At 42.9% G+C, this 288,358-nt stretch overlaps 3 protein-coding genes across 3 annotated transcripts in view; 1 reads left to right on the top strand and 2 right to left on the bottom strand.

Annotated features, from left to right (window-relative positions):
• Window positions 1–47,840, bottom strand: part of col19a1 (collagen, type XIX, alpha 1) — a gene marked incomplete at its 3' end in the record, with an annotated part of 238,354 nt that extends 190,514 nt beyond the window's left edge. The window contains exons 1-10 of the mRNA XM_083775052.1: window positions 47,710–47,840; window positions 41,245–41,369; window positions 33,679–33,753; window positions 32,795–32,894; window positions 14,153–14,276; window positions 12,482–12,678; window positions 11,661–11,742; window positions 7,812–7,907; window positions 5,191–5,367; window positions 2,721–2,768 (exon numbers count right to left, since the gene is read on the bottom strand). Coding sequence (XP_083631178.1) covers window positions 2,721–2,768; window positions 5,191–5,367; window positions 7,812–7,907; window positions 11,661–11,742; window positions 12,482–12,678; window positions 14,153–14,276; window positions 32,795–32,894; window positions 33,679–33,753; window positions 41,245–41,332 — 987 coding nt within the window. The 5' untranslated portion in view covers window positions 41,333–41,369; window positions 47,710–47,840. The remainder of the gene's footprint in view (window positions 1–2,720; window positions 2,769–5,190; window positions 5,368–7,811; window positions 7,908–11,660; window positions 11,743–12,481; window positions 12,679–14,152; window positions 14,277–32,794; window positions 32,895–33,678; window positions 33,754–41,244; window positions 41,370–47,709) is intronic.
• A 19,985-nt stretch (window positions 47,841–67,825) lies between these two features.
• lmbrd1 (LMBR1 domain containing 1) lies at window positions 67,826–252,857 on the top strand. The gene is made up of 16 exons (XM_083775213.1): window positions 67,826–67,895; window positions 71,998–72,174; window positions 75,660–75,723; window positions 131,105–131,202; window positions 133,356–133,423; window positions 144,396–144,484; window positions 165,230–165,303; window positions 192,985–193,110; window positions 195,872–196,024; window positions 210,928–210,992; window positions 211,388–211,490; window positions 216,023–216,127; window positions 217,603–217,752; window positions 218,933–219,014; window positions 248,044–248,135; window positions 251,069–252,857. The coding sequence occupies exons 1-16, from the start codon at window positions 67,836–67,838 to the stop codon at window positions 251,177–251,179; spliced, it is 1,617 nt and encodes a 538-aa protein (XP_083631339.1). The 5' UTR covers window positions 67,826–67,835; the 3' UTR covers window positions 251,180–252,857.
• A 22,427-nt stretch (window positions 252,858–275,284) lies between these two features.
• The window catches only part of adgrb3 (adhesion G protein-coupled receptor B3), a gene marked incomplete at both ends in the record, with an annotated part of 259,513 nt that continues 246,439 nt past the window's right edge, over window positions 275,285–288,358 (bottom strand). Inside the window, 6 exons of the mRNA XM_083775051.1 lie at window positions 275,285–275,485; window positions 277,507–277,611; window positions 278,966–279,001; window positions 280,802–281,256; window positions 281,909–282,223; window positions 288,031–288,070. Coding sequence (XP_083631177.1) covers window positions 275,285–275,485; window positions 277,507–277,611; window positions 278,966–279,001; window positions 280,802–281,256; window positions 281,909–282,223; window positions 288,031–288,070 — 1,152 coding nt within the window. The remainder of the gene's footprint in view (window positions 275,486–277,506; window positions 277,612–278,965; window positions 279,002–280,801; window positions 281,257–281,908; window positions 282,224–288,030; window positions 288,071–288,358) is intronic.

Below are 288,358 nucleotides of genomic sequence, written 5' to 3'. Positions count from 1 at the left end.
CTTGATTAATAATTTTCTCTTCCACGTTTGACATGAATGGGAATGTGCAGCGTTCTATATTCCAGCGTCCAGTCACGCACGCACGCACGCACACACTTGACTACACTACAGTATTTGATTTTGTTTAAGGAAATGATTCATGTTGCATGTTTTATGTTGTGTTTATAAGGCTTTGCAATGAAATGGAGCGTATGTGTTCAAAAGATCAGGCTTAAGAGCAGGTTTATTTAGATCATCTTGATTGATTGATTGATTGATTGATATATTGATTGATTGATTAATTGATTAGTCAATCAATCAGTTATACAATATTCTAGTTATTCAGTCACTCACTAATAGTCACTATTATCTACCACATTGTTATTTGTTCACTCACTATATCTACCACATGTCTCACACACAGTTAATTAGACACAATTTAACCCATTCTGACCGGGCACCCATTTTGGTGTCAGCATCATGTTGTGCTTTAGCTATTGAAAAATAGCAGATCTACAAGCTCATAGCGCGCCACCGAGTGGCGCGATATGAGCTTGTAGGTCTGCTATTTTGAAAAATCGAAGACACTTTTAGAATCTGATCTCAGGTCAGAATGGGTTAATAACGAAACTGTCAGGATGTTATAGACATTTTTAGAATCTGATCTCTGGTCAGAATGGGTTAAACACATATCACAACTTCCTACAGTATATGAGCATGAAATAATGCACAATAAACAAAAGGCGCCAGTGTGACCTCACTGGCCTAATTGCTGATGGGGAGACATTTGTCTTCCTCCAGGCTGCAGCTGGAAAACCACAACGAGGCACCAAGCAACGAGGCACAGCGCACACTTAACCTTATCACAAAATGCTCAAAACGTCTGAAGCTAAAATAAATAATGCAAAGTTTTTAAGACTTGCCTTGGTGCTGTTTATACTAGGATTAATGAAAAGCGGAGGAAGCTACTTCAGTCTGGTGGTGTGTCTGTGAATTAGGGTGTTTGTGGTCCTGGTGGAAATATCATCAAACACAATTTGACTTTAACAAACTTATTATGTGGACAGTTACAGAAATAGACCCAAGTCCCATTCCACAGCGGCTTAGGTCCTATAGGTACAATGATTGAATGCACCGTGTAGCTGTTTGTGCCTTCCAGGAATTACAGAGCTCCCAAAAAAACAGAAAGTCTAACGGTAGCCCTGAAAACGTCTTAATCCCCAAGACCACATCATGGTAATTAGGCCACTGACCCCAAAAGCCATCTGGTTTTAATGGGCATACCACCACCTGTTCGTCATCAGGAATTCAATTCATAGGCACAACAGCTGTAGCAATAGCCGTGTAGCACATGTTTTACCTTCGTTCACCTAGCATAGACTGTTTGAAGTTCACGCACAGTATGGGTGTAACAGTTAATCAAAATAATCAATGTAGGCCTATTTGATTATGAGAAAAGAATAAATTATGAGTAAAAGAAATAAAACAATTAAAATCCGCCTCTCGCTTGTAGCAGACCTTTTAGCAGATCTACAAGCTCACAATCACTATTTTAGCTTACCACTTTTTTACGCCAAAGCATTAATTAGGGCTTAATTTGAGTAATCATTTTGGTCAGAAACATATATATATATATATATATATATATATATATATATATATATATATATATATATATATAAAATGGGTTACAGTAATTACCATTAACCCATTTTGGGCGGGAACCCCTTTTGGTGTTTTAAACATTACGTTATAATTTAGCTATTGAAAAATATTTTTGAAAAATCATGAAAATATTTATTTCAGAAAAAAGTTTTTTTGAGGTCAGGCCTACCATATTCAGATTGTTGTTCTCCCTTTTTTTGCACTGTGCTGACCACAAATGGAGGTGTTTGTGTTGGTGACGTCTGATCAATACTGTACCCATTCTGTTCAGTAATTGGTTACTTTATACCTACAATGTTCACATCTACTCGAACATGTCCATTCAGCTGTCCGAGGAGGAATGCTCATTCCATTCTTGGACCATAAGCACTTTTTATTCCAGTGATGGAGAAAACGTGTTATGGCCCGATTCACTTATCTTGTACCACTACTAGCAAATTAATGTTACCAATGAAGAAAACTCTATGAACAGTTGAAGGGATTGACTTCTGTTCTTTTTTTTTCTCTTCTGACAAATGAGTCCATGGTAAATAATACATTACATTCAGCCTAAGAGTACCTAATCTTTCCCCAGCAAAGGCGTTTCGACACATTACATTAGCCGAGCGCAACCACAGCCTTGTGCTATTTTCTATTGAGAGAGACTTCAGTGCAGCAGTTGTTCCTTTTCGTTCTTAAGGGCCGATAAGAATGGCTGTTTACAGCAGGGAGACGGCTGCTTATTCATTTCCCACATTTATTTTGCATTGCAGCCTAGGGACACTAATAATAATGGCTTTGAATGCTCAACATGAGTTGAGTCTGAGTTTATTTATTTTTGTCTTCTCCCTGGCCTTTTGCTATTTTTCTTTTCAGCAGATTAGGATTCCTTACATCCTTCTTTCTCACTGTTTATATTGGTGGCAGGGACCATATTTAGTGCAGCAGTGTGCACGGTTAGCACTAAACTTTAACGCTGTATAAAGATTACACCTGCATAAGTTTGCATCGCAAATCTATTGCACCTGGGGGGAAATAAATTGCATCTACAGTATAGTAATAACTGAAGAAGATTAATATATGTCCATGTACTGTACCTTCTCTCCTGTAGTCCTCACTTGTCCTCCATGTCCAGCATCATCTCCCTGTACAGAACCAAAACAGTACTTACAATATTGTTTTTACAAAGTGAAAACATGAATTATATCTAAAGGATCACTTGTGTTCTTCCTCGATGGTCAAGTAAAGAACATGAACAAACACATCCTGAACATACAGTTCACCTGTCTGTAAGTCCTGATGGACGCTACAGTTTTTATTACCATAAGATGTAATAACCTACATGTGATCTAACCCGATCATTCCATCCAGGAGAATCCTGTTAACCCATTCTGACCGGGCTAATTTTGGTGTTGGCATCATGTTATGCTTTAGCAGATCTACAAGCTCGTATCGCGCCACCGAGTGGCGCGATACGAGCTTGTAGGTCTGCTATTTTTGAAAAATCGAAGAGCGACTTGACATTTTTTAGAATCTGATCTCAGGTCAGAATGGGTTAATCAGACCAGTGTGTTGTCCAGTGGAAACCTCGTATGAATCTGATCTCAGGTCAGAATGGGTTAATAGCACACTTGACACATACAGTACACTACTGCACTGTTATGGCATGTTGAATGTACAGTATATATACTCCATGTGTGTGCAGTTGTGGCAAGCTTAGCATACAGTCCATTGTTTGCCTTTCAGTGGCCCTAGAGCGCTGCGTGTGAGGTCCGCCCGGTGTCCTTGTACCATCTACCATCTGCAGACAGTGTGTTATATAGCCCTTTGTAGAGCTATCAATGTGTCACTGGACCAGTTGCCAAAATACATTCAGTAGCCTGCAAGTAACATGAACAATTAAAGTCATCACCTAATTCAAATTACGAGGGCATTGGCGTCAGGAAGAAAGGCTTGTGTTCGGATGTTGGGTTTTTTTTAGGTTGTTATTACAGAATTTGTTTATTTATTTATTTTTTAATTTGCTGCTTTCTTTCGATTTTAGCCATTTATTGACAGCGGGGCGAGGGGCATTCCAACAAGTGGCTAAATATGTACAGTATTTATTTTACAATTTTTTACGGCGATTTCTTTATTGTTATTTACTATAGTCCTACTAGACCGCAGGAAATTACATCTTGCCACAAAAGATCACGGGATCTACTGAATGTGAAGGGAAGCATACTAGGGGGATGCCATACTGTGTGCTCGTAGGCTCAATAATATTTCAGTTTGTCATCTCCGAAAAACAAAGAAGGGTCCCGCACACCGTCAGAAAACTTGCCAAAAATGTTGCTCTTTATTCAACGTTTCGGTCTATTCGACCTTCATCAGGACAGATATAAAAAGCTAAAAGGTTTGTCATCTCCCACTTCTCACTCAGTAGATCCTGTGATATTAAAATTGTGCAGCAAAACAACCTTTGGATTGTAACAAGCTGACAACATACTGTACGTAATTGATGCATACATTTAATTGTCAACCCTATACTGCAGTGGTTGTTCAAAGTGGGGTCCGCGGACCCCCAAGGGTCCTTGAGGGTGTTTCCAGCTGAATGACTTAATATAGAAACATCAGTTTAAACCCCTTTTACCCCCAAGTACATCAGCTACTTGGAAAATATCTGATAGCTCACAAAGCATCTTGTAAGCTTATAGATCAGCTATTTTTTTTATATTTTATGTAAGGGAAATAAGGGTCCCTTGTACGAAATATTTTTAGACGTGGGTCTGTGGCAAAATACATCAGTTTAATCAATTTGGGGGTCCTAGATTAAGTTTGAGAATCACTTCTATAATTATGACTTCTCAATCAGAATTAGTTCATGAGAATTGTGGGATACTGTGTTATTTTATTTTACATGTGAAATAATAACTGTATACTGTAAGTGAAAGATTGCTACTGTACCAATAGGCCAATATTTTCATTCAAGCGGCTGCTTGAAATATTCCAAAGCAATGTTTTTTGTTTACAAAAATCAAGTATTATTGGGAAGGAACAGAAAATAAGGTTTCATGGACCATGGCAATAATATTATTTATAATTTCTATTGAAAACATTCTTTCCCTTTTCTCTTTCAAAATGAATTTAGATAAATTAAAAAGTCAATTTATTTTTCCAATTATAAATGTGAGCTTTACCAACCAGCCTTGGGAGGATGTGGACTGAGAGATCCAGAGAAATATGGTTTTAATCTTTTCAGTCAACATTTTAATCCAGCATATATATAGGCAAATAGATCTTCCCACAAGTGCCTAGTTGCAAACTATCCCAACGTTTTGGAATGCACAAAAATCACGTCTGCGTGAGACATTTCTCGAGACCCATTCCCCATAGATTATGCATATACGGCCTTTGGTTGGCTTCCAAGGAGAGTAATTATTGGCATAAATGTGCTTTAAAACTGGCAGTTTAGTGCCTGCTTTAGCGGGGATCCGTGCGGTGTATATCCCAGCTACAATGGTTCAATTAGAGTGCAACACACAATAAATTCCCTCCATTTGGGTGTTTATTGGATAGGGATTGTACCTCTCCGGCCAGACACGTGGGGCATCCATCAGTGGACTGCGATGATGACAACACGGACAGCATCTGCGGTAGCTGGCCGACGGCCCCTGGGGTGGGAGGGGGGTGGGGGGTGCCATCGGCCGGGGGAGGGGGACTACTGGGACTGGGAGACCCATCTAACGTCGTCTTGGGCTCGCCCTGGATCAATACAGAGAGACTTCATCACTCAAGACACTTCACGCTTTGTGCTAAATGGCAAAAGATGAAGCCAGTTACTGTACATTCAGTTATGTATGGTGTACATCACTGGCTCCTGGACAGTGGCTGGGGACACGGACAAGATGTTACGGGTCCCTTTAATTATTTGTTTCGTACGTTTCGGTTTTATTATTATCATTTCAAAACACGTTCCCAAAAAACAAAAATTTTCATGAATTGAAAACAAATTCAATGTTTGTTTTTTTTCACCACCAAACCCAAGAGGCCAATAGCAAGAGGTGACAACTTTGCTTTACTTCCTGTATCGGTGGGCGGTCACATTATTAGGACCCGGGAAGCAGGTTCCAATGGGAGAGTGAACGTTTTTTTTTCATAAGCAAATCGTTAAGCAATTTCTCTTTTGGGCTGAAGCGTTTGGGAACCTCTGTTGTACATCAAACGTACGTTGTCAACGAAAATTCCCCGGAGACCACCAGGGGTCGGAATGGTGGCCCGTACAAGTTCTGAGAGTGAACAAATGGAACCAAAATGGGATCCGTAACGGCTGAGGATTTTATAGTGTAGATCGGTGTCACCGAGGTGAACAATAAAATCATCAAATGGGCTAATATGCATATCAAACTGGGGGTCCTTGTAATTAAAGGAGAATTCCATACTAAAAGGCTTTCTTACCTTTCTTTGTAGTTGTTACGTCCCCATCAAAGAGGTCCAGGTGTTATTTTGTGCAAAAGCTCCTTATTGGCTATTTCCCCTACCATAAGCCCTAAATGAAATGCATTGAATTGAATGGGATGTATGGGGTGTTGTGCTAATTCGCTTATTTCCATCGCTCAAAATTATATATTTTTTGTATATATCCTCTCTTCATAATGTAAATAATAACCCACGCGGCACACTTTACTACTTATTTCGATGGAAATAAGCGAATTAGCACAACACCCCATACATCCCATTCAATTCAATGCAATTCATTTAGGGCTTATGGTAGGGGAAATAGCCAATAAGGAGCTTTTGCACAAAATAACACCTGGACCTCTTTGATGGGGACGTAACAAACAAAGAAAGGTAAGAAAGCCTTTTAGTATGGAATTCTCCTTTAAAAAGGTTGACAATCAATGATATAAGTATATACATTGAGCACTAGTGTATGCAGCATTCATGATAGGTCAGACCAGTGGCAGACCAAAATAAAGTACACTCGTGGTGCTGTCGACTCAAGGTTATGATGATACCCTTGGAGTAATTCAACACCGACATGACGCTATGCTTATGGGGGCATAATGCACAACCATTAGAGGTCAAAGGTGACGTCTCCTTTTGAAGTGACTGTAACGTTAGCCCGTATTGATTGATTTGTGGGAGCAGGATTATTTTCCCGGTCTGTGTTTGTGTCTTAGAACCCGCATACAAGATAATACTGTCAACATCATACAAATCATGTAAACTCGGCCTATACACTCTAGTTGTACACTATCTCTCTCCAGGCATATTTTCTTAAGAGGTTCAAATAATAATAATAATAATATAATAATCATTTAGTCGCCTTTCGTTGTTTTGTGGTATTTACTACTGTGCAAATGTACACTTAATCCATCCTAATCATTAGGAACAGTGAGGTGCTCAGGGGAACTTAAGACTTGACCAGGGGTGAGCCAGCTAAATGGTGCATTTCTTTTCTTTTCAAAATCTTTTTTCATTTTCGTTTTATAACAGTATGGGTGTCAAGTCACAGATTCATAGAACAATTCAAAATAAAATATCAGATTTTAGTATCAGTGACTGAGGTAAACAAACTGTACTGTATGAATCACAGAGATCGTGGACAGACATAATGAAAAGAATGTTATTGTGCAAAACATGGCCCTTCAAGACAAAAGAAAAACATTTTCTCCCCTTCAAGTCCCACCTTAGTATAGCCAATTCCCCACAGCCTCTCTACAAGTGCTCCATCTCTGCTAACCCCCACAATCAGTCACTGGGAGGGGGAAGAAAGCCTCAGGTCTCCTCCGATAGCCGGGCCGTCAAGCCAAATTTCTATAGCGCTTTGGCTTTTCATAGATTGTGCATTACATTCACCCATTCACGCACGCACAGTCGCACACAGTCATACACCGATGGCGGAGGAAACCATGCAAGGCACCAACCTGCACATCGGGAGCAATTATGGGTTCAGCGTCTTGCTGCAAAGGACACTTCGACACTAAATCTGGCATGGGGGGAGCCAGGAACCTCACTATTCCCAACCGGCACGCTACGGGCCACTGTACCGCTGAGCCACTTACCTGACTGCCCAGCTACGTAGCACCCCCAAAATGCGTTTTCTTTGATTAAAGGCTGTAGGCACCTTGTTACCAGTACTTATTTAACGTTTACCCAATATCTAACAATACATGTTTAAATGATAGTGTCACATAAGTTTGTACCTTTGCAGGCAAGTTTGCCGTCTCCAGGAGCTCAACGCAGTTTTCCATTTCAGCCATATAAGGGTCACAGTAGATCAGAATCTGTGTGAGTTCAATCTGCAAAGAGGAACCATTGTTAAAGCAGCGTAGAGCATCTGTTTCAAACAGTAATTCCTTCATCACATCACACTCAGCTATACAAGCCTATACTGCATAGACCTACTGCACATGTAAACAGAGCTGCTGCCTTTAAACACATCAGTGGCTGCAAAATATTGCTGCTATTTGTTTCAAAAATATTATCATGCCCTGTATATAATGACGCAATGTGACATTGTTTAAACAATGCTGTAACTCTATATACGTTCCCCATTTTCAACTTTTTTATTACATTTTGACCCTTGCTTTGGCAATGTAAATTCATGTATGTTTTCTCATGCCAATAAAGCGCCTTTGAATTGAATTGAATTGCATTGAGTTGAATAAATAAATCCCTGCTGTTCATTGTTTCTGAGTTTATTTGAGGTCACTGGTAACAACTGGAGATTCAGCACGAAACAGAACAAGTATTTCAGCAATGGAAAGAATCTTCAGTGGGTCACACCTCAAGACTTCACCGTGACATGATTGTGCTCCGGTCCGATTTAACCGATTCTGACCTGAGATCAGATTCATACGAGGTTTCCACTGGACACACACTGGTCTGATTAAACCCATTCTGACCTGAGATCAGATTTTAAAAAATTCAGTCGTTCTTCGATTTTTCAAAAAATAGCAGACCTACAAGCTCGTATCGCGCCACTCGGTGGCACGATATGAGCTTGTAGATCTGCTATTTTTAAATAGCTAAAGCATGACGTGATGCTGACACCAAAATGGGTGCCCGGTCAGAATGGGTTAACCCTTTTACTGCTGCCATTTATTGAGAAATTAGGACCTAATTCATGCCAGCATTTTTTTAATTTGAGCTCTTATTTTGAAAAGCCACATTTTGCCTCAACCGGAAGTGAGCTTATCCCTGCCAGCTTTACGTTGCCAAGACAACCTTTGTTTACATGATCGAATCATGCCGGTACATTTTAGCACTCCACAACGTCGGCTCGTGCCGTCAAAGAAACGCTGTTTTGACCAAAAATGCCATCTGGGACAAGGAATAGGAGATACAGGCGATTGAAAGAAACGGATAGAATGGATTCTTATGGCGACGGTGAATTAATATGAACGATCCAGTGCAGTGCTAACAACATTGCTAGCTAACCGGCTAACGTGAGTAGCATTATGGCATGATCAATCATATGCACTATAAAAGCGCAATTGCCGAAGGGCTTCGGCAATGGCAGCAAGCGTTAATATCAAATTAATGCTTCAATTGCCGAAGGGCTTCGGCAATGGCAGGAAGACGGTTAAGCTGTCTGAATGCTTTCATTTTAAAACCAAACATGCTGTCTTCACAAAGTAAAGACTTATTTATATGCTTCGGCAGCCAAAGTCCTGTGGTGCCTTGCTCAACAAAAATAAAAGAATAACACATTTTAAACTGAAAAGAGCATTGAAACTTTCTTGTCATAGCCTTGCTCAGCAGGAGGCTAGCCATCTCTAGCCAATTCTGACCGGGCACCCATTTTGGTGTCAGCATCATGTCGTGCTTTACCTATTGAAAAATAGCAGATCTACAAGCTCATATCGCGCCACCGAGTGGCGCGCTACAAGCTTGTAGGTCTGCTATTTTTGAAAAATCGAAGAGCGACTGACATTTCTAGAATCTGATCTCAGGTCAGAATGGGTTCATCAGACCAGTGTGTGTCCGGCGGAAACCTCGTATGAATCTGATCTCAGGTCAGAATGGGCTAGGAGGGTTTGTTTGTGCATGCGTGCGTGCGTCTGTCTGTCTGTCTGTCTTTCCGCATGTCTGGAGCAATTCTAATAAAGTGCTGGACCGATTATCATCAGATTTCTTGTGCAAACTGCCAGTAGAATGTACCTACTGTACCTCCACTCATTTTCTTTTCACATTTTGAAATGTTAAAACGTTATAATGGCAGTCATAATGGCTCAGGCTGAAACCTTGCTTTAACCCATTCTGACCTGAGATCAGATTCTAAAAATGTCTTCTACATCCTGACAGTTTTCTGAAAAAGCCATGTTTCTATGTCAGTCGTTCTTCGATTTTTCAAAAATAGCAGACCTACAAGCTCGTAGCGTGCCACTCGGTGGCGCGCTATGAGCTTGTAGGTCTGCTATTTTTCAATAGCTAAAGCATAACATGATGCTAACACCAAAATGCGTTCCCGTACAGAATGGGTTAAACAGTGGTACTAGTGATGTCCCGATTACGTTTTATTGCTCCCGATCAGATTCCGATTTGAAAAGGACGTGATCGCCCCCCGATAAACCCTAATGTTGTGTTCTTTCTATGTCTCATATATCTTCTGGTCACGTCATGTGTCCAACACTATAAGTATTCCCTGTGTGTAATAAACTGTGTCTGTGAACCTGTCGCATCATGGCACTGATAATGTGTCATCTTGTTCTCTTCTCTTCAACTCAGTGTTATGATTCCCTCGACCAAAACAAGGCTATTTTCAGTGTGCAACCAAGTGTAAAATCAGACGTTGTGTCAGACGCCATTGCAAGACTAGAAAAAGTGCCCTTCTGGGCACAGGTCTCCACCAGGAGGATAGGAGTGTTTGTAAATAATTACTTGAGTAAGCATAAGAAAGTATGTAGTAGAGTTAATATTAATACAATCTGAATTATTATTTAAACTAGAGAGACTGTGTACCAATTTGCGCGATGTTTGGACAAAATCTGTAGGTGTACTGTGCAAAAACTTGTTTTGCACAAAGCGGCCTCCTGGTGGCGCTATAACAGGCCGTTCTGGAAATTTTGGGGCAGAGGTTCATCGTTGGCATCCAGGGAATGTGTGTGCAAAATTTGGCATCGACCAGGTTAACGGTGCCGGAGATTAGCTGCGCACGGGGACACACACGGACGGACGGACACACATGCCTTTGGCCTGGTGGAGACAATAAACTGTAGATTTAGCCAACTAAAATCATGATATTTAGTCAACAAAAACTAGACTGACACTGCTGTGAAAAACAACGCTATGCTTTAACTGAATTGTCATACACCACTGTACTATAGGACCACACCGAGGGTCTACCCTAAATTCACAACGAAATCTCTTGGCCAAAAAAACAGATAATATCATAAACTCACTCAAAGAGCTTATAGATTTGCTTATAGATATCGGTGAGTCGCTTACCACCGCGGCGTGACGTGGTCACCAGACACCTTATCACCTAAAACTGGAGTATGAATAGGCCTTTAAACACATTTAGTACAGGAACTGCATCAAAAAATAAGCTCCGGGGTGCCAGAGTTGTCTGATCGCTTTTACTTTGAAAGCCATGAACCGGAAACACTTTCCTAAAAAAGTTGACTTTACAAAGAGACCTCAGATCCCCGATCATCTTAATATATTTTTTTACGCTCCAAAAAGAGTTCATATTTTGCGGGAGAGACGGATGAGGAGCAGAATTGAAGCGCCAGCATATCGATCCATTCATCACCACGGAGAGCGCCCTGGATTAGGAGATACGAGTCATTCTTTCCGCCGCGCTAACATGGGAGTCAATGACAAGCTAATAGTTGCACTGAGCGTTAGCATACGGCAAGCGAAAAGCGAAATGCCCCAAAAAAAAATAGGAAAAATTCGGAATATTCTTATCTCACCCGCGTCGCTGGGACGTCGCTAGGACGTCCTCACACGTCAATAGTACTAATATAATATTTCGGGATCCTTATGACGTTCTCAGACGTCCTATGTATAGAATCTGTTAAAGGACGAAAGCCACACAGACTTACGTCGACAGGCCGCCCGTCCTCCACCCTGGTGGTGATGAGGGTACGTCCGGTGGGGTCCATGCCGTCCCTCTCCTCGGTCAGCCTGCGTTTACAGTTATTAAATTATTACATACATCGTCTAATCGCAGTTATTTGAGATAGATAGCAATTATTTTGTCATAATCGTCATAATCATGTGCATGTTGAAAAACCTTCATAAATAAAAAAATAATTTATAAAAAATGGCAGTAATTTCTTGGTATATTACAGAAATTGTAAATTCTATGCATAATGTTCCCATTTCCAACGCAAAAAAACACATTTAAATTGTAAATCACAATTATTTTTTTGTAACAATTAATCGTCAACCTAGATGTAAAGCCCCGACACACACCGGGTGCGCAGCGACGCTGCAACGCCTGGAAAATAGAACAGTGGCATATCGGAGCGTCAGGCGAAGCGTGAACGCGCGTCGGACGCCGCCGGTGTGGGATAGGTTCATTGAAAATAACGGAGGCGGCGGCTGTTTTGACGTGCGGCGTTCGCAGACGGTGTGTGTGGGGTTTAACCCATTCTGACCGGGCACCCATTTTGGTGTCAGCATCATGTCATGCTTTAGCTATTGAAAAATAGCAGATCTACAAGCTCATATCGCGCCACCGAGTGGCGCGATACGAGCTTGTAGGTCTGCTATTTTTTGAATAATCGAAGAGCGACTGACATTTTTTTAGAATCTGATCTCAGGTCAGAATGGGTTCATCAGACCAGTGTGTGTCCAGTGGAAAACCTCGTATAATCTGATCTCAGGTCAGAATGGCTTAATGGTGTGACGACAGGCCTACCTGCGCTCCACCAGCTCACAGTCCACGTAGATGGACACCATGTTGCTCTGGACGGACAGGCCCAGCTTGTGCCACTGGCGGTCGAACAGCACGTGGAGCTCGCGGCTCTTGAAGGTGACGTGGAGGCCGTTCTTCACGTGGAGGCCGTGGGCGGAGAACTCCACCGTCTTCTTGGCACCGTCCACCACGAAGGACACCTAGAGGACGCCAGGGAGGAGGAGGAGAAGACTTATTAAAGGGATTGTGACATTAAAAAAAAGGTTTTGGAATTGTTCTTGGTTTTTTTTAGGTTTTCTAATCTCAATTGCACCCAAAAAAACATGAACTTTTAACATTCAGTAGATTTTCTGTGATCTGGGGTTTTCTGGCTCAAACAGGTGCTCTGATTTGCCAGCAGTAAGTGACCTCACTTACTGCAAATCCCATATATGTCAATGGGATTTGCCAGCAGATGTCACTGTTTCACTGTGTTTTCATTGTAGCTCAAAAGGCCCAAAAAACCCCAAAGAAAACTTCAGACCACAGAAAATCCACTGAATGTTCAAAGTTCAGGTTTTTTGGGTGTAATTGAGGTCATAAAACCTAAAAGAAAAAAGAAAAAGTGTCATAAAACCTAAAAGAAAAAAGAAAAAGAAAGAGTGTCGTGATTTTATTTTGATTTAAATTTTTTTTTTATATGTCACCGTCTATGGAGTTACACTCTACTTCATCATAATAGACCCACAGTTGTGGTTATAATATTCAAATTCTTCCCTGTGTATTTTTTTGGTTTCTTCCTGAAAGCTGAAAGCCTTTGAGTAAAAAAAGAACCAATCAAAATACACCACTTTAGTTACATCATCATAACCCTAAACCCTCCCCCATTATCATACAACAGCTGTTGGCAAGGCATAATGTGTGGCCATATAAAAACATCATTTTTGTACAGTTTTTTGAAAATAATCTTCATCCTAGGGGGGGATCACGGCACTCCATCTTTAAGCATGTCTATTCCTAAACCCAAGTTGGTCTTAAAAATGCATTAAAAATCTAGAAATATGCATTTGTGAATTTAACCTATATGCTTTTAACTCTTTCTAATGTTGTTATTTGCCATTCATTTGCCATTAATTGAATTATTTATAGCCTAAATTGCAGGTCATAGTTCACTATTGGAGAGAACCCTCCACTTGAGTTCTCCACGTGTAAAAAAAGATGTATATATTCTATTCATTATTGCTGGCTGTGTGACATCGGCTAATTGAAGGGCCTATACCCCCTCTGGTCCTCAAGATGATGCATTGACATCGAAACGTCATCATTAATTGCCTGCACCCTGTAAATAAAGTCTTTATCCCATTCTGACCTGAGATCAGATTCATACGAGGTTTCCACTGGACACACACTGGTCTGATGAACCCATTCTGACCTGAGACCTGAGATTCTAAAAATGTCAGTCGTTCTTCGATAAAAAAAAAAAATAGCAGACCTACAAGCTCGTATCGCGCCACTCGGTGGCGCGATATGAGCTTGTAGATCTGCTATTTTTCAATAGCTAAAGCACGACATGATGCTGACACCAAAATGGGTGCGCCCGTTCAGAATGGGTTATTGTCCTAGACTGCTCCGGTGCCTTCCCTCCACAAAGACAGTATCCAGGGCTTAAGTGGTTAAAGTGTTCTGTAAGCCCACCTGAGTACCTCCCGAGTGGTCGAATATCTGCCAAAGGAACCATCTGTCTTTCTTCGTGGTCCTTCTCAGGCGGAAGGTGGCCACCAGGGAGTATTCCGTTGAAATTCCATTTGGAAAAACTAATCTGGGGAAAAAGAAAAAGGAATCAAAGGATCAAATCGCAGTGTCACAAAAATGACTACATTTAAATGTTAATCTCATTATAAACGTGAATTCAATATAGCCTATAGTGCACTGAATAAATTCAAGTTGTACATTAAGAGTGAGCATTTATATATCCCCATAGCAACATCAGCAATAAGCTTTGTTGGGTAGCTTTTAGTGTCTGAACAATAAACAAGCCAATCAACCTTCAATGAATCGATAAAGCATTTCATGATTCCGCAACAAAGACACACACATAAATAAACATTTGATTTAATGACAAAGGTGATTCCATCGAACGTCATTAATTTCATACCAACCTCTTTAGCATCGTAATAGTAATGGGTGCAAAATCAATTTTCCACCGTATACCTCAAGAATTTGCATACATCAACTTTATTATAGAAGTGCAACAGACTCTCATTAACCCCTTCAGTCTCAACCCAATACTTCCTTCTTTTTTTTCATCCCACGATTTTGCAACCCATTTTTTCAATTATCTAATCCTGGGTGCTACCAGGGGGTCAGTCAGACAGATATTTTGTGAAGCCTGAAACTCCTGAAAGTTCATATAATGGCCTGTTGTGGCGCTGTCACTGGACCCAAAAAAACCCATAGCCCCATAGAAGTCCATGTATTTGGGCCCAACTTCACCTAGACTGTATTACCTTAATAAACATGGTCATGAATACTTTCTGCTTCCAGTCACTAGTTTAAAGTCTCATTTCTAATGTCATAATATTCTTTTTGGAAAATTATGGGAGAAGAAGGGGGGGGAGTCTCGCCTCGTTGTCTGGGCAGCCAATGGCCAGCTGGGCCCAAACGGAGCCAGCCAATGGCCAGCTGGGCCCAAACGGATCTAGAAAGATGGCGACTTACAGTGCAGGAATAACAGGCTTCATTTTACGGCCATGTTAGACCCGGGGAACGCTTTGTCCAAATTATTTACAGTCTATGGGTGCTACACCCCCTCTGCCAACCTGGGGAGAGCAACAGACTGACCTCATGCTTCCTTCTATGCATGAGGAGTCCTATTTATAGATCATTGTCACTTTGGAATAACCTGCCTCGAAACCTCGGTTGCATTTACAGTAAATTAACGTTTAACCCATTCTGACCTGAGATCAGATTCATACGAGGTTTCCGCCGGACACACACTGGTCTGATGAACCCATTCTGACCTGAGATCAGATTCTAGAAATGTCAGTCGCTCTTCGATTTTTCAAAAATAGCAGACCTACAAGCTCGTATCGCGCCACTCGGTGGCGCGATATGAGCTTGTAGATCTGCTATTTTTCAATAGATAAAGCATAACATGATGCTGACACCAAAATGGGTGCCCGTTCAGAATGGGTTAAAAAGCATCTAAAATCCATTTGATACAGTGAAGTGTTGTGTGTTTTTTTTTTTTTTTTTTTTTCACTCTCTCACTTGTAATCTTAGTAATCTTTATTTGTATTTCATCCGAATTAATGTAAATTGAATACTGACTTTTTAACAAAATGTGTATTTGTAATTGTATGTCTACTGTAATGTTTATTCTTATGTGGACTCCAGGAAGACTAGCTGTTGCTATGGCACCAGCTAATGGGGATCCTTAAAAAGAATCTAAATCAAATCAAATCTAAAATCTAAATCAAGCCACTGCTTTTCACCTGACAGAGGGGAGTGTCACCGGTTGGACGTGGAAGGAACACGTTAATCCCACCAGTCCCTTTCCCCTCCATCAGGCAGTATAGAGACCAGGATTACTGCCTGCTGTGTGCCTACCACAGGGGACACGGGGAGAACATGCAAACCCCACATAGAAAGGTCCTCTCGCCAGCACCCCAGGGGTATGGGTACTTAACTGATGATCCTTTCATACTTCTGCTGCAAGACTTTTCTACTTTTTACTTTTCAAAAAAAGAGAGTTTAATTGGCTGGAACTTAAGATTCCGATGATATTACATTAAAGCTTTTAGCTGCCAAAAGTGAAGCACCATAAACATAATAAATCAAGTTCAGTAAAAATAATAATAATGATATGGTCACGGAGAAGCCAATGCACTGCCTGTACTGGGGGAAGGAGAAAAGAGAGAGAGAGAGAGAGAGAGAGAGAGAGAGAGAGAGAGAGAGAGAGAGAGAGAGAGAGAGAGATAGAGAGAGAGAGACAGAGAGAGACAGAGAGAGACGAGAGACAGAGAGAGACAGAGAGAGACAGAGACAGAGACAGAGACAGAGACAGAGACAGAGAGAGACAGAGACAGAGACAGAGACAGAGAGAGAGAGAGAGAGACAGAGAGAGACAGAGAGAGACAGAGAGAGACAGAGAGACAGAGACAGAGACAGAGACAGAGACAGAGACAGAGACAGAGACAGAGACAGAGACAGAGAGAGAGAGAGAGAGACAGAGAGAGACAGAGACAGAGAGAGAGAGACAGAGAGAGACAGAGACAGAGAGAGAGACAGAGAGAGACGAGAGACGAGAGACAGAGAGAGACAGAGAGAGACAGAGAGAGACAGAGAGAGACAGAGAGAGACAGACAGATACAGAGACAGAGACAGAGAGAGAGACAGAGAGACAGAGAGAGAGAGAGAGAGAGAGAGAGAGAGACAGAGAGACAGAGAGAGAGAGAGAGAGAGAGAGAGAGAGAGAGATACACAGAGACAGAGAGACAGAGAGAGATACACAGAGAGAGAGAGAGAGAGAGAGAGACACAGAGAGAGAGAGAAACAGAGACAGAGAGAGAGACACAGAGAGAGAGAGCCCTCAGACAGTTGGGAAATGAGTTTTGTTCCCAATAGATCATCCCCTGTTCTCGTGGAGCTTGATATCCTCCTAGATTGTATGTGTCTTGAATTATTTGAAACCGGTAGAAAAGAAAAAAAGGTACACAGAACCCCACGATGATAAATACACCAAGTTAAAGCTCCTGACAAATCAAATGCTTTTATGAAAAGCAGAGAACCGGAGGAGGCTATTTGTAGCCCCAAGGGTCTAAATGGCTATTTCAGCCAGCAGGTCCAATAGGAAGAGAGGCAACACTATTTGTTAAAATGATTCATGTAAAAGATTCAACTTAAAAAAAAAACATTTCCGAGCCGTCTATGCATATAACAACATCAGGCAAATAAATGTGTTAACACAACCTCATAAATAATAAGTGCAGAGAAATAAAATGTACGATTTTTTTTATTCTATTTTAAAGGACATCTCCAAGGGGCTGAGTAGTAACTGAAAGATCCTAATAAGTTTGAATGGATATAATCCTGCAGAGGCATTTTTACGGATGCTATAACCCATTCTGACCTGAGATCAGATTCATACAAGGTTTCCGCCGGACACACACTGGTCCTGATGAACCCATTCTGACCTGAGATCAGATTCTAAAAATGTCAGTCACTCTTCGATTTTTCAAAAATAGCAGACCTACAAGCTCGTATCGCGCCACTCGGTGGCGCGATATGAGCTTGTAGATCTGCTATTTTTTAAATAGCTAAAGCATAACATGATGCTGACACTAAAATGGGTTCCCGTTCAGAATGCTATAAATATGTGCTGTGCTATGGTAGGCTCCTGGACTCACACAGCAACGTTCACAGAGTTCAAAAACAAGTATGCTCTCATTTCAAAACACAGTGTGCCATGCTTGATCTCTGGGGGGGGGGGGGGGGGGGGGGGGTGAGGGGGTGGGGCAAAGTTCTTGACCCTGTCTTGACAACTATCCCTGCCTAAAAAAAACACAACACGATTGGCAGGTGGATTTTGTTTTGAACACCGTTTTTTCCTGACTTTTTTGCAAACAGAACAAACTCCCACTCAGTGCACTTAACTCATGGTAGTTTAGCTGACATTCTGAATGCCATAGATCTGAATCCAAGATAGTTTCAACTTAACCCATTCTGACCTGAGATCAGATTCATACGAGGTTTCCGCCGGACACACACTGGTCTGATGAGTCGTTCTTCGATTTTTCAAAAAATAGCAGACCTACAAGCTCGTATCGCGCCACTCGGTGGCGCGATATGAGCTTGTAGATCTGCTATTTTTAAATAGCTAAAGCATAACATGATGCCGACACCAAAATGGGTGTAAGTTAAGTTAACTCAGCCAAAACAAAATGGAAAAGAAATAAAACAGAAATAGAGTTTTTTAGAAGGAATATGCAGCCTACCTAATTTAGGTTCATCATTGTACGACATAACTTAGATTGGACCTCGCTAAAGTAATCTAAGGTTATTACTGTATCTAACACTATCTAAAGTGCAACCACTTCCAATGCAGTGGAGATTCAATTAACAGTACAATCACCTCCATTAACATCATAGCAATGATATCAATTATACTGTACAGAATATTCCCCACAAGGCACAAATACCTGAGTGCCTTGGACCTAGCAACGGTGAAGTTTTTTGTCTTATATCGTAATATAAGATCATGTCACTATTTCTGACCGTTTTCGTTCCTTTTCCTGAAAAATAGTACATACTAGGTTTCCACCGAGGTTTTTACACAAAATTGTGAACATATTCCTCCAGTGTACAACTGTACATACCAAAGCAAAACCAGCCTTGTTAGCAGAGCATCTTCTTCTATTATCAAAAAGCATGACCAACTAATGCTATCATCGATGTCACCCTGAAACGGATCCATAGTAGTTAAAGGGATTGTGACATTAAAAAAAAGGTTTTGGAATTGTTCTTGTTTTTTTTAGGTTTTCTAATCTCAATTGCACCCAAAAAACATGAACTTTAAACATTCAGTAGATTTTCTGTGATCTGGGGTTTTCTGGCTCAAACAGGTGCTCTGATTTGCTGGCAGTAAGTGATGTATGACCCTGCGAATCATGTAAATGGGATTTGCCAGCAGATGTCACTGTTTTCACTGTGTTGCCTGTTTTCATTGTAGCTCAAAAGGCTTCCAAACCCCAAAGAAAACTTGATACCACAGAAAATCCACTGAATGTTCAAAGTTCAGGTTTTTTGGGTGTAATTGAGGTCATAAAACCTAAAAGAAAAAAGAAAAAGAAAAATAAATGAAAATGAATGTCATAAAACCTTTAAGTAGTAGTTAATTTAGTCACAAGCTCCTCTTAATACTTTTAATTGGTTAAATATTTATACAACCCACAGGCACACTTAACCACTTCCAACTTGGTGTCCCCTAAAAAATTGCATGTCCACAAGCTCACAATGCATTGCAAAGTATTACGCAAGAAGTTGAAATATGACCTAGAGAAATCACAGAGATCTGGACATTTCAACGCCTGACGAAATCTGCCCTTACATACTGTAAGCGACAGTGACAGTGGTGTAATATGTAAGTAGTAACTAAGTACAATTACTCAAGCTCAAACTCAATACTTACGTTTTACTTACAATATATACATCAACAAGTTAAGATCGATTTGATACAGTTTCTTCTATTCGAAAAAAAAAGCCGATCTGTGCATCAGTAGGCCCGATACATCGGGTAATAAGAATGTACTGTACTTGTCTTTAGAAGTCTGCACCTGCACCCAGAATCACAGCTACTGTATAACAGGTGTGAGGTAAATGGTAAATGGTGCATTTATATATCGCCTTGATCCAAGGCGTGTTACAGAGATTGTGCATTACGTTCACCCATTCACACACACGTTCACACACCGATGCCGGGGGAAATTAGGGGTTCAGTGTCTTGCTCAAGGACACTTCGACACTAACTCTGGGGGAGCCCACAGGGTTCGAACTGGGAACCTTTCGGTTTCCATCCGGTCACTCTACCCCTGAGCCACCGCCGCCCGAGGTAAACACTTCTAGTGTAAACTTGTATCGCAATATCGGTGTCGGTCGAGATGACCATGCACTTAATCGTCACTGTACATACACTTTTTACTGTTTATTCATTAGTACCTATTATATGCTGCTACTGTCTAACACCCATGCATGATGCCGCTCCTTTTGCATGGGATTGATGCCATCCCTAATGCATGATGCTACCAACCGCCAGCATATCAACTCCTAGTTTAGCGTAATGCAGCTTAAGTCTGGACCGATACAAATGTGTTTTTAATGAGGAAAAAGACACACTGGCCTATGAACGTGCATGATAAGAAGGAAAACTAACTAAAAAGTTGCAAGCACTTTCAGACTTCCGTTTCCAGAGATGTATAAGTGGGGTTGCACAGTGGGGAGAATACTAAGTCAGATACGTTTGCGTGCAGTAAAGCCCCAACACAACACTAATCTCCTGATGCAGCACTAATACACCTTTAAAGCCACAGATGGAGAAACAAATAACACCCAAAGTGTCGCACACTCCACTGCCTCAGCAGAATTTGCTCAATCCAAACGCTCCCTTTACGCCTCGTACTAACGGTTATCACTTAGACAATGTACTTTCTGACTTTGAGCTTATGCTGCAGTATTACAAAATAACTGCGTCCACAATGCATTGTAATCCCGTCACTGTGGAGCACATCGGATGGTGCTCAGAGACATGGCGTGTTGTTGTGAATGACTGCTCCATTCCTAATCCACGCATAACAACAACACCAACAGAAAGTAACGATTTAAACCATTCTGAACGGGCACCCATTTTGGTGTCGGCATCATGTTGTGCTTTAGCTATTGAAAAATAGCAGATCTACAAGCTCATATCGCGCCACCGAGTGGCGCGATACGAGCTTGTAGGTCTGCTATTTTTGAAGAATCGAAGAGCGACTGACATTTCTAGAATCTGATCTCAGGTCAGAATGGGTTCATCAGACCAGTGTGTGTCCAGGGGAAACCTCGTTATGAATCTGATCTCAGGTCAGAATGGGTTAAACCCTATAGCAGGGGTCCTCAACTAGAAATGATGAAGGTCCACAAATATTTTTTTGAATAAGACAGAGGTCCGGTCCCATGCGCGGCGTCCATCGGAGAGCGGGGCTCTATGCCCGTTTAGTATGGTCAAGCCAAGCTTATACAAATCAGATCCCCTTCCACCCAACTAATAATGGGGTGCAGAGTGCAGGCCCGGAGTGGAACTTCTGGCGCGTAGCGCGCGCCAGAATTTTGGGGGCCCTTGGGGGACATTTTGGGGGCCTTTGCAGCAATTTCACATGAGAAATGTATACCATCTGATGTTATTTAAATTATTAACTTAAAAAAAAAAAGTTTTTTTTTTTTTTTTTTTTTTTTTTTTTTGGTGGTCCGCAAAGAGGTGGTCCGCGGTCCGGTCGCGGACCGCGGTCCGCCAGTTGAATACCCCTGCCCTATAGCATCCCTATTCTGTAGCCAATCTACCAGTTCAAAACGCATTGCGTTGCGAGCACGTTTTGAACTTGTAGATTGGCTATTTTCGGCATTGAGATTTGATGTAAAGAGGATGAAATGAGGGGGCCTAGTTCAGTATGGAGTAGACCCTTTGACCCCTTTTCCACCGGCTGGTTCCCAATGGGAACCGGTTCAGTTCTTTAATTCTTTTAGGATTTTAGTCCATGAGCCAGAGCTCCAAAATTGGTGGGAAAACTATACCCTATATTAAATTGTTTATAGGATCAATACAAGTAAATTAATACATGATAACCCTTCCACAGTAGTAGCTTTATCATATTTTCGACTATTTTGCATATTTTTCTACATAATGGCTCATTTGCATATTTAAATATGTAAAATTTGTAATACAATAAATCATTGTCTTCGTGTACGTACTCAATTGGGGAAATTTCATGGTGATAATAATCTAATATAGATATGGTTTTTCCCACTCAGTTTCAACGTTTCAATTTTGGAGCTCTGGCTCATGGACTAAAAACCAAAAAGAACTGAACCGGTTCTCATTGGGAACCAACCGGTGGAAAAGGGGCCTTTGAGGACTCTGATCAATGAAGTTGCGTCTAAGGCCCCATTTAATTACACTGGCAGTGAATTCCAGCCTGAATCAGATCTGTGCCACATCCAGATTGGAATCAGATTCATTAAATAAGTCAGAATCAGAAGCCTTTATTGCCATGAAGGCTACGAATAAAGCCCGCCACAGACAAAGTTTTTTCCCCTCAGCTGCCGGCTGCTCAATGACTCTGGCTTCCCTTTCTTCCACCCCTGCCTCCTAGTGACACCGGCACTTTAAACACCGGCAACATTTAATGCACTATGAACTACTGTATAACCCTACACTTTATATTTATTTCCCTGCACGGTGTTGTCTTTATATGTCTGTTTATTTGTGAAAAAATAATTGAATGCACTCATGTTATGTCAAAGCATATTCTTATGTGTGTATAGTCTGTATACACAAATGGCAAATAAAGGTATCTGAATCTGAATCTGAATCCATGACATGTAAACATAATTAGGACATTTAGTTTAACTTTGGTGGGACAGCAGAGTAGTGCAGTTACATCATTAGGACAAGTGCAAAACAGGACAAGAACATAATGCGAAAACAACATGAGTGCAATGAATAATGAATAAATAGTCCATAATTATCACTCTGAGTGGAGAGGGGGTGGAGGGAGGATAGAAGGGGGTCAGGGCGGGACACCAGCAGCATTGAGGAGCCCGTAAAGCTGTTTTAGTGTCTGTCAGGCCTTCACAGTCTTTAGGGAAGGCAACCTCCTGCCTGAGGGGAGCGGGGCCTGGGTGTGAGGGGTCAGCCATGGTCTTCCTGGCCCTCCTCATACATAGTCTGGATTTTCGGTGGTTAGGTGTAGGGCTGCACAATATATCGTTATCGTATCGGTATCGAGGTATGAACATGCACAATATCAGTATCGCAAAAAGGCAACGGTATTGCGATATAGATATATCGTCGACATATCGATATATCGTCCACTTCTAAAGCCAGCCCTCTGTTTTAGCCTGTGCCCCTCTAGAAATAAACCATCACTCCGTTTGTCCCTCTGTCCTGTTGTAGCCTGGCTCCAGCCCTGAATCGCTAGCCACGCCCATTAAGAAAATATGTTGCTGCACGATATATCGTATCGTATCGATATCAAGATATCTGCCATATATATCGTGATATATATTATATCGTATCGTATCGATATCGAGATATCTGCCATATATATCGTGATATGAATTTTTGTCCATATCGTGCAGCCCTAGTTAGGTGACCACCAAACTACAACATCACGAGCCGCGGTGAAGAGCAAACCACCGCCACCGCTCCAGCCCTTCTCTCTGTTTTTACTCACCACCGCTCAACGTTATTTCAGGTGGTCACCTCACCACCGAAAATCCAGACTATGAATAGGCCTTAAAGAGGGGCTCAAGGTGGGCCAAGGGCAGCTAATCACCCTCTCTGCTGATCGTATCACCCATAGATATATATATTTTAAATCACACCCATGTGAAGTGAGGGGCGCTAATATATTAAAGTCTATCTCATGTTGATTGATTATCACACCCAGGCCGTGATGTAAAACAAACGGTGCAAACATTAAACGCCATTAACAATAAAAAGGACAATATGACGTAAATGACACATGATGTAAATTCTCCCTTAATTGTCAATGCGTTTACAACCCAAACATTGAACTAAAGACAAACATTAAACCTGTGTATAGGAGGGGCTCGCACCCCTCAAAAATACATGCCTCATTGGCCGCTGCAGTAGGTTGGAGCGACGTGTGTTGAAGGAGGTAAGTAGCCTTGCCGAGCCATGGGGCCCATAGGGGCAGGAGCCTATCTCCTGTTTCTGTAGCCATGGGGCCCATAGGGGCAGGAGCCTATCTCCTGTTTCTGTAGCCATGGGGCCCATAGGGGCAGGAGCCTATTTCCTGTTTCTGTAGCCATGAGGCCCATAGGGGCAGGAGCCTATCTCCTGTTTCTGTAGCCATGGGGCACATAGGGGCAGGAGCCTATCTCCTGTTTCTGTAGCCATGGGGCCCACAGGGCAGGAGCCTATCTCCTGTTTCTGTAGCCATGGGGCCCATAGGGCAGGAGCCTATCTCCTGTTTCTGTAGCCATGGGGCCCATAGGGCAGGAGCCTATCTCCTGTTTCTGTAGCCATGGGGCAGGAGCCTATCTCCTGTTTCTGTAGCCATGGGGCCCATAGGGCAGGAGCCTATCTCCTGTTTCTGTAGCCATGGGGCCCATAGGGCAGGAGCCTATCTCCTGTTTCTGTAGCCATGGGGCAGGAGCCTATCTCCTGTTTCTGTAGCCATGGGGCCCATAGGGCAGGAGCCTATTTCCTGTTTCTGTAGCCATGAGGCCCATAGGGCAGGAGCCTATCTCCTGTTTCTGTAGCCATGGGGCCCACAGGGCAGGAGCCTATCTCCTGTTTCTGTAGCCATGGGGCCCATAGGGCAGGAGCCTATCTCCTGTTTCTGTAGCCATGGGGCCCATAGGGCAGGAGCCTATCTCCTGTTTCTGTAGCCGTGGGGCAGGAGCCTATCTCCTGTTTCTGTAGCCATGGGGCCCATAGGGCAGGAGCCTATCTCCTGTTTCTGTAGCCATGAGGCCCATAGGGGCAGGAGCCTATGTCCTGTTTCTGTAGCCATGAGGCCCATAGGGCAGGAGCCTATCTCCTGTTTCTGTAGCCATGAGGCCCATAGGGCAGGAGCCTATCTCCTGTTTCTGTAGCCATGAGGCCCATAGGGGCAGGAGCCTATCTCCTGTTTCTGTAGCCATGAGGCCCATAGGGCAGGAGCCTATCTCCTGTTTCTGTAGCCATGAGGCCCATAGGGCAGGAGCCTATCTCCTGTTTCTGTAGCCATGGGGCCCATAGGGCAGGAGCCTATCTCCTGTTTCTGTAGCCATGAGGCCCATAGGGCAGGAGCCTATCTCCTGTTTCTGTAGCCATGAGGCCCATAGGGGCAGGAGCCTATCTCCTGTTTCTGTAGCCATGAGGCCCATAGGGCAGGAGCCTATCTCCTGTTTCTGTAGCCATGAGGCCCATAGGGGCAGGAGCCTATCTCCTGTTTCTGTAGCCATGAGGCCCATAGGGGCAGGAGCCTATCTCCTGTTTCTGTAGCCATGAGGCCCATAGGGGCAGGAGCCTATCTCCTGTTTCTGTAGCCATGAGGCCCATAGGGCAGGAGCCTATCTCCTGTTTCTGTAGCGTGAGGCAGCTTGATGTACAAGTACACCCCCTGGACATGACGCTAGTATGTCGTAGGGCTGCACGATATGGACAAAAATTCATATCACGATATATATGGCAGATATCTCGATATCGATACGATACGATATAATATATATCACGATATATATGGCAGATATCTCGATATCGATACGATACGATATATCGTGCAGCAACATATTTTCTTAATGGGCGTGGCTAGCGATTCAGGGCTGGAGCCAGGCTACAACAGGACAGAGGGACAAACGGAGTGATGGTTTATTTTCCGAGGGGCACAGGCTAAAACAGAGGGCTGGCTTTAGAAGTGGACGATATATCGATATGTCGACGATATATCTATATCACGATACCGTTGCCTTTTTGCGATACTGATATTGTGCATGTTCATACCTCGATACCGATACGATAACGATATATTGTGCAGTGTCGCAGGGACTTTACCCCCAATCCAACCCTTGATGCTGAGTGTCAAGCAGGGAGGCATTGGGTCCCATTTTTACAGTCTTTGGTATGACCCGGCCGGGGATCGAACCCCCAACCTCCCAGTCTCAGGGCGAACACTCTAACCACAAGGCCACTGAGCTGGTTTGTTGAAGGAGGAGCGGAAGAATTTACACTGAGGGAAGGTGGTACTGGCCGGAAGTGTGGAAAGCACGTTACGTCACGCTGCCATTCAAGTGATTACTGGCCAATCACAGCGCATCTTTTCCGGGACTTGGGAGGTGGAATTTTCTCAGCTGTCTCAGAAAAAACGGTCTCTTCTGGGCCTTTTTAGTGAGGGTGTCGATAGCAGAGGGGCCAGACTGTTTTTCAAATCTGCAGTAAAACTTGTTCAGCTAATTGGCAAGGAGTGTTATCCATGGTCTGAGGGGGTTTGGGTTTATAGTATACTGTATTTGTTTAAGGCCAAACTATAAACCGAAACCAAAGTCTAAACGCAGTTACATGGAATCAGATTCTTACACAAATGTGATTTGAGCCACATTCAGAGGTGGTTTCAAATCTGATTTCAGGAGATCCGACTCAGTCTGAACTCAGTAACTTCATCTAATTCGGATTCCATGTGACTTGTTTGTCTTTAGACTTATTTAAACAAATCAGATTCCAATCTGGATGTGGCACATATCTGATTGGCTGCCAGTCTGAACACACAGATCTGTGACAGATCCGATGTGGTCACTTGCAAATGCAGTGTGGTTTGGCCAAAAGATCACAGATTTGAGAAATAAATCTGATTTGAATAAGATTTGACTGAATGTGACTGCAGTCTAATCTGAGTTCCCAGAAGTTTTATTTTTCGCCACTAGGTGGGCGAGAAAGACTTCTGGGGAAAAAGGACCGTGAGGGAAGTACGTTGCGCTCAGAATCTGAGCGGACACTCCCCTTTCCGGTCTGAAGCACTGTCTGTGCATACCATGAAAACAGTCCGAAGGGAATCCAATTCCAAATTGAATTGTAGTAGGCCACCACCGCTCAAGGAGCAATTGTTTCCCTAATTCCGTCTTATTTAGATGTAGCGCCCACTCCATGTGGAACCCGCCCCTGTCTTTTGATTCGCATTTCATTTGAAACGCAACGCAACTGGGCCACGCCCCTGCTGCTGCACAGGATCTGAGGCCAATGTTCCTAGACTAGGGCCTAAGTGGTTAAAATACTTTCAAAGTAATTTGTGTTGACGTGTGTTCAACTCCATCATCATGTTGTGTATTTTAATCCTTGTGAAACACAAATCACAAGAGAACAATGTAAGGCGACTGTGGCTCAGGAGGTAGAGCAGGTCGTCCAATGATCCATGGGTCGGCGGTTCGAATCCCGGCTCCTCCTGTCTACATGTCGAAGTGTCCTTGGGCAAGACTGAACCCAAAATTGCTCCCGATGTGCTAGTTGGTACCTTGCATGGTTTCCGCTGCCATCGGTGTATGAATGTGTGTGTGTGTGAATGGGTGAATGTAATGCACAATCTATGTAAAGCGCCTTGGATAAAGGCGCTATATAAATGCACCATTTACCATTTACCCATGCATGTGGTTTACTCGCTAACGCCTTTCCAGTGGAAGGAATGGAGAAGCCACTGTTCTGCTGCCAATGATAAACAATCCATTGGGTACTGCAAATTGGATATTATTTTAACAATAACATCATGCTGATGTGAAATCAAAATGAGAAGAACACATTTGTAATTTCTGCAAAGCGTAAAACAGATTTACGCGGATCTCAGAGATAAATGTTTTAATAATACTGCGTGTAAATAGTAAATACAACGCAGACAAATAATCATTATCTGCATGGGATCTTGATAACGTCGAGACACACACAAGGTAATGCAAGGTTAAATGTGGCCCAAAAATATGTAGGAATAGACGCCGGGATAAAAACAAATTTATCGCCGTAATAAACGGAAGACGTTTCCAATGAAACGTCTCCCGGGTACACTTCACTTCCAGACTGAAACAAGTTCCGAGGCCGAGTGTACGGTAGGCCTCTCGGAGAACGGTGTCCTAATACACATTGTGCCATGGAGGTGACAGAACATTAGCCAGATGCAGAAAGTGGAGCATCTCGACGTACATCGTCAGAGTAAAGTGAGAGATGTTTCAGAGGCTGTGGAAGAGGGGCAGAGAGGGGCCCCTCTCTCTCTGCAGGCACTTGGCCTTCCTGCTCCCTCCCCCAGTTGACATGCAATATCGTCTGTTAAAGCACTCAGATAATTGGATATGAGGGGGATCGCACTCTCTCTCTCTCTCTCTCTCTCTCTCTCTCTCTACCCTCTCTCCACTATAATCGCCTTGCCGTCAGCAGTGTCCTTTGAGTACCAACAGCTCCTTGGACATGTGGGCCAGACAGACAGACAGACAGACAGACAGACAGACAGACAGACAGACAGACAGACAGACAGACAGACAGACAGACAGACAGACAGACAGACAGACAGACAGACAGACAGACAGACAGACAGACAGCGGTATATGGAGTAGGTATAGGGGCCGTACCAGACTTCTGGGACTGGCTTGAGTGAATAGGGAAATAAATCACTAATCATCCGACCCAGAGATTACTCCACTAACCGGAGCAGAGAACTGCATTTAACAGTTGTGCGTGTTACACGATTAGACTAACATCCCCCTTGTCCCCAGAGGAATGATTACTAGACTAACATCCTCCTTGTCCCCAGAGGAATGATTACTAGACTAACATCCTCCTTGTCCCCAGAGTAATGACTACTAGACTAACATCCTCCTTGTCCCCAGAGGAATGATTACTAGACTAACATCCTCATTGTCCCCAGAGGAGTGATTACTAGACTAACATCCTCCTTGTCCCCAGAGGAATGATTACTAGACTAACATCCTCCTTGTCCCCAGAGGAATGATTACTAGACTAACATCCTCCTTGTCCCCAGAGGAATGATCACTAGACTAACATCCTCCTTGTCCCCAGAGGAATGATCACTAGACTAACATCCTCCTTGTCCCCAGAGGAATGATTACTAGACTAACATCCTCCTTGTCCCCAGAGGAATGATTACTAGACTAACATCCTCCTTGTCCCCAGAGGAATGATTACTAGACTAACATCCTCCTTGTCCCCAGAGGAATGATTACTAGACTAACATCCTCCTTGTCCCCAGAGGAATTGGCTAAGTATTGTTGTAAATGGTGCGTTTATATAATAGCACCTTTTCTGCTTTTTATCCGATGCACTCATCTACCATTTGCATTGCTGTACTTTCACCCATTCACACACACATTACAATAGGTACAAGCATTCCTTTGTCCCTCTGTCAATCACACTCCATAACAGAGTCCTTGCAGAGGGCAGACAGGGTAGAGGTCGACAGTTATGAGGTGATGTTCCTCCTCTTTTGCACTAGGTATGTTGGTGTGTAGCCTGAACTAACGTGTTAGGTTTCTGGTCTAGAGGGGCGGGTCGCGGCTCAGATTTGCGCACGCCCTGATTGGATCTCATCGATCTGTCCGTCACCCCCGGCCCCTCCTCTCCCCCCTAGTGCAGCGCTACGTCACATCATTTGGAGCGACGCCCACCCGGAAGGGTTGACTCCCACTTTTAGACCAGAGCGGCCAATGCGTTCCTCCAGGCTTTCAATTTTTGCACCAACAAAAATGAAAGCCTGGTACCGAGGCTAGTTGGTGTGTGGTTTTTTAATGTTGTACGGGTCACTGTACAGTCTTGTATTGTGTATTGTATCTGTATCTGTGTGCTGCAGGGCGGGTCCTTGGGGTCCAAGACCAATTTCTCCCTTGGGAGACAAAATAAAGAAACCTTAGTTGAACCTTGACATTCACACACCGACGGTGGACTAAATCATGCAAAGTACCAACCTGCACATTCGGAGCAGTTTAGGGTTTCAGTGCATTGCTCAAAGGATACTTCTGCACTTATAGACGGGAGGAGACCGCCATGTACAGTACAACGCACTGACCTCTATCTTGTCTCAGCTACTATGTGTAAATATGTACATATATTTTTTTTGATTCTGGCTTTCTCGTTTGATCTCCTTACTTGCACCCCCGGCCGCAACTCACTTTTTTTTGGTATGGAAAAGACAATACGATGGCATTGGGAACTATGCACGGCAACACATTTCACCCGCTCCTTTTACCTTGTAAACCTGTGATGGGACAATAAAGCAGATTCTGGACTGAAGAACCTTCTGTTTTTCCAATAGAGCTGCTTCTATACGAGTCTCTGGCACTGGCGCACTGCCATCCTTTTTTCTGCTTTTTATGGTTTATGGAAACAACATGGCCTGCCCTAGAACAACCTTCAGTAGTATATCCCATTCTGACCTGAAATCAGATTCATACGAGGTTTCCACTGGACACACACTGGTCTGATGAACCCATTCTGACCTGAGATCAGATTCTAAAAATGTCAGTCGCTCTTTGATTTTTCAAAAATAGCAGACCTACAAGCTCGTATCGCGCCACTCGGTGGCGCGATATGAGCTTGTAGATCTGCTATTTTTCAATAGCTAAAGCATAACATGATGCTGACACCAAAATGGGTGCCCGGTCAGAATGGGATATAACACTGTATATCACAGATCATTAGATCAAGGTTGTCATATCACTGTTCCAGGTGACGGGCTTATAAAGAATGTACTGCTTAACCCATTCTGACCTGAGATCAGATTCATACGAGGTTTCCACTGGACACGCACTGGTCTGATTAACCCATTCTGACCTGAGATCAGATTCTAAAAAAATGTCAGTCGTTCTTCGATTTTTCAAAAAATAGCAGACCTACAAGCTCGTATCGCGCCACTCGGTGGCGCGATATGAGCTTGTAGATCTGCTATTTTTAAATAGCTAAAGCACGACATGATGCCAACACCAAAATGGGTGCCCGGTCAGAATGGGTTAAGTCAGTGGTTCTCAACCTGTGGGTCGGGATAATATATCATAACTATTCTAACGTAGGTGATCAAAATTCTACAAAATCATGCACCGTGAGCTTGTAGATCTGCTATATTTCTTTTTACATTGCTTTCAATATTAAAATTGGCTAATGGGAGGGAGGGGGGCTGGGGACACTCGGGACATAACCATAAACAAACCTGAGACGCCCATATAGGCAGGACCAGCGGTGTCATGCTCGTAGAACACAGTACCACAGCGTGGTACCAGTCATTTTGTGACGTGCAGTCGTGCACACACAGGGACAGAACGGTATACTCCAAGAGAACGCGTCCCCCTAAATTCAAGAGAAGACGCACCAAAGACGCTTCGATATTCATGATTTTAATTAATATCGGTATCGGTGCTAAAGACAAATAATCGAGAAAATAAACGTCCGATTATTATATTTCTCATAAATGCGCAAACATGGTGAAACAACCACTTTCATTGAAAATCCGGTAGAGTACGGTTGTAAGGAAATGTATAGCTGCCCAGAGCTTAAATAATCGGCTCATAATATTGGCTATCGGCTTTTTGATTTGTCCACTAAATCGGTGATCGGAAATATCGGCCAAAAACCATATCGGTCGATCACTAGTTACGGTGAGGGTTTGAGATACGGTAAGCAAGCACACTTGCAGCAGTAGGCTACTGCTGCTGTGTGGCGTTCTGCACACAAGAAGAATGCCTCCTCCTCCATCGAAGAAGAACAGATTCATTCGTCCAAAGCAAACTTTTTAGTTTCGCTAGTTTGCATTAAAGATGTTTGTCCGACTATTTTAAGTCTACTTTTGTGTTTGTGTGTCTAAAACTCTCATACACTATTTGACAATAGGCTTAGGCTACGCAGCTGTTCTGTGTGCATGCCGCCATGCGTGCGTGCGTGTGCATGTGCGTGGCGTTCCGTGGCACCAGAGAAAAGATCACCATGACACCACTGGGCAGGACCACACTCCACAGTCACGTCACTATGACTCAGACATAAACAAAACATAAACAAACCCCATAAGCTATAACTATAAACCATAATGACATCAGGAACCTCCATATATGGGCATAAAAGGGACACAGACAGAGGGATCGGCGGGGCGAAGCAGGAGTGAGGGCCGCGTAGAAAATGTTTTTTTTGGAAAAACACAAATCTTCTCTTATGGCACAAAGTATTTCGAAATAGGGGTTGCAGCCAAATAACTTGAAAATGTGTGAGAACCATGGCTGTAGCATATTGTTAATATCTCTGCCTCATTATTCTGGTTTGGCGTTTGGCTCATAATCCTTCCATTTTTTACAAAACTCTCAGAATCAGTATAATTCACAGTGTATTAATTCTATCCCCAATTATTCCCCGTCTAATGGCTCACAGCTTGCCCTTATCAGCCAAAAGCAGATGGAACTTCTCTAAGCATTGGTATATCCACGTTACATCATGGCCAACCGTCATGAATCACCGGCAAGATTGCAGAGTTTGTGAGTAGATTGCTCAGTGTTATTTTAGTATTGTAGGATCAGAGAGCCCCAGCGGGGGCTGGTTTTATGTTAAACTACAATTGGATTAGTAATCACTGCTCTAACTGCATCATGTGGGCACAGCAGGAAGATTTGGGCAATCCAATTTGTGGGCAAACACTGAAGCGTCTTCTTTGATTGTCCCTAACCCTCATCATGGAATGCCTCCCTGTTTCTACAACAGCTGCATACGTACATCACATCCAGCTTGCAGAAGAACAGTAGCAATTCTGAAATAGCATGCACGGGAATTACTCATTGGGAGACTGTCAGGCATACTTTATGAGATATCCACAACATGATAAATAATCTGGCTGTAGCATCTGTATGCACGCAGAAGCTGCTGTACACAATAATAAGTAGTACCAAACACACACACACACACACACACACACACACACACACACACACACACACACACACACACACACACACACACACACACACACACACACACACACACACACACACACACACACACACACACACACACACACACACACACACACACACACACACACACACACACAAACTCACTCTGTTGGCTTAATGAGCGGGCTGCTTCCCAGACGAAAAGATTCCCTGTCTTCTGTGTGTGTTCCCTTTCTGAGAAGAAACTTTTCTGTGAGATCAAAACCTGTAACCAAGATTACAAGATGTCAGAAGATGTAAGAGAAGAACAAAGGCAGTCTTATCATTATGTACAATGAATGCATATTTACATACATGAAGAATATTGCAAAGGCCTTGAACACCCCAGGGGGGGCAGTGAAGCCAATAGTGTCTGAAGCCAGTAGGAAATCCTGACTTCCTGAAAGTTCATATTATGGCCTGTTGTGGCGCTGTCATTGGGCCCAAAATACCCCATAGCTCCATAGAGGCCCATGTATTTGGGCCCAACTTCACCTAGACTGTATTACCTTAATAAACATGGTCATGAATACTTTCTGCTTCCAGTCACTAGTTTAAAGTCTCATTTCTAATGTCATAATATTCTTTTTGGTAAATTATGGTCCCATTTATAAAAAATAATTACCATAAAGTCGAGTATGTTCTGAGGGGCGTGGCTACCGTTACAGTCTATGATCGGGATCCACCCCCCGCTCGAGTCAAAATGAAAACCAACGGAGAAGAAGGGGGGAAGTCCCGCCTTGTTGTCTGGGCCAGCCAATGGGCCAGCTGGACCCAAACGGATCTAGAAAGATGGCGATTTACAATTCAAGGACTGACTTCATCTTACGTCCATATCAGACCCGGAGAACGCTTTGTCCATATTTTTTTACAGTCATGGTAGGTCAAACAAGGTGATGAAAAAGTGACAGCTAAAAGCACGAACCGACGTGAGATTGACACTGTCTGGCATGTGCAGTATTCCAAAGTGAACTATAATATATTAACATGAATGAAGAGATCACACTTACCAGTCAGTTGTAATGGACGATCTAAACTACTGGAGAAACGGCGGTCCTCTACTGTCAATGCTGGACATGAATTATCTGCAAAACAGAGACATATGTTTTTCAAAGTTTGAATGACAATGCAGTGGAACCTATAGGGCTTTCACTTCTAGTGATTTTGACTAGTTGACTAGTTGTCTAGTTTACTAGTCGACTAGTTGTTTAACTACCTATTATGTAGACCAACAGGAACGCACCCAGGGTCCGAAACGGTTGAGAAATGACAGAGTTACCGTGTGGTGGTCCTCTACTGTACCCTCTACTGTACTGTACTGTACTGGCACACCCGAAATCACCATATATACAGTTAATAATGTGCGTGTGTGTGTGTGTGTGTGTGTGTGTTAGGTTGCGCACAGGTGGTGAAAAACAACCGTGCTGTTTTCGTGCTCAGACTCACCCACCAAGCCAGTCAGCCAGCCACTTTCTCACTTTTCCTCTTGAGCCACACACATGTTGCATTGTTTTTCATTTTCTGTTTGGCATAACCTCATTTCATACTCAACATTCCCACATGTCTGTATTCAGTCATTATCAAACAGTTTGCTAACTATGCATGCCGGCTAAGTTATCAATCAGTTGATCTTGACTTGTTCTACAGTTTTATATGCATATATTCATTCATTTCATTTCATAATTTGGACAGAGACAATTGGTTGGTCAAACATACTTTTATTCCTTTCAAAGTCAAACAGTTTTAAGTTATCATTACTATATTGTCAAACACACCCTACTCACACCATCCTCATTTCCTGGTCAAAGTTACACAAAAGAGTCACCACTGCATCCACTGCTCCTTTTATAGGTGGAGGATTCAAATTGGGTTGCACCATGTTGCAGGGGTGCATGTGTCTGGCAATACATACTATTTAGTATGATTGCAACGAGACGGGTTGTTTAAAACCTGGTTTGTTAATTACTTTAGGATTGACAAGTATACTGTAAAGGTTTGGAAATGTTTTCTGTGTTACATGTTCACTAGTTGTGCAAGTGAATACTTTGGGGAAACCTGTCTCTAGACAGATGGTTTAGTCAGTCCAGTGTGAGAGAGGGGGAGAAGGGGCACAATGCGGGAAGCTCTGCCCTAGGACAGTGTTAGGACTGGTAATGTCCAGACTGGGTGCTTGAATGTTATTTAAGTTTGTTATTTTCATTTTTTTGGGAAGTTATATTTTATTTTTGTGAAAGAAGTATTTCCCTGCGAAATTATTTTGAACATTATTTTTGGAAACCTTTGAAGAAATAAATCTTTGGCAACGATGGAAATCTTTGGTATGTCATTTTTCTGTGCACCTAGCCCTCATCAAACGGACTCATTTACACCCACACACAGAGATCCGTAAAGGAGTGGTTGCACCACTCAAAAAATAAATAAAATAAATAATAATAAAAAAACTTTTTTTAATGATATTTGTTAAAAACTGTGTACATTGGTGACTATAGGCCGGGGGAGGGCATAGTGTAGCCCTCCAAGCAGAACCCAATGGTACTGAAGTTTCTGACTTTTTGACGACACAGACCATGGGGTCCTGTTCCAGCAGTATCCTGCCACCTGGTACGCGGACATACATAAAACATAAACAACGTGTTTACGGCCTGTCTGCGCTCTTTGACGACTTTTTTTCGTGTGAGGGTTTCTTAATCTGTGAAGTATAAGTACCTATACATGCCGCTGCGAATATCTCCTGTGGCGCGGAAGCCGTTAAGTATTTTTAATCTATGTTTGACCGATTTGGTCGCTTTGATTCTTCTCTTCCTTCCTTGTTTATTGACACCTCATTGTACCGCCTATCTGGCTAGCTAGTGGCGCTATAGCTATGACAGAGCAGATCAGAGGCAAGGACGTAGCCGCACAAGCCAACCGCACACCGGGAGGCGGTACAATAAACGGTAAACAAACAAGAAGAATCAAAGCGACCAAATCGGTCAAACATAGATTAAAAATACTTAACGGCTTCCGCGCCACAGGAGATATTCGCAGCGGGATGTATAGGTACTTATAGTTCACGAATTCAGAATAACTCAAACAAAAAAAAGCTGTCAAACGCCGCAGATACGATCTTAGCGAGCATATTTATGTCTGCGTTCCAAAATTCCCATACGAAAATATAGTTATGAACAGGGACCCTACATAAAAGGATTTTGGCTTATTTGGGCGCCATCTTGCTGCCTACATGTAGGCTAGTAGGATGCTAGGCTACTTGGCTGCCAGTCTGTAGTTGGTAGGTTTGCTTGTCAGTGGCGCTGGTGTGTACACTGTCACTGCAGCACACCATCTCTCTACTATCTTTGACTCTGGATCGACGGTATTATTATTCATTACAATGTGTTCTGATCTGATAGCCATCTCTCCCCTCCCCTCACGTCAGAACAGTTCTCAATGTTTACATCTTACTTGACGAGAAGACATGTGGACATATCCTTATGGAACCAGGGAGAGAAGACATGTGGACATCCTTATGGAACCAGGGAGAGGGGGACAAAACTAGTATAAAAAGGTAGGTGGCTAGCACACATCCAGTTCCTGTCTGGAGCTGGACTAAGGTAAGTACAGTGAAGAGAGGAGAGTCCGCACACAGGTTTGCTCCAAGGTGTTTGCTTTTTATTCAATACACCATAAATAAGACACAACGTTTCGGCCGTGAACGGCCTTCATCAGGTGGTGATAAAGAGGGGGAAAAAACACCACCAACACAAATCTATGCCACCACTGCTGTTGTTCTCTATTGGTTGACCTGCCAGTGAGGAGCCCCCACTGAGAGGACGTTCAACGCACCCTACTGACAGGAGCCGCCAACACACCGACAAGGATCACAGTACCCATCCGGCTTCGCTGGCCCAAACACGGCCCAATTGAGTTTATATTAGGGATGTCAGGGGTTAACCGGTTAACCGGTTAGCCGACCGTTAAGAAACATCCGGATATTTTTATCAGCTTTAACGGTTAATTTGCATAATAATAAATGCGTGTTCTGATCTTAAATCCCTTTATTTTAGATCGTTTTTAGTAATAGTACAACATAAACATTACAGAGACTGTAGTTGTCACTGTACAATACTTTAAAACAGTTGTCATGTTGCACACATGCCTAAAATTGCTATTTGCGCCGCCCAGCTTGTCGCACTCCAGGCTGCATGAACAGCGCTCGGGCTCTGTTTTCTGCCCCCGTTCTCTGTTGTACTTCAATGGCTAGTTGGCTACAAGTTACAACGGTAGCTTTGCGGTAGTCAAAATGTAAGCGAGTGACAGCGAGACGAGATGAACACATGTCGACCGTATCAATGCAGAGAACTACATTATTAAATACATTATTGGCCATTTGGCCTGGAGGGAGAACGTTTACAGCTGCCGCTTCCTCCTCCTTCTCCTCCTATCCGTCCACACTGGCACGGCTTACGGCTATCAAAAGTTAGCCATGTGCTATCGATGTTTGAGGGTTTTATCGTCAGCGAAAAGTCAACAAACGGAACACGGTGACATGCATGCTGATCTTCCTTAATAATAAAAAAAGGCTTAGCCCATGCGTCCAGTGGCTTTATAGGTATAGGTTGCTCGGATCTGGACTGGATTTATTTATGTTTTGTTGGACTAGAACCGGCGGACCTCTGTAGCCTACTGTAGACGCGCAGATGCATGCATCATGCAGATGCGATGCGTTGTTTATTGATGATTAAGCCAGAAGCCTACAACAATTTATTTATATTGTTTAAAATGTTGCTTTTTTGTTTGTCTTTTATAAAAGGAGCATAAATAAATGTATGCCATTCGTCTACCAACTTTAATTATGTAGCCTGCTATACATGCATATTACATTTGGGGTAGCCTATTAAAAAAAGAAAAAAATCAACCACTATCCGTTAATCAACCGGTTACCCGTTCGTTAATCCTAACGGGTAACCGGTTGGGAAACTATCCGTTACTGACATCCCTAGTTTATATCGACGCTTACCCCAAAGCGGAATGCACTGCGGTGGATTGGAACCCCTACTCTCTGCGTGGTGGACAGGTAATTTATCCCTGCAACACCTGAGCGCTTCAGAATGTAAAGTTATTAGCTAATGTTAGTTAGGGCGAGGCAGAGGTGGGTCTAGGTATGTGCAGATATGCCTGATGTGACACATCCCTATGCTAGAGAAGTGATTTTCTTTCCAGAAAACTCTTAAGCCCTAACCAGAGGGTCGCCATGCAACTCATTGCAACTTGAAACAACTTGCAACCATTATTCCCAGTGGGAGTTGCATTGGTGTGGTTTATATTTTGTTGCAAGGAGTTGCGAGTAGTTGCAGCTGGTGTGATTTTGGCCTTAGGATTTAGAATAGTGGTTCTCAAAAATATCAGATAAACAAGCTTGCAGTGTGTCACGTTGTGTCGCACTTGGTGTCAAAAGCTCTGCGTCCTCCCGGTGGGGGCTCCTCACTGGCAGGTGAGCCAGTAGGAGACAACACACATTAATGTGTGTGGGGAGCAATCAACTGGCATGAAGACTAAATTGGGGAGAAAGGGCCAAAACGAACAAAAAGCGAAGAACAGAAAACAGACAAAGATTGTTTGCTCATGACATTAACGATTATTTGACATTACATGTCTGTGCACTTGTCATGTTATATACATTATAACAATGTGGTACATGCATGTTTCATAAGGGGGTGCTTAAAGGACCACTTCATCACTTTTCAACCTATCTTCATATAATAGGTCCTCACTAATAATCATGAAAGAAATGGCATGATTTTTTTCTACTCAGTCTGTGTCTCATAGGACGGCTGTGGGCAGTTTAGAAACCGTCTTCCAGTGACATCATCGATGGGGAATACGCTATAACTGCTTATCCCCTGGGCAGCCATTCCTGAACGCAGCTGTTTTAGCACGTGGGTTTGAAGATGACATGAATTTGACACATCAAACATGACCATTTAAACCCTATATACTGATAGCCTATACTTATTCTACTCCATATCTCGTCGCTGAAAATAGCCGATCTACAAGCTCACAACAACATGTTTCACGATCGGCTATTTTCCCAGAATGTTTTCCTATTTTCGCCGAATTTTCACCTACTGTACTTTTAACACGCCCAGAATAGGGATAGCGACGGTTCGCGTGGTTAAGCAGAGAGACTGCTGATTCATATTTTATGAGTGACACACACCCTTACCTAGCCCATTCTGACCTGAGATCAGATTCATACGAGGTTTCCACTGGACACGCACTGGTCTGATTAACCCATTCTGACCTGAGATCAGATTCTAAAAAATGTCAGTCGTTATTCGATTTAAAAAAAAATAGCAGACCTACAAGCTCGTATCGCGCTACTCGGTGGCGCGATATGAGCTTGTAGATCTGCTATTTTTCAATAGCTAAAGCATAACATGATGCTGACACCAAAATGGGTGCCCGGTCAGAATGGGCTAGAATACTGAGTGCAAGCCAAATAGCATGAATGTCATTTGCAAGCTGTGACCAGCTCTTGGTTTGCATTTGAGCCAACTGACTGAGTGGCTTATGTTGCCGCGTGGCCTGGTGGTCACAGCTAATAAACAGCCATGACATTTCTTTAGTTTTTTAAAAATTCCTGCAAATACGTTTTGTTTCTGGTTGTTGCACCCAGAGACACATATTCAATGTAAATCACACCTCTGTTATCTCATCCTTGATTTGATTTGAAATGTTTTTTTTTTCTCTTTTTTTCAGGTTTTATAGCTGGGCTATATAATGAGATTGCTTTCCAGTGCAGGTTTCAAGGAGCTCATTTCAATTCACTACATAAACAGCACAAGTGAAGAAAGAAAGACATTCGGTGTGTTAGAACTATGGTCTTCTCCTTTTCCCACTGTTTTATAAGGAGAGTAAAACAGACCTTTTGCAATCACATTTGGGTAGATGAATATAATACAGATGCAAAGCTTCAAACTGGGGCTATTAATTTTGGTTCAAGATGCAAGCTTAGTAGGCCTTAAGGTTATGTTGAATGATGAATTAGTTCCTGTAAAAGCATATTAAGTGAAATACCTTATTTGTAGAGGAATCTGGATTGTTGAAATATGCCCTGAATGTACTGGATGGGCTCTCATGTTTGACAAAATGTTTAGCTAGAACCTTGAGTGATTCTCTTCTCAAACGTTTCTGTATCAGGGCCCACATGGAAATCTCAAAAGCGTTTGTGGCCAGTTGGCCACCCCATCTGACCACACAAGTTAAGTGGTCAGATGGATGGGCTGCGTGGAGAATGTTTATTTTATTGATCAATCAAGTAATTGTGTTCCAGCTTGGAGCAATGGAACTAACACAGTAGAATACTTCTTCCTATTTAGCACAATTAGCAGTATCACAATGAAAACTCACTTTTCAAGATAGAAAAACAAACAAAAAACCATAGATGCATTACTTTGCATGCATAAAGTGAGTGGCAAATCGAGTGGCAAAGTGAGTTTAACGTTGTTTAATGTCGTTTAATCCAAACAGATTAAATTATTTGATCATTATCTGTTTGGATATATGGGCTGTCAAGGCCAGGAAATATGTAATAATATAATATAATATAATATAATATAATATAATATAATATAATATAATATAATATAATATAATATAATATAATATATAATATGTAATGTTACTTTTAGCCAATTCTTTCTTTCTTTTGTCTTACTTTGACTTTGCCTGTACTTCTTTTTTTGAGAGTTTAACTTAATAACTCCCCAAAGTCAAGCTGCTCGGGAGTCCAGTCTGCTCAGAATAGACTAATCAGTGTCATAGTGTGTTCGGGCCCTCTGTCACACACGGGCACAGCAGAAGCCAAATCCAGGGTCACTCACTCAGTGTAGGCTGTCCAAGGCTCATACCATTATTCATGATGAGGTCACTGAGGTGTTAGCCTGAGCTAACGTGTTAGGTTTCTGGTCTAGAGGGGCGGGTCGCGGCTGAGATTTGCGCACGCCCTGATTGGATCTCATCGATCTGTCCGTCACCCCCCGGCCCCTCCTCTCCCCCCTAGTGCAGCGCTACGTCACATCATTTGGAGCGACGCCCACACGGAAGGGTTGACTCCCACTTTTAGACCAGAGCGGCCAATGCGTTCCTCCAGGCTTTCCATTTTTGCACCAACAAAAATGAAAGCCTGGTACCGAGGCTACTGAGGTGTCATATATTCACATTTTTGAGCGGTGCCTCCACTCCAATACGCAGCTTCTGTCTGTCTGTCTGTCTGTCTGTCTGTCTGTCTGAGCACTGAAAGCTGCAACACGGTAACTCTGTCACTTCTTGACCGTTTTCGGATGCGGGGCGGCTCGCTGGAACCAGGCCGCCACCCCCCTGGGTGTGTTCCTGGGGATCACCGCTCACTTCACACAGGTGTGATTTTAACTATATATGTTTTTCTTAAACAATCAGCCATGATGTGTGGGTTATCTTATCTGCACACCCTGTTCTATACACGTTACCATAATCATATACAGTGCGTGTCTCCCTCTAAACAAAACACAAAAGTATACAGTGACAGAAAATATGGGCGACAGCAAAAAAATACATACCTGTTCTGTCATTCACTGTCATTCCAAAAGTGCAGGGAATGGCATTCAGAGTCCAAAGGAAGGCAGTCCATTGTAGCAAGTTACTCATGTCTTGTCTGGCTCTAGAAAGCAGGCTCCCTGCAAACCTGTATACAAATACAAGAAATGCACACAGATCTTAACCTATTCTGACCTGAGATCAGATTCATAACGAGGTTTCCGCCGGACACACACTGGTCTGATTGACCCATTCTGACCTGAGATCAGATTTAAAAAAATGTCAGTCGTTCTTCGATTTTTTCAAAAATAGCAGACCTACAAGCTCGTATCGCGCCACTCGGTGGCGCGATATGAGCTTGTAGATCTGCTATTTTTCAATAGCTAAAGCATAACATGATGCCAACACCAAAATGGGTGCCCGTTCAGAATGGGTTAAGCACAATAGAGCAAAGAGTACATCTGATTAAATTAAAAGATAGCCAAACATTTAGCCAGATTGACAACTGAAACAAAATGCATCAAACTCGTTTAATCTCTATCTTTCTGCATGGAATGTTGGATAGCTCTAGGGTACATTTCTCAACCTTATCTAAGCCAAGATGCCATTTGGGCAATTAAACCTTTCTATGTGCTTCAAGCACGTCATTATTCAGACTAGAAACCTGTACAATAATACAGACAAGGTCACAAGCAGTCGGATGATGAGTAGCCTATACTCCCCAGGCCTCCAGGGCTCCAGGGCACCTCGTCTTTAGCTTAATTGCAATGACACCTTGTGAAAAATCCAATCTCATCTCATCCCAAATATAATCAATAAAGATTTACTTTACAGAGAAACAGAATTACTCTCATAGTTCACTCCATGTACACCAAGTGTAAAAGTATTACCCTCCTAATATTGAGTTGCACTTCAGTCTAGTCTCTACTCTCTCATATGAGGCTTTATACCTGTCCTACACTGACATTGGACATGTCTAAAGCATGTTTTATGCTTTATACCTGTCCTACACTGACATTGGACATGTCTAAAGCATGTTTTATGCTTTATACCTGTCCTACACTGACATTGGACATGTCTAAAGCATGTTTTATGCTTTATACCTGTCCTACACTGACATTGGACATGTCTAAAGCATGTTTTAATAATATGAGGCTTTATACCTGTCCTACACTGACATTGGACATGTCTAAAGCATGTCTTTATACCTGTCCTACACTGACATTGGACATGTCTAAAGCATGTTTTATATGTCTTTATACCTGTCCTACACTGACATTGGACATGTCTAAAGCATGTTTTATGGGCCCTTGTCAGGCGACCCTGAATTTTGAACCGACATATTACACCTGCTTAGTTTGCTTTGCCATGTATACATTTTAGTTGTGTCTGTGTTGACGGCGTCCCAATGGACATAATGTATACTACGTACAAGTTGTTATTTTTCCACAATCAGTATTTTGTTCAAGGCCTTAGCTGACAATAAGCCCCCCCAATTTGTAATTGTAAGAAAACACCTGCAGCTATATTGATAAATATAAATTAAATAACTTCTTTCAACCATTCCATATTGTATTCTATATTCACTCTAACAAGTCACCATGGAGAGTTTTAGAAGACCGAGTCATCTGTATACCAACACTATTGCAGTAGTTTGTTACGTTTTTCTCAAGCAATGGCTCTGTAGCGGGTGCAATTCCTGCCTTCATCCTTGTCCATCATTCTTTTATAAGTAAACATTTATGCTAATCCCCAACATTTGTATTCTATTCTCATGATGGCTTCCTTTCCCGTGGGAGCAATGGATTCCAAGAATCACAATTCCCTGGTCCGCAATTCTCAATCCTTTGTCCAATGAATTGAAAAGCATGGCAATTCATACTCCTGGGTTTTCTCACTCACCATGTTCTGCTCCTGAACCTATACGAGAATGTTTGTGGGAGATTCTGAAAATAGTTTGTGGCACCGGCTTTACGATCATAAAGGCTTTACATAACTCCATTTCTAATGGAGAAATGGTGTCACTCTCTCAATGGCATCTTAGAGATACTAGTAAACTCCATGCCGTGCCCTATTAAAACTTAATTTAATTTTTTAACAACTTGTAGCGTGGCAACACTCCATTTGCCCACCACTTCTTCACAGTATAGGATGCCATCTCTCATGTAGTGGTAAGCAGATTGTTTGATCCCATTCCCTTCCGCAGGACGGAATTATGTACATCAGCTAATAATTACAGAAATGAAACCTGAGACCGTACAGTTAGCTACAAGAAGAAGATGACCTCTTTTATCATTAGACCACCTTGCTATCCTAAGTTTGTTGATTTATTATGTGGACTGTTGTGTTTCAGAGACCAGACAAGTTTTAGAGCAGGGTTTCATCCCATATAAATAACCAATTATTGATGTCTTTAGTATCATTCAAATTAAGACATTGATATTGTTTACTTACTTATGCCTGTAGACAAACTTTGGGCATGGGCTGACTATATTGTGGAAACAAAGAAAAGCGTTGCAGTCAAGCTGACTTTTGTTTTAAATACTAAAAATGTATAATAATTCTAATCAGTGAAATGTTATTAGACAATAAGTTGTAAAAGTGATGTGAATAATGTTTTGAACAAAACAAAACATTAAAGCTCTATAATATGTACAGTACAGTACAGTAATAATCACTGATAGTGTCGCAGTCCCGCCCCCATTCATGACGACGAGCGACCCAGAAGAGAATGTCCCATTCGTTTTTCCCATAGACACTTTGAGCTGCATTTCATGTCATGAAAGGTGCTATACAAATAAAGTTTTATTATTATTATTAGTATTATTATTATAGACGAAAAAAATAAAAAAAAGTGTTGTACCCTGACCTTTTTCTACTTTCTTTGTTCGGCCCAAAAAAAAGTGTTTATTGTCATGAGTTACTTAGTTGTCACCATCCGAGTTGGCTTTGTTCGAGGCTTACAGGTCTTTAAATAAATACTTTCTGAACTATGAGCACGAGTATGACTATTAGTACCAGTAGGGGCGCTGTTTGCCAGAAACAGAGAGAGACACAGTGCAGCACTGTTGCCTGCTAATGAGAGAGAGAGAGAGAGAGAGAGAGAGAGAGGGGGGGGAGAGGGGAGTTGCACCACTCAGTTCACACAGGTGTGATTTTTTCTGAGCACATAACTTTTTCTTTTGTTTCATCACTTCCATCTTCACTTCTTTATCCTGGCTGCATTCTGTATAAGTTCTCTCTCCTGATTGGATGAAATTGGTATCCTGACCTGAAGACATATTTTATGTTTACTAAATAGCTGGAGAGATGGGGAGACCCAACAAACAACTCTAGCAATTATGATACTTAGGAGAATATACTGTCGAGCTATTTTAACACTTACTTAGCCCTGGAACATGACTCTCGTATTCATACGAGAGTCATGACGTAACTTCACCCTGGTTTTTGCGAACGCTACATTTACAAATAATTAAAATATATAAACATTCGCATTTCAAATATAAAGTACTCACAAAGTGTCCCACGGGTGTTAGTTAGTAGCAGCGCCAGCGATTAGAATTTCTGCATCCCGCGTTGTTTAATAAAAAGCATTTTTATCCAAGGTGTTATTTTGCCATTGGCTTTCAACTACGCGCCCCTATCGGTCGGGAGGAGGGTGGCACTCGGTGTGTTCGATATAGGTAGGCTGACCGCCCTGCCAATACAGACTAATAGGCGAGTGCGCTCCCGGTGTGCAACAGTGGATTTCCCAAACGAACCCCGTTTGAAAAAAGTAGCCGGGGAACTCGGACAAAAATGCTTTTTATTAAAGAACGCGGGACGCAGCAATTCTAATCGCTGGCGCTGCTACTAACTAACACCCGTGGGACACTTTGTGAGTACTTTATATTTGAAATCTGAATGTTTATATATACGGAAATCTTGTAAATGCAGCGAGCGCAAAAAACAGGGCAAAGTTACTGCATGACTGTCATGATAATCATCATGGCAGTCATGTTCCAGGGCTAACACTTACTTTAACAACAACAAAAATCACAGTGCGTAAAATCAGTTTGATCTGACTGATTTAATAGCACCTCAAGCAACTAATGGAATCAATGTCCTGCTATGCAATAAAACAAATCCCAATTAGCCTAAGAAGCAATCCATTTGATTACTTTGCCACACTGTAAATCACACTATTAGCATAAGGTAATGTAGTATCCTTGACCTCTACAGATCATGGCAATGCAGCAAGATATTGCCGATATGAGATCATAGTTTGATCAACTATAAGACCAACAGTAAACTATTAGTTTTCATCATGACACTCTCTTTTGCTCCTGTCCCTGCAGATCATTTCTCCATTATAATATATAATTAATCCATTCTGACCGGGCACCCATTTTGGTGTCATCATGTTGTGCTTTAGCTATTGAAAAATAGCAGATCTACAAGCTCATATCGCGCCACCGAGTGGCGCGATACGAGCTTGTAGGTCTGCTATTTTGACATTTTTAGAATCTGATCTCAGGTCAGAATGGGTTCATCAGACCAGTGTGTGTCCGGCGGAAACCTCGTATGAATCTGATCTCAGTTCAGAATGGGTTAAAACAAAAATAATAGCCTAAGCCTAATGACCCTAAAAAGTGAAAAGACCAAATCTCACACCACACACACTTTACGAAACAACACAACTGTGTTGATTTAGCAAGCACAATACAGTAGCATCCCACCACCAGCACCATAGTACGATTCATGCAACACCAGAGAAGCAGGGGCCGCCCTATGAAGATTACCTCAAAACAGTGTCAGTGAGTCAGTGACCCCCCCCCCCCACCCCATGTGATATTTCACCTCAAGAGGTTGCATAGCTGGCTACCACTATCATCGCCATGTCATCATCTGAGACATTGATACAGTCTGAAACAGTGGTTCTCAAAGTGGGACCCACAGGGACCCCCAGTGGTCCTTTAAGGGGGTTCCAGGGGGTCCCCAGCTAAATTAGTGATTTAGGAACTGAATGGACCCTTTGACAGGTCTGCAACTCTGACATGTTCAAATGGAACCAAATGGACCCATGTTGTTCCATTTTGTACACCCTCTCAGAGTTATTGGAGGGGTCTTATATGTCCGTAATGAGTTCAAAACTGGGGGGTCCTTAGAATTAAAAAGCTTTTGAAGGATAAATATTAAATGGTATATTGAGTAGCCCATATTTCTGATGTTGTAACAGCAACAAGCAGGCAACACATGTTTTGTATTCAACCTCCATGTCCTGTTTGAGCAGTAAAGTTATAGTATTTTGATCTCATTCATAATCATAAGTCATAATCAACTTCAGTCATGCAGTGAACAGGCAGCTGTACTTTGCTACACCATGAAGTTTACACCTGCATATGCGCTGCTACAGTTTCAATGAGCGGCCGCTGATTGGCTGAACGGTTTCATTTTTCAATAATTATTTGATCAAGTGATTAAGATTTTTTTTCTTCCATGTGTTCCCTAAAAATGTCACTCATGCCGCCTGTTAACGCTATAATTAAATGTTTAACCGTACACACAAGGAACATGCATAAATCTATTAGGCTGCGCCTGCGTGTGTCCCGTGGCAAACCTGACAAGTTAGAAAGCTTATGAATCGGTCGGTGCGTAAAAGCCACTTTTTCGTGCCAAACAGCAAAAGAAAGGTAGCCGGGGAGATGGATTAACCGGGGTGAACATGCAGATCGTTCAGTTTAACAGACGCGCTTTCTTTATTGTGTTATTTTTATGTATTTTTTTATATGTGTTAAGAGTATAAATTGATTCGGCTTTAAGCAAGCGGTATACTTACTGTTGTAGAGAAAGTTTTCCCCCTCTAGAGCTAAAACAACCAAGTAAACAAACAGCGGAGAGGCATATTAATCCATAATGATTACGATCAGTTTACAGTAAATCCCGGTGCCAAGACTTGGAGATAAAAGTCACAGTGTGGTGGTGATCGCCTGCTAGATCGCGGTCCTTATTAGTCGCACTGAAATGACCCACCCACTCTGTCATTATTACTGAAATGTATTGACACAGACTCCTCTGCAAACAGCATGGATAAGATAGTCAGATACACATCGCAACCTCTCACGTAGAGGGGGGTGGGGGCTGGGGGGACTGAGAGAAAAGCCCAGCAGAGTTTCAGGCACACTTGCTCCCTACTTATTAAAACCACGTGCGCAAAGTAAATAGCTCTTGCCTCTTCTTGTCATGCTTGCGTTCTTATCAATATTTCGGAATCTCTCATAAATTGCTCCATAATATAGGGGACCACCTACCTGTAAGTTAGCTATTAAAGCCATAAAATACTGCAGATATTGCCCAGATTGGTTTCCCCTGACGTAAACGATCGAAATGTAGAATGAACAGTGCACAAACATGCACTCACTCACTCACTACCGAGTAGGCTACCGACCCAGACAGAGATCATCCAGAATAGATCCAGGTATAAATTTGAAGGAAATAAACAATCTTACCAGTGACCAGTCTGTTATGTTTATGCTCCAAAAGGCGCGTTGGTTGGCAGTCAATGTTTTGTATTCATAAAGTGCGTCGTTGTCCAACAGAATGGTTCAGCTGCCTGCAGCTGTAGAAGCATGGGCCTAATTCCACCCGAGCCATCTATTTTTGTCAGAATGCCAGGCCCAGGACGTTTCGCAATAATTTGCGGCATAAATATGCTTTCCCCAAGATTACAATTTGAGATGCTATGTCACTATAGTGCCGTATATATGGCTGACGTAACGTTTGTCAAAACTGGAGGTCAATTAATATTGACAAGTTGTCCAATCCTTCCTGATGAAATGATATATAGCAGTGCACTCACTGCCACTGACTGACTGCACTGCTTCTCAATGTGTGGTCCGGGGACCCCCATGGGGTCCTTGAGAGGGTTCCAAGTGGTCCCCAGCTAAATGACTAACTCAGAGAGTCAGTGGCGTGCACAGATAGACACTAGGGGGTGCTAGAGCACCCTCTGCCCTTTTGGCAATGTGCTCTAAAAAAAAAAAAAGTTTTGTTGTAGTGTGTGGACCATGCGGTGACATTGATCAAATCTTGATAAAAACCGCTACTATATTATTTAGACCCCCACAATCTAAAGCTATGTTTCTATGTCAGTGGTTCTTCGATAAAAAGATAAAATAGCAGACCTACAAGCTCGTAGCGCGCTATGAGCTTGTAGATCTGCTATTTTTCAATAGCTATAAGCACCAAAATGGGTTCCCGCCCCAAAATGCGCAGCACAAACAAGGTGCCCTTTTTTTCACTTGAGCACCTGCCCCTCTAAATGTCTGTGCACGCCACTGCAGTGAGTGTACAAATGGATTGGAATTGGATACAAATGGACCCTTATAATTGCTTGTTCGATTTGTATTTTGTATTCTCAGTGTTATCATTGTGGTCATAATTATGTTGCCTGTGGTAGCATTAGGCCACAATAAACTTTGTAGGCTTTGTAGGCTATTGAGTAAATAGCAAAGTGTTTTTTTTCCTCCAGTTTTTCTGAGCTTTAAATCATCAAGCATTTTACTGGGGAGAGAGTGAAACATAGCCTTATAGGTTATAGCCTGTATTCATGAAATTAAAGCCATTTTGCTGCAGCCTGCAGGGACCACCTGGGGTCCCCTTAATGACCACTGGGAACCCCCAGACCCCACTTTGAGGAGCATTGTGGGGGTAAAGACAAGTGGGTGTTTTCTTTCCTAAACGTGTTTGAAACAATGCCCTGTTAAAGGCTTTGCAGAAACAGGTGTTGCTCAGCAGTTGTTCACACACTAACTGCCCCCTCCATGAAAATAAAAACTGAAACGTTAGACCACTAAAAGGAAAGAAAAGGCTTCTATTGATTTACAGTAAAGCAAAAACGAGGGATAAAGGCTAGCTATAGCCTATAGTTATTTATATCTGTCAGTCTCTCGCGCACACACACACACACACACGCACACACAGCGCGTGCTACTTGGCTGAATTAGCAATGCGTCACCGTGCACCTGGCCATATGCCTACCTGTTCAGGGGGTGGGTGGGGGTGGCGTTGAGCGAAACATTTCGAATCAAATAAAAGACAAATATAGGACATAGGAAAGCGGCTAGAATACTCAGTACTGCAGGCTATAGTGGCTACCTACTAGATATATATATCACATCAAATGTTAATGTAATATAGCTATATTATATGGCCGCTGGCTCGCTGCTCTAGTTGCGTAAGTTGCGTTCAACTTCACACATGAAGCCAGGACTCGGAGGAGATGTTTTGAAAAGTGGCGCGAGTCTGTCATGGGAGTGCTCTGGTCTGGTCCTCAGACTGTGTGATGTATTGCTCCGCCCACAGGAAGTAGTCCTTTCTTGTTTACCACATAGTCACTAGTCAGTCAGTGGTCACAGCCTCGTCTATTTTATTTGAAATTTGAATATACATGTCTATTATTTTATTGTATAAGTTTAGATGATCAATGTCCATGTTTCAACCATGCAATGGTTTAACCCATTCTGACCATGAGATCAGATTCATACGAGGTTTCCACTGGACACACACTGGTCTGATGAACCCATTCTGACCTGAGATCAGATTCTAAAAATGTCAGTCGTTCTTGGATTTTTCAAAAATAGCAGACCTACAAGCTCGTAGATCTGCTATTTTTCAATAGCTAAAGCATAACATGATGCTAACACCAAAAAGGGTTCCCGTTCAGAAATGGTTTAAACTATAGCAATGGTTCTCAAAATGCATCCCAGGGACCCACAGCAGTCCATTTAGAAGGCTCTGGTGGGACAGAGGAGACAGCTTTATTTTCTTTCTATTATTTGTTTATTTTTTTTCCAGTTTTGTAACCTAACCTGCATTCACCCCATCTGTCAACATGTAAGCTAACTGGTACATTCCTGCACGCCACCTCTATTTTTGGTGTATGCTGATGTGTTTCTTTCAAACAACCAGGTTTGGCTGCAGAAATTGTGGTGTATAGGCTAATTATTCATATTAATTCATATTAATGATATCATCATACTCATTATCATTATTGAGACCACTCAAACTTCATCACTCAAACCTTTATTTATTCTCGAAAGACATTGAGGTTGCCCTATGGTCATTTGCAGCGTTGCCGACATAAATAATTATAATTATGATTATAATTATAATTACCATTATGTATTCAAATGGCCTCCTCCATTTTTCCCCTCTGCTCTACACCAAACTGATCCTGACTGTCTCTTTGCTGAAAATAGCCATGTGTACAAGCTCACAATTTATGAGCATATAGAGACTAATAGACTTATTTTCACTCACTGTTCTGCCCAGGGTTCACGCGGTTAAGATGCACTTGGAAACCTCATCATCAGCGATGGAACTTGAGGTCATCACAGATATCATCAGCTCACTCAAGTGTCTGTCTCCATCAGATCGCTTTATCCAGGTATATATTAAAGCCTTGAAGTCCTTCATTGGTGGCAAAAGTAGGCTATACTCAGACTTAAAGCTGCTAACTTTCCTCTTCTAAACCTGGAATTGAACCCGGGCAATTTCCTAGGCAATAGCCTTTTTTTAGCGAGCATGGTTCCTTCCTCGGGTTGAGTACAGAGTGACGTAGAGGGTGCGCTGTGACTGCCATCATGAAAAATGACACATAGTGTAAAAGTAGCAATACCAGTATAAAATAGGTCTACTTTGTTAGGCCTAGAAGTAAAAATCCTGCATTAAAAGTCTTACTAAGTAAAAGTACAAAGTTAATACCATATACATAGGCCTATAGCAGGGGTCTGCAACAGGCGGCTCTAGAGCCGCATGCGGCTCTAGAGCACACCCCTAGTGGCTCCCTGTAGCATTAAAAGTAGCAATAAATTATTTTTCATTTATGGTTTCTGTAGGAGGCCAAACGTGACAAGCATTCTTAATATTTATTCTACACATTTTTACAAAATTGGAAAACTTAACTAAACTAAAATTTGCGTCATAGCATGCGACACACTCAGTGCCGTGCCAGCCAGGTGTCTATTATAAACAAACCGGTGGGCGTGTGTGAGGATGCTGCCTGCTACGCTATGGCTTCTACAGGGAGAGAAATAAAGATAGCCGACGAAAAACAGAGGATTTAACAGTTCGTGGACAGAGGCGTTTGCCTTCACAGCCAATGCAGATTGACTGCCTGTATGTTTAATCTGCAGTGAGAAGCTATCAAACAACAAAAAAAGTAACGTTGAAAGACATTTCCAGTGAAAGCATGCTAAATTCTGCTAGTTTTGTTGCAACCCGGGAGATAATAAAGTTTGGCAAGCTGCATTATAATGCGTACATTTTCTTTGCGGCTCCAGATATATTTTGAATTTATTTTTGGTCGAAAATGGCTCTTTCAACATCTTGGGTTGCCGACCCCTGGCCTATAGCCTAATAGTAAAACTAAAACTGCTCCTTATACCCATTTCATAATTATATTTGGACGGCAATTACTGACCAGAATCTCTATTTTAGCCTTTTGATAGATTTAGATGATTTCTGATAATAATTTGATGGATTGCAAAGTACAGCATTTGCTTTTGAGATGTATAGTGGGGTAGAAGTAGTCTATGACAATTTACATAATTGAAATTGAAAGTGTAGCTCTAAATTGTAGGCTATTCACATATAGGCTATACAGTTATTGAGTAAATGTCCTTGTGTTGGTACCCTTGTGACATGCTTCCCCCTATTAGTCCAACTCCAAGCCCATCTTGAGGCTCATTGTCTCCACCAGGCCGAAGGCATGTGGGGAGAGTATGTTTTGCACTCCGTCCGTCCGTGTGTCCGTCCGTGTGTGTGTGTGTGTGTGTGTGTGTCCGTCCGTCCGTTAGTAGCTAATCTCGGCCACCGTTAACCCGGTCGATGCCAAATTTTGCACACACACTCCCTGGATGCCAACGATGAACCTCTGCCCCAAACTTCCAGAACGGCCTGTTATAGCGCCACCAGGAGGCCGCTTTGTGCAAAACAACTTTTTGCACAGTACACCTACAGATTTTGTCCAAACATCACGCAAATTGGTACACAGTCTCTCTACAGCCATTCAACGAAACCGGTCTTTCAGATTTCTCAGACTCCATCCTGATTGGTTAAGATTGTTCACAGGAGTGCTCAGTTTCAAACAAAATGCTGCAAATCATGAACACATCGCGTGATTTCCTTGAAATTGTGCACCCACATTCCCACTAGGCCGAGGACGAAATGCCACATGAACAATTTCAACTCAGCCTCAAGGTGGCGCTATAACTGGCCGAAAAGTGTTTTTACCTCTAACTGCACGAATCTGTGGATCACTTTGTATGCCAACTCCCTAGAGGCCAAGGAAAAACCTTTGTCTGGAATTTTTCACATCTGCTCTTTATAGCGCCACCAGGAGGCCCACATATGTAAAACACATTTTCTATTATTACTCCTTCAGATTTTATCCAAATTTCACGCAAATCGGTACACATGATCTCCATAGTCATGTGATCAACACAGGTTTGTTTGATTTCTCATATTCCATCCTGATTGGCCACGATTGGCTCCTACAGTTTTCAGGAGTAGCAAATGGCCACAACTCGGCAGCGTCCGATTGCGATGAAACTGTGCACGCATATTCCCACTAGGCTGAGGAAGAATCCTGGTGGAGACCTGTGCCGATTGGCACTTTATCTAGTTAGTTCTGTATGCCACAGCATGCCATGCTGTAGAAGGATAGTCCTGCAAAGCCTTTCAGCCCTGCCTGATACTCACCAGCAGTAAGAGTAGTATACTCATATATTTTAAGTAAAAGTAGTAAAGCCAGCGTAAACTAGGCCTACTCTGTAACGGTCTGTGTTCAAAATGTTACTCGAGTATAATCATGACATGTTGGCATCAAGTAAAGTACAAAAGTCAGTCCGTTTCGATCAAAAGTAGCAGATCTACAAGCTCACAACGTGGCATGTTTTTGACTAGCCATTAGCCAAAGCAGAAAACAGGGCTTATACTTACTACATAGGGTAGTAAATAGCCTGTCAAATAAATGTAGTGGAGTGGAAAAATACAATATTTGCCACTGTGATGTAAAAAGTACTAAATGTAGGCCTACTTATAGTTACTGTCCAGTCCACAGCTCATGCACCAACCAGCCTCTCCTTGTCTATTTCCCCTCAAATGTCTACTCCAGGCATCCTTAGGGACAGTCAGCTCTAACATAAAGATGCGCTTGGTCAATTTTGGCACAACATATTTCCGGTCACAGCAATCTGTGACCGAGCCGCGGTATTGCAGGTCCGCATGGGCAGCAGCAGGCAATGCCGCTGGGTAGAAGAAAGAATCCAAGGTCCACAGAAGAATTACTGGCAGTGACAAAGGCATTATTTTTGGCACCATGCAGCTCTGTGGAAGGCATCAGTGTGATCCAGGCTGATCTCGATTGTTCTTCTGACAAGCTGCTGCACATCAGATACATTCAAACCACATTAAATGAAATGACCATGCGTCCACACCACACACAGTCACTACAGCTATGAATATATTAAAAACATTCTAGAGTCACACCACAACTACAGAATAACAACAACAGTAGTGAACCTTTCTTTTTTTTACTTTGTTTATTGGTTTTTTCACAGAAGCATTATTTAAAGTGGTGGCATTAACAGCTTCTCTTATTAAACCCCACAAGTATAATGTACAAGAATAATTACAAAAGTAGTGAACTTTAAGTAGTTTGTTAGTGTTAGAGTTAGAGAGTTAGAGAGTTAGAGACGAGTTAAACTTGTGTGGGTGGCACTTAACCCCTTATGCACTAGCATCCCAATAGAGCCCCTTTCATGACGAAGCCAGGCCCAGGAAATTAATCTCAATGCATTTTTCCCATGAACATTTCAAAACGTATTTATTTAAAGACCTTTTAAGCGTCGTACGAAGCCAACTCTTGTCGTGACAAATCATGACAACACACACAATATAATGTGACCAAACAAATAATTACAAAGAGTGAAGAAAAGTGTTAAAACCTGCCGTTTCTTTCTACTTTCTAATTCTGTGTTTGGCCCTGAAAATTTGTGTTTATTGTCATGATTTGCCACGACAAGAGTTGTCTTTGTCCGCGGCGTAAACGTCTTTAAATGAATACTTTCTGAAAAGTCTATGAGGAAAATGAACGGGGATTTCTTTCCCGGGTCTCTCGAGGGGGCAGGACTGCGACGCTCTATTCTGGGCATGTCATAATAGACGAGCAACTGGGGGAGATAGAAGATCTACATTTCTTTTAAGATGAGCTTTGGTGTAGTAGAAGGTTAAAAGGAAGTGAGTCAACCAGGGACACCAGTCAATGAAGCATAAAGGGATCAAGAGGTTAAGGCACATTTTCTTTGAATTGAATACCCACATGACAGCGACTGAAGAGCACGTACTGTACAAGACCAAAAGACAGGACAAACTGAATGAATAGAAACATCTGAAAGTAGCCTACTATCAAATAATACATTGGGAAAATTATATGGTGACTTTTATTGTGACAGCTAACTATATAATGTCAGTGTGATAAATAATAAGGCAGGCTCAATAATGGTGGTTTACTTTTTACAGTACAATTCAGAACCATGCAGCTACTGTAGTACGTAGATCTACAGTAGCCTATGCTGCTTGCCATGCTGCTGTGGTACAGTATAATAAACATTAATTTGAAACTGTATATTGCTACATAGAACAAACAGGGGAGAGCCAATGTAATGCATTAGTTGGGACAGAGGCTCTCCCTGGGTGTGTGCGGGGGAAGGCTGGGCTGATGTAGTATCCTGCACACATCTTCACAACAGGTATATATGTACTGAAGTCACGTCAAGCTCATGAGTCTAATTAGTTTGACTCAGGCCCGGTGTTAATGCTTAACCCATTCTGACCTGAGATCAGATTCTAAAAGTGTCTTCGATTTTTCAAAATTATCAGACCTACAAGCTCGTATCGCGCCACTCGGTGGCGCGATATGAGCTTGTAGATCTGCTATTTTTCAATAGCTAAAGCATAACATGATGCCAACACCAAAATGGGTGCCCGGACAGAATGGATTAAATGAGCCATCACCCACCCTACAGTGAGATGTTGCTTTTCACTTTTGGCCCTCATTTTCTGGCATGTCAGCTTAAAGGTCTCAACAAGAGACACCCACTGGGCTTACCACGAGTCCATTAGTCCATGCAGGATATGTCAAGTTGCATTACTTATCCAGGGTGTAAGCACTGATGGCCTAATTACTATATGACACAGATGAAAAACCACCTCAGCAATACACAGTATATCCACCAAGTACAGTATATATACTGGACCCAGGCTACTAGACAAATCTGACAGGAGGGCCAGGGTGGGTGAGGGGACTTTTCATCGCCAAACCATTATAAATATATTGCTAATTTATATTCAATAAATATATATTCCATCCATTCTTGAGTTGTCCTGACTGAACCGTATAGTAGATGGATAGGTGAGAATGAGAAAACTTGCTACTTTATTAGACCACCAAATCATTTGTACATTTGATTTGATTTAATTGATTATAGACTTTATACAGGAAAAAAACAAGTTACATCATGTTCATCGGAGAAAGGATACAAACACAAGAAAGTCTTTGGACTTTATATGTCCATAGTGGTCTGACTCAGTGTTCTGAAGCTATAGATGAAATGCTGCGATTGCTGCCACTACCAGCACTATAATACATTTAACCCATTCTGACCTGAGATCAGATTCATACGAGGTTTCCGCCGGACACACACTGGTCTGATGAACCCATTCTGACCTGAGATCAGATTCTAGAAATGTCAGTCGCCCTACAAGCTCGTATCGCGCCACTCGGTGGCGCGATATGAGCTTGTAGATCTGCTATTTTTAAATAGCTAAAGCATAACATGATGCTGACACCAAAATGGGTGCCCGGTCAGAATGGGATTTATACTAGAAAATACCACTTTGTGGCTGCATGCAGTTGCAGTTTCCATGAATGTCTGTCAAGAGTCATATTGTAGTATCGAAGACTTTGAAAATGTTAGGTCGAAGTGATCTTAACCTTTGACCTTTAACCACCAAATCTGGTTCTTTAGTCCAAGGGGACATTTGTTCCAAATGTAATGAACTTCCATACAAGGCTTTCCTGAGATATCATGTTCACAATAATGGGATGTATAGATTTAGGGACATATGGGTGTATGTTACCACACGCACGCACGCACACGCGCACGTACGCACGCACACACACACACACACACGCACACGTCGCACACACACATGCACGCACACAAGCGCACACACACACACAATGAAATAGCCTACAGCAAAATGCTTTTAACAGTAATCAAGATTTAACAATAACAACTCTTTATCCTTCTCAGCATACAGTTCCACCGAGGTATAACTTCTAATTTGTCTCAATAACAACATTGGCTTAGTGATTAATGCACTTGTATCGATCCTATAGTAGGCTACTTACCACAGGTTGTAACATTTAGGGCAATATTTTTTTAAATACTTCAATACATTATAATTGCATGTCCTTGAACCAAGGTCTTCTAGTTCTAATGCTCTTCCAAGAGTGCTTTAGTTATCAGACAGTAGGTACCTGATACCAGGGTCTACATTTATCAATGCAGAAGTAGACATGTTAGTTATATTGTATTAACATAGCCTATACTCTACCATATACATATTGATTAAAATAACTACTTATTTATTCATTAACCCATTCTGACCGGGCACCCCTTTTGGTGTTGGCATCATGTTATGCTTTAGCTATTGAAAAATAGCAGATCTACAAGCTCATATCGCGCCACCGAGTGGCGCGATACGAGCTTGTAGGTCTGCTATTTTTTTTTAATCGAAGACACTTTTAGAATCTGATCTCAGGTCAGAATGGGTTAATAATGAAACTGTCAGGATGTAATAGACATTTTTAGAATCAGAATCAGGGTTAAAATACATTTTGGATTGCAGCCTTCACACATCAACTTAATTTAATTTGGTGAATCTGGCACATGACATGGTTTTCTACAGTAACAATGCTGATCAATCTGGGACACCTGTATTTTTCTATTCATACAGTACTCTGCGTGTAGTATTATGTTTCAGCTGGATATGTATGTTTGTACATAATCTCAGCAAACACATTTGCTTTGGGGACTTAGTGATTTCCCTCCAACACAAACAAAGCCTATAAGAGCACTCTACGTGACTCTTCATTGTGCCTTTCACATTCCTATTGTTTGAGGGTTTAACGTGTAAAACACCTGCCCTTTTGATTGGCTCATTTATACAACTGACATGGCAAAGCATTTTGTGGGCAATAGCAGGAGACAAAGCAAGCGTAATATTCTGTGCCACTAATGTCAGTGTGTGCAAACATTGCAGTTGATTCATTATACTCATCAAAAATCCCAATGAAAGACTTTGAAGTATCATTCATCATTGTGTGGTCCACAGTGCCCACCTGGACATGAAAGCCAAAAGAAAATGGCAAACAAAACATAAAATAAATATGTTTGGCCTGCAGCTTATCTTTGTTTAATGCGGTTACAGCTGAAGTAAGCTGTAGAACTATACAGATGTTGACAAAAGTCACACAATGCAGATGTTCATAACCTCAAAGGAAAACTGAAATTGAGACAGTCTGATTTGTCTCTTTTATTAGCTCTAGACTCATATAAGTAATGTATTTTAATTTAAACTATGTTTATTGTTTTTTGCAATATAATTAGCAATGTAACAGTTTCATCAAATTTAGTTTAGAAATTACAACAAATCACAAAATAATTTAAAATCATTTTGATCAATATACAGTGTGAAAGCATTGACCTGGAAGAGGCCAGACAAACCAAGTATTACACAGTGGTTCAAGGACTTATGTTTATGTTTACCTTTGGAAAAGATCGCATACATTATTAAGGACAAACAAGAAAAGCTTCAGGAGGTGTGGGGACGTTTTATAAGTTATATAAAGAACAAAAATGTGTCACATTTAATGGATGGAGCTGAAGAGGAGTAGTGCTGTTGTTGGTTTTTTGGGGTTTTTTTGTGTCATTATTGTTGTTTTGCTTTCTTTATACCAGTAATTGTCTTGTAATGTTTATTGTTGTTTTTTGTATGTTTGTATTGTCAGTCGTCGTGTGTGTAAAAAAGGAAAATAAATACATTGTTAAAAAATATATATACAGTGTGAATGCCAGGCAAATAGATCCCCAACTATAGTCGTCATCATCAAATTAGTTACAAAGTACTAAAGTCAAAGCAATCTAAAGTCAATGTTCACACATGTAACACTTCTGACACATGTTATGTGTCAGAATCTAGGCTTAGCTTTTATATCCTGAGCTTAGCTCTCATATCATCTGTTCCTCACTGCTTTATTTAGGCACCTAGTTCAATCTATGAGGCCGTGCAAAAACATTCATAACAAACACATTTTTTGTATATACGGTACTTGTTTTAGACAAAGTGTGGAATTTGTTGCAAGAAAGGGAGATGACATTGAATTTGGATACTATATTATGGCTGTGCTCATCTCTATATAGGCAATTTAATTTACAGTTTAAACATCACATAATGGGAAACTTTGTCAACGGGAAGATGGCTCCAACTTTAACTGAGTCAATTGAGTTCATTCATGAATCATGAGTACCACAATCTAGCCCATTCTGACCGGGCACCCATTTTGGTGTCGGCATCATGTTATGCTTTAGCTATTGAAAAATAGCAGATCTACAAGCTCATATCGCGCCACCGAGTGGCGCGATACGAGCTTGTAGGTCTGCTATTTTTTGAAAAATCGAAGAACGACTGACATTTTTAGAATCTGATCTCAGGTCAGAATGGGTTAATCAGACCAGTGTGTGTCCAGTGGAAAACTCGTATGAATCTGATCTCAGGTCAGAATGGGCTAGACCAGTGGTTGTAATTATGATTGCTGCTGTAATCGGCATGCTCATCTCCTTTTTCAGCCTGACATCCGTGCTACATTCCATTTGCTTTTCAAACGCTCAGCTCTCTGATCAAAAGAACACTCTGTGACATTATAGCCTTTGACAGCTATAAGCTGGACACATCCATGACATTTAACCTATAGGCCTACTGCATACAATATAACATTTCTTTCACACTTGTGAAGAAATTCCTTTTCCTTTTTTCATGTTTGTGATCATACCACACAAAAGGTTTTGTGAGAGAACTCAAAACGTATTGCCAGAAGACTGCATACAAATAATGTGATGCCAATGCAAGTATCGTGAGGCCACACAAAAGCCTCTCTTAGTATATTTTCCTCCCCACAACCACATTCTGACCTGAGATCAGATTCATACGAGGTTTCCACTGGACACACACTGGTCTGATTGACCCATTCTGACCTGAGATCAGATTCTAAAAAATGTCAGTCGTTCTTCCATTTTTCAAAAATAGCAGACCTACAAGCTCGTATCGCGCCACTCGGTGGCGCGATATGAGCTTGTAGATCTGCTATTTTTAAATAGCTAAAGCACGACATGATGCTGACACCAAAATGGGTCCCCGTTCAGAATGGGTTAAATAGGATTCATGATTTTTTGTAATCTGTACTTTGCCCTTCGAAGAGAGTCAATTCTACTCAACGCTACTCTACGTAATGCAACGCTACACTGCACTATACTCTATTCTCATCCATACTACATTACATTGTCCCCCAGAGTTACTGTCGAAGTGTCCTTGAGCAAGACACTGAACCCCTAATTGCTCCCGATGTGCTAGTTGGTGCCTTGCATGGTTTCCGCTGCCATCGGTGTATGAATGGGTGAATGTAATGCACAACCTCTGTAAAGCGCCTTGGATAAAGGCGCTATATAAATGCACCATTTACCATTTACCATTTATTGTACTGCTCTTTTCTACTGTAGATTTCATGATGAGTGTATCATACATTTATCTGGAATGTATTTATTTTCTTTCAGAAACTTTTTATTTTCGTTTTATAACAGTATGGGTGTCAAGTCACAGATTCATAGAAAACATTAAAATAAAATATCAGATTTTAGTATCAGTGACTGAGGTAAACAAACGTACTGTATATGAATCACAGAGATCGTGGACAGACATAATGAAAAGACTGTTATTGTGCAAAACATGCCCCTTCAAGACAAAAGAAAAACATTTTCTCCCCTTCAAGTCCCAACTTAGTAAAGCCAATTCCCCACAGCCTCTCTTCAAGTACTCCATCTCTGCTAACCCCCACAATCAGTCACTGGGAGGGGGAAGAAAGCCTCAGGTCTCCTCCCATACCCGGGCCCTCAAGCCATGGAATAATATTTCTAAACCGATACTTATTACTAAAAATGCATTTCATAAATACACAATATAACCTTAGAGCATAATATGTCAAATAAACTTGTTTTGCATTCAGACAGAGAGAACAGAAACACATTGGTGGAAGAGTGAATTAAGGTCAGTTCTTTAGTGGAATACCGGAAGACTCGACCCGGTGCTTGCCCGTTTTTCCTCCCGGAATTGTCACCAGTGAGGGGGATAACTTTGTAATATGCTATTGGCTGTTTCAGCCTGTTTGTATTCTTTTTGGAAAAATATGAAAAGATACTCCTGTGGAAAGGCTATATTATTTTACTTATATTGACCCTATAAACAATTTAGTATTATTTAGTATATGTAAGGTTTTGCCAACTCAAATGGTACCTCGTCAGATAATCCCCACATATCCTACAACAACTTCTGTGAACTGACTTCACTGTAGTAGATTTTCATAAATTATATTTGTACTTAGGCTGTCTGCTGTCATGAAAGTTTATAGTTAGAGATATTCAAAGTCCAGCCGTCTGCTGTCCAGCCTCTCCCACCCCTCACTGGGGGAAATTCTGGGAGGAAAACAGAAACGGGGCGACTCCGAGTCTTCTTGTTACCCTTTAGTGCACCTGTTAGGAGAACATGCACGGGTCAATGATATACCAGCCTAAGCCAACCGGGGTGTTATCAGATGGACTACATCTGATTGAGTCTGAGAAACTTGTTGAGGAGTGTAGGATAGATATTATTGCGTTTAGTGACCTGTGTCTGGGTTTTGCAGAAGATGATTCACATAGGAATAGTACATAGATGTCATTATCTTCTTGACCTATGCTAGAGTTGACTCATAAACAAAACACCTACAGTAGATTCTGTTTTTGACCTATGATAAAGCTGACTCATGAATCGAGCACACAAATATGCTTTTGACATTTCCAAAATGTCTGAAGATTCATAGAAACAGTAGTGTATTGAGGGGTTGAGGATAAGTCATCATATGGTAACTTAAGCCTTAAGTTTCCATATGATGACTTATCCTCAAGTACCTTAAGTCTTAAAGCGCAAATAACATGCATTTTAAAACTGCTTTTAATATTTAATAATCATATTGTCTATGTCCCTCAAAGTTATTTCTAATGGTTTGAGCCTCAATCACCACTCTGATATAACCAGGCCTTGTCAATTCTTTCTGGACTTTGAAAGCAGTTTTAGCTGCAGTACCACACTGTCCTGAGGTGGAGAGGGTGCTGATATGCAGATTATTTAATATTTGAGTCATTATAATACTAATGCTAGATAAAACCAGGCTTGTTTCCATTCCATGCCAGCTTGGAAAATCAACAATGGTGGACATTGTAAACAAAGTGGAAATGCAAATTTGCAACTGAAGACTGAAGAAATGGAGGAATTATACAAAGTAGGGTGACATTGATGACATCACGATGAGGCCAAAATCAGTCGAGCTGTTTCTGAGAGCAATTTCCATTAAAACACCCATATGACATGAAGGCCTGATTGTTCAAAATTGGTTATTTGTGGGGATAGAAAACACACATGGGAGCTCCAAAAACACAAAAAAAATTGAAAAAGTAGAATTTTATGTTATAGGTCCTTTAAGGTACTGAAGGGCTTTGAGGTGTTCATTTCAGTTGTTGCTGCTTCGGGTGCTTGCTTTGTGGATTACCTTGGACTAAATTATATCAACTAACCTGAAAATAAAAAGGGGGAAAAAACAGAATCAACCAGGTGCTCGATGGAGGTGCAAAAAAGTTTTAAAGTAAGCTGATGCTTCAAAGATCAGTGGGACTAAAATACTGATGAAAAGGCAGCGATCCAAGCACTCAAAAAGGTGGAGGGAGAGGCTGGATGTAAAATCAAGGTACTTTATTAGAAAAGGTTAAAAAGCCACATGTTTCGACTCGCAAAGGAGTCTTCATCAGGGCTGATGAAGACCTTGATTCTCCTCATTTTTACACCTTTTTGAGTGCTCAGATCGCCGCCTTTTCTTCAGTAACCTGAAAATAAACCTGTAGATATAGCATGAACAATGTTGACGTTTTTACATAGAAAAATATCAATGTTGATGAAAGACTGCAGGTAACAAAGAAAAGCAGGTGCGCTTCCTCTGAAAATCAAATAACACAGAAGTGGAAAAAGCGGCAGTCCAAAATAAAGGATGCAAGACTGGCTCAAATTCTCATTTTTGTTTTAATGTGTATAGCCTATGCTTAACCCATTCTGGGCAGGAACCCATTTTGGTATTAGCACTATGTTATGCTTTAGCTATTGAAAAATAGCAGATCTACAAGCTCATAGCGCGCCACCGAGTGGCGCGCTACGAGCTTGTAGATCTGCTATTTTTGAAATATCGAAGAACTACTGACATTTTTAGAATCTGATCTCGGGTCAGAATGGGTTAATCGGACCAGTGTGTGTCCAGTGGGAACCTCGTATGAATCTGATCTCAGGTCAGAATGGGTTGTGCCTACACCACCATTATCACATTTAAATCTTCTCTGAGGAAGGCTGAGGCCGAAACACGTAGGCATTAATGAAAGACTGTTTGAGAGGACCCAGGGGACATCTGGCCCACCCGGGGTTTTTTCTCCGGCACACGGACTCAGTTTATGAGTCAGTGTTTGTGACTAACAGTTTCAATAGCTTTAGTTTGTGTGCCAGGTTAATGTGTCAGCCAAAAGCCATCGTACTCAATAATCGGTGAAAGGAGATGGAGTGGAGTCACTGGTGTATAACTCCAAACACACTTTTGTTGAGCCACTTCAGGAAGGCTCAAAAGTTAATTCTGCAGGTGGCCTTCTATACACAAGCTTAGCACTGATGAGCTTGTCACTAATAAAGAGTGGGCTCGCTACTCAAGCTAACAATTAGATTATGATTAACGGTTACCTGCTAAAAGAGGTTTATCTGCAGCTTCAGACACTATTTAATGGAATGAGTTTTTTTTCTTCTTTTCTTTAGATATTGTTTTGCCTTTTCTGCCTTTATTGATAGGTTGAAAGTAATCTGACAGGAAATGGGGAGAGAGATGGGGGTAAGACACGACGCGGCAAAGGCCGTCGGGATCGGGAGTCGAGCCCGCGGCGCTCCGTCAGGCTGGGTGCCCAGACGGTTGAGCTAAGCGTCAGGCTGGCTCAGCAGCCTAGGTGCCCAGACGGTTGAGCTAACCGTCAGGCTGGCTCAGCAGCCTAGGTGCCCCGACGGTTGAGCTAACCGTCTGGGGCTGGGCCAAGGAATGAGTTTGCATTGACTACAAACCCCAAACTCTAGCTTAATTGTGCATAAAGTGTTTGGACATATGGCCATACATTTACAGCACCCATTCCCAAAGGCATTTCTTGTCTTCCGTTGCTGCTTCCTAATTCTTTACATAAAGGGTATCCAACAAAATCTTATAGCTTCACTTAACTTTTAATTACTGGATGAAACAACAGCTGTACAGACAGTACCCTCTTCTCTCAACAATACAGTATACGACAACATACTGCAGGCGTGCAGCTTCACATTTGGGATGATTTGGTGAGCCCAGCCTGTGTAGACATGCCTCTACTGTAAGTCTGAATCTGGTAGGACTGTTTAGCTGTAGGGACACTTTGCATTATAATTCTTGATGACACCTGATGATGTCTGGATGACCGCAGACTACAGCCCGGCGAGCGACTTCAGTTACTGTCTGAATGTAGAGGCTGCAGTGTAGGCCAGAGTGGCACTACATAGCAAGCTATCCATTGCCACCGCCGCCCCGAAAGGCGTTAGATCCTGGTACCGTGCCATGATGATGCCGAGATATCACTTCTGAGAAAAGGGGGTTGGGGAGGGAGGGGAGAGGTTTTAGTTCCTTAGCAAAGTTAGTGTTTAGTGTTTAAGAAAATCTAATCTTACTTTATAATATGCCTTGTCCTATATTGAAAGGGAACATAATAGCAGTCGCTGTTAGGGTCATTGTAAGATGTGAGAAGCGGTCTTAGCTGGTACCATATGTGTGAGAGGAGGTGCTCGGGCAAAAATGGAGTAGGCTATACCTACCTGCCATATGCCAGCTATTCACAACTCACAGCACTTTCTGTGAAATTCATAGAGAGCTTGGAGATACAAGTAAGACGCGCAAACGCGGGAAGCGAACGCAGCTCGTGTGTGTGTGGTTGTGTGTGTGTGTGTGTGTGTGTGTGTGTGTGTGCTACAGCTGCGCCCTGTGTGTGTGTGTGTGTGTGTGTGTGTGTGTGTGTGTGCTACAGCTGCGCCCTCTGGTGGCGGGCGGGTGGTGTAACAGCGGGACAGACAGACACACACACACACACAGACATTCAGCCCTTGCTGTCATAGTAAGTGGCTCATTGCGTTCGCAATAATAGCATAAGTTGAGTATGACAATTAGTGTTTGTAAGGGAGCAATCATGATCATATGTAATACTGTACAGTAGGTATATACAATAAAATCTCAGTTGCCAATTGACAATTGGTGCTAATTTTCTCCTCTAGATTCAGAGAAAACCATTAGAATCAATGCCACCAACAGAAATTAGTTGATATAAGACACCAAACAAATAGAACTGCAATGTACAAACAAACATGCAAACTAAAACCGCACCGGGGAAATCAAGGACTCTCTTTAGAAGCAACTGTTGAACTGAGAGGCACTACCACTGGCTTAAGGACAGCGCTGGTATTACTTTACGTTTGGCTTGTTACCAACATCAGTTTGCCACTAGTAGAAAAACACTGGTGACTATCATGTTCACAACCGTGGCACCCCGGTGTCCCAGTGTCGGGTCATTGGGCAGTGGGCCGGGCCACCTTCAGTTTCACAAAGAGGGTCCATGCATTCACCTCACAAGGGCCCCACACAGGAGAGAATAAATGATAGCAGGTGATAGCTTTAATAGCCCTGAAGATCTGCTCTGACTTCACCTGAAAAAAAAAGGAAACAGCCCCAAGTGCACACTTCATTTCTCCATTTCCGCTGACCCAGTTCCATCTCTTTTCAGTCAGAGGGAAGTGCAGGAACTTGAGGGTGCCACGGCGGCGATTAACACATTCTGACCTGAGATCAGATTCATACGAGGTTTCCGCCGGACACACACTGGTCTGATGAACCCATTCTGACCTGAGATCAGATTCTGAAAATGTCAGTCGCTCTTCGATTTTTCAAAAAATAGCAGAACTACAAGCTCGTATCGCGCCACTCGGTGGCGCGATATGAGCTTGTAGATCTGCTATTTTTTAATAGCTAAAGCATAACATGATGCCGACACCAAAATGGGTGCCCGTTCAGAATGGGTTAACAATCGAGAGCTAACTTTAGTCACCACATTGTGCTGAGAGGCTCCGATAGAGGACAGTCGGCACTTTGTGTGCAGGCTATAGGGAACTCATGAAGATGGATAGACGCAATTTAACATAATGACGGCTAAATGTGATCTCAGAAGTGTCACTGTAAATCTTGCCTTTGTGTTACAATCAGCATGAGTTTAGCCTGTCTGTCTCACCGACATTTTGTAAAATGTTAAATGTAATTTACATTGTTCCACTTTTGTCTAAATGACATAAATGACCATAGTAGCATATAGTCCATCTATCTTATATGGGGCAGGGCCGCAGGCACATGCTGTGCCTGTGCACGTGCGTGTGCACGTGCGGCGCGCGCGTGCGTGTGTGTGTGTGTGTGTGTGTGTGCGTGTGTATAGGTGTGTAGGCGTGAGTGAGTCAGTAGAGTTGTATTTTGATAGCCATGCTGTAACACTTGGTTGTTGATTTGTATGCTGTAATGTCTTTTGTTTTTGCTTTTTATCGGCTAAATAAAAATCGATTCAAATAATAGTCAAAATAAAAAACCCAAAACAGGAGGATCCTTGCCTCTCAGCTTTACATTGTATGATTGATTGTCTTGCATATCAGTAACAAAATAAATAAGATATAACATATATTGCCGCCTTTCTGTAACAACTCTGACATGATTTTCCAATTAGCCTACATGTAATCCCATTACATGATGATGAACATGTATGCAGTGGTGGGAAAAGTATACTCAAATTGTTTTACTTTGAGCAAAAGTACAAAATAAAATGTACTTTGGTAGAACGTAGAAAGTACTTATTATGCAGAATGTCCCATTTCATAGGTTTTCGAATGTATACAAATCTTTTAAAAATAGATACAAATCTGCAAAGTATAACTAGTAAAAGATTTCAAATATTTGTAGTGGAGTAAAAAGTAGCCTATAATATTTAGGCTACCTCTAAGATGTAGTGGAGTATAGGCTACTGTATGAATAAAAGCTAAAATGTTGCAAATTGGAAATATTCCAGTGAAGTGAAAAGACATGAACATAGAACATTGTACTTTTAAGTACAGCAATTGAGTAATTGGTTATTTTCATATCTACGCGGTTGGACTACTGTAATGCCTTGTAGCCTACGCTGGTTTAAACCAAGCCTCCCTTGCTCGACTCCAGCTAGTCCAAAACTCAGCCGCTCATCTACTCACAGGTACTCGCAGACGTGAGCATATCACACCTGTCTTGGCCTCCCTTCATTGGCTCCCTGTCCGCTTCAGAGTGGATTTTAAAATTCCTTTATTTGTCTTTAAATCTATAAATGGTCTGGCTCCTCTTTATTTGTCTGACCTTATTGAGGTTTATACTCCTGCTAGATCACTGCGGTCTGAGGGCCAGCTAAACCTCAGGGTCACAAAGAAGACCCGCTTAAAGTCCAGAGGCGACCCAGCCTTTTCTGTTGTAGCCCCTAAACTATGGAACGCACTCCCCTCCCACGTCAAATTGAAATTGGCCCCCTCCATCGAGACCTTTAAATCCCGCCTAAAGACCCACCTCTTTACCTTGGCTTTTTAACCCCGCTTGAGTTCCTTTGGTCCTTGTATATATGTTTTGTCTCACTGTGATGCTGTTGCTTTTCCTGTTGTTTTCTGTAATGTGTCTCAGTTGTTGTCACTGTTTGTACTTTGTTTTCTCGCTGTTGTTTTTCTGTGTGGTAGCTTTAGTGCACTTGTTTTTATTTTATTTTTTCTCCTGTACAGCACTTTGTAAACTCTGAGTTTTAAAACGTGCTATATAAATAAAGTGGATTGGATTGGATTGGATTTTTACACCGCACTGCATGATGAGGTATGGGTATAGAGTATATATATCTAAATATATATACTCTAAGGGTATGAGTATGTATTTCTCCTTTTGGTGTCACCAACCAACCATGCAGTCCACTCTGTCTGTCTGTCAGTGTAACCCCGCCCACGTTCATCTCATCGTGACATCAGCAACAAAAGAAAACACGTGGTTTTTGTTATTGCAGGAAGTGTGAAGATGGCGGCGCTATTTGCCGAGAACGCTGTCGGCTGGTCTATTTTCACGTTTGTACTTTTGGTAAGCAAAGACAACGTTGCATTGTCGTCGCCTCCGCGCGGCACGCACTTCTGTCACTAGTTCACGACGCTGTGGAAATAGATATAGTTGTATAATTTAGTCAGTAGTGTTACAGACGCTGTCTGTGTGTGTGGCTAAGCTAAGCATATAGCGCTAACGCACTTATAGCTGACGAGTGACGAGCTATCCCTCTCTGTGCATTGAAGTGAAGTGCGGTGTTTTGGTGCAGTTGTAACGCCATTAAAAAAAAAACAGTAAACACGTACATTTGTTTGCTTATTTAGAACACTATAAGTCGTCTTGATTGTTGGACACATTCATACTTGGTGTTTTAGAAAAAGGCGCAACGTCACAGTGATCTGTAACTATATACTGACACTGATTCGCATGCTTGTGTTTCTTTCACCTGTTTGTTGACAAGTTCACGCCGAATACATATTTATGTGCGCAGTAAAGTAAAGCGCGATACTAATAATAACAGGGGTGGAAAAGGTACTGTCAAGTAAAATATATCAATACTGCAATGTTGCCTTGCCCGATGTATTTGATCCATTTTGACAGTTTCATATCTACGAGAGTCTTGGTGACTTAGCCCCTGTGGTCCCTGCACGTTAACCGGTACTGCCCACAGCTCTCCGAACATATATATAAATGCAAAATATAAGGTGCTTACCCGCTTGACCCAAATGTTAACTAGCTCTCTGGGGTGTTTGTGCAATGTATTAGTGCATATTGTTCAATAAAGAAGTGTTTTAATCATTTCTGTGGCCGAACGCTTACTTACCTAAGCTTACCTCGCTTACTTCCAGTTTTAAATTGAGTGTAATTCCATCCTTCACCGGATGCGCCCCCGCACTACCGCCCATTGGGAACTTGAATTCCGACAGAATCGGCCACAGATGGGGATTAAATCACTTTTTTTGAAAGATATATGGACTAATAAATTGCACAAACACCCACAGTGCTATAGTTAACATTTGGGGCACGCCATAGGCACAGGATCAGAATGTAATTTGTAGATGTGTGAGGGGACTTTTTTTGTTTGTCGAATATTTAACTTTAAATAAAAAAACTCTCTCACACTTATTAGTGTGCCAGTGATCATGTGATCAGTGCCAGTGATCATCAATGTACTTGAGTAAAAGTACAAAAGTATTGTTGGTATCAAATTAAAAGTACTCATTATGCAGAATGTTCCGTTTCACAATTTCTGTCAAAAATTTAAAAACTAAATCTTTTGAAAATGGCAGATTTACAAGCGATGCGACAACGCAAGCTTGCAGATCTGCTATTTTCAAATAGCCAAAGTTTAAATAGGGCTGAAGTGGTTAATGTGGGTTTTGTAAAATAATACAAATCTACACAGTAACTAGTAGTATGTTTAAAAATATTTGTAGTAATAAGAGAGTGCAATGAAATTATCTGTGAGAAATAGTGGAGTAGAAGAATTTACATACTCCTGTAAAATGTAAAATACCTCACATTTTTACTATACACTGACACGAAACAAGACAGGAACGCCCAAAAACGTCACAGCCGGTTTTTTAACAAGACAGGAACGCCCAAAAACGTCACAGCCGGTTTTTTAACAAGACAGGAACGCCCAAAAACATCACATCCGGTGTTTTACCCCGGGCAGAATTTTCTATGGCTGCCAATGCAACTTTTTCCAATCCTTAATCACATACGGCAAACACCTATGCCGATAATATCTAACTTGCGGAGGTAACGTGCCTTGTCCGCGGGCAACAGATCTTTCAACGTATGGCATTGCAAATACGTTAGATAATCGCTACTCTGCGCAATATTGTTTTGAAAATGCCGCAAATTGCATTGCAGTGAACGAGAGCAAATCACAAATCACAAATCTTACCCCGGGGGGTGGGCGGAGCCGCGGAGTCGCAGCTGACGCCCCTCCCTCCGCTCTGATGACGCGTTGTTATGTCAATGTATACAGTACTTGAATACATGCACTTAGTTACTTTCCACCACTGAATAATAAACCATTCTTAAATTAAAATAAGATAGAGCCAGATATAAAACCACTGCTTATGGTTGTCTAGATGCAGTCCAGAGTCGAGACAGGCAATGACAGATCATGTCCGGCGTTGTAAATATCTTAAAACTGGCACGCACCTACTAACAACCTTTCCTCATTTTGAGATCCATCTATGTCTATTTGTATGTGTTTTATATGTTGTGACTCGTCTCTCGTTAGCGCCCCCACAAAGAAGTTTTCACTGTTTGGGAACAAATAACACACAGTCTTGATTTGATGTCAGCTGCATGTATTAAATTTGCCTGCCTAAAATTGACATTGGCTGAATGACGTATAGGAAAATAACTTTAGTGCCAGTTGAACACAAAATGGCCCCTGTTTATCTGCAGTACGCACTACTAGCTTTACCGAAGCAATCATCTCAATGGATCTTATTTAGATGCAAAGCCTGTGTCTTTACCTGGCAAGACAAGCAGCTGGAGGCTTAAGTCTGTGGGCCTTTAATTGATCCTGTCTGTGAATGGCAGCCCTTGATCTGAAGGGACTGGTGTTAGCAGTGTCCTCACTGCGTCTTGCTGATGTGACTGGAATATGACCTTGTCGTTTTGAAACTCTTCTTTCCACTGCTGTCTCTAATGAGTTTTCCCTGCCCATTTATCCCATTCTGACCTGAGATCAGATTCTAAAAATGTCAGTCGTTCTTCGATTTTTTTCAAAAATAGCAGACCTACAAGCTCGTATCGCGCCACTCGGTGGCGCGATATGAGCTTGTAGATCTGCTATTTTTAAATAGCTAAAGCATAACATGATGCTGACACCAAAATGGGTGCCCGGTCAGAATGGATTATATGAACAACTTCCTGTTCTGATGTCTGTTTAGTATTAATACTGCAGACTAGGAATACATTAACAAATGCATCAATCAGCGGGAAGAATCTTTAAAATATCCCCCATTACATTATACATAATGATCCTCAGCAGATATACATGTAGTAGGATGATTAATCGGGGTGTGATTAAAAAGTCAACCTTAGCTGTCATTGATTATTATTCTTTCTCTGGCGTTAACAGTGTTTGAGAGTCTGTTTCAATCATCTGCCCAAAATGGTGTGAGGCGGGGTTATTAGGTGGTAATCTGGTACTCAAGTTCATAGTATAGCAGGGGTCCATAGGATATACATAACAAATTTAGACTAAATGTTTTTCTTTAATATATATTACATTTTTAAAGAAAACTTCTCTCTCACACATATTCCAGTGTGCCAGTGATCACCCTCCCTCCCCTGTGCCTAAGGTTGCCTATACTATAGCCTCGGTACCAGGCTTTCATTTTTGTTGCTGCAAAAATGTAAAGCCTGGAGGAACGCATTGGCCGCTCTGGTCTAAAATTGGGAGTCAACCCTTCCGGGTGGGCGTCGCTCCAAATGATGTGACGTAGCGCTGCACTAGGGGGGAGAGGAGGGGCCGGGGGTGACGGACAGATCGATGCGATCCAATCAGGGCGTGCGCAAATCTGAGCCGCGACCCGCCCCTCTAGACCAGAAACCTAACACGTTAGCTCAGGCTACCTATACTACCCCTGCAGACTAATATAGCATTTTCACCCACTATCCCCTTATCTGTTACAGGTGTGTTACTGTTTTAGATTGAGCAGATCTATTGCGTTAGCTTGCATAATATTGAAGTAATATTACAGTATATGAGTGGTGCAGTTCAGGTGATCAGTTCTTTGAATGTTGGATTTGTAAAGCCTTCATTTCAGTTATTCTCCAATTTTATATAATGTACAACTAAATGAAGATGTGACAGATCTCAAAGACTTTAACCCATTTTGGGCGGGAACCCCTTTTGGTGTTTTAACTAAGCGTTATGTTATACTTTAGCTATTGAAAAATAGCAGATCTACAAGCTCATAGGAGCTTGTAGGTCTGCTATTTTTTTTAAATCGTGAAAATGTGGCACACATCTTTGAATATATATTCTTTCAGAAGACTTTTCTTTTATTTCGACGTCAGGCCTAAATGGGTATACCATTTACAATGACTGTGCAAACCAAACAGTAAAATGTTGGTAATTTGGCTAAATTATCCTCTTCATCTTTAGGTCATCCTCGCCTTCTGCTGGGTCTACATCCGTAAATTTCAAAGTCGACAGGAGAGTGAAGTCTTCTCCACCATCACAGCGATATGTGCACTGGCAGTAGCTTTGATAACGTCGGCCCTTCTTCCAGTGGATATATTCCTGGTCTCTTTCATGAAGAACCCCAATGGCACCTACAAGGTAAGCGTCGCTTCCTTTTGTTTCTTCTCTGATGCCTGAAACATGAATCAAATAAAGCCACAGGGAGGAGGCTTCTCCAGGGACAACTTGATTTGTTTAGATTCACATTTTTCTCCAAATTGCCAGCTTGGTTCTTTAATCCATTCTGACCTGAGATCAGATTCTAAAAATGTCTATTACATCCTGACAGTTTCATTATTAACCCATTCTGACCTGAGATCAGATTCTAAAAGTGTCTTCGATTTTTCAAAAATAGCAGACCTACAAGCTCGTATCGCGCCACTCGGTGGCGCGATACGAGCTTGTAGATCTGCTATTTTTAAATAGCTAAAGCACGACACGATGCTGACACCAAAATGGGTGCCCGGTCAGAATGGGTTAACTTGTTGACTAATCTACGAGTTGATTATATTTGTTGTCTTGTTGTAAGTACTGAATTTGCATTTTCACAATTAGATTCTTGGTTGCATTATTTACATTACATTTTCAAGTGTAACCGAGTTGTCACTTCTCACCCCCCCCCCCCTCATGTGAATGACAGGTACATTATTGCCACACTCGGGTTGTAACTAGACTCGGATGTTAAGTGGCATGTTTTCTTTCTTTCTTTTTTTTAATAAGTCATCTTGGCCATCTCATTGCATTAGCTGATCAGAAATCTAATCCGTTTCATAAAGAAAATTCTTCACTTGGTCCAGAGGGATTTGCAATGCTTATTAGACCTGAAATTAGCGGTTTATTTATTTTTTGCTCATGCCGACTAGTGGGAATAGAAATGTGTCCAAGTGATAAGTGATCTGGCTGAGATCAGGTGAGCTCATTTCAGAGCAATAATAGTCATGGGATATGTAATTAACCCATTCTGAACGGGCACCCATTTTGGTGTTGGCATCATGTTATGCTTTAGCTATTTAAAAATAGCAGATCTACAAGCTCATATCGCGCCACTGAGTGGCGCGATACGAGCTTGTAGGTCTGCTATTTTTGAAAATTTGAAGAACCACTGACATAGAAACATAGCTTTATCAGAAAACTGTCAGGATGTAGAAGACATTTTTAGAATCTGATCTCAGGTCAGAATGGGTTAAAGGGGGGGAAGTGTTTTGTAAACCTTTTTTGTAAACCTTTTCATATATTTATTCGGTTGTGTTATATAAGCTCTTAACAGGGAGAACGAAGGTGTTTCTGTCTGTTTTCAGCTTAATGTAAACCAAGCCGTGAACGAGAGCACTGCTATTCCATACAGCTGCCAATGCCTAAGCCTCTTTTATCTCATGGAGTTCTTTACCCATCCAGCATAGTGCTTTTGCTGGCAAGCCTTGCAATAATGTAGTTTATCCCATTCTGAACGGGCACCCATTTTGGTGTCAGCATCATGTTATGCTTTAGCTATTTAAAAATAGCAGATCTACAAGCTCATATCGCGCCACCGAGTGGCGCGATACGAGCTTGTAGGTCTGCTATTTTTGAAAAATCGAAGCGCGACTGACATTTTTAGAATCTGATCTCAGGTCAGAATGGGTTCATCAGACCAGTATGTGTCCGGCGGAAACCTCGTATGAATCTGATCTCAGGTCAGAATGGGTTATATTCTGAAGTCACACATTCATTCTTCTTTACGGCATGGCTCTGTAAGAGGTGAGCCTTATAGAAATGGGTCTGTGAGTCCGTCTGTATTTGTCACTCTGGGGCTAATCTTGCAAACCACTGGACCGATCAGGGCTACTACTGTATTTACAAGCTGTTTCTTGTACACAATGCAATATTGAAGCAATGATAATGGTGTGTCCTATAAGTCCATGTGGGCTGGGCGCCTTTGGTGCATGACACAAAAATAAAGAATCTATCTATCATTCTTCTAGTTAGGCAGAGGAAGTAACTTTTTTCACTTAACCCATTCTGACCTGAGATCAGATTCTAGAAATGTCAGTCGCTCTTCGAATTTTCAAAAATAGCAGACCTACAAGCTCGTATCGCGCCACTCGGTGGCGCGATATGAGCTTGTAGATCTGCTATTTTTCAATAGCTAAAGCATAACATGATGCCGACACCAAAATGGGTGCCCGGTCAGAATGGGATAAACAGTATGTATGTTTTATCCTTTTTTTTAAATATTTCACTTACATTTTGAAAGTCAATGGCAGTTGGATCAGGCTGAGAAACATCCAAATATGGAATCATACTGTACATATACTTGCAATTACTGTACATACACCTAGCCCTTCTGGGGCCATTTTCTTGACATCTGCCTCCAAGTCTCTGCACCAGGTGTTTTGTGGGCGAACCTCTTTATTTTTCCTTGTCATACGAATAGTTACGTCATTGCGAACGCAGTGAGCCACTTACTATGACAGCAAGGGCTGAATGTCTGTGTGTGTGTGTGTCACGCTGTTACACCACCCGCCCGCCACCAGAGGGCGCAGCTGTAGCACACACACACACACACACACACACACACACAGGGCGCAGCTGTAGCACACACACACACACACACACACACACACACACACACACACACACACAACCACACACACGAGCTGCGTTCGCTTCCCGCGTTTGCGCGTCTTACTTGTATACAGTAGGTGACTGATGTCATAGGCTGTTTGCATTGATTGATTGATTGATTTATTAATTAACAGTTTGCGGCGGTGGCTCAGGGGTAGAGTGGCTGGATGGTAACTGCAAGGTTGCCAGTTCGAACCCTGTGGGCTCCCCCAGAGTTACTGTCGAAGTGTCCTTGAGCAAGACACTGAACCCCTAATTGCTCCTGATGTGCTAGTTGGTGCCTTGCATGGTTTCCGACGCGGAATGAATGGGTGAATGTAATGCACAATCTATGTAAAGCGCCTTGGATAAAATCAATGCACCATTTACCATTTACAGTACAAGTACAACTCAATACTGTTAACAGTGAGTGGACGACACCATAAAGCAAAAGCGCTTGTTTACAATAGGGCCCACCATTTTCAATTCATCAAAATGACATCCACATGTGTGAGCCATGCTGGTATTAGACTCCGTCTGGCCGTCTCACACAATGATTTGTTTTTCACCACTTCGTCAAGCAGTGGTTATGAATATATCTGGATAAAGTGGCAAAAACAAATTGGCAAAATCAGGGCACGATCTGTGTGATAAAATGTGTATTATTATTGTATTGTATTCTTAACCCATTCTGAACGGGGGCACCCATTTTGGTGTTGGCATCATGTTATGCTTTATCTATTTAAAAATAGCAGATCTACAAGCTCATATCGCGCCACCGAGTGGCGCGATACGAGCTTGTAGGTCTGCCATTTTTGAAAAATCGAAGAACGACTGACATTTTTAGAATCTGATCTCGGGTCAGAATGGGTTCATCAGACCAGTGTGTGTCCAGTGGAAAACCTCGTATGAATCTGATCTCAGGTCAGAATGGGTTAACTACGAGCCCTTTCTCTTTGAACTCAATTCTAGTGATTGTCTTTCTATTTTCCCACATGTAGGACTGGGCAGTAGACAATGTGACGCGGGCGCAAGTTGAAGATATTGTGTTGCATGGATACTACAGTAAGTGCATTTTGATTTATTTTCGGTCTGTGTGTGTGTGTGTGTGTGTGTGTGTGTGTGTGTGTGTGTGTGTGTGTGTGTGTGTGTGTGTGTGTGTGTGTGTGTGTGTGTGTGTGTGTGTGTGTGTGTGTGTGTGTGTGTGTGTGTGTGTGTGTGTGTGTGTGTGTGTGTGTGTGTGTGTGTGTGTGTGTGTGTGTGTGTGTGTGTGTGTGTGTGTGTGTTGCAATGCATTGTGGTAAAACATAGTTTGTTCAGTTGCCAGATTTGCGGCACATTTCTGAAACTGTATTCTAACTGTGAATGTACTTCAAGGGAGAATAATTTCAATATTCTCTCTCGTTGTCCGTTAGCCATTTGATGATTGATTGTCACATCACATGTGATTGGTGGTAATATTTAGAGAAGGGCTTTACTGTACTTTTCCATTTCGGTAGTAATTGCATTGTGATTAGACTGACTATCGATCACTACTTTGTTCTCCAATAAAAAGCATTTAGATCACCTTCCATTCTAAGTAACTTGGATTAAGAGGATTCAAGGTACTAAGAGGCTTTTGGCAAAAGTCAGCCTTAGATCTTAGGCTGCTGAGCTGTTGGATTAGTTTAGAAGTGGTGAAAGGAGCAGTAAACACAATGTTCCACTGTGAGCGCAACTACCTTAGCCTAATTTGTACCGCCAACTAGATAATTTGTTGTTATTGCCATGTTGTTATTACACACAGGTAATCTTCAGAGGTGACTAATGTGTTATACTGGCTCAGCTCGACAACTCTACTCGGTTTTAAGCCATTCTGACCGGGCACCCATTTTGGTGTCAGCATCATGTCGTGCTTTAGCTATTTAAAAATAGCAGATCTACAAGCTCATATCGCTCCACCGAGTGGCGCGATACGAGCTTGTAGGTCTGCTATTTTTTGAAAAATCGAAGAACGACTGACATTTTTTAGAATCTGATCTCAGGTCAGAATGGGTTCATCAGACCAGTGTGTGTCCGGCGGAAACCTGGTATGAATCTGATCTCGGGTCAGAATGGGTTAAGTCCCCTAAAAGGCTCCAGTCAGATAAGAACCTGACACACACACACAGCACAACAGGCCGTGACGGCGTTTCCAGGGAAAATCACTCCATTGCCACAGTCATTAGTCACTGCTAGGGGAAGTGGGGAGACTGAGGCCTGTGTTAATCTCGTGGGAAAGTGGAGATATTTTACTAAATGCACATTTTGTACTGCTAGTCTCTGTTTCTGTGACGGGAGAGGGGGGGGGGGGGGGGGGGGGGGCACTAAGGGGGATTTATTCTGTCTTTGATTATTAATTATTTCTCTGTTTGAACCCTTCGTCGTATTTTCACTGAGGTAATACAAATTCCATACAATCACAGCTGTATCTGTTGGCCCGGTTGGCCTAACCCATTCTGACCTGAGATCAGATTCTAAAAATGTCTATTACATCCTGACAGTTTCATTATTAACCCATTCTGTCCTGAGATCAGATTCTAAAAGTGTCTTTGATTTTTCAAAAATAGCAGACCTACAAGCTCGTATCGCGCCACTCGGTGGCGCGATATGAGCTTGTAGATCTGCTATTTTTCAATAGCTAAAGCATAACATGATGCCAACACCAAAATGGGTGCCCGGTCAGAATGGCCTAACAGACAGGCTAATCGCAAAGCGATCGTCCATCCAGGCTGTGGGATGTTGTTTATCCTCGGTTGGCCTGACTGACAACCAGCCAATGATCGCAGAGCAAATCATCTTTCCAGGCTATAGTATGTGAGGTGGTTTATCCTCGGGGTAATCTGCTGTTCTGGAACAGCCAGCTGCCATGCAGCATTTTCACTGAGCTAACTAGCCAATCGCAGATGAGTCATCCCTCCAGGCTATGGAAGTCTGCTGGGCTGGTACAAAGTCCTCCTAGTGCTGCTCGATTGTTGCTCAAATGTGAATCTTAATTTTTCCTCCACAAGAATTGAGATCACGACTCTCACACGATTCTCATTTCTTTTCCATGAAAATGTTTATTGTCTTTAGTCTGTAGTTGATCGACATTACTACATTAAAAATGTGTAACCTGGAGCAACTTAAACCTCTCTTAAAGTCCCTGTCTTGTAGCAAAAATATAAGATTAACTAGAAAAAGTGCCCTTCTGGGCACAGGTCTCCACCAGGATTTCTTCCTCAGCCTAGTGGGAATATGCGTGCACAGTTTCATCGCAATCGGACGCTGCGTTGAGGAGTTGTGGCGATTTGTACAAAGCGGGCTACTCCTGAAAACTGTAGGAGCCAATCGTGGCCAATCAGGATGGAATATGAGAAATCAAACAAACCTGCCTTGATCACATGACTATGGAGATCATGTGTACCGATTTGCGTGAAATGTGGATAAAATCTGAAGGAGTAATAATAGAAAATGTGTTTTACATATGTCGGCCTCCTGGTGGCGCTATAAAGAGCAGATGTGAAAAATTCCAGGCAAAGGTTTTTCCTTGGCCTCTAGGGAGTTGGCATACAAAGTTATCCACAGATCCGTGCAGTTAGAGGTAAAAACACTTTTCGGCCAGTTATAGCGCCACCTTGAGGCTGAGTTGAAATTGTTGATGTGGCATTTTGTCCTCGGCCTAGTGGGAATGTGGGTGCACAATTTCACGGAAATCATGCGATGTGTTCATGATTTGCAGCATTTTGTTTGAAACTGAGCACTCCTGTGAACTTTGGAAGCCAATCTTAACCAATCAGGATGGAGTGTGAGAAATCTGAAAGACCGGTTTCGTTGAATGGCTCTAGAGAGACTGTGTACCAATTTGCGTGATGTTTGGACAAAATCTGTAGGTGTGCTGTGCAAAAACTTGTTTTGCACAAAGCGGCCTCCTGGTGGCGCTATAACAGGCCGTTCTGGAAAGTTTGGGGCAGAGGTTCATCGTTGGCATCCAGGGAGTGTGTGTGCAAAATTTGGCATTGACCGGGTTAACGGTGGCCGAGATTAGCTGTTCACGGACACACGGACACACACACGGACGGACGGACGGACGGACGGACGGAGTGCAAAACATACTCTCCCCACATGCCTTCGGCCTGGTGGAGACAACTAAAATGAAACTAGTGCTGCACGATTCTACGAGATTGCATACTGTAGGACGTGTCTGAATATAGAGCTCTTTTTTCAAATTAATTGTGCAGCACTACAGTAAAGCTTTGCTTGGTTTAGCCACGGTTAGTTTAGTTTTAGCCACGGCTCTTGCTCTGTGATCCACACTGGTCGCAACAGAACTTGGACATATACAGTATATAGTGACAGAAAATTCTACAAGATATGTTCAGAAACGGTGGTTAACCCTGGTTGAGCCATGCAGTGGCTGGAGATGCTCTTTGGTTGTTTTGGTCCGCAACAGGGGTTAAATGGTGCATTTATATAGCGCCTTTATCCAAGGCGCTTTACAGAGATTGTGCATTACATTCACCCATTCATACACTGATGGCAGCGGAAACCATGCAAGGCACCAACTAGCACATCGGGAGCAATTAGGGGTTCAGTGTCTTGCTCAAGGACACTTCGACAGTAACTCTGGGGGAGCCCGGGTTCGAACTGGCAACCTTACGGTTACCATCCAGGCACTCTACCCCTGAGCCACCGCCGCCCCTTGGGTTGGCCCTAAAGGTCTTAAGAGCATTGGCCCATCGGCCGTGGCGTGTACAGGTCATGTTTTACAGGTTGTAATTATTCCTATGAGTGACATGCACAGAGGGGGGACGAGCTGGCCTGGGCGAGGCCCTGGACAGAATGTCTATTGTTGTCCAAGTACACACAACAACAACAAGCTGCCAGACAGTGCAGCAGGCTGCAGTTAGGAGGGGAGAGACAGCGATGGGACAGTGGCCTGAGAGTGACTGCCATGTAGATGCATGATAATGAATGGTTGTGAATAATAGTCATCTTACCAAAAATCATCCTGTGGTCTGCATTCATTGGGCCAATTTTGCGGGCCAGGTTCGCACACTGGCTTGACTTGACTGTACTAAATAATTCATAAGCTCTACCATTTACTATTGCAGAGTGTCATTTGCTTCATTGTAATTGTCTTTCAAATCAAACATCATGGTTACACACTGTAACAATCCACCATACAGCAGAGTGGAATGAAAAGAAACGCATTCTTCATGATCATATTGTCTCTACTCTGTTGGATGGAAACCATTCCTTCCTTTTTAATCATTTAAAAATCACACCCGTGTGAACTGAGTGGTGCAACTCTCCTCTCGCTCTCTCTCTCTCTCTCTCTCTCTCTCTCTCTCATTAGCAGGCAACAGTGCAGCACTATCTCACTCTCTGTTTCTGGCACAACAGCGCCCCTACTGGTACCAATAGTGTACTAATGGTGCTCACAGTGGTGCATGGGTGGGTGGGTGAACCTTAGAGTATATATATGAATAGAGAAGGCACCCAGAGGAAATCTTGAGGCGAAATGGACATAGTGGCCGAATGAAGGTATTGCAGCCTGGCCCCAAACACATGAACGCGCTGTCCGTTGACTATCATTGTACACGTTCACGACGGACGACGCTCGTGCGCGTTCAACGGCCAGCGCGTTCATGTGTTTGGGGCCACTCACCATTGCAATCCGTCCCAGAATGCACTCTGTTCCTACCAGGAAGGAGGAGTGAAATCGCCTCATGCGCTTTTGAGCAACTTAATGCAAGTGGATGGAAGGAGAACTCGGGTGTCTTCTCTATTCATATATATACTCTAAGGGGTGAACCAACACATAGGCGGGTGAACACGGACATTGCTGTTCCTTGGAGTGGTTGCACCACTCAAATGTTTTAAAATAGTGAAAATGGACGATCTACAAGACTCACAACACATAGCGGAACAATGTGAGCTTCTAGATCTGCTTGCAACATTCTTGTATGTTGAAGTAAAGGAATAATTACGAAAAAAGTGACTATGAGGAGAGGCATTATTATATGAGGAGAGTACACAGTTAAATCACCCACAATAACCGGTAGCAACCCATTCTGAACGGGCACCCATCTTGGTGTTGGCATCATGTCATGCTTTAGCTATTGAAAAATAGCAGATCTACAAGCTCATATCGCGCCACCGAGTGGCGCGATACGAGCTTGTAGGTCTGCTATTTTTTGAAAAATCGAAGAACGACTGACATTTTTAGAATCTGATCTCAGGTCAGAATGGGTTAATCAGACCAGTGTGTGTCCAGTGGAAACCTCGTGTGAATCTGATCTCAGGTCAGAATGGGTTAACAATTTCATGCTCTTAAGTACTCTTTAACAACAAAGTTTACTGGAACCATACAAAAACATTTACGACAACTAAGTTATCTGACCACAGTTTCACAAAGTGCCCATTCTTGGTCCAGTCCAGCCCATATCCTGGGTTCTGACCCAGTCAGTCTTGTTACTGTTGCAAATGCAGTGTCATGTCAAAGACTCCAGCCTGGATGATGAGTCTTGGAAACAGATGCTGGCTTAAACTGTCCGTCGGCAGTGCTGTTCCTAGCCGTCTGTTCTCAAGAGAAACAAGCTGTCTGCATTCCCAGCCAGCTCAATCAAACCAAACCACTTCCCCATTGGCATAATGGCATCACAAGATTGCCCGTGACAGACTGGGTGGGTACCGTAACAGTACATGTGAGTTCAGTCCACCACTCGGCAGGCCACGATAGATTTGCCCTCTGAACGCACAAATGTGATTTCTTACATGAGATTGATTTTCTATGTCACCATTGAGACTTTGGATGTGACATATACTAGCCTTGAAGGGAAACTTTGCTTTTCCAGGAACTTGGAAATGAATAATTTAGCAGGCATAGTCTTTTGAACGTAGAGTTGTATCCCTATCAGCAATTCAATTTCTTTAAACCACTTTGGGGCGGGAACCTCTTTTGGTGTTAGCATTTTGTTATGCTTTAGCTATTGAAAAATAGCAGATCTACAAGCTCATAGCGCGCCACCGAGTGGCGCGCTAAGAGCTTGTAGGTCTGCTATTTTTTTTAAATCGAAGAACGACTGACATAGAAACACAGCTTTTTCAGAAAACTGTCAGGATGACAAAGACATTTGTAGAATCTGATCTCAGGTCAGAATGGGTTAACCCATTCTGAACGGGAACCCATTTTGGTGTTAGCATCATGTTATGCTTTAGCTATTGAAAAATAGCAGATCTACAAGCTCATAGCGCGCCACTCGGTGGCGCGCTATGAGCTTGTAGATCTGCTATTTTTGAAAAATCGAAGAACGACTGACATTTTTAGAATCTGATCTCAGGTCAGAATGGGTTAATCAGACCAGTGTGTGTCCAGTGGAAACCTCGTATGAATCTGATCTCAGGTCAGCATGGTTTAATGGCCAAAGTGCCTGAGACCCATGTCCACGGTGCAGTAGTTACACTGCCTGAGACCCATGTCCACGGTGCAGTAGTTACACTGCCTGAGACCCATGTCCATGGTGCATCAGTTACACTGCCTGAGACCCATGTCCACGGTGCATCAGTTACACTGCCTGAGACCCATGTCCACGGTGCATTAGTTACACTACCTGAGACCCATGTCCACGGTGCATTAGTTACACTGCCTGAGACCCATGTCCATGGTGCAGTAGTTACACTGCCTGAGACCCATGTCCACGGTGCATTAGTTACACTGCCTGAGACCCATGTCCATGGTGCAGTAGTTACACTACCTGAGACCCATGTCCACGGTGCATCAGTTACACTGCCTGAGACCCATGTCCACGGTGCATCGGTTACACTGCCTGAGACCCATGTCCATGGTGCAGTAGTTACACTGCCTGAGACCCATGTCCATGGTGCATCAGTTACACTGCCTGAGACCCATGTCCATGGTGCATCAGTTACACTGCCTGAGACCCATGTCCACGGTGCAACAGTTACACTGCCTGAGACCCATGTCCATGGTGCAGTAGTTACACTGCCTGAGACCCATGTCCACGGTGCATCAGTTACACTGCCTGAGACCCATGTCCATGGTGCAGTAGTTACACTGCCTGAGACCCATGTCCATGGTGCATCAGTTACACTGCCTGAGACCCATGTCCACGGTGCATCAGTTACACTGCCTGAGACCCATGTCCACGGTGCAGTAGTTACACTGCCTGAGACCCATGTCCACGGTGCAGTAGTTACACTGCCTGAGACCCATGTCCACGGTGCATCAGTTACACTGCCTGAGACCCATGTCCATGGTGCATCAGTTACACTGCCTGAGACCCATGTCCACGGTGCATCAGTTACACTGCCTGAGACCCATGTCCATGGTGCATCAGTTACACTGCCTGAGACCCATGTCCATGGTGCATCAGTTACACTGCCTGAGACCCATGTCCATGGTGCATCAGTTACACTGCCTGAGACCCATGTCCACGGTGCATCAGTTACACTGCCTGAGACCCATGTCCATGGTGCATCAGTTACACTGCCTGAGACCCATGTCCACGGTGCATCAGTTACACTGCCTGAGACCCATGTCCACGGTGCATCAGTTACACTGCCTGAGACCCATGTCCACGGTGCATCAGTTACACTGCCTGAGACCCATGTCCACAGTGCAGTAGTTACACTGCCTGAGACCCATGTCCATGGTGCATCAGTTACACTGCCTGAGACCCATGTCCACGGTGCAACAGTTACACTGCCTGAGACCCATGTCCACGGTGCAACAGTTACACTACCTGAGACCCATGTCCACGGTGCAGTGGTTACACTGCCTGAGACCCATGTCCACGGTGCAGTAGTTACACTGTCTGAGACCCATGTCCATGGTGCAGTAGTTACACTGCCTGAGACCCATGTCCACGGTGCAACAGTTACACTGCCTGAGACCCATGTCCACGGTGCAACAGTTACACTACCTGAGACCCATGTCCACGGTGCAGTGGTTACACTGCCTGAGACCCATGTCCACGGTGCAGTAGTTACACTGTCTGAGACCCATGTCCATGGTGCATCAGTTACACTGCCTGAGACCCATGTCCATGGTGCATCAGTTACACTGCCTGAGACCCATGTCCACGGTGCAGTAGTTACACTGTCTGAGACCCATGTCCACGGTGCAGTAGTTACACTGTCTGAGACCCATGTCCACGGTGCAGTAGTTACACTGCCTGAGACCCATGTCCACGGTGCATCAGTTACACTGCCTGAGACCCATGTCCATGGTGCATCAGTTACACTGCCTGAGACCCATGTCCATGGTGCATCAGTTACACTGCCTGAGACCCATGTCCATGGTGCATCAGTTACACTGCCTGAGACCCATGTCCATGGTGCAGTAGTTACACTGCCTGAGACCCATGTCCACGGTGCATCAGTTACACTGCCTGAGACCCATGTCCACGGTGCAGTAGTTACACTGCCTGAGACCCATGTCCATGGTGCAGTAGTTACACTGCCTGAGACCCATGTCCACGGTGCAGTAGTTACACTGCCTGAGACCCATGTCCACGGTGCAGTAGTTACACTGCCTGAGACCCATGTCCACGGTGCATCAGTTACACTGCCTGAGACCCATGTCCATGGTGCATCAGTTACACTGCCTGAGACCCATGTCCATGGTGCAGTAGTTACACTGCCTGAGACCCATGTCCACGGTGCATCAGTTACACTGCCTGAGACCCATGTCCACGGTGCAGTAGTTACACTGCCTGAGACCCATGTCCACGGTGCAGTAGTTACACTGCCTGAGACCCATGTCCACGGTGCATCAGTTACACTGCCTGAGACCCATGTCCATGGTGCATCAGTTACACTGCCTGAGACCCATGTCCATGGTGCAGTAGTTACACTGCCTGAGACCCATGTCCATGGTGCAGTAGTTACACTGCCTGAGACCCATGTCCATGGTGCATCAGTTACACTGCCTGAGACCCATGTCCATGGTGCAGTAGTTACACTGCCTGAGACCCATGTCCACGGTGCAGTAGTTACACTGCCTGAGACCCATGTCCACGGTGCATCAGTTACACTGCCTGAGACCCATGTCCACGGTGCATCAGTTACACTGCCTGAGACCCATGTCCATGGTGCATCAGTTACACTGCCTGAGACCCATGTCCATGGTGCATCAGTTACACTGCCTGAGACCCATGTCCACGGTGCATCAGTTACACTGCCTGAGACCCATGTCCACGGTGCATCAGTTACACTGCCTGAGACCCATGTCCATGGTGCAGTAGTTACACTACCTGAGACCCATGTCCATGGTGCATCAGTTACACTGCCTGAGACCCATGTCCATGGTGCAGTAGTTACACTACCTGAGACCCATGTCCACGGTGCATCAGTTACACTGCCTGAGACCCATGTCCATGGTGCAGTAGTTACACTGCCTGAGACCCATGTCCACGGTGCAGTAGTTACACTGCCTGAGACCCATGTCCATGGTGCATCAGTTACACTGCCTGAGACCCATGTCCACGGTGCAGTAGTTACACTGCCTGAGACCCATGTCCATGGTGCATCAGTTACACTGCCTGAGACCCATGTCCACGGTGCATCAGTTACACTGCCTGAGACCCATGTCCACGGTGCAGCAGTTACACTGCCTGAGACCCATGTCCATGGTGCATCAGTTACACTGCCTGAGACCCATGTCCACGGTGCAGTAGTTACACTGCCTGAGACCCATGTCCATGGTGCATCAGTTACACTGCCTGAGACCCATGTCCACGGTGCAGTAGTTACACTGCCTGAGACCCATGTCCATGGTGCAGTAGTTGCACTGCCTGAGACCCATGTCCACGGTGCAGTAGTTACACTGCCTGAGACCCATGTCCATGGTGCAGTAGTTGCACTGCCTGAGACCCATGTCCACGGTGCAGTGGTTACACTGCCTGAGACCCATGTCCACGGTGCATCAGTTACACTGCCTGAGACCCATGTCCACGGTGCAGTAGTTACACTGCCTGAGACCCATGTCCACGGTGCAGTGGTTACACTGCCTGAGACCCATGTCCATGGTGCATCAGTTACACTGCCTGAGACCCATGTCCACGGTGCATCAGTTACACTGCCTGAGACCCATGTCCACGGTGCATCAGTTACACTGCCTGAGACCCATGTCCACGGTGCATCAGTTACACTGCCTGAGCTGAGACCCATGTCCACGGTGCATCAGTTACACTGCCTGAGCTGAGACCCATGTCCACGGTGCAACAGTTACACTGCCTGAGACCCATGTCCATGGTGCAGTGGTTACACTGCCTGAGACCCATGTCCACGGTGCAGTAGTTACACTGCCTGAGACCCATGTCCACGGTGCAGTGGTTACACTGCCTGAGACCCATGTCCATGGTGCAGTAGTTACACTGCCTGAGACCCATGTCCACGGTGCAGTGGTTACACTGCCTGAGACCCATGTCCATGGTGCATCAGTTACACTGCCTGAGACCCATGTCCACGGTGCAGTGGTTACACTGCCTGAGACCCATGTCCACGGTGCATCAGTTACACTGCCTGAGACCCATGTCCATGGTGCATCAGTTACACTGCCTGAGACCCATGTCCACGGTGCATCAGTTACACTGCCTGAGACCCATGTCCACGGTGCATCAGTTACACTGCCTGAGACCCATGTCCACGGTGCATCAGTTACACTGCCTGAGACCCATGTCCATGGTGCATCAGTTACACTGCCTGAGACCCATGTCCATGGTGCATCAGTTACACTGCCTGAGACCCATGTCCACGGTGCATCAGTTACACTGCCTGAGACCCATGTCCATGGTGCATCAGTTACACTGCCTGAGACCCATGTCCATGGTGCAGTAGTTACACTGCCTGAGACCCATGTCCACGGTGCAGTAGTTACACTGCCTGAGACCCATGTCCATGGTGCATCAGTTACACTGCCTGAGACCCATGTCCACGGTGCAGTAGTTACACTGCCTGAGACCCATGTCCACGGTGCAGTAGTTACACTGCCTGAGACCCATGTCCATGGTGCAGTAGTTACACTGCCTGAGACCCATGTCCACGGTGCAGTAGTTACACTGCCTGAGACCCATGTCCATGGTGCAGTAGTTACACTGCCTGAGACCCATGTCCACGGTGCATCAGTTACACTGCCTGAGACCCATGTCCACGGTGCATCAGTTACACTGCCTGAGACCCATGTCCACGGTGCATCAGTTACACTGCCTGAGACCCATGTCCATGGTGCATCAGTTACACTGCCTGAGACCCATGTCCATGGTGCATCAGTTACACTGCCTGAGACCCATGTCCACGGTGCATCAGTTACACTGCCTGAGACCCATGTCCATGGTGCAACAGTTACACTGCCTGAGACCCATGTCCACGGTGCAACAGTTACACTGCCTGAGACCCATGTCCACGGTGCAGTAGTTACACTGCCTGAGACCCATGTCCATGGTGCAACAGTTACACTGCCTGAGACCCATGTCCACGGTGCATCAGTTACACTGCCTGAGACCCATGTCCACGGTGCAGTAGTTACACTGCCTGAGACCCATGTCCACGGTGCAGTAGTTACACTGCCTGAGACCCATGTCCACGGTGCATCAGTTACACTGCCTGAGACCCATGTCCATGGTGCATCAGTTACACTGCCTGAGACCCATGTCCACGGTGCATCAGTTACACTGCCTGAGACCCATGTCCATGGTGCATCAGTTACACTGCCTGAGACCCATGTCCATGGTGCATCAGTTACACTGCCTGAGACCCATGTCCATGGTGCATCAGTTACACTGCCTGAGACCCATGTCCACGGTGCATCAGTTACACTGCCTGAGACCCATGTCCATGGTGCAGTAGTTACACTGCCTGAGACCCATGTCCACGGTGCAACAGTTACACTGCCTGAGACCCATGTCCATGGTGCAGTGGTTACACTGCCTGAGACCCATGTCCATGGTGCAGTAGTTACACTGCCTGAGACCCATGTCCACGGTGCAGTGGTTACACTGCCTGAGACCCATGTCCATGGTGCATCAGTTACACTGCCTGAGACCCATGTCCATGGTGCATCAGTTACACTGCCTGAGACCCATGTCCATGGTGCATCAGTTACACTGCCTGAGACCCATGTCCACGGTGCATCAGTTACACTGCCTGAGACCCATGTCCATGGTGCAGTAGTTACACTGCCTGAGACCCATGTCCACGGTGCAACAGTTACACTGCCTGAGACCCATGTCCATGGTGCAGTGGTTACACTGCCTGAGACCCATGTCCATGGTGCAGTAGTTACACTGCCTGAGACCCATGTCCACGGTGCAGTGGTTACACTGCCTGAGACCCATGTCCATGGTGCATCAGTTACACTGCCTGAGACCCATGTCCACGGTGCAGTGGTTACACTGCCTGAGACCCATGTCCACGGTGCATCAGTTACACTGCCTGAGACCCATGTCCATGGTGCATCAGTTACACTGCCTGAGACCCATGTCCACGGTGCATCAGTTACACTGCCTGAGACCCATGTCCACGGTGCATCAGTTACACTGCCTGAGACCCATGTCCACGGTGCATCAGTTACACTGCCTGAGACCCATGTCCATGGTGCATCAGTTACACTGCCTGAGACCCATGTCCATGGTGCATCAGTTACACTGCCTGAGACCCATGTCCACGGTGCATCAGTTACACTGCCTGAGACCCATGTCCATGGTGCATCAGTTACACTGCCTGAGACCCATGTCCATGGTGCAGTAGTTACACTGCCTGAGACCCATGTCCACGGTGCAGTAGTTACACTGCCTGAGACCCATGTCCATGGTGCATCAGTTACACTGCCTGAGACCCATGTCCACGGTGCAGTAGTTACACTGCCTGAGACCCATGTCCACGGTGCAGTAGTTACACTGCCTGAGACCCATGTCCATGGTGCAGTAGTTACACTGCCTGAGACCCATGTCCACGGTGCAGTAGTTACACTGCCTGAGACCCATGTCCATGGTGCAGTAGTTACACTGCCTGAGACCCATGTCCACGGTGCATCAGTTACACTGCCTGAGACCCATGTCCACGGTGCATCAGTTACACTGCCTGAGACCCATGTCCACGGTGCATCAGTTACACTGCCTGAGACCCATGTCCATGGTGCATCAGTTACACTGCCTGAGACCCATGTCCATGGTGCATCAGTTACACTGCCTGAGACCCATGTCCACGGTGCATCAGTTACACTGCCTGAGACCCATGTCCATGGTGCAACAGTTACACTGCCTGAGACCCATGTCCACGGTGCAACAGTTACACTGCCTGAGACCCATGTCCACGGTGCAGTAGTTACACTGCCTGAGACCCATGTCCATGGTGCAACAGTTACACTGCCTGAGACCCATGTCCACGGTGCATCAGTTACACTGCCTGAGACCCATGTCCACGGTGCAGTAGTTACACTGCCTGAGACCCATGTCCACGGTGCAGTAGTTACACTGCCTGAGACCCATGTCCACGGTGCATCAGTTACACTGCCTGAGACCCATGTCCATGGTGCATCAGTTACACTGCCTGAGACCCATGTCCACGGTGCATCAGTTACACTGCCTGAGACCCATGTCCATGGTGCATCAGTTACACTGCCTGAGACCCATGTCCATGGTGCATCAGTTACACTGCCTGAGACCCATGTCCATGGTGCATCAGTTACACTGCCTGAGACCCATGTCCACGGTGCATCAGTTACACTGCCTGAGACCCATGTCCATGGTGCATCAGTTACACTGCCTGAGACCCATGTCCACGGTGCATCAGTTACACTGCCTGAGACCCATGTCCACGGTGCATCAGTTACACTGCCTGAGACCCATGTCCATGGTGCATCAGTTACACTGCCTGAGACCCATGTCCACGGTGCATCAGTTACACTGCCTGAGACCCATGTCCACAGTGCAGTAGTTACACTGCCTGAGACCCATGTCCATGGTGCATCAGTTACACTGCCTGAGACCCATGTCCACGGTGCAACAGTTACACTACCTGAGACCCATGTCCACGGTGCAGTGGTTACACTGCCTGAGACCCATGTCCACGGTGCAGTAGTTACACTGTCTGAGACCCATGTCCACGGTGCAGTAGTTACACTGTCTGAGACCCATGTCCATGGTGCAGTAGTTACACTGCCTGAGACCCATGTCCACGGTGCAACAGTTACACTGCCTGAGACCCATGTCCACGGTGCAACAGTTACACTACCTGAGACCCATGTCCACGGTGCAGTGGTTACACTGCCTGAGACCCATGTCCACGGTGCAGTAGTTACACTGTCTGAGACCCATGTCCACGGTGCATCAGTTACACTGCCTGAGACCCATGTCCATGGTGCATCAGTTACACTGCCTGAGACCCATGTCCACGGTGCAGTAGTTACACTGTCTGAGACCCATGTCCATGGTGCATCAGTTACACTGCCTGAGACCCATGTCAATGGTGCATCAGTTACACTGCCTGAGACCCATGTCCACGGTGCAGTAGTTACACTGCCTGAGACCCATGTCCACGGTGCATCAGTTACACTGCCTGAGACCCATGTCCATGGTGCATCAGTTACACTGCCTGAGACCCATGTCCATGGTGCAGTAGTTACACTGCCTGAGACCCATGTCCATGGTGCATCAGTTACACTGCCTGAGACCCATGTCCATGGTGCAGTAGTTACACTGCCTGAGACCCATGTCCATGGTGCAGTAGTTACACTGCCTGAGACCCATGTCCACGGTGCAGTAGTTACACTGCCTGAGACCCATGTCCACGGTGCAGTAGTTACACTGCCTGAGACCCATGTCCACGGTGCATCAGTTACACTGCCTGAGACCCATGTCCACGGTGCATCAGTTACACTGCCTGAGACCCATGTCCACGGTGCATCAGTTACACTGCCTGAGACCCATGTCCATGGTGCAGTAGTTACACTGCCTGAGACCCATGTCCATGGTGCAGTAGTTACACTGCCTGAGACCCATGTCCACGGTGCAGTAGTTACACTGCCTGAGACCCATGTCCATGGTGCAGTAGTTACACTGCCTGAGACCCATGTCCATGGTGCAGTAGTTACACTGCCTGAGACCCATGTCCATGGTGCATCAGTTACACTGCCTGAGACCCATGTCCACGGTGCATCAGTTACACTGCCTGAGACCCATGTCCATGGTGCAGTAGTTACACTGCCTGAGACCCATGTCCATGGTGCAGTAGTTACACTGCCTGAGACCCATGTCCATGGTGCAGTAGTTACACTGCCTGAGACCCATGTCCATGGTGCAGTAGTTACACTGCCTGAGACCCATGTCCACGGTGCAGTAGTTACACTGCCTGAGACCCATGTCCACGGTGCATCAGTTACACTGCCTGAGACCCATGTCCACGGTGCATCAGTTACACTGCCTGAGACCCATGTCCATGGTGCATCAGTTACACTGCCTGAGACCCATGTCCATGGTGCATCAGTTACACTGCCTGAGACCCATGTCCACGGTGCATCAGTTACACTGCCTGAGACCCATGTCCACGGTGCATCAGTTACACTGCCTGAGACCCATGTCCATGGTGCAGTAGTTACACTACCTGAGACCCATGTCCATGGTGCATCAGTTACACTGCCTGAGACCCATGTCCATGGTGCAGTAGTTACACTACCTGAGACCCATGTCCACGGTGCATCAGTTACACTGCCTGAGACCCATGTCCATGGTGCAGTAGTTACACTGCCTGAGACCCATGTCCACGGTGCATCAGTTACACTGCCTGAGACCCATGTCCACGGTGCAGTAGTTACACTGCCTGAGACCCATGTCCACGGTGCATCAGTTACACTGCCTGAGACCCATGTCCACGGTGCATCAGTTACACTGCCTGAGACCCATGTCCATGGTGCATCAGTTACACTGCCTGAGACCCATGTCCATGGTGCATCAGTTACACTGCCTGAGACCCATGTCCATGGTGCATCAGTTACACTGCCTGAGACCCATGTCCACGGTGCAGTAGTTACACTGCCTGAGACCCATGTCCACGGTGCAGTAGTTACACTGTGTTTATTACTGCGTGTAATGAGTGTACCATGTACAACACAAGTAGGTTGAACATGAGTTAGAGGCTTGCCAGTTTGCCTAAAAGCATGTACTGTATTCATGTACTTTATATCTGTCATCATAGCTTTTGGAATGTGTGGTTCATGTTCACATAATATATCTGTTGTGTTTGTAACCTTTTGGCAGACCCATGACTTTTGAATGCTGTAGAAAGGTCAGTCACGTTGACAAGTGTCGCTAACATCATCATAGTTTATTAAAGAACGTGTCACTCAGTTGAACATGCTCTTTGTTGTGGAAATATTTGAAGCTATAGTCTTGGTGTGATGGCTTCTGTTATGCACACATCAAGACAGGCAGCCCGTATTGTGTGACCAGAACCTTTTGTTAGATTGCCATATAGCATTCATAATAGAGTGCCGCAGTCCCTCCCCCTTTCAGAAAAACGAGTGGCCCAGGAAATGAAAACCCAATGCATTCTCCCATCGGCACTTCTTATTTAATTTATTTAAAGACGGTTACGCCGCAGACAAAGCCAACTCGGATCATGACAAATCATGACAATGAACACAATGTTTTGGGCCGATCAAATAATTTATAAGACGAAAAACAAAACAAATAGTGTTGTCTCCTGACTTTCTTTTCTTCTTTCTAATGATTTGATCGGCCCAAAACATCGTGTTCATTGTCATGATTTGTCACGATCCGAGTTGGCTTTGTCCGCGCGTAACGTAACCGTCTTTAAATAAATGATATAAGAAGTGCCGATGGGAGAATGCATTGGGTTTTCATTTCCTGGGCCACTCGTTTTTCTGAAAGGGGGAGGGACTGCGTTCAGTCATATTATGCCCATTAGGGCTGCAACTATCAATTATCAACCAATCTTTTCCCCTTTTTTATAATCTTAAAATTAATCAATGAACCACTTACACCCTATATACAGTATACAGTACAGTTATACAGTATACTTTGTCACACAACAGTGTCATGCAACAATTTTGAAAATAACAGATCTACAAGAAGTACAAGCGCGCTTATTATAGTACAAGTACTATAATGACATGCCCAAAATAGGGATAAAATCGACTAGTTTGAATAGCTGTTTGCGCCCCTTGTGCCCATGCATTTCTGTGTCGCTCTCTCTGCAGCTCTAGACTGCAGTGGATGCTTGCTGTAGATTTACAGTATGCCCCATTGTTTGTCGGAGTCGTACACTGGAAATAGCAGATCTACTTTAACCCATTCTGACCTGAGATCAGATTCACACGAGGTTTCCACTGGACACACCTTAGAGTATATATATTTATAGAGAAGGCACCCAGAGGAAATCTTGAGGCGAAATGGACATAGTGGCCGAATGAAGGTATTGCAGCCTGGCCCCAAACACATGAACGCGCTGTCCGTTGACTATCATTGTACACGTTCACGACGGACGACGCTCGTGCGCGTTCAACGGCAGCGGGTTCATGTGTTTGGGGGCCACTCACCATTGCAATCCGTCCCAGAATGCACTCTGTTCCTACCTGGAAGGAGGAGTGAATCCGCCTCATGCGCTTTTGAGCAACTCAATGCAAGTGGATGGGAGGAGAACTCGGGTGTCTTCTCTATTAGGGCTGGGCGATATGACAAAATCTCATATCACGATATAGAATTTATTTTATCACGATAACGATATACTCACGATATAGCATATTTTTTACGATACCTATTTTTTTATCTAAAATAATTGATTTTTGTTCAGGTCGAGTACTTTACTGTACTTGGACTGTACTGTACTGTACTTGGACTGTACTGTACTGTACTGTACTGTACTGTACTGTACTGTACTGTACAAGCTCTCCTCCCTGGCCTCTGTCTGTGTTAGGCTGCACAACAGTGACACTTGGTGGTGACAATAGTTATGCTATTTCCGTGCTCGGATACAGGGACAGGGACACACATAGCTGTCTATAATGGTTGCACCACTCAAAAAACAATTAAATTCACATTATCCACTCTACTTATATGAATATAATACTGATGCCCTTCCCATGCACAGACAGGCCCAAAGCAAGTACAAAAATATTACAAAATAAAATGTATATAATAATAATTAGAGGCTGAACTCAATTGTTCAGCCTCTGTAGACATTTTTAAAGCACAGCTCAAGACCCACTTCTACAACATTGCTTTTAATTGATCTTTTATTTTTTGTTATTCATGTCCTCACTGTATTGCATCACTGCTTGTTTTTTAATGTCGTTGCCTTGCTTTTCTTTTTTTCTCCATTGCTCTGTAAAGCACTTTGAGAGCTGCATTTCATGTCATGAAAGGTGCTATACAAATAAAGTTTTATTAGTATTATTAATAATTATTATTATTATGACAATTAAAAAGAAAAAAGAAAGAAATAAGACGTTGCCATTCAGACACAGAATTACAGGCCTGTGTCTGCATTAAATTGGCTTAAGGAAAAAATAAATATCTCATGTCACAGTTTGTCACTACAGTTGTTTCAGTTCATTTAAGCTCTGTATAGGGAATCAACATGTTCTGTTGTAGTTATAGTTTAGTTTGTTAAAGATGTTGGGCAGCTTAACGATGTTTAATTGACTACAGGCGATAGAGTGAGAGAGAGAGTGAGAGAGAACGCGATCGTATATGGGAGTCTGGGACGAGTGGGGCTTTTTCTTTTCCTTTTTTTTTGATGATCACAACAAAGTCAGCGTCTTGTGTTGTTGTTGTAAGCTGTTGCTGAATTAAGGACTTTTCAAATGGAATAATTTATTTGGAACAATAAAACAAGACAGACACGCACGCAGCAGGAGGACTGCACAGGTAAGAGGAACGTCTTCGTCTTGGAAGAAGTTTGCAGTGCACCCGACGACGGACAAGCTTATTGTTCAACTGTGTAAAACATGCGTGGCTCACGCAATTTATCAATTTGACCCAACATGAAACCTGCATTTATAACAGTGAATGACCGGTTACTTTAGGGCGCGTTCGGAAATAGCGCACTAGGCGCACTGTGCAATGCAAACTGATAGATGAGTTCGCTCCGGTGTGGTATTTCCGAACGTGCCCCTTACACCGCTCTGAATCTCGTCAGCCATCATCTCCCTTCATGTAATCAAAACCACTTCCATATCCATACAATGGAAGACGTTGCCCCTCTTTTAGGTGCAAGCACCACCTCGGCTTGTGTTGTGGTCGTGTTGGCCTTAGAGTATATAATAGAGAAGACATCCGAAAGGTGTTGGCTCACTGTTTTCAGTGCGCGCGGTGGGCTGCTGGGCATGCCGTATATAAGCGCTGTGACGTAAAATACTGCCGTAAAGCGAAACGGCGATATAAGCGATATAGCTTTTTTTTCGTGATAGACATTTTCTATCGAAAATACGATATATATCGTCATATCGCCCAGCCCTATTCTCTATAGATATATATACTCTATGGGACACACACTGGTCTGATTAACCCATTCTGACCTGAGATCAGATTCTAAAAAAATGTCAGTCGTTCTTCGATTTTTCAAAAAATAGCAGACCTACAAGCTCGTATCGCGCCACTCGGTGGCGCGATATGAGCTTGTAGATCTGCTATTTTTCGATAGCTAAAGCACAACACGATGCCAACACCAAAATGGGTTCCCGTTCAGAATGGGTTAAGATCTACTTGCTCCCTCCCGAGGCACCACGTGATTGTATTCTGAGCTTGGAGATCGGCTATTTTTGACACCATCTTACGAGTCAGTCGACGGAGTATAGATCTGGCTTCAGAAGATGACACAGTAATGGCAGTGTGTGGTTTTCATAACGCAGGAATAGCAGCTATTATGTTGCTGACTGTTATTCTTATTTCATAAAATTGTGCAGCCTGTGGTTTTTGGTTCCCAGTATCCTTAAGTAGAATTTTATGTAAAACATTAGGTGACCTAGAGGCTTTTCCTAATTTTATGTAAAACATTAGGTGACCTAGAGGCTTTTCCTAATTTTATGTAAAACATTAGGTGACCTAGAGGTTTTTCCTAATTTTGCACTGAGCATCACTTCTTTGTTTACCAGTAGGTGGAGACGAAGCTCCATGTGTACCACACACTGACTGAGCTCCCCTCAAATGTAACCTTTAACCCATTCTGACCTGAGATCAGATTCATACCAGGTTTCCACTGGACACACACTGGTCTGATGAACCCATTCTGACCTGAGATCAGATTAAAAAAATGTCAGTCGTTCTTCGATTTTTAAAAAATGGCAGACCTACAAGCTCATATCGCGCCACTCGGTGGCGCGATATGAGCTTGTAGATCTGCTATTTTTCAATAGCTAAAGCATAACATAGTGCTAACACCAAAATGGGTTCCCGTTCAGAATGGGATAACCCATTTTGGACTGAGGTCGATTAAAAAAAAAGGCTTCTAAATTCTAACATCTTTCTGAAAAACCCATGTTTCTATGTCAGTGGTGCTCAACCTTTTTCATGTCAAGGACTCCCAGAATTATCTCTATTGGGCCACACGGACCCCCCATCTCAAAATATGTAGTTCCAGGGACCCCCCCCCCCCAGAAGCAAATATTTTAGTTAAAAAAAAATCGCTCTGAAATATATATTCAATGATTTGCGTCACATTTTAACGATCTTTCAAAAATAGCACACCTACAAGCTCGTAGCGCGCCACCGAGTGGCGCGCTATGAGCTTGTAGATCTGCTAAAGGGGTTCCCGCCCAAAATGGGTTAAAGTAGAATTATATTTTTTTTAACCCAGTAAGACCTGAGGCAGAGTCTACAAAATGTCTCGGTTCTAAATCCTAACAGTTTTGTCTTGTTACAGTACAGTTACTGTATCCGTGGTGCTCAAACCTCTTCATGTCAAGGACCCGCAACACTATATACATTTGACCGTGGACCGCGGACCCCCATCTCAAAATATTTAGTTCCAGGGACCTCCAGAAGCAAATATTTGAGTTTAAAATGTTTTCACGATTTTTTTTCGAAAGAATAGCAGAACCACAAGCTCACAGCACGGCACAAAGTGACGCTGCTTTTTAACTCGAATCTAAAATTACACAGATGCTTTCTCCCGGTTTTAGCGGGTTATAGTAGATTTTGACAGCCTCTGTCCATTTGTGTCTTTTACAAATGGAATAATTGATGACACAGACATTCCCTATCTTCTTTTCTACTGATCCATGCCCCCCTCGACCCCCCCCCCCCCCACCCCCCCCCCCAGAGCAGATTGATGTGTTTTCAGTAGTGATTACAGTTAACGAGCAGCATGTGTATAGCCACAGACTTCTAAAGAGCTCATTGAAAATCTGTGCTGTTTTCGTGATGTCTGAAATAATTTGATGGCCTCACACTGTGGTTGACATGTCCATCTGTGTGCCGATTGTTCACGCTCCACATGGGTTTAATTAAACCGATTGCTGATATGATCAGTGAGTGTCATTTTAAACCTATTGCTGATATGATCAGTGAGTGTCATTTTAAACATATTGCTCATATGAACGGTGAGTGTCATTTTAAATCCACTCCACACTGTGATGTTTCTTTAGGTTAGACATGCATATCTTCGTCCACATACAGTACTTATTTTTGAGTGGTGCAACCGTGTTTACCTATGTGTGTTGTTCACCTATGTCAGGGGTATTCAACTGGCGGACCGCGGTCCACGACCGGACCGCGGACCACCTCTCTGCGGACCCTAAGCAAAAAAAAATCTCTCCTAAGCTCAGGCCAGGCCAGCCACAGTCAATTTCAATTCAATTCAGGCAGTGTTGCTGCAGCACAACTACATTGTGTGTCTTATGTTAATGGAGGGAAGAAGTTAATAATATAAATAACATCAGATGGTACATTTCTCATTGCACCACTCGGTTCACACAGGTGGGATTTTTCAATCGCATTCAACGTTCACATTTTGCCGTTTTGCAAATCTATTGTTCGCTTTTTCACGTGATTGTATAATGTGTGTTGAATCGGTGCTGGGCAGGATCAACGGGTCGTGCTGTCAACACCGAAGTCATGATTTAGGGTTTTGTTTTATTGAGTTTTATAATGCATTACACCATGCACGGTGTATTACCGGGCCTATTTTACATTTACATTACACCATGCACGGTGTATTACCGGGCCTATTTTACATTTTAAATGGAGCCATAGCCGTGTCGTTTGTCATTTGGATTTTTATGACATTTGGCAGTTGTTGATAATGAGAAAGTCTTGATGAATGAGTGCTCAGTGACTCCTATACTGTACACTACAGTACTGTGGGCATTATTCTACTGTACACTACAGTACTGTGGGCATTATTCTACTGTACACTACAGTACTGTGGGCATTATTCTAGCTAAGAAGGGAAAATGTTCCTCCAATGTGAAATTGCCGTTCATGTATTTGTAAACGATGTACATTTTGCAAATTAACCCATTCTGAACGGGCACACATTTTGGTGTTAGCATCATGTCATGCTTTAGCTATTGAAAAATAGCAGATCTACAAGCTCATATCACTCCACCGAGTGGCGCGATACGAGCTTGTAGGTCTGCTATTTTTGAAAAATCGAATAACGACTGACATTTTTAGAATCTGATCTCGGGTCAGAATGGGTTCATCAGACCAGTGTGTGTCCGGCGGAAACCTCGTATGAATCTGATCCCAGTCTCAGGGCGGGCACTCTAACCACAAGGCCACTGAGCTGGTATGTTATGCTATTATAGCTATTGAAAAATAGCAGATCTACAAGCTCATAGCGCGCCACCGAGTGGCGCGATACGAGCATGTAGGTCTGCTATCTTTTGAAAAATCGAAGAACGACTGACATAGAAACATAGCTTTTTCAGAAAACTGTCAGGATGTAGAAGACATTTTTAGAATCTGATCTTAGATTAAAATGGATTAAGAGAATATGCTGGTCTCAGTGCTGCTGCACCGAGCCCACGATTAACCCATTCTGACCTGAGATCAGATTCTAAAAAATGTCAGTCATTCTTCGATTTTTCAAAAATAGCAGACCTACAAGCTCGTATCGCGCCACTCGGTGGCGCGATATGAGCTTGTAGATCTGCTATTTTTCAATAGCTAAAGCATAACATGATGCTAACACCAAAATGGGTGCCCGGTCAGAATGGGTTAAGAGAATAGATTTAAACTATTGAATGTCCTTGTTTAATAAATGAGTTCTGTATTATAAGGTCTCAAATGCCTTATTGACAACTTGACGAGTAAAGCTTTCACCTCATTAACACACTTACTTAATAATCCGAGGGAAATAAAACCTTCCATTCCTGTGATGAAAAGAAAGTCAATAATACTAGGATTTAATTAGCAAATTACATCACAAGCATCGTCTGCTGAGGAATACGTCTTTTCAGTTTAAAAAAAAATCATAGCCTATATTCGAGGATGTTCTGCATCGATGATTGTATTAGCCTTAGCCATAATGTCCTAACCATCCAAGGTAGACTCACCATGAGCCATGATGTTGAAAAACGTGATATAATAAATCAACATATATTTTATAATACTACAGTAGCCCAAATCCTAAAGGGTAGCCACAGTGTGTGATTGGTGGAACTGTTATGTGAGTTTACTATGGTACCACTAATGTCATAACCGGCAGGAATGGTTGTAATGTACATCGTTGTCAGACATCGCTACAAGTCGACTCCAATATGTTAACACAGATTCACAATATTATAAGCACTCTAATAATTATAAAGGTTAAACTTATGAAGGGATACATGTCACTGAGGATGTGTCCCAGGTGCATTCATGCGATGTATTTTCGTTCTGAGATATTCTATTCTATGAGGTATAGTGACTCATAGGAATAGACTATGTGACAACCAGGTACAGCCATTCGAGCCGCAAGCGGAGCCTGTAGTACCGCCGTTGCCCAGGTGGAGCCTGCAGAACCATTGCGGCTCAAGAATGAAGTGTCTGGTGCTGGGAGTCTGGTGCGTCCTGGTTGTACTCCTGGTGAGAGCAGGAGTGGACCTGGTGAGGCGTAGGAGGGGCCCGGACAGGAGTCAGTCAACCCACAGAGCCTAGTCCCTCCACATGCCAGAATTGTGCCTCCCAGTCGCGGCAGAGTAGTTCCTGAGTGGTTCCAACGGATTTTGTGGCCCTGGTCTTTCCCTAGTGGGTCTGATCGAGGGTAGCTACTGGGACGTAAGCCGGGATTTGATCACCCCGGCTGGGTCAACCGAGTGAGGGGTGTGATGGCCGCGAGACCCGAAACCCCATGACCTCGGATGGGATACATCACTGAGGATACGTCACAGGCATGATGCATCCATGCAATGTATTTTGAAACTCCATTTTATGCCAGTGTTGCCAGTTTGGAAAATGATAGCTGTAAGTAGTATTAATGGTTTAGACCTGGAACACCACCATATATTGTTATACCGTGCGTGTGCGTGTGTGCGTGTGTGTGTGTGGGGCCTCAGGTGCGAATGGGTTAAGTTGTTTAAATCAGTCATGCATGTGTTTCATCTCAGTTGTTTGTTTGCCCTGCCTGTCTTCTTTATATTGTTAGCCCTGACTGAAGGTCTATACTGGCAGTATGCTCTATGATTCCCATGTAAATCACAGAGCTCAGCTCACAATGTGTCTCATCACTTGATATTACAATTACAGCTTCGTTTTACACACAACAAATCATATAATGTTGAAATACATTATATATTATATTATCTATATATATATATATATAAATATGGGGGGCACGGTGGCACAGTTGGTAGTGCTGTTGCCTCACAGCTAGAAGGTCCTGGGTTTGATTCCCGCTCGGGACGCTGTGGGTGCTGGCGGCGTGTTCTCTCCTCCGCGTCATCAGTGCCCATACCCGAAGACGGGGTTGGCGAAAGGGCCTTTCTGTGTGGAGTTTGCATGTTCTCCCCGTGTCCCCTAGGGTTGGTACCCTCACAAAAAACATGCAGTAATCCTGGTCTCTAAACTGCCTCCCCCTGGCCAGCCGGGGCACCTGATGGAGGGGAAAGGAACTGGTTGGAATAACGTGTTCCTTCCACGCGCTACGTCCAACCAGGGAAACTCCCCCCTGTCAGGTGTAAAGGAGCAACTTGGACACTCAGGCATGAAGGAAGCATGAGTTCAAGTCCGTTGCTCTCCCCTTGTCCCCCATATATGGGGACTAGGTTGGTGGAGGGTGTGTAGAGCCCAGGATCACATTAGATGATTGACACAGGGGTGAAAAATGGGTTACAAAAATCGTGGGATAAAAAAAATATATATATAAAAAAAGAAATACATTATATTTTAACGTTTTCCCTTAAAGACATTGACAGTCTGTGATAGTAACTTGTCACAGTTATAAAATATAAAGGGTAACAATATAATAATAATAATAATAATAAAACTTTATTTGTATAGCACCTTTCATGACATCAAATGCAGCTCAAAGTGCTTTACAGAACAATGGAGAATAAAATAAAAGCAAAGCATAAAAGAAAAGCAAGGCAACGACATTAAAAAACAAGCAGTAATGCAATACAGTGAGGACATGAATAACAAGAAATACAAGATCACTTAAAGGCAATGTTGTAGAAGTGGGTCTTGAGCTGAGCTTTAAAAATGTCTACAGAGGCTGCCTGACGAAGGTACAGAGGGAGCTTGTTCCATGCCGATGGCCCGTAGAAGCAGAAGAATATGATTGTTACAGCCCCACATTAACGAAGCATGACACTGTGCTGGAGATTGATCACCCATTTGTGGCAGATAAATTTATGTTTGTTTGCTTGGTAATTAACATGGTAATTGTTTGGACTGCTCAAAGCCTATAGATATTATGATGACACTTAAGTCACGCATTTCCGATACGATTTAGTACTACTACTTCATAATGCTAATCTTATCTTTAATGGTTGATTTATGGGCTGATGTGCCGTGTTACTTGGTCCAACGTGAACCAATGATTATAGAACGCTAATATAAAAAAAAACATGAATGCACTTTGACCCGTTAAGAAGAGACACAAGTTCATAATGAGTGCAGCCAATCTTTTTTAATACTGTTTTTATTAGGCATTTTTTGTATATGACAACTTCAGAATATCCTTGACAATGATAATGAGTTATTCAGTTATATAAAATGAAAGATAATGACAGGTAATGTAAATTCCACATACAATACATAATAAAAAAATATATATAAATGTGATAAACACGAAAAAACAAAAAAACAGTTAAACAATGACAAATGTGAACCGACAAACAAAACAAAGACAACAGGACAGACACTCTTGCTCTCAAACTTTCCCAACACGTTGTTGTAAATTAACTGAATTGCAGACATTTCTTTTTAAATGAGAAAAAAAAAAAATAATAATAATACTCAGTTCCTTTTTTTCCCTTCTTTTCTTTCCAATTTTATCTATTGTATAGGAGGGGTTAGCGTGCACCTATTGAAATGGTCAATGACCATGTCTGGTAAAAATCTATCTTCACTCCCTCTCAATTCAAACTTTATCTTTTCCAATTGCAAGTGGTGCATAACATCTTTAGTGCAGCCAATCTTTGACCTCTTTTTATATTTCTCATATTTGTTCCCATCCTTTCATAGTTTCTAGTTTATAAAATTATCTTGTGTAACTTTTTTTTTTACTAATGTGAATATCTGAAAAGGTCTACGAAGCCTTGAGCTTAGTAACCAAACTAATTCTGCACACCTTGGAGTCAGTGGTTGAATCATTGAGCTGCATGATGATCTGTGTCATTGAGTTCTCCATCTGAATTCAAGGGTCCTCACAGGCAGCCCGAGGGCTATTTCGCCTCTTATGTCTTTGTTCACCTGACAGCCCTGACCGTAGTTAAGCCATTCTGACCTGAGATCAGATTCACACGAGGTTTCCACTGGACACACACTGGTCTGATTAACCCATTCTGACCTGAGATCAGATTCTAAAAATGTCAATCGTTCTTCGATTTTTCAAAAAATAGCAGACCTACAAGCTCGTATCGCGCCACTCGGTGGCGCGATATGAGCTTGTAGATCTGCTATTTTTCAATAGCTAAAGCATAACATGATGCTGACACCAAAATGGGTGCCCGTTCAGAATGGGTTAAGCTCTGAGTCAAGATGGAAGCACAGAGGTTGTACTGAAGCAGGCAGGTATGGTAATTGTCTGTGGGCACCATGCTGATGGCCCTCCCAAGTGAATCATCATAGATGAATGTCTCTTACTGCCAGTTGAAATATTTTATTCAAAAATAGCAGACCTACAAGTTCGTATCGCGCCACTCGGTGGCGCGATATGAGCTTGTAGATCTGCTATTTTTAAATAGCTAAAGCATAACATGATGCTGACACCAAAATGGGTGCCCGGTCAGAATGGGTTAATAGAAGTGGCCCTTTTATTGGGGGGGGGGGGGGGGGGGGGTTCACTTGCCTCCAGATATCTAGGGTGCTGATCGATTTTATATTGCAATTTTTATTTTGAGAGATTCGATATTATATATATATTGTGATTTATTGCGATGTTGCCCCCAAATTACTTGGCTTTTTTTTATATACTAGAACATTTTAAAACAATCATAATCAATATAAACCATGAAAAGTTGAATCATACACTTCAATGCAGCCAGATAACGCCAGTCAGTCTTACTGACTAAAATACAATACAAAATTTAAATAAATCTGAAAAGAACTAACCTAAAATACAATAAAAATAAATCACGATTAATAGTAAAGTGAAATGATATGCACAGACACATTTTCATCATGCGTCATTTCAGACCTTTTTTACATTGAAATAGTGGTCCAGACTGAACATTTGGGAGTCAGACTTTTGGAAGTTGCAAATTATGATTGTAGGAGCTGTGAAAAGTGGTGTCTGTCGGTCTTCTGGGTCAGGGCTCATTTGATAATGTGCCACATAACCCATTCTGATCGGGCACCCATTTTGGTGTTGGCATCATGTTATGCTTTAGCTATTGAAAAATAGCAGATCTACAAGCTCATATCGCGCCACCGAGTGGCGCGATACGAGCTTGTAGGTCTGCTATTTTTTGAAAAGAATCGAAGAACGACTGACATTTTTAGAATCTGATCTCAGGTCAGAATGGGTTAATCAGACCAGTGTGTGTCCAGTGGAAACCTCGTATGAATCTGATCTCAGGTCAGAATGGGATAAAGATGCTGTGCTCCTCCGGCTGTCTCTTTTCCGTATCAATTTACTACACATGTCTTGTATTACACGGTGGCTACTTCAAGAAATTGATGCGCCTCTGCCTCCTGCAAGGATGGACAGGGGAGGGAGGAGGCCTTTGCAGCCAAATAGCATTAGCCAATGTGTCCTACTGGGGGAAATAAAGGCTGCTCTTGAATCAGATAACTGCGCAACTGGACTATAAAGTGAAACAAATTGCTGCGATTCCGAGGCAGCCTTCAAGTCTTCAATGTGTTTTGTTTTAGTGCAATTCCCTAATGACGGCAATGACGATAATCATTTGTCTCTTCTTGTCCTCATTTTGAGTGATTCTATGTACTAGTCCTTACCCGTTCTGAATATATGAACAGCAAATGATGTTCAGTGTGGGTAATGTGTTAAATGCTGCAGTACAATCATAAGTATACCATTGATACAATTGGTATTGTGGCTGCTTTGGAGAGGTTATCCTTTAACATGAATAATCAGTTGGATAAATATGATTTGAAGTGGAACGTGTTCCTCAGTCATGTTGCAGGTCCTTTGGTGTGATCCATGGTCAGGCAATGCCCTTTTGCTTGTTTATTGTATTAATATACATAGTCCTTACCCGTGTATGGACTATTGCCCCCCATAAATATATTTAATTGGTCTTCATTTTAACTTGTATAATATATTTGTGTCTTTTTTGTGTGAATAAAAACAGCACTATAACATGAAAATATTTGTATAAATGCATGGTAGGGAAATGTTTTCATGGCAAGGACTGTAAAATGTACACTTATTAGCCCACAGACCCCCATTTGAAAAGTATGAAAGACCCCAGTTTGACATGCAGCACAGAAAGTATGGGCTGTGGCACAGGTATTCCCAAATGTACAGTGTGGGTCTGTGTCCGTCCCAACATGCATTTCACTGGTGACACTGGTGACACGTGATTTGCGGGGAGATGAGTTGTTCAGTACCCCCCTGGTGGCCGCGGGGGGTACTGCGCCCTGGTTGCGGTTGGATTATAATTTCATATAAATGGGTGATGTAAAAACAATATCTGTACAGTAAATACGACAGTTGCGTCGGTAAAAAGTAGCCTAGCTGGATTGTGGGAGCGTGCAGATTTATTTTGGCATGGAGAGATGTGTGCTAATAGTGTGGCTCGGTCGGAGATAGACCACGGACAAATAAACGGGTTTTTATTCACTAATAAATTCATTATTAATCTTATTGGAAAAATGGCTTCGTTAAGACCTCCATATTATTATGGTCAATGCCTGTGTGAAAAGTGGGAGCGATTGGTGCAGGCAATGAGGAGATAAGTGTTTGTTTCTGACAGACAGACATTCAGACATTCGCTCATTTATAGTATGACTAGTCCTTACCCGTTCTGAATATATGCAAACAGCAAATCATGTTCAGTGTGTGATGTAATAGATCACATTACTGATAGGGGGGGGAATTGTTTACAGATGGTCTTGGGAAGTTGGGTTGGGCACTAAAGTATAGGCTAATTAAATGCTGTAGTACAATCATAAGTACACCATTGATGTGTGATGTAAATATGGTGGTGATATTCTGCCTATAAATGGAAGTTATTGAATATTTTCAAGGTCGGTGTTGCACTTTGTAGACGGTCCCTAACCGCTCACCGTCTGCTGCCCGTGGAGATATAAGCTATTAAACGGTGAACGCGGAGGTTGGCTTTTTGGGCTTCAAAGCAAGTTGTAGTTTGTTCTTTATATAATCAGGATAAGAATTAGATGTTTTGTGTGATTTAGGAACGTGTCGTTGTCATTGCATCTGTCTGTATGTATTTTGTCATTGTGTTGTTCCGACGGCACGGGATCTGTCTTCTCCAAACGTCTCCATTTGGCCACCCCGAGACCCCGACAGATTAGCATTCCGTTGTGATCGTGCTGTTCAGTGTGTCACGCAGCCACGCTGGGTGCGCGCAGGGCTGTAAGCTGTCGTTGTCAGTGTCCAGGCTTTGAGCGTGCATGTAGCCCATGTGTAATGCACGGCGAAGGAGGTGGTTGAGGAGGGGGCGGACAGTGTAAATGGTGCATTTATATATAGCGGCGGAGCGGCTGCAGTCCTGGCTGTGTGTCGCTGATCATAAGCCCAGAAACAGTGTCCTCGGAGCGGCTGCAGTCCTGGCTGTGTGTCACTGATCATAAGCCCAGAAACAGTGTCCTCGGAGCGGCTGCAGTCCTGGCTGTGTGTCGCTGGTCATTCACATCCAACACGGACACAGAACAGATGCTCCGACGGGGCTGGGTTTCGCTTCCTACGTCACACTACAAACGGTGACCTATCGAATTATGCGTCCCACACCCCCTCCACAGGCACACAATTCTTCAAGTTACAATTCTCCATGATCGTGTGGTGATGTAAAAACAATATCTGTACAGTAAATACGACAGTTGCGTCGGTAAAAAAGTAGCCTAGCTGGATTGTGGGAGCGTGCAGATTTATTTTGGCATGGAGAGATGTGTGCTAATAGTGTGGCTCGGTCGGAGATAGAGCACGGACAAATAAACTGGTTTTTATTCACTAATAAATTCATTATTAATCTTATTGGAAAAATGGCTTCGTTAAGACCTCCATATTATTATGGTCAATGCCTGTGTGAAAAGTGGGAGCGATTGGTGCAGGCAATGAGGAGATAAGTGTTTGTTTCTGACAGACAGACAGACAGACAGACAGACATTCAGACATTCGCTCTATTATTATTAGGATAATATTTTTTTTAAAGATTTTGTTTTCGGCATTTTGTTTTCAGTTGTGTTGCATTTTAACTTGAGAGAGAGAGAGAGAGAGGGAGTGGTGTGGGTCTGATTCGGCTCCTTTACGCTCACAAAGGACTTTAAGGTCTGTGGCTGTGCACAAACTGTCTGAGCCACCAGTAGGCACGTACCGCATTATTCACTTTCATTTTTGGAACGTATTTTGAATATATTCATGCATGCAATATTCTGTGGCAAGGCTTGTGCTGTTGTTTTCACTTAGAGCATAGTGCGCCATGTGTTTATGCTCAATGAAATTATTATTATTCAAGGCAGCGGCAGTCATGTGCAGAAATATTTGTCACTTTATAGTTTGGGTAGAGTTGTCTCATTAGCAGTTTCTCTGTGTGGTACTGTGAGCTTGCCTCTACCTTAGTATTCGGTAGAATAGCATGTTAGCAACTGCATTATGGCTGAAAGGGCAATGGTCCAGTAGTGTAGCCATAGTAGTGTAGCCATAGAGACTCTAACCCATTCTGACCTGAGATCAGATTTTTCGAAAATAGCAGACCTACAAGCTCGTATCGCGCCACTCGGTGGCGCGATATGAGCTTGTAGATCTGCTATTTTTAAATAGCTAAAGCATAACATGATGCTGACACCAAAATGGGTTCCCGTTCAGAATGGGCTAAAGAGAGATTAGACGTTTGCCCGGGACCCAACCTATAGTGAAAATAGATCTACAAGCACACAACGCGTGGCTTTGCGCCACGTTGCGGGTTTGTAGATCGGCTATTTTCACTACTTCTAATATATTTTATTCATGGAATTTCTTAGATTTGTTTGTTTGTTCATTTATTTTATTTTATTTATTTATTTTCTAAATGAGCCATGACTCAAACAAATTGGTCTGTGTTTTGGAAGCAGTGCTCTATACCTATACTGCACCTCACTAGATTCCATTTTGCTAAATTGGGTTCCTGAGCATTCAGCCATCACCAATTTAGCTGGTAATCTGTACAGTGATGATGTTATTTATAACGTTTTGGTTATCATTGCCGTCGTCGGGATAATCATAATGTTAACAATTCATTCTAAAACATATTATCGATCCAAAACAGTGGGGTCAATTAAAGCCTGTCAGTGATTTGCATCACAGTTTATGTACTGATCTACAAGCTCAAACAAAGTGTCACACAGCTACCACTTATAAATAGGGCTTAACCCATTCTGAACGGGCACCCATTTTGGTGTCGGCATCATGTTATGCTTTAGCTACTGAAAAATAGCAGATCTACAAGCTCATATCGCGCCACCGAGTGGCGCGATACGAGCTTGTAGGTCTGCTATTTTTTTTTTAAATCGAAGAACGACTGACATTTTTAGAATCTGATCTCAGGTGTGTCCGGCGGAAACCTCGTATGAATCTGATCTCAGGTCAGAATGTGTTAAATAGATGTTGTGGCCAATTTCTGTCACACAGACCTCCCAAAAAAAAAAACCCTGTCTCCCCTGATGTTCACAGGAAATGAGAGTGCAGGCTTCTCCTGACATACCTTTCAGAGTCTTGCACAGGCACAGATATTTTCATCAGTCTCCTGAGTCCTTTGTCAGAGAGCCACCGCTTTTGTGGGGTTCCTCCCCTGGCATTTCATTTTGTGGGGTTCCTCCCCTGGCATTTCATTTTGTGGGGTTCCTCCCCTGGCATTTCATTTTGTGGGGTTCCTCCCCTGGCATTTCATTTTGTGGGGTTCCTCCCCTGGCATTTCATTTTGTGGGGTTCCTCCCCTGGCATTTCATTTTGTGGGGTTCCTCCCCTGGCATTTCATTTTGTGGGGTTCCTCCCCTGGCATTTCATTTTGTGGGGTTCCTCCCCTGGCATTTCATTTTGTGGGGTTCCTCCCCTGGCATTTCATTTTGTGGGGTTCCTCCCCTGGCATTTCATTTTGTGGGGTTCCTCCCCTGGCATTTCATTTTGTGGGGTTCCTCCCCTGGCATTTCATTTTGTGGGGTTCCTCCCCTGGCATTTCATTTTGTGGGGTTCCTCCCCTGGCATTTCATTTTGTGGGGTTCCTCCCCTGGCATTTCATTTTGTGGGGTTCCTCCCCTGGCATTTCATTTTGTGGGGTTCCTCCCCTGGCATTTCATTTTCGCATCAAATTGGAGCCGTCTCTCTGTGCAAGGACAGCAGTGCTGGTGCCCTTGTGGACAGCCATGGTGAGGTGAAAACAAGGGTCTCTGATTCTCATCAGGCCTGACTGTTGAGTCGGGGTCTTTTCTTCCTCCACACCCCCGGGGGCGTAATGATGGATATAACTAGGGATGCACCGATCCGGCTTTTTGGCATTCGATACCGATTTCGATACATGGGGGTCCAGTATCTGCCGATACAGAGTACCGATCCGATACCCCCCACAAAGAAACGTAATAACCTATTAAGCTGTATGCCTCACTGTGTGGAGTCTGGAATCATTATTTTGTGTAAGGCAACATCAAGGCTTGACTTAAACATTACTTTCCCAACTTTGTAAAACAAAATGTAACAAACACAGATATAAATGCACTGAATTATTTATTAAATAACTGTGCAACAATTAGACCAGGTTAATGTGTGCGCAGGCTAGCCTGGCTGCATTCCACATGTTATACTGTCAATACTACACTGCTGTGTCACAGAGGAGGTAGAGTTGTTTTCATACTGTAATTACACATAATTATCAGATCGGATCGGATCGGATAATGGATCGGCCACCGATCCGATACCCGATCTAGAATTTTAGCCTGGGTCGGCGCCGATCTCCGATACGAGTATCGGATCGGTGCATCCCTACTTTCCTCCACACCCCCGGGGGCGTAATGATGGATATATAACCAGTGGTTCTCACAACCCTTTCATCTCGTGGACACCCCACAAATTAGTGTGTGTTTGGCCGTGGATCCCCGTGTGAAAACATCGCTCAAATATATTTCACAAACGTTCAACATTCGTGATTTATTGAAAATAGCATATTTTGATGCCTCAAGTAGTCATACAGGGTATCATAGATATCTGAAAAATGGACCTCGTTACAAATATGATCTTGCGTCGCATCATCGCCGTGTAATATTAGAGCTCTGTGTAAATCGGTTGGAACACTTGCTATTAACCCATTCTGAACGGGCACCCATTTTGGTGTCGGCATCATGTTATGCTTTAGCTATTTAAAAATAGCAGATCTACAAGCTCATATCGCGCCACTGAGTGGCGCGATACGAGCTTGTAGGTCTGCTATTTTTTTTGAAAAATCGAAGAGCGACTGACATTTTTTAGAATCTGATCTCAGGTCAGAATGGGTTCATCAGACCAGTGTGTGTCCGGCGGAAACCTCATATGAATCTGATCTCAGGTCAGAATGGGTTAAACCTTCTTTTTGCAAATGTACCATGATTGTACCATGTAAAATTTGACTGATTGAACCATATAAAAGGCAATGTCCCAAGTTGAACCAAGTGGCTCTGATCGCCTGTGATTCTGTTTGCGATGCGCTCACAGTGGGCTCCCTCCCGCCTTGCATGGGGGTTTGTTTGTTGTTTTTATTCATAGCTTAGCCTTTGTATAGATTGTATGTTTTTGTTCCCCCGGTCCTCCAAACGATCCTTTCTTTGCTTTTCGCTAGAGAAATAAATTGGAAGTGGAGACAGAAAGAACACAAGAACGGTGTTGAGGAGGGGTTGAGGGAGGGCTTTCCATTATTTAGTCCTCCTCCCTGTCAAGTGGACAAATCTGCTAAACTTTTATCCCTGCTCAGGTGTTCGTGTTCTTCCCCCGGTAGAAGTAGATGGATGATCCACGGCAATGTGTAATATGACCTATTATTCCCTCAGTATGTTAATATTCATGGTGTTATGATTAATATTAGCCATTGCTTTAAACCATTCTGACCGGGCACCCATTTTGGTGTCGGCATCATGTTATGCTTTAGCTATTGAAAAATAGCAGATCTACAAGCTCATATCGCGCCACCGAGTGGCGCGATACGAGCTTGTAGGTCTGCTATTTTTGAAAAATCGAAGAGCGACTGACATTTTTTAGAATCTGATCTCAGGTCAGAATGGGTTCATCAGGACCAGTGTGTGTCCGGCGGAAACCTCGTATGAATCTGATCTCAGGTCAGAATGGGTTAACCCACAAGCACATGCCTATTGGCTGCACAGCACTGTGCTGAAGGCCTTCATTTGTTTGCTCTCGAACGAAGTCTTCCTAAACGGACTTTGTCTGGCTGCAAATGAGTGTAAATGGATGCCTTTAGTGGAGCAATGAGCATGTACTTATTAACCCATTCTGACCTGAGATCAGATTCATACGAGGTTTCCACTGGACACACACTGGTCTGATGAACCTATTCTGACCCGAGATCAGATTCTAAAAATGTCAGTCGTTCTTCGATTTTTTTCAAAAATAGCAGACCTACAAGCTCGTATCGCGCCACTCGGTGGCGCGATATGAGCTTGTAGATCTGCTAATTTTCAATAGCTAAAGCATAACATGATGCCAACACCAAAATGGGTGCCCGGTCAGAATGGGTTAAAGCTAATGTCCTGCCACAGTCGTATAGCTGGCAAAAAGAACTCCCGTTAAAACGTTGACACCCATTTGTCTCCAGCGGTGCGTGGAGGGAGACGCAGTCACAAGGGGGTAGATTTGTTCTCGCCACTATAGACATGGATACTTGGAGGCTGTGAGAGTGAGCTCAAAAAGGATCAATCCTTTGACATTTCCTGGAAATGTAGTCTTGGCTCGTCGTCAGACATAATTATCGGAGAGCTCCGGCAGACCAATACATCTGGCGGCACATCTAAATTCAATGCAAGGGCTTGGAGGACCGGGTAGAGAGAGACAATTTGGAGATTTAAAAAAAGATGGCAGTGCAGAACTAATGACTTTTAAAGGGCGGCCCTTCTTATTGGGACACTATCACGGATGTTTTTATTTTATTTTTTTTATCATTTTTATCCCACAATTTTGTAACCCATTTTTCGGGAGGCATACTTTGGTTAGACATAGCATTGGTTAGACATGGGTTAAGGTTAGGTTTAGGTGTGCTGCCTCGTGGGAGGTTAGGTTTAGGGTGAGGGTTTGAGATAGGTTGTAGTTGTAGGACTAATGACTGGTCTAACCAATGACTAGTCTAAACCAAAAACTGTGTAAACTAAGTACTGCACCCCATTTTTCACCCTGTGTCAATTATCTAATGTGATCCTGGGCTCTACACACCCTCCGCCAACCTGGGGAGAGCAACGGACTTGAACTCATGCTTCCTTCATGCCTGAGTGTCCCAAGTTGCTCCACGGATGGTTTTCAAAGCAGTGGGCGGAGGTTACCGAGACATGTTGGTAAAAACAAATCACATGGTATACAGTTGCCGAACAAGCATGTTTGGCTTTGACCTTTTGACGGGGACCTCGCCATTGTATTTAACGTGTAAATGGGCTGAGAGACCAGTCTCTCTCTATCTCTCTCTCTCTCTCATGCAGATTGTCACACACACACACACACACACACACACACACACACACACACACACACACACGCACACACACACAATCACACATGCACACACAGACCTGATGCACACACAGACACACAGACCTGAAGTCTCTTTCCTGAGACTATGCTGGCATGATCTGCCACCCTTCAGATATACTGTAGCTGTTCAAATCTCACCCTGCTTGCCATTACTTTTCAGTTTAACGTACAATTCACTGTCAGATTGTGTAGCCCGTATGTCAGCATCATTAACCCATTCTGACCTGAGATCAGATTCTAAAAAATGTCTTCTACATCCAGACAGTTTTCTGAAAAAGCTATGTTTCTATGTCAAGTCGTTCTTCGATAAAAAAAAAAATAGCAGACCTACAAGCTCGTAGCGCGCCACTCGGTGGCGCGCTATGAGCTTGTAGATCTGCTATTTTTCAATAGCTAAAGCATAACATAATGCTAACACCAAAAGGGGTTCCCGCCCCAAAATGGGTTAACACTTCCAAAGCACTCGCAAAGCAACTGTGGGCCACCAGCAAACACCTGTGACACTTAGATTTCAAGTCACAACCATTAACCACAGGTACCTTTTGCATCCCGTTGCATCATGCAAAAAAATATGTATCTGAAAACATTTATAGGTTAGAATTAAGCCATGAGCTTTGCTGCCTGTCTCTCTCTCTCTCTCTCTCTCTCTCTCTCTGACTTTGTTTACAATCAATCTGCATAGTGTGCGTGCACGCATTGTGCACGTTGCAGAGAAACGTCTGGAGGGATGCGACGTTCTGAAAACGCACGTCTTTCCATTTGAGATAAAAATGCTCCAAATAAGCCGTTTCACCCCCGTCTTTAACCCATTCTGAACGGGCACCCATTTTGGTGTCAGCATCAATTTACAATTACAATTTGCTATTTTTGAAAAATCGAAGAGCGACTGACATTTTTAGAATCTGATCTCAGGTCAGAATGGGTTAATCAGACCAGTGTGTGTCCCAGTGGAAACCTCGTGTGAATCTGATCTCAGGTCAGAATGGGTTAAGTGGTTCATTGACTCGTGATGACGACACAATAAGGCATTAACAATGAATGTGTGTATGAGACAGGGTGAACAACAGTAGAGTCTAGGGCTCCATTTTCGTCACCGCTAAACGCCTTATCCTTAAACTTTGCCTTTTTTTTTTACTATTTTGCAAAACATTTTTGAATAGTTAAAATGGCCAATCTACAAGCTCACAACGTGTCAATGTAGATTGGCTAGTTGAACTATTCAAAAATTGTTTTTCAAAATCGTAACAAAAGGCAAAGAAGTTTAGGGATAAGGGGTTTAGCGGTGACAAAAATGGAGCCCAAGGGACTATATCACTTATCCCTAAACTTCGCCTTTTTATTTTTATTTATTTTTTGCTATTGTGTTGGGATAAGGGGTAAAGAAGGCACTCGCTGGTGAAAATAGGGCCATAGATGTAAACTAGTATTCACATCATGCCACACTTCAAACCATTCTGACCTGAGATCAGATTCTATAAACGTCTTCTACATCCTGACAGTTTTCTGATAAAGCTATGTTTCTATGTCAGTCGTTCTTGTCGATTTTTCAAAAATAGCAGACCTACAAGCTCGTATCGCGCCACTCGGTGGCGCGATATGAGCTTGTAGATCTGCTATTTTTAAATAGCTAAAGCACGACAGAACGTCAGAATGGGTTAATGCCTGTAGAAATGTAACTGCTTCCATTATGCTATTATTATTATTAGGATAATGCCCCCTGGCAGAGACTCTGCTGCTGAGCGCACCTTTCTAATTGCTGCGGTTTCATTACTAATATTTATGATTTGACGTCAATGACGGTGATGATAACACAAGGTCATTATGAAGAGAAATGGTTCCTTCATTACTTCCTTTCTGGCGCATCCTTTGTAAATGGGATGAATAAACTGTCAGACGATTGGGGGGGATTTTGAGATGAGATGCTTTGGGTTTAGGCTTTAGGTTGTTATAATACTGTACATCGACTAATTTGTTTTTAACCCATTCACCCAAAACAGCAGATCTACAAGCTGAACTTCTATGCTATGACTATATTGTATATAGTCATAGCACGCCATAGTACATATGTATAGCATAGTAGTATATATGTATAGTTTCATTATATAGATATTCCACTGTTACTTTCTTAGCTTACGCATGTTTCATGATAAATGCTTTTATGTGATGTATTCCCATGCTTTTGTTCTTGCTTAATGTAAGTCGCTCTGGATTAAGAGCGTCTGCTAAATGCCTAAATTGTAAATTGTAATTGTAAATTGTAACTTCTGTAGGTCTGCTATTTTTAGAAAAACCGTGAAAATGTGCCTCAAATCTTTGAATATATATTATTACAGAGTGAGCATTTTAACTCAAATCTTTGCTTCTGAGAGGTCCCTGGAACAACATATTTTCAGATGGGGGGAGGGGAGGGGAGGGGGGTGGAGGCATATTTCAGTACATATCATTTTTGGGGTCCTTGACATGACAAGTTTCTTTTCATGAAATATTGAGCACCACTGATACAGAAACATATTGGTTTTTCAGAAAAGACATTCGTTTTATTTCGATGTCAGGCCTGAATGGGTTAATGTCAAATTATTTGACTTGACTTTTACTATTACTCATTTGCTACTCAGTAGCAAATGGATGCTGCTTCGGTTGGTGTTAATGTTGTTTCTGACAGCTGCTGGGCAGTGGGCACACAGGTGCACACGGGCATAATAAGGTAAATAGGGCGTGATACTTTTATAGAGATGAGGTGGGAGGGCCGTTATAAGGAGCTAACGGCACACATTAGAAATTAAATCGAAGAACGACTGACATTTTTTAGAATCTGATCTCAGGTCAGAATGGGTTCATCAGACCAGTGTGTGTCCAGTGGAAAACCTCGTATGAATCTGATCTCAGGTCAGAATGGGTTAATGTTGTTTCTGACAGCTGCTGGGCAGTGGGCACACAGGTGCACACGGGCATAATAAGGTAAATAGGGCGTGATACTTTTATAGAGATGAGGTGGGAGGGCCGTTATAAGGAGCTAACGGCACACATTAGAAAGTGCCTCTCCGCTAATCAAGACGATGGGTTGGGAAGGACCTGACTGCGATATAATTAAGACTATGAGTTGTTTGTGTTGCGCAGGGATGTGTTTTATGTATGACATCAAATGGTGCTTCCATGCTGCTGAGGCAATGAGCATATCTTTGATATGCTTTTCTGTGCTTATTTGAGGTGTGTGGGTTCATTGCCTTCGCCCAAAACCATTGGCTTCAGAAATGCCCCTCTCAGCTTGAAATACAGTGGCATGTTTGTGTTTCATTTTGGCCTCACCTGTGCTTTCTAATTCCCAACGGTTTAGACTAGTGCATATCTTCTATTTGAGGCATGCAACACACTGTCACATAATGCCATACATTTTTATTTTTAGCATTTATCCAAAACAGGGTAAAACAGGGAGTTCTCGAATATTTTCTTTCTTTTTTTTTGGGCTTTCGCCTTTATTTTATATTTTTTATAGAGGGACAGACAGTAGGCTGACAGGAAATGGGGGAGAGAGATTGGGGGAGTGACATGCAGTAAAGGCCGTCGGGATCGGGAGTCGAACCCGCGGCACACTGCCAGACTTGGACTATCAATATGTCATTTTATTTCATTTAGTGTACAGATCTTTTTTTCAAGTTGTGACAGTCGCAAAGACAACACGTGTATTTGTGTCTGTTCGTTCTTGCGACCACACATGCTCAAACATGTGTTCGGCCCCAACTAGAGTCGCTTCTACCTTTTCTTTAACCCATTCTGACCGGAGATCAGATTCATACGAGGGTTTCCACTGGACACACACTGGTCTGATTAACCCATTCTGACCTGAGATCAGATTCTATAAAAATGTCAAGTCGTTCTTCGATTTTTTCAAAAATAGCAGACCTACAAGCTCGTATCGCGCCACTCGGTGGCGCGATATGAGCTTGTAGGTCTGCTATTTTTCAATAGCTAAAGCATAACATGATGCTAACACCAAAATGGGTGCCCGCCCAGAATGGGATAAACCCACTCCCCGCTCCGCTCCCACTCCACCACTTACGCTCGTATGGTGGTTGACTGGTTGTTAGTCATGGCTGCCAGTTCCCATCTGATGTTGTGTGGGAGAGTTCTGTCTGCTCCAAACCGTACTGAATAACTGCTAGCATGCATAATGTCTTAAGTCTAGGACTTAAGTCTAGGTCGTACAGGTCATTGGGCAGTATATCCTAGGATCATCGAAGTCACCAAATTCATGTATGTATAGGTTTCCGTTGTAGGTGACAGCTGTATGAAGCCAACATCCTTCTGGAAGAGGCTGTGATTGATTGATTGATTGATTGAAATATTTATTAACAGTTTGTAGAATGTAGAATTTACAGTAGGCTACATTTTAAGCACAAACTCAATACAAAGACTGTTAACTGTGAGTGGACGACCCAATTAAGCATTACACTTGTTTACAACAGGGTCCACATTGTTCAATTCATCAAAATATGTGCAGCAGCAGAAGGTTTGTTCAGCCAGAGGTTGGTCTCTGTGTCAAACACAGACACCATGATGTCGCCCCCAAATACAACCATCTTTGTCCCAATGATGATGGCAGAGTGAAGAGAGTTCAGTGCAGAAGATACATTCATATCACTGTGATTTTAAAAGATACAGAAGTGTTCCTGTATACGTTTTTGTAAATGGAAGCATATCCATAATTATACTGTAGTATACAGTATAGCCTGTATTTGTTGCCTTAAAACAAAAAAATGCATTCACAGGCTTTGCTTTTCAAAAACAAATAGAAGGGACTTAATTTGCCTTTGGAAGTTGGAAGGGTATGTTCCTTCTTTGTCAAAGTCCTTATGCGACCCCACTTGGGGTCCCAACTCTGCTGAATCTGCTCTAAAAGAAGCGGCTTATACAGGATGATGGGTCACTCTGGACCAAATGGCTTCCGCGCGTTAAACTGTCTCCGAAAGCAGCAGCTTGGACAGGACTAGTGAGGAGGATATACAACTCTTTGTCCAGCAGACTGACTTCACTTAATGCAGCTGATGGATACAACTGGCTTTGGGGGATATTCCCTAGTGGGGAATGTTCCTGGTGCAATATTCATTTTCAGAAAAGGGGAATATTTTATTTTTTCCAGTTGCAATGTTACATCAGAAATTAAATCGATTTATTTTCTACCCACTACCCTACATTTCTGTTCAAAGCGGTAGTAATAATAGGCCAGTGAGGAGGATAACCTGTTGAATCGTAATGCATTGAAACAATTGTTCAGTCTAATTATATCACCCACAATTCTCTCTCCAATAGAGTTAATTGCTATTTCTAGATAATGTCTATACCAGTGGTTTTCAGGCCCATTATTTATTCAGCATTTGAGCCATGGACTACCATTTGATGAGATTTAGCATCTCGGACCCAAAACTAAAGAATATTTGGTTATCGTTGGATACGATTTTTTTCCAAAACTAAAGAATATTCTGTCATTGTTGAATACGATTTTGTCCACAATTCCATGCTGTACTGATATGTTATCATAGGAGAAATAACAGGCAAACATTGATCAAACTAAGAATTATTTAACATGCTCTAATTGTGTAGAGCTCTTGTAAATTAAGTAGCCTAATGCAGGTGTTTAACAATATTTTAACTCTTCATAGTGTAAAATGAAACCAAATGGACCCATAATAAGGCTCTATTTGGTTTCATTTTTCAAGAGTTAAAGATCTATGAGTGTCCATGTGGTTATTACCAACTCTCCATAATTTAGCTATAGGGACCACCTGGAACCCCCTCAATAAAGGACCACTGGTTCTCCCCGGACCACTGATTGAAAACCACTGGTCTATACTGTCTAAAAGGCTTCGGTCATAACAGGGTCTAGATCTTAACCCATTCTGAACGGGGACCCATTTTGGTGTTAGCATCATGTTATGCTTTAGCTATTGAAAAATAGCAGATCTACAAGCTCATATCGCGCCACCGAGTGGCGCGCTACAAGCTTGTAGGTCTGCTATTTTTGAAAAATCGAAGAACGACTGACATTTTTAGAATCTGATCTCAGGTCAGAATGGGTTAATCACAGTGGAACTGGCTCTAAAACACCTTGAATATTTTATATGCTTTATAATATTATTTTCGTGCGTGCGTGCGTGCGTGCGTGCGTGCGTGCGTGCGTGCGTGCGTGCGTGCGTGCGTGCGTGCATGCGTGTGCACAGTATGCACACCTGTGCCAGGCAACAGGTGGTCAATGTGACCATTCATTGTTCATAGCCCTGGTTGCCTGGTTGGTAAGCTGTCCTGTGGTCTTTGATTATCCTACGAGCTTTGAAGACAACACGGGTCCATTGTTGGATTATCCTGGATGGAGGGAAGCTCACATCCACTCTTCCACTGACTCACTGTGCTGCGCGCGCACACACACACACACACACACACACACACACACACACACACACACACACACACACACACCAGCAGCACTTTGCGGTTCGTTGAGTTGGTTCAGTTCACATGCCAGGCGATGCTGCATCCAGTCAGGTTGGTCATGGTGGTGTTGGTTGAGTTAGTTCAGTTCACATGCCAGGCGATGCTGCATCCAGTCAGGTTGGTCATGGTGGTGTTCATTGAGTTAGTTCAGTTCACATGCCAGGCGATGCTGCATCCAGTCAGGTTGGTCATGGTGGTGTTCGTTGAGTTGGTTCAGTTCACATGCCAGGCGATGCTGCATCCAGTCAGGTTGGTCATGGTGGTGTTGGTTGAGTTGGTTCAGTTCACATGCCAGGCGATGCTGCATCCAGTCAGGTTGGTCATGGTGGTGTTCGTTGAGTTAGTTCAGTTCACATGCCAGGCGATGCTGCATCCAGTCAGGTTGGTCATGGTGGTGTTGGTTGAGTTGGTTCAGTTCACATGCCAGGCGATGCTGCATCCAGTCAGGTTGGTCATGGTGGTGTTCGTTGAGTTAGTTCAGTTCACATGCCAGGCGATGCTGCATCCAGTCAGGTTGGTCATGGTGGTGTTCGTAGAGTTAGTTCAGTTCACATGCCAGGCCATGCTGCATCCAGTCAGGTTGGTCATGGTGGTGTTCATTGAGTTAGTTCAGTTCACATGCCAGGCGATGCTGCATCCAGTCAGGTTGGTCATGGTGGTGTTGGTTCAGTTGGTTCAGTTCACATGCCAGGCGATGCTGCATCCAGTCAGGTTGGTCATGGTGGTGTTCGTTGAGTTGGTTCAGTTCACATGCCAGGCGATGCTGCATCCAGTCAGGTTGGTCATGGTGGTGTTGGTTCAGTTGGTTCAGTTCACATGCCAGGCGATGCTGCATCCAGTCAGGTTGGTCATGGTGGTGTTGGTTGAGTTGGTTCAGTTCACATGCCAGGATATGCTGCATCCAGTCAGGTTGGTCATGGTGGTGTTGGTTCAGTTGGTTCAGTTCACATGCCAGGCGATGCTGCATCCAGTCAGGTTGGTCATGGTGGTGTTCGTTGAGTTGGTTCAGTTCACATGCCAGGCGATGCTGCATCCAGTCAGGTTGGTCATGGTGGTGTTCGTTGAGTTGGTTCAGTTCACATGCCAGGCGATGCTGCATCTAGTCAGGTTGCTCATGGTGGTGTTGCTATAAAATTCCCGTATAGGATCTCCTAGTTTTAGTTTTAGACTTCTACAGTTTATTTAATCAACTAAAATTTATTTTGGCAGACCTTGATGGTGTCGTAATAGTTTAGTTTTAAACTTGGTTGCATGATGAGTATATTTATTGGTTTTTAACTAAATTAAAGACCATAAACACAACAAGAACATGATAACAAACAAGAAAAGAAAAGAGAAACAGTTCAGGCACAACACTATTGTAAATAAAAAAGATGAAGTATTACATACAAAGACACGGCAAGAACAATGAGCAATAATGACAATAAATGGGGTAGGTTCCAATCCAGGAACGCGCCCAGGGGGCCGGGCCGGGCCGGGCCGGTTACGGTGTGCCGCCCCGTGTCCGAAACGGTTGAGAAATGACAGAGTTACCACCGTGTCCCGGTCCCTCTACTGTACCCGGCCTCTACTGTCTTGTACAGTACTGGCACACCCAAAATCATCATAATTTACAGTTAACCCATTCTGAACGGGCACCCATTTTGGTGTTAGCATCATGTTATGCTTTAGCTATTTAAAAATAGCAGATCTACAAGCTCATATCGCGCCACCGAGTGGCGCGATACGAGCTTGTAGGTCTGCTATTTTTGAAAAATCGAAGAGCGGCTGACATTTTTTTTATCTGATCTCAGGTCAGAATGGGTTCATCAGACCAGTGTGTGTCCGGCGGAAACCTCGTATGAATCTGATGGTCAGAATGGGTTAATACGTGCGTGTGTGTTTGTGTGTGTTATTTTCATGCTCATACCCAGGCAGGCAGGCACCCGCCACACACACACACAGCTAGCTCCCTAAGGGAGTGGTTGCACCACTCAAAAAAATCTGATTGTTAGAGCCGTGCAGCTTAACGCACTTAGCAAACATGACCCCTAGTTATTCTGATGACCCCATGGCCTCTCCTCTTGTTTGCCAGAGGACAAACGACATAACAGATGATATTTCATTGTGCGTTTGTGAACATGTTTGTAGGAGAGGACGATGGCTTGCCTTGTACATTGTTCTGGTTTTATTAACCCATTCTGACCTGAGATCAGATTCATACGAGGTTTCCACATGGACACACACTGGTCTGATGAACCCATTCTGACCTGAGATCAGATTAAAAAAAATGTCAGTCGCTCTTCGATTTTTCAAAAAATAGCAGACCTACAAGCTCGTATCGCGCCACTCGGTGGCGCGATATGATATTGCGATATAGCTAAAGCATGACATGATGCCGACACCAAAATGGGTGCCCGGTCAGAATGGGTTAAACCGTTTTGATGAGGGCAAGGTCTAGGAGCAACAGCTGACCAAATACATTATTTTAATTAATCGCCATGTTTCACAATGACATAATTGTGTAACATCATGTAATCACAATTTCTGATTCTCTTCCATTAAATGTGCAGCCTTGGTAATATTGAAAAATGTAAAAAGAAGGCTTTCAGCTGCTATTTTTTTTTTTTTTTGCCGCATTCATCTGTTACTTTAGGTAGGTTTGTATAAGAGGTGCAAAGTGCAATTTCCGTGGAAAATTGGCATTTTTCTGAAAGGGTACATTTATCGGCTTCAAAGCAAAGCCGTTCTCAAACTCCAAGAGACTCTGACAGCCTGGAACAAACTGAAAAGCAACTGTAAGAGTTTAAAACAACCCAAAATGCGTAGGCTGTAGGCACACCCACCACACACACACACACACACACACACACACACACACACACACACACACACACACACACATACACACACACACACACACACACACACACACACACACACACACACACACACACACACTGATGAGTAGAAAGACACGACACAGAAGCCAGGGAGGAGAAGGTATAGCATCTACAGATAGATGTTGGCATTGCTGTTTTACACACAGCCCCAATTCTTTGATTTTACCCATTCTGACCTGAGATCAGATTCATACAAGGTTTCCGCCGGACACACACTGGTCTGATGAACCCATTCTGACCTGAGATCAGATTCTAAAAATGTCAGTCGTTCTTCGATTTAAAAAAAAATAGCAGACCTACAAGCTCGTATCGCGCCACTCGGTGGCGCGATATGAGCTTGTAGATCTGCTATTTTTCAATAGCTAAAGCATAACATGATGCTGACACCAAAATGGGTGCCCGGTCAGAATGGGTTAAAAGCTACTACTATATCGATCTACTGTGTGTACGTACATTCTCCTTAACCACTTATATACCCTATGCAATTTGACCCGAGGGTCTCCCTGCAGGACTCTATGCTTCTGTTTTTCATTCTAACACTAAATGTCTTGGCCAAAGATAGCTGTTCTACAAGCTCTCAATGATTTGTTGCAACACAATGTTGTGTTGTGAGCTGTCAAATCTGATTTGACTGAGACGGAGTGTTGACCCCCCCCCCCCCCCCCCAGAACAGGGACACTAGGATTCATGTTATGTTAACCCATTCTGACCTGAGATCAGATTCATAACGAGGTTTCCGCCGGACACACACTGGTCTGACGAACCCATTCTGACCTGAGATCTGAGATTCTGACTACAAGCTCATATCGCGCCACTCGGTGGCGCGATATGAGCTTGTAGATCTGCTATTTTTAAATAGCTAAAGCATAACATGATGCTGACATCAAAATGGGTTAAGAGAGATGCTTAAAGGGACATTTCACCGCTGGAAGAAACTGCAGTCACTCAATGTTAATAGTATTTGTAGTAGATAAGTTATGTTAAGAGAGATGCTTAAAGGACAACTTTAGTTTTTTTCAACCAAGGTTCATGTTTTAGGTTGTTGGTAGAGAAAGTAAAAGATGAGAGTGTTACTTTTGTTTAATTTGCTGCTTTCTTTCGTTTTAGGGATTTTAGGGGGGGGGGCATTCGAGCATGGGGCTAAGTATGTATTATTTTACAACATTTTCTAGCGATTTATTTTTTTATTTTTTATTTAATATAGTCCTACTAAACCCCAAGAAATTACATCTGGCCACAAAAGATCACGAGATCTACTGAATGTGTCAAACTGACATTGAGCCTATGACACACAGTGTGGCTTCCCCCCAGTAGGCTACCTTCACATTCAGTAGATCCTGTGATTTATTTGTGGCCAGATGTAATTTCCTGGGGTTTATTAGGGCTATAGTAAATAATAAAAAAAGAAATCGCCATCATATTGTGTAAAGAAACTACATATTTAGCCCCATGCTCGATTGCCCCCGGCCCCCTGTCAAAAACTGCTAAAATCCCTAAAACGAAAGGAAGCAGCGAATGAAAAAATATTAACACTCATCTTTTACTTTCTCTAATAACAACCTAAAACATGAACCTTGGTTGAAAAAAACTAAAGTTGTCCTTTAACCCATTTTGGGCGGGAACCCCTTTTGGTGTTGCATTATGTAATGCTTTAGCTATTGAAAAATGACAGTAGCACAATTTAAAATGTGCACCCTAAGTCTGTGTGTTTGACTGGATTGCTGAATTCCTACAATGCCCATAATGCCTTAGTGCACTTTTCCACCTGCAAGGAAGCTTAGAGAAGGAAAGGTCATGGTCACGTGACTGGGCACTTTCATGGGAGCCAAATCTGGCACCGGAAGTGCCATGAATACATGGCAGTGAATTGAGCCGGCTGGACCAGCTCAAAACAAACTATTTATGAACAAATTGAGACGTTTGTCATATAATTGGTTCAGGAATATAAAAGAAGACATAATTATCACAGGTTGTTTTCTAACCCATTCTGACCGGGCACCCATTTTGGTTTCAGCATCATGTTATGCTTTAGCTATTTAAAAATAGCAGATCTACATATACCACCGAGTGGCGCGATACGAGCTTGTAGGTCTGCTATTTTTTAAAAATTGAAGAGCGACTGACATTTTTAGAATCTGATCTCAGGTCAGAATGGGTTCATCAGACCAGTGTGTGTCCGGCGGAAACCTCGTATGAATCTGATCTCAGGTCAGAATGGGCTAATCACTTGCGTTTCGATGTGCACAGAGAGTGCACAGTACATCATTTTATCTGAGGATCTAAACAGCAGCAGGTATCGTTTCTGTCTCTGAGATATCGTGATATTTGGCTGACAGACAGCCAGGAAACGGCGGACAGTCTCACCATACTTGGCACGTTCAGAAACATACTTTTTGCTCTTTAGATACCTCTATACAATTACACAGTGTACACAGTGTTTTCAGACTCCATCATGGCCCATAGCACTTACCCCACCCCCTTAGATAGCATTTCTGTAGACTTAGATAGCATCTGATACAGACTTATAGCATGTTATGTAGACAGCACTATAATTGCATTGTATATAGTCATAGCACGTCATAGTGCATATGTATAGCATAGTAGTATAGATGTATAGTTTATATATATAGCTTCATTATATAGATATTCCTCTGTTACTTTCTTAGCTTACGCATGTTTCATGATAAATGTTTTTATGTGATGTATTCCCATGCTTTTTTGTTCTTGCTTAATGTAAGTCGCTCTGGATTAAGAGCGTCTGCTAAATGCCTAAATTGTAAATTGTAAATTGTATGTGTTATGTCTTCTGTTATTTTCCAGAAGCTATTACTTTACAAAAGGTCTCAGTCATTCAGAAATAGTGTTTGTTCGTGAGCTGCTCACTGAGTTCTCATTGACTCCAATGCATTCCACCAAACTTCCGGCTGTAGTTTGGCCCTCATGGTGCGACCAATCTGCACATCTGGAATTGTATGGTAGCGAAAATGACATCTGTGACCTTACCTCCATTTAGAGTTCTCATCGGGCCCGAAAATTAAGGCCCGGCCCTAACTGGGCCCTAACTGATCAGGCCCTAGGCCCGGCCCGGCCCGACTAATTAGCATAGATTTTAGGCCCGACTCGGCCCTAAAATGTCGGGTCGGGTCGAGCCTGGTCGGGTTTGTGCAGAATTTGAGAACTCTACACAGAGTAAAGTGAAACGCCAGTCAGCACCATCTTCATAATAGATGAATACACAACCAGACATAACAGAACTATTATTTTTATTATTCTAAACAAATTCAATATATATATATATTTTTTTTCATGGATCCCCAGGCCCGGCCCGGCCCTACTGATTAGCATACATTTTAGGCCCGGCCCGGCCCTAAAATGTCGGGTCGGGTCGGGCCTGGTCGGGTACGGGCAGAGTTTGAGAACTCTACCTCCATTCCATCTACCTTGTCCTTGTGGAGACCGGGGAGGCTGCATGGAGGTGTGGCTTTGTAGTCCAGGAAGGAAGTGAGACCACATTTTCATGACAGGTTTTTGGTCATGAATATGATGGCGTTGTGACTAAAATATTTAAAAAATTACACACACAAAACCCCCAGGAAAATGTTTCTTGTGTCCTAAACATCATTAAAATAAGCTCTGGTTGCAAAAGAGGTGAAGTGGCCCTTTAACCCATTCTGACCGGGCACCCATTTTGGTGTTGGCATCATGTTATGCTTTAGCTATTGAAAAATAGCAGATCTACAAGCTCATATCGCGCCACCGAGTGGCGCGATACGAGCTTGTAGGTCTGCTATTTTTTGAAAAAAATCAAAGAACGACTGACATTTTTTTAGAATCTGATCTCAGGTCAGAATGGGGTTAATCAGACCAGTGTCTGTCCAGTGGAAACCTCGTATGAATCTGATCTCAGGTCAGAATGGGTTAACTAATGAGGGAATGGACCCATAACGGTTATGTTCCGTTGGCTGAGTGGGTGGCGCTGTGTGCATATTTATCTGCCCCATTTGCCTTGTTATAAATGAATACCTTGGCCTACTCGACGGGGGCACCCAAGTTATGCCCTGGATACCCAGAAACACAGACGGATAGACAGATGGAGAAAAGAAAGTCTGACATTCTTACTCTTATTTTGTTTCTGCCTACTAAGTGACATTTGGCTAAGAGCCAGTATTCTTACTAAAGGAGAAAAAAAAAAGATAACTAATTTATTGTTACTTACGGTACTGTACATGAGCTCATTTTACTATGAGCCACTGCCAAATGTATGCCGTTCTGAGGCATTTTTTTGGGTGGCTCCAACAACCCTTTGTGGGAAATGAAATGCCGATGAGATGTATCTCCTTTTTCAGAAATAAAACATTTCCTAGTTAAAATTCATCATGAACGGCTTCACCTGGAGTTCAGACAGAGACTCCCATTCCACAAACCATAATATAAAACTAACAAAAGCAATCGTGATCATCATAGTAATGAATATATCTGTTAATAATAACTGAGTTTTTATGAGTTTATATGGCCCAGAGGACTTTTGAAGTCACCCTTTATGTAGCCTCGGTACCAGGCTTTTATCGTCGGCGCAAACAATGAAAGCCTGGAGGAACGCATTGGGCGACTGGGCGTCACTCCAAATGATGTGACGTAGCGCCGCACTGGGGGGGAGAGGAGGGGGCGGGGGTGATTGATTGACAGATCGGTGAGATCCAATCAGGGCGTGCACAAATCTCTGCCGCAACCCGGCCGCCCCTCTAGACCAGAAACACATTAGCCCAGGCTAACCTTTATGCAAAAGTGAAAGCATAAGTCATTTTGCTAATATTGATACACACAGTCTCATTGCATTAGCCCATTTTGGGCGGGGACCCCTTTTGGTGTTGGCATTATGTTATGCTTTAGCTATTGAAAAATAGCAGATCTACAAGCTCATATGAGCTTGTTGTAGGTCTGCTATTCTTTGAAAAATCGAAGAACCACTGACATAGAAACAGCTTTTTCAGAAAACTGTCAGGATGTAGAAGACATTTTTTTTAATCTGATCTCAGGTCAAAATGGGTTAGTTCAGCACTCGTGCTTCATGCTGCTCAACTTATAAATATGTTCTTTACCGTAAGCAGATGATAAAGGTGCTCAACCACCAATACATCAGAGATCCTCTAACAGCCAGCAGTGTGTGCCAATGTCCCATTCCCTCATTATCCCATTCTGACCTGAGATCAGATTCTAAAAATGTCTATTACATCCTGACAGTTTAATTATTAACCCATTCTGACCTGAGATCAGATTCTAAAAGTGTCTTTGATTTTTCAAAAATAGCAGACCTACAAGCTCGTATCGCGCTACTCGGTGGCGCGATATGAGCTTGTAGATCTGCTATTTTTCAATAGCCAAAATGGGTGCCCGGTCAGAATGGGTTATTCTTTCCATATAAACTCGACACAGGAGTGTACAGTATGCATTCCCATTATCCCACGGCCAGCGATGTGCATTCATTTCATATTTACTGGATGAGTTCATTCCACATCAATTGGCTCAACCAAGTAACCGGACAGAAAGTTTCCAAGCTTTGTATGCGCTCCGGGATGCACTCATGTGGTCCCGATTTACGATTTGTTTTCCTAGTGCGTCAGTAAAATGTTTAATTAGTCCTCTTATTCTACTCTGTTGCCTCCGTAAATCTATATTATTGAGGAATGTTAGAAGTTCACTGGCGCTTCCGCCTCGCTTCTGCATTTTGAGATCTGGCATAAATTGAGCTGTCTTATAATTGCCCTGACGAAGAAGTCGAGTGCAAATCTTTTGTTAGTTCAAAGTTGGCAAGATGAACAAACGCATTTACATCAAAGACAAAATATATAGTTTTATTTTCGATCTAATGACTGTGTCCGGGGTCCGGCTGTGCCAGGCTTATTTCTGTAGAAGTCAGATAGCAGCTATAGTCAGGGAATATTATCAGAATTAATGTCAAATCTGGGAATACATTTCTTACCGAGGATTTTCTTCACCAATGTGTTTGTTAAAGGTTTTATGACATTCATTTTCATTTATTTTTCTTTTTCTTTTTTCTTTTAGGTTTTATGACCTCAATTACACCCAAAAAACCTGAACTTTGAACATTCAGTGGATTTTCTGTGGTCTGAAGTTTTCTTTGGGGTTTGGAAGCCTTTTGAGCTACAATGAAAACAGGCAACACAGTGAAAACAGTGACATCTGCTGGCACATCCCATTGACATATATGGGATTTGCAGGATCTTACATCACTTACTGCCGGCAAATCAGAGCACCTGTTTGAGCCAGAAAACCCCAGATCACAGAAAATCTACTGAATGTTAAAAGTTCATGTTTTTTGGGTGCAATTGAGATTAGAAAACCTAAAAAAAATAAGAACAATTCCAAAACCTTTTTTTTAATGTCACAATCCCTTTAAGGTGTCCACTAACATATCCCACATTGGTTTCTATTCAACCACCCTAGGTGAATTTTTGACAGCTGCTGAAATTTGGGGTACCATCAACGGGAGACTGAGGGAGACCCACACACTGCCACACACTGGTTCAAGAGCCTTTCATTTAACACATTCTGACCTGAGATCAGATTCATACGAGGTTTCCAGTGGACACACACTGGTCTGATTAAACCCATTCTGACCTGAGATCAGATTCTAAAAAATGTCAGTCGTTCTTCGATTTTTCAAAAATAGCAGACCTACAAGCTCGTATCGCGCCACTCGGTGGCGCGATATGAGCTTGTAGATCTGCTATTTTTAAATAGCTAAAGCATGACATGATGCTGACACCAAAATGGGTGCCCGTTCAGAATGGGTTAATGTCCACAATATGCAACGTTTCCGTCCTTCGACCTTCCTTGCCTTATATTGGTTGTTGATGGTACCCCAACTTTCAACAGCTGTCAAACATTCGCCTAGGGTGGTTGAATAGAAACCAATGTGGGGTAGGGTAGATACCCTCACAAAAACATGCCGTAATCCTGGTCTCTAAAACTACCTCCCCCTGGCCAGCCGGGGCGCCTGATGGAGGGGAAAGGAACTGGTCGGAATAACGTGTCCCTTCCACGCGCTACGTCCGGCCGGGGAAATTCCCCTCTGTCAGGTGAAAAGAAGCAGCTTGGACTCCTCATGCATAGAAGGAGGCATGAGGTCAGTCCGCTGCCCCCCCAGGTTGGCAGAGGAAGTGTAGCACCCAGGATTACATTAGATAATTGGCACTGGGTGAAAAGAAAACCGGGTTACAAAATCGTGGGATAAAAATTTAGAGTAAAAAAAAAAAAGAAACCAATGTGGGATATGCTAGTAGACACCTTTACAAACACATTGGTGAAGACAATTCTTGGTAAGAACTTTATTCACAGATTATACTAGTATTATGTAGTCTACAACATTTCTACTGAAAAAAATAGAATCTAATTAATTTAATCACATACCCTAGCATCCCTGTTCTGTGGTGAGCGTTTGGCAAAAATAGCAGATCTATACAAGCTCACAACAACGCATCACATTTGCAAGTGTTGCAAGTTGCAACACGTTGTGAGCTTGTACTGTAGATCAGCTATTTCTGGTGAAGAGATTTACTGTAGTATGTAGACTGTAGTGGGGGAGACAGGGAGCTTTGGGGGTCCCCGGTCAACTAAGTACTGTATGTACAGTAGCGTTTAACCCATTCTGACCTGAGATCAGATTCACACGAGGTTTCCACTGGACACACACTGGTCTGATTAAACCCATTCTGACCTGAGATCAGATTAAAAAAATGTCAGTCGTTCTTCGATTTTTCAAAAATAGCAGACCTACAAGCTCGTAGCGCGCCACTCGGTGGCGCGCTACGAGCTTGTAGATCTGCTATTTTTCAATAGCTAAAGCATAACATGATGCTGACACCAAAATGGGTTCCCGTTCAGAATGGATTAAGTGGTTAACTATTCCATCCCTATTTAAGTCTGGCTCTGAAAAGTAAATTTGAATAGATGAGTTAAAAAGGGAACTGGGGATTAGTTAATGAGTCCATCGTTATCCTGAATCCCGCCCAGTCCCCCAAAATGGTCACATTCCCCCCCCCTAATAGCCGTGTTCTCACGTTAACCGGATTTCAAGGCGCTTTTATGTCAAGACAAGTTTAAGTTCTTAACCCATTCTGAACGGGCACCCATTTTGGTGTTAGCATCATGTTATGCTTTAGCTATTGAAAAATAGCAGATCTACAAGCTCATATCGCGCCACCGAGTGGCGCGATACGAGCTTGTAGGTCTGCTATTTTTTGAAAAATCGAAGAGCGACTGACATTTTTAGAATCTGATCTCAGGTCAGAACGGGTTCGTCAGACCAGCGTGTGTCCGGCGGAAACCTCGTATGAATCTGATCTCAGGTCAGAATGGGTTAGAGAATGGCATTGATTTGATGTACGGCAGGGGGGCAAATACAGACCCCTGGGGGGACCCCAGGTCAGCAAAGTATATAGGGATTTGAAGTGGTTTAAGCATTACACCCAAGTACTAACGTGTGCACTTTTTGCATTAAATCCCTGCTGTGTAGACTTAGCTCCTCTGAGCTGCAGGCAGCCTTTGGCTTGTTCATTCATATTTCATAGTATTTCAAGCAGTAGATTGAAAACGTGTTTATTTCAGTATAATTAATTAGGATATCACAGTTTTTTTATTTTTTATCGTATAGCACATGAGGGGTGCCCAAAAGGTAGATTGCGATCTACCAGTAGACCACAAAGGCTACAGTGCAGGTAGATCACATTAGCCTGGTTAATAAACCAGACCGAATCAGCCGTTGGCAGTGCGATATTAGTCTGGTTTATTAACCAGGCTAAGATCACATGACATGTGCCTAAGGAATATTTAATTGAAATAGTGGCATCTGCCACTTGAATTAAGGTGACTTGATTGACATCAAAAGGGTCAGCTTAAACCCACAATAGCAATAGGCATATTTTGGGTTATAGGCCTATTTTGTTTTCAAGAGTGTACAAAAACATTGGTAGCATTACAAATTAATACAACAAACCCCTACCTGTTCCATTTCTCCCGCTCTATTTCGCATTCCGAGTGCATTTGTCTTATTATGTAACGCCAGCTCCGGTTTTCCAAAGCCAAAGATACATATTTAACCCATTCTGAACGGGCACCCATTTTGGTGTTGGCATCATGTTATGCTTTAGCTATTGAAAAATAGCAGATCTACAAGCTCATATCGCGCCACCGAGTGGCGCGATACGAGCTTGTAGATCTGCTATTTTTGAAAAATCGAAGACACTTTTAGAATCTGATCTCAGGTCAGAATGGGTTAATAATGAAACTGTCAGGATGTAATAGACATTTTTAGAATCTGATCTCAGGTCAGAATGGGTTAAACTATTTTCAGCGATGGTTTAATAGTTTTTTTTTTGGTGGGTAGATCTTGTTGAGCTGGTCATTTTGAAAGTAGCTCTCAAGTCCAAAAAGTGTGGGCATCCTTGGTTTCAATAATATGCAGAACAGGAGCTGCATCAGGTGACTTTCTGTGTGTTCCTGTCTCCATTAAATGTCTTTCTTTTGCCTCTCCACAGCCATGTATTCCATCATCCTCCTGTGCGTCTTCCTCTGGATCCCGTTTGTTTATTTCTACTATGAAGAGAGAGATGATGACGGCGTCAACAGATGTTCGGTGAGACTATATCTTTTCTTCATATATTGGTATTCCAGACGGAATGGCTTTGCCATGAACACCAGGGTCATGTTTTCACATTCCAGTTGACTGTGCCTATACAGTTTGAAAAAGGAACAAACACCCTGCATGTTTCCCCTGAATAAAAGTTGGTCACTGCATTTGAAGACAGTGTGCGGGTGTTTGTTCCTTTTTCATTTTTGGGCACCGTACTCTCTCCTACGCACCTGTCGCCTGTAGGTCTGCAAAAGCCTTTGCTTTTCATTGCCTATCCAATTTAACCCATTCTGACCTGAGATCAGATTCTAAAAGTGTCTTTGATTTTTCAAAAATAGCAGACCTACAAGCTCGTATCGCGCCACTCGGTGGCGCGATATGAGCTTGTAGATCTGCTATTTTTCAATAGCTAAAGCATAACATGATGCTAACACCAAAATGGGTTCCCGTTCAGAATGGGTTAAATTCATTTTTTCCCTCCTCACAGGCTCGCACGATCATATTTAACCATTATTTTAAACTGTTAAAAAATAGCAGATATACAAGAGTGCCGCTGTATGACCTTGTAGATCTGCTATTTTTTTTAAAGATTTTTTTAAAAGAATGTGTGCAAATCTTTGAATATACATTATTTCGCAGCAAATATTTCTAAATCAAACATTTGCTTCTGGGGGACCCCTGGAACAACATATTTTCAGATGGGGGTCCACGGACAAATACTGATCATCCTGGGGGTCCTTGACAATGAAAACGTTGAACCTGAACAGCAATGTTCTTTTTTTCTTCACCCATTTGGTATAATTTAATCATGAGGGACAAAAGGAGACGTGGGCGATGCAGAGAAATCTACAGTAGGATTATGAGGTGTTTTGCCAGGTTTAGTAACATCTGTCTTACTTAGGGCCCTTGAGGAGAAATGGTGAAATGCTGCCTAGTCCATTACACCTGCATAATGTCTAAATCCATATGGAATATATTGATACAGCCATTAATGCAGCACTGCTCTATTAGCCCATTCTGAACGGGAACCCACTTTGGTGTTAGCATCATGTTATGCTTTAGCTATTGAAAAATAGCAGATCTACAAGCTCATATCGCGCCACCGAGTGGCGCGATATGAGCTTGTAGATCTGCTATTTTTTGAAAAATCGAAGAACGACTGACATTTTTTTAGAATCTGATCTCAGGTCAGAATGGGTTAATCAAACCAGTGTGTGTCCGGCGGAAACCTCGTATGAATCTGATCTCGGGTCAGAATGGGTTATGGAATGTTACACAATCCAAATGCAATGTTGGGCCTTTAGAGGCCTACAGAATGTTCTCTGTTTGGAACCCTTTCACAGACAAACCTTACAGGTAGTGCTGGTATATCCCATTCTGACCTGAGATCAGATTCATACGAGGTTTCCACTGGACACACACTGGTCTGATTAACCCATTCTGACCTGAGATCAGATTCTAAAAATGTCAGTCGTTCTTCGATTTTTTTTTTAAATAGCAGACCTACAAGCTCGTATCGCGCCACTCGGTGGCGCGATATGAGCTTGTAGATCTGCTATTTTTCAATAGCTAAAGCATGACATGATGCTAACACCAAAATGGGTGCCCGTTCAGAATGGGATATTTTCATTTTTCACACACACAAAAAAAAAGGTAACAATGGCTGAAGAATAATAATAAAACAAGGTCAGTAATGACATTTTTGTGAAACTTTTTTCAGAAACCAAAAAAATCTTAAAACCTTGTACCGTTCGTTCCGTATCCTCCTTATTGCTGATATTTCAGATGCCAGTCTTCAGAGGGGCCTCTATAGTGGAAGATGTAGCGATTATATGCCGCAGGAGGAGGTTTTTTTTTATTTCCTCCCTCCTCCTTGCCGTGTGTTAGTTTTAGAGCTGACAGAAGCACTTTCTCTCCAAGGCAGAGAATTCTTTTGAATCGGTCAATTCAAAGCACTGCGAATAGCAGTTTGGGAATGAGGAGCTATCTCTGCCCTGTCAAAGTCACTCTAAAAACCACAGCTCTCACCCCCCCCCCCCCCCCCCCCCCCCCCCCTACCCCTTTGTCCTTTCACTAAAATGGAATGCCGTTCCTTCGCTCACACAATGAGTAATTACGTTTGACTTGGGTCGTTTAATTTCTTCTTTCTTTTACAGCAGGTGAGAAACGCTCTGAAGTACACCTTCGGGTTTGTCCTGGTCTGTGCGGTGCTGCTGCTGATTGGGTGAGTGAGTGAGACATCAACGAAGGAATTACCTCGGGGTGCAAAGAGTTAATCAATCTTTGAATCTAGTCGATTAAAGGCCTATTCATAGTCTGGATTTTCGGTGGTGAGGTGACCACCGCTCCGGTGGTGAGGTGACCACCGGAGCTGAAATAATGTTGAGTATAAACGCAGAGAAGGGCTGGAGCGGTGGCGGGGGTTTGCTCTTCACCGCGGCTCGTGACGTCATGTTGTAGTTCGGTGGTCACCTCAGTGACGTCATGTTGTAGTTCGGTGGTCACCTCAGTGACGTCATGTTGTAGTTCGGTGGTCACCTCAGTGACGTCATGTTGTAGTTCGGTCGTCACCTCAGTGACGTCATGTTGTAGTTCGGTCGTCACCTCAGTGACGTCATGTTGTAGTTCGGTGGTCACCTCAGTGACGTCATGTTGTAGTTCGGTGGTCACCTCAGTGACGTCATGTTGTAGTTTGGTGGTCACCTCAGTGACGTCATGTTGTAGTTCGGTGGTTACCTCAGTGACGTCATGTTGTAGTTCGGTGGTCACCTCAGTGACGTCATGTTGTAGTTCGGTGGTCACCTCAGTGACGTCATGTTGTAGTTCGGTGGTCACCTCAGTGACGTCATGTTGTAGTTCGGTGGTCACCTCAGTGACGTCATGTTGTAGTTTGGTGGTCACCTCAGTGACGTCATGTTGTAGTTCGGTGGTCACCTCAGTGACGTCATGTTGTAGTTCGGTGGTCACCTAACCACTGAAAATCTAGACTACCGGTATGTATGAGCCTTTAGGTAGGCCCGTGTCATTATAGGTGATTTCAAAAACATAAAAAGGTACATAGTGAAAATAGCTGATGTACAAGCTCACAACGCATCGTACCACGATTCGTTCTCAGCTTGTAGATCTGCTATTTTCACTATTTTTTTGCATTGCCACTGTTGTCAGACCAAGACAAAGTATGGCTTGAGGGGTTAATAGTTTTGTTAAGACATAAATAAATATAATATGTAAAAAAAAAAACACCCTTCTCGATTATTTGATTAATCAAAAAAAATGGTGGCACTCGACACAAAAGTATCATCAGGGAACTAACATAACATAATTGATTTTTAACTGATCTTCATCTTGATGTAAGCATTTTAGTTTCCTCTCCAATCTGAAACCACTCATCCAGAAAATTGGAACATACACTAGGCTTTGACAAACTAAACTTCCTGGGTTATGTTGGCATCATGTCGTGCTTTAGCTATTGGAAAAATAGCAGATCTACAAGCTCGTAGCGCGCCACCGAGTGGCGCGCTACGAGCTTGTAGGTCTGCTATTTTTGGAAAAATCGAAGAACGACTGACGTATAGAAGACATTTTTAGAATCTGATCTCGGGTCAGAATGGAGAACTAGTGTCAGGATGTAGAAGACATTTTTTTAATCTGATCTCAGGTCAGAATGGGTTAACTGTATTGACCATACAGACAGTGTGTTGTACGTCCAGCATGATGTCTAACCCATTCTGACCGGGCACCCATTTTGGTGTCAGCATCATGTTATGCTTTAGCTATTTAAAAATAGCAGATCTACAAGCTCATATCGCGCCACCGAGTGGCGCGATACGAGCTTGTAGGTCTGCTATTTTTGAAAAATCGAAGAACGACTGACATTTCTTAGAATCTGATCTCAGGTCAGAATGGGTTCATCAGACCAGTGTGTGTCCAGTGGGAAACCTCGTATGAATCTGATCTCAGGTCAGAATGGGCTAAATCTATAGCGATGCGTCGTCTCTCATCCATGTCCCGTTCGTCTGCCACAGTTTATAGTGTTTGTGTTCCGTTCGTCTGCCCCGTTTATAGTGTTGGTGTTCAACAGCAGCAGCACAACATAAACATAATGGATTTCTATAGCAGCCGTGACGGAAACATGCTCGGAGGTCAGGCTGTACAGTTTAATGTGCGCCCTCCACCATTAACCCACTTTGGGACGGGAACCCCTGTTGGTGTTTTAAGCATTATGTCATGCTTTAGCTATTGAAAAATAGCAGATCTACAAGCTCATACGAGCTTGTGTAGGTCTGCTATTTTTGAAATGTCGTGAAAATGTGGCGCAAATCTTTGAATATATATATTCTTTCAGAGCGAACGTTTTTAACTCAAATCTTTGCTTCTGAGGGGTTCCTGGAACAACATATTTTCAGATGGGCGGTCGGTCGGTGCCAATTTACATATCATTTTTGGGGTTCTTGACATGAAATATGGAGCAACATCGATACAGAAACATCTTTCAGAAAACTGTCAGAATTCGAAGACATTTAAAGAAAATCGACGTCAGGCCTAAATGGGTTAAACCCATTCTGCGCGGGAAGTTCGGGAACCCCTTTTGGTGTTAGCATCATGTCATGCTTTAGCTATTGAAAAATAGCAGATCTACAAGCTCATAGCGCGCCACCGAGTGGCGCGCTAAGAGCTTGTAGGTCTGCTATTTTTGAATAATCGAAGAACGACTGACATTTTTAGAATCTGATCTCAGGTCAGAATGGGTTCATCAGACCAGTGTGTGTCCAGTGGAAAACCTCGTATGAATCTGATCTCAGGTCAGAATGGATTAAATGCAGGCGGTGGGATGCCTGGTTGGTGAAAGCGTACGTAGGACACATGCCTATATACAGTTCACAGGTTGAAGTTGGAACATTGGCACTCTACAGACAAGTAATTTAGTGTGTGTGTCTGTGTGTGTGTGTGTTTTTTTTACCTGGTGGACTGGACCTATTGTATAGTTTTGTTCTGGGGAGAATTGTGCCCTTGATCCTTTGATTTTCAGTAACATGATAGCTTTTATCCAGCACTGCTTCCTTTATAACCTGGAGACAAAAGAGTGCCGGGGCTGTATCTTGACTGCTGATTCAATGGGCCTGCTTGGTGGTAAGATAGAGCTTTTGTGTGCACTCTTCTTCTACCTGGCAAGACAAGGCCTATAAAAGTCTTTAACCCATTCTGACCTGAGATCAGATTCTAAAAATGTCTTCTACATCCTGACAGTTTTCTGAAAAAGCTATGTTTCTATGTCAGTCGTTCTTCGATTTTTTTCAAAAATAGCAGACCTACAAGCTCGTAGCGCGCCACTCGGTGGCGCGCTATGAGCTTGTAGATCTGCTATTTTTCAATAGCTAAAGCATAACATAATGCTAATACCAAAAGGGGTTCCCGCCCAAAATGGCTTAAAGCAATGTTTGGTACTTTGGTAGAAATCGAAAAAGAGAAAGATCCACTCACCAAATGGCTCTCTTAAAAGGACCTATTAGAGTGACATTTCGAGCAACAAGGCTGAAAGTAATTTCAGTCACACACAGAAAATTGCCATGTTTTTTGTCCCATTTCAAATTTATAAGCAAATTGCAAACAGTGGATCTCATTATTTAACACATTATAATAGGCTTATTCATTTTCGCAGGCCACATAAATACAGCATGCAAAAGGTGCATAAATAAAATGACGTATATGATGTATACAGCTGTAGTCACAGTGATACTCAAACTGGACTCATTCTCATTTATTAGAGGTCTCTCTGCCTGTAGTATTTATCAAAACATGTCTCAAAATTCCACTCGTGTAGCACACTATAAACAAATGCAAACAAAGTCATTTCTTTCGGTGTGTCTGTATTATATAGCAGATTTGTTACGTACTGATTTTGGTGACCACATTGCTCTGGTGACTCCTTTGCCACCATTAGGCCAAAATGTCCACTTGCACAAATGCTATTCTCAAATAAATGACTGGCTGACTTGCTGTAGAATTTAGAATTCAGAAAGGATGGACTGTAGGGATTTCGGTGACCCCATGGCCTTCTCTCTTAAGTTTAGAGCCACCGTTAGGCTGCACCTTTCCACTTGCACACAAGCTCTCTCAGAACGCAGTGAGCAGATTGAAGTGAAACTTGCTGAGCATACCATTCTTTTTTTTTTTTTTTTTTTAGATATTTTTTTGCGGCTTACGCCTTTTATTGATTTTTGAAGGGACAGACAGTAGGCTGACAGGAAACGGGAGAGAGATGGGGGGATGACATGCAGTAAAGGCCGTGTCGGGTCCGGGAGTCGAACCCGCGGCACACTGCGACTGGATTACCAGTCCGGTGCCCAGACCGTTACGCTACGGCCTGGGCCGAGCATACCATTCTTGCTCCTTGGAAAGACCAATCCTCTTAATATTTGAGCGATCGGATCCCACTGTTCCTTTAGCACCACCGATCAGGTCAAAAATATCAACATCATCGCAACACAAGACATCACATTATCTATGAAGCATAATATCCCAGGATGTTTTTTTTTTTTAATGTCTTCACATTACATCTCGACCAGAGTTAACGCCATGGTAGCAGCCGAGCTACAGCAGTAGCTGAGGGCGCCTTTAGCGCCACGCTTGGCTTAAATACCCCTGAAGCCCTGGTGTTCATCGTGGGTGACAGCTGCAGTCTCTAGGGTGTTCTGTGGCTGCCCTCTTTCTCCTTTCATGAACCTGCACCCCCCCCCCCCCACACACCCCCCCCAATCCAATCACACAGGAGGATGATGATCTGCAGCTGCCGGGCAGGTGCAGGCCTGGCATGGCACCAGGGCCAGATGGCATCCCAGTTAACCCATTCTGACCTGAGATCAGATTCATACGAGGTTTTCCACTGGACACACACTGGTCTGATGAACCCATTCTGACCTGAGATCAGATTCTAAAAATGTCAGTCGTTCTTCGATTTTTTTCAAAATAGCAGACCTACAAGCTCATATCGCGCCACTCGGTGGCGCGATATGAGCTTGTAGATCTGCTATTTTTAAATAGCTAAAGCATGACATGATGCTGACACCAAAATGGGTGCCCGCCGGTCAGAATGGGTTAAGGTGCTGAAGTTTTGTTCCATATGGAGGTCTCTCATGTCCTAGTATATCAGTCCTACAGGACGGACACACTATTGACCGACCGCTATTCATTAAATAAGCATGGAAAAAAAGGAAAAAAAAACCTTACACACTTCACACCTTCCTGCCAGCCGCCGTCGGACCACAGATGGCTCACCGGCGGTTTGCCTACAGGGCCAAAACGAGGGCCGACATCTGGAAATCTCCATGGAAACATCATCACTATAGTCTCTTCTTAGTTGACTTTGTTGACTGCCGTCGACATTCAAAACGCCTTCCTTCACTCCTCCTCCTCCACTAGACCAGTGATTTTCAAAGTGGAGACCAGGGCAGGACCCTCAGGGGGGGTCGAAATACACCCTTACAGGTCTGTAACTCTGAGTTACAGGGATCCACGTGTGATTCCGACGGAGCACAGACAATATTGATTGATTGATTGAAATATCTATTAACAGTTTGCAGAATTTACAGTACATTTCAAGCACAAATCAATACAAAGACTGTTAACTGTGAGTGGACGACCCAATTAAGCATTACACTTGTTTACAACAGGGTCCACATTGTTCAATTCATCAAAACATTTAGAGACATACAAATAGACATTTCTATGTAGCTAAAGAACAGAACAGGAATTCATCATATAGGAAGCAAAAAGGGAAAAGATACATGTACAGTGAGGGGAGATGGGGGGGGGGGGGGGATTCAGATTTTACAGAGGCCAGTTTCGAATTGCAGCCGTCCGTAGGTGCCTTTGAGAGCGGTTTTGAAGGAGTCAAGGGATTCACATGTCTTAATGACTGTTGGTAGGGCGTTCCACATTTTGGTGCATAGGAGCGAAAATAATTTATAGGGTCTCATCACCAACACTGAAGCTGCTCAGATTGAGTGAGTTGATTGATTGAATTCTTTCTTAGACAGAATGCAAAACAGTCAAACACTTGGTCTAAAATGTATGTAATTCAATGCATGACATACATGACATGAAAAATAACAATTCAATATCATCACAAAATCTGAAGCACAGAAGAAGAAAACAGAAGGGGTCTAAGGTCTAAGGCAGAAGTGATCATTTCCTCTCCCTTTGGCCTTGGAGTCAGGATGGGGTTGTGTCCTCAGCTCCTTCTCAGTCTACACTCATACAGAAATAACTCTACCAGCCCCTCAACCACGCGCACACACACACACGCACACACACACGCACGCACACAGCACGCACACGTGCACACGCACACACCACATGAAACTGCTATTCTTGGACTACACAATGACCGACCATAACTCTGTCACTGCCTTTCAGATCTCCATTTCTCACGTCCCACAATGCAGTGCAGTGATAATGACCACTTGCAGCGGAACGTGGAGTAAACAAAATAACAACATCAACGTCATTAGCACATCAAACACACAAATAACACTGGACACATTTCAAGATGACAAGATTCAGGATTGTTTATTTGCCACTCACTACCGCAAAACGTTGGTGTGTGACGCGCTCAGACTGCTAAAAAGAAAGGAGTAGAAATATGTACAGTATGTACGTAATTGCAATTCCGTATATATTTACGTATTTCTGTAAGACTGAGTAGCCTTGACAGTTTTTTCACTGGAGGGCGCTGTTCGCCAACTTATGGCGAACAGCCATAAGTTTCCATGATTCTCGTGAGCCTTCGGAAACATATCCTCATGCACACGCATAGGAGCCAGTTTTTCCAATTCTATGACATCCGTGCACGTCATTTAAGAGCACCCTATGCTAAATATTCCGATTTTTCAAAGTAAAAGGTGAAAAGAAACGCTATAAATCCAGGCACAGAGAGAGTTTAGAAAGACGGTGATGTCTTGAGCTTTGAGACGACTCGGACACTTGCCGGTCTGCGTCGGCACAAACGGTCCATCGCTGGATGTGAAGTTGCCTCCCCACTTCCGTTCTGTCTTCACAGTCGTGCAAATGTATAGATAGATAGAATACTTTATTGGCAGTTTAAGAAAATTACAGAAATTGACATCATTTTTTTTAAACGCCAAATGGACTTAGACACAAAAAAGCCTTTGCTTGTTTCCATTGTGGTCCACTTTGAAACATGAAACTATACACATACATACTGTACAGACAAAAACAACCATGGAACATATAATAAATAATCCTTATATATAAGGCTGGGAGCTATATACATAGGACAAGAGGTACCCTGAGAGAATAGTCCTGAGCATGGGAGATGGGCTATCCAGGGTCGGAAGCTAACTATGACCAGGGAGTGTGTAGATGGAGCCATGATTTCAGGTCTTTCCTAAATATTGCAATAGAATTTAGGGATTTCAGGGCTGTAGGGAGTGCATTCCACAGAGTAGTGGCTGCGTAGAAAAAAGCATTTTTTTCCCATGAGTGTCCTGAAACTGGGGGGAACTAGATCATAAGGACTTCCTCTGGTTGAGTACCTGTGAGCATCCCTCACTCTGGGCAGGTAGCCCAGCAGGTACTCTGGAACAGAGGCACCTAGGATCTTGAAGACCGGAGTATCTTAATAGAAAACATCATCTATGCAAAAACAAAAACACAAAGTGTAAAGATATATTTTAAAATATATTTTCGTGAAGGGAAATGCCAGATTCCTCGCTTGGATTTCAGGAGGTGTAGTTCCAGTTCCAGACTCCAGGCCGACACCAGGCCTCCTGGGAGGAGCTAGTCCCGTACCAGACAGATTGACCCTGTCAGGAGGATGCTCTGACAATTAAAATATCTTGGATTCACTGTGGAAGAGAGAATTAGTTTTGGATCAAAAACATCACTTTCTTATTCTTAAACAATCGCAGGAAAATGTGTTCTGCAAACGACCCCCACCTCCTGGTTATGGCTATATAAAACAATTCAACCCATCCTCTTGTACCATTTGCCATCCTCCTTTAACCCATTCTGAACGGGCACCCATTTTGGTGTCAGCATCATGTTGTGCTTTAGCTATTTAAAAATAGCAGATCTACAAGCTCATATCGCGCCACCGAGTGGCGCGATACGAGCTTGTAGGTCTGCTATTTTTGAAAAATCGAAGAACGACTGACATTTTTAGAATCTGATCTCTGGTCAGAATGGGTTCATCAGACCAGTGTGTGTCCAGTGGAAACCTCGTATGAATCTGATCTCAGGTCAGAATGGGTTAACGCTGCAATCTTCCAACAAAAACAACCTCAACGGCATCACACGTGCTGCCTCTAAAATGACCTCCGTCGCTGCCTATACATCCACACTCTGAATGACATGAATGACGGAGCCATCACGAGCCAAATATGACACTGATCACCCCCTCAATCATCACTTCACATTACTGCCATCTGGACGGAGATACAGGAAATGTATGAGAATGGATGAGAGCTCATACTTCAGCAGGATTTTTTTGTCCTCTCCTTCTGCCATTGCAGCCTTGGAAACAAAACTGACAATATTGTGTGCTGGGAATTGGATGTATGAATGTATATCCATGTGTTGTCTATAATCGGTGGTGGAAGAAGTACTCATTACTTATCCCATTCTGACCTGAGATCAGATTCTATAAACGTCTTCTACTTCCTGACAGTTTTCTGAAAAAGCTATGTTTGCTATGTCAGTCGTTTTTCGATTTTTCAAAAATAGCAGACCTACAAGCTCGTATCGCGCCACTCGGTGGCGCGATATGAGCTTGTAGATCTGCTATTTTTAAATAGCTAAAGCATAACATGATGCTGACACCAAAATGGGTTCCCGTACAGAATGGGTTATTGTTGTTGTCGGGCAGAATCCTCCTATCTCCTATTCTAACTATGTTTTGTGTTTTTTTTCGTAATGTTACGTCCTACTTTATCACACTGTGTCAGTGCAGTGTCACACAAAAGTATGAAAAGATTCATAATACAAGCTCGAAATGCGTCTTGGTTTTGAGCTTGTAGCAAAAAAAAAAAATCCATTGAATTCAAGTATCATTTTTTTGACAGTGGTTTCCATATTATATCAATTAAGTATTGATTGATTGAATGCTTTATTAGTCAGAAACATAAACGGTATACATAGTCAAACACCTGGGGTATAATTATCAATACCACAATGTTAGACATTTTTTAATTTTTCAAAAATAGCAGACCTACAAGCTCGTAGCGCGCCACCGAGTGGCGCGCTACGAGCTTGTAGATCTGCTATTTTTTAATAGGCACTTATATATTTTTATTTTCAAGCTCACAACACGTAAAGTATGTAATTTCATGTTTACCATGTTTAACCCATTCTGACCTGAGATCAGATTCATACGAGGTTTCCACTGGACACACACTGGGCTGATTAACCTGAGATCAGATTAAAGATCAGATTTAAAAAAATGTCAGTCGTTCTTCGATTTAAAAAAAAATAGCAGACCTACAAGCTCGTATCGCGCCACTCGGTGGCGCGATATGAGCTTGTAGATCTGCTATTTTTAAATAGCTAAAGCATAACATGATGCTAACACCAAAATGGGTGCCCGTTCAGAATGGGATAAAACATGAAAAGAAGGTGTTTGAATACCCAATCTGATCACTTGCAAATAACAGTAAAGAACAAATCAGATTAGCATGCAGTCTGAATAAAGCTTCAGTTTATTTATTTAAGCAAATTGGTTTGGCCGTCTTCCATTACCATGCTCTTGAACTCACACACACACACACACACACACACACACACACACACACACACACACACACACACCACACACACACACACACACACACACGTCTGGACAGACCTAGAGGACATTGATCACATTACAATTTATTCATTAGTCATGAATCAATCATTAATCCATCACTCAGTTTGAAAGACGTGTGTTGATGAATGTTTTGTTTGTCTGAAATAAACGAATGGCCAACATCACTTTGTTTGATGAATAATGTCTGAAGCCATTATCATGCTTTCATAACACATGTGCTTCTGTCTATTGTGCTATTCATTTATTCTGTTAGAACAGACTTTCTTTTTAACGCATTCTGACCTGAGATCAGATTCTGACCTGAGATCAGATTCTAAAAATGTCAGTCGCTCTTCGATTTTTCAAAAATAGCAGACCTACAAGCTCGTATCGCACCACTCGGTGGCGCGATATGAGCTTGTAGATCTGCTATTTTTAAATAGCTAAAGCATAACATGATGCCGACACCGAAATGGGTGCCCGGTCAGAATGGGTTAATATATAACAAAAACAATGTCCACTACTGTAGCTAAATATATAACTTCCTCTGCCAAGTCAGTTAGTTTCCAATATTTAAGTGTAGGCCTATCACCTATGATTTAACCAAAGGAAAACAAAAGCCTTGTCTTTGAGCCTCATGCTCTCAAAAGTGGGGCTAAACCACTTTAGTGTGTGTGTGTGTGTGTGTGTGTGTGTGTGTGTGTGTGTGTGTGTGTGACTGTGTGTGTGTGTGTGTGTGTGTGTGTGTGTGTGTGTGACTGTGTGACTGTGTGTGTGTGTGGTCGGTCTAAAAGCCTTGTCTCTCAAAAATGAGGCTAAACCTTTTAAAATTGAAAATCATATGAAACTGTGACTAGACTCTGTGAAGCAGGTTGCATGGCAATCCACCCAATGCATTTTGTGATATCTTTAGTGAAAGTGTAAATTGTAGCCTAATGGTGGCACTATGGAGAAAGCGCTGTTCGTTAGGGTCACCCTATCGTCCTATAGCCCAGGGGCTCAGGGTCACCCTATCGTCCTATAGCCCAGGGCTCAGGGTCACCCTATCGTCCTATAGCCCAGGGGGTCATGGTCACCCTATCGTCCTATAGCCCAGGGGGTCTTAGGGTCACCCTGTCGTCCTATAGCCCAGGGGCTCATGGAGTCAATCATGATAGTGGACTAAGCTTGACTGTTGATTCTGGTAACCGAGAATAATTACTATTTTTATTTTCAGATCTGGAATTTGGAAAACTTAGAGAGGCTTATTATTGTATGTGTAGCAGCTGGTGCTCATTAAAATAAATGCAATCTGCTCAGAAAATGCCAGTTATCTGTCCACTATAACATAAACGTCAAACAAACATCCTAGATTGTATTCCTACTAAAAACATAATTTTAATCTTTTTTTCAGGGCCTTTGTTCCACTTGAACCTACGTCAAGTAACAACTCCACTCAATGGGAGAAAGTACACGAGTTCTTTGAGGAGCTTGGGAGTGGCCGTGAGTATTATCTCCTTCATTGGTTCATTTTAATGTTTAAAGGGATTGTGACATTAAAAAAAAAGGTTTTGGAATTGTTCTTATTTTTTTTAGGTTTTCTAATCTCAATTGCACCCAAAAAACATGAACTTTTAACATTCAGTAGATTTTCTGTGATCTGGGGTTTTCTGGCTCAAACAGGTGCTCTGATTTGCCGGCAGTAAGTGATGTAAGACCCTGCAAATCCCATATATGTCAATGGGATTTGCCAGCAGATGTCACTGTTTTCACTAGGGATGTTGAAAAAAGTTGAAAATCGACTCGATTTTCGACTCATGCCTCCCGCGACTCAAAACGTATGAGTCGAAAAATCGTTTTTATTTGTATTATATTTTTTTTATAATGTAAAATGTTATAAACGTTGCCGTTTCAAATGTTTTCCAAATGGGAGAAGTACGTGTTTGTCTGTGTGACACTGCTGTGCTGCGCCTGTCAGTGGCTCGTCACATGCAAATTAACTTTGAGCAGAGCGCTGTGGCTCTGAGTTTGAGAATAGACCCCATCGTCCAAGGGTGTGTGTGTGTGTGTTTGGTGGGGGGTGGTATCTTAGCAACACTGAATGATCTGTCCCATTGGTCGTGTGCTCGTATCATGAGCCAATGGCTGCAGCTCTGCTTCCCAGACCCAGACCCAGGTTCACATCTCATATACAGTCTACACATGCCGTAAAGTGAACTGACAGCCACAGGTCTGCTACCATATTAGCAGCGGTGAGCGCTCTTCTCTCGTGAAGAAAGCAGGACAGAGTTGTCAAATAAATCCCGCCGTCATTCATACTGTATTTATTCTCCGACCCGACATTAAAATACGGAACAACGTGCGTTCATTACGGGGCTCGTGACAGGCTGCAGACACTTGAGAGTTGGGACTACTAGCAGATAGCACCGCTGCTCCTTTACAAAATAAAGTTTATTTTTTATTATTGGGATTTGATCATTGATGCAAATTCTAAACATATGGATGCAGCTGCAGAAGTTGTGTTGCTTAAAGGAATGCATAGTTGCGTTCTCCTCAACTGCTGCGCAGCAACAACAAAAATATAAAAAATAATGAAAAAAAAAAAGTCGTTCGACACGTCGATTTTCGGCCTCGATTCGTCGATTGGCCAAATATGAGTCGTTTGGCATCCCTAGTTTTCACTGTGTTGCCTGTTTTCATTGTAGCTCAAATAGGCCGTGTTGGGACCCATGAAAAAGTGCTTAGAAAATGAGTTTCGTTCCCATGTCAAGCGAACTACGCATTCAATGCATTTTTTCATAGATAATACCCTTCTAGACTTTGGGTTAAAAGTTCTACTCATAATATCCTGCTGTTTTTTTTTTAAAGCCATAAATGTATAAACAGTGTATAACCAAAAAACGAAAATCTTGTGCTGCTGTTTTTGCTTGTAAAATGTGTTTTTGGCAACACAAAATCTTTCTCAAATGTCAAATGCATATTCTTAACATCTGAAACAAGTATTGGTGCCTTTAGTTTACTCATATGTGAATTTAGATCATGTAATGTAGCATATTTCTTAAAGAATATGCTTCAACTTAAGTGTTTGCCACACAGTACAATGAAACCTACACAGTAAATTGTGCCAAGAGCTTATGTTTCATACCCGTTTCAACCTACTGTGTAATGAAAGGTAGAAAAGAAAATCAGGTCACCTTGGACCAAAATGGCAGAAAATCTATCCAAATGTTACCACGCCCCCTAAATTGCAATAATGCAAAAAAATGCACAAGACTAAAAATTAGGTACTAGAGGTCAGAATGATTACAACATAATTGTATGACACATTTATTTATTTACAAGTACCGCAAAGTGTCACAGCATCTGTCATTTGTACACCCCCCCCCCCCCCCCCTGCCAAGGAAATATATGAAAATACAAAATAGCATACAAATGCCTCACAATAAAACCTTCTGTTGGCTGTGTAAGTAGTCTGTGCTGTTTGCATTTATGCATTGCATTTAAATGGATGTAGGTAGTGTGGCAATTCTTTAACATCTTAATAATTCTTGAACAAAACAAGTAGTAGGCCTACATGGTAACATGTTGGCTTACTCATCCCTATCACTTTCATCAGTCATCATCCCATGTACCTCTTTCTTCTGTTTCTTTTGACACATTTTCACAGTCCTGGCAGTGACATAAATCAGTGCAAGACAGTTTTGCAGACATACATGAACATCTTTCAGTCTCACATTTGCTTTTTTTTTTACAATTACAGTGGACTACCTGCAACACACTATCAGGGGCAGGATTTCTAGTCATCCATTGTACTGTTAACTCCCCATCCTCCATGACCCATCCACTGCCAATGGGTGAAGGAGCACACATCCTACTAGTCAGAGAACGTCTCATCACTGCTGCTTGGTAGTTTGCCCTTTTGCAATGTTGGTGGAGAGCATCACTTGTTGGGGGAATGGACAGTTCTGGCAAAGCTGATGATGCCGTACAGAATGATTTGTACCTTGTATCATTCACGTTTTTGGCAGATGATTGGCCATACAGGTAGCACACATATTTGCTCAGTGTGTTGAAAGTTGACTGGTCAAGGTTAAAACTGCTGCCAAGATGAACCTGCTTGGCTTACCTCAGTTGACTCAAAGAATGCCAAAGAGGTAACCTAAAAGTTCCTCAGACAGATTGAGGCGCAGCTTCCTCAGTGTAAGCAGAAGTCTCTGAGTATCACTAAGTGACTGTTTTGCAGGAGGTGGTAAACTTGGTGACACAAAATTGAACAACAACATGAAAGTCCTGTGAAGAATTTCATTTTGCTGTCATCAAATTCTGAAGGATCAAGAGTACGATGTTTCAACTCACTTTCTAATTTGTTGACTTTATCCCTAAGTGATTGACATTCAGCATTTAAAGATTTAATCTGTTCATGTAATGAGGCAATGTCATTTTGTGTTTCCTCTGTCTGGACCCCAATGCCTGGGACTTCAACAACAGTCTGTACCTCTGCTGTACTTCGATCAGTGATGGAGGTGAAACCAAATAACCTTGGCACGTAGTCAGGATGTAGAGGATCATCACTCTTTTCCCCTTAAATAACAAAAACAACAAAAACATTTACTAGAAATATGATATTAATTTGTTTACATATATGGGGTGTTTTCACATATGTCCTGTTTCAGACATCAGCCTCAAAACAAACTCATCCGGGACGGGGCTGCCAAATCATTGTGAGATTATTTTTTTACATTAACCACTGGAACAATAGCATCCCTATTCTGGAGGGAACATTTGCAGAAAATAGCAGATCTACAAGCTCACAACATTGTTGGTGTAGAGCAGGGGTAGGCAGCTTTAACCACGGGTGCTAAGGGTGACCACTGGCACACACTGGCAATGCCAGTGTCTCACTCTAATGCCAGTCTGGCATTAGAGTGAGAGAGGATTAGCCTGCATGTCTGTAACTGTGTACAAATGGAACCAATGGACCCCATTGGACCCCAAATGGACCCTTCTTAGGAACCAAATGGACCTTACAGGTCTGTAACTCTGAGAGATGGAACCAAATGGACCCTTACAGCCTGAGTGTACAAATGGACACATGCAGGTCTGTAACTCTGACACTATGGGTCCATTTGGTTCCATTCGTACACTCTCAGAGTAAGTCCATTTGTGCAATAACAATCAAACGTTATGTGGGTCCTTGAAAAAAACAAACAAAAAAAGTTTGATATTAAACCACTGTAGTGGTTATCAGTGGACTCTTAATGTGTCATATAAATCAGTGTCATACGATATTCTGAGGGAAACCATGGAGACTTAACATTCAGTAAATGCAGGGTGTGTTGATCAATAAGAACATTAACATTAAAGTCTTTCCACGGACTCACGTAACATGTTGATGAGTAATTACTCCTGACCAGATCTCTTTCAGGGGAACGGACTATGTTAATCCACTTCTTGGTCCACAAGAAGAGAACTCCGTTAGGTTCGTTTAAAACGGGACATTGTGTGAAAAGGCCCTTTTACATTGAACGTATGGTTTTACAAAAAAAGCAACATACCTGACAAAGTGAAAGTGGCACCCGCAAATCCATGTAGCCCTGAAACATGACTACATCGGCGAAGTGCAGCGATCCATTTACTTCTTTTTTCTTTACATTTCGGCAGTCTGTAAAAGGATAGCTCCGAGTTCTTTTTTAATCTGTTTGTACAGTCAATCGCACAACGGCTCTTTCCCATTTTCCCAGTTTAGAGAATGAAAACAGCGTCGCAACAGTGAGTTGCTAGGTTGCTATGGACAACAAAAAGTTCTTCCGCATACGAAGACGTTACGCGCATACTCAAGGGAATAAAGCGGCTACGCGATTGGTCCACGTGACCAAAACCACACCACTCCCCTTGCACATATTATTACGCCTTGTAAGAAATAGTCCCGTTTTAGATCGCGGATTATAAAATAACTGCAGCGTCGGACGAGTAGAACTTTTTTATTTAGACTGTCTACCTATAAATCTCTTTTATGGAGAAAAAATTGTGTAGTCCCCCTTCCGTGGGAACGGACCTGAACGAAAAGGGACCTCACAATACGGCCTAAAAGGCCTTCCAAACCCCAAAGAAAACTTCAGACCACAGAAAATTCACTGAATGTTCAAAGTTCAGGTTTTTTGCGTGTAATTGAGGTCATAAAACCTAAAATAAAAAATAAAAATAAATGAAAATGAATGTCATAAAACCTTTAATGTACGCTTTTAGCAGTCATTGATGCTGTGCAATGTGACTGTACAAAATGGGTTTGGCGATATACTTCAAATATTCAATATTAGGAGGGGTTAGAGCGACCGCTTGAGAACCGGACGGTTCCCAGTTCAATCCCAGGCTCTCCCAGAGATGGTGTGGAAGTGTCCTTAAGCATGTCACTGAAGCCCTCATTTCTGCCCATGGGCAGGTTGTTTAACCTGACGCTGCCAGATCCAAGAAGCTTGCTACACAAATTTGTTTCACAGCTTATTGGGATCTGGGATCGCGGAAGCAAATTCGATGACGGGGCTGTTCCTTTTTTTCAAGATACTTGGTAGATGATTGGATGGGACCGTCTGTCTATCACCGTGTGGGCGTGCAAACACAACCAATCATATTGACGTGTCTATATAGTTTCACATCCGGTTTCGCACATATCCCGCCCTTAGCTCACACTGATTGGTTCGGTACGGAACGGATTTTTGTCAGCTCAACTGTCTGAGAGATCCCAGATGAGTGCTGTGTTGGGGAACATGGTTACCCAATACCGCCCCCATCTGGCAGCGTCAGGTTACAGGTTGGTGCCTTGCATGTTTTCCCCCACCATCGGTGTGTGAATGTAATGCACAATCTCTGTAAAGTGCCTTGGATCGTGTGTAAGGATTACACACTAGTAATATTGAAAAAAAAAAAGTTTTTCAAAAGTCAGCCTCCTGGTGGCGCTATAACAGGCCGTTCTGGAAGATTTTGGGCAGAGGTTCATCGTTGGCATCCAGGGAGTGTGTGTGCAAAATGTAACATGGACCGGCTTAACGGTGCCGGAGATTAGCTGGTAACAGACGGAGTATGCAAAACATACTCTCTCCCCATGCCTTCGGCCTGGTGGAGACAATTAACACCCATAGGAGGCCGAAGAGGTTTGGAGAGGACACGTTTAGGGAGATCAGACTTACGCAGATCTCCCGGTTTTTGGGCGGAAATGGAAGGCGGGGGTTTTCAGAGTAAAATCTCCCTCGTCTGCTTGACACTCTAGCGCCTTTATTATAAAAAACTCCGGCGGCACCAGATGTGTATTAGGGGCCCACACACCGTCTGCCAACGCCGCGCGTCAAAACAGCCGCCTCCGTTCTTTTCAATGAACCTATCCCACACCGGCTCCGTCCGAAGCGCGTTCTGTTCACGCCTCGCCTGACACTCCGATACGCCACTGATCTATTTTCCAGGCGTTGCCGCGCGGCAACGCCTGTGCCTCGTCGCTGTGCACCCGGTGTGTGTTGGGCTGTAGCTTTCTTGTGACCACCGCACTCTGATTTCTGGTGCGTTACCAGCTTAAATCAACATTGTAGACTAGAATATACTTTCAAAAGGCTTATTCTCTACATCACAGGACAAACGTTTCCGCTATCCAGCCTTCATCATCAGTGTGGACCAGAAGTCTTAAAATGTATACAATTATTTTAGTCATGGCCCATACAAATTGGTCCGTGAGCCACAAACGGGTCCCGACCCAGTGTTTTGGACAGTGGCGTGCACAGATGGACACTAGGGGGTGCTAGAGCACCCCCTGCCCTTTTTGGCAATGTGCTCTTAAAAAAAAAAAAAACCTTTTTTTTTCTTCATTTGTAGTGTGTGGACCATGCGGTGACATTGATCAAATCTTGATAAAAACGCTTCTACTATATTATTTAGGCCCCCCACAATCTAAAGCTATGTTTCTATGTCAGTGCACTGGTTCTTCGATAAATAAATAAAATAGCAGACCTACAAGCTCGCGGCACAAGGTGCCCTTTTTTCACTTGAGCACCTGCCCCTCTAAATGTCTGTGCACGCCACTGGTTTTGGACTGGGTGCGGTATAGAGTAATGCATCCTAGGTCATAGGAGCTGTTGGGGACATGGTGATGGATGCTACCAGCGCATGCGGTAAAGACTAGGCCACGTTGACTTAGCATCCAGCTGATATGATCACTTGTCATTGTCAACCCCGGCTTAATTGTGAAATATATGGTCGCATTGAATTTTTGCACAGCTAGTTTTTATTATGGGGGTCAATGGGGAAATTAGCCGCTGTGATCCTCGCATAAGGTGCTCCATTGATATTTTAACGTAGGCGTGGGAGCTGCGCGGTGATTTATTTTCTTTGGCCTTGAAAAGCCCCGTGGACATGAACAGTACGTTTCCTTTCCCCCCATACAGTATGTGTTGCCTTTAACCACTCTCGCCCTGCTGGCCCTATTTTTCAGTATGCCATTGTGGGTCAGAATAAGCGAACAATGTGCAAAAAATATTTGAAAAACCAATAATTAAATAAATAAATATGCTTTTTCTATAAGAACACACCACATCATGTTGTGATGCATATTTTGGGGAAATTCTGGGCTGATACCCACCGTTAAATTTGGCCTTTTTGTTTTTGTTGTTCATTCTTTCTTTTAGAGGCAGGGGAAGAAAAAAAAAATACATCTTTCAGCAATTCATCACATTATCTTTTGATGAGTACGATTTCAATCACAGAGATTAGACATTTTTTCACAATGGATTAATGCAACATGATGAGCATCGGCGACTGGCATCGATGAATGTCATTATTATCCCATTCTGACCGGGCACCCATTTTGGTGTCAGCATCATGTCATGCTTTAGCTATTTAAAAATAGCAGACCTACAAGCTCATATCGCGCCACCGAGTGGCGCGATACGAGCTTGTAGGTCTGCTATTTTTGAAAAATCGAAGAGCGACTGACATTTTTAGAATCCGATCTCAGGTCAGAATGGGTTCATCAGACCAGTGTGTGTCCGGCGGAAATCTCGTATGAATCTGATCTCAGGTCAGAATGTGTTATTTGCTGATGCACCGGTGGCAGTCAGTCACCAAGGTTGAGTATAATATTTGATGGAGCATCGTCCACTCTTACTGTACGTTCAAGAGGGCTTAGGGCCCATTCATACTCCTATTTTAGAGCAGAATAAAAGTCGGTTCGGCGCTGTAGATCAGGGGTCCTCAACTAGAAATGATGAAGGTCCACAATTTATTTTTGAATAAGACCGAGGTCCGGTCCCATGCGCGGCGTCCTTCGGAGAGCGGGGCTCTATGCCCGTTTAGTATGGTCAAGCCAAGCTTATACAAATCAGATCCCCTTCCACCCAACCAATAATGGGGTGCAGAGTGCAGGCCCGGAGTGGAACTCCAAATCAGGCCGGGAGTTATACGCCCTGGCAGGCCAAACTGCGTGCGCGCATAGCGCGCGCCAGAATTTTGGAGGCCCTTGGGGGACATTTTGGGGGCCTTTGCAGCAATTTCACATGAGAAATGTACCATCTGATGTTATTTATATTATTAACTTAATTGGGTGGTCCGCAAAGAGGTGGTCCGCGGTCCGGTCGCGGACCGCGGTCCGCCAGTTGAGTACCCCTGCTGTAGAGCCTACAATTTGACGTCATTTGAGGTTCGGGGGGGGGGAGGGGGCGGGTACCGTCCTAAAGTCGTCTCTTCGGTGCTACTGAAAATTTCTGACGAGCCGAAATCATTTCGGCACTACAGCGCCGAAACAGCGGTAAAATAGGAGTATGAATCGGCCCTTATAGAGCCAGCCATATACTGTACGCCGACTCCCACAATGTTCTGGCCTCATGCCATGCAGGGGATCATAGGGAGGAAGTCGACCCATCTGCCAGTCTTTGACTGTACCGGACCCCATGGCTGCACCCCTCATCCTCCCAGCCTTCCTCCTCCGTTGGCACATCGGCGTGGGGGTTACTGAGCTGCTGCTGAGGAGGAAATGTGAGGATGATCCTTTTGTTCTAATTCCCCATTCTTCTTCCCTCCAGATGGGAGGTTAATTGAGCAAAGGGAAGCCATTCTCGTCTCTAAGTAAGCCTCCTGACCCCCATGCGCCGCGACTGCTCATTTAGGCCACTGCATCTTAAACGGGGTGCCTATTACATCTTTCACGGTGCTCCAATAACGCCTGGATGTGCTCTGAAGATCACTCTGGCTATTAACCCATTCTGACCTGAGATCAGATTCATATACGAGGTTTCCACTGGACACACACTGGTCCTGATGAACCCATTCTGACCTGAGATCAGATTCTAAAAAATGTCAGTCGTTCTTCGATTTTTCAAAAAATAGCAGACCTACAAGCTATGAGCTTGTAGATCTGCTATTTTTCAATAGCTAAAGCATAACATGATGCTGACACCAAAATGGGTGCCCGTTCAGAATGGATTAAAGGTGTTCCAGATGGAAGCATTGAATCCGTTCTCTAGAGAGAATATGGAATTGTTCCTTATTGCCTGTAGCTTGCAGACATTTTTTTTTTACTTTTTTTTTCTTTCTGACTTGCTTTACTGAAATGGGGCCATGGGGTTTTTGGTTGGATTGCAATTACGTAGTCTTGCGGTGGAGCTGCTTTTTGGCCTACATGTTTTCCCCACCACCACCAGGATGGGATGTAACTGCCCCTTTGGTCTAACGAGCACCTTCTGTATGTGGAATAAATACAACTCAATTAAAGGTGAATCCTTTTCTCTATATTGCTATGGACAGACAAAATGTGCCATCAGACATCTTGGTGACTGGCTTAATGTTTCCACCATTACTACGTAAGCCAGCTAGGTCAGCAAAAAGCTCAATTGAGTGGTGATAATGATCATCGGGTCCTTGGCTTGGTGTGATGTGTTGGTGTGTCTCAACACAACCCTGTGTTAGTATGACAGCCCTCCTCCTCCCACACATTCTGCCGTCAATAAGAAGATCTGCGGCAACTCATGATGACATGAGGGTCAGGCGCCGAGGCGCCGGCATCATCGACTCACAGGACGCGTCGCGTTGGCTACAGGAGATTCAAAGGGATTTGTCACACGAGGAGCAAGCAGAAACATGTTGGGGAGTGCAGCATCTTATTGCGCGTGTGTCGATGTGTGTGTGTGTGTGTGTGACTTTAGCTGTCACATCACCAGGTTTACGGTTTATATAAGAGTAGGTGAAATTATTTGTAGTACAACAAGCTCGCAAAACACATGCGGTTTCAAGGAAGGGGTGAAGAATAAAAAAGGAAATCTGCTTTATCAATTTTCCATTCACTGTCAAATACACAGATACAAAGTGCATTGTTAAATAGCAATAAAAGGAGGCAGTTAAAATGCAGGCAGACAGAGAATCACAGTCTCTTGTGCGTGGTTGGAATGGCAATGAAATCGAGGGTATACGGTATGTGTATTTAGTCTATTGCATTTTCTGAATCTAATTCAACTATCGCTGCAGTCAGAGACGCTACCTTGAGCTTAATTCTTCCATCCACTGCACTATACCAAGTAGAAAAGAGGAATGCTCTCTCTGACTCTCTCTCTCTCTCTCTCTCCCCAAGCCTCTTAGTCCACATGACAGAAAGGCTTCTGAAATCCACAGTAATCCAATGATAGCCTTGAGTTATTCTGTGGCTGGGCTGTAAGAGAGAGCCTACTGTCCTTGGAGGGGCTCTCAGAACTGTCACAGTTCTCCTCGTGGCGTGAGCCGGACTGGACTCTCAGGGCTCTGACGATGCGTCAGGCTTTTTAATAATCTTTTTTTTACTTTCAGATAATCATACATGTTAGAAAGTCCTTTGTTACTGGCGACTGATGTTGGGTGATGGCACTGAGGGATATCCAACTAATGTCAGAGTTCCCAGAGTACCGGGGTATGGGAACCCATTTAGGCCTGGCGTCAAAAAAAAGACGAAAGAAAGAATATATATTCAAAGATTTGTGCCGCATTTTCACGGGTTTTTTCAAAAATAGCAGACCTACAAGCTCGTAGCGCGCCACTCGGTGGCGCGCTATGAGCTTGTAGATCTGCTATTTTTCAATAGCTAAAGTATAACATAATGCTTAGTTAAAACACCAAAAGGGGTTCCCATTCAGAACTCCTGCAGCACTTCACACCCTTCAAGCTATACCGCTCCTATTTTGGGGCATGCCATTTATTATAGGCGAGTATTGGGCGAACACAGAGGATCTATGAGCTTGTAGATCTATTTTTCACTATTAGCCCATTCTGACCGGGCACCCATTTTGGTGTCGGCATCATGTTATGCTTTAGCTATTGAAAAATAGCAGATCTACAAGCTCATAGCGCGCCACCGAGTGGCGCGATACGAGCTTGTAGGTCTGCTATTTTTGAAAAATCGAAGAGCGACTGACATTTTTAGAATCTGATCTCAGGTCAGAATGGGTTCATCAGACCAGTGTGTGTCCGGCGGAAACCTCGTGTGAATCTGATCTCAGGTCAGAATGGGTTAGTTGTACAATGGGGCTTTATCTCAGTGGGGTTTTTTTGGGAGCGTTTGAGCCACGGACCATCAATTGATGCCCCTCAGAGGCTCAGGCCTTTTAGCCCCTCTAGACCCAAGACTCTTATTTTCTTATCTAGCCCATTCTGACCTGAGATCAGATTCATACGAGGTTTCCACTGGACACACGCTGGTCTGACGAACCCACTCTGACCTGAGATCAGATTCTAAAAATGTCAGTCGTTCTTCGATTTTTCAAAAAATAGCAGACCTACAAGCTCGTATCGCGCCACTCGGTGGCGCGATATGAGCTTGTAGATCTGCTATTTTTCAATAGCTAAAGCATAACATGATGCCGACACCAAAATGGGTGCCCGGTCAGAATGGGCTAGAGTCTTGGGAATCTGAGGCACACACACACACACACACACACACACACACACACACACACACACACATCGACACACACACGCGCAATAAGATGCTGCACTCCCAACAACATGTTTCGTCTTGCTACTACGTGTGACAAATCCCTTTGAATCTCCTGCAGCAAACTAGTTGCACTCTATCAAGGGAATGTGTGCAATATCTCTGTTCTGTGTACGTTGGGTGTCTCGTGGTGTTTTTCCTTTTCCTATGTGAACGTGTCTGTTATTTGTATGCAGCTGTGACTCTTGTCTCCAAGACAAGTTTCTCCCAAGGGAGGAGACGAATAAAGACAACCTTGAACCTTAGATTCTGTCCACAGTTCCATGCTGTATTGATGTGGTACCATAGGAGAGAAAACAGGCAAACTTTGACCAAAATAACAATTCTTCGACATTGTCCAATTGTGTTAGACTTCTTGTATATTCAGTAATGCAGATATTTAACAATAATAATAATAACTCTTGAAAGATCTAATAAGGGTCCATTTGGTTACCAACTCTGCATCAGCTGGGGACCACCTGGCTGGAACCCCTTCAAGGACCACTGGTTTATATAGTGCTTTTTAACCCATTCTGAACGGGCACCCATTTTGGTGTCAGTATCATGTCATGCTTTAGCTATTGAAAAATAGCAGATCTACAAGCTCATATCGTGCCACCGAGTGGCGCGATACGAGCTTGTAGATCTGCTATTTTTGAAAAATCGAAGAGCGACTGACATTTTTAGAATCTGATCTCAGGTCAGAATGGGTTCATCAGGACCAGTGTGTGTCCAGTGGAAAACCTCGTATGAATCTGATCTCAGGTCAGAATGGGTTAAACCCAGAGGTACTTCTCGCTGAAACTGTCGAGGATGCTACTATCGGGCTATCACTAAAGGATTTGTGTAATTAGCATTTTAAGTGAAAACTGTTATGGGATCAGAAACTTGTATTACTTTATTTCACATGCAGTAGACGAGCCAGCCATTGTTAATCGTGACAGACTAATTAAAATATTTGTTAAGTTTGCTCAGCAAAACTCCTTGATCCTAGCCTGGCTCCAGCCCCTAAATCGCTAGCCACATTATAAAATTATGTTCAGGCGATTTAGGGTCTGGTGACGCTCCCGAATCAGCGTCGTTTCAACTCGATGACGTCAAACAACAGCGCCGTCCAGACACAAACAAACATGGCTGCCCCCACTGCGGTAACTCACGGCCGTATCAATCTGGCTATTAAATCGACGTATGATAAATAGTTTCTTTGAAGACACAAGAGGTTTTATAAACATCATCATCCGACATAATATGTACCGCTTTTGTTTACATACTAGTAGCGCTCGTTGGCTGTGCTTGTTTGGTTGGTTAGCAAACGGGTTAGCCATAGCCACATGATTGACACAATGCCATCTGCTTTCCTACTATTCTGATTGGTTGGTATGAACCAATCACCGAAGACTGCCTCTTTGGCAACGCCCATCCCAGAAACAGTTGTAGTAGGGAGGGCGTTCAGACTGAATAATGGAGTGAAACGAAATGAAAATTCAGGCTGAGTGTCAGGCTACCTTGATCCCGTTTTAACATTCACATGCAAACTACTGAAATTTACAATCCAGGCATTTAGCAGATGCTCTTATCCTTTTATCTTATCTAAATAACCCCACATTATGTGAACAAGAAACCGACATACATCTACATAATATAACCATATAAGGAATGAGGAGTGCTAGGGCAAGGCTGCGGCTCCCCAACCCTGATAAGCTTTTGGAAATGTGAGCATTACATTTAGTTTGACTCTGTTCCACAGATAAATATTGTTAAAATAGTCGAGTCGAACTACAAGATCACAACACCATTAGCCTCACTCTTATGTAATATGTAACACTTTGGCCAATTGGGTATTATTAAGAAGGTCTTACAAGACCTTCTTGACTTGTCTTGTCAACTCCATTTTATTCATAAAGCCCATTTAACAACAGCCAAAGGGCTGTACACCAAAAGCATCACATATCACACACATCAACAAGAACACAAAAAGAAAGGGCAACAAATACAATCAAATAAAGCAGGTAAAATCAGGTAAACCATTAAACAGTGTCCAGCCCAGTCAATTCTCCAGGTAAGGTTTAAAAGGCCTGGGAGAACACGTGTGTTTTCAGTCTGCTTTAAAAGGGTCCAATGAGGGTGCAGTCCAGACCTAATAGTTAATGGTAGGTTGTTCCACAGATTTGTAGCGGTGACCGAAAACGCTCGGTCACCGTCTACCTTTTAGCTTAGTACGTGGAACCTTGAGACCTTAACCCATTCTGACCTGAGATCAGATTCATACGAGGATTCCACTGGACACACGCTGGTCTGACGAACCCATTCTGACCTGAGATCAGATTCTAAAAATGTCAGTCGATTTTTTTCAAAAATAGCAGACCTACAAGCTCGTATCGTGCCACTCGGTGGCGCGATATGAGCTTGTAGATCTGCTATTTTTCAATAGCTAAAGCATAACATGATGCTGACACCAAAATGGGTGCCCGTTCAGAATGGGTTAAAAATTGATTCTTCAGTCTAGAGAGAAGCATTAGAATTTCCGGAGTATTGTGAATTACAATAATCTAAGCGGGAAGAGATGAGGGCATGAATTGCTTGACAAGGTCATGGGTTGAGAGAAAACATTTTATTTTCCTGACTTGTCTTAATTGAAAGAAAGGCTCCTTTGACAACAGCATTGATCTGCTTGTCAAAATATGTGAGGGCAGAGTCCAGGATTACGCCAACGTTTTTCACGTGAGGTTTGTTTGTCAGCGGGCCAATGGAGGTGGTGATATTCTGTGTAAAGTGTGGGGAGCCAACGATATGATTTTTTTTGGGGTTCCCGCTGGCCTAGTGGTCCAGGCGCATGCGTGTTCGAGTCCCGTTCATGGCGACCTTTTCTGCATGTCTCTCCCCTTCTCTCTCTCCCTCTTTCCTTGTCAGCCTTCACTGTAACTATCAATGAAGGCAGAAAAGCCCCCAAAAAATAATCTTAAAATCTTTAGAATATGATTTCTTGTAGTTGTAACTATTAGAAATGTGCAGACACACTATACCCTGTATACGTGTATACTGGAAGCACTGTGGTAGAGTCTGAAGAGGTGATTTTTCAGACTGCGGCAGTTACTGGGAAGTGAGTCTGAATGCAGTCCTGGCTTTTTACTGTTACTTACAGCAGTGAAATCCTGAAATGCCTGGTTAGTTAGAAGGTAGGTACAGCCTATAGGTGACAAAATGTCAGCCAATCAGGAGAGAGTAGCTATATTTATGAGCTTAGTTTGTATAGTATTCCGATTCCAAAACTTGTCTGCTCATTTCTGGGGTGTTCAAATAAGCCTGAGTAGAAAATGACCAAAAGTTTTTTGAAAGTGAAATATCCCTTTAAAGGAGAATTCCATACTAAAAGGCTTTCTTACCTTTCTTTGTAGTTGTTACGTCCCCATCAAAGAGGTCCAGGTGTTATTTTGTGCAAAAGCTCCTTATTGGCTATTTCCCCTACCATAAGCCCAAAATGAATTGCATTGAATTGAATGGGATGTATGGGGTGTTGTGCTAATTCGCTTATTTCCATCGCTCAAAATTAGATTCTTTTTGTATATATCCTCTCTTCATAATGTAAATAATAACCCAAGTGGCACACTTTACTACTTATTTCGATGGAAATAAGCGAATTAGCACAACACCCCATACATCCCATTCAATTCAATGGAATTAATTTAGGTCTTATAGGGGAAATAGCCAATAAGGAGCTTTTGCACAAAATAACACCTGGACCTCTTTGATGGGGACATAACTACAAAGAAAGGTAAGAAAGCCTTTTAGTATGGAATTCTCCTTTAAATTCAGTTACTTTCCTCCACTGGAACACTGCACACTTAGCACTTACTACTGATAGCTAAAGATTGGACAGGGAGGCCGAGAAAGTTAGTAGACTCCTTTTCTTGCCAACTCTTTTTTTAAAGTATGTAATATTTAACATGTTCAATATTTGATGTTTCTCAGACAGTATTCACCATTAGCTCGTAGGAGTTCATTTTGAACATTTTCCATGGAAATGTAGTAGCTGTTCGCCGCATGGGGGTGTATTTAATGATGTCCATCAGGAATCGGATGCTCTTTGGGGAGGATTATTAGATCATGATCAGTGGAAGAGTTTAATCCATTCTGACCGGGCACCCATTTTGGTGTTGGCATCATGTCGTGCTTTAACTATTTAAAAATAGCAGATCTACAAGCTCATATCGCGCCACCGAGTGGCGCGATATGAGCTTGTAGGTCTGCTATTTTTGAAAAAAATCGAAGAACGACTGACATTTTTAGAATCTGATCTCAGGTCAGAATGGGTTCGTTAGACCAGTGTGTGTCCAGTGGAAACCTCGTATGAATCTGATCTCAGGTCAGAATGGGTTAATCCATTTAGACCGGAGGACGCATCTCTGTCACCTTATTGCTTTTAACCACTTTAGCAATAGCAGATCAACAAGCTTGTAGCTATTTTTCTTCTTTTTTTTTCTGCGTGAAAAGGTGGCGCAAATCTTTGAATACATTATTCTTTCACAGCGGTATTAAAGGGGTAAGGGGTCCCTGGAACAACATATTTTGAGATGGGGTCGGCAGCCAAATATATATCATTCTGGGGCTCCTTGACATGACAAAAGTTTGAGAACCACTTAAACATAGAAACGTAGGTTTTTCAGAAAACTGTCATGATTTAGAAGCCCTTTTGTAGAATCTGGTCTCAGGTTTAAATGGGCTAAGTTCATTATTTAAGTCTGATCCCTTCGTCAGGGGACATTGTGTAGGTTCGTTGAGTTGAAACGTGGGTCACCTTTGTGGTTTTTAATAGTTTTTGCCAAGCCATGCAAAAATATACCCTTGCATTTTTCAAATAAAACAGTCTATCATAGATCCTTATTTAACCATCTAACATATGCTTTTCTACAAAGGGAAGGAACTCTTCTATTGGTTCTATTGGTAATTCAGCATTTCTTAATTCTAAATAAATAATTCACTGTATAGTCGATCTTACGTCAGCATATGCAAACGTGTTAGTTTTTGGTATACATCTTATATAAAGCTTAACTCACTCAGACGATTGTTTTGACAAGCTCTGATAACTCCACTCCTATAAGCGCACCAACCATAACATGACCATTTAACAAGATAATTACTTACATTTTCACTACTGTACATGCTGCATGTACTGTACATGAGGGAATGCATTCATTCGTTATAATATCAGTGCTGTAGACTCATGGAGTTTTATATCGTGGGGGTCGTGCTCTAACCCATTCTGACCGGGCACCCATTTTGGTGTCAGCATCATGTTATGCTTTAGCTATTGAAAAATAGCAGATCTACAAGCTCATATCGCGCCACCGAGTGGCGCGATATGAGCTTGTAGGTCTGCTATTTTTGAAAAATCGAAGACACTTTTAGAATCTGATCTCAGGTCAGAATGGGTTAATAATGAAACTGTCAGGATGTAATAGACATTTTTAGAATCTGATCTCAGGTCAGAATGGGCTAATTCCTGCTCTCTGGATACGTTGAAACGTCTACAAAAACCAATATATTGGTCCTGTTGACCCGACGGATTATAGATGCCTTTTTTTGAGCCCCCCCCATACTGTACTTCTCACTGGAATCATTTGGTTATCTTTATAGTGGCAGAAACACCCGACAGGATTAACAGAGATTTCCTCTCATTCCCCACACCTTTCAAACAGTCTCCGGTGCTGCTGCTGCTTCTTCTCGGTAGCACTTAGTTCTTCCTGGAATCCTTCTGTAGTGAGCTTTATGTGTCACAGAGAGAGAGAGAGAGGAGAGAGGGAGAGAGACTCTTTAACACATTCTGACCTGAGATCAGATTCATATGAGGTTTCCACTGGACACACACTGGTCTGATGAACCCATTCTGACCTGAGATCAGATTCTAAAAAATGTCAGTCGTTCTTCGATTCGTCAAAAAATAGCAGACCTACAAGCTCGTATCGCGCCACTCGGTGGCGCGCTACGAGCTTGTAGGTCTGCTATTTTTCAATAGCTAAAGCATGACATGATGCTGACACCAAAATGGGTTCCCGCGTTCAGAATGGGTTAATAAACACCTTTCTCTCTTCTGTGTGTGTGTGTGTGTGTGTGCGCGTGTGTGTGTGCGCGCGCGCAAGTCAAGTCTCCTCACTGTACACAAGCCCTGAAGGCCTCTATGCACGGTGAGATAACAGACCTCCTCATTCCGAGGCTGAGCAGATGTGGAGCACCACCGATAATAGACAATATTCTCTCTCTCTCTCCGACGACGTCTAATCCCCGGAAAATCTGCTCAAGAAAGCGCCCAAGGAAGCAACAAACATCCATCCATCCCCCCGTCTTTCATAATACAGAATGCTCTCCATGCAGAACACAAAGCACATTGTCTTCCTTATACCAAGCTCACCCCTTATTATAACAATAGCAGCAAGATCACCGTTTTCACAAAGAAATACCCGAGGATAGGAGATGATGCCTATTCAAAATGTTTAATGCTCATCCGAGTTGTCACGCTTCAAAGTTTTTGTTTTGTTTTTTGTTTTTCCACTACCGCACAATAGACGGTAGGTATAGGAATTAATCAACGTTCCCGCTCCACCCGGGGCCCGTCCCCGCTGCTTGTGAAATGAGAGTGTAAATGTTAGCGGGAGGATTATGCTTTACCCGTCGCGATCAGCCAAGTTCGTACTTCATAGTCAAATGTCACTCCCAAGGAGACGGGTTTCTTTGCTTTGCCATGCGTTGCAGATATAGCTGCCCTGTGGCGTGCCCGCGTGCCGACAGGTGGGCCGAGGCCCCCACTAAGCCGTGTGTGGGGTAAACACAGCGAACGGGGACCGTGTGTGGCGTTCGTTCACGTGGCACCTTATCCCATTTTGGGCCGGAACCCCTTTTGGTGTTTTAAAAACATTATGTTATAATTTAGCTATTGAAAAATAGCTCAAATCTACACGCTCATAGCACGCCACCGAGTGGCGCGCTACGAGCTTGTAGGTAGGTCTGCTATTTTTGAAAAATCATGAACATGTGGTGCAAAGCTTTGAATGTATACTCTTTTCAGAGCGAACTTTTTTAACTCAAATCTTTGCTTCTGGGAGGTGGTCCCTGAAACAACACATTTTCAGATGGGGGTCAGCGGCCAATTTCATATTTTTTCGGGGGTCCTTGACATGAAATATTGAGAACCACTGATATAGAAACATGAGGTCTTTCAGAAAAAAATCAATTAAAAAAATATATATTTTTTTAAAATTTCGACGTCAGGCCTAAATGGGTTATGACAGCTGGGATCCTGACAGGGGGAGTGGGGGGACGATCAGTCTCTTCATCAATCCCTGTCTTCTGGCGCCCGCTCTGACAGCTGGCGTGGCACCCACTGTTGCCCTCGCCTGACGGGCGGTCCCCCTCTCTCTGTCTCAATCAGAGGTGACACGCATCAAGTCAACCCTACGGTGCAAAGGACCAGATGTTAATAAAAACTGTGCCCATGTTCAGAGAATGCGCTTCAGGAGTCAGGATGCAGTTAATTGTTAGGGGATGCGGTGTTGGTTTCGATTACCTTTTATACCTAGACGAAAGGCAAATGAAAAGCATTATAAAAAACTAAGCTATGATCACTAAATATACTGGCAATTTCATCAACAATTTAAAAAACGTCACTAAAATGTGTTGCATGCTGAACATAGCTGATCTACAAGCTCACGATGTGGCGTGCTGTGACGCGTTGTGAGATTAGGCTATTCTTTCAGCATGCAACCAAGTGTAAATTAAACACTAAAGGCAGAGGTCACGTGCACCTGTGGATGCGTCCACATGCATCCACATCCCGGCAGACTGTGCTGCGGCGGGTCAGATCAACATATCTAGTATATATAGCAAGCTAAAGCTAACAAACATTTCTTTCTCTAACATGGCCCGACATTATGCTTGAATAATTGCATGATACCTAGTGAACCATTTAAATGTCTCCTGGACAATGTCATGGTTCTTTTGTCTAAGCTATGTCTGAAGGTGCATCCATGAGTATTCTATGTGTTGCTGCAGAGAATGAAATGGAAGCGCTGATGGAAAAGCAACCTTGTGTGTGTATAATGAAAACCCACCTACATTATCTCTCATGCATATGAACAAGCTGTCAACAATAACCGTGTATAAAAGTGGACAATTTATGCAGTTTTTTCAAATATACATTGTATTTGTTCAAGGATTTATTTTTTATTAATTTTTTTGCTTAAAAAGAAATCTGTTAAAGCACTTTCATTTGTGTTCTCTTTCAAGGTTTTGAACCCGGCGACAGCAGTAGTTTTCAACCATGTTCATACCAAAGGGCCACAGACCACCATTTGATGAGATTTAGCCATGCAGACCCAAAACTAAATCATATTTTCTTGTCATTGGATACATTTTGTGTTACCCTAGGAGAGATAACAGGCAGACGTTGATCAGAGTAACAATTATTTTACATTCTCTATTTGTGCAGACATCTTGTAAATTAAGTAATGCAGATGTTTAACAATTATGTAACTTGAGCGTGTCAAATTAACCCATTTCTTTTCATTAGTTAAAGAGTTAAAGATCTAATAACGGATCATCATACCGGTATATACAGTTAATATGTATGTGTGTGTTAGGCTGCACAACAGTGACACTTGGTTTTGAAAACCAACCAAATGCAATTTCCGTGCTCAGACACAGGTAGCCAGCCAGCCAACCACCCAGCCAGCCACCCAGGCACACACAAAGCTACTTAAGGAAGTGGTTGCACCACTTAAAAATAAATAAGAAATTAGATATACTTATTTATTATTATTTGATGTTATTTTATGTTACTGGTCCCTTCAGAATTGTTTCAAAGGCAGTCGTTCAGTGTAGGTATTTATTTGGAGAAGAGAGAGAGAGAGAGAGAGAGAGAGATAGAAAAAAAAAAGCGTTTCTCCTTTTTTCTTTTCCTCACCATCACATGTTTGCTCTCAGGGTAAATGTGTCCGTGACCTTTAGATGACAGCCCCGGCAGCACAATATGTGGAACAATGAGAAAAAGAAAATAATCTGAAACAACCGCTCACTGGAAATATCCCCAAAGTGCACATACATCATTTGAGGTACCAAAAAAAAAAGAAGAGAAAACTAGGCTCTTAGCGTTTGGCACACTGCATCATTCGGAGTGGGCCGGTGTTCTTTCTTTGTCAGAGGGCAGATTTCAAACTCTAATGGCTTCTCTCTCTCTCTCCCTCTCTCTCTCTCTCTCCCTCCCCCTGGTTCTCTCCCTATACCTGCAGATGGCCTACCTGCTTTATCTTTCACCATCAGCTCCCTGACCTTGATTGGCATGCTGGCAGTGATCACTTACACGGTGAGTAGGGGACCCGACCCGAGAAGGGTGTCTGTCTGTCTGATGTCACCTCTCGGTGCTCGGGAGGGCTATAACGGGCCATAACCCATTCTGACCGGGCACCCATTTTGGTGTCAGCATCATGTCATGCTTTAGCTATTGAAAAATAGCAGATCTACAAGCTCATATCGCGCCACCGAGTGGCGCGATACGAGCTTGTAGGTCTGCTATTTTTGAAAAATCGAAGAACGACTGACATTTTTAGAATCTGATCTCAGGTCAGAATGGGTTCATCAGACCAGTGTGTGTCCGGCGGAAACCTCGTATGAATCTGATCTCAGGTCAGAATGGGATAAAATATCACTCCCCTTTCAACGGGATGATTTCCAAAAATGTTGCTAGCCCAGTGACTTAATGGGACATGGCCTGTTCCGTTCACCCGTGGAGTACATTTAAAACTTTGGTAACATCCTTCAAAAAAGAAAGTATTCTTTTTGTGTTTTTGCAGGGATTTTGCAAGGATTTGTCATTTTGTGTTGACTATAATATGACAAACTGTCTTTCATGGCATGACGTTGGGTTGGGTTTTTTACTTACGTTATGCTTCACATTAGTCTATCTTGTTAACGCTTGTTTCGTTCTGTGTTTTGTGCATGAATAGTTTGACATCATTTTTAGAATGCGTGCAGCTGCAGACGACTTGTCACTCGCTATTAGCGATGCTGTGTGAATGTTAATGTAATGTTTTGGCATTCAATCACTCAGATTGTTCAGACTGTTCTCTCTGCCAGAGACTATCACAGGATATGTGCGCCATTCTCCATCACACTTATCTGCTGTCTATTTATATATATATATATATATATATATATATATATATATATATATATTTCTTCCAGGCATTAACCCATTCTGAACGGGCACCCATTTTGGTGTTGGCATCATGTTATGCTTTAGCTATTGAAAAATAGCAGATCTACAAGCTCATATCGCGCCACCGAGTGGCGCGCTACGAGCTTGTAGGTCTGCTATTTTTGAAAAATCGAAGAACGACTGACATTTTTAGAATCTGATCTCAGGTCAGAATGGGTTAATCAGACCAATGTGTGTCCAGTGGAAACCTTGTATGAATCTGATCTCAGGTCAGAATGGGTTAATATATGCCTGCGTTTTGATTCTCTCAGCACTCTGACGTCTATATTTCCACTTTCCCCAAGATATGAAAGATTGACTATCCCGTAACACTTGTTAATGTTGTCCATTTTTCACAGTCATTATGATGGTAACTAGACTGTGAACATTCCCTGGAAGGTTTAGTTGGCTTATGGCTGTGCTGTCGATACAGAAAAGCTGCCAGAGCTCTGTGGGTAAAAAGGGAATAATGCACAGGTATCCGCTCAGATCTATCTTCCGATGCACGCAACACACGGAGCGCAGAAGCCTCAATAAATAATACAAAGTTATAGTAAAGCTTTACAACCATGTCTTCCTTTAGGCACTCCAATCCCTCTCAGCTGGGATTTACGCACTGCTTTCTGTCTTTGCTTTTTCACTTTCTTTTTTTAAGTGGTGCAACCACTCCTACAACCAGCAATGTCCGTGAACACCTATGTATGTATGTATGTATGTATGTATGTATGTATGTATGTATGTATGTATGTATGTATGTATGTATGTATGTATGTATGTATGTATTTGGTTAGAATGGGTAGGGTTTAAAAAAAAGGCAAGAGTTTGCTCTGGTGCACTGGCCTAAAAGTGGGTCCTTAAAAACTGCTAAAACTTCTGAAATGTATTTATGTAGGTATGTATGTGTGTATGTATTTTAAAAGGGGGGGCTTTTTGGTAAAAATCCCTGCCCGCAATTAGGGATGGGTATCGTTTGGATTTTTTCGAGTCTGGTACCGATTCCGGTTCTGCTTATCGATTCCGGTTCTTAACGGTTCCCTATTTCGGTTCCAAAATGGTATAAAATAACTTAAATAAGAGGTCAAATGTTTATTTAACAAAAAAGCTCAATGTCTATTTGAGTATAATGTACAATGAATAGTGTAACATCCTCTCCTTTATTGAGCCATTTGTGGATAATATAGTGGTTATTTTAAATATAATATATCTATTCTGTATTTACCCAGGGCAATAGTGTTGTAGGCTACTTCTCTTACTACTAACTACTGACAATGAAGCATGTCTGAGATCTGAGAGCAACACACACACACACACACACACACACACACACACACACACACACACAAATTAGCATCGCTAATGGAGGGGGGGCATCTCCAGCCGATAGGTGAGAACGGCTTTGCCGACGTGCGAATGGTGGGATCATTGAAAACAAAGACGGCTTGCGCATGCTGTGGTTTGCTAACAGAAATGTGCATGCTGCCATAGTAGGCTATCATTTGTTGTTTTTCTTGTTTTTTCGCTTCTCTACACAGCGCGTCTCTCTGTCTCTACACTCCTTGACAACTCCATGCAGAGAAATAGCCCCGCCTCTGCAAGCCACAAGCCCACAACGCGTCGCTGATGCAACGCGGTGTGGGCTTGTAGATCAGCTCTGTTCCCTGCGCTTCTATTAAAAGGGTAGAAAATAAATAAATAGCGTACTGTGACCGCGTGTCTGTGGGAACCGATAGAGAGAACCGAAATTTAATTATTGTAATGGGTACCCGGTACCCAGGCACGTTCGGTTCGGTACATACTTGGTCCCGAAGTTCGGGACCCACCCCTACCCGCAATACCTTCATATATTTAAAATGAGTCCAAAATAGGGTTACCAGTGAAGGGCCAACTGCCTATTCACTGGGGACTATGCAAGGCAGAGGCGTCCAGCCCCCTGAGTCCAAGTTTAAGCTAGACCGCATACCTATGTATGTATGTATGTATGTATGTATGTACTGTATGTATGTATGTGTCATGTACCCATGTGGTCATGAGCACGAGTATATGACTATAGGGTACCAGTAGGGGGCGCCAGAAACAGAGAGAGAGATAGTGCTGCAATGTTGCCTGCTAATGAGAGAGAGAGGTGGGGTGGGGTGGTGTGGTGTGGTGTGGGGGGGAGCTGCACCACTCAGTTCACACGGGTGTGATTTCTTTTAACCCTCTAACACCCAGCGTCGCTTTTTAGCAACAATTTTATTTTATTTAATTACTAAATTATTATAATTTTTTTCTGTTCTTTTTTCACCTAAATGTCATCAGTGATGTTCCTTGCAATGCCATTTCAATGACATTGGTCATGATATTTGCATATAAATACCCCCCACAGAGGCTGAAATTCACACAAATTAAAAATGTCTGGACTCTGTGCGATTTTGAACATTTTTTAACCTAAGACTTTTGACCTTTACCCTAATAAAAGTAGGTAAAATAATTGTAATATATGTTTTTTTGTGATCATTAGAATGTCTAGAACATGTTTTATTCATTATTGTGAAAGATATCCCCCAAATGTAAATTATGATTTTTTTATATTATTATATAATTATTATATAATTATTATAAATTTTCCATCAAACTTTATTTTTTTATTTTTTTTAACATATGTTTTAGTGTCAGTCCTAGTAGTACAAAGTAGTAGTAAGGTTGAAATCTATTTTTTGCAAGTAGAAATTAATGCGGGTGTTAGAGGGTTAAAGAGCGGATATTCACCCAGAAAGTGTTGATTGAGGGTTGGAAATGTGCTGGGCTTTGCCTTGACCCCATGTTGTTCCAGGCTTGACCCCATGTAGTTCCAGGCTTGACCCCATGTTGTTCCAGGCTTGACCCCATGTTGTTCCAGGCTTGACCCCATGTTGTTCCAGGCTTGACCCCATGTAGTTCCAGGCTTTGACCCCACGTTGTTCCAGGCTTGACCCCATGTAGTTCCAGGCTTTGACCCCACGTTGTTCCAGGCTTGACCCCATGTTGTTCCAGCCTTGACCCCATGTTGTTCCAGGCTTTGACCCCATGTTGTTCCAGGCTTGACCCCATGTAGTTCCAGGCTTTGACCCCACGTTGTTCCAGGCTTGACCCCATGTTGTTCCAGCCTTGACCCCATGTTGTTCCAGGCTTGACCCCATGTTGTTCCAGGCTTGACCCCATGTAGTTCCAGGCTTTGACCCCATGTTGTTCCAGGCTTGACCCCATGTTGTTCCAGGCTTGACCCCATGTTGTTCCAGGCTTGACCCCATGTTGTTCCAGGCTTGACCCCATGTAGTTCCAGGCTTTGACCCCACGTAGTTCCAGGCTTTGACCCCATGTAGTTCCAGGCTTTGACCCCATGTTGTTCCAGGCTTGACCCCATGTTGTTCCAGGCTTGACCCCATGTTGTTCCAGGCTTGACCCCATGTTGTTCCAGGCTTGACCCCATGTAGTTCCAGGCTTTGACCCCACGTTGTTCCAGGCTTGACCCCATGTTGTTCCAGCCTTGACCCCATGTTGTTCCAGGCTTGACCCCATGTTGTTCCAGGCTTGACCCCATGTAGTTCCAGGCTTTGACCCCACGTTGTTCCAGGTTTGACCCCACGTAGTTCCAGGCTTGACCCCACGTAGTTCCAGGCTTGACCCCACGTAGTTCCATGCTTGACCCCACGTAGTTCCAGGCTTGACCCCACGTAGTTCCAGGCTTGACCCCATGTAGTTCCAGGCTTGACCCCACGTAGGTCCAGGCTTGACCCCATGTAGTTCCAGGCTTGACCCCATGTTGTTCCAGGCTTTGACCCCACGTTGTTCCAGGTTTGACCCCACGTAGTTCCAGGCTTGACCCCATGTAGTTCCAGGCTTTGACCCCACGTTGTTCCAGGTTTGTCCCCACGTAGTTCCAGGCTTGACCCCACGTAGTTCCAGGCTTGACCCCACGTAGTTCCATGCTTGACCCCACGTAGTTCCAGGCTTGACCCCACGTAGTTCCATGCTTGACCCCATGTAGTTCCAGGCTTGACCCCACGTAGTTCCAGGCTTGACCCCATGTAGTTCCAGGCTTGACCCCATGTTGTTCCAGGCTTGACCCCATGTTGTTCCAGGCTTGACCCCACGTTGTTCCAGGCTTGACCCCATGTAGTTCCAGGCTTTGACCCCATGTTGTTCCAGGCTTTGACCCCACGTAGTTCCAGGCTTTGACCCCATGTTGTTCCAGGCTTTGACCCCATGTTGTTCCAGGCTTTGACCCCATGTTGTTCCAGGCTTTGACCCCATGTAGTTCCAGGCTTGACCCCATGTAGTTCCAGGCTTGACCCCATGTAGTTCCAGGCTTGACCCCACGTTGTTCCAGGCTTTGACCCCATGTAGTTCCAGGCTTGACCCCATGTAGTTCCAGGCTTTGACCCCATGTAGTTCCAGGCTTTGACCCCATGTTGTTCCAGGATTGACCCCACGTAGTTCCAGGCTTTGACCCCATGTAGTTCCAGGCTTTGACCCCATGTTGTTCCAGGCTTTGACCCCATGTTGTTCCAGGCTTGACCCCATGTAGTTCCAGGCTTTGACCCCATGTAGTTCCAGGCTTTGACCCCATGTTGTTCCAGGCTTGACCCCATGTTGTTCCAGGCTTGACCCCATGTTGTTCCAGGCTTTGACCCCATGTAGTTCCAGGCTTTGACCCCATGTAGTTCCAGGCTTTGACCCCATGTTGTTCCAGGCTTGACCCCATGTTGTTCCAGGCTTGACCCCATGTTGTTCCAGGCTTGACCCCATGTTGTTCCAGGCTTTGACCCCATGTTGTTCCAGGCTTGACCCCATGTTGTTCCAGGCTTTGACCCCATGTAGTTCCAGGCTTGACCCCATGTTGTTCCAGGCTTGACCCCACATAGTTCCAGGCTTGACCCCATGTTGTTCCAGGCTTGACCCCACATAGTTCCAGGCTTGACCCCACATAGTTCCAGGCTTGACCCCACATAGTTCCAGGCTTGACCCCATGTTGTTCCAGGCTTGACCCCACATAGTTCCAGGCTTGACCCCACATAGTTCCAGGCTTGACCCCACGTAGTTCCAGCCTTGACCCCACATAGTTCCAGCCTTGACCCCATGTTGTTCCAGGCTTGACCCCACGTTCCAGGTTCCAGGCTTTGACCCCATGTAGTTCCAGGCTTTGACCCCATGTTGTTCCAGGCTTTGACCCCATGTTGTTCCAGGCTTTGACCCCATGTTGTTCCAGGCTTTGACCCCACGTAGTTCCAGGCTTTGACCCCACGTAGTTCCAGGCTTTGACCCCACGTTGTTCCAGGTTCCAGGCTCCATGAGCCACCCTGTGGAGATCACAACTCCTAGTGTGTGCCTTTAGTTTTTTTGATGTTCTTTGTTTTGATTCAAAGTCAATCAAAGAAATGAACCCCCTGGAACAAAACAGCTGGGGCTTCCCGCCCTCTACAACGTGTATCCCTCTCCCCCTCCCTCCCCCCCTCTCTCTCTCTCCCTCCGTACTGTACATACAGTACACACAGGGTTTCCCCACACTTTTTCATCTCACTCGTCCTTTTCATGTACTTTCTTCGTTGCTTCGTCGCAATAAAGCCCTTCTCGGTAGCACCCTATCTGCCCAGCCCTACCGTTATTTGCAAAAGGCCTATGGGGGTGATTTATCATTCTTTGTGCTTTGTGTTACTATTATGCATGATTAACCTAATGGAATCTAAGTGACGGGTACATACCGCATGCAGCAGCAATGTTGTCCATGACTCCTGGGTTAATTTATCACTACTTTTTGTGCCTAGGTGGCCACTCACCGTTAATTCAAACAACTCCCTGGGATGTAAACTGCATACAACACTGCAGCAGCCTAGTGCACTTTAAGCAAATGCAAGTGCAAAGCTTCTGGCTTTCACTGTTCTTTTCTCTGCTTTGTCTCTCCCCCCCCCGCCCTTTATATTATCCCATTCTGACCTGAGATCAGATTCATACGAGGTTTCCGCTGGACACACACTGGTCTGATTGACCCATTCTGACCTGAGATCAGATTTTAAAAAATGTCAGTCGATTGTTCGATTGTTCAAAAATAGCAGACCTACAAGCTCGTATCGCGCCACTCGGTGGCGCGATATGAGCTTGTAGATCTGCTATTTTTCAATAGCTAAAGCATAACATGATGCCAACACCAAAATGGGTGCCCGTTCAGAATGGGTTATTCTTGTTTCTTTTTTTGGCCAACCTGATGTTTTTTTTGTGGTGCGAGCAAATTAATATTCAACCACAGCAGATGCAAAACGGAGTCTTCTTCTGTGAGATTATTTTTGTCCTTTTTGTTAGACCTATAGCACAATGTGTCTATATCTCTCAATCCGTCTGAATGACTGTTTGGAACTCTGGATGACTGCCCCCCCCCCCCCCCCCCCCCATACAAATTAGACTTTAGACTAGACACATTTTAAATGATCTGCATCTTGTTCCAAGGTGTTCCTGTGTATCAGCATCTACCCGAGTGGGTTTCAAGCCTTTTCGTATCAACGTTCATTATTCAATCCCCATTTGAGCCACGCATGTGATAAAGCCTATCGGATCCAAAACGTGGAATATTTTGTTATCGTTGGATAAGATTTTGTCCACAAGTCCAGCATTGACGCATTGATATAAGTGACCATCTATCTCTAAAATAGCAATTATTCTACATTCTCATTTTGTAGACCTCTTGTACTTTTACTCTTGAGAGCGTACAATTAAATTAAATTGAAAACAAAAAGTGACAATGTTGAATATCTTTTGAAACATTTTGCACCCCCAAATCAATTTTATATATATGTTTTTTTAAATGGCAGATGTAAAATCTCACAACTGGTTGCGACATGTTCTGAGCTTGTAGATCGTCTATAATATTCAACTATCCGAAGTACAGGTATCTTTTGGCCCTTTTTCTTTTCATCGGTTGCTTATTTCTCTCTCTCTACGTCTGGCAACACTGGCCGGCAGCCACCCACTCTCTGTCTCTGTGTGCCGCTGTGGTCATTGTGGTCATTGTTTCTTTCTGTTTGTACTGAACATAATGGAATGTGCAGCGGTAGCTGCGTTTGGTCTGCACGTATAGTAGGCCTACTTTAACCCATTCTCACCTGAGATCAGATTAAAAAAATGTCTATTACATCCTGACAGTTTAATTATTAACCCATTCTGACCTGAGATCAGATTTAAAAAATGTCAGTCGTTCTTTGATTTTTCAAAAATAGCAGACCTACAAGCTCGTATCGCGCCACTCGGTGGCGCGATATGAGCTTGTAGATCTGCTATTTTTCAATAGCTAAAGCATAACATGATACTAACACCAAAATGGGTGCCCGTTCAGAATGGGTTAAGACAAATTGCACGTGTTTTCTGAGTCAGACAAAACAAAAAACACTGCCTGTGCCCTGGAGTGCATGTTTGGCACGATATGAAAAATATAACGGTTTACCCACATCGCAGCGTAGTAGAGCTCAGTTGATTTTAATTGCAGTTCTAGTGACTCTGTCCATATACCCACCAGCTACATGATTATATTTCATTCGTATGTGTATATGTGTGTATATATATATATATGCTCAATCCAGGATTCAACACGGTTCTCCTGCGTGGGAGAGAAGGTTACTACCGCTCCTCAAAGAGCAAGTCCCTGTTTGTCCAGTGGGGAGGTTCATTGTGAGCTCCATGCCGTACTCCCTGTCAACCAGTAGGTGTCCTCCTACATGACGAGGGCAGGGTCTTAATGTATAGTCGGCAGACCATGTCCAACCACTCTGCTAGTGGTTATTAATGCATTAACCCCTGGGCTACAATTAACAGAAAAAACTGATTATTGCTAAAAATACAAACCTCCCGTTCACGGAATTAACGGAATGTCAATAAATGTCAGTTATCTAGGGTTCAACGGAGCAAAAATTTGTATTTTTTCGCTAATATCACTAATGTTGGATGTAATTTACCAAAAAACGGCCGAAATCCGCGTGATCGTGCACAAGCGCCGTCTATGTGCGTCGCTTGATATTTTGCGATGTTTTGGGGTTGATTTGAGGTTAATTTGACTTAGTTATGAAAAATATAGCATTAGCTTAGCAATCCGGACCAGCCAAGCTAGTGACTAGGGTCAAAATACTACCGGATGTTGTCGATCGTTGAACCGGAAGTGACTTAGGAAGATTCGTCTATTTTGGCCAAAATCAGCATAATGGTGCGTTCCCGCCATCTGGTGGCAATTCGAGAGAATACACTAGCAATGAAAAAAAAAGAAAAAAACATCTGTTCAAACCACCAGATCTTTCTATTAATGTGAAAATGATTAATTAAAAATATGCCAATTTGTTACCCAAACAAAAAAATTGGGATTGGTAGTCCAAGGGTTAACATAATAGCTACTCCCCACCACTATGTCCAACCACTCTGCTAGTGGTTATTAATGCATTAACATAATAACATACTCTCATACTCACCACACGTGATGAGCTGGTAGATCGGCCCTGCCATTTTGGCCAATCTAAGGATCTCAGATGTTTTACTTTACCGTTAGGTTTCCAAACCAACCGGTGATACCATACCTTACAATTGACTCTATAAATACTAGCTCTATAAAAGATCAGCATTATGTTCCTACTTACACCAAAGAGTCTGAGCCTACGGCGCTGGTGTGTTTTTGAACACATACGTACATGGGAGTGCCAGCTCGCTGCTTTCACAGTCAATGTGCGCTCCTAGATATGCATAAGAGGTGACCTGTTTGATGTCATGACCATGTATGGTGATCGTGGTGTGTTCACCTATAGACCTGGGATCCGCTACAATCTCCTCGGTTGTCCTTACATTAATTTGATGAGGTCAGATTGTTAATCGTTGTTGGGGCGGCGGTGGCTCAGGGGTAGAGTGCCTGGATGGTAACCATAAGGTTGCCAGTTCGAACCCGGGCTCCCCCAGAGTTACTGTTGAAGTGTCCTTGAGCAAGACACTGAACCCCTAATTGCTCCCGATGTGCTAGTTGGTGCCTTGCATGGTTTCCGCTGCCATCGGTGTGTGAATGGGTGAATGTAATGCACAATCTCTGTAAAGCGCCTTGGATAAAGGCGCTATATAAATGCACCATTTACCATTTTAATCTGCATTAACAATCAACCAATGCGAGGAGGAGGCTGTTTTCTTTGGAGACGGGCAACAAACGGGAGGGTGTGGGGAAGGGAGTGGTGGTGCTTCTGGCCAGTGGTCAACGCTCATTCATCATTCAGTGGCTGCTTTGACTGACACACTCCATCTTTCTATTGCTGATGGTGGTGGTGTTCTAAATCTCATTCAGCCTCCTGAGTAGCATTGGTCAGCCGATAAAACGCCGTGAACTTTCTCACATGAGCTTATCTGAAAAAAAAGTTTGTGGCTGTTTTCAACTTTTTAAAGTTCTCTGCTCTGCCAAAGAAGAGAGAGAAGAAAACACTCCCTGCCCCCCAAAATAAACAGCCGAGTCTCTCTCTCTCCCCTGCCTTTAAAGAGTGGCCACATTCTGAGCGAATATGTAGAAAATGCAGTGGCAGTTAGGGGGGAAAAACATGCCCTCAGTCTTGTTCTTTTTAGTGGGAAACATCATCATTTTTTCATGTTGCCTATGTTGTTGTTGTTGCACCAGCACATCTAGAACTCTAGGGATAGTTAATACCACATTGAAGAATGGTAATTATTATGTTAACTTGATTCTTATCCACTTTAACCCATTCTGACCTGAGATCAGATTCAAAAAATGTCTATTACATCCTGACAGTTTCATTATTAACCCATTCTGACCTGAGATCAGATTCTAAAAGTGTCTTCGATTTTTCAAAAATAGCAGACCTACAAGCTCGTATCGCGCCACTCGGTGGCGCGATATGAGCTTGTAGATCTGCTATTTTTCAATGGCTAAAGCATAACATAATGCCAACACCAAAATGGGTGCCCGGTCAGAATGGGTTAACCCATTATATACAGTATGTACAGTAGTTGGTTTACTGGGGTCCCCGAGGGCTCTCTCCTTTTTCCCCTCTAGTTTACGCTAAATACAAAATATATATATATAGACAATCTACTGTACAAGCTCACACAATGGCCCAGAATAAGGATTCTAGGTCTCAAGTTGTTGCTCACTATTGTTTTTACTTGGTGGTTCTTCAAACTGAATTGACCACAGGATTGTAGCAGACTATTATTCAAGATTATTATAAAGTATAAACGTTATTCTAAAAAGGTTAAAGTAAATCCCTTCATTGAAATGCCTTTTAACCCATTCTGACCGGGCACCCATTTTGGTGTCAGCATCATGTTATGCTTTAGCTATTTAAAAATAGCAGATCTACAAGCTCATATCGCGCCACCGAGTGGCGCGATACGAGCTTGTAGGTCTGCTATTTTTGAAAAATCGAAGAGCGACTGACATTTCTAGAATCTGATCTCAGGTCAGAATGGGTTAATCAGACCAGTGTGTGTCCATGTGGAAACCTCGTATGAATCTGATCTCGGGTCAGAATGGGTTAAAATGCCATTTGCTGGTGACACAGTACTGTACTTTGTACTGTACCAGTAAGACGCCCTGAGGGCGGCAGACTGCTGGGTGAGCGCTGGCGCTTTGGCATGGGGGGGTCAGATCAACATACAGTACGGAATGAATTCTGTACTGGCCATAATATGGAGCGTGTCTTGAGTGTACAGGATTTGTTGTGTAACTTTTAATACACAGGACCGCGATACAAACTAGAACTGCACTCTGTCGGGTGCCTACTTGCGTGTTGCACACAAGTAGGCCATGAATGGCAAGCAGAGCACGCCAAGTACTGTCGACCGCTACGAACCTTCAAATCTCAGCCTCTCTGTAAAACATTGAAATGAACTAGAACCGCACTCTGTCGAGTGCCTACTTGCATTGAAATGAAATACTACATACATTGAAATGAAATACTAAAGTCGGGTTATAACTGGCTGTCAATGGTGACGTAATTATGATATGTTTCAATATTGTTCATGTATACATGTATAGTAAGTTGTCAGTTGAAAGTACTATACTGTCGTCGGCTGGCTTTTTAACCCATTCTGAGCTGAGATCAGATTCATACGAGGTTTCCACGAGACACACACTGGTCTGATGAACCCATTCTGACCTGAGATCAGATTCTAAAAATGTCAGTCGTTCTTCGATTAAAAACAAAATAGCAGACCTACAAGCTCGTAGCGCGCCACTCTGTGGTGCGCTACGAGCTTGTAGGTCTGCTATTTTTAAATAGCTAAAGCATGACATGATGCTAACACCAAAATGGGTTCCCGTTCAGAATGGGACAATGCGTGTATGCTTGGTAGGTATATATACTGATGTTGATGGTGACATTATTAGGATATGTTTCAATGTCGGGTGAATTAAAGGTAATGGCTGTATGTCTACATGTATGTAATCTGAAACCTATCTTTATTACGTCACCATCAAAAGCCAGTTATAACCTGGCATTGACACCTACTGTACCAAGCATGCATGAATTCGTACCAGCACGACCGGACCACAATACTTGCACGCTCTGCTTGCGCAAGTAACAAGCTCTCATGGTTTTTTGTGTTATCCTCTTAAGCATCATTCTATAATTGTGTTCTTTGGGGTTTGGAAGCCTTTTGAGCTACAATGAAAACAGGCAACACAGTGAAAACAGTGACATCTGCTGGCAAATCCCATTGACATATATGGGATTTGCAGGATCTTACATCACAAACAGCAGGAAAATCAGAGCACCTGTTTGAGCCAGAAAACCCCAGATCACAGAAAATCTACTGAATGTTAAAAGTTCATGTTTTTTAGGTGCAATTGAGCTTAGAAAACCTAAAAAAAATAAGAACAATTCCAAAACCTTTTTTTTAAGGTCACAATCCCTTTAAAGTATTCAATCCATCGAGTTATTGAGTAGAAGGCCGGATTGGCTTATTGTCGGTATCAGTGGAGAACGAGGGTGTCTTATCCCCTTTTCAATGTACTAGACCCTGGAGGGGATGGATTTCTGAGGTGGAGCGACAAAGCCACTATCAGCTCCCAGTACTTACTTTCCACAGGCCTTATTTTCCCAGGCATGCTACACTCATCCGCTGAGTTGGCAGCTCCTGGGATCAAACCCAGAACCATATATACGTACTGTAGTCCTAAGGCGGGTGCTCGACTGACTGAGCTACCCTGACACCAGATATTACAGTAATTTGCAGCAAGGAGACATACAGAAAAGAAGACATTATCAACACATGGCCTATAGATATAATAATATATACACTACTGGAAGAGATCAAAGACGACCTTGAGCCAATTTCCCCACTCCATAGTAGCTCTCTGTGCACTTCTACACTATCTGGCATCTGGATCATTTGAATCTACAAGAGCATGTATAACCCATTCTGACCTGAGATCAGATTCATACGAGGTTTCCGCCGGGCAAACACTGGGTCTGATGAACCCATTCTGACCTGAGATCAGATTCTAGAAATGTCAGTCGTTCTTCGAGTGGCCACCGAGTGGCGCGATACGAGCTTGTAGATCTGCTATTTTTCAATAGGTAAAGCACAACATGATGCCAACACCAAAATGGCCCACATTGTTTTTGCACACCCTGCTCTTGAATGCATTGTTTCATGCATGACAGTTTTTGTAATGCAGTTTTGAGTGGTGCTAGCCACTCATATATACGCAGCAGTGTGTCTGTCTGTGTGTGTGTGTATGTATATATGTCTGTCTCTGTGTATGTCTAAGCACAGAAATGGTGTTTTTTTCACCACCAAGTATCACTGTTGCGCAGCCTAACACACACACACACACACACACACACACACACACACACACACACACACACACACTCACTCAGTTCAAACGGGTCTGATTTTTCCTTTTTACAGAAATGCAAACATTCAATGGATATTTGCAAGGTATCTATTTCTCATCTAATGCAATGTATCAAGAATCCTTGCTCTGCCATGCAGTGCCATATCTTTGCAGGAGTTCCTAATGCATTTACTGTAAGTTATGAGCAAAACTCAATGTCATCCACATTTACATTTCTCTCAGTTGTAGAGAGACGCCTCAGAAATGAGGATGCTCCACGCTAGATGCAAAGTCCCTAGACTCTGTGGTGGGGCTTTGGCCCCGACCTGCCCTGCACCACCTGATTTCACCATCACTGAATGTATCTTTTCTTTTCATCCTGAACTGGTGAACTGAAGAAGAACATCACCTTTGAACCTCTGCTTCACATGCACATAGCTGCCAAGTAGAAGCTGGTGGCCCCATTCATTGATTGCATATAATGCATAATTAGTTGCTGCCTTAATAAATCAGACCTTAATTTGATCCAGATTGTGAGCTAATTGCATACAGAAATATGTCCCACAATAAATACAAAACGGGAAAGTGTACAAAAACAAAACGATGATCCAAAGGAGCCGTGGGGGTGAACGTGGTTTTGTGAGATAACGTTTTTTTTCTCACCTGATTCTTGTAGCTTCGGGTCACCTCTTAAGAATTCAAGAGGGTGCCCGGTGATATCCCTTGGGCATTTTTAGTTATTAACCCCTTAAAGGAGAATTCCATGCTAGAAGGCTTTCTTACCTTTCTTACCTTTCTTAGTAGTTGTTACGTCCCCACCAAAGAGGTCTAGGTGTTATTTTGTGCAATAACTCCTTATTGGCTATTTCCCCTACCATAAGCCCTCAATGAATTGCATTGACTTGAATGGGAATTGAATGGGGCTATGGGGTGTTGTGCTAATTCGCTTATTCGAAATAAGTAGTAAAGTGTGCCGCTTGAGATATTATTTACATTATGAAGAGAGGATATATACAAAAAATATATAATTTTGAGCGATGGAAATAAGCGAATTAGCACAACACCACATAGCCCCATTCAATTCCCATTCAATGCAATTCATTGAGGGCTTATGGTATAGGGAAATAGCCAATAAGGAGCTTTTGCACAAAATAACACCTGGACCTCTTTGGTGGGGACGTAACAACTACAAAGAAAGGTAAGAAAGCCTTTTAGTATGGAATTCTCCTTTAATGCTCAAAACACAAAAAATCCATCAAAATAGAGTTTTATGGTATTTCATGCAAGATAGTCCTACTTGGTCTGAATCCATTGAATGATCTTTCTACAGTGTTCCTGAATGTGGAAATGCACAGTGTATTTAATTTATAATTAATGCGGTGGATGTTTGGTGCACATTGCTCAAGATAGATGGCCTGAAAAGGTTAATATGCAACCACCTGAAAATAAATATGCTACGGTTTCATTAATACAGATTGTAGAATGCAGGTTTGATACATTTCACTTGATTCTTGTGCATAGAATCTCAAACAATATATTTTATGGGATTCTGGGGTTGGTTCTGGGCATGGAGGGGTTAATATGCATTACTTAATTTAATTAATTTGTTCATTATTCATTCATTTATGATTAATTGCATTAATCATAAATTAAATACATTGTGCATCTCCACATTCATAAACACTGTAGAAAGGCTAATGTGATGCATTTAGACCAAGTATCTTGCATTAAATACCATAAAACTCTATTTTGGGGGGGATTTTTGTGTTTTGGGTATTAAGGGGTTAATAACAAAAAATGCCCAAGGGATATCACCGGGCACCCTCTTGAATTCTTAAGAGCTACAAGAATCAGTTTCTGACTAAACTACGTTCAGCCAAAAATCTGCCTTCCGCCCCCGGACTATGATGAATACAATGAAAAGCAAGCAGTAAACAATCAAGGCAAGCAAAACAACAACATCATGAATACATCTGTTATGTAAATGACACTTAAAAAGCAGTGTAGCTGAAGCAGAAACTGACTTCACAAACCTAATCTCATCAAGTAGAAATGCAATGTTAAGTGTTTGGAGGGGTTGGCAGATGCACTTGACACAGCTTTTTGTAGTAGTTTAAGAACCTAAAAGATCAAATTGGTAAGCTGTTTTATTGATGATCAAAAAACTAATTTATTTTGGGGGTTCATATACTGTAGGAGGACTCTTTAAAGGTATATTCAGTGATTTCACTCAAAAAACCTTTCGTTTTTGGCTGTGGGACCCAGCCTTTCATCCAATCAGGATAGAGAGTCAAAAACGAAACCTAAGGTTTTTTGACCCCCAGGGGTTAACTGGGGACAGGGAGGAACTCCTTATATGGTCAGCACACTAGTACAAGAGGTAGAGAGGATTATCACAACAAAACAAAAAAATAAGTGATATTGTAATTAAGTGAAATCACTGAATATACCTTTAAAATCCTCCTTATTAAATCAAACCTTGCATTAGCCTTATGGGATACTAGTATAAATGTGATTGCTGGCAGTTTTGAATGTCACCGTAATGTGTTCGCGTATCATTTGTACGTTGTTGCCTCCCAGTTGATCTTCAACTGTACTATTTGTGTACAATTTTGTGATGTACAGTAAGAAACCCCTGCACACCCCCCACCTGGCCCATGCACCCCCCACCTGGCCCATCTGCAGCCTCATGCGTCATGCTCAGTCCTTTGGCTTGATTTAAAAGGCCGGGCTAGCATGTTGAGTTATGGGCCTCATGGCTCTGTGTGTCGTACGGTGCGCCTACCTTTCTCTTGCTCTTAAATTGTCAGCCCTAAGATGCTGATGTTGAAAGAAAAGTTTAAAAGTACAAAGTCCCAAAGTACAACTGTACTTGGTACACTCTAGCTATTTTCCCCCACTCCCCCACACCAAATATCTTTGCCAAGAATAGACAATATGCAAGCTCAAAACGTGACGCGGCGTGATTCATGTCCCCTAGGTTAGGTACCCTCACAAAAACATGCAGTAATCCTGGTCTCTAAACTGCCTCCCCCTGGCCAGCCGGGGCGCCTGATGGAGGGGAAAGAAACTGGTCTCTATACTGCCTCCCCCTGGGCTCCTTCCACGCGCTACCTACGTCCAACCAGGTTAAACTCTCCTGAAAAGACGTGGCTTGGACTCCTCATGCATAGAAGGAAGCGTGCGGTCAGTCCGTTGCTCTCCCCAGGTTAGCAGAGGGAGTGTAGAGGTAGATAATTGATACTGGGTAAAAGAATGGGTTACAAAATCTTAAATGAACCCCCTGTGTATGACCGCTGTTGACCCATTTCCAATCCAATCCAATCCACTTTATTTATATAGCACGTTTTAAAACTCAGAGTTTACAAAGTGCTGTACAGGAGAATAAAATAAAATAAAACAAGTGCACTAAAGCTATACCACACAGAAAAACAACAGCGAGAAAACAAAGTACAAACAGTGACAACAACTGAGACACATTACAGAAAACAACAGAAAAACAACAGCATCACAGTGAGACAAAACATATACAAGGACCAAAGGAACTCAAGCGGGGTTAAAAGCCAAGGTAAAGAGGTGGGTCTTTAGGCGGGATTTAAAGGTCTCGATGGAGGGGGCCAATTTGACGTGGGAGGGGAGTGCGTTCCATAGTTTAGGGGCTACAACAGAAAAGGCTCGGTCGCCTCTGGACTTTAAGCGGGTCTTCTTTGTGACCCTGAGGTTTAGCTGGCCCTCAGACCGCAGTGATCTATTCGACCTGTTACACTTAATACATTGTTCAACCTTTCAAGCTGAGAATGCTTCCGTGTCATTTTAGTAACTTTTTGTCTTTTTCCCCCGTAAATGAACGCCCTACTTGATCATACTACAGTGTCACACAAAAGCATCAAAAGTAGCAGATCTGCAATCTCGAAAGACTGTCCAAAGTGGCGCTTTTTGAGCTCCCAGATCTGCTACTTATTTTGCTACTTTTGAATTTGAATCGCGACAGTAACATATGAGGTTTCCACCCGACATAGACAATATAATTATGACATATTTGTTTTGGTTTTTTTGTTATTTTTTCCATTTACATTTCTGAGTAGGATTTAGAAGGATGTTAGAATCGGCCTCGTGTCTAGGTTACTGTGGCTGTCTCATTGTCCAATTATGATCCTTTTTCCATTCCACTATGCAAGCATGCAATTTGAAATTGTATTTTTAATGAAAAAAATGATTGAATCTGCATTTCTCAAAAACATTGTTTCTTTTCTCCCTTTCCAAACTGTTTTTATTCCAAATGTAATTCAATAATACTATCAATGCTACATTGTAATATAAACACCCCCCCCCCCCCCATATAATGTCAAGTAGGCATAGAAACAGTAAATTGACTATGCAATACACTATAGAAAATATCTACATCATAGGATGAGTCTCTTCAGAATGTCTCGCTGTATAAAAATTTGCTATTATTGTCTGATGTTGAGAAAGCATGTCCATGCAGCCCCGTTGACCTGTTTATCAAAACTGAAGAGCTTGACCAGAAATGACCCTTGGATTTTCTTGCGGCAGGCTTGACATTGGCAGGATGCACTCGCTCAAGGTCGTGCTGAATCAATCAGCTTTTTACAGCTTTCTCTGTTTATCCAAACTTAAGCCAATCTTAGACAATCTTAGACGTTTATCTACCAAACGGGCAAAGAAGGTGCACAGTTATGTGGCTGAGTTACCAACGCCAACCTGGGAGTGGGAGTCCTTACTTAAGCCTGATTTATACTTGGGTGCTTGCCGGTGTCGCACACCAAAAGTAGCAGATCTACAAGTTCACGACATGTTGTGATAGGAATGTGGATATATGTGGTGTCACTGCGTTTCAGTGGAATGTGGATATATGTGGTGTCACTGCGTTTCAGTGGAATGTGGATATATGTGGTGTCACTGCGTTTCAGTGGAATGTGGATATATGTGGTGTCACTGCGTTTCAGTGGAATGTGGATATATGTGGTGTCACTGCATTTCAGTGGAATGTGGATATATGTGGTGTCACTGCGTTTCAGTGGAATGTGGATATATGTGGTGTCACTGCGTTTCAGTGGAATGTGGATATATGTGGTGTCACTGCGTTTCAGTGGAATGTGGATATATGTGGTGTCACTGCGTTTCAGTGGAATGTGGATATATGTGGTGTCACTGCGTTCCAGTGGAATGTGGATATATGTGGTGTCACTGCGTTTCAGTGGAATGTGGATATATGTGGTGTCACTGCGTTCCAGTGGAATGTGGATATATGTGGTGTCACTGCGTTTCAGTGGAATGTGGATATATGTGGTGTCACTGCGTTTCAGTGGAATGTGGACATATGTGGTGTCACTGCGTTTCAGTGGAATGTGGATATGTGTGGTGTCACTGCGTTTCAGTGGAATGTGGATATATGTGGTGTCACTGCGTTTCAGTGGAATGTGGATATATGTGGTGTCACTGCGTTTCAGTGGAATGTGGATATATGTGGTGTCACTGCGTTTCAGTGGAATGTGGATATATGTGGTGTCACTGCGTTTCAGTGGAATGTGGATATATGTGGTGTCACTGCGTTTCAGTGGAATGTGGATATATGTGGTGTCACTGCGTTTCAGTGGAATGTGGATATATGTGGTGTCACTGCGTTTCAGTGGAATGTGGATATATGTGGTGTCACTGCGTTTCAGTGGAATGTGGATATATGTGGTGTCACTGCGTTTCAGTGGAATGTGGATATATGTGGTGTCACCGCGTTTCAGTGGAATGTGGATATATGTGGTGTCACTGCGTTTCAGTGGAATGTGGATATATGTGGTGTCACTGCGTTTCAGTGAAATGTGGATATATGTGGTGTCACTGCGTTTCAGTGGAATGTGGATATATGTGGTGTCACTGCGTTTCAGTGGAATGTGGATATAATGTGGTGTCACCGCGTTTCAGTGGAATGTGGATATATGTGGTGTCACTGCGTTTCAGTGGAATGTGGATATATGTGGTGTCACTGCATTTCAGTGGAATGTGGATATATGTGGTGTCACTGCGTTTCAGTGGAATGTGGATATATAGTGGTGTCACTGCGTTTCAGTGGAATGTGGATATATGTGGTGTCACTGCGTTTCAGTGGAATGTGGATATATGTGGTGTCACTGCGTTTCAGTGGAATGTGGATATATAGTGGTGTCACTGCGTTTCAGTGGAATGTGGATATATGTGGTGTCACTGCGTTTCAGTGGAATGTGGATATATGTGGTGTCACTGCGTTTCAGTGGAATGTGGATATATGTGGTGTCACTGCGTTTCAGTGGAATGTGGATATATGTGGTGTCACTGCGTTTCAGTTTAATGTGGATATATGTGGTGTCACTGCGTTTCAGTGGAATGTGGATATATGTGGTGTCACTGCGTTTCAGTTTAATGTGGATATATGTGGTGTCACTGCGTTTCAGTGGAATGTGGATATATGTGTCGTCACTGCGTTTCAGTGGAATGTGGATATAATGTGGTGTCACTGCGTTTCAGTGGAATGTGGATATAATGTGGTGTCACTGCGTTTCAGTGGAATGTGGATATATGTGGTGTCACTGCGTTTCAGTGGAATGTGCATATAATGTGGTGTCACTGCGTTTCAGTGGAATGTGGATATAATGTGGTGTCACTGCGTTTCAGTGGAATGTGGATATATGTGGTGTCACTGCGTTTCAGTGGAATGTGGATATAATGTGGTGTCACTGCGTTTCAGTGGAATGTGGATATAATGTGGTGTCACTGCGTTTCAGTGCAGAAACGAAGTGGGTTGAACCACCTGAGGATGATATATACTTTATTATTAGACTGGACATTTTGTTTTTATATTACGGTTCCACATAGGGGTCCCCACAGTATTAATCTAAGTAGTAATTAATAATTCATAGTATCGAAAGTAACAAATTTCTCTTCCTTTTTACAGCCGATTTATATTTGCTATTTGTGCCATCCATTCCATTGTATGAATGTATTGCTTCAAAGACTACTAACAGTTGTGCTCAACATACTATAACAATTAGCATAAGTATTAAGTATACATGCACAGTAATTACTTGTTTACAAATGCATCCATCAATTATACCATCAAATCTCATTATAATTTGCTCTTGTATTTCATAAAACAAAGATTGTCCTATTTTGTGTGCCTAGGCCTTTTTTTTCTTGTTGCTATGGTATCAAAACGATTCAAAAGGAGTATTTTTTTATTTTATATGCTAGTATTATATTGAATATGAAACTTCTGGTTAGGTAAAAGTGTCAATACTCAATACCACAATGTAGAAATACTTAAAGTTCCAAATTAAAAGTTATGCAGAATTTCACATTTCACAGGTGCAATATGTCTAAATCTTTAGATTTTTCTTTTGAAAATAACCTAATATAAGTTTAAAAAAAATATATATATATCTAAATTGTACTTTACTGTGTTGAAAACTCAATAATTTATCAACAGACTCAACGGACTAGAAGGCGGCAAATACAATACATGATTTGCTTTGTCTTTTGCAGAGAAATTCAATGTGGTCTCTCTAGGATAACAGATGGTCTATCATTATGTATTTGTATGAACCGATTATTTAATTATGGATAACAATAGGAGCTTTAACCCATTCTGACCGGGCACCCATTTTGGTGTCAGCATCATGTTATGCTTTAGCTATTGAAAAATAGCAGATCTACAAGCTCATATCGCGCCACCGAGTGGCGCGATACGAGCTTGTAGGTCTGCTATTTTTTGAAAAATCGAAGAACGACTGACATTTTTTAGAATCTGATCTCAGGTCAGTATGGGTTCATCAGACCAGTGTGTGTCCGGCGGAAACCTCGTTTGAATCTGATCTCAGGTCAGAATGCGTTAAAGCAGTCACTGCCAGTCAGATGGTGAACCAAATGCTAATGTTTGATTTCTACGCTACTACAGGCTTATTTTGGTGAGGTGTGATTGACGTTGCAGCATCGTTTGAGTGCTGATGTGTCTTGAATGGCATAGCAGTTATAACTAGAAAAGGTGCCCTTCCGGGCACAGGTCTCCACCAGGTTATCCACAGATCCGTGCAGTTAGAGGTAAAAACACTTTTCGGCCAGTTATAGCGCCACCTTGAGGCTGAGTTGAAATTGTTCATGTGGCATTTCGTCCTCGGCATAGTGGGAATGTGCGTGCACAATTTCACGGAAATCACGCGATGTGTTCATGATTTGCAGCATTTTGTTTGAAACTGAGCACTCCTGTGAACTTTGGAAGCCAATCTTAACCAATCAGGATGGAGTCTGATAAATCTGAAAGACCCGTTTCGTTGAATGGCTCTAGAGAGACTGTGTACCAATTTGCGTGATGTTTGGACAAAATCTGTAGGTGTACTGTACAAAGCGGCCTCCTGGTGGCGCTATAACAGGCCGTTCTGGAAAGTTTGGGGCAGAGGTTCATGGTTGGCATCCAGGGAGTGTGTGCGCAAAATATGGCATCGACCGGGTTAACGGTGGCCGAGATTAGCTGTTCACGGACACACACACGGACACACGGACGGACACACGGACGGACGGAGTGCAAAACATACTCTCCCCACATGCCTTCGGCCTGGTGGAGACAATAATAATAATAATGTTTATAGTCCCAAAGGATATTAACCCATTCTGACCTGAGATCAGATTCTAAAAATGTCCTGACAGTTTTCTGAAAAAGCTATGTTTCTATGTCAGTGGTTCTTCGATTAAAAAAAAAATAGCAGTCCTACAAGCTTGTAGATCTGCTATTTTTCATTGCTAACACCAAAAGGGGTTCCCGCCACAAAATGGGATAATAATGTTTATAGTCCCAAAGGATATTCATATTCTCCACGCTGGGCAAGACCTACCCTGTTTTATTTGGCCGGATAAATGAAGTGTTGTGTGATTGGTCGAACAAAATATTGTATCCGGGGGAAATACATCTGACGGATGTTCCCGGCCCCGACACTTCCGCCGATACACTCTCTTTGCCGTATGTTGTGACCAGGCTTTTCTCTTGGCAGATGATTAAGGCCTGACTCACACCTTCGCATCTCGCATACAGCATTGATGCATGCTAGATGTATGAGACTTGTTTACTGATGCAAGCTCCCAATGCATTTCCAATGGAAGTCACATGGTTTGACACAACATTTTTGTTGTACGGCTTTCGGCTGTGTTTCGACTGCCCCCCCTCCTCCCCCTCATACAACAAAAATGTTGTGTCAAACCATGTGACTCCCATTGGAAATGCATTGCGAGCTTGCATCAGTAAACAAGTCTCATGCATCAGCTATACATCAATCTGTTCTGAAGGTGTGAGTCAGGCCTAAGACTGGACCGAGGCTACGGTATGTTCAGCTGAGCTGTGTAGTTTGCTGTGATTGGTCTACTTTTGTACTAGTACAAAATAGGTATGCATACATACCAATACCAACCAATCAGCCCTGCAGACAGCTGGGCCGTTTCACGTTCTTAAAAAAGGTTCCTCACATTTCTTTATAAATACATTGCAAATAAAGCATATCTGCAAGGTTACAATACATTGCAATGTGACCCATTGTGAAATTGTGGACCGCTTATTTTGCTATATTTAATATGATGTATAGAGGTCTTAAAAGTGGTATAATGTGTGTGCAACTCCCATATAGCATGTGGTAGGCCATTACAACCTTTACTTTACTGACCTTTACTGACAGCACATTTTGTACAGATGTGGTGCTCTGTGGTGGTTTGGTTAGATAGCGTGGGGTTTAGACAGATGTTTACCTGGTATGCTAGTTTCCAGAGATACAGCAAAATACATTGAAAATGTATTTTGTTACAAAATACAAATACTGGGTCAAAAATGTATCTAAATACAAAATACATCTTCCATCCCCATCGAAATACAAATTACAAAATACAAAAGTATTTCAAATACGTATTTCAAATACATGTATTTCAAATACTGCCCATCTCTGATGGGCAAAATATATTGAAAATGTATTTTGATACAAAATACAAATACTGGGTCAAAAATGTATCTAAATACAAAATACATCTTCCATCCCCATCGAAATACAAATTACAAAATACAAAAAAGTATTTCAAATACGTATTTCAAATACATGTATTTCAAATACTGCCCATCTCTGATGGGCAAAATACATTGAAAATGTATTTTCATTGAATACATTGAAAATGTATTTTGATACAAAATACAAATACTGGGTCAAAAAATGTATCTAAATACAAAATATATCTCATTTCTTCCATCTCAGCGAAATACAAATTACAAAATACAAAAAAGTATTTCAAATACGTATTTCAAATACATGTATTTCAAATACTGCCCATCTCTGCTAGTTTCCTGGAAGCACCACACACACACTTCTCTTTGCACTCTACTTATCTACTTATGTGACTTTTTACAATCATAAATTGTCTTCTGTTGACTTGGGTTGCATTACTTTCTCTGCGCTAACTCTTGTTGCTAATGATTCACACTTGTAAGCCGCTCTGGATTAGGCCTGTCACGATTAGAAATTTAGCTTGGCGATTAATTAATTGTCACACGAATAATTGCGATTAAAGATGTAATTGTGTTTTTGGCATTGAGCATTAATTGGAACATACGGATAAAAAAAGTAATTTCAGTTTGGGCTCCGTAAACAAAAGATGCAATAAGCAGATTTGACACATGATTTAGCTAAATCTAATAACTGTATATATGAATAGTGGGAATAGCTTGCCACTTGTAGATCGGCTATTTCCACAATTTTTTGAAAATCCAACTTGCAACATGTCATGATTTTGACAATTATGCAAAAAATAATTGCGACTATCTGAAATAAAAAGCGACTCTGATTGTGACAGGCCTATACTCTGGCCTATAAAGGCATCTGCTAACACATTTTTTGCGGGAACCCCTTTTGGTGTTTTAAACATTATCTTATAATTTAGCTATTGGAAAATAGCAGATCTACAAGCTCGTAGCGCGCCACCGAGTGGCGCGCTACGAGCTTGTAGGTCTGCTATTTATTTTTTATCGTAAAAAAATATGGTGCAAATCTTTGAATATTATATTCTTTCAAACTGAATGTTTTTAACTCTGGTCTAAATTGGCTAAAATGCCTAAATTGTTCCTGTGAATCATTATCAGAGATGTGTGGAAGCAGCAACATGTCGCGGCTGGCTGACGCACTCCCCTTCCTCCCGCTCTGCTCCTCCCAGCGCTGGCTATCAGCAGACGGAGGAGGAGGACAAAGGGGAGGCTTGTGTCGAGGTCGTGTCAGTGGCCGTCTCACTCTCTCTCTCTCTCTTCCCTCTCTTCAGTCACATGAGGCTCTTTGAATGATTTCACTCGCCATCCATCCCCCCCCCCCCCCCCCCACGCTTCAACCTGACACTTCCATATCCTCCTCCTCTTCGCGGCACGCCAGGCCCCCCCCAGTCCTAGTTATTACTGTGATCACAGTATATATTTTTACAACAAGTTTAACAAGCACTTATGATTATGTGGTCACTAAGCATATAGGTTTCCTGCTGAGTCTGTTTGGGTTTAGTGTGTGTGTGCGTGGTTTCTGGCGTGTCTTACTGGTGTGTGTGTGTGTGTGTGTGTGTGTGTGTGTGTGTGTGTGTGTGTGTGTGGGGGGGGGGGGGGAATGGCAGCTCCCCGGGATCTGGGACAGGTTTTCCTTTTTATGAGTGTGTTTGATATTCGGGACATGCTTCGGCCTTAAGAGCGCCATGATTCATTGCAGGAGGCGACATCGCCCATAGCAGAGATATCCACAGCACAAAGACTAATAATAGTCCAGCCTGACTTAGTATCCCATGTGACTTTCTTAATACTACCGAACGCTCAGAAACGAGTAAAAGTTGTTTTTAAGAGAAATATGAGTTCCCAACGTTTTCCTTCCCTGCTGGAAAACCTTTCGGTGGATAAAAGTGTACGCTAGCATTTTTTGACAGGGTTGAAGGTTTATTTAATTGAAAACCTTAAAATTGCACAGCAGCGCCAGATTGGTACAGGAATAGGTGTTGATTGGTCTCTCTTGAAATGTCAAATTCAAACTTGCCATATTGTGCCTTAAGGGATGTTTCCAAATGCACTGGTTGTCTGTCTGTCTGTCATATCATCATCACCCCATCTTATTTATTTCAGAAAGGGAAGAATGTAGTGTGTTTATTTAGCTACATAACCTTGTATATCTGCATCTGCTTCCATTAGCGTTCTTCCCTTCTACAGTAGAAATGTCTCCAGGTCTTGGATGGGGGGACTGGTTCTCTTCTGTCACAGGGGGGCACTGTTGTGTTAAGCTATAAATTGCACCAGTGCCGGCCATATATAAGCCAATGTCATATAGCCACACAAAATGGTTGCTACAAAACCCCACACAATTACAGATTGCACAATTATTAGTTAGATGATGATTAGTATTATTAGTATTATTATTAATTTCTTCCAAGAATGATATATTCCAGGGAGGTATTAAATGAACTATAATATGTTTTTATCTTTACCTTTATCTTTTTTTTTTGTTACCATGTGTTATCCCATTCTGACCGGGCACCCATTTTGGTGTTGGCATCATGTTATGCTTTAGCTATTGAAAAATAGCAGATCTACAAGCTCATATCGCGCCACCGAGTGGCGCGATACGAGCTTGTAGGTCTGCTATTTTTTGAAAAATCGAAGAACGACTGACATTTTTAGAATCTGATCTCAGGTCAGAATGGGTTTAATCAGACCAGCGTGTGTCCAGTGGAAACCTCGTGTGAATCTGATCTCAGGTCAGAATGGGTTATACGATGGGTTCTCAGAGTGCGGTCCGGGGACCCCCAGAGGTCCTTGAGGAGTTAACACTGAGAGCAAAAGCCTCGGTCCATTGTGTGCACTCTCAGAGTTGTGTTCCATTTAATTAGTACACAGAGTTGTTTTAAAGGAGAATTCCATGCTAGAATGCTTTCTTATCTTTCTTACCTTTCTTTGTAGTCGTTACGTCCCCACCAAAGAGGTCCAGGTGTTTTTTTGTGCAAAAACTCCTTATTGGCTATTTTCCCTACCATAAGCCCTCAATGAATTGCATTGCATTGAATGGGAATTGAATGGGGCTATGGGGTGTTATGCTAGTTCGCTTATTTCCATCGAAAGAAGTAGTAAAGTGTGCCGCTTGGGATAATATTTACATTATGAAGAGAGGATATATACAAAGAAATTATAACTTTGAGCGATGGAAATAAGCGAATTAGCACAACACCCCATAGCCCCATTCAATTCCCATTCAATTCAATGCAATTCATTTAGGGCTTATGGTAGGGGAAATAGCCAATAAGGAGCTTTTGCACAAAATAACACCTGGACCTCTTTGGTGGGGACGTAACAACTACAAAGAAAGGTAAGAAAGCCTTTTAGTATGGAATTCTCCTTTAACCCATTCTGACCGGGCACCCATTTTGGTGTTGGCATCATGTTATGCTTTAGCTATTGAAAAATAACAGATCTACAAGCTCGTATCGCGCCACCGAGTGGCGCGATACGAGCTTGTAGGTCTGCTATTTTTGAAAAATCGGAGACACTTTTAGAATCTGATCTCAAGTCAGAATGGGTTAATAATGAAACTGTCAGGATGTAATAGACATTTTTAGAATCTGATCCCAGGTCAGAATGGGTTAACATTGAGGATTTTACCGTGTAGATCCGTGTCCCGGAGGTAACTAACAATCATATCAAACCGGGGGCGCGCGCGTGTGTGTGTGTGTGTGTGTGTGTGTGTGTGTGTGTGTGTGTGTGTGTGTGTGTGTGTGTGTGTGTGTGTGTGTGTGTGTGTGTGTGTGTGTGTGTGTGTGTGTGTGTGTGTGTGTGTGTGTGTGTGTGAGAGAGTGAGAGAGTGAGAGAGTGAGAGAGTGACACAGAACTGCCTAAAATGTTTTTTGAGTGTAATGGCTGTTGCTCGCTGCTCCGTGTCTTTCAGGCATACGGTATGTCTGTGCTGCCTCTGAACCTGATAAAAGGCACGCGGAGCGTGGTGTACGAACGCCTGGAGAACAGCGAAGACACGGAGGACGTCGAGCACCAGATTGAAAAGCTGAAAGCAAAGGTTGGTCTCTCTCACTCTTCACCGCCTGAACGGAAATATAAAGGTTCCCCAAAAAAAAAAACCTCTGGCTTTCACAGAGACTGTATGATATAATAAAACAAGGTTCAAGGGCGACAGTAGCTGGGAAAATAAGTGGAGATGGAGAAAATAATTGAATAGCTAGCAAAGAGTTTAATCGTGCCCAGTAAGCTCATTTTACTTTTGTGTGTTTTTACCTGCTTCTGTGTGGTTTCTCTGTATTTAACCCATTCTGACCGGAGATCAGATTCTAAAAATGTCTTCTGCATCCTGACAGTTTTCTGAAAAAGCTATGTTTCTATGTCAGTCGTTCTTCGATTTTTCAAAAATAGCAGATCTACAAGCTCGTAGCGCGCCACTCGGTGGCGCGCTATGAGCTTGTAGATCTGCTATTTTTCAATAGCTAAAGCATGACCTAATGCTAACACCAAAAGGGGTTCCCACCCGACATTGGTTAATACTAAGCCCCGTTTTATACTTGGGCTATTCAAAAACAGCCCATCTACAAGGTCACAATGTGTCGCGAATCACAGCAATACGACATATTGTGAGCTTGTAGATCTGCTATCTTTGAGAGATTTGAATTTCTACAACATGGGTCTCCCAAAGTGGGGTCCAGGGACCCCTGGGGGTACTTGAGGGAGTTCCAGGGGGAACCAAATGGACCCGTCAGGGTCCATTTAACACTCTCAGAGTTAAATTAACCATGGTTTTACAATATAAATGGGGGTACCAGAGATAGAAATGCCATTAAATCAGGGGTCCGTAGCATAATGCGTGTGAATCTGGGAGTCCATGAAATTAATGTTTCGGAATCACTGCTAGAGAGCCGTAAAAATCCTCCCTTATCGGGGTCACTGGCATAATGTTTTCAAATGGGGGGTCCGTGGCCTAAGAAATGTTGATTTTGGGGTCCTTTTTTTTTTTTTTACTCTTACATTTTTATCCCACGATTTTGTAACCCAGTTTTCTTTTCACCCAGTGCCAATTATCTAATGTAATCCTGGGCGCTACACTTCCTCTGCCAACCTGGGGGGGGGGCAGCGGACTGACCTCATGCCTCCTTCTATGCATGAGGAGTCCAAGCTGCTTCTTTTCACCTGACAGGGGGGAATTTCCCCGGCCGGACGTACAGTAGCGCATGGAAGGGACACGTTATTCCGACCAGTTCCTTTCCCCTCCATCAGGCGCCCCGGCTGGCCATGGGGGGAGGTAGTTTTAGAGACCAGGAATTATGGCATGTTTTTGTGAGGGTATCTACCCTAGGGGACACGGGGAGAACATGCAAACTCCACACAGAAAGGCCCTATCGCCAACCCCCGCCTCCATTTTGGGGTCCTTGACAGGAAAAAGTAGTGACGGCAGGGTGGAAGTTGTTAAAACATGAACACATTTGAAATATTCTCCCATGCACTCCCACCATCTGACCTGCTCTCATCTGTCCCCTGTACTGCAATGCAACCTGCTCAGCACTCCCCACCCCCCCCACAGCACCAGCTGGAAAGCACTGAAAACTCACTTAGACATTATTTGGCTGCTGACAACTTTGCCAGATAACGTTTCATTTTTTTGGGAGTCACCATAAATTGATGTAAAACTTTGTGTACAGTTGTTTAGGTCCAAAACAAATGAAAGAAAACTAAAACAGAGTTGAAATTCAGCCCATACAAGCGTGTTGTTTACTGTAACCTGGTTTAACCACTCCCCCCCCTTGAAAGATCAATAACTTATAAATATTATAATAGTTTAGATTGATACTTTGGTAAATAAGGTTGTAATTTTCAATTTGGCTTTGTTATCTTGGCAGTTTGTGTATTAACTGAGCAGTGGTCAAAAATATTAAAGGTATATTCAGTGATTTCACTCAAAAAACCTTAGGTTTCGTTTTTGGCTGTGGGACCCAGCCTTTCGTCCAATCAGGATAGAGAGTCAAAAACGAAACCTAAGGTTTTTTGACCCCCAGGGGTTAACTGGGGACAGGGAGGAACTCCTTATATGGCCAGCACACTCTATAGTAGGGAGGATTATCACAACAAAACAAAAAAATAAGTGATAAGTGAAATCACTGAATATACCTTTAAATCTCATCAGCTATTTAACCACTTAGGTCCAATCATATGATTGGAAATCGGGGCCGATCACGTCATTTTCAAATGATCGGGATTGGGTTTTCGGGAGAAACATCACACAGACTCCAGAGACAATAATGTACCCATTTGCGAATTTTGGACATAATCTGTAGCAAAAAAAAAAATGGACTTGAATCAATATTATATCCATATCATGATAGACTGGATATTGTCTGATATTTTGGATATTGTATTATTGTGATGTGATATGGCATAAAGTGTTCTATAAAAACATAAATATCGGATCAGGGAAAAATCGGTATAGATGATAACAAGTTGAGTAGTAAAATTCCCCTTCCAGTTCCTCGTGATCCCTGATCATTCACTACTACATTTTAACCCCTTTTGGTGTTAGCATTATGCTATGCTTTAGCTATTGAAAAATAGCAGATCTACAAGCTCATAGCGCGCCACCGAGTGGCGCGCTACGAGCTTGTAGGTCTGCTATTTTTGAAAAACGAACGACTGACATAGAAACAGCTTTTTCAGAAACTCAAACTCAATTACAGGATTTATTTAGTGTGTGTGTTCTGCATGATGTTACACAGCTCTTCGCCGACCTAACGCAGACTTCGCTGTAACGGCTGTGTGTTGTTTTTGTTAATTACCGTCAGTGTATAGACGGCCGTCCGCTGTCCTCCAGGGACCGCCACAGCCTGCAGGAGCTGGAGGGCAGACTGCAGGTCCTTCAGCGCCGGGGCAGACACCTGGAGATCGCTGAGAGGAACTGCTGTACCAAAGTAGGCCGTGCCCTCAGACCCTTTAAGGTGAGCGCACCATATGGTCTATAGCTGCACCGAGGAGGAGGAAACAGTGGCTTCCTTTTTTTTGCTGCAAAGTTCATTTTCGTGCCCTTTTTTTTTCTCCTTTCTTTTTTTTTGAGTGGTGCCACCACTCCCAAGGAACAGCAATGTCTGTGTTGTTCACCTACTGTATGTATGTGATGTTAATGAGCACGAGTATGACTATCAGTACCAGTAGGGGCACTGTTGTGCCAGAAACAGAGAGAGAGAGAGTGCTGTACTGTTGCCTGCTAATATATGAGAGAGAGAGGGAGAGAGAGAGGGAGGGAGGGAGGGAGAGGGAGAGGGGGAGGGACGGAGGAGAGAGAGAGAGAGAGAGAGAGAGAGAGAGAGAGAGAGAGAGAGAGAGAGAGAGAGAGAGAGAGAGAGAGAGAGGAGGGGGGAGAGAGGGGAGTTGCACCACTCAGTTCACACAGGTGTGATTTTTTTTTTTCTCTCAAAGCACATCTTTCGCTGTTCGTATAATAATAATAAACTGCTGCTTTCCAAAATCTGTCTGAGAAAATACAAATGTCCATAATATGGCGCGGTTAGGATTGGGATCCTGAACCGGAGGAATCGGGAGCAAACCGGATCCAACATTATCCCATTCTGACCTGAGATCAGATTCATATGAGGTTTCCACTGGACACACACTGGTCTGATTAACCCATTCTGACCTGAGATCAGATTTAAAAAATGTCAGTCGTTCTTCGATTTTTCAAAAATAGCAGACCTACAAGCTCGTATCGCGCCACTCGGTGGCGCGATATGAGCTTGTAGATCTGCTATTTTTCAATAGCTAAAGCATAACATGATGCCGACACCAAAATGGGTGCCCGTTCAGAATAGGTTAAAAGGAAGACCCGGAATTGGTTTCATCACATTTGGAACCGTTTCCCAGGCCCTGGTTTTATTTATCCCACTGTCAGAGCTATAGTAGGTTATGTGGACTTCACGTCTGCTGTACAATTACTGTACAGTACCGCTGGTTCTCAAACTTTTATATTTCATGGACCACCATAGACCTGTTGACCCATTTTGACCTGAGACCAGAATAAAATTGTCTTCTACACCCTGACAGTTTTCTGAAAAAGCTATGTCAGTTGTTATTCGATTTTTCAAAAATAGCAGACCTACAAGCTCGTATCGCGCCACTCGGTGGCGCGATATGAGCTTGTAGATCTGCTATTTTTCAAAAATAGCAGACCAGTGGCGCGCTACGTACGAGCTTGTAGTGGAATGATTTGAACAGTAACTGCAAATATTCCCTAGATTGATTTTTTTTACGAGCTAAATACAAATGTCCATGACTTTATTAGCCGCTCAATTGCCTTTAGCTAACATTGATTCAGTTATTCAGGTCAGTTTGATAACTTTGGACAAAATGTAAACAAACGCCAAGTCTAAAAATAAAGCCATTAACGGGAAAATGGCCTTTGTTTATGTGAGAGTCAATGACATTGACACACGGGTAGTAGCGTCCTTTAAAAGGATGCCTCGGGTGTTTTTCTTTCTTTCATTCTTGTTCCATGCAGAGAGAATACAATTAAAACGAGCTAAATGTTTGTTATGTTTGTATAACTATTAACCCATTTTGGGCGGGCACCCCTTTTGGTGTTTTAAACATTATGTTATAATTTAGCTATTGAAAAATAGCAGATCTACAAGCTCATATCGCGCCACCGAGTGGCGCGATACGAGCTTGTAGGTCTGCTATTTTTGAAAAATCGTAAAAATGTGCCTCAAATTTGGAATATATTTTTTCAGAACGAACGTTTTTAACTCAAATCTTTGCTTCTGGAGAGGTCCCTGGAACAACATATTTTCAGATGGGGGTCTCGGTGGCCAATTACAGATCATTTTTGGGGTCCTTGACATGAAATATTGAGTGATATAGGCCCAGAAACATAGGTATTTCAGAAAACTGTCAGGATTTAGAAGGCTTTTTTTTATTTCGATGTCAGGCCTAAATGGGTTAACATAGCAAAGTGGGATCTATTTGTTGCATCGCAGTGTCGCAGAAGTAGAGCGAGGGAAAAGTAAACTGTGTGGTGGACCATGTTGTTGGCGATGTTCATGGCATCTAAGATCATTTAGGCAGACATGGCAGGCCCAACTATTTCACAATATGACAATTGGGAGGCAATATAACAACTAGAAAGGTGCAGATCTCCTGGTTGTTTCCGTTGTGGCTCTGCAGCCATCATGGGTGTACAGTAAGTGTACAGTAAGTGAAATATCTCTTGGCTGTGCATTCATTAGAGGCCGATGTGTGATTAAAATCCTGGACATATCAGACACGTTCATGATTTGTGCACATTAATGTTGCAAAATGGTAACCTACCATTTGGCTCCGCCAGATTGCGGCAGTATTGTTGAGTTCACCAGTTCCCTCCTCCTGCCTGCATCTGGTCTCTCTTAACCCATTCTGACCTGAGATCAGATTCATACGAGGTTTTCCACTGGACACACACTGGTCTGATTAACCCATTCTGACCTGAGATCAGATTCTAAAAAATGTCAGTCGGTGGCGCGCTATGAGCTTGTAGATCTGCTATTTTTCAATAGCTAAAGCATAACATGATGCTGACACCAAAATGGGTTCCCGTTCAGAATGGGATAAGCAGAAACGATGAACCAGAAGCAGCGGGATAAAAATCTGATATCTTCATAATCATTTTGAGTTGTAGGTTTTGTTAGGTTGAGACACCGGCCGGTGTCAGAGACACTGACACACTGACACACACTGACACACTGACAGACACTGACACACTGACAGACACTGACACACTGACACACTGACACACACTGACACACTGACACACTGACACACACTGACACACTGACACACTGACAGACACTGACACACTGACACACTGACACACTGACACACACTGACACACTGACACACTGACACACTGACACACTGACACACTGACACACTGACACACTGCTCACACTGACACACTGACACACTGACAGACACTGACACACTGACACACTGACAGACACTGACACACTGACAGACACTGACACACTGACACACTGACACACACTGACACACTGACACACTGACACACACTGACACACTGACACACTGACAGACACTGACACACTGACACACTGACACACTGACACACTGACAGACACTGACACACTGACACACTGACACACTGACACACTGACACACTGACACACTGACACACTGCTCACACTGACACACTGACACACACTGACAGACACTGACAGACACTGACACACTGACACACTGACACACTGACACACTGACAGACACTGACACACTGACACACTGACACACTGACACACACTGACACACTGACACACTGACACACTGACACACTGACACACTGACACACTGACACACTGCTCACACTGACACACTGACACACACTGACACACACTGACACACTGACACACTGACACACTGACACACTGACAGACACTGACACACTGACACACTGACACACTGACACACTGACACACTGACACACTGACACACTGACACACTGACACACTGACACACTGACAGACACTGACACACTGACACACTGACACACTGACACACTGACACACTGACAGACACTGACACACTGACACACTGACACACACTGACAGACACTGACACACTGACAGACACTGACAGACACTGACAGACACTGACAGACACTGACAGACACTGACACACTGACACACTGACACACTGACACACTGACACACTGACACACTGACACACTGACACACACTGACACACTGACACACACTGACACACACTGACACACTGACACACACTGACACACTGACACACACTGACACACACTGACACACTGACACACTGACACACTGACACACACTGACAGACACTGACACACTGACAGACACTGACAGACACTGACAGACACTGACAGACACTGACAGACACTGACACACTGACAGACACTGACAGACACTGACAGACACTGACACACACTGACACACTGACACACACTGACAGACACTGACAGACACTGACAGACACTGACAGACACTGACACACACTGACACACACTGACAGACACTGACACACTGACACACACTGACAGACACTGACACACACTGACACACTGACAGACACTGACACACACTGACAGACACTGACACACACTGACACACTGACACACACTGACAGACACTGACACACTGACAGACACTGACACACACTGACACACTGACAGACACTGACACACACTGACACACACTGACAGACAAGACAAAACAACACCAGCCGATCAGGCCTGGCGAAAAATACAAAACAAGCCCCATCCCATGCATGTAACTTGACAAAATTGTAAAAAAAACGAAGCTACAGTCAGTAACTAACTCATATTTCGGACATGGCAGCCTGGCTCATTAATTAGCATGCAGAAATTCATTTAATTAGCATGATATAAAATACCATAGCACTGCAGAGCAATAATACACTAATGCAATGTTAAATAATATAGCTCTGCCTCCTCATCATTTTGGTACCAGAGCCAATGTGCCTCTTCCTCCCCCCCCCCCCGAGTTGTTGTTTGCTGCTAACTTTACTTCAGCACCCCTGAGGTAATTGGGTCAAATATTTAATGTGCTGTAGGTGAAGACACCCTTGAGAAAGTGGTTGGAAAGAAAAAAAGGAAAAGGTGAATGTGTGTGTGTGTGTGTGTGTGTGTGTGTGTGTGTGTGTGTGTGTGTGTGTGTGTGTGTGTGTGTGTGTGTGTGTGTGTGTGTGTGTGTGTGTGTGTGTGTGTGTGTGTGTGTGTGTGTGTGTGTGTGTGTGTGTGTGTGTGTGTGTGTGTGTGTGTGTGTGTGTGTGTGTGTGTGCTGCTGCAGGGAGGCAAACGATGGTCCAGATGAAGTGGACCTGTTGGTCTCAGTGGACCATGTGCTATTCTGGACATGTCATAATGGCTGAATATTCTGCAAAAATGGATGAAGGTTATGCAAAACATTGAACGTTATGGCAAAATTCAAAAAGGGGGTAATAATGACACAATCTCTCCCCAACGATGACAGCAACTATCCATGTACAACATAGTAAAACAATTGTTTCTGTTTGCAGTTTTAACATCAAGTCAAAGCCTGTCATCCTTGTATTTACAGAAGCAAAATGATGCATGTACAATAATATAGGTGTTGAGTTGGCAATTGAAAAGCCCTCGTTCCATATCAACAAACTGCAGTTATTTGAATAGCAGTGTCAGTTATGCTACATTGTTGCTCCTAGTCTCATGCTGCATTCACACTGGCAGTGACAAAGCGAGCTATGAGTCATTTTCAATTGAAGCCAATGAGATGAAGACAAACAGATGCCCAGCATTTGTCACTATATACTGTATGTAACACAAATACGAATCAACTTTCTTCAGTGCTCCAATGATGCAGTGAACCATCGATCAATTTTATATTTTTTTGTTTCACCATTTTGCATTTTCACCTCACTTCCCTTCTCTCTCTCTCTCGCTCTCTCTCTCCACAATTCATTTAGTTTAAGCTTTTTATCCAGTTTCCTCCCATTGATATACCAATTGATTCCTCCCCTAACACACATTTATGTGTGCTGTCACTGCTAGAGCAGGGCTACTCAGCCTTTGATGGCTCAGGGGCCACAAAATACCAAAAGTCCAAGGGCCGCAAGTCCAAATAATGTCGGTCCTATATTGGATTTTTTTATTGTCCGTGATTTTCTAACACATTATGAGTTGTCTAAAAATTGAGGAAACGCACAGAAAACAGACTTCATTTCCATCTAGGAAAGGCCAAACCTCATTGAAAAAACGTATTGTCATGACATGGAATGATTATTAATAAAATGTAGTTACAAATTGAGGCTTTTATTCACAAAATGTGATGAGAACATGAACAGACTACTGTTGCAAATAAATCAAATATCAGAGATAACCAAGAGGCCAATAAGCCATATCACAGTCTCATGGACTGGTACAAATAATAACATACCTATAAATTACAGTTTTGGAAACAAACATATGTTTCCTACTCAATGGGTTCAGGCTCTCTGGATATAATGATAAGGCTCTCTGGACATACTTGATTCCGAATCAAGAATCAGGCTTCATTCACCAAATGTGAATTAGTAACAGTGCAACAATGTAATAAGTGCAATAAGTCATTGGCTGATTGGCTTCAGTCAGTGGCTGACAAACAACAGCAGAGAATCATGCATATCTTCCAGTGACATTCATTCACACTTTTCGTTACTAATTACTGCCTACAAATTAAAACGAATAGTTTCATAAATCAGGTTTGATTTGGGGCGACATCTGGAGAGAGACGACATACATCGGGGATGGTAAACAGTAAACGCCACAACTACGTGACGAGAGAGAGAGATATAGAGGGAGAGAGGGAGAGGGAAGGGGCCAAGGGGGAGAGATGGAAGGAGAGGGAGAGAGTGAGAGACTTATTACTTAATGTGTCTGCATTTTCCCCACGCCTCCGACAGTCATGCATGCATGCATGGGTCTCTTGTCAATGCGCTGCGTTGCGCCGTTTTTACTTGATAATTCCCATTGCACTTTCACAGATCCGAAACAAGCCAGGAGGATATTCTTTGCACAAGCACAAAACATGCTGCTTTCTGTCCGCGCCCGTAACTTGTTTGCACTTCCTCATGACGGTCGGTGTTTACCGAACGCGAGCCGATATACAACTGCACAACGCGTCGTGGATACATGCTGCAGCGGTGCTTGTGGACTTGTAAATCGACAACAACAACAACACAGCCACTTTTTGTCAGCAGGAAGAACAAACAGCTCAGTAGCGCATGATCGCATTGTGTTGTTACAAACGCTAGAAATGACTTTTCTTCACTGAAAGCAGAACAAACATATTTTTTATTGGTATGACCATGACGGCCCGGTGGGCCGCATGGACATGTTGGACGGGCCGCATGCGGCCCACGGGCCGCGGGTTGAGTAGCGCTGCTATAGACCGATTCACAGAGGGTTTCCTGGGTGCGGCCATTACTGAGGTGTACCATTGAGTGCAGCAGCACTGATTAGCTACACCTGGCCTACGGAGCACCTGCTCCATGGATTACCCCTCAGTAATGGCCGCGCCCAGGGCACCCCTCTGTGAATCGGTCTATAGAGCGTCGCAGTCCCGCCCACATTCATGATGACGCCAGGCCCAGGAAATGAATCCCAATGCATTTTTCCCATAGACATTTCAAAACGTATTTATTTAAAGACCTTTTAAGCATCGTACGAAGCCAACTCTTGTCGTCGTGACAAATCATGACAACACACCCAATATTTTGGACCAAACAAATAATTACAAAGAAGAAAAACAACAAAAAAATGTTGTAACCTGCCGTTTTTTTTCTACTTTGTTTGGCCCGAGAAATTGTGTTTGTTGTCGTGATTTGTCACGACAAGAGTTGTCTTTGTCCGCGGTGTAAACGTCTTTAAATAAATACTTTCTGAAAAATCTATGAGGAAAATGAACGGGGGATTTCTTTTCCGGGTCTCTCGAGGGGGGGGGACTGTGACGCTCACCTGCCAGTGAGGAGCCCCCACCGGGAGGACGCAGTGAGGAGCCCCCACCGGGAGGATGCAGAGCCTCCGTACTACTCCTCCAGTGAGGAGCCCCCACCGTGAGGACGCAGAGCCTCCAGTGAGGAGCCCCCACCGGGAGGACACAGAGCCTCCAGTGAGGAGCCCCCACCGGGAGGACACAGAGCCTCCAGTGAGGAGCCCCCACCGGGAGGACACAGAGCCTCCAGTGAGGAGCCCCCACCGGGAGGACACAGAGCCTCCAGTGAGGAGCCCCCACCGGGAGGATGCAGTGAGGAGCCCCCACCGGGAGGACGCAGTGAGGAGCCCCCACCGGGAGGATGCAGTGAGGAGCCCCCACCGGGAGGACACAGAGCCTCCGTACTACTCCTCCCGCCCCAACACTCCCTGCTGACATGATTTTTCATCATGTATTTATTCAACAAAATCAGCATATGTTATTTTATACACTATACAAACTATAAGCGTATTGGCAAGATTGTGTTGTCAAAGGTGCCCGGCGCCCATTGTATAGCTCTGCTTATTATGCGTGGGTAAGTGTCGGGGGGGCAGACACACTTGAATAAAAAATAGTGTTAGTGTAGAGAAGTTGTGATCGACATGATTATTTATGTGGAATGGTTACTGTGAAAATATTCCAGTGAAGAATGATATCAAAAAATAAACTTTGGTTGAATTGAAAAAGTTACACAGTATGACTTTATACCGCAGAGATTTTAACTCAACTCAACTCAACTTTATTTATATAGCACATTTAAAACAACCATAGCTGCCACAAAGTGCTGTACAGTACATAGGTAAAACAGTAAGTAAACACATAGACTAAAAACACAGAATACAAAGACAACACACAAAACAAGAAAAGGAGGGGGGAGAAGCAAGTTCAGGAACAGAGGTCTCATGCTGTGTTAAAAGCCAAAGAATAAAAGTGCGTTTTCAGTGAGGTTTTAAAAATGGCCAGAGAGGGGGCCTGCCTAAGTTGCAGGGGAAGGTCGTTCCAGAGCTTTTTGAGGCGGAGGTCTACTATTTTTGAAAAATCGAAGAACGACAGGATGTAAAGACATTTTTAGAATCTGATCTCAGGTCAAAAATAGGTTAACACCATCACGTGGTTCTCCTCTGCATCATTCTGCAGACAATGGCTTGTGGACTAATGAAGCAATCAGAACCCCTTACCTCCATGGGTTCAGCACAGCGTGCTGGAGAACCCTATGACAACACACAGCATGGGCTGAGTGGAGAACCCTATGACAACACACAGCATGGGCTGAGTGGAGATGATGTGTGGGTGGCTGGGTTTGGCAGATTGGCAGTTGAATAAAATCTTGTGGCTAATAAAACGCTTTTGTAGTTGTTAGAAGTCATCTCGAGATAAAGCTATAAATGTGGCAACATTTTCATCATTCCATATCTAGTCATATTTAATTGATTAGCTAGGAAATCCGTGGCGCAATAATTACCAGCCAATTATGTATTTTCTTGCACCGACTTTTCTTTTGGCAGTTTCCGTCAATAATATTTATAACGGTGTTGAAATGTTTAATTTTTACATTGATGCCTCCCACGCCTACTTGTCTAAAACTGTCATTTAATAAACTCATAAAATTTTATAATTGCCCATGTTGTGTACAAGCGGACAGCCTTCCAATGAGATTTCATCAACTAATATAAGCAGCAACAAAGGCATTGATTGGATGTCTCCAGACCGTCTTCAAGCGTCTCGTGATCCTGGGTTACAGGAGCTGTAGATAAAAGATGGATAATTATTCTATCAAAGAATCTTCACCACGCTGCAGGTTTAGTTTTGTCACTAGAATAATGAGACGCTGTGGAAACACGGTCAATCCCAAACCAAGTTTGAAGCATCACATTGATATTCTACCAGCAATGTAACTAACTACTCATTTATTTATTTTACAAATGCACCAGTGCGCAAAATGCATAAGGAAGGTATTAGCCTAATCCACATCCCAATATCTTGAATCAAAAATGATGCATGACTTCCCAAAGCTTTATTATTTATTTTTGTGATAATCCTTTCTTTGCGCTTACAGTAACATTCTAATCTTGGACCGCTCTACATTTACTTTTCAGTTCTACTTTCCACAACTGCATATATATATATATCCCATTCTGACCGGGCACCCATTTTGGTGTCGGCATCATGTTATGCTTTAGCTATTGAAAAATAGCAGATCTACAAGCTCATATCGCGCCACCGAGTGGCGCGATACGAGCTTGTAGGTCTGCTATTTTTTGAAAAATCGAAGAACGACTGACATTTTTAGAATCTGATCTCAGGTCAGAATGGGTTCATCAGACCAGTGTCTGTCCGGCGGAAACCTCGTATGAATCTGATCTCAGGTCAGAATGGGATATATATCTACAGCATTCCCAGAGGAGCCCCCCTCACCTACTTGAGTCTCAAGTCTCTCAGGGAGGGTCTTGCATCTCTCAGGGGGAGCGTGTCTGTGGACCCCACAGGGGAGAACCGAAGCAGGGGGAGCGTGTCTGGGTCCACTGGGGAGAACCGAAGCAGTCCCCACACCTCACAAAGGCCTCTTTGATGGCCTTTTTTTTTTAACTTTTCTTCTTTTCTAGCCCATTCTGACCTGAGATCAGATTCATACGAGGTTTCCACTGGACACACACTGGTCTGATTAACCCATTCTGACCTGAGATCAGATTCTAAAAATGTCAGTCGTTCTTCGATTTTTCAAAAATAGCAGACCTACAAGCTCGTATCGCGCCACTCGGTGGCGCGATATGAGCTTGTAGATCTGCTATTTTTCAATAGCTAAAGCATAACATGATGCTGACACCAAAATGGGTGCCCGGTCAGAATGGGCTAGATGGGCAGACCGATGACACCTGGATCTCGTGCATAACATTTTGAAAATCATTTGTCTGTATTTTCCACTTCATCCTGTCATAATCCAGGGCAACACTCAGAACTACACTGTCAAAAATAATTCTCAAGAGATTACAAAGGGGACCAAACGGACCCATAAATAAGGGTCCATTTGTACACTGAGAGAGCCAATTTTACTCTGGTGGAACTGAGACGTCTGGATTCAAGCGTATTTCAGCTACCGTGTGTTTGATGTTCTGTGGTGTCTTTATTTGAGTTGTTGTGATGGTTTCTGAGACACATTGTATGCTCAGTTTGTGACAAAAATGATTCCATACATATGTCGTCACACTCTAGTGTTCCTTAGGCAGACGATCGGATATCTGCATTGCAGAATCGAAGCAAGGACTCGAGGGCAGTCCATACATATATTGGGATAATATCGGGGTTGGTTTTCAAAGCAATGGCCGTAGGTTTTTCAGCAGAGGCTTTCAACACTGTTCTGGCCCATAATATATTGACTTTTCATGTCATCAGACGTATCGTTAGGCAGACAGCTCTGATCGAAGGCTACCCGAGGCCACACACTGACCACTATAATGGGAACCTTTCCGTTATCAAGGACTGCTGGTATACAGCATATCCCTGCATCATAATAAAGTCTAGAATCTCTAGATAGTGGAGCTTCCGTTCTGCAGCAGTGTAAGTGAGATGTCATTGTGTGATTTTGTTGGAGCTTTGTAGGAATGCAATATACAAGTATGACCACCTGACCACCTACCAAGGCCGCATTTAACCGTTAATGTGCCATTAAGCTGTTTCACAGCTAGTGCCGAGTTGTATAGTGAGTAGTGACGGCAGAAATGTGCGTAACATGGCTTTCCTTTTTTTCCTTTTGACTCTGTAACTAACAGAAAGCGCCCACGCAGTGTTCATGTGGAGGAATATCTGATTGGCATTTTTAAACTGCCCTGTAATATTAATTAGTTTTCCCTGTCAAAAGAAAATGGTGAAAAGCTCCCATATAATCCATACTCATATAAAGTAGGTATGCGTCATGCTGTAGTTGCATCATATATACAGTAGCGATTGGGTGGCGGTGCAGTGCAAGGGTAAAGTACTTGTTCTGTAAACGCAATTAGCCTGTGTTCACTTCAAGGGAGGGGAGGGGAGGGTGGATCTGTGCTGCTAGCCAGCACGTACTCCTACGTACTGTACTGGGGCCACGGCAGTCAGCCCACGGAGTTGGATAGGACGAGCAGGATGAAGGGGGGTGCCATGACGAGCAGGATGGAGGGTGGTGCCATGTCATCCTGGGGGGGGGGGGGGCATGACTGGTGAACCATGGTGGCAACACAGAAATGCGTGTCGGGGGGGATGGGGGGATTCATTGACTAAATTCAGCGACTAAATTGAGATAAAGAAGCAGGCTAAAAATAATTGGCTAATCTTTAACCCATTTTGAACTGTGTTCGATTAAAAAAAAGAAAAAGAAAAGGCTTCTAAATCCTATTTTTTTTCTCTGAAAAAACCATGTTTCTATGTCAGTGGTGCTCAACCTTTTTCATGTCAAGGACGCCCAGAATGATCTCTATTTGGCCACGGACCCCCATCTCAAAATATGTAGTTCCAGGGACCACCCCCCCCAGAAGCAAATATTTTACTTAAAAATGTTCGCTCTGAAATATATACTCAATGATTTGCGCCACATTTTAACGATTTTTTCTAAAATAGCAGACCTACAACAAGAAAAAATAGCAGATCTACAAGCTTGTAGCGCGCCACTCGGTGGCACGCTGTGAGCTTGTAGATCTGCTATTTTTCAACAGCTAAATTATAACACAATGTTTAGAACACTAAAAGGGGTTCCCGCCCAAAATGTGTTATAAAAATAACTATTCATCATAGATCATATAGTGTGTGTTCATAACCCATTCTGACCGGGCACCCATTTTGGTGGCGGCATCATGTTATGCTTTAGCTATTGAAAAATAGCAGATCTACAAGCTCATACCGCGCCACCGAGTGGCGCGATACGAGCTTGTAGGTCTGCTATTTTTTGAAAAATCGAAGAACGACTGACATTTTTAGAATCTGATCTCAGGTCAGAATGGGTTCATCAGACCAGTGTGTGTCCGGCGGAAACCTCGTATGAATCTGATCTCAGGTCAGAATGGGATAAGGACAGCATGTTCCAACATCGTTTTTCGATCGGTTCACGTTCACGTGTCAAGGCCCCCACCGCCACTCATTTTTCTGGCGGTTTACGGCACTGCAGGGACCTCTAACCCATTCTGACCTGAGATCAGATTCACACGAGGTTTCCACCGGACACACACTGGTCTGATGAACCCATTCTGACCTGAGATCAGATTCTAAAAATGTCAGTCGTTCTTCGATTTTTCAAAAAATAGCAGACCTACAAGCTCGTATCGCGCCACTCGGTGGCGCGATATGAGCTTGTAGATCTGCTATTTTTAAATAGCTAAAGCATGACATGATGCCGACACCAAAATGGGTGCCCGGTCAGAATGGGCTAATGACATGTAAAACCGCTACCTCGAACAGCGTGCCTTTATCCACGGGGAGGCCCCGCTAATGACGCTTACCCCGGACTGCAATTTACACAGTAATGAGATGGGAGATTTATTTACTGTATACTCAGACACCAGCGAGGAGTGATAAGCTGAACGACGGGGGAACGGCAGCAGCGGTGACTCTCTCATTGCCCCGGCTGCTGGCTTTCATGTCAGCCCACAGCGAGGTGTAGCCAAGGATCAGTCACTGCAAACCAACATGTCACCGTTGGCTCATTTGCTGTGTTTCCACAGTGGCATACAGCAGTGGTTATATCATGATCGAGTAAGACAGTATATTAAGGTATCAGTGAGTTTTCTTTGTGACGCTGATGAATTGGAATAAGAAGTATAATACGACAATAGTTCCATTCATTCAAGCTGGAACACGATTGTCGATCGAGTGATCATTAAAAGAAATGTGCTCAGAGTGCACATGGCCCACCCATCTGACCACTTAACACGGCGGACATTCGACTGCCGTGTGAGTATATATGGGTGGGTGCATTTTTTTTTTTTTTTTTAGATTTTCAAGTGGGCCCTGAGGCAGTGGCAGTGGGTTGGGAACCAGTGGCATATATACCGTCTTTGGTTGTTGGTGATGAATATGAGATTCCATAATTCTGCAATATTACATGCCCTTGTGTTCTAGAGTTGAGTAGACCTATTTTTGGTGATTAGCACCTAGGGTGTCGGCCTTCTCAGGGTGATATATCCTGGAGCCGAATTCCGGTGGCTAGCCTATATGTATAACAAAGGAGTTTGTAGACCTGAAGGAACAGACTGGTTGATCAAAGACTTTGCCACTAATAATATGCAAACAAATGTCGACACCCCACGCCAATGTAGAGGGCTTAAGTAGTGACCAAGAATACAATAATTTGGTCAGTTGGGGCGCAAGCCTTGTGTGGAGACGTCAGCCACTTTGCTGGCTGGCGTGAGTCTGTCTATGTTGTAAGCTGTACTTCGTTGAAATAAACATCGTGGAACATCATCTCGTCTGTCTGCCTTGCACATTTCTCTCCTGTATGGTATAAAATATACATCATTGGTTTGCCAAGGCAGCTCTACTTTTGTGCAGAGCAAAAATAGGTTTCTATCAGTCAGTGTAAAATATAAAATAAGAGTGGAGTCAGTCACTTCTCATGGTGTTCTCGTGTGGGTGGAGAGAGAGAAGGACATGTATTTGCACTGCTCTGCCTGTTTGGTTTTCCCTGTAGGTTTAAAGAGACAATTCAGGCCAGTCCAGGTGAAATGGCATTTCAAGAGCGTCTAACTTCCATGTTGACATGTTTTTTTTTTTTGTTTTTTTTTTGTGAAACACACTCAGGTGGGCGGGCCATACATAACGCTGGGAGGAATTCTATTTTTATTGTATTTTATATTGTATTTTTGCAGATATACCCCTAGTATTTATTATAAATCTTGTCATGCATTTTATGACATGCCAAGAATCGTGACGCTAGGGTTCATGTAGTAAGTGTTCATGAGCCAATGGGCTGTTGCAGCATTTGCCAACCCCCCCTACACACACACACACGCACACACACACACGCACGCACGCACACACACACACACACACACACACACACCCTACCTCCCTCTGTTTGCTTCCTGCCTGCTTCAGGGCCTGGTCTGGGCTGTGCCACTGTTCCCCCTGCCACCTTGGTCTCACGGTGCCAGTCAAAGCCCAAGCCAAGCCATATGGTCCTGCCTTGACAAAATATGACATGACTCAAAGGTTTGCATTTACAGGCCCAGTCCACGCCTTAGCAGCATGTTCCTCTACCCCCGTTGGGGGTTTGAAATGAATGGAGTGTATATATATATATGTACAGTGCATACATTTATGCATAAATATCACTGCTTTTGCTTTTTGTTTTTCAGATAATATTGGGCATTTTCTTCATCCTGGTGGCACTTCTGTTCAATGTTGCTCTATTCATTTCAAAGTAAGTTGCCCTTTTCAAGTAAATTGTTGTGTGTGCTTCTCCAAAGCAACAGTTAACGTCATGTGCTATGATCTATGCTATAATTAAAGCCTTAATTAAAGTAATTATAGTATCACACTCTTTAATTACTTTAATTAAGGCGCTGTCAGTGTGTCATGTGCAATACTATAGGCTATATTGCGATATAGCAAAGATATCGCCCTTTCCTGGTTTTAATCACCTATATCTTATTTTTATACAAAAACAAAATGATCAAAGATGGTCAAAAAATAGCAATAGTAGTAGAACTACAAGCTCTCAACGCATTAGGAGCTTGTAGATCTGCCGTTTTAGAACATGTTTGAAAAGTTTAAAAGACATTCTTAGATTGTGTTGTTGTTGATGTTGTGTTTCAGTTTGGATAAGGCCCTCCATTCCGCTGGCATCAGCTCTGGCTTCATCATATTTGGCACCAACCTCACCAATCCACTGAATGAACTCCTGTTGACTCTGCAACCTGTGAGTTTACCTGGACATCTGTCCTGGAATTACAAAAGCTTTTGTATTGTAATGGCAAAAAGGAGTCATATTACTAGAATGAAGGATAATATAACAGCTAGGGCTGTGAATCTTTGGGTGTCCCACGATTCGATTCGATTCCGATTCTTGGGGTCACGATTCGATTCAAAATCGATTTTTTCGATTCTACGATTCTCGATTGTCCAAAAACGATTTTTTATTTTATTCAAAAGATTATTTTTCCAGATTCGAAACTATTCTCTATTCAAAATGATTCTTGATTCAATACATAGGATTTCATCACAATCTACTCCAGCCAACTGAAGTGATTAACTTGAAAATGACTGAAGACATGATGTTTACTGTAAGGGTGAGGGTTAGGGTGAGCTTACATTTCATATTATAAACACCATGTAGTGAAAACTCCTGTAACTAACCAGAAATAAAATAATAAAAAATAAAAAAATTGAAATTCAAAATTGAATTGAATCGTTCATAACGGGAATCGCGATTCTAATTCGAATCGAATAACAGCCCTAATAACAGCTGAATTCTAATGGGGAAGAAAACAATGCTTTTATAGCCCTCATCTTTTACCCCATATCTCATCACAGCCTAATGGCACACATTATGCAAGGGGTATTTGTTATTATTTATTTATTTTAAGCATAATCGTGCAAATGTTTCTGCATATTTTGCAACTTCCCGCATAGTACAGATACTCTTTATTTATATTTGCTGAAGTACGGTACTCAAGTAATTGTACTTTGTTGTTATACCGTCCACCAGTGTTTTTATTTATTTTTACAGCAGGTTCTCTAGACTGAGAAATATGAGTGACGGCGTTCCCCACTTGGTATTGCTCTGCTGGATAGCAGAATTGATTAAAACACGTCTGAAGCAAGAACACCGGCGTCGCAAAGAGCCAGTTGAATAACGTCTGCCATGTTAATGACAGCATACGAGAGAGAGAGAGATTATGACAGCATAATGATGAGGCCACATGTGAAATAAATGACACAGTAAACTGCAGGGAAAACGAGCGGCAGACAGAAAGACAAAGCATATTACAGGTCATTGTGCCCCCTTTGGAACCACCCTGGAAGTCCCTTTTTGACAGTGAAACCGTCCACATTTTCTCTCTGACAACCTCCGTTTTTTAGGCTGCAGCTTGCCCTGGAATTTTTAGTCTGTAAAAAAAGTATGGTAATTTGAAATTCCAAATGTGTAGAAAACCTTATACCAGGGGCAGGGGCGCTGGAAGGTATTTATACAAGGGGGGGCTGAAGGGTGGGAGCGAAAAATTTCGGGTATAATTGGCCTAATAATGACTTATTTAGGACCTAGTTAACCGAGTTAATCACAATAACAGTATGTGACTCTTATTGTGTTGTTGTTTGGGTTAGATTTCTTTAAACCTGGTGCAGGTGAAAGTAAAACTACAATAGGTTTTTGCTGTCTCGCCATGTTGTGTCTATCTGTCAACTCACTCCCTGTGCATTCTGCATTCAGCACGCTCTGATAGACATGTCAAAAAAATCTCCTCTCCACCAGCAGGGGGTGCTGGAGCACCCTCCGCACCCCCCTTCCAGCACTGATGACCAGGGGTGCCCAAAAGTTAGATCGTGATCTAACCAGTAGATCACAAAGGCTGTTCAGGTAGACCTGACATGACATGCCCCTAAAAATGTACAATTTAATATTACCAAAAAAAAAAGCATCTGCCGCACTTGAATTAAGGTGACTTGATTGACATTAATAGGGCCTGTCAGCTCAAACCCACAATGCAATACGAGAGTGTTCCACACAAACATCAGTAGCATTACAACGTTTTGTGTTTCTTATTATGTAATGCCAGCACCGCAATTCAAAAGCCCCCTCAGATAAACTTTTAAACGATTTTCAGCAATGGGATAATAATACTTTTTGGGCTGGGTACAGTAGATCTTGTTGAGCTGGTCATTTTGAAAGTAGCTCTCAAGTCAAAGTGTGAGCACCCCTGCCTTAAACCATATAAACTCCCCATGTCGGAGCATTGTGTGGGTATCCGCTCAAAAACACATGAACTGGTCTGATCCCTTTGACAGGCGTGGGGCGCTCATGACGAGTAGGCTCGTCTTGAGGCGTTTGATATTGCTATATATAACATTGCCTCGCTGTGTTTCATTTTTTTAACCGCTCCGGTTGCTGTGCACCGTTGCTAGGGTCCCGCCCGCACCGTTTGTGTTGACCCAACGACATTGGCTTCTGTTTCAGTCGCAGGCGTTTTTCTCTGAAACTAATGCGCCGTCTCTGGTGTTGAACAGATCGGCGATGTGTGGATGTCTTTTCTGATTATCCAGTGAGCGCGATGGGAACAATGTATGGACATCATTTTAGCTCGCTAGCATTGATGCTATGCTTTAGCACCCAAGATGGAAGAAATGAAATGGCCAGAAATCACCGGCACCCAAGCGCCATACCACTTGTGTCCAGCAGGCGGTACTCATTGTGTTAATGTGCACAACATGGTTATTCATTACAGCCAGTGGTTCTCAATCTTTTTCGTGTCAAGGACCCCCAAATCAACATTTATTAGGCCACGGACCTCCATTTGAAAACATATGCGACCCTGATAAGGGAGGATTTTTACGGCTCTAGCATGTGATTCCGAAACATATATTAATTTCATGGACCCCCCCCCCCAGTTTCACACGCATTATGCTACGGACCCCCGATTTAATGGCATTTCTATCTCTGGGGCCCCAATTTATATTGTAATAAAACCACTGTTAATTTAACTCTGAGAGTGTACAAATGCACAATTACAGACCCATAAGGGTCTATTTGGTTCCCAACTGTCTCTAATTGAGCTAGGTACCCCCTGGAACTCCTTGAAGTACCCCCAGGGGTCCCCCCGGACCCCACTTTGGTAACCCATAAGCGTTCATGTAATGTAAAAGCTATGTGGACTCTGCTATACAATTATATACCGTGTGGTTCTCAAAGTTTTACATTTCATGGAACACCATAACTAAATATCTACAGACCTGTGAGTGTCCATTTGGAACCCCCTATAGTCAAATCAAGTCACCTTTATTTATATAGCACATTTAACCCATTCTGACCTGAGATCAGATTCATACGAGGTTTCCACTGGACACACACTGGTCTGATTAACCCATTCTGACCCGAGATCAGATTCCAAAAAATGTCAGTCGTTCTTCGATTTTTCAAAAAATAGCAGACCTACAAGCTCGTATCGCGCCACTCGGTGGCGCGATATGAGCTTGTAGATCTGCTATTTTTCAATAGCTAAAGCATAACATGATGCTGACACCAAAATGTGTGCCCGGTCAGAATGGGTTAAAAACAACAGAAGTGCTTTCCATATAAAAATGACATGATAAAAATACAACATTTAAATAAACGTTCAGCAATACTTCATATAAGAAAAATAAAATATAACAACATTTTAAGGAACATGAAACAACAACAAATAGCCTACTAATTACAATTACAAAAAAGGTTTAAAACATTCACAGAGCTAGGAGCTGAAGGCAATGGAGGAAAAGGTGAGTTTTTAGGGAGGATTTGAAACATTCGATGGTTGGGCTGGATTTGATCTGTAGTGGGAGACTATATTCCAGAGTTTGGGGGCAATTACTGAAAAGGCCCGGTCACCTTTGGTTTTATGGCTCGTTGAGGGGACAGCAAGGGGCAATTGGGAGGTTGACCTGAGTACCCTGGAGGCTGGAGGTGCAGAGACCAGGTCACAAATATATTCCGGTGCAAGGCCATTTTGGGCTATAGGAATCGTTTAAGAGATAGAGGTAGAGGTAGAGATAGAGTTAAGGAATCGGACTCCCTAAGAGGGAATCGTTAAGGAGACGGAATTGTCAAAATCCTTAATGATCCCAATCGTAATCAAAAAACCCAACAGGAATGTGTTTCTTGTTACTACCATGTTTAAATTGCAGGGACACTTTAGTACAGATCTGGATTGGTAAATAAAATGGTAAATGGTGCATTTATATAGCGCCTTTATCCAAGGCGCTTTACAGAGATTGTGCATTACATTCACCCATTCATACACCGATGGCAGCGGAAACCATGCAAGGCACCAACTAGTACATCGGGAGCAATTATGGGTTCAGTGTCTTGCTCAAGGACACTTCGACAGTAACTCTGGGGGAGCCCGGGTTCGAACTGGCAACCTTACGGTTACCATCCAGGCACTCTACCCCTGAGCCACCGCCGCCGGATTGTGGTCTTACCTTGTCGTGATGACGCAAAACTAGTCCAATTAGCAAAACATATGTCGGCTCAGTTGAACATAGAAGATAATTATCCGTCTGGCTGACCTCCATTGTGTGATGAAACGGCTCTCACAGTCGCTATTTTAACACATAAACAAACTCAAACGATCACAGACATGCTGAACTAACCTTGCATGTGATTACCACTAAGGAGATGTGTTTGTGACTGAACTCTGGACTCTCTCTCTCTCTCTCTCTCACTCAATAATCCCTCCTTTGTGCTTCCTCCCTCAGGTTTTCCCATTGGACTACATTCTCATCACCGTCATAACCATGTACTTTGTGCTCACGTCCATGGCTGGCATTCGCAACATGGGCATCTGGTTCTTCTGGATACGGGTGAGAAGAAAGAGGCCCCACGTACTGTCCCTTTAACACCTCAGTGGTTCAAGGAACACTTTCCAACCTAAATCCCATTGTTCTCTCTATGGCCCCTTTTCCACCGGTTGGTTCCCAGTGGGAACCGGTTCAGTTCTTTTTGGTTTTTAGTCCATGAGCCAGAGCTCCAAAATTGAAACATTAATTATGAATTGAGTGTCCAAAACCATACCTATATTAGATTGTTATCACCATGAAACTTCCCCAATTGAGTACTTACATGAAGACAATGATCTATTGTATTACAAATTTTATTTTATTTTATATGCAAATGAGGCATTATGTAGGAAAATATGCAAAATAATCGAAAATATGAAAAAGCTACTACTGTGGAAGGGTTATCATGTATTTATTTACTTGTATTGATCCTATAAACAATTTAATATAGTGTATAGTTCGTCCACAAATGTTGGACCTCTGGCTCATGGACTAAAAACCAAAAAGAACTGAGGAACCAACCGGTGGAAAAGGGGTCTATGTGAGGAGATACAAAATACTAGTCACAGTAATCTATGTCTGATGTGCATTTCTCCATGTTCTTTCTGTGCACACGTTTGACGGCATCATTTAGCTGCAGTCTCCATTTTGTGATGTCATTTTTTGTTTTTGATAAGTAAACGGGAAAACATACCGTAGGGTGTTTATTTATCCACACTATATTCTAGTGATGCAAGATATTATCGACAGCATATTATCGATATCGGGCCAATATTTCATAGAGATCGGTATTGAACCAATGAGCTCAATTTAAATATAATATATAGTAATGTAATATATCGGTATCGGCCGATTTGACCATGCATATTAATTAAGCAATATTACACTGTCGTGGCAATAATCACGTTAACCCACACCCTCTCGTGTAATATTGCAATTCTACCACAGTCACCCTTAAAACTAAGAAAATCGCTGAAAGAATATTTTTTTTTAATGACAGATGTATTCACTATGACCACAAATGTCCCAAGAAACTAGCTAGCCTAGCCACCGAGTTTGCTAGCGCTCTGGGAGAACAGAGCAGCTGAATTTGTTTTGATTAGGTGAATTGTTTTGATTAGGTGGTGGTGTGTGGCGGTTTAACCACCGGCTAGAAGGCTGTTTCAACCAATCAAATTGCTTCCTCGAAACGACCTGTGGTAGAATATCGGATATCTCCCAAAACATGTCCATATCGTTCTTTTATTGTCCACCTCACTGCAGAATATTGGGAGACATTTAGGATGCAAATTGTTCCGCATTTCAATACTGTAATACTCCATGACAAATATGTATGTTTTCAATTCAAGTATTAAAAGCGCATATTATCGTCATCGAAGACATGCCGTGCACAGTATATTCTGGGCATGACAACTTTCTGACGAATGCAGACGGGCTCTATACACACACACACACACAACAACAACAAGGCTGACTGACGTTTTTCTTCTTTGTTGCAGTTATACAAAATCAGAGCCAAGAGAACGCGGCCCCAGGCCCTGCTGTTCCTCTGCATGATCCTCCTGCTGATCGTTCTTCACAGCAGCTACATGATCTACAGCCTCGCACCGCAGTACGTCATGTACGGCAGCCAGAAATACCTCGTACAGGTGAGAGGCAACCGTTCTGACGCCTTTAGACACCACCAATCAATGCCTTTTCCATTCAATCTGTCCACTTCGAGCTATTACTGTCTGTGTGTAATGGATGTCACCTGTGTGTGTGTGTGTGTGTGTGTGTGTGTGTGTGTGTGTGTGTGTGTGTGTGTGTGTGTGTGTGTGTGTGTGTGTGTGTGTGTGTGTGTGTGTGTGTGTGTGTGTGTGTGTGTGTGTGTGTGTGTGTGTGTGTGTGTGTGTGTGTGTGTGTGTGGGCGGTACATCCTTGTATAAGTGAATACTAGGGCTTTCAGGGAAGGCTGTCTTGTGTGTGAGCTCAGCGTGTGTGTTTGCTTAACCCATTCTGACCTGAGATCAGATTCTAAAAGTGTCTTCGATTTTTCTAAAATAGCAGACCTACAAGCTCGTATCGCGCCACTCGGTGGCGCGATATGAGCTTGTAGATCTGCTATTTTTCAATAGCTAAAGCACGACATGGGTGCCCGGTCAGAATGGGTTAATAGAAGCAAAGAAAAGGACCCTTTCAATAAGGCATCCTTCACAGGCTTCTCATCGCGATGTCGAGGCTGGACCGTCCATCATCTCTTTTCATTTCACAGTTTCCATATGCACACCGAAGCATGAAAGCTGAGGCAAAACATAGTTTACAAAAGTGCAAAAAGTGACATGGTGAAAATAAAAGTGACAAACCTCTCGTTTTCAGCCCCTGTAAGCCTTTACAGAGTTTAGAGCGCAAACTTCCCTATGACTGTCAATCATATTTATGTGAACAGGTTTCTAGCGTTTGTGGCTGTTATATTGTTTTCCTTCTTAACCCATTCTGAACGGGAACCCGTTTTGGTGTTAGCATCATGTCGTGCTTTACCTATTTAAAAATAGCAGATCTACAAGCTCATATCGCGCCACCGAGTGGCGCGATACGAGCTTGTAGGTCTGCTATTTTTGAAAAATCGAAGAACGACTGACATAGAAACATAGCTTTATCAGAAAACTGTCAGGATGTAGAAGACGTTTATATAATCTGATCTCAGGTCAGAATGGGTTAAACCATACGTTACTTACATATACCTACTGTATAATAGGGTATGTCGTCAGCACCTGTATAAGTGTAATTCATTCCCATGCTAATCAGACTCCATGCCTCCTATGGATATTATGTGTGTTTGATCTATAGAACCAGATGTCTCTCGAAGGGCTTTCATCTGGGAATTCTACCTCTGGGACCACCAGGAACTGTGACGCTGACGCGCCCGAAGGTACGTCTGACATATCTCTACTGAACACAACACTGTTTACATTAACACGTACAGCTCCAACGCCAGGAACCACATACGAACGGCCTCATCATCAAAGTCTGATCCCTCACAAAAGGAATTCATGCCAGAGTGAAAGAGGGCATGTGTAGCCTACTAGAGACATGAGCATGCCTTTGTACAACAGTGACACTTAAAGCCTATTCATCTTGATTCTTTATTTCCCGTGCTGGTTAATTGCAAAGACAACCATTTGGCCTCTTTTGCTGTAGACTGCTGTTTTGATGTCGTCATTGCCGGGGGGGGGGGGGGGGGGGGGGATTATTTTGCTATTTATTATGTGGCTTAATTGGCATTAATGAGCATTGTTTTCTCACTCAAGAGTAAACAAGCCAACATACAGTATTATTAAGTTAAGTGTATACACTATCCAGGGTATCTGCACATTTATAAAGTTACCATGTAATGAATTTCAAGACCTTTTTAATATCAAATTGTCTAATATTACGTAAGAAAGAGGCAAACATTGTGAAGATAGCTTGTAGATCGGCTATTTTCACAATGTTTTCTTTGGAACACAGTCAAATGAAATGTAATGTCTGCAGGTTTTTGGGGGGTACCGTACCCCTAACCATAGGTCATCCATGAATACACAACGTGAAATACAGCATCGATTTCCCAGTCACATTATCACAGTCATGTATTATTATTTGTCTAAATACTCGAGGTAGAATCAGGAGACAAACCAAGGCAAACAGTGCAGTGTCGCTGTCACATGTATACAGTATTGTACTTCTTATAACAGGAGATGTTTTTAAGCCCTAACCAGGAAAGGGAAGTACAGTATGAAGCCAATATGATGGTTAGTACATGTGATTAGTAAGAATAGAGAGAAGAACATATGATCCACTAGCTTACAGCACGTTGGGAAGCAACACTTTGTGAGCTTGAAATTCTGTTTTGAGCTTGAAATGTTGTTGTTGTTTAGAAATGTCTTGAAATTCTTTGAAAGTATCCGATATTGGTTAATAATTGAACAATTCTTTAATCTTTTAACCCATTCTGAACGGGCACCCATTTTGGTGTCAGCATCATGTTATGCTTTAGCTATTGAAAAATAGCAGACCTACAAGCTCATATCGCGCCACCGAGTGGCGCGATACGAGCTTGTAGGTCTGCTATTTTTTTGAAAAATCGAAGCACGACTGACATTTTTAGAATCTGATCTCAGGTCAGACTGGGTTCATCAGACCAGTGTGTGTCCGGCGGAAACCTCGTGTGAATCTGATCTCAGGTCAGAATGGGTTAATCATCAACCTACCTAATGTTTTTTCCCCTCCCTGTGAAATAATTGATTTGCCATCTGTGACGTTTTTTTTATTTTTTTGTATCCACAAAGGTAACACAGCAGCCGTTCTATCGCTCCCGTTGGCAGAATAGGGGGATAGATACTGCATGCGTTGTTTCAGTCCTCGCGTGTTCAATAACCCATTCTGACCTGAGATCATATTCATACGAGGTTTCCGCCGGACACACACTGGTCTGATGAACCCATTCTGACCTGAGATCAGATTCTAAAAATGTCAGTCGCTCTTCGATTTTTCAAAAATAGCAGACCTACAAGCTCGTATCGCGCCACTCGGTGGCGCGATATGAGCTTGTAGATCTGCTATTTTTCAATAGCTAAAGCATAACATGATGCCGACACCAAAATGGGTGCCCGTTCAGAATGGGATAATTCGAAAGAGCGTGATTTGTTTTGACTCCCGATTACCACATCGGTCACTCTCCCAATGTCTTCCCCCCCCCCCCATCCATGGTGACCTGAGGTCACTGTACTTACCTGAAAGCCACAGTGCGTATGTACGTACTGTAAGCATGAGTCATGACTGCAGAGGAGGGGGAACACTAAATCACAGTATATTAAAGCGTAACAAAGCTAAAATAATGTGCTTGTTCCGTTTCCCTGGGGTGATATATACAGGGCTGCACACAACTTTTTTGGTCTAGTACTCAGAAGAGCACCTGGAGGAGTTGCTTGGTGCTCCTAAAATGCGGCGACCCGTCTCGCCGGATGGATAAAAGAGGGATGAATAACTTATAGCAAAACAATATTTATTGGATGAGTGGGGAGTCAATGGAGGGTCTTGCAACTCTAGATTTAGCCCTAGAATGGCTCTTGTTGTAGATTCATCCCATTATTAAAAATATATAAATTTGCTAAAATCTAGGTCCATGTGTGGTCCAGCCCTATGGAATGCATATTATAATAAAAACAAGTTAACAACTTAAGGATAATATGATATGAGCATCAAAGCAATATTTAGATTTTGTATTATTTTGTATTTAAATAACCAATCTACTAGCTCACAACGTGTTGCGACACGTTGTGAGCTTGCAGATCAGCTATTTTTTTAACATGCGACACATCGTACGGCGAATCATACATCAGGCTTCCCTAGTTCCCTTTTGTTTTTAGATGAGGCGACGTACGTAGTCAGACAGTCAGACACACATGGCTCCTCGGTGAAAAAAATAAACAGTGTACACTACCCGACTTTACGATAATAAGGGACAGTATGTCGAGACACGGTGTTCATGTTGGGCAGCAGCAGTGCCAGTCCGCAATGCTTTAAACTCTTCCCACTCCACTATGTCGGAACTAAAACCTTAGTACCCGTAAAAAGTCGGTGGCCGGTGCCTAGGCTGTGAGAGACGCTAATATGGTTTCTGCCTCGGATTCGGGTTTTGAGACGGCATCGCACACGAGCAACCATGCTGCTCCAGCAGCCGGAAAACAAACACAAGCACAGTGGCAAATGGGAAGAGTGCAAAGCATCCAAAGCATGACCTTTTACACCGGGGACTACAGTAGTTTGCTATCTGAAACGGAGAAGAGAAGACGAAACTATTTGTGTAAGGTTTTCCTGTCAACCGCCCTCCGCCTCCTCCCAGGCTCCTAGCACTCAGAAAGAAGCATGGATCCTCCCCCTTATGAGTAAGGACGCGCTGTGATTGGGCCAGTAGCCACTTTGAGTGGCAGTCGGTGGGAAATGCTCTCGCCACAACATTTTCTAGTATTCTGGCCATAATAATCATTCTGGGCGGCCCCAGCTGTTGGTACGCAGAAGCGCTTCCCGGCGCTTGATTGACAGCGCATTTTTAATTTTTACCGCGCATGCGCACCTGCGCACCACTTATGTGCAGCCCTGGATATATATAACTGTTGGCCTTAGTTGATATTATTTATGCTCATACTTTAACCCATTCTGACCTGAGATCAGATTCATACGAGGTTTCCGCCGGACACACACTGGTCTGATGAACCCATTCTGACCTGAGATCAGATTCTAAAAATGTCAGTCGCTCTTCGATTTTTCGAAAATAGCAGACCTACAAGCTCGTATCGCGCCACTCGGTGGCGCGATATGAGCTTGTAGATCTGCTATTTTTCAATAGCTAAAGCACGACATGATGCCGACACCAAAATGGGTGCCCGGTCAGAATGGGTTAACCACTTCAGCCCTATATATATATATATATATATATATATATAGACCTACATATATATATATATATATATATATATATATATATATATATATATATATATATTTGTTGACCAGAGGCCCCCATGGGTGGATATTACTGGATAATGTAATCTAGAGATACCTATGTGGGGGGAAAACACTGCTTGGATTCTTACACGCAAGGTTAAAGAGGATGCATGTTCAGTTTGTTCGCTGTATTTATTATTTGTGCACAGGGAGATGCTTTCTTCTGTCTGACGGTTCTAGGCCTCGGGTAAACGAGCGATTCCTACTCCACGGTTAACCCCATAACTACCAGGCTCACTAAAGGTCAAGAACGTACAAATAACTGCAAATATTTGACAGCTTTCTCCTTTTCCTCTCCTCTGTCTTGTCCACAGCGAAAGAAGTCCGAGTCAGAATCCAATAATTCACTTGGTATATAATGCACTTCATAAGTAGACTTGTAGCGCTGAACATCAACACTGATGGGAACAATCAGTGGCGTGCACAGACATTTAGAGGGGCAGGTGCTCAAGTGAAAAAAGGGCACCTTGTGCAGCGCATTTTGGGAGGGAAACCCATTTTGGTGCTTTATAGCTATTGAAAAATAGCAGATTTACAAGCTCATAGCGCGCCACCGAGTGGCGCGCTACGAGCTTGTAGGTCTGCTATTTTTCTTTAATCGAAGAACCACTGACATAGAAACATAGCTTTAGATTGTGGGGGCCTAAATAATATAGTAGAAGCGTTTTTGATCAAGATTTGATCAAGATTTTTTTTTTTTTAAGAGAAAAATTGCCAAAAGGGCAGGTGGTGCTCTAGCACCCCCTAGTGTCTATCTGTGCACGCCATTGGGAACAATGGAAGAGCTGATTGCACAGAGCAGGGTTCCACCAATAGAACAATGGAAGAGCTGATTGCATAGAGCAGGGTTCCACCAATAGGGAACAATGGAAGAGCTGATTGCATAGAGCAGGGTTCCACCAATAGAACAATGGAAGAGCTGATTGCATAGAGCAGGGTTCCACCAATAGAACAATGGAAGAGCTGATTGCATAGAGCAGGGTTCCACCAATAGAACAATGGAAGAGCTGATTGCACAGAGCAGGGTTCCACCAATAGAACAATGGAAGAGCTGATTGCACAGAGCAGGGTTCCACCAATAGGGAACAATGGAAGAGCTGATTGCGTAGAGCAGGGTTCCACCAATAGGGAACAATGGAAGAGCTGATTGCACAGAGCAGGGTTCCACCAATAGGAACAATGAAAGAGCTGATTGCACAGAGCAGGGTTCCACCAATAGGGAACAATGAAAGAGCTGATTGCGTAGAGCAGGGTTCCACCAATAGGGGACAATGGAAGAGCTGATTGGCACAGAGCAGGGTTCAACCAATAGGGAACAATGAAAGAGCTGATTGCACAGAGCAGGGTTCCACCAATAGAGAACAATGGAAGAGCTGATTGCATAGAGCAGGGTTCCACCAATAGAGAACAATGGAAGAGCTGATTGCACAGAGCAGGGTTCCACCAATAGAGAACAATGGAAGAGCTGATTGCGTAGAGCAGGGTTCCACCAATAGGTGGCCCCGAGCTGATGCTCATTTGATGCTCGTTAACCCATTCTGACCTGAGATCAGATTCATACGAGGTTTTCCACTGGACAACACACTGGTCTGATTAACCCATTCTGACCCGAGATCAGATTCTAAAAAATTCAGTCGTTCTTCGATTTTTCAAAGCTCGATTTTACAAGCTCGTATCACGCCACTCGGTGGCGCGATATGAGCTTGAAGATCTGCTATTTTTCAATAGATAAAGCATAACGTGATGCTAACACCAAAATGGGTGCCCGGTCAGAATGGGTTAATGCGTCACGGAAGGCGATCATGTTTCTGCAACTGTCAAATAAGTCTTATCTATTCTAGGATTCATTAATTCATACACAATTTGGCCCTTGGATAAAAAAATTGCGGAACCCTGGTATAGAGGGATTGTCATAGCACTCATTTTCAACATTGAACTCTGTCATTAAAGGTATATTCAGTGATTTCACTTAATTCAAATATCACTTATTGTTTTGTTTTGGTGTGATAATCCTCCCTACTATAGAGTGTGCTGGCCATATAAGGAGTTCCTCCCTGTCCCCAGTTAACCCCTGGGGGTCAAAAAACCTTAGGTTTCGTTTTTGACTCTCTATCCTGATTGGACGAAAGGCTGGGTCCCACAGCCAAAAACGAAACCTAAGGGTTTTTGAGTGAAATCACTGAATATACCTTTAATATTAGAGTTGTGTGGAATTAATAATGAAAAATGTCCCCCACTTCTGTTTAGCCTACACCTGGAGGTCTAGAGCTTGGGGTCATGTGATCTGTGACATCACGAGGTTATCCTTTTATTACTCTATGGTACACCGACGTGATGTCACTGATTCAATGTTAAAAATGAGTGGTATTCCCCTTTAATCCTGACCCGTGCAGTATTTTGGGTGATACGATTAACCCATTAACTATTTAAGCCCAGGCCTATTTTATACATTGTAGTTAGATAGTTAAATAGTTTCACGTGTTGGAAAATAGCCAATCTACATGTTCACAATGTGTCCGAATCAATACGTTGTAGATTGGCTATTGTCACTATTTCATTTGCGTTATTTGTTATTGAAACAAATAACATTGTACTCCAGGTTGAAAGGGCAAATAACATGCATTTTAAAACTGTTTTTAATATCTAATAATCATATTGTCTATGTCCCTCAAAGTTATTTCTAATGGTTTGAGCCTCAATCACCACTCTGATATAACCAGGCCTTGTCATTTCTTTCTGGACTTTGAAAGCAGTTTTAGCTGCAGTACCACAATGTCCTGAGGTGGTGGGGGTGCTGATATGCAGATTATTTAATATTTGAGTCATTATAATACTCATGCTAGATAAAACCAGGCTTGTTTCCATTCCATGCCAGCTTGGAATATCAACAATGGTGGACATTGTAAACAAAGTGGAAATGCAAATTTGGAACTGAAGACTGAAGAAATGGAGGAATTATACAAAGTAGGGTGACATTGATGACATCACGATGAGGCCAAAATCAGTCGAGCTGTTTCTGAGAGCAATTTCCATTAAAAGACCCATATGACATGAAGGCCTGATTGTTCAAAATTGGTTATTTGTGGGGATAGAAAACACACATAGGAGCCCCAAAAACACAAAAGAAATAGAAAAAGTTGAATTTTATGTTATAGGTCCTTTAATAGCATGATCCTCAGCCCATGTTCAGTCCACCTAAGAAAGGACCGTCTAGCGTCTACCCCTGATCACCTCAGGACCCTGAACTTTTATTTTGGCAGTCTTGTAAAAGGCTCCCGCTTTCATAACAGCTGTTGCACAAAGCGAGCCTGAGGGGGGGAGAGGTGGGGGAGGGGGAGGGGGAGGGGGAGGGGGGATGTCAAACAGAGAAAGCACGTGTGTGACTTAATGCCATCCCAAAATCACAAGTTGATTTAATTTCCGTGGTGGAGGCGTTGTTAATCTTCATACTGCCAGGCCATTCACCATGTCTGTCTGACAATCAGTTGGTCGAATGAATCCATTTAATTGATTTAAAAAAGAATATAAAATAATTTAAGGGAGGGAGGGACTAGTGGAGACTCTTAATCATTTTATGCATACTGAATGTAGCCAATCTACAAGCTCACAGTGTGCCGCCTCAGCCTCGCGTAGCAATTTACAATTTACAATTTAGGCATTTAGCAGACGCTCTTAATCCAGAGCGACTTACAATAAGCAAGAACAAAAGCATGGGAATACATCACATAAAAAGCATTTATCATGAAACATGCGTAAGCTAAGAAAGTAACAGTGGAATATCTATATTATGAGACTATACATATAAACTATATATATATACTACTATGCTATACATATGTACTATGGCGTGCTATGACTATATACAATGCAATTATAGTGCTGTCTACATAACATGCTATAAGTTTGTATCAGATGCTATCTAAGTCTACAGAAATGCTATCTAAGGGGTTAGGGTAAGTGCTATGGGCCATGATGGAGTCTGAAAAGGTGGGTTTTCAGACTACGGCGGAAGATTGGCAGTGATGCTGCAGTTCTGACTGCAATGGGAAGTGCATTCCACAGTTTTGGAGCCAGAAGGGAGAAGAGTTTGGGACGTGTGGAGCGTTGTCCCGGCGTTTTTAGTGAGGGTACTTCCAGCTTCCCTGCGTAGCGATACTAATATCACTGCGTGGATAATGGTCTCGTCCCTCTCGGTATTAGATTTTGTTCTGCAATGTCCTGCCCCATATTTGCATACTGGGCCCTCGTTGGTCTTAGCCTGGTTGCAGACGAATCTGGTTGGCTCCTCACTATCTCGGCCATGAAGTCCTCCTACAATTGAGAAGGGCCAGGCTTAAAGGGACACTTCACCCTTTTTGCAAAAGAATATATGTTAATGACGTTTAGAAGCTTTAGAACAATTTCCTGGAGATCTTTATGTGTGTAATATGTGGTTTTAGATATTTTAGATTGTAGCAGTGAGCCTGTTGTCTCTGATGTCATGGACACTGGGCTCACTTCCTTCCTGGACTACATGTCTCAGTAAGACAGCTCTCCCCCTATCCACAAGGAGGAGCAGTGCACCAAAGAATTATGGGAATTGTAGTCCAGGAAGGTAGTGAGACCAGTGTCCATGACATCAGAGACAACAGGCTCACTGCTACAATCTAAAATGACTAAAACCACATATTACACACACAAAGACCCCCAGGAAAGTGATCTAAAGCTTCTAAACGTCATTAACATATATTTTTTTGCAAAAAGGGTGAAGTGTCCCTTTAATGAAGGCAGATGAAGGCTGGCTATGCGAGGCTAGTGCCGCCCATGACGCGTTGTGGGCTTGTAGATCGGCTCTTTTCAGCATGCTACCAAGTGTAAAATCAGACTACGGGCTCCATCAAGGCCCACCAATTATGTTCTGTAGATTTCGCCAACTAAAATCTCTTTTTTATTTAATTGACTAAAACATACAAAAAACATTTAACCCATATACTGACCGGGCACCCATTTTGGTGTCAGCATCATGTTATGCTTTAGCTATTGAAAAATAGCAGATCTACAAGCTCATATCGCGCCACCGAGTGGCGCACTATGAGCTTGTAGGTCTGCTATTTTTTGAAAAATCGAAGAACGACTGACATTTTTAGAATCTGATCTCAGGTCAGAATGGGTTAATCAAACCAGTGTGTGTCCAGTGGAAACCTCGTATGAATCTGATCTCGGGTCAGAATGGGTTAAGTAAAACTATAAAGATTTGCTGTCAAATTCAACACTACAAGAGACATGCAGTAGAAGTCATAACAGACTACATAAAAGCAGCCACGCTACGCTACACTGTATGTGATAGTTAACCCATTCTGACCTGAGATCAGATTCATAACGAGGTTTCCACTGGACACACACTGGTCTGATGAACCCATTCTGACCTGAGATCAGATTCTAAAAGAAAGTCAGTCGTTCTTCGATTATTCAAAAATAGCAGACCTACAAGCTCATATCGCGCCACTCGGTGGCGCGATATGAGCTTGTAGATCTGCTATTTTTAAATAGCTAAAGCATAACGTGATGCTAACACCAAAATGGGTGCCCGTTCAGAATGGGCTAAGGTTGTTTTATAAATGCCATTTTGTGTTATTTTCAGTGGTAAGGCGGAATCAAAGTACATTTGTTAATGTTGTTTGTGGGAGTGTAGTTGAACTTCTTAAATACACCACAAAGCAATAAAAAAAGGAAGCCTATATAGATTCCCTTCTGAATGTGATGGCACAACTCCTAGCGCTTTGCCTCCGCTGACAAATCCATGGCTCATAGATTTTGTGTACAGGATGACAGAGAACACAGGGCCATTTTACAGGGATAATAGAGGCAGGTGTTCTTATTCACAAAGAGAATGCACTACAGCAAAAATAAAGCTCATTTGAATTGAAAACAACAACAACAAAAAGCATTCTATGAGATGTTAATGTATGCGAGAGCTTTGAGTTGTATTTTGCTATGCTTCTCTTGTTTCCTGAGCGTAGAGAGACGCAGATGTTTTACACATCTGCATAAATTGACTCGACTGTCTAAAACCGTACTAGTGAGGAAGTTTCTGGGTTTTCGATGGTACATTTAACATTCATAGTAATTTTTAGTCGCAATTATGTTTTGTAGCTTTGGAGATGATTTTAACCCATTCTGACCGGGCACCCATTTTGGTGTCGGCATCATGTTATGCTTTAGCTATTGAAAAATAGCAGATCTGCAAGCTCGTATCGCGCCACCGAGTGGCGCGATACGAGCTTGTAGGTCTGCTATTTTTGAAAAATCGAAGAACGACTGACATTTTTAGAATCTGATCTCAGGTCAGAACGGGTTAATCAGACCAGTGTGTGTCCGGTGGAAACCTCGTGTGAATCTGATCTCAGGTCAGAATGGGTTAAGGAGCTTCCAGTCTCCAGTCTTTGGAGAGGACAAACTTCAATGATGTGCTCCATGGTTTGTTCCTCACTTCAGTGATGCTTGTGGAACTCGACTTCGTCTCGTTGACCTGACTGCATCCCTGTCGTGGCAATAATCACGTTAACCCACACCCTCTCGTGTAATATTGCTTAATTGGTCGTCTAGAATCTAGAGGACCAATTTGGGAAGTCGAGCAGTGGGTGGGTTGAATATGTCGTCATGGATTGGTAGGTGGGGGAGAGTCTTTGACCTTTTGAAGCATCCTTTGAGAGACTTCTGCTCGCCGGATGTGTGGGGGGGGGGCTATGTTTGATAATTCTGGGAGTGGTGTGGAGCGAATAGTCCCGGTCATGGTTCTCATGGTGGTATTGAGCTGGGTGTCCACTTGGTGTGTGTGTGTGTGTGTGTGTGTGTGTGATGACCTAGACCAGACAGGGGCACAACAGTCTGCTGCAGAGTATGACAGGGCCAGTGCTGCGATGAGCAGTGTGGAGGCTGCCACTCCTCATTTTGCACCAGCGACCTTGCAGAGCAGATTGTTTCTGGACTTCACCTTTGCTGCTGTCCCTTTTTAGGTGTTCCTTTTGAAGGACAGGGTTCTGCCGAGGGTCACACACACCCAGATAGGTTGGATAGGATAGGGTACATGCTTTAGTTTGAGTCCGCTCTCAGTTCTCTGGCAGCTTTAGCATTGTGGAGATGGAATACACTTGTAACGGTCTATTCCAATAATGTAATCATGGATCAGCGTTCACGTCGCGTCCTCCGTCAGTACCCGGGCCTGCCCGGGGGAAACTAATTAGACTTGGTTGCATGCTGAAAATAGCAGATCTACAAGCTCACAATGTGTCGCATGCAAAAGACCATGAATTACTTTTCTTTTAGCTCTACTGGATCTCTTCTCCACTCAGTCCCTCCATAACATTTTAGTCTTGTTTTTAAATTTGCTGACGAAATAGTCAATATATTTAGTCATAATTTTAGTCATTTTATAGCTTCGTTTTCCCCAGTGAAAAAAAGGTAGTCGACTTTTTTTTGCTATAGTTTTTGTTGACAAAAACTATAGCAACAGCAGGCCTATACCGACGCCATAGACCGGAGCCATGCCGTTATCAGACCATAGACCGGAGCCATGCCGTTATCAGACCATAGACCGGAGCCATGCCGTTATCAGACCATAGACCGGAGCCATGCCGTTATCAGACCATAGACCGGAGCCATGCCGTTATCAGACCTATACCGACGCCATAGACCGGAGCCATGCCGTTATCAGACCATAGACCGGAGCCATGCCGTTATCAGACCATAGACCGGAGCCATGCCGTTATCAGACCTATACCGACGCCATAGACCGGAGCCATGCCGTTATCAGACCATAGACCGGAGCCATGCCGTTATCAGACCATAGACCGGAGCCATGCCGTTATCAGACCATAGACCGGAGCCATGCCGTTATCAGACCATAGACCGGAGCCATGCCGTTATCAGACCATAGACCGGAGCCATGCCGTTATCAGACCATAGACCGGAGCCACGCCGTTATCAGACCATAGACCGGAGCCATGCCGTTATCAGACCATAGACCGGAGCCATGCCGTTATCAGACCATAGACCGGAGCCATGCCGTTATCAGACCGCGTCTTTGTTTTCACACGAAACGACAACTCCGGGATGAATAAAATGTACTTTTTACAGAGACGGCGTGTTACCATGGCAACTGTGCTTTCCAGCTCAATGCAGACAAGACAAGTAAAATGTCCTTTTTTTCCCTCTGGTGACATTCAATCAGTCTTTTTTTTTAATACCCTGAACTCTGAATGTTTGTTGGCATTTAGAGCGCGATAGTGTTATTCTATATTCATATCCCTTAGCCCCCATGCTAGCTAGCTTCAGTATAGCAAAGCCTCCCAGCTGGCATGGCGAAGAAGTGAGACCTTAATCCATTCTGACCGGGCACCCATTTTGGTGTCAGCATCATGTTATGCTTTAGCTATTTAAAAATAGCAGATCTACAAGCTCATATCGCGCCACCGAGTGGCGCGATACGAGCTTGTAGGTCTGCTATTTTTTGAAAAATCGAAGAACGACTGACTTTATTTTTAATCTGATCTCAGGTCAGAATGGGTTAATCAGACACAGTGTGTGTCCGGCGGAAACCTCGTATGAATCTGATCTCAGGTCAGAATGGGTTAAAATGACATTTCACTTTGGTCCAACAATTTAAATTTTTCAAACGTGCTCAACTTGATTTGACTGACTGTTATTAGTCAGCCTCTGACATCACCTGCCCCCTGTTGCATGGCCCTGTCATTCACACTGTCATCCCACGCCCTCTATATCTGTATTTGCAAACATGCACATTTTCTTGTAGGAAAGGGGGTGAAATGTGGTCCCAGAGGAACCAACAGATCTCAGTGGAACAACTGCTGTTGATGTTTTAACTGTTCAGTGAGAAATCTATGTTGTATGTATTAAATGTATAATAGCTCACACTCCTTAACCCATTCTGACCTGAGATCAGATTCATACGAGGTTTCCACTGGACACACGCCGGTCTGACGAACCCATTCTGACCTGAGATCAGATTCTAAAAATGTCAGTCGTTCTTCGATTTTTTTCAAAAATAGCAGACCTACAAGCTCGTATCGCGCCACTCGGTGGCGCGATATGAGCTTGTAGATCTGCTATTTTTCAATAGCTAAAGCACGACATGATGCCAACACCAAAATGGGTGCCCGGTCAGAATGGGTTAAAGGGACACTTCACCCTTTTTGCAAAAATATATATGTTAATGACGTTTAGAAGCTTTAGAACACTTTCCTGGGGGTCTTTATGTGTGTAATATGTGGTTTTAGCTATTTTAGATTGTAGCAGTGAGCACAGTGTCTCTGATGTCATGGACACTGGTCTCACTACCTTCCTGGACTACAATTCCCATAATTCTTTGTTGCTCTGCTCCTCCTTGTGGATAGGGGGAGATCTGACTTACTGAGTCAACATGTAGTCCAGGAAGGAAGTGAGCCCAGTGTCCATGACATCAGAGACACCGGGCTCACTGCTACAATCTAAAATATCTAAAACCACATATTACACACATAAAGACCCCCATGAAAGTGTTCTAAAGCTTCTTAACATCATTAACATATATGTTTTTGCAAAAAGGGTGAAGTGTCCCTTTAATGGAGATGAAAAGCCACATGAACGTGGCACCACAAAGCCAAGGCCTTTGCCATGAGGGACTTCATGCAAGATAGTTTTAGTTTTTACAAATTTAAGAGATTCGTAAGCATTTTTCTACACTGCTCATCTTTGGTATAGGGAACCAACCTGGGCCGGTGCTGCTGGGAGTTCTACATTCTGTCTTTTTAACTTGAGAATCCGTCTTGAGATTAAAAGCCTCTGGCAGAGATAGGCGCTGCATGGCCAGGAGAGACCAGTTAAATGGGAAAGAAAACCAATACATGGCACGCTTAAAGTAATGCTCTACTTTGAAAAATGCAGGCACTCAAGAAGTCAACATGGCATGTCCTGCTGAAGACCACTGGGTCGAAACGTGATGGCTTTTTAACTTGACAAGCCATGTTTTTTTTAATAAAGGCTTTTTATTAGACCTTTCTTTCCTCCAGACTTTTTCTGCCCGGAAACTTTTAGACTGAGAGGCCTACTTCATTCTCCCATTGAGCACCGTTGTTGTGTTTTCCTCATTTAACCCATTTTGAGCTCATAGCGCGCCACCGAGTGGCGCGCTATGAGCTTGTAGGTCTGCTATTTTTGAAAAATCAAAAAAAACTACTGACATCGTCACATTGTAGGCTCTACAGCGCCGAACCGACTTTTATTCGGCTCTAAAATAGGAGTATGAATCGGCCCTTATTCACAGGCGGTGTAAGAACATCACACCTTTGGTGTGGGCACAATGCATTGGGCAAAACCAATTTTCACGTGAAATCCAAATTCCCACAACCATTTAAAGGGATAGTTGACCTCCCCAAATTACTCACTCCAATCGAGACACGTTTTTTTTTGTTTTTGCCGCATTCCTAAGCCAATCATTTTAATTAGCTTATCTTTATAAATGTTTTCTACTTAAACCCCTTGTGCACAAATAGACCTAACGCTGTCTTTTCTTCAGCTTCTCGTCCAGGATCAGTGACCCCAGCGTGCATCGTTTAGTTTAGCACGCAGCGCGTGCTGTCATCGTGCACTCACGTACTGCAAGGCTAATTGACACAATTAATTTACCTCCATTGTTTTTAACCACTTGACCCTCTAGCCCATTTTGGGCGGGAAGCCCTTTTGGTGTTAGCATTATGTTATGCTTTAGCTATTGAAAAATAGCAGATCTACAAGCTCATATCGCGCCACCGAGTGGCGCGCTATGAGCTTGTAGGTCTGCTATTTTTGAAAAATCGAAGAACCACTGACATTGAAACATAGCTTTTTCAGAAAACTGTCAGGATGTAGAAGACATTTTTAGAATCTGATCTCAGGTCAGAATGGGCTAGAGCAGTGCTTGTCAACCCTTTTCATATCAAGGCCCATTATGTATTCGGCGGCTGAGCCACACGGACCACCATTTGATGACAGTAGCCTTGCACACCCAAAACTAAAGAATATGGTACACAATTCCATGCTGTATTGACGTTGATATTCGGCAAATGTGACTACATTTTACTGAAGATTTTTTTTGAATTTTCGTTTTTTCATGTCATATGAAAGCAGGGAATCATAGCTTCAAATTGACATGTTGGTTGTTCAGTTTGACCCACCAGTTTAGGAGATATGGCTTATAGAGTAATGTCTTGCAGAGAAACAGCGAGTTGAGAAAACAGGCTTGTAAGGTTCACTTCTGTGGTCTCTAACATAGACACCTAGCTACATGTTTAAGCATTTATTTCATATTTACATTTTTCAGCTCTGACACTTATTTCAGACATGCTCTAGTATGTGAAGAGTCTGCCTGTGCTATTAACTCATTTTGAAAAAGAAAAGAAAAGAAAAAGCTGTAATTTGCGCGATGGCAGTCTCAGTCAAATCTGTTCACAAATGTTGATCAAAATAACTATTCTTCTACATTCTCTTTATTGTGTAGACTTAACAATTATTGAACTTGTTTTTGCCGCATTCCTAAGCCAATCATTTTAATTAGCTTATCTTTATAAATGTTTTCTACTTAACCCATTCTGACCGGGCACCCATTTTGGTGTTGGCATCATGTTATGCTTTAGCTATTGAAAAATAGCAGATCTACAAGCTCATATCGCGCCACCGAGTGGCGCGATACGAGCTTGTAGGTCTGCTATTTTTTTTTAAATCGAAGAACAACTGAAATTTTTAGAAATCTGATCTCAGGTCAGAATGGGTTAATCAGACCAGTGTGTGTCCAGTCGGAAACCTCGTATGAATCTGATCTCAGGTCAGAATGGGTTAAATCAGTGACCCCAGCGTGCATCGTTTACTGATCCAGGATCAGTGACCCCATCGTGCATCGTTTAGTTTAGCACGCAACGCGTGGTGTCATCGTGCTGCAAGGCTAATTGACACAATTAATTTCACTCCATTGTTTTTAACCACTTGACCCTCTAGAGCAGTGCTTGTCAACCCTTTTAATATCAAGGCCCATTATGTATTCGGCAGCTGAGCCACACGGACCACCATTTGATGACATTAGCCTTGCACACCCAAAACTAAAGAATATTGTACACAATTCCATGCTGTATTGACGTTGATATTAGCCGAATGTTGTAATCAAAATAACTATTCTTCTACATTCTCTAATTGTGTTGACTTAACAATTATTATTGAACTCTTGAGAGACCCTTATGGGTCTATTTGGTTTCATTTTACACTCTCAAGAGTTAAATATCTATAAGGTTCCATTTGATTACCAACTCTCCATCATTTTGCTGGGGACCACCTGTAACCCACTGGTGGGACCACTGGTGGTCCCCGGACCACTGGTTGAGAACCACGGCTCCTCTAGAGAGCTATGAGTGGTCAGTTCTTCTCCCTTAACCCATTCTGACCTGAGATCAGATTCATACGAGGTTTCCACTGGACACACACTGGTTCTGATTAACCCATTCTGACCTGAGATCAGATTAAAAAAATGTCAGTCGTTCTTCGATTTTTTTCAAAAATAGCAGACCTACAAGCTCGTATCGCGCCACTCGGTGGCGCGATATGAGCTTGTAGATCTGCTATTTTTCAATAGCTAAAGCATTGCCAAATATCTTTGGCAAAAAATAGCCGATCTACAAGTTAGATCCGTGGTTCTCAACCTGTGGATTGGTACAGTACTGTACTGTACTGTACGTCCAGGGGACTCGGACCCCCACGTGATTTTGTTTATGGGTCCCCACAGATTTATTATTTTAGAAATAAAAGAAAAAGACTACATCAAAAGTAACCAACAAACTATACCATAAAAAAAACTGATCAAATGTTGGCCAAATTGTCAAACAATATATTACAGAGGCAAACATTTTGAAAATAAGACGATCTACAAGCTCACAACGCATCGGGCGCTGCTCTTTTTTATTATTATATTTTCGGTAACACTTTACAATAACGACCTGTTATAAAGCATTTATAAACATTTATAATCGTTTGTAGATGAGTAATAATCATGAACAATCATTGTTGACATCCGTAAATGTTTACCTAAACATGTATAACTATGTTTAAACATCATTTATATGTTATTAGTAAGGTATTAGTAAGTAGTAAACTATTCACATAGTTATAAATGTTTAGGTAAACATTTACGGATGTCAACAAACAGTCTGTTCATGATTATTACTCATCTACATCTAAATGTTTATCAATGCTTTATAACAGGTCGTTATTGTAAAGTGTTACCATATTTTTTTTAATGCCGACTCCTACATTTCCAAGTGCTTGTCAGGGTGTGTATGTGTGTGTGTGTGTGTGTGGGGGGGGGGGGTCCCCACTCCCCAGTAAAAATATGATTATTTTGGGGGCCGCTGTAGCTTATAGTGGTTGAGCAGCTTTTATTCATTCTCTAGCTAATGTCTCCCCCCAGGATATTGAGGATATGATGCCTGGGTGGTTCATGTGGTTAATAAATAGTCTTTTTTCAGTGCTCAAGTTCAGGGTCAGTGCCCGGGCGTCACTTTAGTTCATCATAAATGGCGTAATACCGCGAGGTGTAATTGATGCAATTTGATCTTTTTAACCTTAGCCTTCCCCGAGCAGGTCGCGGAAGAAGAAGTGAATCTTGGAATAATAATAATAATATGGATAATACAGGGAAGTGCTGTCAACGTGCATGGGGGGGGGGGAACTTCTGGCTGTGTTTCCTAGCAACAGGCAAGTTTCCACGGCATTGTTTCAAAGAAATACCGGAGAGGAGGAAAGACGTTTGTGATTTTTATCCAGTCAGTGCTGGTGCTGCCGAGATGCCAGGTGTCCAATGCAATTTTCAACGGGAGACCCCCCCCCCATCCCCCCATCCCAGCACAAATTAATTCCAATTCTCTGTGCGCCGTGGGGATACTGGTCAAACTGCATTACCATTTGTTGCATCAGTGGAGAGCTGCTCATCTCTTCTGACTGATAAAAGGTGCATCTTGAAATGTATATTGGCCTACAGTACGTAGTCTTTTTTTTTTTACTTTTTTTTTTTTTACTGCATGACTCTGCAGGAGGCTTACCGTCAATAAGAGGGTTTTCTCTCTCTCTCTCTCTCTCTCTCTCTCTCTCTCTCTCTCTCTCTCTCTCTCTCTCTCTCTCTCTCTCTCTCTCTCTCTCTCTCTCTCTCTCTCTCTCTCTCTCTCTCTCTGTGTGTGTGTGTGTGTGTGTGTGTGTGTGTGTGTGTGTGTGTGTGTGTGTGTGTGTGTGTGTGTGTGTGTGTGTGTGTGTGTGTGTGTGTGTGTGTGTGTGTGTGTGTGTGTGTGTGTGTGTGTGTGTGTGCGTGCGATCACTTAATTCCGTAAATCAAATCTCTTGTGCACACTGCCTGCCTACACTGTGGGCCTCGACACAAACTGCACAAATGGCCACGTAATGGTCCATTTGGTTCCGTTTGTGCACTGTCAGAGTTACAGACATGGCTGTAAAGGGTCTATTTGGACCCCCTGGTGGGCCACTAGAGCTGACGTTGAGAACCAGGGAGTGCACTATAAACTAACCCATGGAGCAGTGCCCTGTAGGCCAGGTGTAGATAATCAGCTTAATGGTGCAGCTCAGCTGTGGCTGTGCCCAGGGCACGCTTACGTGGATTCGTCTATAGGCTGAGGCTGCCTTTGATGGCCACGCATATATCGGAGCTACAAAAAGCACAAATGCTATCGGGCTATTAGTGTTGATTACGTTGCCTAAAACTTTTGACGAAAAATATTTTTTTCACCGCGGAAAACTAAATGGAAACTTAACTATAATGACTAAAACTAAGGTGCTATTTACACGAGGATGGTGTTCATATAAAACGTCAAATTAAAGTATCGTTTGCTGCTGTCATTTAGACGAGAACCGTGTTCTCAGGAGGTGAAAACGCAACGAAGTGAAACCGCCTCCCAGAGTGGAAATCTTTCAGAACACCGTTTCCTATGGTCTCCATATAAACAGGCAAAACGGTGAATCCACAAAACTTATGACATCATGGCTCACGTTGGCTCACAGCGCATATGTTTATTACATTGATGCAGCAGAGCCATATCATTATGATATAATGGAGTTCCTGAACAAGCCTCCCTCCTCGCCTACAAAGTGCTGCTCATCAGCGATGTTGAATGTAAAACCATGATGTAAATAAAAAGCCTTGTGATAGACGGCAGCCGCGGCAGCAGCTTTTATTTAATAAATATATATCATCCCGTGGCGTGCCCAGAGCAGTGTTGCGCCGCTTGCGTCTTCTTCTTCTACGTGGGTGACCTGTCTATTTGGCAGCCCGTTATCGCCACCTAGCGACAGTATAACATAATAGCACATCATATCATAACGTGTGCGTTCTCGTGTAAAGGGTAAGAAAAAATGAGAACGCAACGGGACTTTGACGTGTTGTATGGAGATGGTCGCCGTCTAAAAGAGACATTAGACTAAATATATATTGACAATTTTGTCAACAAATAAACCTAGACTAAAATGTTAGGGAAGGACTAGTGGAGAAGAGATCCAGTAGAACTAAAAAGACATGTCGTGATGTTTGGTTGCATGCTGAAAATAGCAGATCTACAAGCTCACAGTGCGTCTGCCATTACGCCATCAAGGCCTGCCTAAATAATTTTTTTAGTTGATAAAATCAACTGCATATTTAGTCAACTAAAATCTTATATTTAGTCAACTAAAACTATACTAAAACATTTCAGATGACTAAATGAAAGTTTTTCAAAAGACTATGACTGAAACTAAAATACTAAATTGCTGGTTAAAGATGTACGGTTAAAGATATACGGTTAAATATATGAGTGTTTCGTACTGTAATGACCAAGACACATCAATATCCCCCTGAATGGATTCAGTTTGCAGATCTTTATAACTACATTTTACTTACTTTCACTTTATAGAAAAGAAAAAGCATTACTCGCTATGTCTGTTATCTGCAATAGATGACATACGTACAAAAGGTAAAACGCAGCCTTGAAGAAACCTTATGAGAGTTTTTTCTTTTCTTTTTAGTCATCAAAAATGTTCTCTTAACCCATTCTGACCTGAGATCAGATTCATGCGAGGTTTCCGCCGGACAAACACTGGTCTGATGAACCCATTCTGACCTGAGATCAGATTCATACGAGGTTTCCACTGGACACACATTGGTCTGATTGACCCATTCTGACCTGAGATCAGATTCTAAAAAAATTCGATTTTTCAAAAATAGCAGATCTACAAGCTCATATCGCGCCACCGAGTGGCGCGATACGAGCTTGTAGGTCTGCTATTTTTCAATAGCTAAAGCATAACATGATGCCGACACTAAAATGGGTGCCCGTTCAGAATGGGTTAAATTACAGCTTCTTCGGAATGTCCTTTTTCAATTGAATAGAATCGTGTGCGTTTGCTAAATCTCTCCCCTCTATCTCCTCACTTTCTCGTTCTCTTTCTCTCGCTCTCTCTCACGTGCACACACACACACACACACACACACACACACGCGCACGTGCGCGTGCACGTGCGCGTGCACGTGCATGCACACACTAATGGCGTATTTTTGAAAAGGTCAAGGGTAGTCGCTGTAGCTGTCATGGTGTATCTCCATTCAAAGTGCAGTTGGATCATAGAAAGAATTTGGTATATATATATATTAAAAAAAATCTCCACAATTTAATTGGCACGATCCAGTACATTCTTTGTTATACCTGCTTTTATGACCGGTGGTTCTGAATGAACGAATGATAGAATGAATTTGTTTTATTTTGAACATTAATTAAATCAAGAAAACAAAAAAAAAAACAGAAACGATCAAACTAATCAAACTAAATTATTAATACCCAATCGTAAAATTAATAAAAACCAAACATCATATGCTGTTCTCCTCACATTCACATTGTCTGTCCTGATGAAGGTCTAATAGACCGAAACGTTGACCAATAAAGAGCAACATTTTTGGGCAAGTTTCTGACAGACCCTTCTTTGTTTTTCAAAGATAACCTTTTTAAATGTCCCATTGTGCACATGGACTATGCTCCGGCTTTTAGACTTCAGTGTATTTCACTTGAACACAGTATGTTCTTTGTTTGCGGAGACTCGCAGTACAGTAGAACCATGTGCTGTGCAGTGCAGTGCAGTGCAGTGCAGTGCAGTGCAGTGCAGTCATGCATTGGTGAAGACTGCCATCTATCATAAACCACTGAAAAGACCACATGACGTAACTTTAACCCATTCTGACATGAGATCAGATTCATACGAGTTTACCACTGGACACACACTGGTCTGATCAACCCATTCTGATCTGAGATCAGATTCTAAAAATGTCAGTCGTTCTTCGATTTTTCAAAAATAGCAGACCTACAAGCTCGTATCGCGCCACTCGGTGGCGCGATATGAGCTTGTAGATCTGCTATTTTTCAATAGCTAAAGCATAACATGATGCTGACACCAAAATGGGTGCCCGGTCAGAATGGGTTAACACACCCGTTAGCCCGTTATGAGTCTGACATGCACAGAATAGGAACGCCAGGATTAATGTTGTTGTGTCTAAAAAAGTGTGCACGCATCATGTATATATTGTGCTGTATGTCAGGTCAAGGTGTTCACACCTTGTGCATTTCTTAAAGGTGATGAAAGAGAGAGAGAGAGAGAGAGAAGGGAAGAAAAACAAACCCAAAGAATTTTGAGAGTGCACTCACTGGTGGTCATGGCAATCATTCATTGACACAATAATAATAACACCGGCTGTCAGAGGTCTGAAAATGGTTGTTCTTTTATTGAAGTAGTAAAAGAAATGCTTTTAAAAGGAAGGAAGGAGATGGAATGACTGGAAAAACTAAAACCGAGTTGTATATAGAAGCATTCACTGTGTGTGTGTGTGTGTGTGTGTGTGTGTGCGTGTGCGTGTGTGTGTGTGTGTGGGTGCGCTCGCCCGTGCGTGCCTGTGTGCGCCGTGCGTGCCTGTTGTGTGATCATGGAGTCCTCTTCTGATGCATCCATTGTGTTGGCGGTGAGAGGCGAAAGATGAAAGCCATACATAATGCATCATGGTGCCAGACACGGGGCATAGCACTCTTCTGCAGTATCATGGCTGAAGGTGAAATTACCTGCACTCACACAAGCCGCCCGCACGGCGATCTTATCGAGCAACGGCAGTGATTTCAAGGTGAAACGGGTCGGCGCCGTACATGATAATAAGTTTAGACGGACCGCTGGGTGTGAACCATCTGCGGGTCCCGTTTCTGAGCCCCCTGTAATTCGGTTGAGCAGCTGGAGGGAGGGCTTTGCAGATGGCCATAGTGGTGCCGGTGGTAGTGGGGGGAACAGTGGGGAGACCCCGGGCGGGCTCGCCTCGCCTCCTCCTCCAATACAATCTGCATGCAGCTTCTCTATAGTCTGGAGGACCTCCCTTGTTCTCTCAGTGCTTTGAAGTCTTTGTTATGGAGGGAACGACGTTAACGCACCTGATGTGATGAGGTGGTTGCATGGGGGGGGGGGTTTCCCCCCGTTTCAATCCCAACCCCTGTGGTACGGAGCGTACGGCACACTGGAAGGCATCTCCATGACCATGACGTGGTCACCACGTTCCATCTGGTGTCTATGTTTAGGGCATGTCGTTAGGCAGATGTCACTCTTCATATGACCACCGCGCTCTGACTATAGGTGGTGCGCCACCCGTTCAAAACATATCAAAATAAACACACACCAAGACTGCAGTTCAAATATAGTTTGTTTCATATTTGAAACAAATGGAACAAACGTTTCGGCTATCCAGCCTTCATCAGTGTTAGGCAGATTAGTCTACATTTCTTTATCTAGATAAAAAAAAAATACAAATACATTGTGGAAAGAAACAAATGTATGTCTGTAGATGGTAATGAATGGTGTTTAACCCTTTTTGACCTAAGATCAGATTCTAAAAATGTCTTCCACATCCTGACAGTTTTCTGAAAAAGCTATGTTTCTATGTCAGTGGTTCTTCGATTTTTCAAAAAATAGCAGACCTACAAGCTCGTATCGCGCCACTCGGTGGCGCGATATGAGCTTGTAGATCTGCTATTTTTCAATAGCTAAAGCTAAAGCATGATGCTAATACCAAAATGGGTGCCCGGTCAGAATGGGTTAAAACGAGTTATTATTTGAAGGAGCACGCGACATGGTCTGTGTGCTGATCCTGAGCACTGCTCATGTCATGCTGGTCTGGGGTCAGTACGAGGAACAGTGTGATAGTAGGAACGACCCAGCAGGCTCTCCAGATGGCTCTCTAAAACACAGCCAGACAGTACATACAGTATGTGTTCCTCCTCCATTCACCGTACTGTACCAGAGCCTCATATGGATACCCATTCTGACCTGAGATCAGATTCATACGAGGTTTCCGCCGGACACACACTGGTCCTGATGAACCCATTCTGACCTGAGATCAGATTCTAAAAATGTCAGTCGCTCTTCGATTTTTCAAAAATAGCAGACCTACAAGCTCGTATCGCGCCACTCGGTGGCGCGATATGAGCTTGTAGATCTGCTATTTTTCAATAGCTAAAGCATAACATGATGCCGACACCAAAATGGGTGCCCGTTCAGAATGGGTTAAAAGTCTGGATAATTGTGGGGGTATTTTAAGAACCGCAAACCAAATAGCCTTATTCATTCATCATCCGAATGGACCCGAGTGTACCCATTTCACTTTTGATTAATGAATAATATTATAGGAAATAAATTGTTGTTTTTGTTGTCTGTTTGTTTTTCCCCTAGCCCATTCAGAACGGGCACCCATTTTGGTGTCGGCATCATGTTATGCTTTAGCTATTGAAAAATAGCAGATCTACAAGCTCGTAGCGCGCCACTCGGTGGCGCGCTACGAGCTTGTAGGTCTGCTATTTTTGAAAAATCGAAGAACGACTGACATTTTTTTTTTAAATCTGATCTCAGGTCAGAATGGGGTTAATCAGACCAGTGTGTGTCCAGTGGAAACCTCGTATGAATCTGATCTCAGGTCAGAATGGGCTAGTGGTTGCGAGACCAAGACGGCACACCACAAAACATAGCATTGCCAGCTTCCCCATTTTGACACCATCCTTTTTGTCATTCCCTTTTCTTTTTGGGTGGGTGGTGGGGGGGGGGGGGGAGGTCCTCCTTCATGCCTGCCCCCCTAACTATAAAAGGTAGTCATTAATAATGCCTGTGTCATTTCTTAGGTCTGTAATATGACAGTCCCATCAATATTTGTGAGAGTAAACAATTCACTCTCCCTAGAAGCCCAAACCACAGAAGGCAAGAAGCAAACAAACAAACATACGTATGTACTGTAGCAATAGAATACTTTATTCTATAGGGTTCTATAGAGCGTCAGTTCTAGAGCTGTCATGATAGACGGGTTGAATGCAACGCTGTTCACAATTCATTATTTATGTTGTCTAGATTTTGTGCGTGATCATGTCATAAGTGGGAGTCGATCTCGGGCATTATTTGCTTATGGCTTTCTTGTTTACACGTACTGTACTGTAGCGACCGGATTGTCCTACAAGCTTGTAGGTCGGCTATTTTTGACGATGCTCAACACTGCCATGCGGCAAAGTCTAAATCAGGCTTAAAACCCATTCAAACCGGGAAAGCATCTGTGTCATTCTAATTATGTTGGCATTTCAAAAGTAGATATACAAGCTCACAGCACGTCACTTTAGTGCCTCGCTATGAGCTTGTAGATCTGCAATTTATTTTATTTATTTGTTGGGCTTTTTTCCTTTTATTGATAGATGTATAGTAGGTAGACAGGAAACGGGGAGAGATGGGGGGGGGGGGGGGGGGGGAGAGACCACCTACTGTACCTGCTGTACTACCGGGTTATTGAGATGATCAAAAACAACAATTATTAACCATTATTGCTTGATGTGCAAAACATTCTCTGCTACTGTACTCTGTGTCTCACTGTCTGGCACTGGGCGATCAGTTCACGCCAGCTTTGGAAAAATGACTAAGTGATCATGTGCCCAAACATGTTGCCCACCCCTATGGTCTACACAAATGGAGGTTGTCATCCTTCCCACCATCGTTTTGTTTCCTTCGGCATGAATGAAATATTGGGCATCATGGTGCTGCCTGCATAATATTTAAACGGTTTGTAACGCAAGTGTGCATTAAGTGCGACATCATTCAAAAACCCCTGTGCAGTTTGAACCACATTAGCGTTGTCGACAGTGACATGATTCCCCTCTTTCCACAAGAGTTGCTGTCTTTGCGCGTTAAGGTGACGCGTCACCCTGAGCTAGTACTGCTCTGCAATACTGGCAGCGGCAAAGCTTTTGGCTCTTTAACCCATTCTGAACGGGCACCCATGTTGGTGTTCGCATCATGTCGTGCTTTACCTATTGAAAAATAGCAGATCTACAAGCTCATATCGCGCCACCGAGTGGCGCGATACGAGCTTGTAGGTCTGCTATTTTTGAAAAAACGAACGACTGACATTTTTTAGAATCTGATCTCAGGTCAGAATGGGTTAATCAGACCAGTGTGTGTCCAGTGGAAACCTCGTATGAATCTGATCTCAGGTCAGAATGGGTTAAGGCCGTGACATACTCAAAGTGTCACTGACATGCAAGCACCCGTGACGCACGTCACGAGAGAGACTGAAAAGAGAAACTCATTTAGGGTGGTGTGTGCCGAGCGTCCATCGACGCTCCAAAATAGAACCGATGCTCTTGGAGGTTTTGATGCGTCCAATTGCCACCACCAGCAGTGGCGTGCACAGATAGACACTAGGGGGTGCTAGTGCCACCCCCTGCCCTTTCGGCAATTTTGCTCTTAAAAATAAAAAATAAAAAAAATAAACTTGTCTTTTTTTCCCCTTAATTTCTAGTGTGTGGACCATGTGGTGACATTGATCAAATCTTGATAAAAAAACGCTTCTACTATATTATTTAGACCCCCACAATCTAAAGCTATGTTTGGTTCTTCGATTAAAGAAAAATAGCAGACCTACAAGCTCATAGCGCGCCACTCGGTGGTGCGCTATGAGCTTGTAGATCTGCTATTTTTCAATAGCTAAAGCACCAAAATGGGTTCCCGTCCCAAAATGCGCTGCACAAGGTGCCCCTTTTTTCACTTGAGCACCTGCCCCTCTAAATGTCTGTGCACGCCACTGACCACCAGTGTCTCTCCAGCCGTTGTAAACCTGTATCAGGGGCTTTAGGGGTGTTTCAGATCGCTGCAATTTTCATCTGCAATTTTCGAATGCTTAATTAAACGATAAAGTAGCCAAACTACTATCTCACAATGTGCATAGTGAGCTTGTTGGCATTTGACACAGCGGCATTATGACTTGTCGTGTCATGATTCTTTGGCCTGAAACAAACGGTTGCCTGAAGTTAATAAAACCTTTTAAAAGCAAGTGGAGTTTGCTTTCACGTTGCTTGAAAGGGAAAGTGCAGTGTTATTGGTTATTCAGGAAAGAACCGTTTTATGCTACCATTTTACAAGTACCAGTTTCGCCTAATCAGACTTTCAAAGTGACAAAGTCGCCACTCCAGATTTATTTGAAAACTTGTGAAATGGGACCTTTAAGCACCTTTTGATACGGTCAGCACTTTTTGTACTTTTACTGAAGTACATTTGGACTTTCGGACTCTGCATTATTGATACTTTTACTTAAGTAAAACAATGTGAGAACGTTTCCCACCACTATAGGGTTTGGTTGAGTCAGAGCAAGGCTATCTATAACCCAGGCGTCTGCCTGTACAGTTCTAGACGCTGTACAGTGCGTTCCATTTGTATCATTTTATTGTACAGTACAGCGACATCGTCAAGACTGCAGTCACTTCCCATGTCGTTCCTTTGACTGAAAATACTTTTTCTCGTGCTATACTTTATACCTTTGCTTCAGACTTGCTTACCAAAGCACTTGTTTTGTGTGTTTGGTACTGCATGTCTAATTCGGTGGTATTGCTGTCTAAATTTATTAAATTGGTATCTACAACCTGCTTAGCCACCACTTATATATTCAGAAACTACTTTTCTTTTCCATTTAATAGCCAGGAAGTTGCTGACGATGTGCATTTCCAGTGGTTTGACAACAGTGCCTGTGTTCCTTTAGGGCACTGACTCGGTCACATCTTTTCCACTGTGCATGTGTTCTCTTTTTGTCTGCTTTCTTTCTTTATTGTGCATCAACACCAGTTAATGCTTCAGTTAAGTTGTGTAGCGGTGTCACTCCCGAAAATAGCCCATCTGGAAAGTCACCAGCAGGCAATAAATAGGCCTTTTTATGATTTTTATGATTTTGACTTGATAGATATTCCAACCTTTGGTGTGAGGCCTTTAGGAGGGCCATTCGAGCCGCAAGTGGAGTCTGGTGCAACGCACAGGTCCTCGCTGTGCTCCTGGTGAGAGCAGGAGTGGACCTGGTGAGGCGTAGGAGGGGCCCGGACAGGAGGCAACCCACAGAGCCTAGTCCCTCCACATACCAGAATTGTACCTCTCAGTCCCGGCATAGTAGTTCCGGAGTGGTTCCAACGGATTGTTGTGTGGCCCTGATTTGAAATCTGCAACACAATTTTATACAATTATGTGGCGTCATCTCTCTCTCCCTCAGCTAAGGGTGTCCTTGACCTGAAAAGCATTGAAGACCCAGGGCTGATCTGGGTTGATAAAAGGTGTTTTATCTGTTGCAGTGACTGATGCAGACCAGGGAGATGCTGTTGTTTAACCCTATGAGCTTTTAATTGCTGTGCAGCTTCGGTTTAACCCATTAAGACTTGGGGCCGATTCTATACAAGATGCCTTCTGAATCTGAATCTCGCATTTTCAAGATGAAAAAAATAAAAAGTTCACAAATGGCAGACGTACAAGTTCGCGGCACAAAGAGCAACAACTTTAGCCAGTGTGCTAACATCTCTAAATTAAATTGATGATTCCCTGGCTTTAATGGGTTAACAGGCTGTGCTTTGGTTTAATGAACTATTGTGATGTTGTGGCCATGATGATTGGATGGTGTAGTTATGGATTTGGCTATGTGCTGTCTGTCTATCTGCTCTAGCCAATGCTAACATCTAAATGAAATGGATGCTTTCCCATTTTTAATGGTGGTAATCGCTGTGCTCAGGATTAATTAACTATTGTGTTGTTGTGGCCATGAGGATTCAGATGGTGTAGTTATGGATATGGCTTTGTGTTGTCTTTCTATTCCCCCCCGACAGTTACAATGCTACTGCTGTCTGTCTATTTCCCCCCCGACAGAGTTACAATGCTACTGTGGAATGCACTTCCCATTGCAGTCAGAACTGCAGCATCACTCCCAATCTTCCGCCGTAGCCTGAAAACCCACCTTTTCAGACTCCATCATGGCCCATAGCACTTACCCTACCCCCTTAGATAGCATTTATGTTGGCTTAGATAGCATTTGACACAGACTTATAGCATGTTATGTTATGTAGACAGCACTATAATTGCATTGTATATAGTCACAGCACGCCATAGTACATATGTATAGCATAGTAGTAAATATGTATAGTTTATATGTATAGTGTATGTATAGTTTCATTATATAGATATTCCACTGTTACTTTCTTAGCTTACGCATGTTTCATGATAAATGCTTTTATGTGATGTATTCCCATGCTTTTGTTCTTGCTTAAATGTAAGTCGCTCTGGATTAAGAGCGTCTGCTAAATGCCTAAATTGTAAATTGTAAATGCTACTGCTGTCTGTCTATTTCCCCCGACAGAGTTACAATGCTACTGCTGTAACGTAGTGTGGCAGCGGGGGCAGTGTCTTGAGTGTACAGGGTTTGATGAAGTCAATTGTACTCATGCCAGAGTAAATAAATTATTCATGCCCTACTACAGTATGTTGCACAAGATTGTCATGCAAATGTTGCTAATCTGCAAGCTTGTGGACTTGTAGATCTTCTATTTTCAAATGTTTATTTGTGTGTCTGGGTTTTATAAATATAGATTTTTGCTATTTGTTTTAAGTATAGGGCTCAAGTGATTTAACCCATTCTGACCGGGCACCCATTTTGGTGTTGGCATCATGTCATGCTTTAGCTATTGAAAAATAGCAGATCTACAAGCTCATATCGCGCCACCGAGTGGCGCGATACGAGCTTGTAGGTCTGCTATTTTTGGAAAAAAAATCGAAGAACGACTGACACATTTATCTCGGGTCAGAATGGGTTAATCAGACCAGTGTGTGTCCAGTGGAAACCTCGTATGAATCTGATCTCGGGTCAGAATGGGTTAAGCACAAAACAATGTTGTACTGAAATATGGTGATGTGTTGTGATCTCCTGTAGAGCAAATAGGGTTATCAGTTGTGGAGATAACATCCATTGATGTACAATGAAATACTAGGTGGATTTTGACTGACATTTTCTTGGTCTCTCTATTTTTCAGACGAATGCACGGTGACGAGGTCATACCTTTTCCTCCACAAATTCTGGTTCTTCAGCACCATCTACTACTTCGGAAATTGGGTGTTTATCGGGGTAAGTTTCAAGAATGTACCATATAGACCACTGCTTCCCAAACACTGGTTCTGGGCCTGGGTTGTGGGTCTTGACCCAGTGCACGTTGTGGGATCTGCTATTTTCACTGGTTTGGGTCCCAGGCAAACAAACGTTTAAAATGTATTTTGTTGGTGCCCTTGATGGCGTCGCAATGGCTGATTTTAGACTTGGTTGCATGCTGACAATAGCCGATCCGAACTCTTATCTTAACAATTTAGCTGCCTTTGATTCCAATTTTCAATTAAAATCCAACCATTGTCTGCCTTTGTCGGAATTCTCCGTAAAGTAATGTACTTTATTGATATGAAACGGTTTTGCTGAAAATAAACTTTTAACACAATCCATGCTAGCCCTCTAGGGGGAAAAGTGGCGCCAGTGCCAGAAATATGTGTGAAAAACCAAAGAAGAAGGGCTCCCTGACTAACCACGTGGTGTAATAATAATAATAATAATAATAATAAAACCCCCCATGGTGTTATTGTTGTTGCTCATGGAGGAGCAGCACCTGCCGGGCGGTAGTAGCAGCATTAGCTTAGCTTGTTTTCATGTTCTATAAGATCCTAAACATGCCAGATTGTCTCTTTTTGAGCAGAAAAAGGACTTAACCGATTCCATACCGCCACTAGAGGCAGTATCGTGCGTCCAGTGCAAAATTCCAAAGTAGAAGAAGAGATCCTCTACAACCAGAAAGTGCAGGCCCACATAACATTTAGCGTTGGGACATGTATATATATTTCCGTTCAGAATGAAAAATATTTATCCTAACCCACATATATATATACGACTGATCTAATCAGAATAAGTAATTATAGCCTTATTATCCTGGTTTTATGGAACGCTGTTCTGGGAGGTAAAATTCCAAGGGGAACTGAGATCCGCCTCAAGATTCAAGTTGCGGTTAGCAACTTCGGAGAAATTAGCACAAGCTCGATTCTGAATGTGAAATGAGCTGTTGCTGCTGCATTAATCAATAGTGTCTGAATATACAGGCATGCTACTGTTAGCTCTGTAGTTGATGATGGCTACACAGGATCCAGTGGAGGAAGACATAGGCTACTTCTTTTCTTACTTACAGTAATACTACTGCAAGTAAAAGTATGAATTCCACAATGTATCAATTCTGTATTCATTTGCGACTGTAGGTCGCAGTTTACTATGAAAACCATTCATAGTCTGCCGTCGCCCAGGCGGAGGCGTGCACGCGACCTCTGCCTTCAGCAGATCGACAAGCTCCCGACAACGTGTCACACTGCAAAATGTTGTGAGCTTTAACCCATTCTGACCTGAGATCAGATTCATACGAGGTTTTCCACTGGACACACACTGGTCTGATGAACCCATTCTGACATGAGATCAGATTCTAAAAATGTCAGTCGTTCTTCGATTTTTCAAAAATAGCAGACCTACAAGCTCGTATCGCGCCACTCGGTGGCGCGATATGAGCTTGTAGATCTGCTATTTTTCAATAGCTAAAGCATAACATGATGCTAACACCAACATGGGTGCCCGGTCAGAATGGGATAAACTAGGGCCGTAATGCATGTTTTATAACGATAATCTAAACCTGCAAAGTACCGTACTGTAAAATTGCTACCATAGGTTGTATTTACTATGAAAACCTGCATCTATCTATAATGGAGATGGCCATATGTCGTGGCGTGACGAGGCGTGCTGTCACAAGGTGTGACCATATATGGAGGTGTGATGTCACAAGGTGTGACCATATATGGAGGTGTGATGTCACAAGGCGTGACCATATATGGAGGCGTTGGGTGACTAACGGACTAAAATGTGTAAATCAAATAAAATCTTTGTGTATATATATATATATTATTTTAAATGCAAACATTGTTTATATGTTTTAGTCAAATCTAGTACATGGACAAATGCATATAAATGTGGACGTCCTTGACGTGAAAAGGTTTGTGCACCACTGATAATAACAGAAAACTGTTTTATAAGCCATCTCGGGACTTTGGTTTAATAAGTGCAACACATGAGTAAATGCACTTATTATTATTCTTCCACCACTGACCGGCACAACTAGATTCATAAAGTTACAGGCTAATATAAGCTTCTGTAGATACTGAGCCAAAAATAAGGGCTTGTTACTGTACTTGTCCAGAGGAATTAGAGCAGATCTGATGTTTACAATCCCTCAGCTCCACACTGTATGTTCACAGTGTTTCATTTATCGATCCATCATACTCCTCTCTGTTCTTCTGCATTTTTTATTTTACTTCTGTAGCTTTCTTTAATAATAATACTGCTGTTTGCAGCGGCTGAATAGGTTTCTTCTGTCCACCGTTGTATGAAAGCATAACAGCATCTGAACCTGCTATTGCCTGTCGTGCGTGCGTGCGTGCGTCAGTCGTGCGTCAGTCGTGCGTCCGTGAGTGCGTCTGTGAGTGCGTCTGTCCGTGCGTGCGTCCGTGCGTGTGCGTGCGTGAATTGACAAGAAGAAACTCCTCTGATTACTTGAGAGCAACAGTGCAAGAAGTACACAGATTTGTTTTACTTGAGTAGCAATACTACAGTATAAAAATACTGTTAATGTGAGAGATCTGGCCTCTCTCTCTCACACACACACACACACACACACACACACACACACACACACACACACACACACACATGAAAATGTGTTACATGAAAGAGTTACATTATTGTTAAACATCTGCATTACTTCATTTACACAGTTAAGAATGTATTATTATTTTTTTGCCTGTTATCTCTCCTAATGGTATCAACATCAATACAGCATGGAATTGTGGACAAAATCTTATCCAACGACAACAACATTTTGGGGTTGGCTCTGCGATGCTAAATCTCATCAAATGGTGGATCTGTGGCTCAAATGCAGAGTAAATAATGAGAGTTAAAGGGTTGAAAACCTTGTGTCTGAATTCCAGGTGTTCCTCATTGGTCTGGGGGTGTCCTGCTGCCGAGGGAAGAAGTCTGTGATCGAAGGGGAGGTGGAAGCCGACGACTCGGACGTCAGTGACGATGAATATGTCCACTGAAACGCTGTGTTTTTGCTGTACGGGGACAAGTAGCAAACGGTACATGCAGTGTTCCAAACCGCGTACTTAACGGTATATTCTTTAGGGGTGATTTAGGAAGCACCATTTCTTAAAACAAGGATTATTAGTTATCTGTGCCATCTCTGTTGACAGACATGTCTCAGCTTTTTTTGTTTTGAGCTTAGACGGGTGGGTCTTTTCTGGGCAGACTTGGTGATGACTTGGGGATGTTTTTTGGGGGAGAGGGCATTGACTCCATAATCGGACTCCAGCCGTGAGAGTTGAAAGGAATTGACTCATTCAGAGTATCATCGCTGTCAGCTGCAAACCGTGTATTGTCCAAAATGGATAGATCCAACTGAGTTATTATTTTAGTCAGAAGACCCTCCAAGACGGAGACTTTGACCACTTCCAACCCTAGCATGTCCACATTTTCATTACGTTTCTTTTTTAAATGGCAAAAATATCTACAAGCTCACAACTCGATGCATTGTTGTGTTCTATATGAGATTGCAGATCGGCTATGTTCCCCACTTACATAACGCTAAACCTAAGTCTAACCCTAAACGTAACCGTAAGGTAAGTGGGGAACATACCTACAGTAGAGCTGTTGTACTGCTTGTCAAGGTGTAAGTTGCAGACTTTAAAAGAAAAGAAGGGAATCCAAGGCACTCCGTCTTTGGTGAAAAATTTAATAGTTTATTTGATGAGCGAGGCAAATAACTAAAAGGCCCTACTGTACGCGTTTGGACCAAAAGGTCTTCGTCATCAGGGTCTGTCTGACGAAGACCTATCGTTATGTTTGTGTCTGACAGCGATGACATTTAGTTGTACAGTATATCGGTGGATACAGCTATAAGGATAGAAACAGGCGGTTATACAGTACACTGGTATTTGATTTGTATTGATTGTATTACGTGGAGTAAGAGGTGGATTGTCAGAGTTGGCCTCGCTTTAGCAGGAAAATAAACTAGATTAAGTAGAAAAATGAAAAGGTTTTGGGCATTTTTGTATCTAAAACCTGCATAATATACTAAAGAGTGCAATAATGGAACAATTGTTGTTACAATTTTGGCAAGCAATTTGGTCAACGGTAATGAGGCAAATTATATTTTTATTTTATTTCATTCACTAGCATTAACGGTTAAAAGTGTTGACAATCATTTCAAATAGTAGAAACCAACAACAGATGTGTTACAAAGATGTCACTTAAAAATCTGCTATTGGCGAAACTGGACCAGTTTGTTGGTGAATGTCTGAATATAAAGGGTTTTATTAATGGCTGCTTGTGTGCACCAAACACAACATATGATGTCTTTTGTTAGATTTTTGAGATTTACGAAAATTCATAAGCAGTAGAGACTTAAAAAAAAATGTAATATTTTACTTGCTTGTCCCCCCCCCCCCCCCCCCCTCCTGTTTATTTTAAGATAATTCACACTGGAATAAAATATACATGTGTGTATTCTCAATGCAGTAGAATTTACAAACGTTACAGTAATATATATTTTGGTTACGCTTGTTTAAGTTTTGCATTGTTTGGCCTCAGGCCATTTTTAAGTTGGTAATATTATACTTGCATAATAATGTGAAACGATGTTTCAAATAAATAAATAGGACCAATTGTAGTTGTCATGTTTTTAGGGTCTAACTAATCCCTGGTTTGTCACCAAATGGGTTTAATCCATTCTAACCGGGCACCCATTTTGGTGTTGGCATCATGTTATGCTTTAGCTATTGAAAAATAGCAGATCTACAAGCTCATATCGCGCCACCGAGTGGCGCGATACGAGCTTGTAGGTCTGCTATTTTTTGAAAAATCAAAGAACGACTGACATTTTTAGAATCTGATCTCAGGTCAGAATGGGTTAATCAGACCAGTGTGTGTCCAATGGAAAACTCGTATGAATCTGATCTCAGGTCAGAATGGGTTAATTAGCTTTTGGCTCATTGTACTCCAAGAGCGTGGAAGAAGAAGTGAACAAAATGTATTTTGCTTTGAAATGAAGATTTTCCTTTTGGTCGTTCTTTCGGTACTACAGTTAAAAAAATGACTTGTTTCAGGAGAAATATTAATGCAACATAATAAATATGTAAAGCAGAAATTGTCGATAATGCATCAGACATGATCTGGTCAATTAATATGCATTACTTTATGACACTGGATGTTTGTTTTTAACCCATTCTGAACGGGGACCCATTTTGGTGTTAGCATCGTGTCGTGCTTTAGCTATTTAAAAATAGCAGATCTACAAGCTCATAGCGCGCCACCGAGTGGCGCGATACGAGCTTGTAGGTCTGCTATTTTTTGAAAAATCGAAGAACGACTGACATTTTTTTTTAATCTGATCTCAGGTCAGAATGGGTTAATGAAATTTTTGGACACTACTGTTCCGGTGTATGTAGACTACAACACACGCATCCAATACTTTTAACGGGGGAAACGCACAGTTAGACCTACCCCTCTATGGACCAACCAAGTGGTCGGCCTGACCTCAAAATTTTAAAACAAATCCAGTTTTCTGAAATAAATATTTTCACGATTTTTCAAAAATAGCAGACCTACAAGCTCATAGCGCGCCACTCAGTGTCGCGCTATGAGCTTGTAGATCTGCTATTTTTCAATAGCTAAATTATAACAATGTTTAAAACACCAAAAGGGGTTCCCGCCCCAAAATGGGTTAAGGTTATGGAGAAAACTGGGGGATAGTGATTCGCATGGATTTCATTTTGCAGCTATTTTGGTGTTGAATGAACCTGCAGCTTTGGTTGGTGTAGTTTTGTTTCTTGGTTCAAGGCCGTGGGTTGTGTTATTATCAAGCCTTGGATTTATCCTAAGGTTAATGGCTTGACTTCTATTGATTGGCTGCAAGGTGATTACAGCAAAAGGACAGAGCAAGATGGCTGCAGAAGATTTGTCTAATTATGTGGTCTTTAACCTAAATAAATTTGGATTTGGTTACCCATCAAGTATCGTGTTTTTCCATTACCTTTACCTGAGATTACTAACCCATTCTGACCTGAGATCAGATTCTAAAAATGTCTTATTACATCCTGACAGTTTCATTATTAACCCATTCTGACCTGAGATCAGATTCTAAAAGTGTCTTCGATTTTTCAAAAATAGCAGACCTACAAGCTCGTATCGCGCCACTCGGTGGCGCGATATGAGCTTGTAGATCTGCTATTTTTCAATAGCTAAAGCATAACGTGATGCCAACACCAAAATGGGTGCCCGGTCAGAATGGGCTAAACACATTATCTTTACACACAATGAATATACTATACTGTACGTACATTGTACAGTAGAAATGAAGTAGCTGGATTTCACAACTTAATGCACAGTGTGTTAGTGTGACAAATTAATCATTTGATCAAATAGTTTTATTTGACAATTTCACAATTTGTCAAAAAGTACCAAAAAACGAAAAACAGTCTAAGTCCAAATGTCATTCTGACCGCTCCACGAAAAGGCCTCGTTGTCCTGAACCCTTATCTATCATTTATATACATTATGGATCAATAGTGTGGACTTTTAAGACTGTTTTTCGTCTGTGGCATTCATTAATGAAGTATATGAATCTATAGCACATTTTATAGCTATTCAGATGTACTTGTGAAAGAAAATACAGTAGTGGTGGGGTCTTATCTGCCAATGGCATGAGCTCATTTGGTGTCTGTGGCCTAATACAGTGGGGGTCAAAAGGTCAAAACAAAGGACACTGGTTTCAAAGCTACATGGAGCTTGGCTCCCCTGAAAGAGTACCTTAATTTAATCCTAGTGTCAATTTGCTGGGCATACACAAATATAAGGGTAACATTCAGCAAAAGATGGCAGACCTACAAGCTCATTATATTTCCTCACAACGAAATGCGTGGACCTGTAGACTTAGAATTGTTTAGGCCACTTATGGTGGTCCATTTTGTTTATGTCAGTACATGATAATACTGCTCTCGCTGCACCTCTGCACCTCTCACTTCACACGAGTGTGATTATTATTATTTTTTTTTACAGTATCTGCCCGTTGGAAAGGCAGGTTCCACAGGGATTCCAGAATAATATCTACACAGTGATATATCAGTCTGGCCATTCACGGTTTGGTCTGTAAACCGTCATGAAACCCCATAGGCTGATCATAGTTTATTTTCCAGTTGGGGTTAAAGCACATGGCAGGCTGTGTATTGCGTACTGCCATTGCTGACCTTACTGTAGTAGCTACATTAGTCAAATCAATAATACGTGTGTTAGGGGGGGGTCAGTATGTATTGACAAAATGAAACATGTACAGTTGTACTACTGTAAACTCATGATACCCTTGGAAGGACTAGTACTAACTACAGTAAAGGACCACTACACCCATTTTCCATAATACATATATTATATATTCACTCACTAATAATGCTCATTATAAAATGGTGTCATTTATGTCTACTCGCTCACTTCAATGTTTGTTCAGAGCACGTATGACACAAATCTTTGCCAGCCAAGTCTATGGACTTGGCTGGCTTGCCCCTCACTTCACACACGTGTGATTTCTATTTATTATTATCCCATTCTGACCTGAGATCAGATTCATACGAGGTTTCCGCCGGACACACACTGGTCCTGATGAACCCATTCTGACCTGAGATCAGATTCTAAAAATGTCAGTCGCTCTTCGATTTTTCAAAAATAGCAGACCTACAAGCTCGTATCGCGCCACTCGGTGGCGCGATATGAGCTTGTAGATCTGCTATTTTTAAATAGCTAAAGCATAACATGATGCCGACACCAAAATGGGTGCCCGGTCAGAATGGGTTATTAGCAAGAACAATGCCTTCTAGTTCAACACTGTGAACACATCCAAAACTGTGGAATGCACTTCCCATTGCAGTCAGAACTGCAGCATCACTCCCAATCTTCCGCCGTAGTCTGAAAACCCACCTTTTCAGACTCCATCATGGCCCATAGCGCTTACCCTACCCCCTTAGATAGCATTTCTGTAGACTTAGATAGCATTTGATACAGACTTATAGCATGTTATGTAGACAGCACTATAATTGCATTGTATATAGTCATAGCACGCCATAGTACATATTACATAGTAGTATAGATATATAGTTTATATGTATAGTCTCATAATATAGATATTCCACTGTTACTTTCTTAGCTTACGCATGTTTCATGATAAATGTTTTTTTGTGCTCTGGATTAAGAGCGTCTGCTAAATGTAATTGTAACACTTTCCAGGAAGAGAAAGGGCTGTGGTCGTTTCCATGAGCTTGGAATCCCACTAGGCAAAATGAGTTGGCAGCCATTATTATAATGAGCATTTAGTGATGACCAATTATATGAAGATAAGGTTGAAAATAGGTGAAGGGCTCCTTTAATCTTTTCTCTAGAAACTGAAACAAACACACAGTCATTCTTACTGCCTTCTGCCACTCACAGGTCCACTGAATGGTTGACAATAATAAGTCAGTACTAAATCTAATTGGATGTTGTTGTTGTGTGCACTAGTTCAATGAGATGAAACGTGTTGTCACTATGCAACCTTTAATTTTGACACTAATTGCCATTGTGTGACCACCTCGTTAGCCAGTTGTGGTGCCTTTTTGTCTTTGTCCTGTATTTAACCCATTCTGACCTGAGATCAGATTCATACGAGGTTTCCGCCGGACACACACTGGTCTGATGAACCCATTCTGACCTGAGATCAGATTCATACGAGGTTTCCACTGGACACACACTGGTCTGATTAACCCATTCTGACCTGAGATCAGATTCTAGAAATGTCAGTCGTTCTTCAATTTTTTTCAAAAATAGCAGACCTACAAGCTCGTATCGCGCCACTCGGTGGCGCGATATGAGCTTGTAGATCTGCTATTTTTCAATAGCTAAAGCATAACATGATGCTGACACCAAAATGGGTGCCCGGTCAGAATGGGTTAAAGTTCAATTAACCCCATCATGTTCAACCGATGTCCTGTCTAGTAATTACTCCTGGCTGAGTATCCTTATCGTGTTCATACGTTTGGTGTGCCACTTGACTTGGGAACTGTTCCTAGACGTTGGTCAAAAAAACATTCCATTTGTAACTAATTAACCCATTAAGACCTATGAGGCCGATTCTACAAATGTATTCTAAATCAGTAGTTCAATTTTTTTTTTTTTTTATGTAATTCAAAATTATTCCAAATTTTGTGAAAACTTCGAACACAACAAAATTACAAAAAATAGCAGATGTGCAGCGCTGCACAAAGTGACACGCCCCGGGCAGACCAAGGATCATAATATCTCCAAAATGGTCCGGGAACGCCTCGGGATCACCCCCCAAAATGACGTTACTATAATGTTGCTCTGGAGAGGGAAGTCTGGAACTCTCTGGTGCGGCTGTTGCCCCTGCGACCCGACTACAGATAAGCGGTTGAAGATGGATGGATTTTAATACTTCAAATCAAATCCCTGTGGTAGTATAGTATGCCTTTAAGTACACTAAGGTGTTAATGGTTACTGAAATGATACCTCCTCCCAGCAATCTATTACACCTAGCCTAATCCCCGTGTTGCCATGCATACCCAGCTTTCCTGAACACTTTAAGTACCTAATTCTCCCCTTGCTTGTAATTCAGTGGTGTGAATATAGTGGCATTTCATTCAGGCATGTTCCCGTGATAAGTGGCTTTCCGTTATGTCACGTTTTTTAATGAAGAGTTAAGTCTAAAAAGACAAAAGAGTGCAGGCCGCACACACTGATAGCCAAAGTGCAGATTATTTTAAATGGTAAATGGTAAATGGTGCATTTATATAGCGCCTTTATCCAAGGCGCTTTACAGAGATTGTGCATTACATTCACCCATTCACACACACATGCATACACCGATGGCAGCGGAAACCATGCAAGGCACCAACCTGCACATCGGGAGCAATTAGGGGTTCAGTGTCTTGCTCAAGGACACTTCGACAGTAACTCTGGGGGAGCCCGGGTTCGAACTGGCAACCTTATGATTACCATCCAGGCACTCTACTCTACCCCTGAGCCACCGCCGCCCCATTTTAGGGTATAATATACCCTGAAGAAGGCAGTTGGACCTGCCGAAACGTTGGTTTCTATTCTACTCTGCATCCAAATAAATAATCGGCACTTTGACTATCAGTGTGTGCGGCCACTCTTTTGTCTTTTTAGACTTAAAGGTCATCTTTAGTTTTTTTTAACCAAGGTTCTTGTTTTAGGTTGTTATTAGAGAAAGTAAAAGGTGAGTGTTATTTATTTTCCATTTGCTGCTTTCTTTCGTTTTAGGGATTTTAGCTGTTTTGTACAGGGGGGCGGGGGCATTCGAGCATGGTGCTAAATATGTATTCTTTTACAAAATATTATGGAGATTTTTTTATTTTATTATTTACTATAGCCCTAATAAACCCCAGGAAATTACATCTAAAATTACAATAAATGACTATGACCTTTTTTGATCCTTTACAATAATCGCACAATGGCAACAGTGAAGAATGTACAGTATAGGGGTGCAGCTGAAGGAAAATGAGCTTCTCCTTTCAAGGTTGCTAAGCGATCAGGGCAGAGCTTGATCCCTGACACTTCTATTGTTTAATATCCTCTGCCATGTCACAATCACATAACTCCCAAAGTCACAATAGATTATATTAGACTAATTCAATCCAGTTGACTTTCTTTAGTAAGTTATCTCTGTCATGGTAAAACACACACACACACACACACACACTGACACACACACACACACACACACACACACACACACACACACACACACACACACACACACACACACACACACACACACACACACACACACACACACACACACACACACAGACACACACACACACACACACACACACACACACACACACATTCAAAATGGTTGAAATTACCATATGTACTGACATTTTTGCAATTGTAACCTGCCATTCTTAACAGCTCAAGGCTCAAATCACCCGCTACGAATGTTATCAACCGATAATCACCAGTACAGTATGTTCTTATCTGGACCATGCAATGCAGGCTTATGGGCATTTCCACACATGCTGCCTACCGCGAGTAGGCAACTAATAGGGGACTCACACTATGGTCCCGGGTGCGCACTCGGGACCACTTAGATGTTGTGGTAGTGTGAATGATGCGTACCGTTCCCGGGAGCGGATCGCCCAACCGTCCCCGGGACCGCATGGGGGGGGGGTCTCTGGACCGTTGAAGTGTATCCAGATACGGATCGTTCCAATGTGAATGCATGCGTACCTAAAGAAGGAAGTGGACTGTTTTTTTTAAAGAACGTGACATAATCTCTAGTCGACAAGCCAAGCCTCAACAAAAAAAAACACAGCCGCTGCACGATGCGTAACACCAGCGCATTTCTCAACGCCGCCCTTCTCCTGTTGAATCTGCTTATTCTGATCTGATCTTATTCTGCGGACTACACGTGGCTCTTGGGCTTTGCTTGGCACAGTTTCCAAAGTAAAACAAAATAATAATAATGCTGAAGTAGAATCCATAGCAAACTAATACACTGGAGCACAGAACTGACTGACACAGTGAATAGCAGGCAGGCTGACAGTGAAGTAGTATAACGGCAAAAAGCCAAAGAGGCAATGCAATTCAGTGTGTCTGGATTTATTTGAGACAATGTCGCACAGTTGATGGTCAGTGTCCGTGCGCGCCAGCCATCAAGCACACCGTCATCAGGAGGATTAAAGTGTGTTATGCAAGTGTACCCGGTGAGCTGTTGAATCTCGGGCAATGTGAATCATGGCCATCGGGGACCAGGCAACCGTATTCGGAAACGGTTCCAATGAAACGGATTCAGTCCGTCTCAGTGTGAATCCCCTATAAGAAATGCAGAAGTGAAATTACTGCAGCCGAAGCAAAACCATTGTGAAACCGACAAACATGCCCATATGACTGATATGAGGTTCACGCTGGGCAAGACCTACGGCTACGCTGTAGACGCTATCATTTTTGGGGGGATGGAAGTTGCGGGATTTTGACGGAAGTACCAGGAGTGTTCAGGCTAATTACTTGATGTGAATTAGTTAGTTAGTCATATTATATATCTTTAACTCAAGATGAATTGAATCAAAGATATACAATACTGGCTTCTCATATCAGATAACGTCAAGTTGTCTGAGTAAATGCTTTTCAAAAAGTCCCCCCCCCCCCTTGCACACGAAATCAATATACACAAATTGAATGAAATGATTTCCAAACCTGTTTTGGGATTGTACTAGCAAATGGAATATTTATTTTATCAAAAACCTTGTTACAAAAACATTCACAGCCGTCAGGGTCTTTTATACAATCAATAGAAACGCATAGCGGAGCGGTCGTGTCATGGAATTAATTCAATTTGGACATGAGCCAGAAAGAATTAATTATGCTCGTCGTAAGCTTATGTTTGTCAGACTGGGACATCGTTTGCCGTTGTTCATTGGCATAAGGATGTGCAAATAGACAAGGGCATACATTCTCCGTGAACGAAACAAGTGTTAAAGTCACAGGCAAGCATGGATCCGTCCTCAGGTTGAGTACAGACTGACGTAGAGGGTGCGCTGTTACTGGCCAGTCGCTGTGATTGACAGCCTACACCTAAACCTAACCCTAACCTTAACCTCAGTAAAACTATACCTAAACCTAACCCTAACCTTAACCTCAGTAAAACTATACCTAAACCTAACCCTAACCTTAACCTCAGTAAAACTATACCTAAACCTAACCCTAACCCTAACCTTAACCTCAGTAAAACTATACCTAAACCTAACCCTAACCTTAACCTCAGTAAAACTATACCTAAACCTAACCCTAACCTTAACCTCAGTGAAACTATACCTAAACCTAACCCTAACCTTAACCTCAGTAAAACTATACCTAAACCTAACCCTAACCTTAACCTCAGTAAAACTATACCTAAACCTAACCCTAACCTTAACCTCAGTAAAACTATACCCAAACCTAACCTGTAAGTAGGATAGGCATTTATAAGCTTTTAGCTTCTGCCTACTCCTTTTGATCATCTTCATGTTTTTCGGTTTTGTTCTGTTTTCAACGGCTTACATTCATTGTCTTTAAATATTGTATTTGAAACTGATGGATGATCAAATAAACTAAACTAAACTAAACTAACCCTAACCTTAACCTCAGTAAAACTATACCTAAACCTAACCCTAACCTTAACCTCAGTAAAACTATACCTAAACCCTAACCTTAACCTTAACCTCAACCTCAGTAAAACTATACCTAAACCTAACCCTAACCTTAACCTCAGTAAAACTATACCTAAACCTAACCCTAACCTTAACCTCAGTAAAACTATACCTAAACCTAACCCTAACCTTAACCTCAGTAAAACTATACCTAAACCTAAACCTAACCTTAACCTCAGTAAAACTATACCTAAACCTAACCCTAACCTTAACCTCAGTAAAACTATACCTAAACCTAACCCTAACCCTAACCTTAACCTCAGTAAAACTATACCTAAACCTAACCCTAACCTTAACCTCAGTAAAACTATACCTAAACCTAACCCTAACCTTAACCTCAGTAAACTATACCTAAACCTAACCTTAACCTTAACCTCAGTAAAACTATACCTAAACCTAACCCTAACCTTAACCTCAGTAAAACTATACCTAAACCTAACCCTAACCTTAACCTCAGTAAAACTATACCTAAACCTAACCCTAACCTTAACCTCAGTAAAACTATACCTAAACCTAACCCTAACCTCAGTAAAACTATACCTAAACCTAACCCTAACCTTAACCTCAGTAAACTACACCTAAACCTAACCCTAACCTTAACCTCAGTAAACTATAACTAACCCTAACCCTAACCTTAACCTCAGTAAAACTATACATAAACCTAACCCTAACCTTAACCTCAGTTCAACTATACCTAAACCTAACCCTAACCTTAACCTCAGTAAACTATACCTAAACCTAACCTCAGTAAAACTGCAGTGGCTGGGGGCGTTGCCAAGAACCCGGAAGAACGACAGAATCTGAGGACGATTCCCTCTAAAAATGGTTAATACTGTAGTAAGTAAGTAAGTAAGCCGAGCCATGAGGCCCACAGGGCAGGAGCCTATCTCCTGTTTCTGTAGCCATGAGGCCCACAGGGCAGGAGCCTATCTCCTGTTTCTGTAGCCATGAGGCCCACAGGGCAGGAGCCTATCTCCTGTTTCTGTAGCCATGAGGCCCACAGGGCAGGAGCCTATCTCCTGTTTCTGTAGCCATGAGGCCCATAGGGCAGGAGCCTATCTCCTGTTTCTGTAGCCATGAGGCCCACAGGGCAGGAGCCTATCTCCTGTTTCTGTAGCCATGAGGCCCACAGGGCAGGAGCCTATCTCCTGTTTCTGTAGCCATGAGGCCCATAGGGCAGGAGCCTATCTCCTGTTTCTGTAGCCATGAGGCCCATAGGGCAGGAGCCTATCTCCTGTTTCTGTAGCCATGAGGCCCACAGGGCAGGAGCCTATCTCCTGTTTCTGTAGCGTGAGCCAGCTTGATACACCTACTGGACATGATGTACAAGTAGGCCTACACCCCCTGGACATGACGCTAGTATGTCACAGGGACTTACCCCCAACAATTTACAATTTAGGCATTTAGCAGACGCTCTTAATCCAGAGCGATTTACATTAAGCAGGAACAAAAAGCATGGGAATACATCACAAAAAAGCATTTATCATGAAACATGCGTAAGCTAAGAAAGTAACAGTGGAATATCTATATTATGAGACTATACATATAAACTATATATCTATACTACTATGCTATACATATGTACTATGGCGTGCTATGACTATATTATACAATGCAATTATAGTGCTGTCTACATAACATGCTATAAGTCTGTATCAAATGCTATCTAAGTCTACAGAAATGCTATCTAAGGGGTTAGGGTAAGTGCTATGGGCCATGATGGAGTCTGAAAAGGTGGGTTTTCAGACTACGGCGGAAGATTGGGAGTGATGCTGCAGTTCTGACTGCAATGGGAAGTGCATTCCACAGTTTTGGAGCCAGAAGGGAGAAGAGTTTGGGACGTGTGGAGCGTTGTCCCGGCGTTTTTAGTGAGGGTACTTCCAGTTTCCCTGCGTTGGCTGATCTGAGTGCGCGGTAGGGTTTGTAGGGTTCAATCATACTTGCAAGATATGGAGGAGCCATACCTTTGGTTGCTTTGAATGCCAGCATCAGAGTTTTGTATTCTGTGCGGGCAGCGACCGGGAGCCAGTGGAGGGAGCGGAGCAGGGGGGAGACATGTGAGAATTTTGGCTGGTTGAAGACCAAGCGAGCTGCGGCATTTATAGTATTTGTTATGACCCGACTGGGGATCGAACCCCGGCCTCCCAGTCTCAGGGTGGACACTCTAAACACCACAGCTGGCCACTGATTGGTTACTGTAGTAGTAGTGTATACTATTATCATCACTGTCGCCGGGTAGAAACCTTGTATGTCCAAAATCGTTACTTTTCAGGAAATGGAAGACAGAGCCTATATGTACAGATGGACCCAATTTAGTAATAACTTTGTCTTTTTAAGTATGTTCGTTTTAATACCTTTTAGTATTTCTTATTCATACTTTTCATTTTGTTGAATACCCTTCAAACTATGGAAATCCAAGCTTTCTACCCAAAAGCAGCATTGATATATTGAACGGTTTGCGTTGCAGTTTCAAGCCCACACAAGAAAAGATAATAGTTGTGTGTGTGCTATATTGAACACAGCGCAATCTCTTTCTGTGTGCTCAACCTATACCAATCACTCAGATAGTTCCTGTTGGGCTCAGCTCTCCTGACAGCTTTTTTTGATTTACGAATAGGTGACTGTTTGCCTTACCCTTCAACAGCCCTGCCTCTGGGGAGAAAAGTGCTTGAAATGAGAGAGAGAGAGGCAGGATCAATGTAGTTATGTTGATCCTAGTGTTTGGGGCCCCTAAGCAGGTTAACCTGGCTGGCCTGCGCGGGCCTGTGGGGACCTGCCACCGTCATTCCCAAATGACGAGCGTTTGGCCTCGTCCAGCAGGCTTGACAACATCTCCCAGCGTCATTTTCCACCAAACCAAACCAAACACCCTTCTTCTCCACAGCGTGGACGGAGACACAGCCCTATTCCATGGACTTTTGACCTGGCGTCCCTGTTTCTCAGTGGTGGAAAAAGTACTGGCATTTTCTTACTTAAGCAAAAGTATCAATTAGGGCTGCGAATCTTTAGGTGTCCCATGATTCGATTCCGATTCTTGGGGTGACGATTCGATTCAAAAACGATCTTTTCGATTTTTCCGATTCTCGATTCAAAAAAGATTTAAAGCAGTTTTTTTATTTTTATTAAAAACAATTAAATTGAATTTTAGCATGATCTACTCCAGTCTTCTGGCATGAAAGCAGAGTACATTTAGTAAAAAGCTTGTATAATTGTAAAGGTTTTATCAACTGAATGAGTTAAACACACAAAGGTTAAATCTAAGAGTAAGAACATCATTTATTTAGCTTGCACAAATTTGAACCAGTACAAAAGTTACAAAATCTCTTCTCACTCAATACCAGAACAATACATTAGTATTAAAACAGGTGTAAAATAAATACAATTGGCAGGCTTAGCTTAGCTGGTAGTAAATGCACTATGCAGAAACCCAGCTTGCATTGCATGCACAGGTAGTACCTGTGCATGTTTTTTTTGTTTTTTTTGCACAAATGTACCTGTCAGGTACAGGTACATTTGTGCAAGAAAAAAAAAAAAAGATTTTTGGAAAATGAGAATCGATTCTGAATCGGACGGCATTAGAATTGCGATTCTAACTCGAATCGATTTTTTTTGACAGTCCTAGTATCAATGCTGCAATGTAGAAATACTCTGTTAGAAATAAAATGACCAGAATTCAGGGTAAAAGTACACATTATGCAGAATGTCCCATTTCAAGTTTTCAAATTGAACTAGTACCGGTAGCTACATTTTCAAATGTAGTGGAGTAAAAGTACAATATTTGGATCTGAGATGTAGTGGAGTAGAATAAAGTATTGGAAATGCCGCATGTTAAAACTGCCATATGGGTGGAGGTGGTGTCGCAAAACGTAACATGGAACATTTAACAATGTAGTACCGTCCTAATGTCACCAACCTAACATCTCTCACAACGTGCACATCACAGCGTCACATCTACTGGTTGACAAGATAACGAGACAACTCATCCCGTTTCTGTTTTCCTCCCAGAATTCTCCCCAGTGAGGGGTGGGAGAGGCTGGACAGCAGACGGCTGGACTTTGAATTTCTCTAACTATAAACTTTCATGACAGTATAGCCTAAGTACAAATATAATTTATGAAAAGCTACTACAGTGAAGTCTGTTCACAGAAGTTGTTGTAGGATATTTGGGGATTATCTGACGAGGTACCATTTGAGTTGGCAAAACCTTACATATACTAAATAATACTAAATTGTTTATAGGGTCAATATAAGTACAATAATATAGCCTTTCCACAGGAGTATATTTTTATATTTTTCCAAAAAGAATACAAACAGCCAAAATTCCGGGAGGAAAAACAGGCAAGCACCGGGGTGAGTTGTCCAGTATTCGTTGACCATTGCGTTGCCATCTTTATTCTCAATGGAATCACGTCACTCTGTCGAGAGAGACGACATGGGTCTGACGTACTAACAGTCCGCCAGGCGTTAGTCGACACCATACCCCAAACCCTAACCTAACCCTAACTAGGTCTTTTGTCCTTCAGTCGACTTTGAGGCTGAATCAGGATTTTGGCCAGGACTAGACTGAGCAGTCTGTGGACATTTCTCTTGCCTTTAAGATTCAAGATTCAAGATACTTTATTGCCATGTCAACAGAGTTGATTGGAATTTGTTTCTGTGCTCTAGAAACAAACATACAACAGTGGGTCCCGACCCAATACGCAGCAGGATTTGTTTTAATCACAGTAAAGCTTTCTAGTGTGAATGTCACCTTAGCTAGTAAATCTTGGTTACAGTAAAATGAGGTCCTGGCCTGCCCCTCATGTACTCTACGAGCTGGAATAAAGGTCATGATGATGGTGATGATGATGAGGATGAAATCCTTGGGTGGTCTAGTAGTAAACATTGACAGTTAGCTCGCCACAGGCTCAGTCCTGCCATCACAGTCCCTTGACGACAGGTCATGAAGTGCCCTTAAGCCTGTCATTTAACCTTGAGATGTCCAACAGCTCCGTGGACAACACTACACTATGTCCCTGTGTGTGGCGCAGCAGAGGCACGATGAAAACATCTTCTATAGACGCACCACAAAGGCAAAACTACAGGTGTAGCTTACTCTACCACAATACCTTAACCCATTCTGACCTGAGATCAGATTCATACGAGGTTTCCGCCGGACACACACTGGTCTGATTAACCCATTCTGACCTGAGATCAGATTCTAAAAATGTCAGTCGTTCTTCGATTTAAAAAAAAATAGCAGACCTACAAGCTCGTATCGCGACACTCGGTGGCGCGATATGAGCTTGTAGATCTGCTATTTTTCAATAGCTAAAGCATAACATGATGCCAACACCAAAATGGGTGCCCGGTCGGGTTAAAAGAATACTCTGAGACTGAAAAAATCATGTAAAAGGATGAGTGCTGGCATTTTCTTCATCTCAACTTATATTTTCGAGCCTTGCACCTATAAGGATTTTGTGCGGGTTGTCTGCTACGGCAGTACTTCTCTCTATATTCAGTTTAAAACAGACTTATTTTTTAAAGCTATTCAATATGCCCTCTTCCCGACCTTTCCACTAAACATGCCAAAAATGAAAAGGTATTTTGAAAATACCTTTTCATATAGTCAGCCACATTTTGAGTGAAAGGGCAGGGTTTACACAGTGTTGCCATTAATTGATACTAATTGAGATTGTTCGCATCAGACAGAGTCAGGTGGGGGGGGGCAGGCTGCCAGGCTCTAGCTGCTGCACTATGGAATGGAGACTTAATTAGTATAATTGGTAACACCTATGTTTACCCACGATTTCAACATGGCTGCCATGCCATGTTCCATGAAAAAGGTCATAACAGCTTCAGGTTAGGCTATAGCCAATGTTAGACAATTAACGTTGACTCGATCACATGGGGAATTGTGCATGTTGGCTCTCAACGTGTGGGATGTGGTTGGTTTGCAATGAATTTCACGTATATAAAAAAGGACATTTCTATTGCTTAACCACATAAACCCCAGCATCCACATTTCATGGGCGGAGGGGTATTAGCCAACAATAGCCATTGTGAGCTTGTAGATCAGCTATGTTTGGCAAAGAGGTGCGGTGTATATGGAAAAATGCTGTCCAACTACAGTGCCAACACAGGTGGTCCAGTTAACGCTTTCGTTTAAGTGGTTAAAGGAGAATTCCATGCTAGAAGGCTTTCTTACCTTTCTTTGTAGTTGTTACGTCCCCAACAAAGAGGTCCAGGTGTTATTTTGTGTAAAAGCTCCTTATTGGCTATTTCCCCTACCATAAGCTCTAAATGAATTGCATTGAATTGAATGGGGCTATGGGGTGTTGTGCTAATTCGCATATTTCCATCACTCAAAATTACAATGTTTTTGTATATATCCTCTCTTCACAATGTAAATAATATCCCAAGAGGCACAGTTTACTACTTATTTCGATGGAAATAAGCGAATTAGCGCAACACCCCATAGCCCCATTCAATTCCCATTCAATTCAACGCAATTCATTGAGCGCTTATGGTAGGGGAAATAGCCAATAAGGAGCTTTTGCACAAAAAAACACCTGGACCTCTTTGGTGGGGACGTAACGACTACAAAGAAAGGTAAGAAAGCATTCTAGCATGGAATTCTCCTTTAATGTTGAGCCTACTATGGGGTTCTGTGTGTGTGTGGCTGTGCCTTTAAGAAGTCCATTGCAGTGCTGGATTGGAGGGCGGAGCCAGAGATGATTAGTGGGAGGGGAGACACCTGGACATTGTCTCACCAAACACTATTTAAGAGACCTGCTCTCAAAGCACTTCAGGTCTGCTTTTCTCCACAGGCTGCAGCGGCGGCCGCAGGAGAGCACCTTTGTTCAGTCTTTGTTTTGGTTCTAGACTTTGGGCAGTATGTTTCCCTGCCGTTATGATTTGGAAACTTTAATTGAATCGCTCAGAGCCAGCCATAACAATGTATACTCCACCGTCACACAAGTGTTCCTTTGACGACAATAACTGACTGACCAGCTGACGGCACCTTGTTGGGACGAGACCTGCTGACATTGGAGAGGAGACGCACTCACGCACCTATAGCTGTCATCTTCCATCCTGGAGAACACATTGGAGCTGAGCTAACTAACCATGGAGAAGACAGACAATCTGTATGGGGAGCCGACGTCGGACGAGTAGGTTAGTGTCATCTATCTAGACCCGAGCTTTCACCAACTAGTTGACGATAGTCATCAATCAACATGTCCGTACAAAGACAAAAGTGTCCGTGGCAAATTTTACATTTACTGTTTCTCACACCATTATAATGTTCCTACTGTATGTTGATCATAATTACTGAATGTTGTATGACACTTATTTACTATGACACATATTATGGCACATTAGGAGTTCAACTGGTGGTGATTCTCTCTCATAACTCTGAGTGTACAATGGAGACCCGTAAGGTTCCATTTGTGCTCTTTCAGAGTTAACCCATTCTGACCTGAGATCAGATTCATACGAGGTTTCCACTGGACACACACTGGTCTGATCAACCCATTCTGACCTGAGATCAGATTCATACGAGGTTTCCACTGGACACACACTGGTCTGATCAACCCATTCTGACCTGAGATCAGATTAAAAAAAATGTCAGTCGTTCTTCGATTTTTCAAAAATAGCAGACCTACAAGCTCATATCGCGCCACTCGGTGGCGCGATATGAGCTTGTAGATCTGCTATTTTTCAATAGCTAAAGCATAACATGATGCTAACACCAAAATGGGTGCCCGGTCAGAATGGGTTAAATACCGTACCTGTCGTCAGGCAGTCACAATTTGCAACACTAGATTTAAAAACAAATTATGGGATGAATCTGGAGTTAAACTCACCAACATTTGCAGCTGTAAGGCAAGCTCGAATTATCCTCTTTCAATCTGCAAAGCATTTGTTTCATAAAATTCCACCATAGACATGTTATGATGAGAAGAAATTCTTCTTTCAAAGTATTGCGTTTAGAAGCGCTCATCAGAGAAACACTGAATGGCTCTGCGTGCGTACCTACCACCTGTTTCAAATTTGCACATAATACAGGAGCACGATCGATGCGTTAATTAAAACTCCATCATCCTTCTACCCTAATTGAAAAGGGGTGCAAAGCCTGTTTATCCGTTCCTCCTCTTCTACCAAACCACTCTGTTTGCACAAATTGGAAATCACATGCACTACATTTGCACGCTTCCAACTTGCAGATTTACCGTAGGCTACAGTTTGCATTTGAATGACTGTCATTGCGCAACATTTTACTGTGATGCAACATTTTCCACATTCACCGGCCACTCCACTTTTCACTGCACACACGTGTACACACACACACACACACACACACACACACACACACACACACACACACACACACACACACACACACACACACACACACACACACACACACACACACACACACACACACACACACACACACACACACATTACAGTATGAGTAGTACAATACAGTACAGTACACGATTACAGTACAGTATGAGTAGTACGGCACACAGCAGTGCCAGTAGTACAGTACACTGTGTAGTACAGCACATTACCAGTACTACAGTCAGTGGCGGCCTTATATATGTTTCAATCGTTTCAATTGAAACGGGCCTCGAGGCTCCAGGGGCCTCCCAAAAGGAAAAGAAAATGTAATTATTATTATTAGTATTAGTAGTAGTAATAGTAGTACTATTTGCATTGCATCGCAGCCTTCCAATCAGCCTTGTCAATGATTCAGTCTCATCCTGTACGTCCACTAGCTTACCACTAGTTGGCAGCAGCTAATCATCACTGCAGGTACTTGACCTGTCATGTCCATAGAGTATATATATATCTATAGAGAAGACACCCGAGTTCTCCTCCCATCCACTTGCATTAAGTTGCTCAAAAGCGCATGAGGCGGATTCACTCCTCCTTCCTGGTAGGAACAGAGTGCATTCTGGGACGGATTGCAATGGTGAGTGGCCCCCAAACACATGAACGCGCTGCCGTTGAACGCGCACGAGCGTCGTCCGTCGTGAACGTGTACAATGATAGTCAACGGACGGCGCGTTCATGTGTTTGGGGCCAGGCTGCAATACCTTCATTCGGCCACTATGTCCATTTCGCCTCAAGCTTTCCTCTGGGTGCCTTCTCTATAAATATATATACTCTAAGGTGTGCGCTCACTGCACTAGCAGCGCTGTATTGGGACCAGTATTGGTTGGCTACCGCTGCTCTGCCGCATAGATTCATGGTTAATCTTTAAAAATAAGTCATTTATTGCAGCTCTAAAGTGGAAATCCCTTGCTTTCAATCTTTGACTTAAATCAGCTGTTCATTACTAAGTGCAGTGAGCACTTGACACTAAATGCTTTGAAATAGCATGAATTACAATGAAATGTGGAAATACTATAATGCTGTAGGTGGCTGTAATGAAAACTATCGGTAAAAGACAGTTTAATGTTAAGAATAATTTATTTAAAAGTGTGCGTGTGCGCGCGTGCGCACGTGCATAAATTAGTTTATACATTGCTTTTAAATCCATGAAATCACCTTAAACAAGTAAACCAAGCCAGGAGTTGGTTGGTGCACTAGTGTCTCAATAGGGGGCGCCAGACTGCAATCAGAGATGAAAGAACATTGGATCCAGGAAGCAGTGTCTGCATTCACAATTCAATAGGCAGCTTTGCAATGCGTTTATGCAGCCTTGCCTGCAATGCATTTTCATAATGCAATGAAACCTCTGTAACTTACTGCAATGCCCATTATTAACCTGAGCTGCGGTGTCGCAATACCAGAGCTGTTGGAAAAAAACCCCAAATTGTTCTCTCATCGTCAGCCCAATTAACTTATGGGAAGCTATAGCTAGTGTAAGCACTGGGATCTTTGCCCTGTTCATTTCCTGCCAGCCTCCTTTCCTCCCATCACTCTGTGGCAAGTGGTGTCTTGATGCTAATCATTCTCTTTCCCTCCCTCTCTCTGACTGTCTCGATGGGTGGATTGCTGCTGCTTCATGTGCATAAGGAGCATAAGGAGGGTCCTTATCCCCTTAGTCTTCCTGGAGCCTGATTCATGATCCGTTGTATCTTTTTATTCTATCCTTATTTTTTGCTGTTGTTGCTGTTTGATATTTATGCTGCTGCATTGTCTGAAGGAAGTTTTACTTACACAGGGGCGCCAGGCCCTGTTTATTGTAATGACACAGTGTCTCCCCCCGATTAGTCGCGCCCACGCCCACAAAAAGGACCCCCCCATGTAATTTGCCAGGCAGGCTCCACTGCCTGTACACAAGATGTAACAACAGAGTACAACCTTGAACCTTGTCGCTGAAAATCGCCGATCTACAAGCTCAACAAAGTGTCGCGAATACGACGCAATCTGAGCTCGCACGACGGAGCAAAAATTGCAATTGAAATTGCAATTGAAAATGGGCAAAGATAATCAACTTCAAAATAATAATAAAACGGTGAACATGACCTCTCAGACCTTCTAGTGTTAAAGGGGGAACATGCTATGATGTTCTCTGGGTTGAAGTTGCTGGCTGCTGCCATACACAGGCAGACTGCCTGGCCCAATAAATAAGATTTCCTATAAGCCATATGGATGGTCCTATCTTCGCTCCATCTGCCTTCCTCCCTCCCTCCCTCCCCTCCCCTCCTCCCCCAGTAAAACCTAACTGATCTTATCCAGTTAACCTTCTCAAGGCGCACCACAGCCACAGAAGCCTATTAGACTGTGAAAGTTAGCCAGAAAGCAGTGAAAGCACATTATGTGTGGATTTGTGAGGCGAGTTGGGCAGCTTACTGGCTGCTGATCTGGTACAGATGGAAGGGGATGACCACCATCTAATCTCAAGTTTGGCTTCTGGGGGACCGCATATAGAACTACATTCATTTTAACCCATTCTGACCTGAGATCAGATTCACACGAGGTTTCCGCCGGACACACACTGGTCTGATGAACCCATTCTGACCTGAGATCAGATTCTAAAAATGTGAGTCGCTCTTCGATTTTTCAAAAATAGCAGACCTACAAGCTCGTATCGCGCCACTCGGTGGCGCGATATGAGCTTGTAGATCTGCTATTTTTAAATAGCTAAAGCATAACATGATGCTGACACCACATTCGGTCAGAATGGGTTAAGTTCAATGGCTGAGTTTTCTTCAGCTTTCTAAAGACATTATAGACTTATTTATACTATTCAGGGGTAGATATAAGATAGGCCTACTTAAATCTAATTTAGCATTTAGCAAATTCCACACTCTTGGTCTGTTGCTTTGGGATAAGAATCGTTCTCTCTGTAATGCAATGATTTCAATCCTTGAGCTTTAAAAGCAATGAATAAAATGTTATCTGAACCAATCTGTAATACAGTACGTTTAATACAATATAACTAGAACATGTGTATAGCAGAGTGGCTCACAACCTCAGCCTGATGGCCTAAAAGAGAGAGACTACAGGTAATATCTCCCCCAAGGGCTATGCCTTTGGCTTGGTGGTTAAAGGAGCACTTTTCAACCTATCTTCATATAATAGGTCCTCGCTAATAATCATGGTAAAATGGCACAATTCTTTTCTACTCAGGCTGTGTCTCATATAGGAGGGCTGTGGGCAGTTCGGAAACCCGTCCACCAGTGACATCATCATCATTAGGCAGATATTTTTTGAAACAATATTTTTTACAAAAATGTTTAGATTTGTATTATCGTGAGAACGTTTACCATTTTCGCATTGCAACTTTTCAGGACTATAGAAAGCCTGCAGTTTCTATTAGCTTGGATTCCCCATCAATGATGTCACTGGTGGACGAGGCACAGACTGAGTAGAAAAAAATTGTGCCATTTTTATCGTGATTATTAGTGAGGACCTATTATATTAAGATAGGTTGAAAAGTGGTGAAGTGGTCCTTTAAGATGTTGGATTTCCATGCAGGAGACCTTCAGGTTTGATTCCCGGATGTCACACATGGTTGGAGGTGGTCTCCCTGCTCTTTAGACCAAACCGTGGCTCACAGGCCCCCCTTTATGAGTCGCGAGTAAATATCTCCTTTATTTATTTTTCCTACATTTCATTTTGTAATTATTTCAAAATATTAAAATAAATTCTTGGGTCTCTCGGCCAAACATCAAATTTCCCTTTTCGGTCACGTACGGGCTATAAGGGCCGATTCATACTCCTATTGTACCGCTGTTTCGGCGCTGTAGTGCCGAAATGATTTTGGCTCGTCAGAACTTTTCAGTAGCACCGAAGAGCCGACTTTAGGACGGTACACCCCCCCCCCCCCCCCCCCCCCCCCCCCCCCACGTCACACTGTAGGCTTTTATTCGGCTCTAAAATAGGAGTATGAATCGGCCCTAAAAGGTTTCCGGATGTCAATGTCAATACTCAAAAGTATAACCGGAAGCGCCTCCATCTTTATTGTAGTTTAGACGTCATTGAAATTACCTCTCTCCTTCACTAGAGGGAGACAACGGACGTATACAACTGCCAGAATGTAGCTTTAACCCATTCTGACCTGGGATCAGATTCATACGAGGTTTCCGCCGGACAAACACTGGGTCTGATGAACCCATTCTGACCTGAGATCAGATTCTAAAAATGTCAGTCGCTCTTCGATTTTTCAAAAATAGCAGACCTACAAGCTCGTATCGCGCCACTCGGTGGCGCGATATGAGCTTGTAGATCTGCTATTTTTAAATAGCTAAAGCATAACATGATGCTGACACCAAAATGGGTGCCCGGTCAGAATGGGTTAATGTGGGTGAGTTGGTTTGTTAGTAAAGAGCAATGCAATATCACGACAGCAGACCACATAAACTCGACACAACCCCTGAAGCAGTACGAACATATTTCCTCTTTTATTTACATTCCTTTTCAAACGTTAACATTTTTCGCTATAACTTTTGATCAGGTTGGCATTTTTTTTTTTTTTTTTCATTAAAATAAATTGGCACAAGTAAAACATATGTAGACAAAAGTTTATTTACACCATACAACATTTTGTTTTTAAATATTTTATACAGAGCTGCAGATGAGAGAGCTTGCTGGGATCCTTCAAGCATAATTCTGCAGTATTAAAGTTGTGAAATATATTATTTATATAAAAGTGAGTATTATCTTTATTGCATTTAAAGCAATGAAGAATGTAGCTTGACAAACATTCATTTTAATATGACAGAAAAAATCCTCTTTGAACTCCCATGTTTTTATATTATAAAGTAAAAAGTGTAGTAATGGCCAAACAGACTGTTATAAACTTTTTAAAAACCTGCATAAATATATACATTGTGCTTCCGGGTCAAGTTTTTTATGAAATCAAAACCAAACCCGACGAAGCTGGGGGATACCACGTCATGACGCGTCATTTATATAGTTTGTTTTGAGGTGTCGTCTAGCGAGAGAGAGAGAGAGAGAGAGAGATAGAGAGAGATAGAGAGATAGAGAGAGAGAGAGTACTTTGTTTTTGTCATAGCCAATTTTCTCAACAGATATTTCTGAAACACATGATGGTAAATATAGTACACCAGCTGGCCTCACACTACACTAGTGAGAATACAAAAAGTAACACTGATGTTGTTTCCCCCCAAACCCCCCCACCCCTTTTGTCCCTCAGTCGCTCTGTGACCTCGCGTATAATGTCCTTTGTCTCGTATTGGCACATGTTGTCCCTGCCATACTCGTATTATCCAGATATGTATGCCAAGGCTGTTAGAAAAGTCTGTCGCTTTTTTTTTTCCTTTTCTTTTTTTGTTGTTTTTTGTGGGGTTTTTTTGTGTGTTTTGTTTTGTTTTGTTTGTTTGTTCTTTTCTTCAGTGCAAAATACATCCTCGCCCCCCTTCAGGGTTTTTTTTCTTCCTGGTTTGCATTTTTTTCCCCCTCCTAGATTTTAGTTCCAAAAAACCGTCTTTTTTAGACCTCCGTCTGGAAGTCTCCCTCCTGGACGTCTAGGGGGAGGTTGACACACTTCTCCCACTCGGCGGGAGTCATCTCCAACGAGTCTTTGTGTGGGTCAGATTCTAGTACATTCATAGTGGCGTAGTTCTGGTACTCACAGGCCGGGTTGTAGCTCTCCCATGGATTCTTGTTTTGTTGCATCATCATTGCCTTGTCCTGTGATCAGAGACAGTGGTTATAGAGACAGACGGGATAGCATTGTCGAGAGCTAAAATAAAACATTCTCAACCTTTTTACTTTCATTCATTCATTCAAGAACGCGACAGTTTGATATTATCGGGCCATGGTTCGAAATTCCTTTAACCCATTTTTTGACCTGGGAACGATTCTACTGTTTTCTTGAAAAAGCTATGTTTTTCTGTGTCAGTCATTCTCCAACACTTTCATGTCACTTTTTCACGAAAAATACAAGCTCTACAAGCTTGTAGATCTGCTATTTAATCTGCTATTTAACCCATTCTGACCGGGCACCCATTTTGGTGTCAGCATCATGTTATGCTTTAGCTATTTAAAAATAGCAGACCTACAAGCTCATATCGCGCCACCGAGTGGCGCGCTACGAGCTTGTAGGTCTGCTATTTTTGAAACCCCCCCCCCCGGCGTTGAGAGACGGAGCAGGTTATCATTGTCGGCGAAACGACAATGTCGGAAGAACTATCAAATAACGGATATTGATTTATTTACTTTTGTCTAAGTGGACGACAGACACACTATTCCCACAGAGTTGTAGTGGATAATAATGCTTCCCTTGAAGCTCAGCGACTCCGGTCGACTATTATATGGGGCTCCAGCTGTGAAGCCCTTTTATAATCTTGAATTTGTTGTCATTGACGGTCACAATGGAGAGAGAGATAGAGAAAGAGAGGGAGAGAGAGTCAGTCTACTCTACACAATGGTTACTAATGTTGTCTGCAGCCAGCTCTGCAGTAGATTCATTTGGGGGCGGGGGGGGGGGGGATTGGTGTTCAGGATGTGGTTATCGTTTTCTGTACAAAAGTCCTTGCAGTGGTAACTAAGCAACAAGCAGCAAATTACATTGTGCTGTGGGGGTGATTGAAATGTGAGTGAAAGAGGATTACATGCAGTGGGGAAAGGCTGCTGTTGTTTAGCTGACAGCGCCTATACGCGCGCACACACACACACACACACACACACACACACACACACACACACACACACACACACACACACACACACACACACACACACAATGGTGTGGCTATGTTTGGTCAACAGCCAATTTGGTGCATTACACAACTCGGAGGCCATTTCTGTGGATAAATGTCGACCATCCACGGCCATTATCTAGATCTCTGGTTAAGTGTGTAGAGGGAGAGAGAGAGAGAGAGAGAGAGAGAAAGCGAGAGTAGTTTTGGACGGTTCTCGTGTCGAAAGCCGGCGGGTTAGAATTGGAAACAATTGCACTTCAAAACAGCACTTTCAATACCTACTCCAGTGAGCATAATTCACAAACAAAAGACTCCCCCCAACCCGCACGCACGCACGCACACGCACACACACACACACACACACGCACGCACACACACACACACGCACACACACACACGCACGCACTTAAGTGAATAAATAGCAAAACTCGAGGCAATTATGTCTATATAGATGTTGATAGATTAAAGAATCGGCCATGCATTAATGGAATAATGATGGGTTTGCTGGGGGTAGATAAATGTGCAATGTAAATAAAAGTGCATTCATGGCCTTGCTTGCGTTTTTGGAAATGGATGCACTCTATTGCAGCCGGATTACCAAAGACAGCCATCGCCCTCCCTCCCTCCTTCCCCTAATTCAGACAGCCATCGCCCTCCCTCGTCCTCCTTCCCCTAATTCTGGCCTTGTGGAGAAAAACGATTCGACTGCTTTAGGAGGGGGGGGGGGGGGGGGGGGGGGGGGGGGGGGGGGGCGGCGGCCCTCCTCCTCCCCTGCCAGCTGTTGGCAAGCCAAGTAGGTATAGGAGGGCCCTCTTTCCACATGAATACATTAGCCGGATAACCGCTCATTTGCACAATCACACACTACGTATCCTGTGCTGGTGGTGATCGAAAAACAGAATGTTTGGATAGAGAGATGGTGGTTCTCTCTCTCTCTCTCTATTGAGCCACCCCCTCCCCCCCCCCCCCCCCCTCCCCATCTTTTTGGGGGGTTTTCCTGTTACTCACCATGCTGCCCATATTTGGTATGTCTCGAAATCGGTCCAGGGTTTGAAATTTCTGATTCAGTTCCTGGAACAGCTCCATGTGTCTTTTCCTGGTGTGCATGACTTTCTGCAATGGCAAGGGGTTTTGTCTTTGTATTCACAGCCAAATAATGCAGATCAATGCATCTTTTCTCTGTCTCTCCACCCCCTACAGCTATTCTATTTTATATTTGAAAGTGTCTTTGTCATATTAGTATAGGCCACATTTTAATTGTGGGCCAGAAAATCAATGGTAAGATCAAAAATATTTTTCTGCATATGTTACAAATACCTTTATAAAATAAAGGAAACACTAGCATAATAAAGACAAGCCACAATTCACTAAGACTTCTCTGCCATAATGTGTCTACTCTGGACTCTGGAGTGCCTGAATTCGGCATTATTTATTGCATAAAGTCAGTCCATCGTTATCATAATATTATGATGGAAAACAATGATGGCCTGGCCTTAGTGTTGCACTCAGCCCTGTTCACACTTGCTTGAAATGCTGGCAATTTACTGATTTCATATTTCATACCAGCAATATCTCGTCACCCTACCTACAGTAGTCGGAATCCCTGCATTCTCATCACGACATGTACAGTACACAGTGTTTTTATACCAGTATTGTCATGACAGTGCGTCATGACGGTCCTTTTTCATAAGGATACATGAATCCTATGAAACAAACTGTTGTTTTATGAACAAGATGCTTCATAAAAAACAATGTCGGTATATTACTGAAATGATGAGAAATGTACATTTCGGTGCCATGTGTGAACACTGATATTCGCATGCCGGCATTCAATGATGATTTTGGTGCTGGCGGCAATATCACGTCACGCTAGCGAGTTTTAAAACATTGCTATCGTGCGCGAACCTGTGAACCTGAAACAAACCCAAGGCGATGCATCCTACACACAACGGCTGCCCGCATCGCTTCGTTTAACATGTTTCCTTTATTTTTTTCAATTTGTATTACATGTGCAGAAAAGCCTTGAATGCAAAAGGTATTGCTCAAACCTGTAGAAAGGGGCGGTTGGTTACGTATCTATTTCCTTCGGGTTGCAAGCCAATATAAGTATTGTTTAAGAGACACTGGTAAAAATCTGATGTGAAATGTGCAAATGACTTTAAAGCATTCATCGGGTGAATGTGTAGGAGATGGAGAGGAATAAAACAAAAACATGGATGTGAGAACTGCTGCCTTGTTTGTCAATTGATAACCTTGCTTTTACCGTGACTATACACAGCACAAACATACATTTTGTGTTTGGTTAAGATGATGTGAGAAGTAACTCCAATAAGCTTAAGTGCCACAACACTTGGTAGTGGTAAATCAAATGGCAAACACAAACGCAACGGTATGTCACTCGACAGCGGTAGAAAAAGCTAGAGATGCAGAGATGAACAAACGTGACGAGACCAAACGGTCAACTTACTTCAAAGTCCAGGTCAGAGTACCGTGACTTCCTTCTCTGTAAAGAAGGGGAAAAAAGGAGAAAAAAAATAATCATGATATTATATTAGACTTTGAGAGTATTCAGTGCATAAATAATCAATCCAAATTGTTAACAATATGACACAATTGATTTTCAACATCCCTATTTATAATAATAATGATGAACATTATTTATAGAGCATCTTTCATGACAAAGAATGCAGCACACAGTGCTTTACAGAACAAGAAAAGCTAAAAACAAAACATCAAAATCAAAGCAAAGTCAAGAATGGCATAAGGGCCTAAAAAACCCATATCAAACTATGAGTCTTTGAAATGTAAAATGCTTGAGAATGACTGACTGACTGTAGCAGTGTTCATTTTGACAGTGACAAATAGTTTTAGTTCAGTTTTAGTCATCTGAAATTGTTTAGTCTTAGTCTGGTTTTAGTCGACTAAATATCAAACTATTAGTCTTTTAGTCTTGCAGTCGGGCTACACTGGGAACTGAATTGTCGTGGAATCGCTCAGAGCAGAGCCCGAGTGAGTCCACAACGGTACGCTGCCACTAGCCTGAGCTAACGTGTTAGGTTTCTGGATCTCATCGATCTGTCCGTCACCCCCGGCCCCTCCTCTCCCCCCTAGTGCAGCGCTACGTCACATCATTTGGAGCGACGCCCACCCGGAAGGGTTGACTCCCACTTTTAGACCAGAGCGGCCAATGCGTTCCTCCAGGCTTTACATTTTTGCACCAACAAAAATGAAAGCCTGGTACCGAGGCTACGCTGCCACTATAACCAATATAACCCAGCTACACCGATGGTGGGTGCAGTGTGCAGGTTGTGCGTAAGCGCCAGGCGCCAATCTATTTTTCCACGTGTCGCAGCCCTTCGCCTCGCCTTAGTGAAAAGAAAAAATAAAGTAAATGTGAAACTCCTGCTGGACGGACTGGTTGTCGGTGCAGCCACCTAGCTGCTTCCGTTTCTGGTTTCTTGAGCTTGTAGATCTGCAATTTTTTCTATTTGAATTGAAATACTGCATTGTACATTTTTTTTGGCAATTTTTGAATTGGAATCCTGAACAGTAATTTTTTTATTTTATTTAATGCATTTAGTTATACTTATGTTAACCTTATGAAACTTAAATGCAAATACATTAAACATAAAAAAGACAATAACATTTTTTAAATACTAGTCATTAAGCTACTAAAGATTGAAGTAATTAAAGCGGGTCATGTTTGCATGATTGGAATTGTAAAAATGTGTCGATTCAGGTCTGGTGACTCGGCCTATGGCGGCGTCAGTCTCCATCGAACATCTGATCGCAGCTGCTGATTGGCCATCAGCCCCGTCACTCGACAGCGTCAAACAACAAACATGTCTGCCCCCACTGCGGTGACTCACGAACGTATCAATCTGGCTTTTAAATCGACCTGTGATAAATAGTTTCTTTCATCATCCGACATATTTTACCGCCTTTGTTTACTTGCTAGTAGCGCACGTTGGCTGTGTTTGTGTGGTTAGCAACCGGGTTAGCCAAAGCCACATGATTGACAACAACGTCATCTGCTTTCCTACTATTCTGATTGGTTGGTATGAACCAATAGCCGAAGACTGACGCTTTTACAACGCCCATCCTAGAAACTGCTGCTGTGGAGAGGACTTTCAGTCTGAATAATGAAGTGAAACAAAATGAAAATTCAGAGTGTCAGGCTACACTATTCTATCAGTTTTACAATATGAACCTGAGGGCCGCATTAAGTGAAGGTGAGGGCCTCATATGGCCCCCTGGGGCCGCTAGTCGCCCATATATGAACCAAATGAACCCTGCTCTTTACCTCCAAGGAGCTCATAGATATGGTGGAGCCCGTGTCGCTCCTCGCCAGCCCCGAGCCGTCTCCCTCCATCTCGGCCAGGAAGTTCTTGACGGCCGTGCGCGGCTCGAAGGGCAGCGTGGTCTGGCCCAGCTGGTGCTGCTCCCCCGGGGGGAGGGGCCCGCTGCCGCCGCCGGAGCCGCCGTACTGCTGGTGGTCCGCGGCACTGAGGTTCATGTGGTCCACCATGCTGCCCCCCACCCCCACCGGGCCCCCCAGGCCGTAGTCTGGGCTCAGCTTGTAGTGAGCCATCAGCCTCTCGTGGTGGTGGGGCAGCGTGCCGCCGCCGTCGTCCTTCAGCAGCGTTGGCACGCTGCCGCCCGCGGCCTGGCGCGGCATGACGATGTAGTCCGTCTCCATCATCTGCTGGCCGCCCAGGTGGCCCCCGTCCATGTCGTGGTGGTGGCCGACGCCCATGTCTGAGGGTTGGACCAAACGCTCAGATGTCATATTATGATTTATTTTTTACATTTTTATTTTTTATTTTTTATCCCGCTATTTCTGTAACACCTGTTTCACCCGGTGCCTAACCCATTCTGACCTGAGATCAGATTCATACGAGTTTTCCACTGGACACACACTGGTCTGATTAACCCATTCTGACCTGAGATCAGATTCTAAAAATCTAAAAACAGCGTCCCTGGTGGGAATCGAACCCGGGACCTTCTAGTTATGAGGCGATATCGCTACAAACTGCACCCCCCACTGTACCCCCATCCCTTGGAAAGGATTCTAACAATTATGCAAAAAGTCCTGTGATCCTCTCAAACGATTGCGATGGTGGGGGGTTTTAACCCATTCTGACCGGGCACCCATTTTGGTGTTGGCATCATGTTATGCTTTAGCTATTGAAAAATAGCAGATCTACAAGCTCATATCGCGCCACCGAGTGGCGCGATACGAGCTTGTAGGTCTGCTATTTTTTGAAAAATCGAAGAACGACTGACATTTTTTTTTAATCTGATCTCAGGTCAGAATGGGTCAATCAGACCAATGTGTCTCCAGTGGAAACCTCGTATGAATCTGATCTCAGGTCAGAATGGATTAAGTCAAAAACAGTGCCTTCCTTACCTATGTCCTGCTCGCTCTGACGCATGGCGTCGTCCGTGCACAGGTAGACGGTGCGGCGCATGTCGGCGTTTCCGTCGCCCATGTCTCCGTGCACGCCTCCTCCTCCTCCTCCTCCTCCTCCCAGGGGCATGTGCAGCGCCCCCCCAGGCTGGATGATGACCTTGGACATGATGTTGCCGGGCAGCGTGGCGTAGTTGAGGCCGCCGCCTACGCCCCCCTCGGGCGCCTTCTCGTCCTCCTCGTCGTTCAGGGAGATGCGGGAGAGCGTGCCGGTGATGGTGGCCGCGCGGCACGAGCCCATGTCTTTGTGGAGAGCTGCAGAGGGGGAAAGAATTACACTTTAGGCTGTGGACCTTATATACATTTTTAAGATTTGGAGCTTATTCCAGTGTGCGGACCTGATTTATTTTTCTTCTTGTGCCATGGACCCCCATGAATGATTTGTGTTGTTATGCTGTGGACCCCCCCCCCCCCCCCCCCCATCTGAAGGGTCGTGAGGCTTGAAACGTCACGTCCACCACTATGGTGTAATAAACCTTATATACATTTTTTTTTCCTTATACACAGACCTGATTCTTTTTCCCCTTCTTGTGCCAGGGACCCCCATGGCATGATTTGTGTTGTTAAAATGTTTCTAAGCTATTCCAAAAAATGTGTCGCATACTTAATGGCAGATTCACATCAAGTTCACATCACAAATTCGCAACGTGTCTTATAAATCGGCTATTGAAGCCTAAGTATTTAGGGTTAAAACAGTTTCCGTGCCGGGAATGGATTACTCCAGGTTACTGTCGCTGCCATCCCCGCTATACCCGCCTTTTGTTTTATGTGTTTAATCCGCTGTATTGTAATAAATAAAACGAAAATCCGTCTTCGTCGCGGAGATAGAGACTAGATGCATTCGCTTTGATGACGAAACCGGAAATCGTCACATGCTGTGGGCTGCTAGGGCTTCTGGGAAATTGAGGCCAATGGAAATGCATGGGGTGCAACGCCTCATTGAGACGAGTCTTGTGTGCGTCTTCCGGGTGCACCAAGATGGTGGATGATGCGCTCGGATCACAACATACCGAGGGAGCTTTTTTCGCTGGATTTTCGCGGATTAAAAGCCCAAATAATTCAGCGTATGCTCTAAAGGTAATACAACAATCTCGGCAGTGAAGGGGGGTTGATTAAAATGCGGGTTAAGCGTGTAAAACAGTCAAACTGTTAACAGTGGTTAAACTGTATGAAGTCATTTTGCTGGGGGGACCCCTGGAACCTCCTGAAGGACCTCTGTGGGGCCCCAGACCCCTGTGGGGCCCCAGACCCCACCCTGAGAGCCACTGTACTAAGATATACTTTCACAGCGAGGATATACTGTCTCTGAGCTGCAACACCACATGGACAAATACACAGATAAGTTGAGTCAATATGCATTCAGATTGAATGGACATTTCTCAAAATTGGATTTTCAGTTTTTACTGTATATCTTTAAAGCATTACTGCAGAGAACAGGTGGTGAATATTAAACGGTGCATACTGTAGTACAATTGACACCCTGTTTAAGAGAGAATTCTCGGAAATAGCCAATCTACAAGGTCGCAACGTGTTGCGTGCTTTTGATCAGCTTTTTTTTTTCTTCAAATCTTCGCCTACAATGACATGACATGCTCACAAAATGGTAAATAAATGGTAAATGGTGCATTTATATAGCGCCTTTATCCAAGGCGCTTTACATAGATTACATTCACCCATTCAAACACACATTCATACACCGATGGCGGCAGAAACCATGCAAGGCACCAACCAGGAGCAATTAGGGGTTCAGTGTCTTGCTCAAGGACACTTCGACACTAAGTCTGGGGGAGCCCACAGGGTTCGAACTGGCGACCTTGCGGTTACCATCCAGCCACTCTACCCCCGATAGCCTGGTTAATAAACCAGACTAATATTGCACGGACCGCGAGATATTAGTCTGGGGAGGCTCAGCTTGGATTTCATTTCCAGGGAAACATTTTCTCTTTGAGCAATTGGTCAGAGCTACTGTCAGTCAAAGGTCTCAGGCATTGAAAGTCACTGTACCAAAACCCGCCCATATTGCATACCGTGTCCCGATTGGCCGCCCACATTCTCTGGTGTAGGAAATGGGCGTACAATTGAGCCTCTCCAGACCGAAATCCGCCGGCAGGCAATTTATTTTTGCCAACGGCTGATTCAGTCTGGTTTATTAACCAGGCTACCCCTGAGCCACCACCACCGCCCACAAGATCGAAAGCTTTCAGATCTGCTATTTTTTGTTTAAAAAGATTTTGGTGTAGACGAGAAGAGAAAAACGGCACTACCGAGTTTTTTTTTTACTAGGAATGGAGACTTGAAAGTTGGTAAATACATGCAGATAAAATCTGCACTTGGGAGTAATTTTCCCTCACTAGAAGCCGTCTGTGAAAACGCTACCTCGTCTCAGTGTCCTGCATGTTAAAGGGTCACCTTGTAGAGAAGGAAAAACAAGGACGCCGCCTCCGCCTCTCTGATCAGAGGAAAGAACCTCCACTGTTGATTTGTTTTTCGAGGGCATTCTCATCATCATTGAAGCCTTGAACCAGGAGGGAGCAATTTACAAAAAAAGGCTCACACAAGACTATACACGGGAAAAAAACATGAGATAAAAAAAATCTAAGCGTTCTTTTTGTTCCCGCTTAATTTGCTGCATGTACGTACAGTAGCCTGGAGGACCCGGGAGAGAGAAACGATGTGTGTCCACCGGGGGAAAGAGATGCACAATTTATACGAACTAAAAATACATTATACTGTTGTACACGCTGTCGGGTAAAAACCTCTCATCTCCAAAGCTGTTACTTCCACAAAATGGGATTTAGTTTATCAAAGTCTATCAAATATAGTTATTATTTGGTCACAAGCTCTTAAAGGTTTTATGACATTCATTTTCATTTATTTTTCTTTTTCTTTTTTCTTTTAGGTTTTATGACCTCAATTACACCCAAAAAACCTGAACTTTGAACATTCAGTGGATTTTCTGTGGTCTGAAGTTTTCTTTGGGGTTTTTTGGGCCTTTTGAGCTACAATGAAAACAGGCAACACAGTGAAAACAGTGACATCTGCTGGCAAATCCCATTGACATATATGGGATTTGCAGTAAGTGATGTCACTTATTGCCGGCAAATCAGAGCACCTGTTTAAGCCAGAAAACCACAGATCACAGAAAATCTACTGAATGTTAAAAGTTCATGTTTTTTGGGTGCAATTGAGATTAGAAAACCTAAAAAAAACAAGAACAATTCCAAAACCTTTTTTTTAATGTCACAATCCCTTTATTACGGTACTGTGAATTGGTTGTATCTTGTAGATTGGCTCTTTATTCCTACTTAAACACCTAAAACAAAACGAAAAGTTTAAATATGGAGATATGACGTTTCTCCCCGATGGCAACAATACACAGTATAATATGATGTTTAATAGCCCTATACTGTCGAATATGAGGCTACGGGATATTTGTGGTGGAAATGAATAACCTTCATGATTAATCACTTCAACCTTCTGGCCTCCTTATTTTGGGCATGTCATGATAGGCCAACATTTGCACACATTTTCTCCCCACCCAAGAAATGCGCAAAAAAAATAGTGTTGTGGCTAAGTACAGTAGATCTGCAATTGTCCAATCAAAGCATTGGTATCAAAATGTACTTAACGTACCAAAAGTAGAAAAGTCTAATTATGTCCCATTTCACATGTTTTCAAATGTATAAAATGTATAAAAGGATTTAAAAAAAATGTGTCTCATCGCATTTCTCATCCACCTCTCATCCAAGAAATATATATATATATCCTCAGAATTGTACTGTACACTACAGTACTTGGGGAAAACGTACTTGGTTACTTTACAACAGTTTACACCACGTAGAGAGTGAGCTGGCTTGTAAAGTATAACCTGTGGGCTTTTCCTGTCCTTGATATTAACCTGTAAGAATGATTTTAGCCCAAACAAATTAATTATTTTGCCTGAAGTGCATCCAGTCTGGAAATACACACCTCCAGACGGTCAAACAAAGGAGACAGCCAAGATGTTAGACTAAAGGGCGATCTCCATTTTAACGGGATTGTGACATTAAGAAAAAGGTTTGGGAATTGTTCTTGTTTTTTTTAGGTTTTCTAATCTCAATTGCACCCAAAAAACATGAACATTTAACATTCAGTAGATTTTCTGTGATCTGGGGTTTTCTGGCTCAAACAGGTGCTCTGATTTGCCGGCAGTAAGTGACATCACTTACTGCAAATCCCATATTTATGTCAATGGGATTTGCCAGCAGATGTCACTGTTTTCACTGTGTTGCCTGTTTTCATTGTAGCTCAAAAGGCCCAAAAAACCCCAAAGAAAACTTCAGACCACAGAAAATCCACTGAATGTTCAAAGTTCAGGTTTTTTGGGTGTAATTCATAAAACCTAAAAGAAAAAAGAAAAATAAATGAAAATGAATGTCATAAAACCTTTAAAAAACTAATCGTGCACTATTTGGTCAGCACCTGCAGCACGTTGGCACGGCGATAAAGAAAGAAGAAATGACCTACAGAGAATTTAATACAAATAGTGACTATGTTCATGGTTTGTCAAAGTCGTTAGTTTAGTACATTATTCCAGAACAATTATCATCACCATGATTTACTATCATCCCTGATGATGCCATAGTGATACCTGGGCACAGTATATGGGGGCTTTCCCCATGTATGGGGACTTTCCCCATGTATGGGGAGTTTGAGAGTGATACACTGACGGACAAACAACGCACGATTCCATAGTTCACTGCGACCTTCACACCCATCACACCCATCCTCCGCTCACTCCACTGGCTCCCCATCTCATTCCGGACTGAATACAAGATTTCCCTGCTAACCCACCAGTGCATCCACGGCAACACCCCCCCCACCTTAAGGAACTTGTCACCCTTCAATCCTCAACCCGCTCCCTCCGCTCCTCAAACACCAACCTCCTCAAACCCACAAAGACCAACCTACGCACCAATGGGTGACTAGGCCTTCTGCTCGGTCGCCCCCGAACTGTGGAACGCTCTCCCCGCCCACCTGAGAGCCCCACAGTCGGTCCTCTCCCCACCCACCTGAGAGCCCCACAGTCGGTCCTCTCCCCGCCCACCTGAGGCTGAGAGCCCCACAGTCGGTCCTCTCCCCGCCCACCTGAGAGCCCCACAGTCGGTCCTCTCCCCGCCCACCTGAGAGCCCCACAGTCGGTCCTCTCCCCGCCCACCTGAGAGCCCCACAGTCGGTCCTCTCCCCGCCCACCTGAGAGCCCCACAGTCGGTCCTCTCCCCGCCCACCTGAGAGCCCCACAGTCGGTCCTCTCCCCGCCCACCTGAGAGCCCCACAGTCGGTCCTCTCCCCGCCCACCTGAGAGCCCCACAGTCGGTCCTCTCCCCGCCCACCTGAGAGCCCCACAGTCGGTCCTCTCCCCGCCCACCTGAGAGCCCCACAGTCGGTCCTCTCCCCGCCCACCTGAGAGCCCCACAGTCGGTCCTCTCCCCGCCCACCTGAGAGCCCCATCGCTTTAGGCGGACATTTATTCTCTCTGCTACGATAGCAGAGAGAATAAAACATTTCCGTGCTTTCCCTGCTAACTCTTTGATTTGTTTTGTAAAGCAACATTGACTACTACGAAAAGCATTATATATTATAATAATATTAGTAATAATTATGTATCATTGTTTAACCACATGAACCCTATATGGTCCCATTGTGGGGGTCCCCTGGGGTCTATGCATACGAGGCCTACCCTACACTGTAACCTGTCGCAGGCTTTTAGAGGCAGCTGCATATTGACCCATTCTGAACGGGAACCCGTTTTGGTGTTAGCATCATGTTATGCTTTAGCTATTGAAAAATAGCAGATCTACAAGCTCATAGCGCTCCACCGAGTGGCGCGCTACGAGCTTGTAGGTCTGCTATTTTTGAAAAATCGAAGAACGACTGATAATTTTTTTTTAGAATCTGATCTCAGGTCAGAATGGGTTAATCAGACTAGTGTGTGTGTGTCCAGTGGAGACCTCGTATGAATCTGATCTCGGGTCAGAATGGGTTAACGACCTCGTTAACAGGGAGACCATTACGGCCCTTACCTGATCGACAGGCGATGTCCACATCCTTCTCGAAGTCGGTCTGTTGGTACAAGACAGACAAATGGTTACCGCTGCTCCAAATAACATCATCTACAGTATGCTGTAGTACTGTACCATATGAGGCATCAATAAAAAAAAAAACACAAGCCAGCATTACAGTAAGTGCTTTTGTTAATGTAAGTGCTTGACTGGGCAAATGCAAAAAGCTATACAGGTCCATTCGTTCGTCTCTGCTCCCTCTATGTTAATTAGACACCCATGCAAAAAAAAAAAAAAAAAATGCTTGCAGTTAAAAATAAATAAGGCCTGCTCGTCTGGAAAGCATTTG

The sequence above is a fragment of the Protomyctophum parallelum genome (assembly GCF_964188405.1).
Source record: "Protomyctophum parallelum genome assembly, chromosome: 10".
NCBI lineage: Eukaryota > Metazoa > Chordata > Actinopteri > Myctophiformes > Myctophidae > Protomyctophum > Protomyctophum parallelum.
The sequence above is the reverse complement of the archived record's forward strand: the minus strand, read 5'-3'. Positions and strand labels throughout refer to the sequence as shown.

Coding starts and splice junctions, on each gene's coding strand:
- lmbrd1 (XM_083775213.1), top strand. CDS start 67,836: ATGGCGGCGCTATTTGCCGAGAACGCTGTCGGCTGGTCTATTTTCACG. Junction 75,724..131,104: donor TGTGTTGCATGGATACTACA/GTAAGTGCATTT, acceptor GCCTCTCCACAG/CCATGTATTCCATCATCCTC. Junction 210,993..211,387: donor GTTGCTCTATTCATTTCAAA/GTAAGTTGCCCT, acceptor GTTGTGTTTCAG/TTTGGATAAGGCCCTCCATT.